This window comes from Peromyscus maniculatus, chromosome 8 (genome assembly GCF_049852395.1).
Source record: "Peromyscus maniculatus bairdii isolate BWxNUB_F1_BW_parent chromosome 8, HU_Pman_BW_mat_3.1, whole genome shotgun sequence".
In the NCBI taxonomy this organism is placed as follows: Eukaryota; Metazoa; Chordata; class Mammalia; order Rodentia; family Cricetidae; genus Peromyscus; species Peromyscus maniculatus.
The window spans coordinates 104,808,596-105,092,136 of NC_134859.1; the positions used below are offsets into that span (position 1 = coordinate 104,808,596).

The window sequence follows — 283,541 nt, forward strand, 5'->3', positions numbered from 1 at the left end:
GACAACAGCCCAAGCAAACGCGGACCAGAAGCAAAGGCCTCTCCTCAAATCATTCCAAGTCGATGCTAGTTCTGACCGGCCTTGTGCTTTGTCCAGCATCTGCATTGTCAGTGTTAACAGTAAATATTAACACCTGGAAGCCCGGACACATGGCCAGCTCCCGTGGGCCAAACCAGGTGTGGCCTATTCCAGGTCCCACACTGGGTGCCACACTGGTTTTTTGTTGTTCTTTGTCCTTGTCTCCTGGGGGAAAACTGTTGAAACCCTGCAGAGAGAATCCTTCCATTATGGCAGATTTCACTCATGATTACTTCCTGACTCTCAGTTTAATGATAGAAGTGATGCATGCTGGGCATTTCCTTTTTAAAATTTCTTATGTGTGTGTGAGAGAGCGTGCACGTGTGTGGCCAGAGAACAGCCTCGGGTGCCTTTCCTCAGGAACATCTGCCTTGTCTTTGAGTCAGGGTCTCTCCCGGGGTCCTGGAGCTTGCTGATTTACCTAGGCTGGCTGCCAGGGAGCCTCAGGGGTGCTCCTGTCTCCCGGGTTACAGCTATGTGCTGCCTTTTATGTGGGTTCTGGGATCCAACTCAGGTGCGCTTTACCCAACGAGCCATCTTTCCATCCCTGAGGAGTTTTATTTAAAGCAAAAACACATTTAGCTGAGAGTTCTGGAGGAGAGAGAGAGAGAGAGAGAGAGAGAGAGAGAGAGAGAGAGAGAGAGAGAGCCCGAGCCCGAAGGATGCAGTGTGTCTATTCTAGGAAGGGCACAGGAATTCATTCACGCATTTGATTTTATAATTGTATGCTTAGTGGCTCTGGTGCAAAATATGCAAATCAGAGGGAAATTACATGCTAATGGGCAGCACATTGGTTCTATTTTCAGCCCCCTTCTCCTGCCTCCTTGGGGGTACATCCAGCCAAGCAGATGGGTGTTCTTTTCCCAACTATTCCCACAGCCCTCGGGTCAGAGTTCTGTGTCCTGCCTTTTGACTGCAGATTCTGGCAAGCTGAGCCCATCATCTGTGGACCAAGTTATGGGAACCTCAATGTGGTCACTTCCCCCGCCAGGAGCCTCCTGTCCTCAGCTCTGCCTATGACTACCGAGTGACCTTGAAGATGTACTTGACATTCCTTGGATCCCCAGTGTGTTATCTCAGGATGCTGTGTTCTCACACAGTGGCATACACATAGTGGCACTTTGTAGCTAATAGCTGCAGTTGGAACCTGTGAGTCATTGCTGACACCAGCATTAGCTCAGGGGGTGTTGTCACAGGCTGTCACAGCCAGCAGAGGCCTGCCATGTCCTGAAGGGAAAGGACAGCGGGGAGAAGACCAGATCTGAGGGCTCAGCCTCCACAGTTGTTCAGGTCCGCAAACTCCTGGTCCCATGGGACAGGCACAGTGGCAGGAAGGGAAAGCAGCCTTGGCCTGGCCACATGTCGCTTAATAGACCTGGAGGCCCAGAGAGGATGCCCCTCCAGGGACAGCAGAGACCAAGGTTTATACTGCTCCCACAGAGAAGCCCCAGGGCCTGCCATCCCCACAGCCAGGCAGACTCCCACCCATCTAACTGTACCTGTTCTCTAAATCTCTCATGGAACAACTTGGCCCACTGTGAGAGGTTTGTGGCTCTAGCCTGGAGCCTCTTCTCTCTACTGGGCCATGGCATTCCTGCCATGCTCCCAGGAATCTGACCCACCGCCCCAAACAGATCCCATGCCCTCCTTTATAGATCGATTTTACTTTTAATTGCATGTGGATATGTGCACATTGAGTGTAGGTGCTCTCAGAGGCCAGAAGAGGGCACCAGATCCCCTGCAGTTCGAGTTACAAAGGATTGTGAGCCACTATGTGGGTGCTGGGAATCAAACTCGGATCCTCTAGAAGAGCATCCAGCGATCTCTCCGGTCATCTCTCCAGCCCTTCACCTCAACCCCCATGTCCCTCTTTACGTGAGCTATGCTGGGCAACTGTAGCTCTCCACTCTGGAAACAGGCCTGTCGTAGTACATGGAGGAAGAAGATGCTGTTTCTAAGGCAGGCTGGACCAAGGAGGCTGCTGAACGGCTCGGAGATGTGTGGAGAGGGTACTGTGACAGAGAATGGACTGACCCAATGTCAGCCGTGCACCATGGGTCCCATTCACGGGCTCTGCGGTTTAGATTGAGTTGGTTGTGTTGATGCCACAGGACTACTGCTGCTGGGGACAGCGGTGGAATGGCATCTGCTCGGACAAGCTGCCAGGGACACTGGCTTTGTACTTCTAGCCTTTGGAGGCAGAAAAGAGTGAATGTGTACCATTCAGCTTCTGAGGCTGGCCATGCGCCCTCGCCGCCCTTCGCCGCCCTTCGCCGCCCTTCCCTGCTCACTTCAGCCCCAAAGAGACGCAACCTGTGATGCACAAAGGAGACTTTACTATCTTTAAAAAGTGTGTGTGTGTGGGGGGGGGGGACACTGACAAGATGGCTCTGTGGTAAAGGTGTTTGCTGCCAAGACTTACAGTCTGAGTTTGATTCCTGGGACCCACGTGGTCGAGGGAGCGAACTGACTCCTTTCGCCCGGTTGTCCTTGGACCTCCATAAGCCAGCCCTGGCATGGGCACACAAAATACACAAATAAAATGTAAACTAAAAAATAATATATCTCCCCTCCTTGAAAAGGGAAGGCATGCTGGGCGGTGGAGGCAGACACTGTAATCCCAGCACTCAGGAGGCAGAGGCAGGTGGATCTCTGAGTTCCAAGACAGCCTGGGCTACACAGAGAAACCCTGTCTCAAAAAGCTGAAAGAGAAAGAGAGAGAGAGAGAGAGAGAGAGAGAGAGAGAGAGAGAGAGAGAGAGAGAGAGAGAGAGAAGAAAAAGGAAGACATTAGTAGTTAAACAAACAATTCCTCCATTACAAAAACGTTAAACAGACAGAATTATCGAGAATGCCAGTCTGAATGTCTGTCAGCCTGGATCTCTCAGCTACACTAAACAGTTGCTAACATTTTTGCTTTTTTTTTTTTAATTAAAAATAAGGTATCATTTTCTTGACATTTTCCCCTAAATATTTTTAGATTTTTTTTTAAATGACATTTTAAGCCATGTGTGGTGGTGGCGCATGACTGTGATTCCAGCACACAGGAGGTGGAGGCTGAGGAATCAGGTGTTCAGGATCATTCTCAATTACCTTGTCAGTTCAAGGACATACTGGGCTCCATGAGACCCTGTCTCAAAAAACAAAATCAAATTTAATTTTCTTAAAATTAAAAAATACTGGCCAAGATTATAAAAACTGAAAAGTGACATTTTCTCACTTAGCTGTCATGCTGCGTCAAAACTCACGTGTGCTCTTCCGACACTGTCTATACCCAGATCTACCTCCTCCTGGTACTGTCTGCTCCCACACAGGACCCAGCTGAGGGCCATGCATGGCCTGTGGTCACTGCATCTCCATGTCACCTTTAACCTAGAATGAATTCCGTGCTGTGGTTTGGATATGTTTGCAGTGTGTCCCCCAATGAGCGGCGTGCTGGAAGCTGGGCCCTAATGCAGTGGCGTCTCACAAAGGACCGTGTGATGGAAGTCTGGTCCTCAGGTACTGGTGATGTAACCATCACAAGGGGTGCCTGTGAGGCTGGCTCATTGGGAGGCGTCAGTGGCTCCTGTTTTCTGCCCGGCCTGGAGGTGGGTCAAGGGCTCACGCCAGGGTAACAGGACGATGCTGTTTGGACCCCTTCACCATTTGGATCAGCAGCCGAATAAGCCTCTTTAGACAAGAGAAGGGACCTGAGTGTCACCGCACCCGTGTGGAGGTCAGAGGACAGCTTCCAGGGTCGGCTCTCTCCTTCCCCCTCGTTGAGGCAGGATTACTTCCTTCTGCCGCGGCTAGCTGGCCCTCCAGCTTCGGTGCGGTTCTCGTCGCAGGATGCTGGGATTCCAGATGTGCACCAGCACATCTGGCTTTTATTTACATGGGTTCCATGCATGGAATTCCAGTCATGGGGCTGGAGAGGTAAGTGTATTTACCTGTTGAACCATCTCACCAGCCCGGCCTCTTTATAAACTGCCCAGCCTTCAGTGTTTGGCAGCAACACAGAGGGACTAAGACAAGCACCCCACGCCACCCCCACTTTGTGTTTACGGCCTTGACTGTGCGAGAGCCTGGGCCAGGTGACCGTGGAGTGGCAACCTCCCGGCTGTCCGTTTTTCCTCCACTGGTGACTTGTGTGTTCCACAAGGCCTGCGGGGTGCACGTCAGTGCTAAGCCACTTCCGACTAGGCTCGCACTCACCCTTGGGTCCAGCCTGGCTAACTGACATCAGAAGAGCTAGTCTTCCACCGTTAAAGGTCAATGGTGACCATCTGGCAGTCTGAGTGCCACTCCGGCACTGGAAACATCCGGTTTCCTGCCAGCCTGCCAAGAGCTGTTGCTCGAATCAATTGCTTCATTTGGGGACTGTAGGGTGCCTGGTTCCTCCCCTCTTTCACCTCCTCCTCCTCCTCTTTTTTTTTTTTTTTTTTTTTTTAAATAACAAGATCTCAAGAAGCCCAGGCTGCCCTGGATCTCACTGGGTAACTAACTGATCCTGCTGCCTTCAGCTCCCGAGTGCTGGGATTCTAGGCATGTGCCACCATGCTCAGTTTATGTAATGCTGGGTATAGAACCCAGGGCCTCATGCATGCCAGCCAAGGAAACGTTCAACTCAGCCCCAGCCAGCCCTCATTTAAAAAAAAAAAAAAGAAAGAAACAAAGTTGGAATTCACTAAAAAAGCTTTCTTTTCTTTTCTTCCTTTCTTTCTTTTTCCCTTTCTTTCTTCCTCCCTTTTCTTTTCTTTTTTTGGTGACAGGGTTTCTCTATGTAGCTCTGGCTGTCCTGGAAATCACTTTTGCAGACAAGGCTGGTCTTGAACTCACAGAGATCCGCCTGCCTCTGCCTCCCTGAGTGCTGGGATTAAAGGCAAGCACACCACACCTGGTAAGAAAAGCTTTTAATACAAACTGAAGCACAGGCATTGAGAGTGAGGATTATAATGATTTTTCACTCCTGTGACAGAAGCTGCTGGAAACTGCAGAGGCCAGCAGAGTGGGTTGGGTTCACGGTTGCCTGGGGAATTTCCATTTCTCAAGATTTGGGAAGGCATTGCTGGCTAAGTGGCTCAGTCTGTGGCAGTGGGAGCTCACAGCTCTGCTTGTGCATCTCTGTAAGCAGGAAGCAGAGTTCGGATGGGAAGCAGGACCAAGCTTTACCCCTCAGGGCCTGTGTCCACTAGCTGGGCTCCAGGTCTCAAAGGTTCCACAGTCTACCAGAACAGCACCTCCTGCGGGGGGGGGGGGGGGGGGGGGGGGGGGGCACATGTTCAAACAGGTGAGCTGGTCGGGGTATTTTGCTTTCAAACCATTGCAAGGCTTAGGAAGAGGGCTGCTCAGGATAGAGTCCTTCTTGTTGTTAGGGCTTTTATTATTTATTGGTTTGTTTTTGTTTTTTCGAGACAAGGTTTCTCTGTGTAGCCCTGGCTGTCCTGGAACTAGCTCTGTAGACCAGGCTGGCCTCAAACTCAGAGATCTACCTGCCTCCCGAGTGCTGAGATTAAAGGCTTAAACTATATTTTAATTTAATTATTTGAGGACTGGTCTCCCTATGTGGCCATGGCTGGCCTCACAGAGATCCTCCTGCCTCTGCCTCCCATTGCTAGGATTAGAAGTGTGCATGTCACCATTATTGTTTATTTTTTTTTTTATTTATTTTTTTTTTTTGGTTTTTCGAGACAGGGTTTCTCTGTGTAGCTTTGCGCCTTTCCTGGAGCTCACTTGGTAGCCCAGGCTGGCCTCGAACTCACAGAGATCCGCCTGGCTCTGCCTCCCGAGTGCTGGGATTAAAGGCGTGCGCCACCACGCCCGGCTAAATTTTTAAAGATTTATTTTGTTATTTATTTATGTGTGTTCACACATGTGTGCAGTGTCCTCAGAGTCCAGGAGGGGGCAGCAGATTTCCAGAGCTGAAGTAACGAGTGATCAGTCACAGGCTGCTGCTGTGGGTTCTGGGAATGAAGCCTCTGTCTTCTGGAAGGGTAGAAGGTTCTTACCGGCTGAGCTGTCTCTCCAGCCTCTGCCCTTCCTCTTACTCAGTCTGCCTTAAATGTATGGTCCTCCTCCCTCAGCTTCCCAAGCACTGGAATAACAGGATCCAACTTCCATTTTTTTCTTTTTTTCTTTTTTTTTTTCTTTTTTTTGAGACAGGGTTTCTCTGTGTACTTTTGATGCCTATCTTGGAACTCGCTCTATAGACCAGGCTGGCCTCGAACTCACAGAGATCCGCCTGGCTCTGCTTCCTGAGTGCTGGGATTAAAGGCATGCGCCACCACCGCGCACCTGGGTCCAACTTTCTAACACCATTTATGCCCGGTATTGCCTGGCACTCTTCCAGAAAGAAAGTGACCCCCCTCAGCTGGACATTCTGTCTTGGAATGGCGGGGTGAGCTCTAAAATTTGTCCCCTGGCCTTCTATTTTCACAATAAGTAGCAAATGTAGTCATCACTAGAGGAAGCAAATGAGCTTCCTTCATTTCTCACCCCTTTTCCTTTTTTTTAAAAAAAAAAAAATTATGCCAGGCCCTGCCCAGAGCCTTTGCGCACATGCACGCGTACACGCACACACACACACACACACACACACACACACACACACACACACTCACACACACATACTCACACACACATACACACGCGCGCACATGCGCACACACACACACACATACACACGCACGCACACACACGCATGCGCACACACACTCTGCCTGCAGTACTATTGTACTCTTTCCCAGCTCTTTCCATAGCCACCCTCTCCCGACAACCTGATTTAAGGACACTGCCTCCCTGGGCTTCCTGGAACTCCCTAGAATGGCCTAAGTATCTTTCCCCCCTGGACTCAAGCGTCCTGAGAGCAGGGACCTCACAGGCCGGAGATGACAGCTGTTCTTCACTGCGCTGTGGTGTGCCAGCTGTGCCGGGCAGGGGACGGTGGACGGTCACGGACTGTCCGCAGAGGCACGTATGAGGGTGCTGCCCCCTGAGGTGGTGCACTGGGGTGGGAGGGAAGGGCACGAGGGCTCAGTGGGGCACGGACCCGGGTTTTTATCTCACTTTGTCTCCTGGGCAGGGATGGGGGTGAGGTCACCTCAGCATGGTCAGCTGGCAGCTGGGAGCCTGGCATTGGCCGGTGCCTGTGACCGAGCTGGGCTTGGCCAGAGCTGGTGTTACCTGGTGCTCCTGCCAGCAGAGGTCCAGATCAGACCAGAGGAAACCTGGGGAGTGTTTGCACACTCGTGTATGCTGTGTGTGCCCAAATAGGCATGGGTGCATTGTGTTCATGTATGTATATGCATGTATGGGTATGTATGTATGTTTATGACTGTGTTTGTACACATGCAGCTCTGTGTGTGGGTTTTTATGTATGTCAGTACATGTGTTTGTATACCTGTGTACATATACATGAATGTATATGAGTGCCTGTGTGTAGCAGGAATCTTAGAGAGTCTTATTAATAAAATCAAACCTGAACCAAGTATTGGGGTGAACTGGAAGATCAGAGAACCAGAACAAGCCACAGCTACCTCACCTGGCCAACTTCTCTGCTGATCTTGTTTCCTCAGACTGGATGCTTCTGTGTCCTCATCCTAATGGCTCTCAGCTGAACTGTTGCTTGAAGGCCTGAAGCTTAACCAGCCAAATGCTTCTAGTTTCTGGTCCTCACGCCTTATATACCTTTCTGCTTTCTACCACCACTCCCTGGGATTAAAGGCTTGCTTTCTGGAATTAAAGGTGATGGAGTCACCATGCCTGTTTGTATCCTTGAACAGATGGATTTCTGCCTCTGGAATGCTAGGATTAAAGGCGGGTGCTACCACTGCCTATCCTCTTTATGTTTAATATTGTGGCTATTCTGTCTCTGACCCCAGATAAGTTTATTAGCATGTGTAGGGCCCTGGCTCTCATATTTGAGTAAACTGTTTGCCTGCTTGCCGACTTTGACCAGATGTCTTCCCTATGCTAATTCCCTGCCAGTATTCACCCTCCTGAATGCTTAAGGGAAGTTCCTTGTTTGTGTATCATGCATATTGGGCATTAACAGCATAGATACAAGAATGTAGAACGTTCTGTATCGAACTTCTGCCCTCTGGGGTTCTCCCATTGTGCTGTAAGTGTGTATTTAAGGTTTCCTCCCTTTCTTTCTTTTTTTCTTTTCTTTTTTTTTTTTTTTTTTTTTGATTTTTTGAGACAGGGTTTCTCTGTGTAATTTTGTGCCTTTCCTGGAACTCACTTTGTAGACCAGGCTGGCCTCGAACTCACAGAGATCCACCTGCCTCTGCCTCCCGAGTGCTGGGATTAAAGGCGTGTGCCACCACCGCCCGGCTCCTCTTTCAATAAACGGCATTCGGCATTCAGCTGTGGTGAATGCCTCGCTGTCTCTTGTCTCTTATTTTTTAATCCACAGCCCCTCGCTCGCTCGGACATAGAGAATGGATAGTGGTAGCATGGGCGTTGCCACATCAAGCATGTACAATATTTGGGGGAATACAATACCACACCTGTGAGCTTGTGTGAATGTATGTGTATGTGTGTGTATGTCTGTATACATGTGTGCATATGCATGTTTATGAGTGAGTGTGTACATGTGTGAGTGTGCGTGCATGTGAATGCATGTGTGTGTGTGTGTGTGTGTGTGTGTGTGTGTGTGTGTGTGTGTGTGTGTGTGTGTGTAACAGGAACCTTTGGGGATAGGTGCAATGCAGGGTCATGGATGGTCTCAATAACTGTTGTCTATCTCACCTTCCTAGCTGGGTCTCATGTTCCTCTCATCTGTGTGGAACACAGTCACACTCAGCGTGTCAGAGTGGGCCACAGGCCCTGCCTGGCCCCAGAGTGAGTGGCTTCCCAGACTGGGGTGGCCCTTCCTGACAGCCCGGGTGCTGGTGTGTCGACATGGGGAGGAGCCCAGATGTCAGGATGAGCACCTGAACCCAGGTTAAACACGGCTCACTTTTCTCCTCACCCAGCTTCTCTATGACCCTATGTGTGGTGACCTGCCCCCCTTTCTCCATTAGCACCCCAACCCACAGAACCACGTGACCTGCTCCAGGACTCGGGTACAGTTAGATGTCTGGGGATGGCACCCAGGGTGAGGGAGACAGGGAACCTGATCAGCACTGGCAAAGAGCAGCTGAGGGGTGGGGACAGTGGGCGACAGTCCTCCACAGCAAGGGCCCCAGCACACAGCATCAATGGTCCGGAGGGGATAACAGTGACCTGGGACACGGTAGTACCCTCTTTGTCCACTGTCCCTGCCAGCAAGCACAAGCCAGGTTGGAACCAGCTTCATTCCAGAGACAACAGTGCCACCTGCTGGATACTGTGAGCCTGTGCACTCAAGGCTTTCTTTTAAAAAGCTCCGGGCTTTGGACAGACAACCTCCAGGATGTCTTCCCACCATCCTACCTCACCTGCACTGTTATCTCCGAGGCTTAAAGTCCAGGGAACTGAGGCATGGGGGAGCACATGGGATTAGAGTCCAATGAGGATAGCTACCGAGGCTCCTGAGGCTCTCAGCCTGGAGGACTGCCCGTCTGCTCAGCCTTTGGGGACTCAGGGGATCTGGGGTAGCAGGCTGTAAGAATCCTCCTGGCCCCCTATACTGCAGACCTGGAATGTTCCCGGTACCAGTGCCTACAATGCACCTCTCTATCACTGGCACCTGGGCCAGGGAGGGTGCTGCCCCTGTCATAGGGTGGGAAACTGAGGCTCAGAGGGACCTGGGACAAAATGGGGGATGGAGCCAGACCCATCCAGACCCCAGCTATGGCAAGATGAACTCCCTCCTCTGTGGAGGTACAGTCCTGCCCTGCCCTGCCCTGGCCTGTTCCCTGTTCGCCCCATCTCTCCTGTTGGGGCCTGTCTTCTGCAGTTCCACCTTGCTGGAGCCTGCCTCTTGTCCCCCAGCCCCTCCTGTGGATGCGTGTCTGTGGTCATCTGTGGGCAGAGACCCAGGTTTTAGGTCCTTTGCATGCCCCCCAGCTCCACTTCCCCATCCCTAACCTATACTTGGGCCCCAAGGCTGCCTCCTCTGCAGGTGCTCAGTGTCCCTGGAAGCCTGTAATCTGAGGGCTGAGTCACCAGCAGCTGAGCCGTGCTGACATGGCTTCTGTGCTGACGTGAGCTCCGTCCTGCACCTGTGGTCAGGAGCTCACAGTGCTCTTTCCAGGAGGTCTGGATGGTAAACACATCCCAAGACACACAGTCCAGGCCAAGAAGCGTCCCTCCTCCATGTCCTCACCCTGCCCAGCCAGAACTCCCAGCCGCAGGAGGGACTTTCTCGGTTCCTGGTGATAAAAGCTGACTGGAGTTCAGCCCTGGCCCTGCGTGAACTGAGGTGGGAAATCAAGCTGAGGCCTCCATGACGCAGGAAGATTCCTGCCTCTGGCTGGCAGCTCAGTTGCATACACCCTTGAGCTTTGTGGCCTGGGGCAGTGGCCTGAGCCCTCCCTTGCTGAGATTTTAAGCGTCCAGGGAGACTAAGGGATTGATTGCTTCCCTCCCTCAAGTGCACATGCAGAGAGAGGTCAGAGGGACAACCTGCAGGGGTCGATTCTCACCTTTTACCATGTGAGTTCGGGGCAGAGGGGTGTGTGTGGTTATGTCATCAGGTTTGGAAGCAAACACCTTTACCTGCAGAACCATCTCGCCACCCAACGAGTGACATGGTGGCACCCAAATGCCAGCTCCTGTAAGAGGAGCCGCTGCCAACTGCAGCTGTCTCCCTTTCCATTCACGGGGGTCATCCATCCTCAGGTCACCAATGCAGCAGTCCTCACATACAATTAAAAAATGTGGCCGGACGGTGGTGGCGCACGCCTTTAATCCCAGCACTTGGGAGGCAGAGGCAGGCAGATTTCTGTGAGTTCGAGGCCAGCCTGGGCTACCAAGTGAGTTCCAGGAAAGGCACAAAGCTACACAGAGAAACCCTGTCTCGAAAAACCAAAAAAAAAAAAAAAAAAAAAACGCATAACGTCCCAAGAGCCTGCAGGATGTGGTCCTGGATAGCGCTTTGCCACCCTCAGCGCTCAGGAGAGCAGAAGGAATCACATTCCTTTCCCTGTGTCTGGTTTCCTGACCCTTCTTCCCACCTCCTCTGCACCTGCCAGAAACCCTTCCAACGACCAGCCACAGGGGGAACGTTCACCCTGCACCAACTGGAGCAGCTTCTTCTTCTTCTTCTTCTTCTTCTTCTTCTTCTTCTTCTTCTTCTTCTTCTTCTTCTTCTTCTTCTTCTTCTTCTTCCTCCTCCTCCTCCTCCTCCTCCTCCTCCTCCTCCTCCTCCTCCTCTTCTTCTTCTTCTTCTTCTTCTTCTTAAATGATTTTTATTTATCATGTACACAGTGTTCTGCCTGCATGTATCCCTGCAGGCCAGAAGAGGCACCAGATCTCATTACAGAGGTTTGTGAGCCACCATGTGGTTGCTGGGAATTGAACTCAGGACCTCTAGAAGAGTCAGTGCTCTTAATCTTAAGCCATCTCTCCAAGCCTGGAACTATTTCTTAAGTATCTCTATCCTTTCTAGTAAGCTTGAACTTCTCATAAAACAATATCTTAGCTATTATTTAGAATTTCAGCCCCCCCACGAAATTTGTTATATTCATAATAAGTTCAATTAACCAGCATATTCTTGTGTTCACTGTCTTTTCATGTGGCCTTCTCTTTCTCTAGGAGTTCACTTTCCTCTTGCTGGGGCTCACACTTTAGTGACTTCTTTCTCTCTCTCTTTCTCTCTCTCTTTCTCTCCTCTCTCTTTCTCTCTCTCTTTCTCTCCTCTCTCTTTCTCTCTCTCTCTTTTTCTCTCTCTCTTTCTCTCTCTCTCTCTCTTTCTCTCTCTCTTTCTCTCTCTCTCTCGTTTGCTTTTTTTTTTTTTCCCCATGACAGGGTTTCTCTGTGTAGCTTGGCTATCCTGAAACTCGCTCTGTAGACCAGGCTGGTCTTGAACCCACATAGACCCACCTGCCTCTGCTTCCCAAGTGCTGGGTTTAAAGGTGTGCGCCACCACTGCCTGGCTTGTTAACTCTTTTCTTTCACGGTCTGTTCTCGTGGCCTTCTCTTTCTCTAGGAGTTCACTTTAATCCTCCTGCTGGAGCTCACACTCTGGTGACTCTTTCAGGGATGGTTTGTAGGCGAGGAACTCTTTCTCAGGATTTTTCTGTCTAAACACATCCACTTATCCACATTTTGTTGTTATTGTTGTTGTTTTTTCGAGACAGGGTTTCTCTGTGTAGCTTTGTGCCTTTCCTGGAACTCGCTTTAGAGACCAGGCTGGCCTCGAACTCACAGAGATCCACCTGCCCCTGCCTCCCGAGTGCTAGGATTAAAGGCGTGCACCACCACCGCCCGGCTCCACATTTTTTAAGTGATAGTTTAGCTGGGTATAGGATCCTAGGCCACTGCCTGTGTTCCCTTAACCTTCACAGTGCTGTTCTAAGCTCCAGTAAATCTACTGAATTCTATCCATCATTTCTTGGAAAGTAACTGCCTTAGGGTGACTATTACTGTGATGAAATAGGATGACCAAAAGCAAACTGGTGAGGAAAGGGTTTATTTGGCTTATGCTTCCACATCATAGTCCATCACTGAAGGAAGTCAGGACAGGAACTCAAGTAGGGCAGGAACCTGGAGGCAGAAGCTTCTGCAGAGGCCATGGAGAGGTGCTGTATAGATGAATTTCTAAATGGTTTTATTAAATAAAAAACATGGAGCCAAATAGAAAGCCTTAGAGAGGTCAGGGAAATAGGGGAAGCCACCAGCCAACCTCACCTCACCAACTCTGCAGCTTCCAAATGCGAATTGGAACATCTATATGCCTTTCTATTCTGCCATCTAATTTGCTCTCTCTGTTCAGCTACATCACTTCCTCTTCCTGCCCAGCTCTGTCACTTCCTGTCTGTCTCTACAGACCTCCAGACCCCCATGGTTAACTAGTTTTGGAATTTAAGGCATGTGCCACCACACCTGGCTCTGTTTCCAGTGTGGCCTTGAACACACAGAGATCCTGCCTGCCAAGTGGTAGGATTAAGGGCGTGTGCTACCACTGCCTGACTTCTTTGTTGACTTATAATGGCTGTTCCTATTCCTCTGATCTCCAGGCAAGCTTTATTTATTAAAGCACAAATAAAACATCACCACAGTGCTGCTTACTGGCTTGCTCCTCATGGCTTTCTCAGCTCATCTTCTTATAGAACTCAGGACCACCAACCCAAGGTGTCCCCACACACAATGGGCTGGGCCCTCCCCCATCAATCATTAATTAAGAACATGCCCTACAGGCTTGCCTACAGCCTGATCTTATGGAGTCATTTTCTCAGTTGAGGCTCCCTCTTCTCAGATGACTTTAGTTTGTGTCAAGTTGACATAAAACCAGCCAGCACAGTAACCATTTATTTATTTACACATTGATTGATTGATTGTCTCTGGTCAATTTTCAGAGTTGTCTCTTTATCCTCAGATGCATCACAGTTTTGTTGAAATATCTAGACATGGGTGGGCATTTTTTTTTTTAAGATTTATTTATTTAATGTGTATACAATATTCCTCCTGCATGTTGCCTGCAGGCCAGAAGAGGGCACCAGATCTCATTACCGATGGTTGTAAGCCACCATGTGGTTGCTGGGAATAGAACTCCGGACCTCTGGAAGGACAGCCACTGCTCTTAACCTCTGAGCCACCTCATCAGCACCGGGTGGGCATTCTTTTACCCCAGGTGGCATACCACATCTCCTTTTAGTCGCTGGGAAATGCCAACTTCCCTCTTTAGGAGCCAATGTTGTATATGAGCATTTCCTTCTGTTCTCTCCGAGTCTCGGTCCGTCCTGTGATTCTTTGCCCTCATTTCTGACTTGGATTTGTTGGGTGTGCTCAGCTCTGTCCACACTCTAGGTCACTTCCCCCGGCTAACTTACCACTCTCGTCAGAGTGTCCCGCCAAGTAACGTTCCATCTGCCGACTTTTAAATTTTCTGAGTCACACTGCAGACTTGTGGGATTTCCAGTGGGTTCCTCTCCATGACCACCGTTTTTATTTCACTTAAGCCAATCAGGGTTTCAACAATTTATTATGGTCTTTGATGATGCCAAACATTTTTATTTGAAAATCTTCAGATTTTTCTATTCTTTCCATCGCATCTGGGGTGGTTTAATGACCACATGGTCCAGTTTCTCCATTTGTCCTTAGGGCTAGTTTTGCCCATGGGTTTGGGAGCAGGATTGCCCCCCCCCACAATCCACTGCAGTCACATGACTTGTGCCCCCCCACAATCCACTGCAGTCACATGACTTCCCTCTCACTCCAGGATGATGAGGTCATTTGAGGTTGCTCAGAATGCCCATCACTGAGGGAGACATGGGACATCAGGCTGTCGAGTCCCCTAGGTTGGCTCTGAAACTATGGCTTGCGTCTGCCCTGGGGACTCTGCCCCAGCCTATGCACGAGCTTGGCTACAGCCCCTGCCTCATTCTTTTTTACTTTTATGATTTCATTCTTCAGCTGACACATCAGAAAAGATGATCTCTTGTCCACACATTACACTTAGGCCACAGCCATGAGCAGAACCTGCCCAGGATGGCACAGGCTCAGGACAAATGACCAAAAAGGACAGTTTTGGTTATGGGTAACATAGGCGTCTCTGGTGGGCTTGATGCAGAAAGAAGTTCTAGACCATCGAGAGACAAATTCTGTGATTTAGTTTTTTTTCCGATTTGTGTGTGTGTGTGTGTGTGTGTGTGTGTGTGTGTGTGTGTGTGTGTGTGTGTGTGTGTATGTGTGTATGTGTTTTGCCTGCATGCATGTCTACACTCCACATGTGTGTCTATACTCCATGGCGGTCAGGAGAGGACATCAGATCCCTCTAGAGTCACTGTGTAAGCTGCCCTGTGGGTGCTGGGTCCTCCACTAGAGCAGCCAGGTCCTCTACACTTAACCTTTGAGCCATTTTTCCAGCCCCTTAATTGACTTGTTTTGTCCTGTATGTGTGTGTGCATCTGTATTCGAATGCACGTGGAGGCCAGAGCACAACCCAGGCTGCATTCCTCTCTTGTTATCTCTTATGCTGAGACAGGGCCTCCCACTGGCCTGGAACACACCGGTTAGGCTAAGAAGCAAACCCCAGGCAGCCTGACTGCCGCCCAGCACTGTGATTACAAGTGCACAGCTCTGCTTGGCTTTTTAATGTGGGTTCTAGATATCAAACCCGGGCCCTTGTGCTGACAAAGCAAGCTCTTTACCAGCTGAACCCTTGTCCCAGGCCCTGCTTTGGTGTGAAGCATGGTCTCACTGTGTAGCCCAGCCTGGCCTGAACTCAGTATGTAGCCCAGGCTGTAGCAAGCCTGCTGCCTCTGCTTCCTGAATGCTGAGCCAATAGGTATGCACCACCATACATGACTTGAGAGACAAATTCTAGCCCGCAGCTTTAACGATCATTTCTGTGTTCCAGCCAGCATCCCTGATCTCTGCTCCTGCGGCCTCCTGGGTTCACAGCTGGTTTTCCTGGACCTCTGCCCTGGATCTTTCATGCCTTTCAGCCTATGGATGACCTTCTCTGTTCAGGGTGTGGTTCAAAGATGGCAGGAAGGCCAGGCACCCATGTCTCATTCTGAGTCTGTCGCATGGGGATGGCTAGCGCTTAGTTTTTATTAAGGCTGCGTCTTTTGGAGGGGACGGGGAGGTGTCTTGCTATACAGCCTTGGCTGGTCTAGAACTTGCTGTGTAGACCAGGTTGGCCTTGAACTCACAGAAACCCGTCTGCTCTGCCTCCTGGGTGCTGCAATTAAAGGCCCATGCCACCATGCCCAGCCCTGAGGTCTCATCTGAACATTCTCTCCTTAAAGTTTCTCTGGCTCTGGTATAAGGAATGACCTGAAATATGGACTTTGGAATATCATCTTCTTTAATTCATTGCCTTTTTTCCCTTTTATTATAAGTTCATTAAAAATAGAAAATCAGCACAAGTTTCCAGAGCCCTGGAATGTGATGAGTTTGGAGGTTAATTTTAAAAAATGAAACCCCATCACACTGACCCAGCTCTGAAACCAGCTGCCTGACTTCTTCTGGCCGGCTGTGCACAGGCGACCAATCATAAATTACTATTCCCGCTTAAAAGCCAGCGGCAAGGAAACTTCCTTGTGAGATGAACTGTGTTGTTTTTCTTTTGTGGGGAGCTTCTTTGTTAATTGAAGTTAATTTTTAATTGTTGAGAAACCGTTTTATCAAATTATAACACTAATACAGAAAAATGCACAAACTGTAAGTGTGCAATGTGACCAGCGTTCACACGTGGACCACCCTCACGTGGCCTCCTCCCGATCACGGGTGGGGTGGGGACCTTAGCTTTGTCCTACAGCTAAGGAAATAAGGTTCGAGGAGGTGAAGTGAGGTTCTCCCGGGAAGAGGCATCAGGGAGGGGGCAGGGCCAGTCCCTGGGGCTGCTCAGTGGAGAAAGGCTGAACTGTGGAAGGTACTAGCTGGGAACAGAGAAAGGAGTAATTGGTATTTAAGTAGTCTGGGCCCAAGAGGAAGGAGCAGGAAGGAGGGGCCATACGGAGGGGCAGGCTGAGAGCCTACAGCCCTGGTGCTGGCCTGACTGTAGTATGGGGACAGATGGACAGACGACGACGACGACGACGACGACGACGACGACGACGACGACGTCTTACTTCCCCAGGCCTTGGGACTTTAAAAAATAAAACAAGGCCTAAAGCATCCTGATGGACAGGAAGGATCTCAGTATGTTGCTCATGTTGGCCTTCAACAACTAACTTCAAGCAATCCTCCTGCCTCAGTTTCCTGAGTAGCCAGGACAACTCATGCCTACCCAAGCAGAGTACATTTCCACTTTGTCAGAAATAATTTTCGTTGTACCTTTGTAACTGGTAGAACCAAGGTACTCACAAGTGCTAGGCCAGGGCCCTACACTGATCTATATCCTCAGCCCTCCAAAAACATTAACAAACACATACCATATCACCACATATCTATCTATCTATCTATCTATCTATCTATCTATCTATCTATCTATCCATCCATCCATCCATCCATCCATCCATCCATCCATCCATGAATGACAGGGTCTCCTGTAACCCAGGCTATCCTCAAACTCTCTATGAGGACCAGAATGGTCTTGACTCCTGATCCTCCTGCCTCTGCTTCTGGAGTGCAGAGATACAGGTGTGTACTACTACACCCAGGCTATCATTTTCTTGTGTGGGTTTTTTTTGGGGGGGCTTTTTGGGTTTTTTTTGAGACTGGGTTTCTGTGTGTAGTTCTGGCCGTCCTGGAACTCACTCTGTAGATCAGGCTGGCTTCGAACTCATAGAGATCTGTAGATGTAACCAACTGTCTTATTAAATAAGAAACACAGAACCAATGTAAAAGAGAAAGCCAAGAGGTCAGAGTTCAGAGCTAAAACCTTACCCTTCCTGCGGCACTCCTACCTCTCTGAAAGAGAGCTACTTCCTGTGTGTTTGTCTTTAAATAGTCTTTCTGTTCTGCCTTCTCATTGGTTGTAAACCCAAACACATGACTGCCTCGTCACTGCCTGTAAGTACAGCCCTCCAGGTCTTAAAGGCGTGTGTCTCCAATGCTGGCTGTATCCCTGAACACACAGAGATCTATGGGATTAAAGGCGTGTGCCACCACCGCCATGCTCTTTCTATGGCTCTAATAGCTCTGACCCCCGGGCCACTTTATTTATTAACATACAATGAAAAATCACATTTCAGTACAAATAAAATACCACCATAGAGATCTGCCTGCCTCTGCCTCCTGAGTGCTGGGATCAAAGGCGTGCACCACCACTGCCCAGCAGCTTTGTATTTTTTAAGGACAGTCTCATGCATATACATAAGCAATCAAGTGTGTGTGCATGCCCCCCCCCACACACACAGAGGGAAGAGGGAGGGAGGGAGGGGAGGGAGAGAGAGAGAGACAGACAGACAGACAGACAGACAGACAGACAGACAGACAGACAGACTAAAGACCCATCTTAAGACCATCTTCAGTTTTACAGAAACAAACCAAACCCAGCATCTGCACTGTCCTTATTTCATTTTATCTCGTTTGCCTTGGGTAGGCCAGAACTTGTCACTCAAGGCAGGTCCTCAGCACGGTGCTGGGGGAAGATGACTAAAGAGCTGAGGTCAAGGATCCCTTTCTAGGACTGGTCACCCAGGTCTGGGGGTGCTGGTCCCGTGAGGTTTCCAGGGTTATCAAACGAAAACACACCCTGCTTAGTAAAACTTGAACTGCAAGCTAAATTTATTTACATGTACACACACATGCAGGTATGTATATGTACACACTTACACAATGAAGTGTTGCTTGCCAGAAGGTCGGGTCTAGCGGGGCGTGCTGGGTTGGATCCCTCCAGGGAAACTGGCAGAGTTGCTGAGGATAGCCCAGAGTGGGCCAGAGATGCAGAGCTATTGCCCGAGGGCCCTGGCTCAGCAGACCGTTGTCACAAATACAGCGACCCTCAGCTTCCTGCAGCTGTGGCCCCGAGGGCAGCAAGCCTGTTTCCCAGCCCCTCCTTGCTGCCTGGCAAGTCCTTTGTTTGTTTATGTTTGAATGAAAACAAATCAGGATTTTCTCACTCTCTGGAGGTGATTGCTCTTGTGGTAAGAGGAGACACCTGGCTCCTCTCTCCATCAGGCTCAGCCCCAGCAGAGAGGCCTGAGAGGGCCGGATTTCCAGGAGGCTGCCTCCCACAAGCCGCTCCCACATCCACCATCAACTCTTTGTTATCTGTCTGTGCACTGAGAGAGACTGAAGGGGCCTGGGATGCCGACCAGGGAGAGAGCCACCAAACAGTTCATGTGTTGTCCCAGGCACAACTCTGAGGTAAGTCTAGCTATCCCAGGATGGCGAGGGACCATGTCAAAGGTTGATTCGGGCTAGAACTGTGATTTGGCCGAAGACTCATCAGACCGGGGCTCTACCCAGGGAATGTTCCAAGTCTCAACCAAGAGAAGAAGCTCTGGTTGACCTGAATAAAGTGTTTTGTTTTCCGAGACAGGGTCTCACTGTGTAGCCATGGCTGTCCTGAAACTCACTGTGTAGACCAGGCTGGCCGCGAACTCACTGGCCTGCCCCTGCCTCCTGAGGGCTGGGATTAGAGGCGTGCTCCACCGTGCTTGACAGACTTTTGTTTCATAAAGCTCACTCGTAGACACCACCGACAGGCCACACTACCTCTCCCTTCCTCTGGCTGCTCAAGAGTCAGGCCTGAACGACCTGGAGAGCTCTGGTCAGTCTCTGGATGTGAGGTGACCATCGCCACCCTCTTCAATCTCAGTAGTTCTCAGACCTTCACAGGGTGGGGCATAGAATATTTCCCTCACAGCAGTGAGGGGCTTTTAACCCAGTCACTCCCTCCCTCTGTCCCCCTCCCTCCCTCTGCAGGGATCCTGCCCAGCTGAATGTTTCCCTGAGGATGCTGGAATAGAGAGGAAGGGGAAGGTGGGCAGGGGTGGGAGCCCTTGGGATGCTTCCATGGGTTGTCACTCATGCTGGGGTGGGCGGGGCTTTTGGGTGATACACCTCCTGGAAAACAACCCAGAAAGAATGGGAGAAAGGGGGCTGGAGAGATGGCTCAGTGGTTAAGAGCACTGGCTGCTCTTCCAGAGGACCCCAGTTCAATTCCCAGGGCCCACACGGCAGCTCACAACTGTCTGTAACTCCAGTTCCAGGGGATCTGATACCTTCACACCAATGCACATGAAATACAGTTAAAAAAAGAAAAAGAATGGGAGAAAGACTGGGCAGCTCTCAGGTGGCAGATCTCTGAGTTCGAGGCTAGCCTGGTCTACAGAGTTCCATCCAGGACAGCTAGGGATACACAGAAAAACTGTCTTGAGAAAACAAAAACAAAAACAAAAACAGGTGGTGGGGGCGCGGGCGGGCTGGGAGACGGCTCAGTCAGTAGAGCGCTAACTATGGTAGCAAGGGTCAAGCACTGCTGGAAAAAGCTGTGTGTGGCTGTGTGTGGCTGTGTGTGGCTGCGTGTGGCTGCGTGTGGCTGCGTGTGGCTGCGTGTGGTTGCGTGTGGCTGCGTGTGGCTGCGTGTGGCTGCGTGTGGCTGCTGAGTGTGGCTGCGTGTGGCTGCGTGTGGCTGCGTGTGGCTGCGTGTGGCTGCGTGTGGCTGTGTGTGGCTGAGTGTGGCTGTCACCCTAGAGCTGGAGAAGCTGGGACAGGAGGATCCTTAGCTTATCTCACACCACGCTGGAGAGAGCCTGACGCAGGTGAGAAGGTGGAGGCTGTTAACGCGGTTCAGTGGGTAAAGGACCCACAGGGTGGAAGGAAAACTGACTCTCTCTTCCACACTGGTGCCAGGACATGTGCCAGGACATGGGGCTGCTCCGGCCTGCTTGACTCAGCCTTTGCTGCTGACTCGGCTCTGACTCTGGCTGTTGCAGGGTCAGATGATTGAGGCCTTGCTGAAGTGTGAAATTTACCGTCACAGTGTACACAGACACTCCAGGAGGCTCTGCGGGTGTGTCTCCTGACACCACCTTCCTGGAAGGCACTCTGAAAAAATAGCAAGAGCTTTAAAACACTCATAGGTTTTTGTCTCAGTAATTAGGTTTTTTTCCAATTGCTGATCTGAAATTGACTTCTTGAATATTTCCATGTATTCCTTTACATGGGCCCTGGGGATGGCTTCTGCTTTGGTAAGAAAGACCAACAGTGATCAGCTGTGTAAGACTAGAGGAGTGGTGGGGGGTGGGGTGGGGAGTGTTAAGAATGTGCAGAAGGGCCGGGCGGCAGTGGCGCACGCCTTTAATCCCAGCACTCTGGAGGCAAGTGCAGGCCGGGTCTCTGTGAGTTCCAGACCAGCCTGGTCTACAAAGTGAGTTCCAGGACAGGTTCCAAAAGCTACACAGAGAAACCCTGTCTCGAGAAAAACAAACAAACAAAAACAACAAAACAAACAAACAACAAAAGAATGCGCAGAAGGGTGTACACAGACAGAACTAATCCAGAGGCCCTAGCATGCCCACCAGAACAGAGCCCCCCTGAGAGCAGGGGTGAAACAGAGATGGGCAACAACTGTCAGAAGAGCTGATGCAAAGGACTTATGGTAGGGAACAGGGCCGGGGCAGGGTGTCACTATGTAAGCCTGGCTGGCCTGGAACTCACTTTTTTGTTTTTGTTTTCAAGGTTTTTCGAGACAGGGTTTCTCTGTGTAGCCCTGGCTGTCCTGGAACTCACTCTGTAGATCAGGCTGGCCTTGAACTCACAGAGATCCGCCTGCCTCTGCCTCTTCCCAAGTGCTGGGGTTAAAGGCGTGGCCACTATGCCCAGCTCCACTCCCCACCCCCTACCAGCCTTCCTGCGCAAGGAGCTAGAGGCCACTGGGGAGGCTGGAGCCCAGGAAGATTGAAGAACTGGGCTTCTAGCTAACTAAAATCTTTCATTACATTCTGTGCATGTACCATGGCTACCCAGCAGTACGTGGGTTCTGAGCATGCACTCCAGTCCTTATGCTTGAGTGGCAAGCGTTTTATTCACTCAGCATCTCCCCGGCCCCTCAAATGGAGAACTTCACACTATGTGAATGTCTTCCCTGGCTGTGACATCTTTATTGTCGCTTTGCATTTTTTTTTTTTTTTTTTTTTTTTTTTGGTTTTTCGAGATAGGGTTTCTCTGTGTAGCTTTGCGCCTTTCCTGGGACTCACTTGGTAGCCCAGGCTGGCCTCGAACTCACAGAGATCCGCCTGGCTCTGCCTCCCGAGTGCTGGGGTTAAAGGCGTGCGCCACCACCGCCCGGCGTCGCTTTGCATCTTGTTGGGACAGAGTTTTGCTGTAGCCTGAGATGGCCTTCACCTCATGATCCTCCTGTTTCTGCATCTTAAGTGCTGGGCTTGCATGTGTGCACTACCATACCTGGCTTTGACTCCAGAACCTTTTTATCACAGGGCTCCTACTTTGGGAGGCTGTACAGAAAGGTGGGGCCCTGCTCTGGCTTCCTTCGCTCTGTATTGAATATCTAGGTCAGGCTGGGTCTGCTCTTGAGTGACTGGTAACAACCTGCACCCGTGTGGCTTCCTTTTTGAATCTAAGTGTCAGGAAAGAATGACTCCACGTCTCGTTTATACCTCCCACCTGGCCATTTTCACCAGCCTTCCTTAGGAAGTGGCCACATGGAAAAACTCCTGCCTCTGTCCCTGGGTTCGAACTAGAGCACAGTGTCCCCTGCCCATGACACTCAGCCACTTCAAACTGACCCTTAAAATGCACCCTCTGTCTCCAGCCCTCCGTCTGACATCTCTGTACCCGACCTGCTGCTGTCTGGTCCCTCACAGCCTTTCCCTCTGAAAGGCTCCACCTCTGACTTCAAGATGACCTCTGAACCCAGCATCTCCTTCCGCCCTGCCTTAGCCAATCTATGACATGGTGCAAAGTCAGTGTGTGAACTGAGAGTTAATATTAGTAATTAAAATTGGAATAAACAAGCATGTGATTGCCAGTGGCCGCCTATCAGGGGGAATTGGGACTATTTGGCAAATCGGAGCCATTGAAGCCGACCTTGTGAATTTATTCTTATAGTAAATTACCATGTGTGGGAAGACACAGCATGTCTATGTTCCTGACTTAGCTGCGCGCCCTGCCTGCCTGCAGGTCCCTCCATGAGAGCAGGCAAGGGCGGTCATTGGCTGACCAGCCCTCAAAGCTGCAGATGGCGAGTCCTCTGACCCATAGCCGAGTCACCTCTGGTCCTGGTCACTTCCTGCCGCCTTTGCCTCTGTCCCTCCTGGGTCCCTCCTGCTAGGAGGAGGATAAAGGGTGAGATGTCACTCCAGGACATGAGAAAGGAGAAGGTCTGCCAGTCTATGCTGACGCTTGACCAGCGCCTTCCTGGAGGGAAGTGGGACCCAAGAGCAACCGCTGGAAACCCCCAGACTCTGGTGCTCATTTTTGGCTTATTTTTGGTTTTTTGCACAAGGTCTTACTCTCTACTCCAGTCTGGTCTGGAATTCATGCAAGGCGATCCTCCTGCCTCAGCTTCCTAAATACTAGGATTACAGGCATCTGAGTCATCACATTTATCTTCTCAAGGTGTATGCACGTGTATGTGTGTTTTTGTGTGTGTGGAGGTCAAAGGTCAACATCAATCTCTAACTTACTACCTTATCTTTTTCTATTACATTTAATTTAGTGTGTATGTGTGGTATGTGTGTCTGTCTGTCCCCATGTACACGTGTCCTGGCACCAGTGTGGAAGAGAGAGTCAGTTTTCTCCTTCTACCCTGTGGGTCCTTTACCCACTGAACCAGGTCAATAGACTCCACCTTCTCACCTGAGTCAGGCTCTCTCCAGCTGGCAAGCAGTACCACAGGGGACCATCCCCCAGGGAGGCCACTCAGCGAGCAGGGGAATGTTCTCAAAGGAGTACAGAGGTAGAGGGAGGCTGTGGGGCTCAGATGACATGAGGAGACCAGCTGAGGCTCTGCTGTAGCCCCCTACCCCCAGCTGGACTGGTCGGGAAGGCTTCTGGCCAGAGCTCTAGACTTGGGCCTTTCCCATGGCAGGTGGCTGCTGAGGAGGCTTGGTGTAGTCCCTGTCTCCCAGTTCTCACAGCCTGGGGTGACCCCTTCTTAACCAGGAAACCCAGGTGGGGAAACATGCCCAACACTGGTGCCCTGCTGTTCAGATTTTTCCAGCCACCAGAATTGTTACCCACCCCTCACCCCAATTTTTTCCTTATAAAGGACCCAGTTTCAGGTACACAAAATACACCAAGCTAATCAGGTGGTAGGAGATGGCCCATCCCTTGTTGGTGGCTGACTCCCTTGCCGACACGGAAGGCCCAAGTTGCTAGACTGGGATGCCCCACTTAGTAAGGAGCCTGGATTAACTGGCTAAAAACAGAAGCTCTTGGATCTGTAAACTCAGTGGCAGATCCATCTCGTTTCAAGGCCAACCTCGGCCAGCTCCTGGCTGCAGAAAGAAAGTTGGAGATGAACCTGAAGAAGAAACAGTCTTGGGCCCTGACTCCAGACACTGAGGGGTTGCATGTCTGTGGCTTTAAACCCGGGCCTGTGTGTAACTACATTTCCTCTGGATGGAAGTCTCAGGAGGCCACCGCATGCTGGTGGCTCACTCTCTGCTCTTAGACTGGGACTTCATGTTCACACCGAAGCCCACCCAGACTCAAGGGAAGGGACTTGGACCTCATGGTGGGAGATGTTTCAAGGTGACCACAAAGCATATTGGGTTGGAATTATACCCTCATGAAAACCTTATTCCTTTTGCCCACCATGAGGGGCAAAAGGAGTCCAGGCCAGAGGTGGTCCCAGAGTGGGACGGCCTCCCCTAGGCCTGCCTGGGGGGGACTCTCACCCTCGGCTCCAGGCCTGAGTCTGCACCTGACCACTGAGCTAGCAAGCGCCAGGTCCTGAGCAGTCCGGGGTGAAAGGCTCTTTCACTGCCTGCTGGCTCCAGCCCACATGGGGCGCGCACCCAACTCCTTCAAAGTGAGGGCGTTTCCAATATGTGTGCTGAAAACCCACCCCACCGGGCAAACATCCTACCCACAAGACCGTTTTTAAAAAACTGATAAAACCTGTAGTTAGAAGCATTTCAGGTTTACAGAGGAGTCGCCCCGAGCGTACAGAGAAATCCCAGCGCTCCCCTGGTGCTTCTGTTTCCACACACTGCATCTTGCTTGGGGCTGCAGGCTGGCTGCTCAGGACCACAGGCAGGGCTCAGGGTCCACTCCGGGCTCCACCTTCGTGTTCTGTAGCCTCTGAGCTTTGACCAATGTGTCCATCATGTCAGAACCATCTAGAAGAATGCCACTGTCCCTTCACGCCCCCCCACTCCTCGCTTTAGCCCCTCCCCCAATCCCTGGACATCACTAAACCCTCTGAGACAAACTCTTTTCCATCTTGGCCTCCTGGAGACTGCTGGGGACCTCCAAGACCTACAAGGTGCTCTGCCAGGCATCTCAGAAATCCTGTGACTGTCTGAAGGGTTCATGAGGCAACTTGAAGTTTTCCCGAGGTTTTTGTTGTTTATTTATTTATTTAGAGAAAATCTCATGTAGCCCCTGGCTTCCAATTACTGATCCTCATGTCTCCAACTCCAGAGTGCTGAGATAACAAGTCGGCACCACCACACCAGCTTGTTTTCAGTGTTACAGTTATTTATTTGTTCATTCATTCATTCATTTATTTATTTAGTGTGTGTGTATGTGTGTGTGTGTGTACATTCAGAGCTTGGAGGATGGTATCAGATGCCCTAGGTTGGAAGAGTCTGCTGGTACCTTCTACATTCTGCCTGGGAAACCCTTCAGCTAATCATTAACTCCTTTTTTTTTTTTTTGGTTTTGGTTTTTTGAGACAGGGTTTCTCTGTGTAGTTTTGCGCCTTTTCTGGAACTCACTTGGTAGCCCAGGTTGGCCTCGAACTCACAGATCCGCCTGGCTCTGCCTCCCGAGTGCTGGGGTTAAAGGCGTGCGCCACCACCGATTGGCCTAATCATTAACTCTTAAGGTGACTGTGATGTCTGGGACCCTCACACAGAGCATGAGCCATCAGCAAGAGGGGGTCTTCTGAGTCACCCCTCCAGAGGGTGCCAAGGCCTAAGTCTTATGGAAGTGCATTAATATTCAGATTTATTAATATTCTGCAGGCAATGGTTCAGCTAAGCTTTCTGCCACCACATGAGGAAGTGACCTCCAGTGCCCAAGAGCACTTCTTCCTGGCTAGGTCCAACTTCCTCCAGGCCGCTCAGATTCTTCCCGTTACTCTCAAGGCCAGTGCCATGCGCTTCCTGTTTTATTCAGAGCCACGTAGACAATTTTCTTTCTTTCTTTCTTCCCTCCTCCTGCCCCCCCCCTTTTTTTTTGAGACAGAGACTCAGTATGTCTCTATGGCTGTCCTGGAACTATGTAGACCAGACTGGCCTCGAACTCTCAGAAATCTGCCTCAGAGTGCTGGGATCGAAGTTGTGTACACTCAGCCTTAATACCACTTAGTAATCATGAGCTCAATGTGGCAAGATGTGGGAAATGTCATAACCCTCATTTATCACAGCAAAATCTGGCTTGTGAAGAAAGCAGGTGAAGGGTCAGAGACACTCAGCAGGCAGAGGAACTGAACAGTGAAAGGACATTTTAAAGACGGGTGGCCCAAGAGCTTGTCCTGTGAAGATTATAGTGGTATGTGGGCCATCACCATTGGTGATGGCAACTGTACTGTACTCACTGAGGTGGTGAATATGTCCCACATTGAAAAAAGCTGTCCACTTAAAAAATTCAAAATGGCCTGGAGAGATGGCTCAGAGGTTGAGACTACCGACTGCTCTTCCAGAGGTCCTGAGTTCAATTCCCAGCACCCACATGGTGGCTCACAACCATCTGTAATGAGATCTGGCAACCTCTTCTGTGTACATAATAAACACATAAATCTTAAAAAAATAAAATAAAATAAAAAATTCAAAATGAGGGGTTGGGGATTTAGCTCAGTGGTAGAGCACTTGCCTAGCAAGTCCAAGGCCCTGGGTTCGATCCTCAGCTCCAGAAAAAAAAATTCAAAATGATAGCCCAGCAGTGGTGGCACACACCTTTAATCCCAGCACTCGGGAGGCAGAGGTAGGCAGATGTCTGAGTTCGAGGCCAGCCTGGTCTGCAGAGCGAGTTCAAGGACAGCCAGGGCTACTCAGAGAAACCCTTGAAAAACAGAACAACACAAAACAAAACAAAAACTCGAAATGTGGTGCCTTCACCCTCCTCAAAAGTCCCTTGTGTAGAAACCTCGTCTCTCTCAGATCTATCCCCTCAGCCTTTTCCAATGCAGTATCCAATAGGTTTCTGCAGGTGTCCTAGGCTTCAGGAGACTCAGGTCCTCAGATGAGGGAGGGGGCAGGGGCCCCGGAGGCCCCCGGTGCTGTAACTGGAAGGGGACACTTTGTGGGGGGGGGAGTGGGGGGCAGATTAGTGGCGGAGCGGAGCCTGGTGGGAAGAACTCTGCCGTGAGCACTCTCGGTTTTCCGCTGACGGGTTTCCCACTCTCAGGCGGGAAGTGGCAATTCCCTTCAAAAGAAAAAGGGAAGGGGATTTTGGGGTGACGTAACTCTTCTGTGGGTTTTTCAGAACGGTGTGCCAGGGCAGCCCTGCCCCTACCTGGACTCCCGCGCTTCCTAGCTAGCCAGCGCCAGGAGTCGGTGAGGCAGTGGCGCCCCAGGCTTCCCCACGCCCTGCCCGCTGCCCGGAACCTGCGCCTCCCATCACCGTAGCTACCTGGCACATTCGCCAGGCACAAAGCCGTGTTTGCCTTGCTTTGGCATGGCCTCAGTAGACCGCTTTCAACACCCTCCGGTCAGAATTAATCACTTTCTCCTCCGTGCGCACACAGACACAAAACCAACACAAAGAACATTTTATATGGAAAGATTTTTCTTTTTCTTTTACTTTCTGTTTTATTATTCTTTTTTTAATCTGTTCACATCTTGTTTATTTACCTGTGTGAGCATGTATGTGTGCTGGGGGAGGGCGTGCATGCCACGGCTCAAAGGTAATGTGGAGGTCAGAGGACAATTTGTGGCAGCTGGCTCCTCCACTTTGTGGGTTCCTGAGATCGAACCCAGGAGCAAGTGAATTTAATCCGTGAGCCATCTTGTGTGAGCCGTGTGTGTGTGTGTGTGTGTGTGTGTGTGTGTGTGTGTGTGTGTGTGTTTGTGTGTGAATATCCTCACACATGTGTGCTGGTGCCAGTGGAGGCCAGAAGAGAGTGTTGTGTTCCCTATAGTTGGAGTTACAGGAAATTGTGAGCCTCTGGTCCCTATGGTTAAGTAGCAAGTGCTCCTAACCACTGAGCTATCTCTCAGCCCCACCCCATCCCCGTTTTTGTTTTTTTTTTTTTCCTTTTGGTTTTCCCGAGACAGGGTTTCTCTGTGTAGTCCTGGCTGTTCTGGAGTTTGCTCTGTAGACCAGGCTGGTCTTAAACTCGGAGATCCGCCTGCCTCTGCCTCCCGAGTGCTGGTTAAAGGTGTCCGTCACCACCGCCTGGCACCCCCCCCCCCTCCTTTTTTTTGTTTAAAGATAGGATCTTGCTCCATACCTCTGGCTGGCCTGGTACTCACTGTATAACCAGGCTGGTATTAAACTCGTGGTGATCCTCCTGCCTCAGCCTTCAAAGTGTTGAGATTACAGGCGTGCACTTTTAAGAATTTAAAAGTAAGAACTCCGCGCGTAACTGAAGAGTTCCAGATTCCCCTGTTGTAGAGACACAGGGGTGGCGTGGGGTGGGAAGGGGCAGGCACCGGGCCTGCTACAGGGAGACACAGAGCCAGGCACAAGCAGAGTGGACGCTTCTTGGATGTCAGATGGGGCAGAAATGGTGACCAGGCCCAAGGCGGCCTCCTTCTGGACGAGGACACGGAGGCCCAGGCCCATCGGGGCAGCCAGCGCGGCCGGCGTGGCACCGGTGGGTGGTGCTCAGCGCGGCTCACTAAGCCAGCGTCCAGTGCTCCCCACGCACTCCGCAGCTGTTCTGTGGTGGCCCGCGGGCCGCCCGGGTGCTTCTTCTTCCCGCCGGCCCCCGGAAAGTGGCGGTGAGTAACTTTCGGCTTCAGGGGGGTGTGGCGCGGGGCGCGGGGCGCGGGACGCACCTGCGTGGGGGCGCGGGGCGGGGCGGGGCGCGCACCTCGACGGGGCGGGGCGGCCGTGCTCCCGCCTCCCTCCCGCCCTCCGGCGGCGGCCGCGGATTAGCCACCTGGGAGCCCGCGCCCCGCGGCCTCGCCGCCACACTTCCCTGGGAGCGGCGGCCACGGCGGCACCATGAAGAAGACCAACTCAGGTGGGCGCCGCGCCCGGCGTGGGGAGGGTCGGCGTCGGGGACCTGCATGTGTCACCTGAGCGCTGGTGGCCGGAGTGGGCGAGGCCACCCAGGAACCAAGTCGGTCCGGTGGCTCAGACCTCGCGGGATGTTGTATCCCCAGGACAGTCTAGAGCCCCCGGCTGGATGGCCCCCTCCCACAGATGGGGGTCGTGGGGCGCTCCACGCGTGAGCTCTGCTCTCCACCCTCTAGGCTTAGACCCCCGGGCCGCCAGGGCCTGGAGGAGGCCGACATGCAAGGCTCTTGCGCTCTGCGCCGCTAGAGTTTCTTCTGATTTTGGCTTAGGGTCCCCTTCCGCTGTCCCGGACAGAGCTGGCTCACTCTAGAGTGTGAGGGGCTGTTCTGGAGGCGTCCTCTTCGCCCTGTTGGTGGAATGTTTGACTTACAGGTGGCACTTGAGGCACCCGGCTGCAGTCTGTTGGGTTGGTGGGGTGGGGCTGGATGGAGGGTCTGGACCAACCCCCAGCATCTCGTTTGGCAGTAACTCCTATTGGTCATTTGCCCAGTGGGGCACAGGAGGGTCTCCGAACGGGGCCACCCAAGAGGCCTGGGCCAGTCCTGGGTCTCAGGATGCCATGAGTGCTCTAGCATGCCAACGCCACTCTAGCGGGTAGAGTGTAGTGTGTGTGTGGGGGGGGTCCGCAGGGCTCTCCGCTCTCTTGCTCTGCGCTTCCATTTCACACACAGCCCACCTGAGGCTGGAGCTGGTTAAGGCAACCCTGCTCTCCACTCATTTTTCTGTGACCCAGGCCGGATCCTTTGTCCTCTTCCCCTAACCACACAAACCTCGTCTTCAGGTTCCTCTCCTAATCTATTTGGACAGGAAGCTTTCTGCTAAGAACCGGTGAATTCATTTAAGATAAGAGCTCTGAATCAGGAGACTGAGTTAGAGTTGAAGAGGTCATTTGGGCCATCCCCCTGCCTTGAGGTCATGCTCTGTTTCCTCCTGCTTTCCATATTCAGGAACCCAAATGACTTGACTTCATCTCAAAGAGGGTCATTTAGTGTCCCCTAAGAAATAATCTTCTGGGCCAGTAGCTCGTGGTTCTTAGCCGTTACCTTGGCCACTTGGCCCCCGGTCACTGGCTTATTTCAGGAGAACTTGTTGATGTGATGGTGGGGGAGGGAGGGGGCTTCCAGGTGGTATGTGCTCAGGTTTGGCACTGGGCCCCTCTCCCTCCCCAGCATGCTCCAGATGCTTGGAATGGTTGTGGGCATTGGGGCCCTTTCCCGGGTTCTCTGGCTGGCCTGGGGATGGCCAATGGCTGTGTTCTCGCCCGTGGCTCCTCACACTTCCTGACTGGTGGGTCTGGACACTGAGGTACCCGGGTCCTCCAGCTCACAGGCTTACTGCAAAACTCCAGAAAGCCACCCCCGCAAGTCTGGGTGGGGAGGGTAAGCCTGGAGTTTCTGGGGAGGGTGTTAAGACCAGTACTTGCCCTGCTCTCTCTCCTTTACCCACCCAACCCTGGCCAGGTGAATTTTTGTACAAAGATGAAACTTTCTGTGATAGCTGGGCAGAACTTAAGCTTACAGCCCCTAGGAAAGCGAGCGAGCTCCCTGTTTCCTTGTGTTTACCTAAAGGGGCAGGGCCCCTGGAGGATGGGCAGAGGGAGGGTCTGGACCACTTCCAGTTTGTTCCCTGCCTGGCAGTGTGCCAAGGGGTGCTTGGGTCACTGGGCTGCAGTTGTATGGGGTGAGGTGGTAGGGTTCAGCCCACACCAGTGTCCTCCGGGCTCCTGGAGTAGGGGCTGAGTGGGGTCTCTTGCCAAAGTCACATTGGCTCTAACAGCCATCGCCACAAGAGAGTCAAGTAAAGTAGCAAAGAATGTTAAAAATCTCTGCAGGATCTGAAAATCCAAGGGCAACCAGGAGAGTCTGCGCTTTTCCCATAGACTGAGTGGGATTACCGCTTCTAGACCTGTTCATGAACTTGAAGCGCATGGACTGGCTACCACGCTGTGGTCAGGGAGCTGCTGGGAGCATTCCTGGACCTCTCAAGAGGACCTGAGAAGCCTGTCTGGAGTGATCCCCAGCACCACGGGTTTATGTACAGCCACCAAATATGTTTTATGTGGCGGGCACCTGTAGTCAGGCCGGAGGGTACAGAAGCAGTGACAGGGACAAGCTCTTAGCTGGCAGGAACCTGCCTTGATGCTGGCGTGGGGTGGGGGAGATATGGGCAGGACACCAGCTCATTACCAACCCTCCCCCTCCCCCCCAAGCAGGACAGCACCCCTAGAAGGGAGGGGTGTGGTGTGGCTTTTGGAGTGTCTGAAATTGAGCCTGACCTCCAGGAATAAGGGGTCTGGGGAATAGAAAAGGTCTTCCCAGGTGGGGAAGCTGTAGGAAGCAGGGGCATTTGGGGGACCCTCTGGCAGCCCTATCAGAACCCCAGCTCTTCCTGAACACATCTTCCCTTTTGTTTCAGTGGCGGGCTGTAGCAGTGTGGCCCAGTGGTTAAAGGTGGGACCGTTAAGCTGTGAAGCTCTTGGGATTCGGTCCAGGTGCCGTGGGGACTGGGGTACGTCTCATTGTTAAACAGGGACAATGCTTGGTTGTGACAGTGATTTCCCACAGCAGCAGGTTCCAGAAGTACCTGCTCTAACTCTCTAGCTGCTACCCTAGGCATTATTGCCCTAAGCCATTAGGAGGGGCCAAGAGGTCATGTGCTACCTTTTGCAGGGGACCTTTTGAGGGCCTCCCTCCACTCCCCTCCACTCCATGGTTTGAAGGCCCCTCTGTGCTGGAGCTGGCTGCAGGCCGCTCCTTTCGTTTTCTGGGCTTCCGAACGTAGCTTCTCACAACCTGTGAGAGTCCTGGAATTCCCCTCAGTGCCCTTGGAGTTCTTAGAAATCTTTAGTGGCAGAGGCTGGGGGCTTAGCCAGGAGCCACCAGAATGGGCGAGTGTATTTCTGTGTGTGCTTTGGAATTGTCATGGGACTCCTATGGCTTTCAGGTGACTCTCAAAGCAGGTGGCTGGCTTTGCCAGCTCCACTGAGCAGGGATTCAGCCCTACGAGGTCCACAAGAAGGAGGGTTTCACCCCTGCCCAGCACTCTCAGGGGCTTTGGAAGGGCGCGGGATGCACCCTCTGAGGTCACTTCTGAGTAAGCTACCCACGTGTGGCATGCAGCGGACTGGGTGACAACATGCTTCTCTCTGCTCCTTCTGCATCTTGGGGCCTGCCCAGGCCACCTCTTGCCTCCTCATGGTCAAGCTTGTTTGCTCAGGTGTATCCAAGCGTCCTGGGCTGGAGAGGAAGTCGCCTCCTCCAGCAGCTAGCTAGTCTGTGGCTGTGTCCCACACTTGCCCAGCTCCTGAGGCCCCTAGTCCCAAGAGAGCTGACTGAGCACCAGTCAGGAGCCAGCCCTGCCCAGACCATTGGGGAGGTGAGAAGGCAAGTTCAGGCACGGTCAGCCATCTACCCCACGTGCCCCTGCTTCCTCCTCTCTCCAGCCTTCCACTCCCCAGCTCCTCACCATCAGAGAGTAGAGTACAATGTACCGGATGGCATATTCGATACCCATCTCTGCCTGAAACCTGTGGGACCTGCTGACACCGGGGTGGGTGCAGAGAGGACAGAGGGGGTTGCCTCTTAGGAGCAGCTGGCTTAGTTAGACAGCGGGCTGTCCATGTGCCTGAAGGGCTCAGGTGGGTGTCTGTAGGGAACCGTGGCAGGCACACTCCCCGCCTGAACACTCAGCTGCCTTTCTCAGATTGTCCTGTCCATCCCAGGCCGCCCGAGGCCCCACTGGCATGGAACCCCGGGAACCCGGAGGCAGCCATTTCCGCATGTTTGTCCGTGGGCAGTGTTGTGTGGGCTCTGCGATTTGCTAAAGATGGTTTTGATAAGAAAGGTCTAGCACAGACCAGCCCGGGGCCACGCCCCAAGGCACATGCTGAGTGGATCTCCCGGGATGTCAGGGGCACCGGAGAGAGACCCCGGGCCCAAGGAGTGTGAATGTTTGGCTAGGGAGAGAGGGGACTCATGCCCTATCTTAGGCTTGTTTGTTGGGGTTGTTACCTTGGAAACAGCTCAGCTCTTGGCTGCTGTAGAGATTTATGGGGGAATCACCAGAACCAGTGCCTGGTGAAGCCCTCTGGGGCCTGTGCAAAGACAAGAAGGACAGTTCTGAGTGATTCCTAGAGAGACCTCAGAGTCCTGACAGCAACTGCCACAGGTCATGTGATCCCAAAGTGCCAATTAAAAGAAGTCCGCCTTGGTGGGTATCAGCCCTCGTTGAAAGCCGTTGTAGTCAGGCACAGGGGTCATGTGGCAACCAGGCTTGCAGGGGGTCCAGTGTCTGGAGTGGGCTGGTCTCTGAAGACATAGCTTTGCTCTGGCTCCAGGAACTTTAGTTAGCCTTTCCAGAACAGCCCTTCTGAGCGTCGAGGGGCCCTGACTCCCCAAAGTTCCTGACCATCTCTGTTTTCCACGTGCTCTGTACCATTCACTCCAGAAGCGCCTGCTGGGTGCTGCTCAGCCCCAGGCTCCGTTCTGACGCTCCCCGGTGGCTCAGTAACAGCGCCCGAGGGTTGAGGGGCACTCTGTTCCCAGCCCAGTTTCTTGGTCTTATCTCGCCAGCCCTGCCCTGGGTCCGGGTCCGCTTGCAGCCAGCGGTGAAGATGACACCCAGCCACTCCAACCGGAGCGGGTGGCAGCCCCCCGGAGCCTGTTTGTCCGTGGCCTCTCACAGATCTGCAACAACCAAGCTTTGTTCAGGGACTGATCTGACCTGGTTCGCCGAAGCCTGACTTGGCAGCCCGGAGACCGCAGGACAGGAAACAGGAGACAGGGAAGCCAATCCCAGCTTCAGGTCACAGGGTGGCCCTTGGACCCAGACCTTCCCTGGCAGGGTCCCAAGTCACCAGTCAAACCCTGACCTTCAGTATCGCTTGGAATGCTGGTATAAGGGGTGGAGAAGGGCTCTCTGGAGCTGAGGTTCGCCACACCAACCCACCTGACCCTTGAGGATCCTGAGGAGAGGACCAGCAGGAATCCCAGCCTTCCCTGTGGCAGGTGCAGCTGCAGTCTGTCTGCCACAGTGGTCTCCTCCTCACCCCTCCCAGACCTTCAGTGATGCTGAGGCTGTGCGCACACTGATTCCCCCAGCACCACATCTGGAGCCAAGGGTGGGCCACAAGAGCAGAAGACGCCCTCGAGTGCTGTACCCAGGCTCCAGGGCCCCTCCAGGCCAGGCGTGTTGGGGCAGCCGCTGACTCAGGAGTAGTGGCAGCTGTGCCCGGGTTTGAGCTGAGTTCCAGGTGAGCGTGGTTACCAGGAAGGGCTGGGCACGGGTGAGCTGGCGGGCTGCCCGGGCCTTGTGCTGAGATCAGTGGGACCTGCATCCTGAGGGCCTCCTTTCACAGTGCTCTTTGTGAGAGGATCAGATCCCAGCAGGGGGATAAGGCTCCTGTAACCCAAGCTGCTTGTAAGTGGGTTACATCCAAAGCTTGTCATCCTCCGGCGTGCTAGGGACGTGGCCACTCGTCACAGAGGGGTCTGGGAGAGTCATCTGTAAAACTCTCCAATAATTCTGTATCTTCGGCTCTGTGGAGTAGAGTGGGTAGGTATTGCTGAGGGGTTCTGGGTCATATGGACACTGCAAGGTGTCGGAAGAACAATGCCCAAATGCACCACAGGCCTGGACGGAAGGGTTGGTGACTTCTCGCCAGCACTGGCATCACACTGCTCCCCGCTTTCCAAGGTGTGGTAAAACCTCAGCTATGCTGGGTGAGTCACTCTGGATGGCAGGGCTTCCTGTTGGCTGTGGGTCAGTCTTGACTGCCGGACCCCGACATTAACTTTTTATTTCATTTTTCTTGGAAATGCTTTCTGAAATAGACCATGTTATCTATTATGTTTTATTTTGCCGTTGTTGCCTGTGGTTGATTTTTGTGCTGTGGACTTTTCTTTGAACAATGAAACAGGAAATTGAATGGGAAACTTAAAACCCTATGGGTTGTAACACTCTATGCTCCTTTCCCTGCCTGTTCCCACATGTGTGAAATGTATCGTTTAATTATCTGAGGTGTAGCACATGCTTTCAGGGTTGCATGTCTCTGTCACGCCGCTCCTTCCCTCCGCAGGCATTCAGATAGCCGGGGTGACTCAAAGCCATCCCCCTAACGGCTCTTCAGAGTAGACGTCCCATGTCTGACTGCTCCTCACTGGCTTCCCTCACAGACTCTCACACTGATCCCCTCCACAGTGATGTGTGACCCTTGGAGGGTGCAGAGCTGGGCTGCACCCATGTTTATGGTACGGGTGCTTCTAGCCGTCTTCGGGACTGGCTTTAATTCCGTTTCCTTCCGTGAACTCATCCCCTTGCCTCGGCCTTCTGCCTGCTGGAATTTCAGCTGTGAGCCCCCTTGGTAGGCTCTGGCGTCTGCAGCTGTCCCTGGACACCTTCTTTTTTCCTTTTCCTCCTCCTCTTCTGTTTGTTTAACTTTTTGTTTTGTTTGAGACAGGGCCTCACGTAGCCCAGGCTTCATATGGCCTTGAACTCCTAATCCTCTTGACTCCACCTGCTGAGTGTTGGGATTACAGGTGTGCGCCGTTTGCCACGCTCTGGAGTTTGTTTCTCCAGGTAAATTGTAGTGCCCGTTTGCCTCCTGGATGCCCTTCTCTGTCCTGGCGCTTTTTGCACGCATGTCCATTTCTCAGGTAGTTAATGGTGACTCTTTTGCCATTTTTGTGGCGGTCTCCAAAGCCACACAAGGGTCATCAGTACAGCATTTCACTAAGGTAGACAGAAAGTTCCCCGCACTGTCAACCTGCCAAGTGACCCCCACGCTGGCTTGGTGCTGGACAGCTGTCCACTGTCCTGATTCCCTGCCGGGACTGGCCATGAGGCTGGGTGCAGTGTGGCTTTTCCATCCCTGTCACCTCATTCATCCCTGTGGGTCATCTGTCCTCCAGGAAGTGACTCTGCTTTCTTTGACCAGTCTGAGCCCAGGCCTGGAGATAGAGTAACGGCTGTAGGTGACAGACAACACCACTTGACAGCCAGTCATCTGCTGGCTGGTTACTTTGCAGTGACACCTTCTGGAACCTTCATTCCTGCCCCCCCCCCCCCAGTTGGTGATGGCTTTCTGGCCTTTCCTGCACGTTAACTGGCCTCGGTCTTCCTCTCGTCCTCCTGGTCCGTGCTCCCAGGGCCTCTCTACACGAGGTCCTCCTCCTCTCTATGTGGAATCCCTGTGTTGTAATCCAATGACCCCAAGGTGAAGCGAAACTGCATGTCAGTTACCTTCCTGTTGCCGTGACAACATGCCTAACAAAAGCAACCTCAGAAGGGAAGGCTTTGCATTGGCACACTCACAGCCTGAGCGTCCAGTCGGTTTGCATTGGCACACTCACAGCCTGAGGGTCCAGTCCGTCATAGCAGTCACGATGGCGGGAACTCGGAGCAGCGGCCACACTTTCCTTTTTGTGCAATAGAACTCCAGCCCTTTGGACTGTGCTGCCCACATTCAGGGTGGATCTTTGTTCTTCAGTTAAACTTCTCTGAAAATGCCGACTTAGACGCAGGCAGGGCGCCGGCAGGGCGGAGGTGTGTCTCCCGGTGAGTCCAAGTCCAATCAAGGTGATGATGAAGACCCAGACTCTCTCCGGTGACTTGGGCAGCCACACATGGCTCTTCTATGGTGTGGCCAGCAGTGTCTGATCTGGTAAATCTCCTCAATACCCAGGGTTTTCTCCTGTGTCCATTAGCCTTCCCAGTGGACCCTTGTCAGTTGGCTGTGGTCCTTGGGTATGTGCATTGTTCATAAGCATGTGCTATTCCAAATATCCAGGAGGGGATTCGTAATGAAAGGTTTAATTGTGTGTGTGTGTGTGTGTGTGTGTGTGTGTGTGTGTGTGTGTGTGTATGCATGTGTGTATGCATGTGTGTGCATGAGTGAGGAAGAGGGAGGAGAGAAAGAATAAAAATGTGCATGGACATCATCAAGGGCAAAGGTGAACCTCAGGTGTTATTTCTCAGGTGGTATGTTGGCTATTCTGGTCAACTTGACTGCATCTGAAATTAACTAAAACCCAAGCAGCTGGGCACTCCTGTGAGGGACTTTTCTTAACTAAATCATTTGAAATGGAAATACTCACTTTTCATCCAGATCTTTTGAGGCAGGAAAATCCACCTTTAGTCTGGGCCACACCTTCTTCCCGGCAGCCTGTGTAAAGGACATGGAAGGAGGAAGCTCTCCGCCTGCTCCCCCTCCCTCTTGCTGGCAAGTCCATTCCTTCACTGGCATTACAGCCTACTTCTTCAGGATTCTGCTGTATACAAAACACCAGCTCAGACATCCAGCCTCATGGACTGAACAACTCCTGGATTCTTGGACCTTCCATTGGGAGACAGCCATTGCTGGACAAGCTGGACCACAGCCTCTGTAAGCCATTCTAATAAATACCCCCCCCCTTTTTTTTCCTTTTTGTTTTTTCAAGACAGGGTTTCTCTGTGTAGCCCTGGCCATTCTGGAACTCACTCTGTAACCAGGCTGGCCTCGAACTCAGAGATCCACTTGCCTCTGCCTCCTGAGTGCTGGGAATAAAGGCATGCACCACCACATTTGGCTTTTATTTTTTTTATTTTTGGTAAATTTCCTTTCAGTATGTATAGCTTTATTCTGTAATTTTTTTCCTCTAGAGAACCCTAATACAAGTGGTTGTTTTTCAAAGATCTTTAAAATTTATTTTTAATTAATTAATTTATTTATTTTGGTTTTTCGAGACAGCATTTCTCTGTGTATCCCTGGCAGTCCTAGAACTCTGTAGACCAGGATGGCCTCGAACTTAGAGATTTGCCTGCCTCTGCTCCTGAGTGTTGAGATTAAAGGTGTGCGCCACCAGTGCCTGGCTTTATTATTTTTAATTGTGTGTGCTTACATCTGTCTCTCTGTGTGTTAGTACATATAAGTGTACAACAGAGGCCGGAGAGGCCAGATCCCCCCAGCTAGAGTTACAGATGGTTGTGAGCCATCTAGTGTGGGGGCTGGGAACCATACTTGGGTCCTCCGCAAGGGCAGCAAGCCCTCCTAGCCACTGAGTCATCCCTCCAGCCCTTGATTTGTTTTTTGAGACAGGTTCTCTCACTGGCCTAAGACTTGCTAATTAGGCTGGCCATTGAGCCCCAGGGATCCTCGTGATTCTGCTTCCCTGGTGCTGGGATTTCAATGGGTGCTGCCATCTAAACTCAGGTGCTCTTACTTCTGTGTCAAGCAGTCGACCAACTAACTGTGCCATCTCCCCAGCCAGCCCCCGGGAACGCTTTTCAGTATAGATGATGGACAGAACTGAAAAGCCCAACAGGAAACAGAATCCAAACTGTGTGCTTAAATGCTTAAAGCATTCTCTTTTAGATTTATCTGGTTTATTTTATGTCCATGAGGGTTTGGTCTGCATTGCGGGAGCTCCTGGTGCTCTCAGAGGTCAGAAGAGCACTGGATCCCCTGGAACGAGAGTTGTAGGTGGTGTGAGTCTGTACAGGGAATGGAACCCTGGTCCTCTGGAAGAGCAGCCAGTGCTCTTCTTAACCACCGAGCCATTTTTAAGCAATTCTTAAAAGGTAGGATTTACAAGGACTGGGGTTCATGAAGTCCAGTGCCCGAGCGCCCCACCCCTCCCGCCCTTCAGTTCCCTCCTCAGCACACAGTAGCAGTAAAAATACTGGGAGAGTTTACAGTTTGCTGTTCTGTTTATTTGTTTAGCCCTGAGACGAGTCCCACTCTGTATTACTGGTTGGTTTAGAGTTCTGTGTGGACCCCCTGCCTCTGCCTGCTGAGCGCAGGGATCACGGCTCTTTAGACTGTGCCTTTGAAACAGCTATTAAGTATCAGAAGTAGCCTGGACTCTAGAAGAGTATCAGTTAACCTGTCACCTCTCCAAAGTAACATTTTGTGACTTTCTTTTGGCTCTGCTTCTTTACCAAGACCTGTTTGATTTTCTATGTAGAGAACAGAAAGTTAATCTTTCTGAGTGGCCAGAATTTCTTTCCTTCTCCCCTTCCTCCTCCCTCCCTTTCTCCCCTCTCCTTCCCCTCCATCTTTTCAGTGGGGGTTGAGACAGACTCTTTATAGTCCAGGCTGGACTGGAATTTTAAGATTTTCAACCTTGTGTCCCAAGGCCAGGGTTTACCACCATGTCAGATTGAAATTTTATTTATTTTGGTGGCTGAGAATCCTACAAAAGGAGAAGAGTTGGTGAAGTGGGGTGTGTGTGTGTGTGTGTGTGTGTGTGTGTGTGTGTGTGTGTGTGTGCATGCTCCTGCCTGTGGGTGTGCGTGCACTTGGGACTGGAGGCCAGAGGTCAACCTCAGCCACCATCTGCCTTGTTTTTTGAGGCAGTCTCTCATTGGCCTGAATTCACCCATTCATCTAGACTGGCGGGTCAGTGAGTCCAGGCTCCTCCTCTCTCCATCTCCCCGCATACCAGCTGCACACCAGTTGACTTTTTATGTGGGTGCCGCAGATCTGAACTCGGGTCCCTGTGGTTGTGCCGCAAGCGCCTCACCAGCCGAGCTGTCTCCCCAGGCCCGAGTGCAGATTTACAGAGAGTCAGTAATAGGTACAGTTTTCCTGCTCTGTCCTGGCAGCGTGATTCCAGTCAAGAGTCAGCCGCACGTGAGAAGTTTATAACCATCAGATCCACCCCGACCTGCCCTTCTGATCAGAGTTACGTCTCTGACTCAGGCTGCAGAACAGAACCCTCAGTGTATAGTGTCTCCCCTATTGGGATGGTTTCTCCAAGACCGCTCCTGGCTCTCAGCATTTCAAATCCTGCCCCTCCCTGCTGCCCACGGGTTTCTGGCAGCGAGAGCCGCAGAACATGATGGTGTCTGTGATTTTGGATCATGTACTGGAGGTGGAACTGGATCTGGAGAGGGAGAGAGAATTCCTGGACTCCGTTTCTGCCTCGGGATGCTGAGCTGCACATGGAAACGACTGGGTACCCCATAAACACAACAGAGCAGTGCCAAGTGGACTAGCCTCCTGCTGAGGGGCTCCTGCTACTGCTTCCACTCAGAGCTCAGTGGGAGGAAGTTCTGACACCAGGTTTCAGGGCCCACGCTCAGCTGTGGGGGGCTTGAACAAAAGGAGCTCCTGCAGTGGGAGCCAAAGCCACCAGGGGGACAGAACTTGTTGCTGGGAATACCTTTCAAGGCGGAGAAGGGGAGAAACTTCCCGGCTGCCCCCTGTACCCATCACCTCCCAGGCTCTCTCTGGTTGAGCCCAGCTTAAAGCCAGCAGCCCGGGGAGCCCTGTCCCTGTAGTCTGTAAGAGATCAGCTTGGCCACAGCAAGGAGAGCCTGGAGGGCTGAGGAAGGGTGAGTCTAGGAGACCAGAACAGGGTGTATGAAGAAAAGCTCTGTCCTCCTGCCCCCCATACACCTGTACCCCAGCATCGCTTCCCTGGCGTTTGAAAAGCAGGATGGCCTGTTTCTGGCCACCTCACCCCCTCAGCCACCACTTCCTTTCTCCCCATCCATTGCTCTGTGTGGAAATGTAAAGCTATAAGCTTGGACCCCTGTCTGTGGACGGAGTTGTCCTCTCTGTCTTAGTCACCACTCTATTGCTGTGAAAAGATGCCATGGCCACGGCAACTCTTTTTAAAACTTTTTTTTTTTTACTTATTTTTATTTTATGTGCATCTGTGTTTTGCCCACATGTATGTTTGTGTGAGGGTGTCAAGTCCCTTTGCTGTGGGATGGTCTGCATGTCAAATCTGTTGCTCTGATTGGTTAATAAATAAAACACTGATTGGCCAGTGGCCAGGCAGGAAGTATAGGCGGGACTAACAGAGAGGAGAAATAAAAGAACAGGAAAGCAGAAGAAGTCACTGCCAGCCGTCGCCAGGACAAGCAGCATGTGAAGATGCTGGTAAGCCACAAGTCACGTGGCAAGGTATAGATTTATGGAAATGGATTAATTTAAGATATAAGAACAGTTAGCAAGAAGCCTGCCACGGCCATACAGTTTGTAACCAATATAAGTTTCTGTGTTTACTTGGTTGGGTCTAAGCGGCTGTGGGACTGGCAGGTGACAAAGATTTGTCCTGACTGTGGGCAAGGCATGAAAACTCTAGCTACATCCCTTGGACCTGGAGTTATAGACAGTTGAGAGCTACCATGTGGGTGCTGGGAATTGAACCCGGGTCCTCTGGAAAAGCAGTCAGTGCTCATAACCATTGAGCCATCTCTCCAGCCCTGACGGCACAGCAGCTCTTATAAAGGAAAGCATCTGACTGGGGTCTTGGTTACAGTTTCAGAGGTTTAGTCCATTATCATCATGGCAGGGAGCATGGAGGCATGCAGGAAGACATGGAGCTGGAGAAGGAGCTGAGGGCTTTATGTCCTGATCCACAGGCAGCAGGCAGAGACGCTGGGTCTGGCCTGGGCTTTTGAAACCTGATTGTTCACTCTCAGTGACACACCTCCTCCAACAAGGCTACACCTCCTAATCCTTCCCAAACAGTTCACCAACTGGGGACCAGGCATTCAAACATGTGAGCCTGTGGGGGCCGTTCTTATTCAAACCACCACACCCTACTCTCCTACAAGTTCCACAGTGAAGTCTTCACCCTCAATGGGACTATTTGGACAGGCAGCCCCCACGGGGAGGTAATGAAGCTCGGCCCTGAGTCCATGGAACTGGCATTCTTATGAGAGGGGGAGGGACCACCAGGGTCCACATCAGGTGTGTCAAAAAGACCACAGGAAAACAAGATGACAAAGAGACTTCACCAGAAACCAGTTCCAGCTGCATGCTGCTCTTACATTTTGTTCTTCTGGTCTCCTGAACTGTGGGGGACATGGAGTTCTGTTACCTTCCACCTCCAGTCTGGGGATTCTGACTCACTTGACTGAGTACCTGACATGTTGTCTGACTAGGATGTGGTCATGTTGTGAATTCCAGCATGCCGGGCCTTTTTCCTATGTGGCCCAGACTGGCCTTGAACTCACGGCAATCCTCCAGCCTCAGCCTTCAGAGTGTGGGCACCACAGGCATAAGTCACCATGCCCAGCTTAACCTTGAGGAACAGTGAGGTCATCTTTAGTCCATCTTGTATCTGGATCATTTGCATGTTACAAGCTTGCATATTGCATTAATAAACGGTTGCATTTATTACAATTTGATGGTAGCAGCAAGCCTCCCCTGTGTCTGAATTCTCTCTGTTATGCTTGCTGGAGCCTAGAACTGGAAGTTCACTGTCATGAAGACAGCAGCTGCCCAGTAGACCAGAACACTCACCATTCTCCTGGGATGAGAGGGACTCTCAAGCCTCCAGGGGAGCTTGCTCCACAGCCACCACAGGTGCTTTGAAGTGGGCCTTGATGACAGGGAGAAAGATGCCACTGCCCCACCCCAGAGCAGAGCTTCTTGCCTGGGGTGTGAATATACCTCAGGGGATGCCCTGGAGGGTTGCTCGTCACAGGACTCAGGAGCTGGCTGGACTCACCTGATGTTGGCTTTTTCATTCAGCTGTCTATCGCTTGCTCTGGCTGTTTCCAGTCTTGCTTCCACACCCCCTGCCACTTTGGGTGTTCCAGGGTGACACACTCTAGCCCCTGTGCTGGCTTTAGGGACTTCTGGTCCCTGCTGGTGACTACCGGTTGTATTCCAGTGGTCTTCTGGGGACAGGGCCTCCTGAGTGGACTCACTGCGCTGACTTCTGTAGTTCTTGGAGGCCAGTCATTGCATGGTCACTAAGACACCAGAGCAAGCAGGACCTGTACATCTCAGCACTGACATGCTGACTCCATCATTTCACCTCCCCCCTTGGTCATGTCTGCCTGTGGGCCACCAAAGGCCAGGTGTGGCTAAGTCAAACGTGAAGAAGCGGTCTTTCTGTTCATTGGTCAGCTACCAACCTGCTGCATCCTCAGACGGGTAAAATTTGAATTCTTGAGGATTGAGGACCATGGCTCAGTCAGTAAAGTGTCTGCCACATTAGCATGAGACCTGGGTTTATCACCAGCACCACATAAAAAAGCGCTGCGCTGACCTGTGCCCGCAATCCGGGTGCTGGAGAGGCAGAGGCAGGGAATCCCTGGGACTCACTGGCCAGCCAGACTAACCGAATTTGGAGACCCCTAGTTCCAGTGAGAATCCTGCTTGTCTCAAAAAGCAAGGTGGAGGGCTCCCTAGGAATGAGGCGGTCCTCTGACCCCCACGTGTGTGTGCGCACACATGAAGAATTGGTGTTTAGTATATGAATGCCCCACTAAACATTTGGAATATACTTATGCCTGAAAAGTGGTTTGCCTCACATCTGAAATGCTCAAGTTCAAGTTCAGCGAAGCATCCTGTGTTTTATGTGGCAACCTCACCTGGGAGAACAGTGTGAGTCCAGACACCCACCAGTAGTGATGTTAGGTGATGGGTGTGACCACTCCCAGTTGGAATGCCCGCTCCCCAGAACACTCTGGGCTCCTCTTCCTCATCTGTGTGACAGAGACCTTTGCTGGTTTGACACTGAGTGAGGTCCTTTGTGTCCATGTCTCCTTGTGTGGGGTCTGGGGCGGCAGCGATGCTTCGTGTCTTCACCCATGCACATCATGTTGATATGGAAACTGTGCCTCCAAAAGCTGAATCCAGACAGTAAGAGCTACAGATTCTTTTTTTTTTTTTTTTTTTTTTAAAACTTTATTTAATTTTCTGTATGAGTGCTCTGCATGTATGCCTGCAGGCCAGAAGAGGGCATCAGATTCTGTTATAGATGGTTGTGAGCCACAATGTGGTTGCTGGAAATTGAACTCAGGACCTCTGGAAGAGCAGCCAGTGCTCTTAACCAATGAGCCATCTCTCCAGCCCAAGCTACAGATTCTTAAGGACACAACACTGCCTCTGAGCGGGGATGGGATAGGGGGAGTGGAGGGGTAGGGGGATTGGGAGGGGGGTGGGGGGTGTCCGGTCTTGCCGCTGGGCCCTCATGATAAGCTCTAACCCCAACAGACCAAGGGCGCTTCACAGAATCAGTGCAGAACCCCCTTTCGGTTGGCATTTTGTAGGTGGATGGGCTGCTTGCCTCTCAGGGCCTGCCAGACAAGGATAGGGGGAAATAGATAGAGGGCCGGATCTCCTGGATTGAAGGCCAAGGACTCTGGTGAGATAGTGTTTGATCTAGGCCACCGCAGTTCCCGGCCGCTGCTTTTGTGGAGGAAGAGGTTGAACTTTGACTGTCCTCCAGGCAGAACAGCCACCCTTGTCACCAGGTCAGCTGCGTCTGCTTGCAGGAGGGCCTGTGGACTGCTGACCTTTCCTCACAGCAGAGACTGGAGAGGGTCACTGGGCCTTCACCAGGAATTCCAGCTGCCCCTCCCCCAGCCATTTTTACGAAAGTCTACCCTAATTGCGCATGGCCTCTTGGTGGGGCGGTGCCATCGTATACAGGCTGAGGGAGGCCGCCCAGGCTCTATCTGTGAGACTATGGGGAAGCCGTCCTCTGTGCTGTGCAAAGACTTTCCAGTGTGGCTGCCTTGGGGTCATTTACACTCCTGCCAGCCACCTTTCACCCAGGTTCTGTAAGTAAGCCCAATAGATCCGCTGGTTTCTTCCATGGGGACCTTTGGTTTGTCATTGGGACTTAGGAGGAGATCGGCTTGTGTCTCCCCAGGAATGGTAGTTTGAATGAGGAATGTCCCCCATGGTCTCAGGCATTTGGACACCTGCTTCCCAGTCAGTGGCGCTGTTTGGAGAGGTTATGTGGAGGTGCAGCTTTGCTGCAGGAAGTGTGTCGGGGTGGGAGGGGTGTCAGACAGACAGCGGAGAGCCTCATGGCACTTGCTCTCCGCCTCTTGCTTTTGGTTGGGATGTGACCTCCCAGCTTGCTGCTCCGGCCACCGGGCCTGCTGCTGGCTGTCACCCTTCCCTGTCATTATGGACTCTCATTCCTCTGAAACCGTAAAGCCAAATAAGCGCTCTCGTTAACAGGCGCTTTCTTCCTTAAGTCGCTTTTGGTCAGGGTATTTTATCGTAGCAACAGAAAACTAGCTAATAAATACATCAGGGAAGAAGTCTCACAAATTCACAGCCTAGGGTGGGCAGAAGCGCTGGGCTGCCAGAGAGGCTCCTCGGGGGCCTCTCAGCCCCACAGCTCCACAGTGCACCACTTAGGCCCAGCTTCAGAGGCCAGGGGCACATGTGGGGGCTCGGGAGGGGGCAGCTCCTCAGCCCCGTCTCTGCTGAAGATAAGCCCTGAGCTGCCACCGCCACCGCCGCTGGTGACAACCCTGGACTCTGTACTCCAGGCCCACCTGCAGCTCTTAGTGCTGGCCTAGCTCTCAGTGAGCAGACAAGCAGTGACCGAGAGGTGAGCTGGAGCCCCCATTCCAGGCCCCAAGGGGAAGGGCCACTTGGGGTGAGGTCTACTGGGACCCACTTGTCCCCTCTCGAAGGGATTTTCATGCATTTTAAGAAAAAAGTTAAGCTGGGCATAGTGGTTCATGCCTGTAATTCTAAAATAAAGCTTAAGAGACTAAGGCAGGAGGATTGCCATGAATTTTAGGGCCAATGTGAGGTACAGAGTGAGTCCTATGTCTCTCTGGGATGTGGAGGGTGATTCTGTCTCAAAACACAAAAGACAAACCTGGGCTTGGAAGAACACACCTTTAATCCCAGCACTCAGGAGGCAGAGGCAGGCAGATCTCTGTGAGTTCGAGGCCAGCCTGGTCTATAGAGTGAGTTCCAGGCCAGCCAGGGCTACACAGAGAAACCCTGTCTCTAAAAACAAACAAACAAAAAAAAATAAGGTAAAAATCTCATTATTTTCTGTAGACAGTCTTGTGTCCATGTTGAGAATTGATATGTGCACATAGTGAGTCTGTGTGGTGATTGGCAGTTTGAATCCCAGAGCACATATAAAGCCAGGCATGGTAGTGGGAGCCTGTAATCCCAACAGAATCTCTAGGAGTTCACAGCAAGCCAGCCTGGTCTACACAGTGAACAAGAGAAAGGGACCCGTCTCAAACATTGGAGAAGGTGAGGACAGACACCCAAGGTTGGCTGGCCTCTGACCTCCACACATGTGCTGAGGCTGGAGTGCACACTCACTTACACACACTGACACAAACATGTACACACTATGTAAATAAAGTAGTAGATACATTAATTAAAAGTCCCTCACATGTTGTTCAAATCTTAAATGGTCTTATTAATAGAAAACCCAGAGCCAGATATCAGGGTGAAAGCTGAAAGATCAGAGAAGCAGAACAGCCAGCCACTGGTTCTTACCTCTACGAAATCCTTAACCTAAAGAGAGTGAGTTTCTGATTCCTCACGCCTTATATACCTTTCTCCGCCCTGCCATGTTACTTCCTGAGATTAAAGGTGTGTGTGCTTCCCAAGCAAAGGCATGAGATCTCAAGTGCTGAGATTAAAGGTGTGTGCCACCACTGCCTGACCTCTGTGTCTAATCTAGTGGCTGCCTCTGTCCTCTGATCCTCAGGCAAGTTTATTAGGGTACACAATATATCACCACACTCACATCTTTCCATTTACCCCAACTCATAAGCATGGGGAAAACGCCTCAGACAGTGTTTGAGTTTCTAGACCCTTAGGCCAGGACCTGTCTCTGCAGGGCTGCTGTGCTCAACCCAGGGCACAGATTTGGAAATGGTCAAAGAAGTTCAAGAGGATACTGTCTCACACAGACACACAGACAGACAGACAAACACACACACTGTCATGCACACGCATGCACATGCATGCACACATGCACACAAACCACATTTGTGCACACACGTTTGTGTCTGTATGCAGCTAGGGAGCAGTTCTGCAAGGGGAATGTGTCCCAGGGCCCCTGTCCTGCCCAGGCCACGCTGGTGCTCTTGGGACAGAGTGCCTTCCTTCCTTGTCTATGGTGCCGTCTTTTGAGTTTCCTGATTTAGATGGTGGTCAAGCGTTCTTCTGCCTTCAGGCCCATCTCCTTGGTAGTGTGTTTTAATCTTGTAGCCTTGATTTCTACCCTAAGTTACAGGCACCCAGAGTGAGGCTCCCTGGATTTGTTTTCCTCAGATCTAGGAACTGGCCACCCTTTCTTGATAATGCTGATCCTGGGGGCTGGAAGGGGCTCACTGGCCTGAGTTGGCAGGGCACCGAGCAGAATTCCCAGGGACCTTTCTCAGGGTAGCAGCACCTGGGCTATAGCATTGGGGGTCTCAGTTATAACTCATATCTCATTAATAGCATCAGCACAGGAAAGCCAAGTTTTGTTAACACCGAATTATAGGTCCATAGGTCTAGGCTGGTATGTTAGGCTGTACATTATAACAATACCATAGAATATAATTATTATAATAGTTAACAATAACGACACCATTGATTGACCAGTTATTTTGTGCCCAGCACTATGCTAAGTGCTCACAATGTGGAATGTCATTTAGGGTTTTCTTTTCTCTCTTTCTCTTCTTTCTTTTGAGGCTGGGTCTCACTATGTAGCCCTTGCTGTCCTGGAACTCACTATGTAGACCAGGCTGGCCTTGAACTCACTGAGATCTATCTGCCTATCTCTGTCTCTCAGTGCTGGGATTAAAGGTGTGTGCTGCCATACTCAACATTTAATCTTTATGCTTTAAATATTTAATTTATTTTGAACTGCATCAAATTCTCTCTCTCTCTCTCACACACACACACACACACAATGCTGTGGATTGGACTCAGGTTTGCCCATGCTAACAACTCTACCACTGAACCAGACCCCACCCTTAAATGTACCTGTGAATGGCTCCATGTTTCATGTGTATCTTAGCAAATGTACAAATCATGGTAAATATTTTTGCCTCTGCAGACACATACCATTCCTCTATGGTATAAACAGAATCCTTTCTCTTAGCACTTATTACTATGTGTAGTGTGTGTGTGTGTGTGTGTGTGTGTGTGTGTGAGTGTGTGTGATGCACATGTTTGTGTAGGTGTGTGCGCATGTATATGTAAGGGCCAGAGACCCACATCAGATGTCTTTCTTGATGGTGTTCTGGTATACTTTTTAAAAGATTTATTTTATGTACTTATCTTTGTGTATCTGTCTGTGTGTGGGTATGTGCACGTGAGTGCAGGTGCACTCAGAGGCCAGAAGAGGGTGCTGGATCCCCCTGGAGCTGGAGTTATAGCCAGTTAGTTGTGGACCACCCGGTACAGTGCTGGGAACCAAACTGAAATCCTCACTAGAGCAGTATGCATTCTAACCACTGAGCTCTCTCTCTAATCTCTCCACCATATGTTTGGAGACAGGCTCTCTCACTGAATGTGAATCTCATTGATACAGCCAGGTTGTCTGGTCACTGAGCCCTGGTATTCTCCTGTCTCTGGCTCCCTAGTGCTGGGGTAACATATGCATGCACCTGGTTCTTACCTGGGTGCTGGGGATCTGAACTCAGGTCCTCTTGCCTGCGTGGCAGGCACCTTACCAAGAGCATCTCCTCAGCTTGTTTACTTGTTTGATTTTGAAACAGAATCTCACTGTGTAGCCTTGGCTACACGGCGTAGCTTCAGATCCACCTGCATCTGCCTCTTGAGTTCTGTGATTAAAGGTGTGTGCCACCCTGCCGTGCATTCTATCTTGCTTTTTTTTTTTTTTTTTTGAGACAGGGTTTCTCTGTGTAGTTTTGGTGCCTGTCCTGGAACTCACTTTGTAGACCAGGCTGGCCTCGAACTCACAGAGATCTGCCTGGCTCTGCCTCCCGAGTGCTGGGATTAAAGGCGTGCACCACCACTGCCTGGCTCTATCTTGCTTTTTTGAGACGGGGTCTCTCATTGGTTTGTTGAGGCCGCCTGGTCAGGGAGTCCCAGAGTCTGTCTCCACCTATGCTGGGATTACAAATATGTGCCATTACATGGCTTTTCCACGTAGGTTTTGGGGATCAAACGTAGGTCCTTTTGCTCCTGCGACAAACACTTTACAAATTGAGCTATTTCCCCAGACCTCCTTGTCACTAAATGTTAATGGCCCAGAGGAAAACTCTACTGGTGTCCCCTCTGACCTGGAAGCTGTAACTGGATGAGGTCACTGTGCCTGTGAGGTCTGATCTGCTGCTGGGCCTTGCCCCAGAGGACTCGGGTCACTTGCTCTGGGCTGACTCCAGACGGCAGGTTTTGTGGGTCTCTGCCTGCCCCTTCTGAATCTTCTTCATTTTAAAGTCACATAAAAATAACTCAATCCTCTGCTGGATCGTAGTCCTTGGCTGCCTTGGACACAGGCCTGCAGGAGGAGATCCAAGCCGGTGTGTTTGAGCCTACTTGTTCTGGGGCTCTTCCCGGGACCATGCCTAAGCCTAGGATGCAGGGGACCCTCAGCCCCTTCTGGCTGGCAGGCTCCTCTAGAGTTTCTCTGGCAGGGATGTCCATTTTAGGAAATCAGAAAAATAAACAGCATAAACAAAATAAAAACTTTGCCCCAGAAACCCCAAACACATGCTGTTTTCCCAGTTGGGTTTGGGGAGACGGAGTCACGTACACCAGGTTGCTTAACTCACTCAGATCCTCTTGTATTTCTGTCTGAAACCAGAAGGCAGGAACTCGGTGTGTGTGTTCAGCGGGCCCAAAGAAAGGACAGGGCACGCTCTGTCTCCAGCACCCATCTCATCTGGAAGTGACTCAGGCCACAGGAATGTTCAATGCCGCCTTTTCTTGTTGACTGACTGCTCCTTACCCCAGTTTCTATCTTGGGGACACAGTTGCTGTTCACTAGTGCCAGGTGGTCTTGGACCTAGGTGGTGTCTCATAGCGGTTCGTTGACTGAATGGGAGTAGGAGAAGGTGGTGTTGACTGCATTCACCCATCGATGCAGGGTAGCTCATCAGGTGTGGGTGGGCTGTTGCTGGTGATGAGGTGCTCACACTTCAGCGCACTCAGGAGAAGGCCTGTCTCCACTCCTCCTCTGTGGCCCCGGGCAGCTCACCTGAGTCACACTGCTAGTCCGGAGAAGTGTGTCAGTTCCAAGGACTAGTTCTAAGTTTCCTTACAACCCCCATCTACCTGTTCATTCATCCACATACCCATCTGTCTGTCCATCTGTCCATCCACTCACATATTTATCCATCCATCCACCCACCCACACATTCACCTATCCGTCCACCCATTTACTTATCCGTCGATTCACCCATCCATCTCCCTACCCAAACATCCTCTTCCTAGTGGACTGGCCAGGGATTACAGACTGACTAAGAAGTGAGTGGTTGAGTGAATGGATAGATGGGTAGATGGATGAACAAATGAGTGGGTGTAAGAGTGTAGGAGTCTAAAGAGATTCCTTTGACCAATGCCAAGATGTGTGGACGGTACAGGGGAGTGTCTATGTCTAGCCTAGGCGATCATGTTGCTGTTGGGGATGGAGAGATAGCCTCTCTGGCCTAGATGGGAGTGTCCTTTGTGGCTCTCTGAAGGATAGCTATGTGGCATTTAAGAGAGACACTCCCTGAACACCATGACCTGGCTGTGGTAGGGTGGCTGCATGGGTTCTTGAGTCTGTCCTCTTGGCAGCCTCTGGGACGTGCTCAGCGTAGCACCTCATAAAGTCCTCAGGTTAGGACTTGCCCACCACAAGCCTCTCCAACAGGGGAGTGCCAGCCAAGGGGCACATGTGCCTGGAGACAGTGTGTGGCAGGAGACTTAGCTGGTCCAGACTCTGCCTGTCCTCCCTCTTGAAGAGCAGTTTCATTCCATCTTCCCTCAGTGCACGAAGCCTGCTCTACTCAGCCATGGGAGCCCTGGAGGATGGGTGGGGCTTCTGGTCCTTGTGTTAAACAATTTTTTTTTTTTTTTTTTTTTTTAAAGACAAGGCTTCTCTGTATACAGAGAGGCCCTGGCTGTCCTGGATATCCTGGAACTCACTCTATAGCCAGGCTGGCCTTGAACTTAGAGGCCCACCTGCCTATGCCTTCTGAGAGTTGAGATTAAAGGGGTTTGCCTTCACCATCTGGCTAGGTATGGGTCTTAAGTGGTAGGTCCTGGCTGAGTGCTAGCCCCTCTCTATCAGCGGTCTGTACTGTGAGGATATTTGAGCTAGACCCAGATTTGGACTCTCACTGTGGGTTCAACTTCTGGTTGCTGTGTGGCCCCAAGCAGGTTACCCTGAGACTCAGCTCCCTTACCTGCACAATGGGTCCAGTGAGAGCTGTGTGAGGCATCCAGGTGGGTGTCTGTCATCACTCTGAGGGACAGGTGGCTACCTGTCTGGGTTTATTTGGTTCTGCAGCCCTTGGCAGGTGCAGAAGTGGGAACACACGCATGTTGGCCACCCACCGGGAGGGAGAGCCTGATGGCCTTATGTGACCTTTCCCATTTTTTGTGCCTTTAGGAGTCGCACGGACCTCCAGCGGCCGCCTCCGGAGGCTTGCGGATCCCACAGGCCCAGGTAAGCCGCTGGTGTCTTGGCTGCCTTTGGGACCTAACTCCCAGCCCGACTTGGCTGGGTGAGTGGAGCCTTTGCTGTGGTACTTGTCTTTCGTCTTTGATGTTTCTGTGCAGGTAGCCGGGCTTGGGTCTGCCAGCCAGGTTGCCCACCTCTGCAGATGCCACCCCCAGGCACAGGATAGAGAGTAAGGAAGTGAGCAGGGGAGGGTGGCCTTATCTGCAGCGAGTGACCCGTGGAAGGGTGTCTTTGACTGTGGCCCGTTCAGTGTCTGTGGACAGCCCGTCAGTGGGCTCTTGGTACAAGGAGGGGCCATGTCACACGCCACTCTTTCTGCTTCTTTTGATTGTTCAAATTGTCCCCAATAACCATTGGAGAAGAGGAGACAAACGTGTCCTTGCCAGAGCTCTGGGGCCACCTGGGGAGGAGTTGCCTCTCCAAAGCTTGAAGGAGGCTCTGCCAACCACAGGGTCCAACCTGCCTAAGTGCCAGGGGCTGTCTCCCTCCCTCAATGCCCGGGCCAGGGCCTGTGTGTCTTCTCTTGCCGGGCATTTTCAGACCCCATTATAAGCTTCTCCATTCCTGGAGTCCTCTGCTTACCTCTGATGATCCCTCTAGTGCCAGACTGAGGGATGTGCATTTCTTCTGATGACCTTTGTTTGGGGAGGATGTTAGTGGCCAGAGGTGATGGGACCCGCTTCCATAGCAAATGATATCATGTACTCATCTATGCATGTGGAATGAACAGAGGAGACGCATGGGCAGAGGGTAGATAGTGTGGCCAGGGGAGGCAGACATCGTCAGGAGACACCAAAGGAAACCCAAGCAACAAATTGTCATCAAGACTATCTCGAGAGCCAAGCTCTTCAGTGCTAACCTGCAGGAGGCCTCCTTCCAGGCAGGGAGCCTTCAGGGACAAGGGCACCCCGCCACCTGGGCCCACTGTCCTCTGGCTCCTGCCCAGAGGAACACTCTGCTGGTTGGAGAATCTAACTTTGTGTTGTGGGGAAGGTGGCCAGGAGCCACATGTGCCCGCTGGCCACTGAAATAGAGGCGTTAGGTAGATTGTATCGCTCATTGGTTTGTATAGAATTTATTTTCAATGAAATTCTACATAATTTGGTATATACATTTGTAGCTGTGAAACAGACTATTCTGGACCAACCAGGGCTGCCCAAGGCTCCAGAATTCTAAGCATTCCCAAGGCTGTGTTGCTTCTCCTAGCTCATCTTCAGGGTGTGGTCTGGCCTAGGGTGGCTGGCTCTTTGCAGGGAGCAATGGTGACTTAGGGATGGTGTTGGGTTTAGTGTGTGTGACGTGGATGGTGTGCCAGTGTGGCCCTGGGTTTAGCGTGTATGTGATGTGGATGGTGTGCCAGTGTGGCCCTGGGTTTAGCTTGTGTGTGTGATGTGGATGGTGTGCCAGTGTGGCCCTGGGTTTAGCGTGTGTGTGACGTGGATGGTGTGCCAGTGTGGTGCTGAGTGCCATGTGTGATGAGCCTGGGTGTCGGGAGAGGAGGGTGATGCCCCAACTAGAGGTGGCTGGGCTGCTGAGCAATTCAGCACTTGTGGTTAAAAGGCACCCCGCCCACCATAGCCACGAGACCCACTAACCACTAGCCAGCCCTGCCACTGTTGTGTATCCGGATGCCTTGGGCTTGGGGACCCTTGCTTTGCAGCAGCTCTGCCTCTCCCTCTTGTTGGCCAGCCTTGACCTAAAGGGTTCAAGATAGGCAGCATTTAGGGGTTCAGGTCTTGGAGAGCTGGTACCCTTGGGCTGCATGCATGGAGTCTCCATCTGCTGTTGCCTCCCCAGGCTCAGGCCAGCCAGTTCTGTGCCGTCAGCATTTGGCAGCCCGGACTTGCTCGGCTTGGAAGCCTAAGGCATAATTTGCAGGAGCCTGAAGCTGTAAGCAGTGATCTCGGTTTGCATGGGTCTGCGTGCTGACACACACAGTCTTCCCCAGGGCATCCGCCGGCTCCCATGGGGCACCCGTTCCTGTTCTTCTCATCTCTAAGGCCCCCCTCCCTGCTGCCATGACCCCAGGAAGGCTTCTCTGCCAGACCCCAGGTCTCCACTTGGGGCCTCCCTTTCCGCTGTCCTCTTCCCAGCCTTGGACACACACCCTAGCTGGTCTCCTGTCCAGGACTTTCTGTTCGCTTCCCTGGGGAGAGATGGGGTACCTGACTGTCAGGTCCATTTTCTGTTCTTTCTGAGCTGTGTAGGTCTGGACAGGTATAGCCATTCAGGGCACAAACCAGTCTCTTAGGTCAGATGATACCCACAGTAAAGCTTTGCATTGTCTTACTTTCCATATTTATTTATTTATATTTTTGTAGTACTAGGAATTAAACCTAGGGCCTTGTGCATACTAGGCAAAAGTCCCGACACTACGCACATTAATTTTTTTAAAAACGGGGCATGGTGGTTCACGCCCAATAATCCCTGCACTTGGGAGGCTGAGAGGGAGAATTGCCCTAGCCTGGCACACAGTGAGTTTTCTGGCTATCACGGGCTACAATGCGAGAGCATCTCAAAAACACCCCATACCCAGCTGAGTGTGGTGGTGCGTGGCGGTTATCCCAGCATTTGGTAGAAACTGGAGGATCAGAAATTCGAGGTCATCCTTATCTGCATAGTGAATTCAAGGACAGTCCGGGCCACATGAGACCCCCACCTCCACAATAGATTATGTAATGTAAGGAATAAGGTAACTAAACACAGAGTTGCCCACCAGCCATCTCTACCAATGAGATGTTCCAGGGTAGCCAAGCCTCACCCCTTCCCCTCACCCCGTTCCTGCCAGGATGGAGGAGGAACTGGAATGTGGCCTGAGATTGGGGTAACTGTGCTTTTGCTGCTGAACAGTCTGCACCCCTGTGCACTACCAGCACCCCATAATTGCTGTCTGTCTGCTTCCTCACAACATTAGGGGTGAGGTTGGACCGGGGAAGTCCCCACGGCTTTGGCTTGCCTATTCCTACTGAGTGGTAGTTTGCCTACCCCTTAACCTGTTGGCTTTCCATAGAGCACTTGTCTGCTACCAACCCTGCTGGGAAGGCTCGTCTGCATGCGTCTGTAGGTGGAGGGTGGGACGGACAGATGCCCACCTCTGTCCTTCTGGACAGTGCTACGGTGGCCTTCCCAGTGGTTTTTCTGGTCTCTCCTCCCACACTTGCCCCCTTCCTATGCCCCAAGCAGCCTGTCTGGGCAGACCGCAGCCTTCATTGACCTTTGCCCTGGTTCCCACGGCTCACACAGCGTTTCCGGGCTGACTCCAAGCTTCTTTACTTCCAGCCCAGGATCCCTGGAGCCTCTGTGCCACTGTGGCATCTGGTGTGTGCTTGGGCCTGTTTCTGCCTTCCAGTACCTCTGAGGTCCGTGGCTTTGTTCCTAATCCGGCCATCGGCTCTCCTCTAAGATGCGTGTTTTAGCGGGAGTCATTGGCTAATTACTTTGAGATAAGGTCATCCTGAGCTGCCAAGTCCAAGGGCTGGTGTCCTCAGCGCGGGAGGAGAGGCCACATGAAGGGGAAGCCAAGGACGGCCTGAGAAGAGGCCAGCGACAGCCCTCCCTCGCTGCCTTTCAGGAACCGTGGCTTTCCTACGCTCTGATTTTGGACTTCTGGCTTCAAAGCCAGGAGAGAAGCGAGTTCCAGTGTGTGAAGCGCCCCATTGTGGGTCTCTGATATGGAGTCACACGGCACTCGGACACCTTCCTCTGTGTCCTGGACGGATGCCCCTCCTGTGGCAGGGTCTCCCTGAAATACAGTGTGGGGATGCTGATGTGAGAAGTTGGGAAGGCGCACTTCAAACTTCTCTGCCCTGTCTCCCTTGGTTGGTGCCCCAGGCTCCCTTGACCCCTTCACACACCTTACACACCCCTCTTACACACCCCTTTTTAGGGAAGCCATCTTGCTGCCATGAATACTTGTCCGTAACTAATTTTCTAGCTGCTGCCATCCCTAGTAGGTTCCAGATAAGTGGGAGCTGTCCTGTGTGTCCTGCCGTTTCTCAGGGCTGTGTGTCCTGCTGTCTTGGTGGGAGGAGCTACTGTGGGTGCGGGCGTTGACAGCCGGTGACCCTGAGCCAGGCCACGTTAACAAGTGTGCCACACGGAGCTGGTGGAGGAAGAGCTGCAGCGGGCCTTGCCTCTGGGCTCCTGTGGGCTCCCCTGGCTCGTCCCTTCTGCTGACCCAGGGGCTCCCTCTCCTGCTTCTCTTCAGTGTCTCAGCCTTAATGCCTGTTTTAGAGATGTTTCTATTTCTGTGATAAAACGCCATGACCAAAAGCAACTTGAGGAGGAAAGGACTTATTATAGTCTGTCACAGAGGGTAGTCAGGGCAGGGACCCAAGACAGGCACTGGAGCAGGACCCGTGGAGAACGCTGCTCACTGGCTTGCTCAGCCTGCCTTCTTGTACCACCCAGGATCCCCTGCCCAGAGGTGGCACCACCCACAGTGATAGGAGCCCACCCCCATCCATCATCAGTCAAGAAACTGCCCCTTGGGCCAGTCTGATGGAGACATTCTCTCAGCTGGGGTTTCCTCTTTCCAGACATGTCTAGGTTTGTGTCCAGTTGACACAAAACCAACCAGGACACTACCCACCCAAGTCCTCAAGCCGTCAGTCTCACGTCGACCTTGACCTCTGCCCCTTCATCCCGCACAGGTCAATCCCCAGCTCTCTCCCCTCTGGTGGCCCTAGATGAGCCGACTGTGTTTTGGGCCATGTCCTGACCTCCACGTTCTCCTCAGACCTGTTGTTTCTGTCCTTGTCCTTCCTCTTGCAGGCTCCCTCCTGAGCACAGCTGAGTTCATGGGATATTAGTAAGTGTGCATCTGTGCCAGGGACCGGGCTATCACACCCCACCCCCCCACCCCCCCCGTACACGTACACACGGCCCCACACGTGTATACACACGGCCCCACACGTGTATACACACGGCCCCACACATGTATACACACGGCCCCACACGTGTATACACACGGCCCCACACGTGTATACACACGGCCCCACATGTGTGTACACACATGGCCCCACACGTGTATACACACGGCCCCACACGTGTATACACACGGCCCCACATGTGTGTACACACGGCCCCACACGTGTATACACACGGCCCCACATGTGTGTACACACGGCCCCACACGTGTATACACACGGCCCCACATGTGTGTACACACGGCCCCACACGTGTATACACACGGCCCCACATGTGTGTACACACATGGCCCCACACGTGTATACACACGGCCCCACACGTGTATACACACGGCCCCACATGTGTGTACACACATGGCCCCGTTATATCCCCCTTGCACTGTGTTTGTCTCTACCTCACCATGAAGTCACACAGCTGTCCATGCATCCCCACCTTGTCCTACATCCCTCCCCTTCCCAGCACTACCCTTCTCTCCCCCTCCCCAGCACCCTGGCCTCCCTGGGCTAGCCTGCTCTCCCTGGGCTAGCCTGCTCTCCCCCCGCCCCCCCAGGAGCTTTCTCTGGAAAATGGCTCCCCTGTCCTGCTGGTCCCAGCCAACACTGGCTGGCCTTGCCTGTCATGTCGGGTTAGCAGGTTGCCCTTGGCCATTTCTGTCTCCTGTGCAGGGGGCACATGGCAGGTGTTAATGGATTGGACTTGATAGAAGCACGTGGGCCTGGCCAAAAGAGCCAGTTCAAAACAGAAGCAGCAGACTTACTTTACTTTGGCCAGGAAGAAGCTGTTTGTCTCCTGGGTCAGAAGGCGATGGGAGGAGCAGGGGGGAAACAGGGTTTGGGCAGCCGCTGCCCACGAGGCATTTAGGACCCTTTCAAAAAATGTTTAATTATGTGCATGCATGTGGGAGGGAAGGTGCCGATGGGGGCCAGAAGAGGGCGTCAGATCCCCTTGAGCTGGAGTTACAGGTGATTGTGGGCCACCCGAGGTGGGTGCCAGGACCCAATTAAAATCAGCAGTGTGTACTTTTTTTTTTTTTTTTTTGGTTTTTTGAGACAGGATTTCTTTGTGTACCAGAGAGCCGTGGCTGTCCTGGAACTCACTTTGTAGCCTGGCCTCAACTCAGAGATCCGCCTGCCTCTGCCTCCCAAGTGCTGGGATTAAAGGTGTGCACCCCCGTGTCTGGCAAGCAGTACGTGCTTTTAACTGCTGAGCAGTTAAAAGTCCAGCCCGTGACTGTTTTAACATGTACTTTATGTGTATGAGCTTTGCTGTATGTCTGTCACATGTGCATGAAGTGTTGAAACTGGAGTAATTGATGATTGTGAGCCACAGTGTGGGTGCTGGGAAGCAGCCCTGGGTCCTCTCGAGGGTAGCGAGTGCTCTTAACCACTGAGCCATCTCTCCAGCCCCCAGGGACTTCCTTTTTTCAAATGTTCACAATGTTGTTTGTTTGTTTGGGACAGGACCTTACCGTGTAGTGCAGGCTGCCTTCAAACCCGAGATCCTCCTGCCTCAGCCTCCTGAGTGCTGGGATTCTAGGCAGGCGGTACCATGCTCACTAATACAATTTCAGTTTACATAATGGAAAGCCTTGGGAAATGCATCCTGCTCATCAGGATGGATTCCTGGCCACCCGTGTCTCCCAGGCCAAGCAAGGCAGATGGAACACATCTTCATCCTTGCAGAGTTCTTTTGGGAGGAGCTGGTTTGGACTGGCTGCGTGCTGCATTCTCAAATTCATTATTTATCCAGCAAATATTTATGGGAGGCCCACTGAGCAAGCAGAGTGCAGGCTCCCCAGGGCGAGTGAAGACTCCTGGGCTGTTCCTGCACCTCCACCTGCCCTTCACTTCCCATTCGAGTTTGGCTGTAGCCAGAGGTGGGGTGGGGTGAGGGAGGGAGTTGGATGGCTGAGCTTGCGGACCTTTAGTGAGGAATATGGGCCATTTGGATCTGGGCTCTTCTCTCTTCTTGGTCCTCTTCCACACTGACCTGGAAGGGTGCCAATGTGGCAAGTTCAAGTGGTGTGCTCCGTAAACCCTGCCACAGACGCCCCACCCCACCACACCCCACCCCACCCCACCCCACCACACCCCTGCACGGAGCTGGCCATTATTTACTTAGCAAGGCAGGTCTTGAGGTGCAATAAAAAGCGGAGAGAAGCTTCTAGGTAGGAATGTTGCAGCCCCAGGCTGGAAGCCACTTGCTGTGGAAGAAGCAGCAGCCCAGCCAGAGCCTCTTCCGGCTGCCCACTCTGTTGGCAGGTATGGTACAGGGAGGCCGGGCCGGCTCCGAGACGACAGCCTGAACACCTTTGCTTCCAATCCAGGGACTTTGACTTCAGTGAACTCAGCTGGAAACAAAAGTATTTTATTTATTTATTTATTATTTCTGCATAGACAGACCCTTCTTATGTAGTCCTGGCTGATCTAAAACTCACTATATAGACCAAGCTGGGCTCAAACTTACTGTACTCCTCCTGCCTCTGCCTCCTGAGGCTGAGATTACAGGGGTGTGTCACCACTCTTGACATAGGAAACTCTGTATGTGCGCATGTGTGTGGGCGTGTGTACAGGCCTTTGTGTGTGTGCACATGCCTGTGGGTGTGCATATGTCTGCTTGTATGTATGGCGGCCAGGTGATAAGCTTGATTGTTATTTATCAGGTGCTCATTACTTTTTTTTTCCTTTTTCTTTTTGAGACAGGGTCTTCCACTGTCCTAGACTAACTATTAGTCTGGGCTGGCCAGTGAGCCCCAGGGACCCTCCTCTCTCTGCCTTCCCAACATCGGGATCAGGTGTGAACACTGTCTATGCCCAGCATTGGGATCAGGTGTGAACACTGTCTTTGCCCAGCATCGGGATCAGGTGTGAACACTGTCTATGCCTAGCATTGGGATCAGGTGTGAACACTGTCTATGCCCAGCATTGGGATCAGGTGTGAACACTGTCTATGCCCAGCATTGGGATCAGGTGTGAACACTGTCTATGCCCAGCATTGGGATCAGGTGTGAACACTGTCTGTCTATGCCCAGCATTGGGATCAGGTGTGAACACTGTCTGTCTATGCCCAGCATTGGGATCAGGTGTGAACACTGTCTATGCCCAGCATTGGGATCAGGTGTGAACACTGTCTATGCCCAGCATTGGGATCAGGTGTGAACACTGTCTATGCCCAGCCTTTTTACATGGGCGATAGGGATCAAACTCAGATCCTCCTGCTTGGAAGAAAAGTGTTGTATTGACTGAACTATCTATCACACCTGTTCCCCAAATTTCATTTGTTAAGTGGTCATTTACAGGGCCCCCTAACTTGGGGTTGGATTCTCTTGGGCCCCTGCCCTGAGGGCAGGAACCAGCCTGGAGAGGTGTAGTATCCTTTCTGCAGGGCTCAGTTCCCCCCTCCTCACAGGACTCCCCACCCCACCCCAGGAACATCAAGAGCCCAGCCCCCTTCAAAACCCCTTTTCCATGTGCCCTATCATGTGGCCCTGTCATGTGGGGGTTCTTCCTTTCCTGTTTCCCCCGGGGTCTCCTGGTCACTGTCAGTAACTCAGGCTGCCTGGCTACACTGGTACTTTCTTCTGCCCCCTCCCCCCCCCAGCTAGTGTTGGGGTATGCAGATATGTGCCCCCAGAAGGGTCCGGGGAGCCAGGATGGCATGTTGGCATCTTAACTGAGGCAACTCATGCTGTTGGGTACAGTTTGGAAAAGCCCTAGTGGTCCATGGTCCCAGTTCCTGGTTGCTCTCTGAAGTCACCTGAACCTCTTTCTTTGGCTCCACAGGAGGAGACACTTTAGTTCAGGGGCCTAAAGGTCCACTCAGGAGAGATCACACCTAGAAAGCTTTGGGGCAGAGTTGTTTGGGAAAGCCAAGTCACATTATGGGAGAGGACAGGGGAGGAAGCAATCCTGGAAGTCTTCCTAACAGAGGAGGTAATACCTGAGCCCTGCAAAATTAACAGTTCCTCACTGGCTGACTCCCCAGCTGCTTCTTCAGGTGGGTTTGAGTCACCTCTGTACTTTGGAGGGGTTGTAAACCTGCGAGTGACATCACAACATGGTGTGGCCAGGGCGTCCAGGTTATGGGTGTGGGTCAGTGCTTGGTGAGGAAGGCCAGGATGCTGATCAGGGGACTGGAAGAGGCTGGAGATGTGTTGACCTAACTGAGCTGGGGCTTTGGGCTGGCATCACCAGATGTTCCAGAGCTGTGTCCTGGGGAGCCTGCCTTCCCAGAAGAGTCCCATGATATTCATAGAGACCCTCTGCTACATGCTGGAGGCTAGCCTGGGCTAAGACCTTATTTCAAAAAAGTTCTTTCTTCCTCGGGGAAAGAGGAGAGAAACAAAGCTTGTCCACATCGGAAAAGCTGTTGAAACTAAGCTAGCCCTTGTGGGTTACCATATTTCCTGAGCATAAGCATCACAGTTCCTTGTGTTACCCTGGAGCGGGAGGGGCATGAGTGGCCATTGAGTTATCCCCAAAACCTATGCACACTGTGGGCAGTGTGTTTCTTGGCTCTTGTAGCCGGGGCTTGCCCTGCCTCTTACCCTTTCTCTTCACAGCCTCTGCCTATGACTAATGCAGGCTCCATCTGAGCCATCCACACTGCCAGGGTTTTAGTTTCAAATTATTCTCCTTGTTGGGCCAGAGCACTTAGATTTTTAGGCAAAGCGGGAAACCGACCTTGAGCCAAACAAGGCCCTCCAAAGCTGAGGGTCACAGCGACTGCAGAGACCACAACACGAAGCCTAGGGTATGGACCACCTGACGTCTGCAGGAGGCGCCAGCGCTGGCCTGGGCCCACTTGCCATCCTGGGCCACTGGTGCACACGGCCTCTCAAGTTGCTCTGGTTTTCTGCCGCCCTAGGAGTTGGGCCTGGGAGTCTCATGTGGAAGAAGCGATTTCTTCTTACTATTTTTTTTTGTACTTACTAAATATGATAGAATGAACAGACATTGCATTTATAAGCAGAAAACCCATCAAGGAGTGTTTTTTCAAAGTTAAGAAAGAGAGTAACTAAAACCAGGCCCTGGTGGTGCACACTTATAATCTTAGCACTTGGGAGGTAGAAGCAGGAGGCTCTCAGAGTCGGGGGCGGGGCGATGGCTCAGCAGTTAAGAGCACTTGTTGCTCTTGCAGAGGACCTGGGTTCAGTTCCCAGTATCCATATGGTGCCTCACAGCCACCCATAACTCCAGTTCCAGGGATCCAACACCCTCTTGTGGCCTGCTTGGGAACAAGGCGTACACATGGTACATATAGTACATCTAGACAAAACACTCGGGTACATAAAATAAAAAAGGAATAAGTCTAAACAAACAAACACACAAACACAAACCCCAAAACGCAGGCTGCTCAGAGACCCTCTGCTACATGCTGCAGGCTAGCCTGGGCTAAGACATTTCAAAAAAGTTCTTTTCTCCTGGGGTCGGGGTAGGGGTGAGTGGGTGGGAGGAGAGAAGAAAAGAAAAAAACCCAGCCCGCCATGAACTTCCTCCCCCTGCTGGGTCTGTTTTAGATGGAAATGGTCGTTACTGCCCAGTTTGAAGTGCTGTTTGTCTGCATAGGGTACCTGCCTTGTATTCCGGCTGCCAAAACAAGTTACCACAAACTGGCGGGATAAAGCGATACAAATGTGTTTTCTCACAGACGTGCTTAGCATCACTGTGGATGTCCCTCCCCTCTGAGGCCCCTTGCCTACCTCTGCCGCCTGTCGCCTGTCAGGGACTCCAAGCATCATTTTGGCCACATCATTCCATCCTCAGGGCAGTGTCTTTGACTCTCTTTGACCTGGCTTCAACTTCCCTCCCTATGTGTGTCAAACTCCCTCTCATTTTAAAGCACACACCCGCCCCCCAAATAAAGAAGCAGTCCAGACAGGAAGCTGTTGAGGAGAGTCCTTAAAATTGTGATGAAGATGCTGAAGTGTAGCTCCTAAGCTGGTGGCTTTGGGCAGGGTGGGGAAGGACTCAGTCTTCTTTAAGGGGCTGGCCACTGGGAGTGTGAGCATGCTCCAGTGAGTATATGGGCAAAACAAATTGGACTTGGTCTTTTATTTTTTGTTTTTCTTTTTTTTTGGGGGGGCGGGGAAGGTGGGAGGGTGGATCTGAGAAATGGAAGTTAGTGTGATCAGGGTGCACTATATAAAATTCTCAATTAATAAAAATATTATGTTGGGGAAATGCAAATTATTAATTCCTTGAGTTTCATAATATGTATTTAGATCATATTCACCCCTGTCTCCTCCCCTTAGCTCCTCCCAGACATATCCCCCACCTCCTCACCCTCCCAACTTCAAGTGCTCACGCTCGATTTTTTTTTTTTTTTTTTTTTTTTTTTGGTTTTTCGAGACAGGGTTTCTCTGCGTAGCTTTGCGCCTTTCCTGGAGCTCACTTGGTAGCCCAGGCTGGCCTCGAACTCACAGAGATCCGCCTGGCTCTGCCTCCCGAGTGCTGGGATTAAAGGCGTGCGCCACCACCGCCCGGCTTCAATTTTTTTATTAAATAACCCATCAACTCCAATTTTTGCTGGGCACCTACCTTGTGTGTGGGACAGTCTATTGGCACACAGTTGGCCTCCCAGGAGCCACGCCCTGTAGAAGAACTGACTCTCCACCCACCAACTGTCACAGCTCCTCAGTTGGGGTGGGAGGTCATGAATCCCTCCCGCCCCCATGCTGGATGCGTTGGCTTGCTCTCTAGAAGGTCTTACGCAGGCAGCCACAGATGCTCTAAGTTCATGGGTGCATCATCCTGTGGTGTCCCGAGGATGACACTCTTCGGACCTGAGCTCCCTGACCTCCGGCTCTTCTCACCTCTTCCTCTGGTTCCTGAGCCTCGAGGAGGGCCTGGGATGTCAATGTCTGTGTTCAGCTGAGCACCTGCTCATTTTACTCTCTTAATTCAACCAGAATGTGAGTTTCTGTGTCAAGCATTGTCCACTGCATCCCCCCCCAAAAAAAACTCACAATTTCTGTGATGAATTATTCCTTTTTCTAAAAAGTTTTTTAAAATTGTTTTACATATATTTATTGTGTGTTCAGGAATGTGAATGCTGCAGTACATGTATGGAGGTCAGAGGTCAGGCGTAGGTGGCAAATACCTTTCCCACAAGAAGCCATCTTGCTGGCCCCGCCTCAAGGAGCCCAGGCTGGCCAAACTTCTATATAACCAAAATGACCTTGAACTTCTGATCCTTCCCAGTGCTGGGATTATAGGTAGCACTAATGTACCTGGTTTATGCGGTGCTGGGGCGGAGCCTAGGGCCTTCTATTTGTGAGGTAAGCATTCTTCCAACTGAGCCGCATCTCCAGCCCCAAATGTCCCCCTTAGAGACATGTATGCTGCTGCCTTTTGGGCCACCTGAGTGATCCAGGACAAAGTCTTCATCTGAAGTCCCATTCCTAACAAGGCCTCGGTCATGGGTTCTTGGATGTGAGTTCTTAGGGGGGCATTGGTCAACTCTTCCAGTGCCCGAGTCTCTCTCTCCACCAAAGGCTCCGTTCCCAACTCTCTCACGGTGCAGGCTGCCCTTTGAGGCTCCACTCCACGCTCCCTGACAGGGACATTTTGCTTGATGTCTCCCAGGAGGCTAGGAATGATCTGCACACTCCCACAGAAGATGCCTTACTGTCTAGGGAAGCGCATTTGGGGTCCTGCCCCAGACAGGGAGGGGATGAGCCTGGAGTGGCATCTTGGGCCTGTGGTGCTTTAGCTGTGGGATGAGGGATCGTGGCCTCATGGTGAGGGAGCATCTACCGAGGCCTCCAAGGGACCAGGGACAGTGAATGTGTCAAGGAGCCCTGGGAACCTAAGCACAGTGGACAGACAGTGTGCGCCTTATCTGAAGGCTGTGACGTTTGGGCTAGCAGGCACCCAGTGGCCAGGCATGAATGCTTTCCCAGGCTCGCCGTGTGCCCTCTCTTTTCCAAGAGAGACTGTAAGTCTGAGCGAGGCAGGGTGACACATGCCCGTAGTTCCAGTGCTTCTGATGAAAACCACGAGGATCTCCACAATTTCAAGGCCAGCCTGTTTTACTTAGAGTTCTAGTCCCTGTCTCAAAATACCAACAAAACCCCAACACAATAAAGAGACACTGTTTTTACAGAAACCTTAACACGAATACATGTTTTCTCTAGAGACCGGACAGCAAAGCCCCCTTTCCACCAGGTTTGAATGATCTTTTGGTGCAAGGATGCCGCACACCCTGGGGCCCTTCCCCAAAACCCTCCTATTGATGCTGCTGAGCCCATCAACCCAGCCAGGGCTCTGAGCAGGTGTTGAGGGCTCCCCCTACCCCGGCCTGGTGAGCAGCCCCTGGACCAGGTGTCCAACAGGAAATAGAGCTGAGCCCCGGGGCCAGCCATGTTCTCAGAGAGCCGCTGAGTCTGGGGAAATCGCAGCCGGAGGACGTGTTCCCTCCCTAGGGACTTACTGACTCATATGTATGGGGTGGGAATCTTCCAGGAAGCCTCCAGCCAGCTCAGCCTCTCGGGAGCGTGGGGTGGGGACAGCCTGTCCCTCTGATGCTGCAGGCTAACAGGACAAGGGGACCTTTTCAGGATTTGTTTGGGGCAGGTATCTGGAACCTTCTCTCAGTCCTCCTGTCTGGGAGGTGACCGCCGCCTGCCCAGATAGGTTGCATGTGGTGGGGCTGAGATCTAGACCTGCAGAGTAAGGTGAGGCAGGCACGCAGGATACAGGCTTTTTAAACGTTTGAAAATCGCAGCGTCGCTGGACGGGAGGAAAATGAAAGACTTTGGAAGTGGCCAGGAATTTGACTCTACGAGTTGGTTTCCAAGAGCCTAAGTTAGGCATCTCCAAGTGGATATTAAAGGGAACAGCCAGACTCCAGCGGCGGGGGCTGGAGGGGGCGGAGAGAGGAGGCGCTGCCGGAAGCTGCATGCTGGACGGCTGAGGCCACCACACTGAAGGCCAGGCAGCTGGTCCCGCGCTCAGGGAGAGGAACCAGGGACGCCCCGGGATCCCATCGAGCCAGCCCCCACCCCCCATTTTTCAATTTCTCCCCGTGCTCCCTGTTCCCCTCTGTGGCAGAGACAATGCTACTTCAGTTCGGAGCAGAGACATATGACCAACACATGGAAATGTGGTAATTTGGATCTGTTCGTGATTGCAACAGATTGAAGAAATTAGACCAGACAAAGAGTGTTTTTAGAGGAAGAGGAGGAGGCAGAGAGAGGGAGGGTGACAGGGTGAGAAAGGGGAGGAGGACCCCTCCGCGCAGGGGACACCGGCATCCGTCTGCCTGCTGTAAATACATCCATCCGTAGGAATGGAGAGAGACCGCATCACAGGTAGGCCACGGCCCTCCTTGTCCCACGTCCCCCATCCCTGAACCCGACCCACGTCCAACTGGTGGCTTTACCAGTGAGCACCCAGGGTCAAGTTCACTTACTTTTACAGAAATATTTCCTCTTCCTGCTGACTATTCCACGTTGGTGAGCTGGAATGCCGCTTCCCACTAAGCCCTGCCGAGTCTGGCTTTTATTTAAACCGGGTTCTCCTGGGCTACTTCCCTTTCATTTTCTGGTAGGGCTGCTTTTACGTCTGTGACCACTGTGAATTTAGAGACGCAGGAAGGGTGGATGGTGGGGACGGGCTCTGCATCAGGGCCAAGGCAGCCTGGCTTGTTTGTCCATCATCTGGCCTTGGTCTTCTCCTGAAATAGCCTTGCTGGGCCTCTTGGGCAGTTGATTATAGAGGTGGTAGCTCCCAGTGCTTGGAGGAGGTGTATGCACACGTGTGCACCCTCGTGTGTGTGTGTGTGTGTGTGTGTGTGTGTGTGTGTGTGTGTGTGGATGTGTGTGTGTGTGGTGTGTTTGTGTGCGCACGTGTGCGTGCGCTCGCGCGCGTGTGTGTGTGTGCATGCGTGCGTGCATGTATGTGTGTGTGCATGTGTGTGGTGTGTGCATGTGTGTGTGTGTGTGTGTGTGTGTGTGTGTGTGTGTGTTCATTCGTAGGGCCCTAGTGCATGCTTCTGAGTGCACATGTGGCCATGCACTCCTGCAGCCCCTTTGGATCCAGTAGAGACCCAGCAGGGGTGTAAACAGTTCAAGGAAGAGAACTGAGTACCCCTTTCCTCAGCTGTCCCATCAAGTTGTTTCCAGGTTAAGCTGCCAATTCCTGCTGGGACGTCAGTCTCTGAGGTCAGCCTGCCTCCTCTGCCTTGGGCACCATCTGAGTCATAGGCTGTGGGATAGTGTGGGTGGGGAATTCTAGGGATGTGACCCTTACTCTGGACCCGTGTTGTCCTGTGGTCATGGTCAGACTAAGCCCCACCCAAAAGTGTCGTTGGCCCTGGGCTACTGATTGCTTCCGAGTGAATACCCAGGGACAGGGGTCTCTAAGAAGCCAGACAGAAGGAAAGAGGCACATCTCAAGGGCTCCTCCAAGGGATGGCCTGACCCCACCAATCCAAGTACTGTGACATGATACCAAAGTTGGCAATGCATTCATTAAGAGGCAGCCACCTGGTGCCTGGCCGAGAGGGGTATGTCCCGTGTCCCCAGCAGGCACAACGGAAGCCCTGGGAGGGGAAACATACCTGTGTTGGGCTTGGCATTGTGACCAGCTGGAGGTGATGGGTATAGAGGTAAAATTTTCTGGGCCCAGTTTGTAGGGGCGACATGGTGGAGAATGCCAGCAGCTGGCCTGAGGCCTGGACAGGTGGAGCTGTGGCCCCCACAGGCAGCCTGGCCCTCCACATCCTCTGTCACCAGCTGTAAACAGCAGTTGTTTTAGTGGCTGGCTGGCGGGGGCCTGCACTTGTTAGTGTGGCTGTGCCGGGTTGTGGGTTCGGAGCCTCCCCAACACTAGGCGTTTACTCAGCCACTGAGCCACACCTCCCCCGGCCCAGCCCAGGTGGGTGACAGCGGTGTATTTGAGAGCCTGGCATACAGGGGAGGTGGCTCCCTGGAGACCCGAGGGTGGAGAGCTTGGAGCCTCGCGGGCTGACCAGAGCTTTTTATATACTGAACAAAGCAGCCTTTGAGAGCTGTGGATCCTGGCCTTCAGCACTCAGCCGTCACAGGTACCCTCAGCCGAGGACAGCACCAGACCAGAGCGGGGCCTTTTCCTTTCGTTTGTTTTGAGGCAGGCTACCTGGCCTCAGTCTCTGTGTAGTCCTGGATGGTGTTGAACTCCTGATCCTCCTGCTGTATCTCTGGGGTTCTGGGATGACAAACGTATCACACCAGGTTTACATGCTGCTGAGGACGGAACCAGGGCATTGTGTACTCCAGGCAAGCACTGCCAGGGAGCTACATCTCCAGGTGGAACCTTCTCTCAGGACGGGCCAGGGCCGAAGGTCAGTCCTTCCCTCCCTACCTTTTGGAGGGGCTATAAGTGGAAAATTAAGGACTGTAAGTATAAGGAAAATTAGAACGACGGAAGATGTAATAGTATTTATTACTTTCATTTGGAGTTGCACCAAGTTTTTGGTTCCTAAATCATTTATTTTAATTAAACTAATTACCAATTTATTCAGTTCATTCTTGGCCTTTCTGTAGTCATTCATAAGCTAGTTCTAGGACCCAGGGCCTCAGTCATGGTAATCAGGTGCTCTACAGCTGCTACACTCCCAGCCACTTACATTTTTATTTTTATTTTTTTATTTATTTTTTTTTATTTTGAGGCATAGTCTTGTCATGTGCCACAGGCTGATCTTGAATTCATGGTCATCCTGCTTTCGCCTCCTGAGTGTCTGAGAATCAGGCACAGGCCACCGTACCTGTGACTGGCACTTTAGGGGGAAAAAGTGCTCCATTTGGATGTACTTTTATGAGTCTTTTCTCCCCCAAACTCAGCTGGGGATAGCCAGACGAGGGGAGAAGAGGAAAATCCCCGCCACTCCTCCAGCGCGCTCCTCACCCTGGTCAATTAGTCGGGGTCAGCTGTAGCCCTAGTCCTAACCCCAGTCCCCGGGGAGGCAAAGCTCTTGTCCAGGCCCTGCTGGGTGGCCTCGAGCAGATCACTTTGAGGTTTGGCCTCAGTTTCCTGATCTTCAGGGTGAGGCTGAGGCCCTCCCCCTTCAGGGTGCTTCTGAGTTCTTGGTGTGCATTTGGCTGGCTCCCCGCTTCCAGCTGGGTGTGCTGGGTCCTGCCTTTTTGTCTGTGTCAGATGGTGTGACACTGGGTCCATCCTCACTTGCACGTCCGTAGGTGGTGGACTAGGGTAGACTTGTATGCACCAATGGCTGGAGACCAGGCTGGCTGGTGCCCCAAAGGCTGGTAGCTGAAGCGAGTCCAGCCCTGCTGACCAGGAGGCGTGGCAGAGGGTGTGGTCTTGCCCTGGATGGGGCCATGGGACCTGCCCAGCCTCAGGGATGAGGCTCAGGGCCAGAGTTGGCATCCTTAGCTCTGCCCCGACCTTCCCTTTCCTTACCCTCCCTCACTGCCTCGTGAGGCTGGCCCGGGGTCCTCCTAGGCTCCCAGAGATTTCCCTAGGCAAATGTCTCGGGCTCCTCAGCAGGGCTGGCATGAGTCACTGAGCAGGGACAGGCCTCAGAGGCACGGAATGCTGCTTCTCCAGCCAAGGGTCGGCGTGGTTTCTTTTTTCGTTGTTCTGGATTGGCTCTGAGGCTTTTAGAAATTAAGCAGTTTTATCTTGTTCCAAGCGCTTGTGTTTCAGCAAGGGTGGGGCGGGCGGGGGGGGGGGCTGACTCTCTAAGAAGGGAACTTTCCACTCATCCCGGCCTCGGGAGAGCAGGGAGGCTGGTCCAGTGGGCAGTCACAGACAGGGACCATGGAAGGTCCCCACCACCCTGGCGTTGGATGTGCGCTCCTGGCTGGGGTCTGGTTTGTATAGCGGATGGACCTCTGTCACGGGACAGGCAGGAACGGGGGGTGGGGTGGGGGGTGGGGGCTCCCTGGAGACCATACCTCAACCCTCACTGCCCCGTCTGTCTCCAGCTTTCTGTCCCTCCTCATCTCCCACCTCTGGGAAGTCTCGTCTGGGGCCCGAAGCTTCCAGCAGGCCCAGCTGTGACTGACGTGTGACTCTGGGGTAGAAATCAGAAGCAGAAGGTGCCGGGCAGAGCTGACTCCTGAAGCTGAGGAGGCTCTGGCCCAGCCCTCTCCAGCTCCCGGTGGCTGCAGGAGCCCCAGCATTCCTTGGCCCGCCGCACATCATCCAGCTTCTGCCTCTGATGTCTGGCGACGCTCCTCTCAGATCTCCCTCCGCCTTTTGAAAAAGGAGGACACTTAAGGCCTCGGGGCAGCTGGGATGACCACATCTTAAGTCATGACATTATATCTGCAAAGAGCCTAAGTCATGACATTATATCTGCAAAGAGCCTTTCCCTTTTTTTTTCTTTCCAAAAAATTGTCCTATTTATGCATTTATTTGTGTGTGTGCTTACATGCTGCGGCAGGTGTGGAGGGCAGAGGACAACTTGAAATAATTCTGTTCTCTCCTTCTACCATTTGGGTACAGAGATCGAACTCAGGTCATCAGGCTTGGTGACAAGCATCTTTCTCAGCTGAGCCGTGTCCCATGGCCTAAGAGTCTTTTTTCACAGACATTACTATGGGGGGGTGGGTGGGAGTATGGTGTGTTAGGTGTGTGTGTGTGTGTGTGTGTGTGTGGATGTGAGGTGTGAAGTGTGGGTGTGTGGGAGTGGGAGTGTGTGTGGGGTATGGAATGGAAGGTTGAGGGGTGTGTGAAAGTGTGTGCGTGTGTATGGGTGTAGGGGTGTGTGGGTGTGGGATGTGGGGTTGGTGGCCACTATTCACCCTGTGGCCGACGTTGATCTGGTTCTAAGACTGTAGCTAGGGCTGGAGAGATGGCTCAGAGGTTAAGAGCACTGGCTGCTCTTCCAGAGGTCATGAGTTCAATTCCCCAGCAACCACATGGTGGCTCAGAACCATCTGTAGTGAGATCTGGTGCCCTCTTCTGGTGTGCAGGCATACATGCAGGCAGAACACTGTATAAAGACTATGTAGCTGAGATGGCCTTGACCTCTGGATCCTCCAGCCTCCACCTGCTGGGACTGCAGGTATGCCACCACACCAGGCTCTTTGCCCATTTTGTGAGTCAGACTGCTTTGTTGTTGATTGAGGGAGCTCTTTATATATGCCGGTTATTAGTTCCTTATTTGATCTATCTTGTCAGTACTTTCCTAGTTATTGGTTGTTAGTTCCTTGTTTGATCAGTACTTTCTTGTGCCCATGGACTGTCTTTCCCCCACCCCAGCACCCGCCTGGGTTTGTGGCTTATGGCTGAGGAGGACAACATGATACCTGGCCCCTTGGGACTCCTTCAACATTGCCCGTCAGATGTGATGTGTCCGTATGTGCGTGTGTGGATGTAAAAGGACAGCCCTGGTTACTGTTCCTCAGACACCCTCCACCGTGTGTTTTGAGACAGACCTCTTTTTTGGTGTTGCTGTTTTGTTTCATTTTTGAGACAGGGTTTCTCTGTGTAGCCCTGGCTGTCCTGGAACTCACTCTGTAGACCAGGCTGGCCTTGGACTCAGAGATTTGACTACCTCTGCCTAATAAGTGCTGGGATTAAAGAAGTCTACCACCACTGCCTGGTCAGTTAAGGCTCTTGCAGAAGACCCAGGTTTGGTCTCCAGCACCCACATGGCAGCTCACAGTATCTGCAGCTCCGGTAACTCCTCTTCCAGCCTTTGAAAGGACCAGGCACACACACCGTGCACGGACATGCATGAAAGCAAAATACTCATACACATAAAATAAAAATAAAAAATAAATCTTTTGGCCTAGTGTCCCAGCCCAAGGTGGAGAGGAAGGGACGGGGGTGGGGGGTGGGGGGTGGGGGGTGGGGAGGTTGTTGGTGTTCTGCCTGGAGAGGGTAACTCTGCCTCTGTGATGTGTGTCAGTGGGTAGGGCGCATCCTCCAGGACCTGCACGCTCAGTGTGGACATCGTGTGTTCTACAGACAGGCAATGCCTATGCATCCACACCCTTGCTTGCAGGGTATTTGTTGGTGGTCCAGCAAGGCGCTCGCTTGCTTCCTGCAAGGAATAGGGCAGCTGCAGGGATTCTTTTGTCCAGCAGGGGGCGGTGCAAGCTCTTAAAAGCCCAGTATACCTGGGCAGTGCTTTCCTTGGATCTGCAGAAGGGGCTCCATGCTGCTGCTCGCTGGCTGGCTCCCAGGACAACCCGCATCAGGCTGAGAGGAGAGAAGCGGCCCGGAAGAGAATTTCAGGGAGCGAGAGGCCCCCGAATTCCCATTCTAACTGGGTGGCACCCCAGGTGTGTGTGGGCATAGGGGGGGCTCCAGACTCTTTGTATTTTATTTTCCTAGTTTTTATTTGATGTGTTTCATTCTCTCAAGTTTTCCCAGCTCACTTGGTTTTGTGTGTTCGTGTGATCAGTGTGCACAAGTACCTGGGGTCGACATTGTCTCCCTCTATCATTTTCTACCTTTGTTTTTAAAAATTACGTGTGTGTGTGTGTGTGTGTGTGTGTGTGTGTGTGTGTGTGTGTGTACAGCTTGTGGAAGTCAGTTCTCTCTGTGGGCCCTGGGGAACACCAGCGTGTACAGCCATATCTGGCCTTTACAGGGCAGCCAGGGATTGAACCCAGGTCCTCATGCCTCTGCAGCAGGCTTTCTTTACCAACTGAGCCATCCCCCCAGGCCACATTTTTCTAACTTTCTGAGGAATATTTCAGACATAAAGGAAAGATGGGGTTGTGACTGCCCACACACCACCTCCTGGACCTACTGTCAACGTCCTTCTTTATCCTTCATTACCAACAGTCAGGCTCTCTCCAGACATATTTTATTGACTAATTAATTAATTTGTCTTTGAGACAGAGTCTCATGTAGCCAAGGCTACCCTCAAACTCATTATGTAACCAAGGCTGGCCTTGAACTGATCTTTCTACCTCCATCTCCTGAGGGCTGAGATTACAGGCCCGTACCGCTACTGAGACCGGTTTTAGTGGGTTGCAGACGTCAGTACACATGACCTCTACTCCCCTCTGCTCATGCTTCATTAACCACAGGGATTCTCCTTCCACGTGTCTGTGCTTTCCACGTGTCTGTGCCGCTCGGATGTCGGGGTGTGCCGTCCGGTGAATTTTGACTGGTCAGTGCACTGTGTGTCCCAACTGCAGCCACACCACGGACACTGGCATTGCCCCAGAGAGTCCCCCTGCCCCTTACTTTACAGGTGCTGGCTTTGTCTCCTCCAGGGAATTTCCCCAGCCTGGATTCCCTTATCGGGTTCAAATGTCAGCAGAATCATGCTAGCTGCTGCGGGTCCCCATGCCTTGTTCCAGGTTATAACTGGGTTGTGCTCCTCACCTGACCCTTCTGTGGCTTTTACATGTTCCTGTTTCCTCTGGTTGCTTCTGGTTGGGGCCCGATGATGAGTGTCTTGTCCTGGATACTGCCTTCATCGGCTTGTGGAAACTCCTAGCCTGATTGGCCCTTAGAATCGGTGTCTGTTTAATTCTGAAGAAACTGCTAGATCTTTACCCCAAGTGGCCATGGGACTTCAGTCTAAGCAGCAGCATGAGGTGGTTCTGGTCGCTCTGCATTCGCGCCAACATTTGCTGCCGTCACTCTTGAATTTCAGTCATTCTGGTGGGCGGGTTGTGCTATTTCATTCTGGCTTTAATTTTGCATCTGTCTGATGACTAATGTGGCCCGGCACATTGTCATGACCTTCCTAGCTATTCATGTATTTTTCCTTTGTAAGACATCTTTCTGAAATCTGTGGCTCATTTTCAAATCAGATGGCTCAACTCTTCCTCGTTACTTCTGGATATTGGTCTTTGGTCAGATGTGTTGCTTTGCAAAGAGTTTGCTCCAGTCTGTGGCTCGGCTGTTGGTTTGGTGAATCGTGTTTTCTAATGAGTAGAAGTGTGTCCCCTTACTTTTGGTGAAGTCTCATTTTGCAATTTCTTTTTCTTTTTCCTTTGTGGTTTTCACTTTCTGTGTTCTGTAAGAATCCTCTCACACCAAGTTGCAAAGATAATGTCAGTTTTCTTCTAGTATGTTTATACTGTTAGTTCTTAGGCCTCAGCGTTGGGTCTGGTGTGAGGTGGGGTCCACGTTTGTGTTGTCAGTGTTATTTTCTGTGTCCCCACGGTTGCTCAGCTCCGTCTACGACATTTCTTCCCCTGTTGTGTGGTTTGGACACTTCTCTTGAAAATCATTGAGGGCTGGGGATGGATGCAGGAGGGGTCGGCACCGCAGAAACCATGTGTGGTGACAGACAACACCTGTCACCCCAGCACTTAAGGGACGGGGGCATGGGGTCTGTTTGAGGTCCTCAACTACAGAGTGAGCCTGAGGGCACACTGGGCTCACTGAGTCTTGAATAATATGGAAGAGGAGCACCAGAGGGATGACTCAGTAGTCGAGAGCACTGGCTGCTCCAGGCAGAGGACCTGACTTCGGTTCCCAGCACCCAAGTGGTGGCTCACAATCGCCTATAACTCAAGTTCTAGAGCTTCTGACACCCCCCCACCCCGGCATCTACAAAATGTGTATGCGTGTACAGACAGACAGGCACACAGACACACACATGTAAATAGAATTTTTTTTCTTTAATTTTTAAAAAGAAAGAAAAGGCCAATTTGGCTGTACACACCTGTGATCCTAGCACTTGAGAGGCAGAGCTAGGCACATCTCTGTGAGTTCTAGGCCAGCCAAAGCTATAGTGTGATACCTTGGCTCACAAAAACAATAAAATTTTAAAAAGAGGGAGGGAGGGCGGGAGGGAGGGAGGGAGAGAGAGAACTAGGTGGCTGAGAGGGTAAAGGTGCTTGCCACCCACACTGATGACCTAAGTTAGATCTCCAGAACCCACATGATGGGGGAGAGAACTGACTCCCAAAATTCACCCTCCGACCTCCACACCATCCACACGTCCACACAGATGTAAAACTGCGAAGGTCTCCACCCCTCTGTCAAAGCAGACTCCACTGCTTGTGATTTTCACGGAGGGCTTCTTGCGAGTGTTTGTCAGATGTCTTCCTGAGGACTGTGGGTTTTGGCACTGCTGTAGACTGGAGTGCTGAATCTATATATTTGTAGAACAAACAGACTGTTTCTCTTGGGACCCTCTCATAACACGAGGGTGCTCGTAACACAAGTGAGGGCGCCGGCTTCCCCACGCACCGAGCAGCGCCCTCACAGGGGAGTACGCCGCTGCCCTGTAATTCAGCCCAGCTCTGACTCCGTCGTTTGTCTGCAGGCAATGAAGGTCTCCATGGGCTGGGGTTCAGTTCCTTAAGGCTGCCCTTCCTTGAATGCCACTCAGCAAGCCTGGTTTTCTGGAAATTCTGACTAGTCAGCCATGAATTGGGGAACCCTCTTGGGGTTCAGTTCATTTGCTGAAGCAGCTTATACAGCACGGGGAGCCCTTTGCTTAAGCTTGCTAGTCTAGCAGGAGTGTTCTAGATCCGTTTTTATTATTTTTAAGTGCGCGTGCACGCACGTGTGTGTGTGTGTGTGTGTGTGTGTGTGTGTGTGTGTGTGTGTACGTGCGTGTGTGTACATGCCTGCAGGTACTCAGAGAGGACAGGTTCTCTTGGAGTTAGAGTTATAGGTGGTTGTGAACCACCAGCCAAACCCAGGTTTGCAGGAGTAGTTGGCCAGGCCACCTCTCCAGCCACTCAGGAAGGCTCTTTGGAAGACTAGAAATGAACAACCGGGCACGGGGTGAGGTTTGACAGGGTGTGCGTGGAGCAGAGCTGAGGTGCACCGAGCTCCCTGAGTATGGATGAATCTAGGGCTCCTCCTGTGTGTCCTGAACTGAGTCCTTGTGGGGTGTCCTAGAGACCATGCCGTGTGATGACAGATTGCACAGCAGGTGTGGTCGCTCACACGTGGTTCCAAGAGTTTGAGACCAGCCTGGGATAGTTCAAGATCTTCCTGGGCTTCAGAGAGAGACCATGTCTCCGGGCTGGAGAGATGGCTCAGTGGTTAAGAGCACTGGTTGCTCTCACAGTCGGGGCTAGGTTCCCAGCACCCACGTGGTGGTTCACAAGCATCTGTAATTCCAGTCCCAGGGGATCTGATGCCCTCTTCTGACCTCCACAGGCCCCAGGTGTGCATGCACATGTTGCATGGACATTCATGTAGGTAAAACACTCACACATAAAATAAAAATGCATAAATATAAAACGAAAATTTATGTCTCAAACATAAAAGAAATGGACAAACAAAAACCACACACATGTGCACACACACACATACACACACACCCCACATCCCCCACACAAGCATCACCTCTCCCCACCCCCACCCCTTATTAGCTGCGGTTAAGATCACATACATGACTGTTTCCTGGCCAAGCCCTGACTAAGCCACCAAGTCAGTAGAAGGAAGGAAGTAATGATGATAAGAGGAGAAATCAAGGAAATGGAAAAAGAGAAAAAAGAAGGTCATTCTTTGTTTCTTTAAGACGATACAGAGCAACAAACTTCAGCTAGATTGCTGGGCTGGAGAGGGAGAGTCAGGAGAGAAGTGATCGGCGTTAGCACCGTGGGTTATCCTCAGGCCGGTAGGTAGGCAGGCCCGGTGGGCACACCTTTAGTCCCAGCACTGGGCAGCAGAGACAGGTGGCTGTCTAGTCCCAGGTCAGCCTGGCCTGCATGGTGAGTGAGGCTCGGTTTTTAAAATCCTATAGATAAAGAAACGTCATGAACAACCTGTGTGAATACACTCAACAATGTGCAGAATGTGAACCAACTTTTCGAAATGAAATTTATCAGGCAGGCATGTGGAGCACACCTGTAAGCCCAGCTTTCAGGAGCCTGAGGTAGGAGAATTGAGTCTGAAGCCAGCCTGTCTCAAGAAGAAAACCAGTAGCAGTGACCAAAAACCAACAGTAAAGGAGGTTAGAAGAAACCAGAATAGTGCTCTGTCTATGATGTCTAATTGTGCTGGGCAATGATGGCACACACCTTTAATCTCAGGAGGCAGGCAGATCTCTGAGGCCAGCCTGGTCTGCAAAGTGAGTTCCAGGACAGCCAAGGCTACCCAGAGAAACCCTGTCTTGAAAAACAAAACAACAAGCAAACCAAAAAAAGAAAAAGAAAAAAAAAAGAAAGAGAGAAAGACATTTAATTGTAAAAACATAACACAATCCCTTTCTAAGGAGAGAGCTCTGGGCTCAGATGGTTCCCTTGGTGGATCCTCCCAGACAGTTACAGAAGAGACCATGCCAACAATATGTGAGCTTTAACAGACAGCGGAGTAAGGAGCCCCCACCCCCACCCCCAGCCCATTGCAGGAGGCCATAATTACTCCAACAGAGACATTACCAAAACAAATAAACTAACAAAGAAAACACTTGTCAGTATCCCCCATAAAATGCTCAACCCAAAGCAGGCAAATAAAAATCCCCAGCAATGCAAAGGGTTGTAGCTCACAGCCAGGTTGGACTCATTCCAAGACTGGCTTAATATTCCAAATGGAGCTGGGAGTGGTGCTTCAGAACAGAAGGCCCAGCACTTGGGAGGCTGAGGCAGGAAGGATCAGGAGTTCAAAGCCATCCTTGATTGCATAACCAGTTTGGGGTCAGCTTGGGCTCCATGGGATCCTGTCTAAAAAACGTAGCAAACAGGGATCAGCGAGACGGCCCAGCAGGATCTTGCCTCTAGGTCTGGTGACCTGGGTTCGATGCCCACGCCCCACATGGCGGAAGGAGAGAACTGATTCCTGTAAGCTGTCCTCTGAGCTCTCCACACAGATGCCACGGCACAAACACACATGCGCAGTGACCACAGTTATGGTAACAGATCTTCAGGCACAGGTGTGGGCTCCAGAAAGTAAGTGATAGGAAAAGTTAAGTGACTTCCTGGGCTCTACAAACAATTCTTTCTTTTTCTTTTTAAGATTTAAATTTATAGCCAGGGATGGTGGAACAGATTTTAATCCCAGCACTCAAGAGGCAGAGGCAGGCGGATCTCTGTGAGTTCGAGGCCAGCCTGGTTTAGAGAACAAGTTCAGGACAGCCAGGGCTACACAGAAACCCTGTCTCAAAAAACAAACAAACAAAACAAAACAATAAAATTAGCAGTGTATTGTGTCATGAGTGTGCAATGCTGGAGAGAGGACAGATATGTTTATTCCTGTCCCTAGTGTTGGAATGTCACAGCTACATCGCATTTATTGGCTTCAATTTCCCTCAGTAGCTGCCTGTTGGTAACTGGAAGTCCTGTTTTGTTTTTGTTTTGCGCGCGCGCGTGCGCGCGCGTGTGTGTGTGTGTGTGTGTGTGTGTGTGTGTGTGTGTGTGTGTGTTTGCAGATGTGTCTGTAGATGTGTGTGCAGGAGTGTGTGTGTGTGTTTTCAGATGTGTCTGTAGATGTGTGTGCAGGAGTGTGTGTGTGTGTGTGTGTTTGCAGATGTGTCTGTAGATGTGTGTGTGTGTGTGCGTGTGTGCGCTCACACATGTAGAGGCCCAAGGTTGATGTCAGGTCTCTTCCTGGATTGCACTCCTCCTTATATACTGAGGCAGGGCCTCTGGCTGAACATGGAGCTCAGCTCACTGTCGGTGCTAGCCTGGCCTCTGCCTCCTGCACACCTGGATTACAGGTGGGGCCGCCACACCTCTTGGGCCTCATGGGTCTCATGTTGGCTTGGCAAGTACTTTGCCTACTAAACCATCTCCCCAGCATCACAGGTTTTCTTTTTCAATTTTAATCACTACCTATTCTCAAATCATACAATTATATATATACAGGCATGCATATATATAAAAAGAATGGCCACAGGGCTGGAGAGATGGCTCAGTGGTTAAGAGCACAGGCCACCCTTCCAGAGGTCCTGAGTTCAATTCCCAGCAACCACATAGTGGCTCACAACCATCTCTAGTGGGATCTGATGCCCTCTTCTGGCATAAAGGCATACATACAGTTAGAGTACTCATACCTAAAAAAAGAAAAAGAAAAAGAATGGCCACGAAAGGTTCAAGAGGCCCAGTCCAAAGAGGCAGAGAGCTGTTACAGCTGCAGACAGAAGCTGGGGTGGTCAGAGGCCACACTAAGGATTCCAGTGCGAGAGCTGCTGGAAGTGCTGCGATCCCAGACCCAGGGCTGCAGCACCCTTGAAGGAAGGCCTGGACCCTAGAGGAGAGAAAGGTGCCTCTCCCTTGGAGATGCCCTTTGGGGTCCTACCGTCATCCTGTGCTGTATGTCTGCTGGTTCCTTAAAAGTGGGGTGCAGTGTGCCAAGGTTTCTTCTGAGAGAGATGCCAGGTGCAGTGCTGCCCTTCCAGACTCACTGTGGGACCACAATGCTCTGCTTCTGCATGGGTCAGCAGTGACCTTTCTGCTGTGAGCTTGTAGGTGACATCAGACTCACAGGCTCAACCTGCCTCATCAGTAGCATCCAGGTGGTCACGGTGTGACAGTCATTGGACCAGGAGAGGGAATATGGCATTCCAGCAGCCCCGGATTTGAGGCTTGGCCTTCAGGGGCCCAGGTGTTGAGGCTGCGGTGTGGTGCAGGGCCAGCCTTTCCTTCTCTTCTTCTTACGTTGCCCAGCATCAGGTCTGAAATGGCGGCGTCATCTTTAGGCCAGGCTTCAGGGACCCAGGACTGCCACAGGGCACTGCTGCTTTTCCCTGTGTGCCTAGGGCCCTGAGATCTGCTCCCCAGGCATGGCAAGCGGGGGCTCCCGAAGGCACTGACCCTTCTGTCCTAGTTACATTCATTGCTGTGAAGAGACACCCTGACCAAGGCACCTTATAGAAGGAAGGAATTTGGGGAGGGGGGGTGCTTACAGTTTCAGAGGGTGAGATGATAACCGCCCTGCAGGGGACCCTGGTACTGGAGCAATAGCTGAGAGCTTACATCTCATCTGCAAATTGGAGGCAGAGAGAGAGAGAGCCAAATAGAATGGTGTGTGTTCTGAAACCCACCTTCAGTGACACATCTCCTCCAACAAGGCCACACCTCCTAATCCTTTCCGGCTCCACCAACAGGAGACCAAGCACTTAAACATATGGGCCTCTGGGACCATTGTGTTCAAACAGCACAGAGAGGGGTTCCCAAAGGCACTGACCTTGTCCTCCATGGACTTGTACTTCCCAGAGACAAGCAAGGCTGGCACAGGCTGGGGGCCTTCTGACAGAGGCCCCCACATCCGCTGGACCCTCCTGCACCAGACCCCGCCCGTGTGTGTCACCTCGGGTCCTCTTCCTATACCTCCAGCCGCTGCGCATGCTAGAGTGCTAGGTCCGGAAGGAGGTCTGCCTCTCTTCTTTCCCCAGCCTGCTTGTGCGTATGCACAAGTGCACGCACACGCCTTTGACAGAGGAAATGATTCACACCCAGGTTCAAAGGTTGGGGTCAGAGCAACCAGCGTGGGTGAAAGGAACCGAGGAAAGGAAGCAGGGTGGGGACGGAGCCTGGGTGGGTCCTGGAGAACCAACTCTCACGATTGGGAGCCCCGATGGGAGTGTAGGAGCCATTGGAGTCCAGTCTCCAAGTGTAAGATGCACACAGGGTGAAGGAAATGTCAGGGACGTGCGCGCGCGCGCGCGTGCGTGCGTGCGTGCGTGCGTGCGTGCGTGCGTGTGTGTGTGTGTGTGTGTGTGCGTGTGTGTGTGTGTGTGTGTTGAATATGGGGTGGGTGCAGAGGTGTGTGTGTGTTGAATATGGGGTGGGTGCAGAGGTGTGTGTGTGTTGAATATGGGATGGGTGCAGGTATGTGTGTGTGTTGAAAATGGGGTGGGTGCAGATATAGGGGTGTGTGTGTGTGTGTGTGCATGCATGTGTGCGTGCATATAGCTCTCATATTAATTTCATTGTCTCCCTTACTGTCCAACAGAATTTCCACATACCTCTCTACCCTTCCAGGCTGCATGTAGAAGGGCATGCATGCCTGAGTGCACATGTGTGCATGAGATCTCACACACACACACACACACACACGCACGCACGCACGCACGCACGCACACACACACACACACCACACACACACACCACACACACACACACACACACACGCACACATACCACACACATACCGCTCACACACACACCACTCACACACACACACGCACACGCACACACACCGCACACACACACCACACACACACACACACACACACACCACACACATACCGCTCACACACACACCACTCACACACACCACACACACACACACACACACACACACACACACACACACACACACACACGCACACACACACACACACACACCAGCAAGGGGCCAGTACCTAGGCCTGGCAGGAAATGGCTCTGGGAAGCTGGACACCCCACCTTTGGCATGAAACCATGTTTTGTTGCTGTTCATTCACAGCAACAGGGAATGGGGGTGGGGCGCTTCGATCTGAAGAGCAGGTGTGGGGACAGTTCAGGGACTCACCACTGCCTCTGAAGGGCTTGGGGGACACAGATGTACCCCCAGGGGTCTCACCACACCAAGAGTCACCACATGGAATGCCAGGGTTCCCTCTTCTCTGTGAGCTGTGGGCAGTGGGAAGGCTGACCTCCGAGATGGCCTTCAGTCTTGCCCCTGGAGTCTCAGCCAAGATCAGAGCCTAGAAGGTTCCACGCCAGGAAGGGCTGGTCAGCCGCAGCATAGCCACCCTCCCAGCTGCCCCGGGAGCCTTAGGGAACCTTTGAACTAAAACGTGGCTTCTAAGCTAAGCATGTTATACTCCCAGCCCTTAGTGGGCTGAGGTAGGAGGGTTGCTGGCTGCAGGCGGAGGCCCTGTCTCAAATCATGAAAACAAAACCCCACAGGTTCTGGCTGACCCTGGGCCCCCAGGATGCCGTGAAGTGCAGGGAAGGGAGCCGAAGGGCCCTGTGAGTGTTGGGGTGGTCATGTGAGGCCCCACGTGCACAAGTGGCCAGCTGCTGTAGGTGGGACATGGGAAAAATCCACCAAGTTTTGCTGACCAGAGAGAACAGCGTGTGACCTTAACCATGATACAAAACTGCGGGGTGGGGGTGGGGGCAGGGTTTGTGGGGGACTGTCAGGTACTGGGCTACAAAGCAGTTGCCTAAAAGATCAGGCTTGTCTTGTGGGTGTTCTGGGGACCGAGCCTGAAAGGAAGGTGTGGGCAGAGCTGGCTGCTCTTGGAGGCTCTGAGGGGTGCACCTTGGGGTGGTGGCCAGGAATTCTTGGCCTGTGGTGGTATGACTCCTAATTCTCTTCTGTTTCATCTGGCTGTGTGTGTGTGTGTGTGTGTGTGTGTCTGTATCTGTGTCTGTGTGTCTGTGTCTAAGTTACCCCCTCCTTTCTCTGGTTGTTAGATCAGGCTCGCCCACTCTGCTACACCCTCATTTTAACTCCATGATATCTATAGAAACCCCATTTCCAAATAAGGTCACAGCCACAGGCCCTGGGGTTTCAAGCCTGAACTCCTGGTTCCTTTTGGAGGGGTCACAGTCCCCCCTTCTGCAGAGGTTCAGTCCTAAGAGAGGATTGTTGGGCTGGTGGGGGTCCAGGAAGGACCCTCTGTGGTTCCAGAGCTGGAGAGTGTCAGGGATGAGGCTACTGGGTCATGTGATGAGGTGGCTGCAGAAACAGAGGGTGCTGAAGGACACTATTGCCACAAGACTGGAAGACTGTCGGGTAAAGAGTGGGCCTTTGAACTCCCCCAGGCACCAAAGCAGTCCTAGATATTTGGAATGTTCTAGAAAGTGTGAAAATGTGATTTTTCTCATTTTTACTTAACATCAGTGGAATAGGTTGTTTCGTGAAGTCGTGAGTTGCTGGTGTCTTGAGGTGTCAAGGAAGGGCTGTGGCCACTGTGGATGGCCGAGGAGGCTGAGGAGGCTGAGGAGGCTGAGGAGGCCGAGGAGGCGGGACCTCGGAGCAGCTCTCATTACAGTGGGGCTCTTGGCTTCTAAGGGTTTGAGTCACCAAGTGTCCCCACACTGAAGGATCTGCGTGCAGTGGGGCTCCCCGCCAGGCCCTCCGGGGTCATCAGGCTCTGTCCTGTTATCCGTCTCCTTGCTCTTTCCTTTCAAATGCCTGGGTGACAGGAAGCCTGCTGCCCTGGTTCCTATGGAAACAGAACCTCAGCTCCATTCAGTCTGAGGCCAGACTGGGAAATTTAATACCTCTAACAAGTTCTGGGAAGGTGTGAGCAGATGGTTAACACGCGTAAGAGCAGACTGGTGTGTGACTTGTGCACATATGTGTGCTCTCACAATCATGAGACTAGTGACCGAGCTGTTCCGACTGAGGTCCCCCAACCTCTGGGCCAACACCCTTCTCAGCACTTTACAGACATGAACGCCCTTTCATTTCATGATGCACCTTTGAAGGAGATGGCATCCACCTCATTTTATAGATGAGAAATCAAAAGCACTAAAGGAGCCCAAGGCCTGTCCTCCTGTCTGTCCCTCATCCCACAGTTGATATCCTCTCTTTGGTGTGAAGCTAGGCATTGAGGAAAGTTCTAGAAACCTTGGCCCTTTGTTTTGAACTCGGTGTCTAGGATATTAGTTTCCCCGAAGCTTCTGCTGGGCTTGGAGCCCCTTTCTAGCAGGAGGCTGAATGATCCTGTACATGGCGGTTAGGTTCATGCCCAGCCTCTCCAGCCCTGGCTGCGGTCACACCACGCTGCTCATGGCCTATGGGCTGGCTGGGGAGGTGCGGCTCTCTGCAGCTGACAGGGGAGGAAGCGCTTCCGGTTGAGCAGGTCATTTCTCCTCCCTGGTTGTCTTGGGAAGAGCAGGTGAGGGGTCTGCTGCCTCTGGCTGCCTTTCCTGTGCCCCTCACCATGAGTGGACAAACCGTGGAGAGATCATGTCTGCTACAGGAAAGGTCTCGTGTCTCCTTGATACATAGTAGTCAGGGACGTTGATCGCGGTCCTTTGTGCCAACCGCCTGCTGCCAACCCAGGCTGGCACCCCGCTGGTGGCATTGCACTGAGATGTGGGCAGAGGGTCAACAGGAAGTGGTATTTACAGATGTGGAATCACATGTGGGCTCCATAGACTGACAGTGGCCAAGATGCCCACCCTGCTCTGAGCACCTCCAAATGCTAGCTTCTTACAAAAGGCCAGGAAGGGGTTGAGACAGAGTTTCACGGTTTAACTTAATTTCTCTTTCTTTCTTTCTTTCTTTCTTTCTTTCTTTCTTTCTTTCTTTCTTTCTTTCTTTCTTTCTTTCTTTCTTTCTCTCTCTCTCTCTCTCTCTCTCTCTCTTTCTTTCTTTCTTTCTCTCTCTCTCTTTTTCAGATAAGGTCTCTGTAGCACAGGCTGGACTAGAATTCTTAACAGTTACCCTGTCGTCAAGTGCTGGGGTTACAGAGGTGGGGCACCATGTCATCTCAAAACCAAGAAACCTTATCTAATTATCTACCCCCTCTCTTCCTCCCTCTCTTCCTCTCTCTCCCTCCCTTAGTCTCTTGTAGGTCAGGCTGGCCTTGAACTCCCACTTAGCTGAGAATGACACTGGACTTCTGATCCCCCTGCCTCCTACCAGGTGCTAGGATTAGAGGTGTGCAGCATCGCGCCCAGTTTATGATCCCCCAGTGCTGGGGTTGAACCCAGAGTTCCACGTATGCCAGGCAAACCCTGAACCAGCTGTGTTACACCCACAGCCCTCAGGATAGGTTCTGAGACAGTCATCTGCCTAACTGGTCATGCTTTCCTCAAGAAAACACCCATGCTTTCCGAGCACCTGATGGCCTCGGCGGATCTGCCTGACTATATCCTATGGTCCCATGTCCCCCTTTGGGTGTCTGACCTGAAGACAAGGCTCCTTTGTCCCTTCTTGGATGCTAGCTCCATGTGGCGTCAGGGGAGCAGCTGGGGACGGCCAACAGCCTGCTGCTGGTGGGCTTGTGCGCCCGATGCCCCGGCAGGCCGTGTCCGTGATTGCCAGCCACATGTGCAACAGAGTGCCACGTGCAGAGGATCAGTGCAGATGTCCCTCCCTGGTGGGCGGTGCTGAGCTCCTCCTGTGGCACATTGGCCAACACTGGCTGGCGCCTGACTGCTGCTGTGGTGTTTATCTGTGCCACACAGCTGCAGGCAAAGACCCCAAGAAGGGATCCGAATCTGCGTGTCCCGCGGGCCTCCCACCTGTGGGGGAGACCCTTGGCCCCATACCACACTGGAGAGGCCTTCAGGACAAGGGATTGGGGTCAAGCCGAGCAGGCCCAGGAGGGCTGAGAAGTATCCTTGGCTCTGTCCCTGTGGTCCAGCCCTGAGTTGCCATCCTAGAGGAAAACCAATACACAAAATATCTACTATCCAAACCAACCAGCCAACCAAACAACCCCAACAAAATACCCAAACTCCATAGGGCTGTGGATGTAACTTGTTGGTAGAGTTCTGTCTTGACCTTACCAATCTCTCTAATACAAGACATCCCTGGTGTCTTGTGAGACTCTGATGTGCCTCCTTGTAGTGGAGGGCACCTCACTGTGTAGCCTCTGGGCCCACTGCCGCCTCTAGAGACCCAGCAGGGGTGGCCATGGGAGCTGGGGGTGGATCCAGACCCAGTGCTGATACCCACTGTTAGGGAGCTTGGGGCTCCTGTGCCCTCTGCCCGTATTCCACCATGAGGAAGGGGGACCATGGGGCAGCTGCCTTGCAGCATGTAACAGAGCATCCATTGAACCAGGTGACAGGTGCGAGTCCCTGGGGACCGGGAGGCCCAGCAGGCCCTCAGAAAGGGGCTGTTCTGCCATCTCTTGTTTATAGGTCACTCCACCCCACTCCTGGTGTTCCTTCCTCCCCCTTGTCCCCCAAATGCCCTCCCTACCATTCTGGCCCCATGCTGGTTCTCTAAGTAGGGCTCAGGCCAGGATGGCTCCCTGCCTCCTGGGCTCCTGGGCAGTGGCTTCCAGACAGGCTGCTCAGATAGCCACGAAGTCAACTGGGTGCCCTTCTCTGGGATATCCAGGATGGAGCTGATGTTTCCTGACATGTATTCATGCCATGCTCTGAGTACAGGGCAGGACAGTGAGCTGGCTCACATTGCCTGGAGAGTCATCTGGGTCAGGCAGGGAGAAGAGGAAGCCAAGGTCTCCATCCTGAGTAGGTATTCTTGGAGTCCTGAGAAGAAAGAGGAGGCACCCCTGGGCTGGGCCGTCATGCTGACACACGCTCACTCCTTGTACCTATCCTTGTTCCACACCTGCAGTGGCTCCCCATTACCTCTTCCTGCCCTGCGCTGAGTGTGGCAAAGCTGAGATCACTGTGACCCCGAGGCTCAGCACTAGCCTCAGACTGCGTTCATTCCCCTGCGCACCTCTGTCTATCATCCGTCTGGGGGTCCTAAAGTCTGGGTGTGTTAGTTAAGGGTTTAGTATTTTGGTTCACGGTTCCAGGGGAACACAGTTCATCCTTGCTGGGAAGGCACAGTGACAGGAGCGTTGAGTCCAGCTGGTCACATTGTACTAACAGGAAGCAGGGAGAAAACAGGAAGCAGGGGCAACTATAACCTTCAAGGCCTGCCCCCCAATGACATACTTCCTCTAGCAAGGTTCCGCCCCTTAAAGAGTCCACAGCCTTCCCAAATGATGCCACCATCTGGGACCAGCTGTTTGAACACATGAACCTATGGGAGACATTTCACATTGGAACCACGACAGTCTCTCTCTGTAACCCAGGCTGCCCTGGAACTTACTGTGAAGCCTCAGACTGGCATTAGTCCTCCTGCCTCAGCCTCCTGAGAGAGGGGATGACAGATGTGCGCCCTGAACTTACTTGCATTCTTGTTCACTTCTGGAGTCTCTGCCAAATTTCAAGTCTCATTTTCAGGATTTTTGGCCGCTGCCCATTCCATATGCCCATCCAGAGCAACTTCTACACGGCTAGAGCAGCCAGGAGTGTTAGATCTGGTTTCAATCCTGACTCTGATGTCCATCCACCAGCTCCCCCGTGGCCTCCCACTGTCCTTGGCAGATCTTACCTGGCTCAGAACGGGTCTCACGCCTGTTAAATAAGGGGTCAAACCGTCTGCTTCAGATCCCAAAGTGACCACATCCAAAAGCGTGCTGTCATGGACCTCTTCAAGCTAGGTGTCCTTGCCTCAGTGTCTGGGTTGGTCAGTGGCAGCGTGGAAAGACCCCAGGGCCCCGTGGATGGAGTCTGATGCCAAGCTCAGGCCTTAGCACGCCGCCCATGCTGGGGCGTGCATCCTCCCTGAAGCGCCTGGCTCCTTCCCGCCAAGCTCCCATCTGACCTTGCCTGTCTCTCTCATGATCTGTGTGTCCCCTACCACTTGTGGGCACGTTTGTGTTTGTCGCCTGCCACTCTCTCGGGTTGGCTATGTTCTGTGTTAGGCGAAGGCTGCTATTTCCAGTCTGAAGAGACAAATCATGACTTGGGACGCACATGGCTGTTCTTTTGCTGTTTCCTGTGCCAACATTGCCCAGTGCTCAAGACCCTCACCTTGTCCTTGAGCAGCTCCCAGCCTAGTGGGGTGGTGGCCCCATAATGTATCAGTCAGAGGACCCTCTGACCGTGAATACTACTACTGATGATGATGATGATGATGATGATGATGATGAGTTAAAATGACAGATACTTGAACAAGACAAGTTGCTTTCTTCTTGTGTCCTTGATGTCAGGTTTAGGCCTTTGGTGGCCCAGAGCATTCAGGACCCGGTGTGACTGCATCCCAGCCAGGGAGAAAGGAAGACAGGACAGGAGACAGGACTGAACTCATTTTAAGAGTGTGCCTTGAAAATTCAGTACTTGAACTTTTCTTGTCCTCCTCTGCCGGCCTTGGCCTAGCTGCATGGCCATCCCATGCAGTTGGGGTGGCTGAGACACGTCCTGTTTAGCTGGCCAGCTCTATGCACTGAGTGCTCCTGTAACTATAGAAAAGGTTGGTAAACAAGAGTCTGCCGCATGCACCAAGGCTCCCTTCCTGTGTGCAGATGGGGACAGCCATGTGGTGTGGGGGCCCCTCTTACCCTGGACAGTAGACTTGTAACGGGCAGGTGGCAGCTGCGCTGTGCTGTCCAGTGATTGCAGCTCAGCTGGTAGGTGGGATGACGACGATGACGATGACGAGTGGGTGTCATCGAAGTGACATGGTTCTGCAGAAGGTGCCATAGGCTCTGACATTTTAGGTTTCAGTATGACAACACTGAGCTTTTCTTGGATGACTGTTCTAGATTATTGATAAGCAAGTGGTCAGACCTCCATCTCCATGGGCCCTGCTGATGGCCGGGGAGATCCCGTGTCCCTCACAGGTTTCATTAGCTTTTTTGTTTTTTTTTTTTTCCTGTATCAGGGGTTCTCACATGGTGGCTCCCTGGGCTAGAGCACCTATTTTGACCTCCTGGGAAATGATGCCTCAAAGGCCCAGGGTTCCACTTGGGTCTGTGTGCAGCCCTATGCTCATGACCTTGAGGGGCTGGCATCAAGCCAGGCTAACTTCCTGTTCTTTGGCTGTGCCACCCTGCCCAGCCGTGTGCTCACAGGCCTGAGATGGCAGCCTAGGGCCAGGACAAGCCACTGGGACTCGGGCTCTGTGGTCCCTACAGCCAGCATCGACCCAACATAGACGTGGCCCTGCCCGGGAAGGTCCCCGCCCTGCTCCTGAAGGTGGGGAATGTCTCCCTGGTGTAAGCCACAGAGCAGAGAGGTGGCCCACCTGGCTGGCAGAACCTAAGTCAAGGCCAATTTCACTCCTGGCTTCTTGCCTCCCCTGGTCAGACCCTGCCTGGGAGTCCTGTGCAGTAAGAGACTAAATGTGGTGGGTAGTTCTAATTGTTAACCTGCTACAGTCTAGACTCACTTGGAAAAGACAGTCTCAATGAGGGACTGTCTAGATTGGGTCAGCCCGTGGGTGTGTTTGGGGGGGTGCTCACCTGATGGGTGGGGATGCTCACGTGGTGGGTGGGGGTCCTCACCTGGTGGCTCCAGGCTGGAGCGCCTATTTTGACCTCCTGGGAAATGATGCCTCAAGGGCCCAAGGTTCCACTTGGGTCTGTGCAGCCCTGCGCTCCTGACCTTGAGGGGCCGGCATCAAGCTAGACAGCCTGCGTTTTAGGAAGGTCCTCACACCATCAGCTTGGAAGTCTGGTGCATAAAGTGAAGAGGGAAGGTGTAGGGGTGAAGGGTTTGGGGGAATGGACAGGGACAGGGACAGTACTTAAAAAAAAAAAAAAAAAAGATTTAAGCCGGGTGGGTCGTGGTGGTGCATGCCTTTAATCCAGCACTTGGGAGGCAGAGGCAAGCCTATTTCTAAGTTTGAGGCTAGTCTGGTCTACAGAGCGAGTTCCAGGACAGTCTGGGCTACACAGAGAAATCCTGTCTCAAAAAAAAAAAAAGCTATTTTGATTTCTATGTATGAATGTTTTGCACATGTGTGTGCAATGCCCTCGGGCTAGAAGAGGGTGTCAGCTCCTCTGGAAATGGAGTTATAGGCTGTTGTGAACTGCCGTGTGCTGAGAACTGAATCTGGGTTCTCTCCAAGAGCAGCCAGTACTCCAAACCAGTAAGCCATATCTCCGCCCCTTATTTTATTTTTTAAAAAGATTTATTCAACTCTCTCTCTCTCTCTATGAATGTGCCCTGATGTGGGTGCCCACAGAAGCCAGAGAGGGGTGTCAGTCCCTTGGAACTGGAGTCACAGTGACTTGTGACCCACCCAATGCCCTGACAGTACTTACTATTAATTAACAAAGCTCTGAATTCTGTCTGATGTGGTAACATCTCAGAGACTTGGACCCCAAAGTGTGACAGTGTTAACTGACCCCCAGAGGCCATGGCTGGCTTGTTTCCTACTGGTCTGTCACCTGTTAGGTCACTCTTTCAGCTCTCTATTGTGGGAGACTCCAGTAAAACTGTCTGTTCCCTGCTCAGTCCCGAGGAGCCGGGGGTTGCCTGGAGGAGCATCCCCCAATATGGAGGACTCCCAGGTAGAGAGCAGCAGCAGTGGTGTGTGGGTTCCCAGGCTATGGGTCTGGTTCTCTGCCCTCTGTGTTGGCCTCTCTCTGCTCAGACCGCTTGGCAGAGCTGGCAAGCCTCTGGCAAGGTCCCTCGGTCTGCAGTCATCCGGCTGTGACTCACGCAGGGGAACAGGGACAGAGCAGGAGCTGGGTGTGTTAGCAGCGAACTCATTAGTCCCGGAGGTCGCTTCCCATCAGGGACAAATGGCTCATTTAGGCTGCCTGGGGCTTCCAGCTACACTCAGGGCAAGAAAGGCACAGCCAAGCAGAGAAAGCAGCCCCAGATTATCCCCAGGGCCCCCGCCTGCTGATCCCGTCTCCCCAGCCTGTTCCCAGGCAGGTCAGGGCCTGGACTGAGGCTGCCTGTCAGAGGGAGGCTGGCCTAAACCGGCTGCCACTTTCTCACACAGAATCACTGGGGGAGTTTGGGGTGTGAGTCGTAGCGGGAAACACCAGTGTTTTTGGTGGACAGGGAACGTGGAGGACTCCAGCCACTCGGACCCTTCTGTGATTATTCATGCGTCTCCTCCAACAGCCCCTCTGAGTGAGTGGCCACAGCCAAGCAGCTAGAATATCTGGTTCCCGGGCTCACTGAGCCTCTGAGTTACTTTTGTTGCTGTTGATAGGACACCAAACAGAAACGACCTAAGGGAGAAAGTGTTTGTTTGGGGTCACAGTTCAAGGGGACAGTCCATCATGGCGAGGAGCCCTGGGCAGCAGGTCACACTGCTCCAAAGTCAAGCCAAGAGCACTGGATACTTGTGCTCAGCTCAATTCTCTCTCGCTCTCGCTCCCGCTCTCGCTCTCGCTCTCTCTCTCGTCTTTTTAATTTAATTAAGGAATTATGTGGACTGCATGTGCATGGCATTTCACACTTGTGGAGGTCAGGGGACAGTTTACTGAATCACTTCTCTCCCTCTACCATGTGGGGCCCAGGGGTCACCTCAGGTTGTTGGGCTTAAAGGCAAGCACCTTTGCCCACCAAGCCACCTCAGCACCCCACTTCCTCCTTTTTATGCAGTGTGGGATCCCGCCCTAGGGAATGGTACCACCCACGGTGGGTAGGTCTTCCCAACTCAACCAAATCAAGATCATCTGAGAGGCATTCTTGGAGGGTCTTCTCCCAGATTATTCTAGTTCTCATCAAGTAGATGATTGAGATTAACTATTACACTGGCCAAGGAAGAAACTGAGTCCAGATGTATCTGAGAGAGTCACCATGTCCACCCCCTGCTCTTCGGAGGTCTTGGGGCTTGTGGTGCAGACTCCGGGTCCGGGTCATCTCCTCCTGGACACCAGCAGATGGAATGCCAATCCTTCAGGAGCCAAGACCTCCTCCTTTTGGTTTCCCAGCTTGACCTGGCACCTCTTGTGAGTGGATAAGGAGGGGAAGAGTTGAAGTTCCTATAGGCAGGTTGCCACTACAGACACTTGTGTCTTATCTACTCCTGACTAGGGGGGGGCTAATGCCCCTAAATCTGGGACCCCAGGATGAGCTTCCAGTCATGCATGGTCCGACTTCCGCCCTACTGGCTGTTCAGCAAAGAGCAAAGTTGATGTCCGGTTCTGTGGGTTACTGCACCACTCAGCCTGACCTCTCCATCTGCTCCCCATCTTGCATCCTCCCCCGCTTCAGGTGGTCACAGCAGGCAGGGCCGCAGACCTCCGGGAGGTGAGAATGAGGAGGTGAGACCGAGAACTCATGCTGCTCCTGGGTGTGTGCTGTGCCCCCGACACTCCCTCCTCCTTCTCCTTTTCTTTTCAAGACAGGGTCTTGAGTACCCAAACCGATATGTAGCTGAGGAGGACCTTGAGCTCCTGGCCCTCCTGCCTCCACCTCCCAAGGGCCGGGATTAGAGGGTTCCATCACTGTGCTGGTTTTACAGAATGGTGTGGTTTGAACCCAGGACTGCATGGAGGCTGGGCAAGGGCTGTACCAGCTGAGCTGCCTGCCCAGCCCTGTGTGCTTGCTGTGCTTGGACGGGACCTAGAGTCTCCTACCTGCTCAGCAATGCAGTACCACCACCAGGTCCAGCCTCAGCCACTATCTTTTATTTTTGTCTTTTTAAAAAAAAGGTCTCCCGTAGCCCAGGATAGCCTTAAACTCACTATATAGCTAAAGTTCGCCTTGAATTTCTTATCCTCCTGCCCGATCCTGAGTGCTGGGATTATAGGCCTCTGCTGCTGTACCCAGCGTCCACCTCTTTTTAAAGGCCAAAGATGGCCAAAGGCAGCAGGAGCAGCATTGCTAGTTACTGAGACTTCCATCTCTGTGAGTGTTCAAGAGCAGAGTGGACGGCGTCAGGGTCAGGGGTGGGGAGCACAGTGGGCGGCGTCAGGGTCAGGGGTGGGGAGCAGAGTGGGCGGAGTCACTCAGGAGCAGGTGGGACAGTCAAGCAGGTCGGGGGAGGCGAGGAGTTCCAGCTGAACTGTGGGGGCAGGTAAGCCTTGCAGAGTAAGGAAGGGTTTCTGTTCTCTGCCCTTCCTGGGTTGGTTTTTGTTCCCAACTGAGTCATCTCTCCGTCTGCCTGTGGGGGTCCCACCTTGGGGCCGGCGGGCGGGGGCATTGTTCGGGTCCCAGGCTATGGGCATAGGCGGGGTGAAGTGGGGAGGTGCTCCCTGGGGATGGTATCCCTGGGGTAACTGTGGTGACTTTAAAAATAAATGTTTTCTTCTTACCCTGAGCCATGCTGACGTGGAAGTAGGGCAGGCTGGTGACTCAGCCCTGGTCCCCACAGTGCAGCGGTGGCAAGCTGCCTCTGGCCTCAGACCCCACAGAGCAAGGGTGCATGCTGTGGAGAGGGTGGTGGTGGGGAGGCCAGGACACTGCCGGCCCCTGGGAACAGCCTGTCCTTCCCTGATGGAGATGGGGCCCAGCCAAGAGTCCCGGCAGTCGCAGGGTGAGGTGTCTGTGGCTGGCACAGCCTGAGTGGCAAGTTGGGTAGCTTAATTGCTTACTGTCCTGAGTCTAAGGGGCAGTCCAGGCATGCGTGGAAGGTCCCTGTGTGCCTCTGAGGATCCCAGGAGGGTTTAAGGCTGTGTCCATCCCGTGGGCCCCCTCCCCATCCCTGCATCTCCAGCCTCATGGGGGCAGGATGCTGGGGACATCTCTCTAGTTCCAGCATGCGATGGGGAGCTAGGACACTGGGGACGTTAGTCCATTCCAAAGCTTGTGTAGGAATGTAGTGTTGTGGGGGCTGAACAGAGGTGGTCATAGAGGATGCCTGAGGCGTGGAAAGAAGGGCATCGTGTCCCCCTGACATGTGGGTTGTAACTCACTGAGCTGGCTCTGGCATCCTGGATGGCTGAATTCACCATCAGTCCTCACTGGACAAGCTGTCAGGCAAGCCCACACTCAGAACTCAGGGGCCAGGGCCCCGCTGGTGAGGGGCCTTCTTGGGAGGCCCTTCCATTCTCGCTCCCGGGTTCTATGGGTCTCATGTCTTTTTAACTTGACATTTCCGGTAAGCCAGGCATGGTAGCACACATCTGTAATCCCAGCACAAGGGAGGATTAGCAAGAAGATCAAGATTTCAAGGCTAGCCTGGGCTACTCCTTCTAAAAAATCCAAAACTCCCTCAGATTTGCAAGAAAAACTGGAAGTAAGCAGGCCAGGCAGTGGTGAAGTTTTTGGTCCCGTTGGAGTCAGGAATGTGGGGTTCTTTCTGTAAGCCATGAGCTGGAGTGGAGATAGATGGTGGGGCTGCCCTTGGGGACATGGGGTGGGGGTGCCTTTGGAGCCCAGAGCAGAGCATTTGCTGGGCACTGAGGCCAGGAGCCTCTGGGATGACTCAAGAGCCTGCATTTAGAAGGCCTACAAGAGGAATGAGTATTTTGTTTAAAAAGCCCCTGGCTGGGAGATAAGCGCCCAGGCGCTGTGGTCAGGCTTTTTTGTAAACGTTTAGCGTGAGGCCGGCCCAGCTGGGGACTGGGAAATTAAGGAAGATTAGTCATGTGTATCTGTGAAGGGAAGCCTTATGTCTTGGGCAGATGGTGGGACGCGGGCTTTGTGGCCTGCACACACTTGTCAGCTGTGCCTACCATGGGGCTGCCTCGCGGGAAGATTCGGAGTTGCAGCCCGCAGGAGACTCGGTGGTCCAGGCTTGGAGACTGCCCTGACAGAAGGGGCCTGGAGTGGCCCAGGTGCAAGCAGCGCTCTGCCTGTGATCCTGCTTCTTCTGCGCTGGGGAGGCTCAGTGTAGTGTGCAGAGTCTGCCTGAGTGTTCCTCATCCTTCATGCCTGTTTGGACCAGTCCCTCCTTCAGGAGCCCACACGATTCCGTCATCTGGCAAAGAAAACTGTGCATTGCCGTTCAGTGGGACTGAACCCGAGCTGGGGAGTCCCAGTAGCTTGTCTGAGGTCTTGGTGGCAGGTGGGGACTGTGGATGGCCATTCTGTTGTCAGAGACTGAAGTGACAGATGCTGTGGGGAAGAGTTGGGGGAGATGACCACGTGGAGGAGATGACTGTTACGAGTGTCCTGGGATCGGAGGCAGCGTGAGGAACAGAGGGGAGGTGGTCAGTGGACTTAGGGAGTGGATGAGGCCAGAGAAGCTGGCACAGGTGGTGGGCTTTGTACCGTGTGGGTGAGGCCCACGGGGCATCCAAGCTAAGCTTGGGAGCCTGGCAGTGGGTGCCTGGAGGACGGAAGGGAGAGTGAAAGTTAGTGGTCGGTCAGGAGCTGGGGGGAGCGTGGGGCAGTGTGGGGCAGTGTGGGGCAGCGTGGGGGAGCGTGGGGCAGTGTGGGGCAGCGTGGGGGAGTGTGGGGCAGTGTGGGGCAGCGTGGGGGAGCGTGGGGCACCGTGGGGCACCGTGGGGCACCGTGGGGGAGGGGAGGGCCAAGGCAGTCAGAGGGGAATCGGGAGCCATTACTCGGCTACTTGGCTCCTCTTCAATTCTGTGTGACATAATGTAAAATTAGATACATAGTTATAGATGTAACTAGAGGGATTTGCCAAATTAGGAATAAATTACAGGAGCTAGAGAGATGGCTCAGTGATGTTCTTCAGAAGACCTGGGTTTGGTTCCCAGGACCCACACAGTAGCAGCTCACAACCATCGATAACTCCAGTCCTGGGGGATCTGATGGCCCTTTCTGACCTCCGTGGGCTCCTGAGTGCACAGGGTTCACACACATACATGCAGGCAAACACTCTTACACATGAAATAAGTTTAAAGAAGAGCAAAGCATATGAGTTATTGTTTAAAATTAAATTATATAGAATTATCACACGATCTTGCCGCTCTACTTCAGAGTCTACCCCCAAAGAGCCAAAGGCAGGGGTGCAAGCACACATGCACCTCCATGTGCACTGAAGCATCGATGATGGTTACGGCAGCCCAAAGGCAGAAGCTTCGCAAGCGTGTCAACTGTGGTATGTCCATACACTGAGATGATTGCCACAGTTTGGGCTACAGAGTGAGTTCCAAGCCAACCTATGCTGCACAATGAGACCCTGTCTAAAAAACAAACAAACCAGAGTAAATAAAGAAAAATGCATTCCTTGATTAGTAAAGCGAATTATGTAGGCCAGTGAGATGGTTCAGCCAGTAAAGGACTTGCTGCTGGGCCTGATGATCTGGATTCAATCCCCAAAACCTGCATGGCAGAAGGAGAGAACTGACTCCCCCTGGCCCTCCATACATGATGCGGTGCATGTGTATGCACACCCACACAAAATTAATAAACATAATTTAAAATAAATAAATTACTTGAAGTAATTCAAGGAAGACTCCTGAGCCACATCCCAGTCGGTTGTTTACGTCTGTGTGGGAGAAGTGCCGTGTTCCTGACTTTGGCTAAGATGTCACTGACAGCTTGGAGCTGGCCAGGATGGGAGCTCTTGTCTCGTAGGCAAATGCTTCAGGTCCTGCAAGTACTGTTATTTTTTTCAACCCTTAGGTTGCTATTGTTAAATAGCATCTAGCTAGACACTAGAGGAGGGTGGTTATCCTGGTCCCCAGACATTCTCGTGGTATCCTGGCCAGCCGTTTGATGTTGAGGATGATGGAAGAGCATTTGTAGATCCTTGGCTTGAGCATCAGGTAGACCACAGTGGGTCTATTTGCCAAGATGGTGACTTCCACAGCTTAGGGGCCGTGGAGGGCTCCAAAGTCCGCTTGTCCTGTACCTGCAGTGTGACAGGCCCACATGGAGATGAGCTGTACGGCTTCTACCCTTGAGCAGTGGGACTATGAGAAGGCCAGTCCTGTCACTCACCGGAGCATCCTGTCCAAAGGCGCAATAGTGCTGGGCAGGGAGCCACGACCTCCCTGAGGAGGCCACCCCCACTGCTGAGTCGCTTCCGGCCGAGGCTGTACCTGGACTCAGGGGTCAGGGATCCTGAAGTGCATGCCAAGCGGCTGTTTCCGCAAGCCTTTCCTGCACCCTTTTTCCCAGGCTTTTCATGCTTCCCAGGACTGAACCTGTAGGCTTCTTCCCATGCCGCCCCCACCCCCAAAAGGAGAAAAGAAAAAAGGGTCTGACGGTACTCCACCTCTGCGAGTCATCTAGTCACGTTCCTAGTCCCTCCTCCAGGACGGTGAGCTGCCTGACCAGTCCAGCCCACCACCTGCACCAGGTGACTTCCTAGGCGTCTTTGTCACAGGACTCTCTGACCTGATGGGTCAGGTGTTAGCTTAGATCTGGCTGTACTAACTGCTGTACACTGGCTGGCTTCACACCACACAATAAAGTGGTTCCCTCCAAGGCTAGCATGCCACATACTCATGGTGTCTGCAGGGCTGTGTGCCATATGGCTCCAGGTGAATCTTGGCCTGTGGCTGCGGCTGCCCCTCTCTGCTCTGACTTGAGAGGGTTTTGTCTCTGTTCTTTTCTATCTTTGATCTGGTCTTTGAATCCAGGACACATGTTGATCCCAGGTAACCTCTGGGATGTGCCTCAGCTGTAGCACATCTGCACAGACCCTTCGGCTGTGTCTGGTCACATTCTGAGCATCCAGCAATCATATGTTGTCTTCGGGGGTGGACAGGCGCTGGGACACGCCCGTGAGCAGGCGAGTCTTCTGGTTCATTTCCTTTGGAGCCCAGCATCCCTTTGGTTAGGTTTCCTGCCTCCTCTTGGAGCCTGGATTACAGAACTCTGAGCTCTACACTTCTTGCTTCAGCTACACTCAAGGCCAGAGCCCCTTTATGCAGCCCAAGACCCTAGAGAGGGGGACTGGGTGGCCAACCAGCCTTATAAAAACCCCAGAATGCCACAGCCAAGCGTGCTATCTAGGGGACAGCTGGGGGCGATGAAAGGGATTGGGGGTGGGGGACTGGCTCAAGCTGAGCAAAGCCAAGTGGCAACTGGATTGTCCTGCAGTTTGGGGAAGGTAATTATGGTGAGAAGGGAGGTGCCCTGCTCTTTCCCATGTCCTCTAGGGACAGAAAGAAAAGAGACACAGGGTGGACTTCCTATTGGGAGGGTGGCCAAACCTGCCTTGGCTTTCCTGATGAGGAGCTTAGACATCTAGTGGCTCCCAGGTCTGGTCTATGGGCTGATGGTCACAGTGAAGGAAGGGATAGGAAGCCGAGGGCTGGGCTCCTTGAGTGCCGCAGTCACTCTGGCAGGGGGTGTTCTGGCTGTGGAAGTCAGCTCCCTCTCCCATTGTCCTCTGGAGTCCCTGAGGGGAACACTCCATGAAGCCTGCACCCTGGCTGGGCTCCCTGTTGGAACACTGTGGTGTGCTTGGCTCCCCTGCATGGATACCGCCTGAGCAACAATGGCTTGGTCCCTGCTAATCTGCACTTGCCCTGGGGAGAACAATCGCACGGGCGTGTCTCCACTTACCAGGTGATTTTTATAAAAAACACCAGTGAACAACACCCACCAGGTTGGATGCTGTCCCAGGGACCCGGCATCTTCCCAGGGCTCTGTGATATGGGCCTTAACTTCTTAGATTGGACCCCGACATCCCCAAACTCAGGACAGACAGGTAGCCCTGCTGATGGTGGGACAGCCAGGCAGGGTCAGGTCCAGACAAAACAGCCATCGGGGTACCCACTGCTCCTGGAAGTCAGGCTTCAGAAGGATTCCTCTCTCTCTCTCTCTCTCTCTCTCTCTCTCTCTCTTTCTCTCTCTGTCTTAAATGGCCATGGGTTTGCAGTTCCCATGTCCGCAAGGCTTACTTGGTTGAAAATAGTTTAAACCATCTGAGGCATGAGGGAGGGAGGGGTGGATTTTCTGAAGAAGGAAGGACTGTATTCCAGCAGCTTAAAAACAAAACAAAAAAATCTCACCAGACCTAGCTCAGGCTTCGCTACTCATGCAGAGCCCTCCGAAGCCTCACGTGCCTCTGCAGGACCCAGCCCACCCCCATTACCACACTTTTAGAACGCTGGAGTAGGGGGAGAGCAGACCCAGACCCAGGACAGCTCAGGGACTCACGTGTCACCACTGAGGGCTAGGGGATGGGCTACCCACCCACTTGGCAGGGACTTAGCCACGACTATGCATCCTTCCTTCCAGCTCCGGCTGCACAGAGGTCCTGGGTCTAAGGTAGCTCTCTGGACAGTGGACGGGAAACTTGTTGGCTCAGTCAGGAAGTGGAGAAACACCCCGACCTCCCTGGGGACCCTTCCTGGTAACTGGTTTTATCTGACTGCCCAGCGATGTCTGAAGTGTGAACACTACTTGGACAGAGAAAGGCCAATCTGTGGGTGCCCACTGACGAGGAAGGGGCCCAGGAGCAGCTCTCTTCCTTTCTTCTGATGTTAGGAACTATGGTTTCTCTCTTCTGGAGGGAAGGTCGCGGTCCACTCTGTACTCAGGAAGCCCGTACAGCGGGAGGGGGAGGGGTGCTGGAACGATTCTTCTGAAGGGCCGCCTCTCCCTGCCCTCTGCCTTCTCCAGCACCGCACCCAGAGGGTGCAGCCGCGACCCCCGGGAGTGCAAGGGGGTAGCAGTCCTCGATGTATTGGACGCTGGGGGACTCCCGGGACCCTCAGCTCAGTAGTCAATAGCGTAGGGTCCTGTGGACACGCACTGGCCCAGCGCTGCCGCTTAACCCTTGCAGGACCGCTGCTCTTACATGAAGGAGGCGCTCACGAACTTTGGCTGCATAAATAAAACCTCCGGCAGCAAGAACACTGCGCCCAGGGAAGGGGAGGAATCTCGTCCCCCTCGGCGCCCGCCCGCTGCTGTGGCCCGGCCTCCACATCCTCCACATCCGCCCACATCTGGCCGCGGAGGGGCGTGAGGGGGAGGGGCCGAGGCCGTGTCTGTCGCGGTCCCCTGGGCACTCGCCAGGAAGGGAGAAGGGGGGCCAGCTCAGGTCGTGTGCCTGGTACTCCGCAGTCCCCTGTAGAAGCTGCTCTGGTTCCAACCCCCCCAGGCCCCGTTTTGACAGGCGTGCGCAACAGCCAGTGCGGAGTCGCCAAGGCCGGCGGGGTGCGGGAACCTGATCCAGCCGGGAGGCGGGGGCGGGGCGGGGGCCCGGGTGCTTGGGGAGGGGCCGGCGCCCGCCTTCCTCCCCCATTCATTCAGCCGACCGTGGGGGCCGAGGGGCTCGGGCGGCCAGCTCGGCATTGGGAGCGGGAGCGCGCAGGGCCGGGGCTCCGCGGGACTCCCTGCGCACCAGCCACCATGTCCGACCCCGCGGTCAACGCACAGCTGGACGGGATCATTTCAGACTTTGAAGGTGGGTGCCCGACCCCGCTTGGCGAGCGGGGCAGAAGCCCCCAGGCGGGCCTGGGACGGGACAGGGGTGAGCACAGGAGAGGCAAGACCCGGGATTGTTCGTTCACCCTGGGGCTCTGCGTCTCAGACGCTGTGTTGCCTACATGGAGAGCCCCGTTAAGGGACCCGGTAGCTAATAGACCCTGTAGTTGGGAACCACGCACCCCCTGGGGACCCGAGGTTCACATTGCCTCTGGGGTGTTCTTCCTTTTATTGTTGTTTGTGTTTGCCCAGCGACTGTCGCCTCCTCAAGGGCTGGCTTGACTACTTCGGAACTACACCGGGGAGTGCAATTCCACCCTGGAAACCAGTGGGCTCTCTTCTTTGGGTGCTCGCCCTCAGCTCTCACCAGCGTGGGAGTTAGAGCCCCTCCTCGGATCCAGTGGGCGGCTGAATCCTCAGGGTGGACCGTCCTCCCCTCCCCCACGCCAGCCCCGGGCTTGGGGCTGAGCCCATTCCCGGGGCTGGCAAGGGCTGCCCAAGTTGATCAGCCGGCGGGCCCCATGCATCCAAGGGGATCCCAGCCTGGCGAGTCTCAGGGTCCAGGGTGGGATATCCCATAGCCCAGATCCAAGCCTGGGACATCTTGATCCGTCTGCGAGGGAAGAGCCTTCTGGGACAGAGGGGGCCTGTGCGAGTGCTAGAACAGCACTTTCGTCTCTTGTCCTGAGTTTACAAAGTGCAGAGATACTTGGGGGCCGTTTCCTCCAAGGGTGGGCCTGCCACCCCCGCCCTGGGGTTGCATGCGCGCGCTTTCCCCCGAGGCCTCGTGATTGCCACTGCCGGTGCCGTGGCCCCCGAGTCCTGCGTCCTCTGCCGGAGTAAATAAAGCCAGTGGAAGGGGAGACTTACACAATGGTGTCCCGCGCGCGTCTGGGGCTGGGTTTCCGAGGGGCGGGCCTGACTCTGCCGGGCCTGGAGCCCCCGCCCCTCTGAGGGGCTCTCAGGCAGCCTTGGGCAGAGCCCTCTGGTGGGCTGTGAGCGAGGGAGGAAGGGCCCCACCGAGTTACAGACAGCCAGGTTCCAGGCCAGCAGCCCCAGCCCTACAAGTGACCAGTGGGGGGTGCTCCAGGTCCCATGGCTGGAACCAGGGGGTTTGTCCTGAGCCCACCCGAGGTCAGCCTTATCTCTGAGTTGGGTGACTTCTTCGGGGACCAGAGCCTTAGCTGTGTAATGGGGTGTGTGTGCCAAGAGTCTGGGAAGCTGGCTGCTGGTCTGTTGGCAGGCCCGCGCTGTGAGGAGCCTGGAATATCACACCCACTTGGTCGCCTCAGTGTTGGGGGCAGTTTTTAGATTCTAGCACTTGCCATCTGTGCCAATACAGGGCAGAGCTGCTTCTAGGCAGAACTTGTGTCCTGGACCTCCTGGAGTCCGTGTCTGTTCTGGGGTCTCCCGGGCTGGTTTTGTTCTGTTGTCTTCTGCGGCCCTAGTGACTGACTGTCCAGGCTCCTCTGTGTATGCATCCCTCCTTTGCCCTAGGGCCTTTGATTCTCTTGGGAGTGTAATCTGAAAGTCAGCCAATTAGTTCCCTTCTCTGAAAAGTCGGGGGGGGGGGGGGCGGTAATCTGAGGGGGGTCACCACCTTTTTCAGGTCCTGGTCTCTGTGTGTGTTTGCCATCTGCTCCAGACCTGGAGGCATTCAGGTCTCTGCTTTGATTTTCTGAGGAGCTGGAGATGGGGTTTCTGCAGAAGGTCTTGTTGGGGAGGGAGAAGTTTGGGGATTTGCAGCTGGTACCCTGGCACTGTGGAGGCTGCCTGTCCCCTGCCTCTTTGGTCCTCTGTGTAACTCCTTCCTCACTATGTCATGCCCCGACTGGGCTGCCTCCCAAGCCAGTTTCTTGACCCTCAAATTTAATCCAAGACAATGGCCTCATTGAGGGCACCCTGGTGTGGAGGTTGGCAGTCTTACGGGAGTGGGGCCTCCCGTCTCTGCTTCCCTGTGTGCCAGTCCTTCCTACTGTGGACCCTGAAAAGCTCAACTGGGGAATGGGGTCAGGGCTTTGAGTGCCTAGCAATTCCTAGCCCAATAGTGAAAGCTGTTGTTAGGTGTGTGTGTGTGTGTGTGTGTGTGTGTGTGTGTGTGTGTGTGAATGTGCATGGCACTTGCGCAGGAGAGGCCTTGTACACTGAATGAAGGACCCAGAAAGTGGCCTCCTAAGTGTCCTAGGAATATAGAGTTGAGTTGGTATGTGGAGAGGGTGTGCATGTGGGGGTTGGAGAGCCCGGGACAGCTGGACGGATGGAGGGACATGGGGAACATGTGACCCAGCCCGGCATGGGTGATAGAAGCTGGCAGTCTGAATCCAGGCAGGGAGAGGTTGGAAGATGGAGAGATAAGACCTTGAGTGAAAGTGGGAATCTGTGAAGGGAGGGAAGAACTCTCTGGCCAGCCTGCCCCACAGGCAGTGAGCATCGGAGACCTCGTGTGAGGAGGGGCCCAGGCACAGAAGGTCAGGTGTTCCCTGATGTTAGCGTGGCTAGCATCAGCTGGAGAAGCGTCCATTCTTTGCTCAGGCCTCCGCCAGCCAGGTGTGTGGGGCTCTGCCAGGTAGCTGGAGAAGGGAGGGGGGAAGGGCCAGGCTGGCTGCAGCTGCTGGGGCCCATGGTCCCTTTGTGAAGCTGGACAGACCGGCTCATGACATGGGGCGCTGTGGTCTGCTGAGAGGGTGGGACCCAGGTGCACCCCCCAGGGCAGGGCTCGCTCTGAGCTTTGTGTATCTCTGGGGGTGGCAGTCTGCGGCTGGCAGCTGTACCAGGCAGGAGCCACCTGTGGGACAGAACAGAAGGGAGGTGGCCTAGGTCAGAGCCGCGTGCCTCCGAGGGGCTGGCGGGCACAGTGTGTGGCTGTGCTGGAGGAGGCGCGCACGTGGGGCTTGTGTCTTCATCCCAGTCACACTGTCTTCTTGTTGGGCACTCACTTCTCCTTCCATTTTTTTTATCTATTTCATTCCATCTGTCCCCACATGTCCCCCCAGGAACCAGGGGCCACACTTGTGATCATCATTGGAGGTTTTGTGGGGATTCAGACTTTTGGTTTTCTGTCCCTTGGAACTGAGAGGGTAGCAGGACCCTCCAAGGACATGAACTTCCTGTGTCTGGGTATCTGGCCTTTGTGTCCCTTCAAGGAAGGTGCTCCCTGCCTCCTCTGTCCCATTCCCCGGGGTGAAAAAAGTATTTCTTATTTTGCTGATCTCTCAGGTTTTAGTCTTGCTAATTTCTCATCTGTCTGTGGTTTCCTACTCTCGTACTTTTCAACATAAAGGGTTTTTAGTTGACAGTGGAGTCCCCTCTCCCCCATGGGATGACACCCGCCACTCTCTGTGACTGGGTGGCAAGAGCGGTCACCCCTTCCTCTCTGCTTTCCTGGTCGGCAGAAGCCCGGGGCAGCTGGATGGTGTGTTCCTGAATGAAGGCCAGATCTGTTATCGCAAACACAGTTACAAGCTGAGTCCTTGTGTGACAAAAGCCACTTTGAGTGCCAGCTGCTGGCCTGCTCTTCTCACCAGTGTTGGCTGTAACCAGTTTTGCACGCCCAGAACAATCCTGAGAGTCAGTCCTTGATGTCTGTTGAAACAGATCTGGCCCAGAAGCCCGGACCTCCAATTCGAGTGGCAATTCTGATGTCTCGGAGGAGGCTCTTATGCACTGGGTCCTGGAGAGCCTGGTTCTTCTCTCCCTCAGTAGAGAGGTGGCCAAGAAAGCAGGGACCGTGCAGACACCTCTGGGACAAGGTGGTGGTGATGGCTGGACCCAGATGCCACTTTGTTCCCTGGAGGAAAGGCCTGTTGCTTACAGGTAGCTGCAGATTTGTTCTTTTAATTAATGCCCGTGGGCTTCTGTGTGGTGAATCCTAAGGTTTCCAGGCCCCTGGGAATTGCTGCCTTCCTGTCATCAGTGCTTCTGCAGCCCCTGAAGGGGCTGAGGGGGCTGCTGAGCGGGATTCCAGGGCACCAGGGCTTCCTGCAACGCAGGGGGCTGGCCTCTTTTATGTCAAAGCTTTTGACATCCTCAACTTGGTGTCCTAGGTGAGCCCATCAACCCTCCCATGTGAGCAGGTTCATTAGACACTAGACAGGGAGGGTAGGTGTGTAAGCACCCCACAAAGGGTTCCCTGAGCCGGACACCTAGTGAGTCCTTTCTGGGGCATGGGACATTTCAGGAAGGGTTTGAAGGAAGCACTGTGACAGGGAGTGGGTCTGGAAGAGGCAGGAGTTTCCACCGAGAGAGAGGTCTTATGAGGAGTGATGGGTGGCAGCCTGGGCACCTGGTGGCTGACCTCACTCTATTGTTGGGAAGCTGTGTGGCTCAGGGTGAGTCTCTCAGCTCACTCTGAGCCTCTATCTGCTTCTGGGTTCAGTGGAGTTGTGAGTGATGCTCTGCTAGGTTTTGGGGGACAGTCTGAGATATAGACAGAAGCTAGTGCTGTTGGAACCGAGAGACATTTGACAAGACATATAGATCCTAAGTGCTAGAAGGTCTTACAAGAAACTGAGCCCACTGTGGGACAAGATTGGATGACGTGGTCACCACTGGTGGTGGTGACAAGTCCCAGGGACTTGGTACCCACAGAATCCTCCTAGGAATCTCTGACCTTGAAGCACAGTGGGGTTGGGGGCCTGCCTCCTCCCTGGCTGGTGTTCTCCATGGAGGTGTCCCATTTTCCCTGGAGGTCAGGGTCACATGGGGTGCAGGGTCCTTCTTCCTGGGGGGTTGTCCTAGAGTATCTCAACACCAGAACATCACAGGTGAGGGATACTGTATGTCCCATCTGCAAGGCCACAGGCTGACAACAGCGGGGCGTGTACCTGGTGACCGGAACGTGAAGTGGGCCTCGGCCTGAAAAGTGGGGACCATGTTAGTAGAGGTGCAGAGTGACCTCAGGCCTCTGTCTCATTGTGTGTGGTGCAGACGCAGCTCTAAGCTATGACTGTCCCGTCCAGCAGGGACCAGAAGGGCTGAGAAACCAAAGCTACATATCTTCAGCTAACTTGGCCTGGGTACCCATCAGCTGTGTACCCCTCCCCCATATTCCTAAGGTCTGGGGACCCTGAGCCTGGAGTTGAGGGTTGTGGGGGTAGTTGGTACCTGGAAAAGGGGATCTCCCAGGCTGGAGGCCTCTGTCTTGTTCTGGCTGTACGTTAGAGCCAGGTTGACTTGCTTGTGGACCAAAAGCACTGACCACCACCCAGGACCGGTATTCCCAAAGGGAATACAGAAGTCTACAATTGAGTGCTTGGTCTAGGAGCCAGGGAGTTTCCCATCTGGTGACTTGTGGTCTCTGCCTGCCCCTCTTGGGGGGCTGGGCCTGACATCCTGGTACCAGGAGGACAGTGCTGGGGTCTCCTTTCCTTTCTCCACCTCCCATTTCAGAAGAGGTCACAGTAGGGTTCTGATTGCAGTTGCTTGCTGTGAACCCCCACTTTTGTCTGTGGGCGGTGACGGGGGGTAGTCTCCTGTGGAGAGGATCTGTGTTGACCCTTAAACCCAGGGCAGAGTTCCACTTCTCTGCCAGATTGGCCCAGGCACTCTCCTCTGGGGTCAGGTCAGGGTCCCTATGGCAGTGCTGTGTGGTCTGCTCAGTGCGCTGTGAACAGCGTCTAGGGTAAGGGTCTGGGCAGCCTCAGGGCGCTGGTGGGAGCCTGGTCCACCTTGAGGCCCTAAGCATAGTTTCATCTTTTTTAAGGGGGTGTAGGATAGTTGAGACAAGGTCTCTCTACGTGGCCCAGACTGGTCTCAAACTCACAGAAGTCCTCATGCCTCAGCCTCTTGAGTGCTGGGGTCACAGACATGAAATACATCCCCCAAAATGCAGTTGGGAGAGGAATTTGTGTAGTTTCCTTTGGCCAAGCTAAGCTGTGGTAGGAAGATTGGCTGAACACTGGCTCTTTTTCTAAAGCACTCTTGTTTTTTCCCAAATTTGGAGGCTCATGGGGTTCTCTGCAAACAGCCTCAGGAGCCCAAGGATCTGTCATCTCTCTGGCTAGACAGCCTCACCAGATGCCTCCGGACACCCCCAGGCACCCAGAGGGCATCATGGGCTCTGGTTGTTTAATTTGGTCTGGACAGAACTCCGAGGCTCCATGCAGTCGGGAACCAACAGATATTCTACAAATTTCCAGTTTGTTGTCCTTTTTTTTTTTTTTTTTAAGTGCCCTAAGTCCCAAAAACTTAGAAGGAGACAGAATGACCTTGCTTTCTGTGGGAAACACAAACATTTAGCGCCCCACCATGCCTGCCCCTGTGGCTCTCTGAGGAACACCTTGGGGGGACAAAAGTTGGTGGGGGTTTTTAATCTACCTTTTTCTTTGTGTTTTTCCCCCCTGCCCTCCCTCCTCCTTTTTTCCTCCACTTCCTCCTCCTCCTCTCCACAAAAGGAGAAACTTTGTTATAGATTTATTTTTATTTTATGTGCTTGGGTGTTTGCCTGCATGGATGTCTGTGCGCCATGTGCATGCCTGGTGCCTGAGGAGGCCAGAAGAGGGTGTCAGATCGCCCGGAACTGGAGTTACAGACAGCTGTGAGCCGCCATGCGGGTGCTGGGAACCGAACCTGGGTCCTCTGCAGGAGCAGTCAGAGCTGTTACCACTGAGCCACCTCTCCAGCCACACTTGTGCTTTGCTCTGTCGCTGTTCCCAGAAATAACTCTGTCCCTTACTGCCGTCCTCCCTGGCAACTCTGGCCTACAATCCAGGAACGGGGCCGTGGTCCTGAGTGCACAGCCTTGTCCATGTCCCCATACAGCTTACAGCTTCTTGTGTCTCCAAGGCTAAGTCTTGGGGTTACAGGGAGACAGTGAAGACACTTGAACATTAGCCATGGGGGGTCTCTGGGGACTCGGGCTGAACTTGCTTACGGGGGAGGATTGAGGACAGCTGTCCTTTGCTGCCTACGTGGGACCTGGCTTTTTCCCTGTCCCCTTTTACATTGTCTCGCCTTTGAGAAGCTGGGACTCCAGAGCCCTGCACAACCAACGTCAGACCTTTAAACAGGTTCCTGGCTTCCCACTCCCAACCCACAGTGTAGGCAGGAAGAGCTCACAGGTCCTTACAGACAGGGCCTGGGCATCTCCTTATGGGAGACTGCAGCTGAGGGAACCCTGGGAATGAGGGAAGTAGTTACTTTGGGCCCCAGGTGGACCCCTTCTCTATTACCTCTAGGCTATCGACAGTGGTCGTTGGGGGTCCTGTCTCATCTTCTTTTGGTGGAGAGAGTGGTCAGTCCCAGGCGTAGAGAATGTGGCCCGAGACTACAGCAGTCAGCATTCTGGTGGATCCCACACTCTGGGCAAGGTCTCACCCTCCCTGGATTCAGGAAGCAGGCTGTGATGTAGGAGGACTCTGCCCTGCTTTCCACGTGGGTGGGCGGCTGAGAAGGGAAGGCCAGGCCCCTGCCCTGTGTCCCCTAGGGACAGATAGTATCTGTGGTATAAATGGACACATTTTCCCGGTTCCAGTGTCCCTTGCTTGCTGTCCCCAATCATGGGTCAGGCACTGGACTGCTCTGATTTTTCCTTTAGTGTGGAATGAAACTCCCAAGTTCTCTGCTATTTCTGCAGAAGCACCCGGGTGCCCGCACCTGGCATGCTTGGCAGGAGAGGGGTGGCCTCTTGTGCAGGCCAACCTGGCAGTATGAAGGTCTCTCACGGTGGGTGGGACCCCCACTACGTGCCTGTGAGATTCAGGCTCTGTGCCTTTGTTCCCAGACGGACGGGAGGCACGCAGAGCTGAAGGGGAAGGTGGGTGGGGGAGAGGCCCTAAGTGTGGAACCCCAGCCAAGGTGCAAACAGCCGAAGGTGTGCAAGCAGCCGAAGGTGTGCATGCAGCCGAAGGTGTGCAGCGGTGAGTTTCAAGCCCTGCCCTCCCTCCGGAAACCCCAGGGGCCCTGGGGGTGAAGTAGGCAGGTTATCGCCCATTCTCACACCACAGGCAGGCCTGCCCAGGTACGGTGGAGGGTGGAGGGTGGAGGCCATGTCCCAGCTCAGAGAAACTGGGCTGTGAGACAGCTGGGGTGGAGGGACAGGGTAGGAACACTTCTCTGACCTGAGGGACAGTCTTGAACATCAGGCTAGGCTGACATTTAAATGAGGAAGCCAGGCTGCTGCAAACAGCTGCGCTGGAGCCAGCTGTTAGGGGCTGGTTGGGGGGAGGGGGAGGGGACTGTCTCTCTTCCCCTGCTTGTGCGTTCTTTGTCCCTGACCCAAGTCCCGGCCCCCCCAGCTGTTTCCCGGTGGCTCACATGTCCTCCCATCCAGCGTATCCTCATTCGCAGGCCCGTTTCCTTTACCGGATCCCTGTTTCTCTCTGACGTAGCGAGGTGAACCCCGCTGCTGTGGTGCAGGCAGGCACTGCCAGGCAGACCCAGGTTGTCCTAGCTGTCACCTCTGGCTGTCACTCCCTGCCAGGCACCACTGTCACGTGTGAACCTTTGCCTTTCTCATCTACCTGGTTCTTGGGTATGATGGAAATCTCAGTCCATTTGGCAGGAGTAAGCTGGAGGGGTAGCTGGGGCCTGAGCCTAGGCTCTGCCCGATGGGGCAGCCTCTGCTTCAGTTCAGTCTTGCGCCTGTGGACTAGGAGCTTGGTCTCACCTGTCAGTGTGTGTGTGTGTGTGTGTGTGTGTGTGTGTGTGTGTGTGTGTGTGTGTGTGTCAGGGGGAGGGGGGCAGATGGAGCTTTTTTCCAGAGGTCTCAGTGGATATGAGGACAGAGTGTGTGACTTGGCTCTGAGCTCACAGGGCTGCACAAGGCTCCCACCTCTCTGTACCAGGAAAGTGGACATGTTTTCCTGGCTCTACATTAGGTCCAGAGAGACCACATCTCTACAATCCCTTCCTGATGTTCCTTACTACAGGACGGAAAACTGAGGGTGGAGATGAACCGGGGCCGTGATTCCCCGCCCCCTTTAGTATAAAAAGACTTGCAGGCCTCTCTCATCCTCTGTGCTGGAGTCATGTGGGGACAAGAGTAACTTACTGCCCTGGGTGTCGAGTGTGTGCATGTGTGTGTGCGTGTGCGTGTACACAAGACTGTACATATGTGTGAGCATGTGCGCATGTATGTCTGAGGATTGAGAGAGTGTGCGAAGTAATCAATCACCCCTGACTTGAGAGATTCCAGGCCACTAGGCTTCTCCTTGCCAGGCCAGGGTGTAGGAGGACAGTGATGAGTAAGCCAGGCTCCTTCCTCAGCTGGGAATGAGACAGTGGCTTGGAGGATGGGTGTGTGTGTGTGTGCATGCTGTGTTGTGTGTGATGTGTTTCCTGCAGCAGGGACATGAAACCAGTTCCCCGTTCAGGCCCTGGCTGTGAGCCACAGTGTGGGCCTTGGGCAGTTTTGCAGACCTTGTGACTCACATGCTCCCTTTGTCCCGGCAGTGCCCCATAGGTGGCTTAGTTCTGAGTGTCCTTCAGTTTGTGACTGCCTGGGGAGTTGTTGGGAGCAGTGGCGGCTGAAGCTGGACATTGTCCTCGAGTGACTGCCCGGAAGCAGGGGGTAGGGCATGCTGCTGACTGGCCGCTCTGGGTGCCCACAGGCAGGGCCATTTCCAGGATGGTGGTGTCCACTGGGCTTTTATTTTGTAGGATTCTGGGAAGTGGATGAGGCTTGTGAGCCCACAGAAGGCAGGGGTCCCCAGTCGCTGCCCCTCAGAAGCCCCGTGGGGTGTCCAGGCCCTCTGTCCTCTGACTGGAGACTGATGGGCTATGTTTTACGTTCTGGAGATCATTCTGATGTACAACTGGGGCTGCTGAGTGACTCATCTGGAATCAGAAGATGAGAACTGTAGAGAATTCAGGAAACAGGACCCAGGAAAGCGGGCGACCTTGACCACCCTGCTTCCTGGAGAAGCACAAGGCACTGTCACTGTGTGATCGAACTTTGGATATGCATGCCATCACAGCAGCGTGAAGGACGTTTGTCAAGATACTGAGAGGCTATCTGTATTGCAGAGTTATAAACTTCTTTCTTTTTTTGCACATTTTCTGCCTCATGCTTAGGTTGTGTTATAGTCAGGAGAAGAAGCTGTAGCTGTTATTATTTTTTTAAAGTTAATTTCCAAAAAGAAAAATAACTTTATTCAAACAAACCTCTCGTTCCGTATGAAGGGCGAGGGAGCAGTGGCCAAGGAGTCCAACCTCAAGGAGGACAGCCAGGGTGCCAGAGCGTGGTCCTTGCTGTTCAGGGTTAGGTGTTGGGTAGAGAGTGTCACCTTTGCCCAGCAGTGAAGGCTGCTGGGAGCCACCTCTGCAGGGGCAGTTTGGACCACATGGAATGTGGTCAGAGTTAAAGTCTTCCATCTTGACCTGGGAGGGCGTGCCCTCCATGTCCGTCCTTGCCAGGCTTGTGTCCATCGTCTGGAGTTGCTGGACCAGCTTGGTTCAGGAGTGAGAAGTCACTTCTTTGTGTTCTGTTGTGTCTGGGATGGAAGGGGGCTTCCTCTTCAGGAACTAGGCTAGGGGGGCCATGTACCTGGACCATGATGCAGATGACATTGGCCATTTCTTTGTTTCTCATAAAACAGATAGCCCTCCAACTCCACAAACAGATAGCCCCCCAACTTCACACGACAGCCCCCCACTCCACACAACAGATAGCCCCCCAGCTCCACACAGCAGATACCCCCCCTAGCTCCACACAACAGACAGCCTCCCCACTCCACACAACAGATAACCCCCCAGCTCCACACAACAGATAGCCCCCGAGCTCTGGGTGGTCCACAGAGCTCCTTGATGACAAAGGACGACTTGGCTAAAAATTCCACTTTTTTAGCTGAGACAAGAATGACCCAGCAGTCCTGAGATCACAACAGGCTCTTCCTTCCTGCCTTGACACTTCCCCAACACCTCCCTCCGTGGGCCTTCAGCCTGGTGCGTCTGGTCCCTGCTGAGGCAGATTCTCCCAGGCAGTGTCTTAGGAGGAAGAGGAGGCGGAGGCGGAGGCGGCTTCTTCCTGCCTCACGTCCCCTGGTCCCCAGCTGCCAGGTGCCTGAAGACAGGTCAGAGGTCAGAGGCTGAATTGCTGGGCTCTGGGCTGTGAATTGGAGGCCCTGCATCAGCCAGATTGCTCTCTGGCACCTTGGATTTCTATTTACTGTAAACAGCTCTTCCAGTGTTTCTGTTACTGGTGTAAACAGAGTCCAGGGGGTCATCTGCTTCTGTGAATGTGGCCCGGGAGAGGTGGTTCTGTCTACCTGAAAGGATCAGATGGGAAGAAAGGACGGGCACTGAAGAGGGGCCCTACTGTCAGAGAGACAAAGTCCCTCTCCCACTGGTATTAGGAGCACAGTGCCTGCCTGTGAGGGAGAGGGGAGAGGTCTTGTCTCCACTGAGGGACATTTTCCCAAAACCTTCCATGTTGGGTGGTTGGACACTCAGCAGCTCAGGGAACAAGGAGAGACAGCAGCACTGGGAGCCACTGTGGAGCTGGGAGCCATCGTGGAGTTGGGAGCCGCGGAGCGAGCGGAGCTGGGACTGAGTGGGTGTTGGGGGCGAACAGATGAATGGAACAAATGTGTGAGACACAGAAGGATGGGGACAGCGTGATCGTGATCGGTCCCAGGAGGCCTAGGGGAAGCTCAGCAGCTGGGAATGCAGGCCGGCGCTCGGGTCTGCTGGGCCAGAAACAGCTCTGGAGGCCAGAAGTGCAGCTCTAGGGATCCGTGGGCCGGGTCCTTCTGCCGCTCCGAGGGGTAGCCTGTGCCTGCCCTCTCTAGGTCAGGGTGGCTCCCAGATGACCATGTCACCCTTGGTGTGCAGGCATGTCCCTCTGAAGCCTTTGCTTCAGCCTTATGGGATCCTTTTTTGTGTTTTTGATTCCTTGTTTTTAATTTTTTTTTAAAACTTATTTTCCCTCTGTCCTTCTTTTCCTTTGTGCATATACATGTGTGTGCATGTACATGTGTGTGCGTATATATCTATGTGCATATAAATGTGTGTGCATATACATGTGTGTGCATACACATGTGTGCGCGTATACATCTATGTGCATATAAATGTGTGTGCCATGGCATGCATATGGAGGTCAGAAGACAATCTGTGGAAGTTGTCTCTCTCTCTCCCTCTCTCCCTCTCCCTCTTTCCCTCTCTCCCTCTCCCCCTCTCTCCCTCTTTCTCCCTGTCTCTCCCCCATGGAGGTCCAGGGATCAAACTCAGGTCATTGAGCTTAACAGCAAGCATGTCTACACCCTGAGCCATCTCACTAGCCTCTGGCTTCTTGTTTTCTGCCTTCCTGCTCTAAACTGAGGGTGTCGTCACCTTGAGCTCCCTGAGGGCGTTTGCAAAGGCCTTCATGGGGACCCAGTGTTAGGACTCTGATTTCTCCTTTGGAGATATAGTGAGCCAGAAACAAAGCTGATCACAGGGGGATGGAGTTCAAGGCTCAGGCTGCGCAGTGAGACATCAAGAAACCAAGCCTGAGGTCCCGCGCTGTGCGCCTTGAGTGACTGTGGCCTCCGTGTCTGTCTGATGACTCTGACAGCCTTCCTGCCTCTGGGCTGCTCGAGGGACCGCACTCCGGAGAAGCAAAGGGAACCGAGGCTCTGTCCCCTGTCCCCTGTCCCCTGTCCCCTGTAGCTCTCCCCTGTGGCCCAAGTCCCCACGCAGGCAGACCGGGTGAGTTGTGGTGGAGCTGGACACTGTTGTGGCAGACTTTGGCTGCCTCTTGACCTGGCAGTGGAAGGATGTTCTCCAGACTAACCCACCTGCCCTTTCCCTCCCCAGACCCGCCGTCCCCTCTCCCAGGACTGTGTCTCTGTGTGTCCCTCTGGTCCCAACTCCTCCTCTCTGTGCTCCGGCCCCACCTGAGAGCTGGTTAAGTATGGAGACCCTAGACTATGGCCAGTTCTCACAAGGTTCCGGGATGTTTCGGTTCAAGAGGACTAAATGGAATCTCAAGTGCTTTGCTGGCAGAGGGGAACCCCAGGGAGTTTCAGAAGGAGGGTCCCCAACTACCCCAGCGCTGCCTAGTTTCCACCCCGACTGCTTCGTGGCAGCTCCTTCTAGAATCTTCTCAGCAAACCCTTTCTCACCCAGTTTTCCATGATCCTTCTTTGAGGCCAAATAGAGAATAAACCTACCTCATCCTCAGGTTCAGTGGAACCCAGCCAAGCAAGGCTGACCGGGGACAGGCAGGACTGTGTGGTCCCTGTGGCTCTGTCCCCACTTCCAGGCAGCTGGGTGAACATTGGGTGTGATTGTCAAGATCTGGCCTCTGACCCCTCCCCTGGCTCCTGGGTGCTGATCTGACCGGAGCCTGAACTCTGCCCCCTGGGGTCACTGTGCCCTGTAATTAGGCCATAGCTCATATTTGCCTGGGCCTCAGGCCACAGAACAGAGAGCTCCATCTGGCACTCTGTCCACGCTGGCTAGTGTGATTAATGGAGGATCCCACCTGGGCCAAGTGGCCCCTGGTGTTAAATGTTGCTTCTGCCTTTTTCTTTCCACTTTAAAAGTGCTTTTAAGATTTTCCCATGGCGGATGGGGTGAGGAGGGAGGGTATTTCTCTATTTAGGCAAGACAGGACTAGTCACTACTCATATATCTAGTGACTGGTCCAAGGATGGAGGATGGAGAAGGAATAGCAGGACCAGGAAGCTGGACCCCGAGAACTGACCCCTGCCTAGCAGCTCTTTCCCATGCTGCAGAGAGGAAACAGACCGATGTCTCCCTCAGGATCTCTGGGACCTCCTGGTCTCCAGGTAAGCACCCAGGCTTACCATGCTGGGAAAGGCCCAGGTGGGACCCAGACAGGCCTATATCAGGCAGGCTGGCTGGCCATTATTTCATGGTAGGTTCTTGGAGTGGCCCCCATCTGGAGGATCATGGGAAATGGGACCTTGTGAAGAGCCTCAGAATATGGGAGAACAGTGTTTGGGGAGTCGGGGACCTTCTGATGGTGTTAGATGATGAGGATCAGATAGAAGGAGGTCAGCTGAGGTGAGTGGGGTGCACTGTGCTCTGGCCTAGAGTTGGAGTCTGAGCTGTCTGTCCCCAGACGGGACCATGGTGTCTGAGTGCATGAAGGATGTGGGTCATTTAAGTTTAGGAGAGTTTGCCGCCTCCCCTAGGGCTTCCCCCCTTTACACCCTAGGAGCTGCAGGCTGTGCTTCCGCTTAGGTCTGTAGCCTCCCATGGCCTCCCTTCTGCCTTCATCAGCTGCCATTTAGTTGGGAGCCTTTGACCTGAGGGGACTCAGAAGTCACATGATCCCCTCCTCTCTCCAAAGCAGGGAGCATCCAGACCCTCCTCCGGGGACCTGTCCACTTATGTGTCCATTATGTATCCACTTCTGGATGTGTGCGATGACGCATGCTCATAATCTCAGCTCTTGGGAGGTAGAGGCAGGAGCAACGGGTACAAAGCCAGCCTTGGCTGCATAGTGAGTTTGAGGCCAGCCTGGCAATGTAAGGCTCTGTCTGATAAACAGAAACCAGAATCAAAACACTCACTCCTGTGTCCACCTCGGCCCAGCCTTTGGGAGAGTGGCCTCCTCTCTCCTGTGGCCCTTCCCTGAACCTGGAAGTTCTTCCTCATATCTGCCTCACATCTCCTTAGTTTTGCCCCCCCACCCCGCCCCGTTTTTTTTTTCCCCCCAGCAGCTGATGATTCCAGGTGTGTTCCATTTCCATAGCTGTAATTTAGCAGAGGAGAAAGGGAGTCCACATCCTGTAGCCACGTTGATGGTGAGCCTGGAATGACCCTGGGGCTCCAGGCAGGAGGGGGCCGAGGTGGGAGGTTTGGAGGCAGGAGTCCGAAGCCTACACAAAGAGCTCTTTACTAAGCAGCCTCCTGGAGGGGCTGGGCCATCTGTGGAAGGAGAAAGTTGGAAGCCCACAGGGGAAGGACCTCTCTCTGCTCAGGTCTCCCTTGAGCTCTGGCCAGAGGCTTCTTGTGTGCCTGTCTGATGGCGTGTGGTATTATGAGGAGGCTTCCTGACCCTGTATGAGGGAGGCCACCTGAAGTCTTTCTCTTCTGTGTGTGTGGGTGATGTCTGCTACAGGAAGAGGGACTGTAACTCACTGCCCTACCTGGAACCCTGGGTTCTAAAGGGGAGCCATAAGTCTGTCAACAGTGTGTGAGCGGGGGCTTCCAACTACACATGTGGATGGTTTGACAAGGAGGGGACCCTACCCCCACCCCCACTGATGAGCCGGGCAGCATAGTGCACAGCGCTAGTTCCTGTGAAGCTGGGCTGGGAGCATGGCGGGCTGAGAGGAGCCGGAGGCCCGTCCAGGACACAGTGTCCCTTCTCTGGACTTGAAAGCCGGCACTGAGAGGTGGCTTCAGAACAGACAGAGAGCCAAGAAGAGCCACAGAATGGCTGTGCCAGGCTCAAGACCCCTTCTCCCTCTTTCCTTCTCCTTCCTTCCTTCCTTCCTTCCCTTCTCTTCCTCCTCCAGTGTTTCTGTGCAGGGTCTCACACAGGCCCCACCATGGAGCTGCACCCAAGCCGCCTCTTCCCTTTTCTCAACTCTAAGGGGGGCACCTTCGTGGCTGGGGCTGCTATGTCAAAGTGTCACAGATTCAGCGGGGCTGACCACGGTCACACTGTAGTCTCTCAGAGCTGTGCAGGCCAGCAGTCCCAACTCAAGGTGTCTGTGGTGTGAGTATCATCGCCAGGCCCAGAGGGAGGGATGGACAGTCTGTCCTGGGCCTCTTCCAGCCTTGGTAGCTCCGGCGGTCTTCGGCTTGCAGACGTATCCCTGGCATCCTGGGCTCCGCCTTCACGTGGCTGTCTGTATATGTGTGCGTTTTATCAACTTTTTCCATCTGCTGTAATAACACTTGTCACTGGTTCGGGGCGCACTTTAATCCAGGGCAATCCTTCAGACCCTCACTTGAATCATCGTTGAAGAAGTTCTTCCCAAACAGGGCCACAGTTGCAGGTTGTGGGAGATAGCTCATAGCTGTGTCGTTTGGGTGGGCACTGTCTACCTCAGTGCATCTGGCCCACCTAAAGCAGGTAGGTGAATTTGGGGGAGGCCACTGGGACAGGATTCCAGGTGGATAAGCCAGCTGCTGGCTGGACCGAGGTACCACTTCATCGCACACCTTTGCTTGACAGGTTTTTCTAAGGAGAAATGAATGCAGTGAAGTTGGAGCAGGATGCCTAGGAAGAACCCAGTGGTAGAGCACTTGGCTAGCACCCCAAAGAAAAGCCAGAGGGCTGGAATCCTGAGGACTAGGTCTTAGCCACCCACAGCTGCCTACAGCTGCCTGCATTGTGTCCGGATCTGAGGGGCCCAGACTTTCGTCGCCTTGCCTCTGGGGGAGCAATGTGGGTCACTGTGCCCTGTGGGCTGGGCTGAGGAGGGGACCGCACCCCCTCATGCCCAGCTCCTCCTCATGTGTTTCTTCTTTGTTTCTCTTGGCCTTATCGCGGAGACGCAGCTGCAGGGATGTGATGTTTCTGACCTACTTGTTCACGTGGTCATTTCAGAGTGTTTCCAGCCTGCCTTTGGCATGTCAGAGGACCTTGAGTGCCCAGAGTGACCTTGGCAGAGAAAGAGGTCTATTTCTGAAGTCACCAGAAAGTAGTATATGGAGCTGGGCTCGGTGGTACGTACACTTGGGGCTGAGGCAGGAGGATCACTGAGACTTTGAGGTATCTACAGTATGAGCCTCTGTCTCAAAGAGACAGAAGACGTGGAGGAAGAAGAGGAGGGATGAGGAGAAGAGACAGCGGAGTTGGCCCTTAGCCTCAGTGGAACGGCCTTCTCTGGCTCTGTCCACGGAGCCTGAACCCTCTGGCCCAATCACTTCCCAGGGATACCCGTCGTACCTCTTCGCGAGGGTGGGTGGATGCAAGTGTCCAGTCCTTTCCTCACCCAGAGATTCGGATTAGATCTTTGTGAGTTTACGCTGGGTTTCCAAAGGCAGGCAGAGGGGGCCACAGAACAGGACTCTAAGGGCAATGACCTCGGTGTCGTAAGCCTTGGCCTCCATCTGTGGGCCACATGTACAGAGAAGCCCAGGGTAGCCAGAGCTCTTGACTGCCATGCTGGAGCCCTGGGCAGAGTGTCGTCCCCCCGCCCCAGGGTCTGTCTGCTGGAGGGGAGGCTCCCCTGTGGTGTCAGCCCTGGCTTTCTCCCTTTCCTTCCTGGACCTTTGGTGGGTTTGAGGTGTCTGACTGGGACTCTCTCAGGAGGAAGAGCTTCCTCTGTCTTTATCTGGACTTGGCCTGGCCTTGTTGTTAACTAACCGTGTGGTTGTTGGTAGAGATTCAGGGCTGGGAGCAATGGTTGTTTACGGACTTCCGGTACAGGCTCTACTCACTGGGGCTATTTTTAAGTTCTTCCTTTGGGGCTGTTCTGCTTCCTGAAGGCACATCCCGCCCCTTGTCACCCATCTGTGTTCTCCTCCTTGTCCTAAGACTGTCCCCCACCCCCACCTGCCCCCACCTACTCAGCGTGATTTCACCCCCAGCAGCCCAGGCCTCCAAAAGTAGCTCCTGGGACAGGGACCCAGGAGGGGAGGAGGCCATAGGGTCCCTGTGTTGGGATAGGACAGGGAGGACAGACAAGATGAAGAAAGGGACCGAGTCCAGCATGTCCTGAGGAGCCCTGAGGACTGTGAACTGGCCGCAGAGCCGTCCTGCCTTGGAGTGCTGAGAGAGCTGGAGTGTTGATATTCCAGTTTGAGGAGCTCTAGGGTGTGGCCTCCTTCAGGCTGCAGGCAGAGGCAGAGCAGAGGCAGGCTACCTGAGATGAGGTAAAGGCCTTCAGCGTGCCTGAGCAGCAAGTGTGGCCTCAGCCACTGTCAACACAGTGTTGGACCTGTCCCCCTGTCCCTGCCTCCTGCTCCTGGCACTCAGGTCGCTCGCTCTCCCGGCTAGGTGAGGTGCGCCGTTCTAGCCGGCAGGCGGTCACTCTGGCCCCCACACTGTTCCAAGTCTTCAGTTTTCAGTCTTGAATGAGACTCACAGACGGGCCTCATGCCACAAGGTCAGCGAGGGAGGCCTGGGGCCCTCGCTCTGCCCTCAGCCCCTGTGCAGGGTGGGAGTTGCTGCTTCCAGCTGGGGATGAGTAGGAGGGTAAGGCCTCCCAGCCAGCCCCAGCTCTGCCAAGGCCAAGGCCTTGCCTGCCGCCCCGCCCCACTCTTTCTGAGAGTAAGGATCTGGGCCTCAGGCCCAGTTTTCAAAGGAGCCCGAGAAGAGGGCAGGACAGTCGCAGCCAGGGGAGCCCTCTGGTCCGAAGCCCACCTCTGGATACAGGTGCGTCCACAAGCTCCTCCGGGTACACGTGCGTCGTTACCTGTGGGTGGACTTCTTCGCTCTATGATGCCATCTGTCCTGTGCCCCAGGTGGTGGACACTGCCTTCCACGTGGCTACTGTATGTTGCAGCTCCTGGAGAAAAGGCTGTGTTTGACCTGAGTGGGTGTCTTAGAGCCTGAGTTGTGGTCCTACGCTGTTCCCTCCCACGGGGGCTTGCACTTGACGACGTTTTGGCCTCAGGCTCCCCATTTCCTTGCAGGACAGTGGTCGCATGATGGGGCAGGCCTTTGTAGCTTTCCCTGGCCTGGCCTACCCTCCCAGAGCAGACCCCAATGCAATCCATGCACCAGGAAGTGTTCGATCCGGTTTCAGGAGCTGGGAGAGGGTGAGAGGTTCCTGCAGCCTGCAGTCAGAGCAGAGGCCTTAACAATGGTCCCTTGTGCTTGCTACATTCCTCCTTAAGCAGGCCCAGACCCAGGCTGCTCTGGCCTAGGCCCCCCACGGGTTCTGGGGAAGGAGGGTTTACAGCAGGCAGGAGGCTGCTGGCCTCTTTTTGTGTATAGCAGCTGAGGTAAGGTGCTTGAGGGACAAGCAAGGGGAGGGACCAGTGCTCAGCCCCCTGAATTCAGAAAGAGAGCTGGGAAGTGTGTGTTCTCCTGCTTGTCAGCTTGGGGCCGTGTGCAAAGTTGTCCGTTAAGGCCAGAGTTTTTCCTAGCAAGGTGTCTTTAAAAAATGTCTTTTGTTTGGGGCCCTGGAAGAGTGTGTGTGTGTGTGTGTGTGTGTGTGTGTGTGTGTGTGTGTGTGTGTGTGTGGTGGATGCCGTCACCCATGGGAACACATGTGGAGGCCTGAGTTCCTCTCACTTGTCTCTCACTGAACCTGGAGTTGGCCATTTCAGCTAGACTGGTTAGCCAATGGCCTCATCCTCCTGTCTCTGCACCAGTACTGGGGTCACAGATGCAGACCACCAGACCTGGCTTTCACATGGTTTCTAGGGATCTGAACCCTGGTTCTCATGCTGACAAAGCACGAATTTTATTACGCTCCCTGCTGGGGCTGGCCAGGTCACCTTCCTGCTCATCCTGGACCCGAGGCAGTGGCTCTCACCCTGGCATCTCCCGTCTTGGGTCCTGGCAGTCTTAGTGACCCACATTGGCCACTGTGTGTTAGGCCTGGGCAGGAGGAGTTGATGAAGAACCCGACTGCCATTCCGTCTGGAGACAGTCCTTCCCGAGCGGGTGCTAGTGCCTGCGTGTGTGTGTGTGTGTGTGTGTGTGTGTGTGTGTGTGTGTGTGTGCAGGCTGCGTGTGTGTGTGTGTGTGTGTGTGTGTGTGTGTGTGTGTGTGTGTGTGTGTGTGTGTGTGCAGGCTGCGTGTGTGTGCCTGTGACGGGGAGTTCGGGGCTGTGCCACGCCTTGCGGCCTGCTATTTTTACTTAATATGCTCAGCATTTCTCATCTTCCGTGATGTGATTTTGATGACTTTGTGGGATTTGGGCATGTAAATCTGAATTGTTTCCAGTGTTTGCCATGATCGTGCTGATGTAGATGTCCTTGTACATAAATCTCCGGATTATTTCCTTGGGATACAATCCCAGAAGTGGGCCAGAAGCACGAGATTCCTCAACAGGCTCTGGTTCAAGTTAGGAGGGTGGAGGCTGAGGAGGCTCAAGAGAAGTAGGTGATCTGAGCCTGGCTTGGAGGCTGGGGGCGGGGTGAGTTAGTCCTCCATAGCATTATTGGGTAATGAAGGGCTAAGGTGGCCCCTTCCTGCTGTAAGGGCTGGTGGCACTGTTTTAGCTCCCAGGGCAATGTGGAGACCTTTCCCCTATGGCTTGGCCCTGTCTGTGTGCAGTAGCCCACAGTTGGGGATGTTCCCTACCAGCCCTTTGGATGCGCCAGCTTGTCGGGCCTGTGCAAGGCCGCCTTTCTAGCAAGCCAGTCCTTGGGATCTGATATGTGGTCAAGTCAGGTCTCAGGTCTGCAGAGGGGTTCATGACCACAGACAGATGCCCTGTGATTGAACTGCAGTGTGCACACGGTAGCATCTAGAGCTTCACAGAGGGTTCTCCAAGTAACAAAGAGGAAGGGCCCGATGACCACACACCACTCCAAGTTTCATCTCTCCCGTGGCTCTGGTGGCCGGGTCCCGGTGGCCGTGGCCGGGTGGCCTACCAGCACACCCCTTCTCTCTTAGTTCCGGAGTTTAAATTCAAGGTGTCAGCAAAGCTGCACTCTGTGCAAGCACTCGGGGGGAGCGTGCCTCCTGCCTGTGCTGGCAGCTGTGGCCCTTGGTCTTCCTTGGCTGGGGGCCACGTTATCACTCAGATCTCTGACTCCGTGTCCTCTGGCTTCTCTAGCTCTCAGACAGTCTTATACATTTCCTTTTCAAGGACTCTGATTCATGTCTGTCCCAAATCCAAAGTGTTCTTTTTTAAAGTAATTTATTTATTTTTATTTTATGTGCATTGGTGTTTTACCTGCATGCATGTTTGTGTGAGGGTGTCAGATCTTGGAGTTACAGACAGTTGTTAGCTGCCATGTGGGTGCTGGGAATTGAACTCAGGTCCTCTGGAAGAGCAGTCAATGCTCTTAACCACTGAGCCATCTCTCCAGTCCCTCCAAATGCTCTTATCTTGATTACACCCCTAAGACCCCTTTCCCACAAGGTCACCTCCACAGACTCTGTGGGGATAGATAGCACTTGTACAGGTCTTTTGTCCGAGGCGGTGGGTGGTGGTGGTGGGGTGAGGGTGGGGGTGGGGAGGCTGCTTTCTAAGCTGTTTCAACCTTTGAAGAAAGTGGAGGTTATTGGGCTAGATAGCGAGAAGGCGGTGCCTCCCTGTTCCCAGGGCCCATTCTCTGGGCTCCATGCCCGAGGTTAGAAGCCCGTGGCCGCACTGTTAGGAGTTGGTATGGCGTTGCTGTGAGTGGGCTGTGTCTGGTTCTGAATGTACTCGCTGAAGCCAGTGGGGCGGGGAAGGAGTGCTGTGGGCAGCGTGGGATACAGGAAGGCTGGAAAGGGCCGGCCTGAGGACCCGAGTCTTCTTCTGAGGACAACAGTGCTTATCTGGGGATGGTCCTGGGCCAAGGCAGGCTCCTCCTGTCTGTGGGCACATGGTAGAGCTGGCCAAGGGACCTAGGGGCCTTGAGCTCGTGAGTGATTGATGCCCACGATGCAGTTTTATTCAGCTCTGCTACGTTTTGCTTTGTGCCAGCATCAAAATCAGCATGGAAATGTAGACTGCTGCCAGAGTGCAAGGAAAAGACCAAGCAAGGCTCCATCCCCATTGCTGAGGATGTGGGGCTGGGGGAGGGGGAGGGATGGTGAAGGGTGGGGGGGAGGGGGGAGGGGGGTAGTTGCTCTTTATGAATGGGGATGTAACTCAGTGGTAGAGCACATTTATCTGTCATACACAAAGAAAAAAAGAAAAAAGAATTCTAAGGTATTATTTATTATAATACCTGGGTTTCCAAATTTATTTCCTGGGCATGGAGGTACACCCATGTAACCTGAGCATTTGGGAGCTGGAGACAGGATATCGGGGTTCAAGGTCAGCCTGACTACAGATTGAGTCTGAGGTCAACCTAGACAAGACTGGAAAAAACAAAATAAATGAGTTAATTAATATCAGGAGGAATCACAGCAATGCAGTGTTCTAGGTTCTGTTGGAAGGTTAGAAACTCGGATTGCCTTAGGCATTGACAGGTGAGCTGCACGTTCCCCAGAGACAGGTATCCTGAAGTCCACGCCGCCTCCCCCCACCCCCCGCCAGTCAGCCGATGGTAACTGCCCCTTCCTGGGCATCTGGGACAGTCAGCTGATGGTAACTGCCCCTTCCTGGGCATCTGGGAGAGTCAGCCGATGGTAACTGCCCCTTCCTGGGCATCTGGGACAGTCAGCCGATGGTAACTGCCCCTTCCTGGGCATCTGGGACAGTCAGCCGATGGTAACTGCCCCTTCCTGGGCATCTGGGACAGTCAGCCGATGGTAACTGCCCCTTCCTGGGCATCTGGGATGGCTGAGCACAGCAGCCCAGGGCCTTGTTGGCTTCTGTGTCCACCAGAAGCAAAGGGTAACCAGGCTTAGAAGAGGTCCCCACAGGAGTGCTCCCGTCTGGGGAGCCAGGTCCCAGGAGCTTGGGCTTCCTCTGCCCGCCCCTCTGCAGTGTCCCATCATGCCATGTAGTCTTGCCCTGGCCACAGCAGCAGCTCCTGCTTGCAAGGCCCGGCAGGAGTGGGCTGTTGGCATTCCCTAGAGAAGGAGGGAGGTGGGGAGGGCCTTGGCTCCTCACCTGAAGTTAGAGCCACTCCTCCCAGTTGCTTGTAAGCAGTTCTGCCCTAGTTGCTCTTGGGGGGTCTCCAGAGGGGCTAGTGTATAGGCTAGGGAAAGTTAACTGAGGGGGCTCCATATATGTGGCTGTGGGAAGACATTCTAGTGTGGCTGCATTGGGGTCACCCATGCACCTCACCAGTTCCCCAGGGGCAGCTCTGGAATCATATTTTAATTTGTTGTTGGGACCTTAGGAGACATTGTTCATGTTTCCCAGGAAAGAAATTCTGACACCATCAGTGTGCGTGCATGCGTGCGTGCGTGCATATAACACATTCATTTATCGGAGTCAGCTTCAGTTTGTCCTTTTGTTTTTTGTTTTTTAAGATTTATTTAATTAGTGCTATGTGTGCATGTTCCTTTGCTCAACAGAGGAGGGTATTGGATCCTATTGTAGATGGTTGTGAGCCACCATGTGGTCGCTGGGAATTGAACTCAGGACCTCTAGAAGAGCAGCTAGTGCTCTTAACCGCTAAGCCATCTCTCCAGCCCCTCGGTTATTTTTGAATCAGAGTCTCGCTGACCTGGAACTCTCATAAGAGGCTCGGTTGATTAGACAGGAAGTTCTGGGACCCACCCAGCTTCACTTCCCCAGCATTGGAATTACAAGGGGTGCCCCCATACCTGGCTTTTTAAAATGTGGATTCTGGGGGCATTTTGCTGACAGATGAGTGCCCCTGTCCCAGCCTGTAGTCCTCTAAAGGAAATCTGGTGCTGGAGACCTGGGGGCGGTATGGGAATGGGGGTCGGGGTGTTTGCATTTGGAGAAGGCTGGAGGCAGCTGGTCACATATGACCCTGGAGCGGCTGCGAGGGGCTGGGCCAGCTCTTGGTCCTTCTTGCTGTGGGCAGGAAGAGGACACCATGGGGTCCCATGAAACCTGAGTCCTGGGGCTGGTGAGGAAGACCCTGCATTGTCTGGAGTCGGCGGTGCTGTTGAGTGCTCCAGCCACGTGGGCCCTTCCTGCTCTGTGTCTGGCTACCCTAAACAGCTGGTTCTCATTTTGCTGGTGGCCGCAAAGACAAGAGGATGGAGCCTTCCTAGCCACCACCCTGCCGCTCCCCTGGGAGCAGACTCCAGTGGCGATGCCAACATTGCTGGGTGGAAACACTGGTCCCCAGGGTGGGAACTGGGTGGTCAGCATCCTGCATGGCCTGGGTCAAGACTGAGGAGGTCGGTGAGTGTGCCCTGAGCCCAGGAAGCAGGCGGTTTAAGGGGTTCCTTACAGCCTTCGTACCCAAGAGACAGGCGCTCCACACTGCTGGGCACGTCACCGGGTGTCCTCTGCCAGGGAAATAGTATTCTTTTTCAAATTCCATTTAGTTAGTTAGTTAGTTATGTGTACATGTGGGTCAGAGGACAGCTTGTGGGGTCATTTCTTTCTAGTGTGTGGATATTGGGGTGGAACTCAGGTTGTCAATCTTGGTCGTAAGAGTCTTTACACACTAAACTACCTCAATACCCAGTCAGGGAATAATCTTTTTCTTTTTTTCTAAATATTTATTCGTATGTGAGTGTGCCTGAGCGATTATATGTGCACTACATGCATACAGAAGCCGCAGAGGTCAGAAGAGACATGGAGTTGTGGGTGGTTGTGAGCCACCATGTGGGTGCTGGGAATCGAACCCAGGTCCTTTGCCAGAGCAGCAAGTGCTCTACACTTCTGATCCATCTCTCCAGCCCCAGGAATAATTTTCATTTCATTTCATTCTTTATTTTATTTTATTTTATTTTATTTTATTTTATTTTTATTTTTGAGACAGTGTTTCTCTGTGTAGCCCTGGCTGTCCTAGGACTTGCTCTTTAGACCAGGCTCTGGCCTCAAACTCACAGAGATCCTCCTGCCTCTGCTGCCAGAGTGCTGGGATTAAAGGTGTGCGCCGCCAACACCCGGCAACAAGAAATAATATTCCTCATAGCGCAGCTGTTGGGGTGTCACGGGTGTCACTGCTCTGAGGCTGACAGTGCTCTATTGGCTGATGGGGTCTGGGTGTGTGTCAGGGGAGGAAAGGAAGAAGGGAGGAAAGCCACAGGAGGGAAACTCTGGAGTCCTAAGTCAGAGAGCATCCGATGGCCGGCTTTAGAGCAGGGACTGTGTGGTGTGGGCTGTGGCCACAGCAGAGCCGGCGGGCCGGCGGGCGAGGCTACCTTCCTCACACTGCAGCCCCTGATAGCTGGTGCTCTGTGCGAGTCCTACAGTGGACTTGTCCCTTAGGGGTAGGAGGCAGAAGAGGGAGGTGGCTTTCTGAGCCCTGTGGCTTCCTAGCCAGCCTACCTCTCCAGGTCCTTTCTTTCTTCCTTTTTGACTGTGTTGGGTATCAATCCGACGGCTTTGTGCATGGTAGCAAGTATTCCTCCACTGAGCTGTATCTGTTCCTCACTCTTTAGGGACAGGTTCTCACAAAGTTACCTGTGTTGGCTTTGAACTCGGTCAATAGCACAGGCAGGCCTTGAACTTGGGATCTTTTCTCAGCCTCCCAAGTACTTGGGATTTTCTGCTGCCCCTGGCCTGGCACCTTTGCCCTTTTTCAAACACAGAATGCATCCTGTAATGCCAGGCCCCTCCGCCAGCGTGCACACCATATTCACTGTCCTCTCTCTCTTTCAGCCTTAAAGAGATCATTTGAAGTCGAGGAGATTGAGCCACCCAACTCCACGCCACCCCGGAGGGTCCAGACCCCTCTGCTCCGAGCCACGGTGGCCAGCTCCAGCCAGAAATTCCAGGACCTGGGCGTGAAGAACTCGGAGCCCGCTGCTCGCCTCGTAGACTCCCTGAGCCAGCGCTCACCCAAGCCATCCCTACGGAGGGTGGAGCTGGCAGGGCCCAAGGCAGCTGAGCCTATGTCTCGGCGCACGGAGCTCTCCATCGACATCTCCTCCAAGCAGGTGGAGGGTGCAGGTTCAGCCGCCGGGACCTCGCGGTTCGGGCTGAAGAGGGCCGAAGTCCTGGGCCACAAGACACCAGAGCCAATCCCTCGGAGGACGGAGATCACCATCGTCAAGCCCCAGGAGTCAGTGCACCGCAGGGTGGAGACCCCTGTCTCCAAGATCCCCGAGGTCCCTGCCATGCCTGTCACCGATGCTGCCCCCAAGAGGGTAGAGATCCAGGTGCCCAAGCCAGCCGAGGCGCCCAACTGCCCACTCCCGCCCCAGACCCTGGAGAACTCCGAGGCCCCGATGTCTCAGCTGCAGAGCAGGCTGGAGCCCAGGCCCCCTGTGGCTGAGGTCCCATACCGGAACCAGGAGGGTGAGTAACCCAGGGCTGGGTCTTCAGGCGATCTCTCTCTCTCTCTGTGTATGTATGTTGTGTATGTGCGTGCATGCACGAGTGCACTTGGATGGGCAGAGTTGTGTCTCCAGGCCTGCAGTTGGGAAGCGACTCTGAGGCACCAAGCTCCTGGTGGCCAACAGTTGGGCTATGCCAGCTCTCTGTCATATGATCCTGGACCTGGGAGGCCTGGGAGGCTGTAGAGCAGTAGCTGGTACAGGAGCCACTGTGCTCTCCCGTGGGGCAGGGAACAAACCATGTGCTTGTGAAGGCTTCTGGGAGGCAGAGCTCTGCCCATGAGAAACTGCAGCCTGAGCGCCTGGTAGAGACCCAGAGCCCAGGAGGGGGCAGGAGGAGCATAGGTCCTGAGGTTTGCACTGGAGTCCCTGTCCTCCTCTCTCTCTAGTCTGGCCTTCCCCCTCCATGAGTGACTCTTACTGCAAACCCTTAAGGATGGGAAGGAGGGGTTTGTTTTGGCTCGTGGTTCCAGAAGATGCCATCATCATGGCGGGAAAGTGGCTGGCAGCGGCACAGCCACAGTCAGGGAGCAGAGAGCGCCACCTCTGCCCTCTGCCCTCTGCCCTCTCTGCTTTAGTTCCTGTCGTTTATTATAGTGCAATGCACACAGCATCCGTTGGCTGTTGTGCCGTGTGAGCGTGTGTGGTGCCGTTAAGCACATTTGGGTTGTGCCACCAGTACCACCTTCAGGGTTTTCCAGAACTTTCCCACATCCCAAACAGAAACCCTGCTCCCCATGAAGCAGCTCCCTACACCTCCTTCCTCGGGTCCTGACAGCCCCATGTTTTTCTGTCTCAGTTGACTCTACTCATCCTGTCTGGCCTAGTGGCCTCAACATTCACCCACGCTGTAGGCTGTGTCTGAACTTTGTTCCTTTTAAGAACGGAGTAGTATTGTGTGTGTAGACAGAACCGCCCCCCCCCCATAATGAAATTTGAACCCAGGGACTTGTGCCTGCCAGGCGAGCGCGCTGCCAATGAGCCATGCCCCAGCCTCAGGTAGAATCAGTTTGTCCACTGATGAACATTTGACTCTTGTAAATAATGCTTGCGGCATGGTGGAGCACCTAGCTTTTTAAAGCCCCTGTTCTTCGATTCTCTAGTGGTTGGTGAACTTGGGACCGCGCTGGGATGGGGGTGTGGAGATTCCTCCTGGGAGCCTCTGGGTCTGGGGACCTGGGGCTCAGTCTTCTTAGAGTGCCAGGTGTCAGATCACAATAAATGCTCAGGACTCGTGAACCTTTGAAGGCCTTCCAGGCCTGGGTGTGGCTCTGCCTTTCTCCCTGTGTCCTAAACTTGACCCTGCTGAGGCTTGCCCAGACTCAGTGTCCAGACCTCAGGTGGGGGAAGGGGCCAGTGCCCTCCTTTCCTCCACAGTCTCTGCTTGATTTGAGACCTCCAAAGGCACCAGCTGCATCTCTCTCCTCAGATGAGATTTTCACACTGCTGACTCAGACAGGATGTGGGTAGAGAGATAGACAGCTGCACCAAGCCGCCCAGCTGTTGATCACAGCTGGTGCTGGATGCATGGAAGGTGGTCCTGGTTCTGGGGTGGGGTGCGAAATGTCTGCTTAAGGATGCTGTTTGTCCTGGTGAGACGTGGCACACAGGGCTGTGCCCGGCCCTGGGCCTCTGCCCTCAGGAGCTTGTGGGCAGGTGGTGGGTGGGCTGGGAAAAGAGCCCTGTGGAAACCTGCAGGGGAGGGCAGGAGTTCAATAGGCCAGGGTGAAGAAAGGTGTGAATGAGTGTGTGTGTGTGTGTGAGGGTGGAGGCCAGGTGTCATTCCTCAGGCATCCACCTCGTCTTGTTTTTGTTTTTTTAATTTTAGCTATATTTATTTTATTTTATGTGTATGATTGCCTTGCCTTCATGTATGTATGTATGTGCACAGTGTACATGCCTGGTACCTGCAGAGGTCAGAGGAGGGCATCAGAACCTCCAGATTTGGAGTCGGGGATGGTTGTGAGCCACCATGTGGTGCTGGGACCAAACAAGGGCTCTTAACGTCTGTACCATCTCTCCAGCCTCCACCTTGTTAGGGTTTCTCACTGGGATCTGAGGCCTGCCTGTGAGGCGGACTGGCTGGCAACCCCCCAGCTCCCTCCCGTTTCTGCCTCTCCAACGCTCAGGCTGTAAGTGCTGCGTGTGGATGCTAAGGCTATGGGTGCTGGGCATAAACCAGGTCCTTGCACTTACAGGGCAGCATTGGCCAATGGCGGAACCCTCCCCCCCCAGGCCCCCCCCCCAGCCACAAGGAAGGCCCTTCATCGTCTAGAGCTCCAAGATGGTGCAGTTCCTTTCCTCAGAGGACAGGGTAGGGAGAGACAGGCAGGCAGGGCCTTCTTCAGGGAGCCTGTTGGAAATCATATGGCATGCCCCGACCCCCAACTTCTCTTCCAAGGCTTCAGCTCATTCTCCATCCTCCTGGTCACCCATCCACGGGGTCTCTTGGTACCCCTGCTGAGCTGTTCCTGGCCTGATACCCTGTGGCAGGGTCCTTCCTCCCCCTAACTGTACCTGCTCCGCTCTTCTCTGGGTCTCCCACAGTTCCTTGCAAGCCCTCAGCTCTGACCTCCTGACCTCTGTTTTAGCTTTGTGGAACTCCTACACGCCCCTCAAATCCCTACCCATCCTTTCCTATAGCTTGAAACAGCCTGTCTTCCTATGACTCTGGTGTGTCTTTGTGCTTTTCTAGGATGTAAGTTACTTGTGTGTGAGCCATCTTTCCTCTGCTACCTCTTTTTCCAGTGCAGAGACAGATTTCCATAGGCCAGTCAGTAATTTACTGGTCTTAAAAATGCAGGAAATGTGAACATTAGGAAAAAAACTGAAATTTAACCATAAGCTTTCATCACCCTGGACATTCTGCTGTAGTCTTTAGGATCCTGACGAAGGCTGGAGTCCTCAAGGGCAGAGCTCTGGCTGTTATCTGTTTCTATAGAGACTCTAAGGTGACTGGTACGTGACTTGGACATGACAGATGCCCAGTAAAATAATGGTGGTGACTGGCAGGTGGTGACGCGGGACAGCATTTTGGTGGCTGCTGCAGGCACATGTGGGGATCCCACAAGACCCCCAAGGGACCAAGATACTTCTTGCAACTTCTTCCTAGGGGTCCCAAACTTACTTGTCCCTGCAGTGCTGGGGTCAGGGCAGAGGTGGAGTCATCCTCTGGGTGCACTGGGAGGGTGCTCCCTGGCAGAGTCCTGGAAGGAGTGTGAGGACCTAGATAGCTGAAGGGAAGGGCAGCCGAGGCTCCCTGGCTTCATTCTCCTAGTCCAGGGCTTGGTGAGCTCTAAGCTTTCCCTCTCTACGGTGGGTTCCTGGTGTCGCAGATCCCTGGGTGGTTCTGGGATACAGACTCTCACTGCCCGGGCAGGGTGCTGTTGGCTCAGCTCCTGCAGCCTCCCCTCTGGCGCACAGCCACACCGGCGGCTCCCCAGGCCGCCTTATAAGGCAGGCGCTGCACTTGCTCACCACTCCCTCTGGTCTGGTTGGTACCTTGCCTTCTCTGGCGCTCATGAGGCCCTGCTGGGTTCCTGGGTGTGTCCTGGCCACACCCATGAGCCCACTGATTCTGAACCATCACCTCCACTTCCCAGCCTGCCTCGGTTTCTGAAGGTCAGGGTGGTCCCTGGTTCTTTGCCTGGCAGGAGTGTTGTGTCTACATCAGTCCTGGGGACAGAGAGGGGAGAGGCTCCATGCAGAGAGTCGGGCCACAAGTCCATTGTGGCATGGAGGGGGTTCTCTGAGGCCACCCAGTGGGTCACAGAATAGGGGAACTCCAGAACAGGAAAGTCCGTTCCCTCGTGGGGAAGAATGTACCAGGTCCAGCCTGGAGACTTGATACAACCCACAAGTTGGGGTATCCAGCTGAGGAGCGGGCAACCACCAGGAGAATTGGTGAGGAGGCCTCAGCCTTTGTATTTTCAGGACACCCTAGAGGCTCTGGGGACCCCATGACTGTCCATGGGCCGCGGCTTTCCTCAGGGTGGGTTTCTTCATCTGCAGCTCAAGGCTTAGTGTAAAAGCCTGCTTATGCTTCATGAGGTCAGCAGAGAAGTTCCCCATGGGGGCCTGAGGAGCCTCCTGTGTTTCTTCTGGAAAGATCCAGCCACATCTGCAGGAGGATCATTCCTCCCAGGCCATCATCACACCTGCATGACCCTGTGTTCCCTGCCACAGTGGTCATCCTGTTCTGGGACTGGATGTCGTTCCCTCCTAAGAATGGACACATTCAGTCTGAGCTGGTCCAGACTGTTCCCACCTAGGCCAAGTTAGACTGGAGGGCTGGGGGAAGAGTGGTCAGGCCAGTTGAGTCTCCTTCAAGGTGGAGGCCGACAGACCCTGGCTCTGGGGTCCAGGCAAAGTCCCTCCTTGGCTGCCTACCCAGCTGTCTGCCGCCCAGCTGTCTGCCGCGCCAGGGGTGCAGGGATGAGGGAGAGCCAGGCTTCTCCACGGATCATGGCCCAGCAGCTGTGGAATAAATACCCTAAATAGAGAGAGACAGCTGCGGCATGCCTGCCCGGGGGCCGGGTCCTGCTCCACCCCTCCAGTTCTGTGGCTGAGGCTCTGACCACCCAGTGGTGCTGGGGATTGAGCCCGGCCCCAGCACATGGCACTTCATGACAACCCCCGACACACACACCTACACGGAGCATTTCATTTGCCCAAGGAGGAGCCATGCCTCCCTCCATCCTCAGCCTCCAGGCCCTGAACAGCTGCTTGGGTCCAGGGTCTGAATGGTGGTGTGTCGGTCAGGAGTGGCCCAGGGCAGATGGCCGTGCTCTGTCTGTGTGGCTGGAAGGAGGGCACACTCAGCCCTGGAAGAGTGCACTGACGCTCCTAGCTGACTCTCTGGGTGTGGGCAGCCCCTGACCGGACTCTGGACTCCTCTGGTGGCCAAGGAGAGTGCCACATGGCGTATGTTGGCCCCTGTCCCCAGAGCCTCAAGTCTGGGAGTTGCCGAGGAAGGTATGCACATTCCTTTGGCTCCATACCACTTCCTCTAGGGCTTGCAGTACACCGGTAGGTGCCACCTCCCACCCCCCATTACAGGGAACCTGCCCTCCTGTGGTCAACGGACCATGGACATCGGGACCCAAGACCTGGCTTCCTTTCAGTACTCTGCAAACACTGGGCATAGGAGAGAATAAAGTGAGGCTGAGAGTGCTTGGGAGGCCGAGGCCAGGAGATCAAGAAGGAGTTCTGCTGAGCCAGAGACATATGACCCATCTCAACTATGGGCTTCAGAGAGGTGGCTCAGTGGGTGACCCGTCTTGTTTCCCTGGGTGTGGTGGTACACACCTTTAATCCCAGCACCTGAGAGGCAGAGGCAGGTGGATCTCTGTGAGTTCAAGGCCAGCCTGGGCTACAGAGTGAGTTCCAGGACAGCCAGATCTGTATAGTAAGACCCATTCTCAAAAAAAGGAAAAACGAGCCGGGCGTTGGTGGCGCACGCCTTTAATCCCAGCACTCGGGAGGCAGAGCCAGGCGGATCTCTGTGAGTTCGAGGCCAGCCTGGGCTACCAAGTGAGCTCCAGGAAAGGCGCAAAGCTACACAGAGAAACCCTGTCTCGAAAAAACCAAAAAAAAAAAAAAAAAAAAAAAGGAAAAACGTGTTGGTTGTTTTGCAGAGGGAGGGCCTCATTTCAGTTCCCAGCACCCATAACTGGCTCACAGCTCTCTAACCCCAGCTCCAGCGGCTCTGGTGCCCTCTCTGGACTTCACAAGCATTCTCTCTCTCTTAAGAGCACTTCCTGCTTTTGCAGAGAACCTGAGTTTGGTTCCCAGCACCCACATCAGGTGACTGTCAACCACCTGTAACGCCAGCACCAGGGGAGTCCATTGTCTCCAGTCTCCACCCAGACATGACACATAAATGAAAATTAAAAATGTAAAAACCCTAAAAAACAAACAAATAAAAAACCCCAAACTGATAACCAGTGAGCTTGGGAGGTGTTGGGGTAACAGCAGCCTGTGGTTCTGACTACCTCACTCTCCCCTAAGACCAGCGACTCACTGGGGAGTCCTTGTGTGTGTGTGTGTGTGTGTGTGTGTGTCCCTGCTCGCTCTCTGTCTCCCAGAGAGGGAGAGGGGCCCACAGCCATGGCAACATACTGGCCTGTGATGAACTCGACCCACTGGCTCCTGGTAGAGAAGAGTCTCATTGCCTGGCATCCCCGGGCCTGAAGTGGTCCCAGGCTTCCATCTCCCTTCTGATAGCTCACAACAGCTCTGATGGCGCAGAGTTGGCATCAGCTAGCTGGCAGACTTGGCTCATTCTCTGGGGCCTGGGATCCTGCTTTGCCCTGGGCCTGATGACTTACCCCTCTGGTCCATTCTTCTTGTGGTCAGAGTGGGTGGGTTTCCTCATTATTACAGAGAGGGGAAGTGGGAGCCAGCACCCAGGAGGTTTGTGTTAAGTATGTGTATGAAAACTGAGCCCAGCCCTTATTTAAGGAAGCCATGCCTTGCATGCAGATCTGAGGAAATGCTAGAATTTTCAGGGCTGCAGGTCCAGAGGTCCTGTCAATGTGCCTTGCTCCCACCTACTGAGGGGTGTGCAAGGGCACTGTCCTGCTCCCTGGCTCCTACTTTCTCCCACCACCCCCCTTTCTGTCAAGTGTTCAGAAAGGCCATTCTTACTCACTGCTAGATCATAGATCCTGAGGATCTCAAAAAGCCTGAAAAGGAAGCCACCTCCCTCCCCACTGTTCTCAGGGAGCGCCATGCTGGCAGCTGGGCATGCTGTCGACACTTAGAATTTTGTGAGTATAGATTTTGTCAAAAAAGTCTGTGTAGTGGATAGGGGTGTTGGCTCAGCGGTAGAGCACTGGATTAGTATTTGAGGCCTTGGGTTGTATCCCTATCATGGCCAAGAAAAAAAAAATAAAGGGAAAAAAAATCTCTTATTTTATAGGCATCTTGAGAATGTGGAGGAAACCGAGATCACTTTTGTTTCGGTTTGGAATAGCACATGCCTTGTGTTTTGCATCAAAGATTTAGCATAGTCTTTGCAGTGGTGGGATTTGAACCCAAGACCTCCTGCATGCCAGGCACTTGATTCTAACCCCAGCACCACAGACTGTTTGAACTCATTATATAGTGTAGGCTGGCACTGACCCCAAACTCCTGTCTATAGAGACCGCTAGTCTCCAGAGGTGTGCACACTTCACCCAGTTTTAAAATTTTTATTTTATTGTGTTTTGAGACATTTCGCTATGTAGGCCTGGCTGTCCTGGAACTAGCTCTGTAGACCAGGCTGGCCTCGAACTCACAGAGACCCACCTGCCTCCACCTTTGCTGGAATAAAAAGTGTGTGTCACATGTATCTTTTGTCTATCTACAGCCCAAGACCCCTGTGGTTCTTTCTTTTTCAGCTGGATTGTTAATTCTTTTTTTGCTGATTAAAAAAATAATAATTTTTTAATTGAAAAATTTTTATTTTGTACGTGTGGGTGCTTTGCCTGTGTGCATGTCTGTGCACCATGTGCATGCTTGGTACTTACAGAGGCCAGAAGAGGGCGCTGGTTTCCCTGGAGCCAGAGTTACAGAGCGGCCATGTGGTGTGGGGAACTGAACCTGTGTCCTCTGCTAGAGCAGCCAGTGCTTTTACTGCTGAGGACCGCTCCAACCCCATGATTTGTTTTTTAAGAGTTTTCTGAGCTATTGTTGGTGATCAGACCTATAGTTCTAGCACTTGAGAGGTTCAGCCAGAGAGATGACTGATAGAGACCAACCAGGACTACAGAGTGAATACCAAGCTGATCAGGACTACGTAGCAAGACCCTTTCTTTAAAAAAAAAAAAAAAAAAAAAAGAAAAGAAAAACATGAAGGAAGGAGAATTCTGAGTGGTACGAGGTTTAAGGGTGCCCACCCCCACCCATAGTTATAGTGTGCTCTTCCAAACAGAAAATTCGAAGCTTGTGTTGTTGGGGTTCTGCTTTTACTTTGGGCTTTTGAGTTCCATGTCCTGCTGCATTCCAGAAGTATAGACAAGAATTTCACCCATGTTTTCTTCTAATGTTTCTGTGGTTTTATTTTTATGTACTGATGTCGTTAATCTGCTGGAATTTATTTCTGTTTGAGTATTGTGGTGGAGTCTGGGGTTTTGGTTTTTTCTTTTTCTTTCTTTTTTTTTTTTTTGCACGGATGTGCGCTCGGTGAGCTGGCTCTGCAGTGTGGGGTGTGTGCTGAGCTATTTTTGTTTTTCTGGTGACAGTGCCGTGCTGGCTTAGCAAAAACACCCTGGATGCATTTCTTTCTTCCTCTCCCTTCTGGAACCCTTTCACAGCAACACAATCCTGTCTTTGTTAAAACTTTTAAGGAACTCACTAGTGAAACCATCTGGGCCTGATACTTTTGTGGGCGTCTAGTATTTAAGAAAAAAAAAAAAACACTTAAATTATTTTCCATGGGGCTGTGAGTTTAGAGGGACTCTTCAAAACTTATTTCTTTAGGGCTGAGCATGTAGCTGAGGACATGGTGTGGTGGTGTGATGCCGGCCTTGCAGGCACAGCCACATCCTAAGCACCAAAAGAAACCAATTACTGTTTAATGGGTGTGTAGTGAATGCCTGCAATTCCAGCACTTGGGAGGCTGAGGCAGGACAGTCACAGATCTGAGGCTAGCTTGAACTACATAGTGATTCCAGGCCAGCCCAAGCTATATAAGAAGACCTTGTCTCAATGTGTGTGTGTGTGTGTGTGTGTGTGTGTGTGTGTGTGTGTGTGTGTGTGTCTTTGTCTGTCTATGTGTCTTTTTGTCGTCCACGTCTTCCTTGATCTCTCTCCACCTTATATATTGAGGCAGGGTCTCTCACTTAAAACCAGCGCTCGCCAGGTCTAGCTAGTCCTCTTGCTCCAGAGCCTCCGAGAGGATCTGGGAGCTCAGACCTGGGTGGAAAGTGCCTTATCCACTGAGCTCTTCCCCACTTCTTCAATGTACAGAATTGTGTGAGTTTATTTGTCTTTGTCTTTCTCTCTCTCTCTCTCTCTCTTTTTTTTTTTTTTTTTTTTTTGAGAGAGGGTCTCTTGTAGCCCAGGTTGGCCTTGAACTTAGTGGCTGTTGGAAGATGACCTCGAATTTCTGGTCCTCCTACCTCCACCCCAGGCCACTATTTGTAGCACAATTTTGTGCTTTTCAGCCCCAGTCCAGACTTCCTGATGCCTGAGACCCAGCAACCCACCTGGACCACCTACCTGCTTCAAGACGTGGTTTCCCATCACTGTTTCCTCCTCAGCCAATTTAAGACAATATTTACCACCCCAGAAGGGGGTGCCATTCTGTCCTGCCTCCAGCCTCAAGCACTGACCGCTTGTCACTGGGACTTTTCATCTAGGGGTTCCCCATTCTGAAGCTTTCTTATTCACGGGGTCACATGCTACGGCCTTTTGTGTCTGTTGTCTTCCATTCTTGTAGCCCAGGCTAGCCTCAGAGTCACTATGAGCTCTTGAGCCTCCTGCATCTACTCCTCAAATACTGGAATTACAGGCATGATCCCACGCTTGGCATACAAATCCATTTTTATACATCATATTAAGGCAAGATGTGTTAACGTTCCTTCGCTGTGACAGAATACTCGGGATAAAGAGCTTGTGAGGGAGAACGGTTTAATCTCAGCTCAGCTCAAGAGTTCCCATCTGTGGCTGGTTGGCCCCTTGTAGCTGCAGAGCCCATCATGGTGGGAACACATGGCCTAAGACACTGCTCACCTTGTAGTGGCTGGAAGCAGAGTCAGGAAGGCACTGACTTCTCAATGTCTCTTTTAGGGAAAGCTCTCTGCACCCCACCCTCCCGTGACCTAACCACCTAAAGGTCCCACAGGTCTCCAACACATAGCCAAGATCTAGACTGTAGTAGAATGTTTACTGCGAGGTTTTGAAAGTGACCTTGATCTTACTGATTTCTAATTCTTCAAATTTCTATCCAGACTGTTCAAAATGCTTGCCCTGCAGTGAATGATAGCCTTATGCTACCAATGCTTTTCAGGTAGGGCCCGTGCGTGTTCTCTTTATATTGTGGATGTGTGTATGTGCCTGCTTGTCCTGTATGTGTACCACACATGTGCAGGTGCCGTAGGAGTCCAGAAAGGGGTGTCAGAACCCCTGGAGCTAGAGTTAGGGGTGGCTGTGAGCGGCCATGTGGGTGCTGGGAACCGAACCCTAGTCCTTCGCAAGAGCAGTCAGTGCTCTTAACTGCTGAGCGGTCTCTCTGACCCCCATATCATGTGTTGTCCACATTCTTGAAGCAGATCTTAAAAACACTGGGAATTTGATGACCTCATCAAACTCATCTGCAGAGGTCTGATTGGTGTCTACAGGTAGGGTTCCCTTGGTAACAGCAGAAAGACATGGTTTGGGGAAGTCTGTGTCAGAATAGAGATATATTCTTAGAAGCTATGGCTATGAGATTAAAATATTAAAAAGGTTAATAAAGTTTTTTTTTTTTTTTTGTTTTTTTTTAACAAAGGAAGGGAGAAAAGGCCGAGAGCTACCACATGCTAGCTGTGTGGGGCACCAAGGAATACAGAGGTGATTATGTCCCCAAGGGGGTCCTGCTTGCATTCAGTGGTGATTGTCTGAAATAGACAAATTTGTGTCCCCAGGAGTGGCCTGCTTGTTTGGGAGGAGATGAGTGACAGGCAGTGAGGCCGAGAAGAATGAGAGGGATGGTGGGCTAGAGATGCCTGGTGGTGTGGTGGGCAGGGTCAGCATAAGCCTTGGGGCGGGCTCCAGATGTGCAGGCCTGGAGGGTGCCAAGGACATCTGGAGGTTGGTGCAAGATGAATGAGGCACTGGGGCAGAATGTACGGGGGTGTGCAGAATTTGGGAATCCAGACAAATGGTGTCTTAATGCTGTTGGATTTTTTTCCTTTTTTTTTTTTTAAATCTCAGTGCTGGGATGGAACTCAGGGCTTTGTATGTGCGAGGCAAGTGTTCTACCATTGAGTTACATCCTCAGCTCATTAATACGGTTGTGTGTGTGTGTGTGTGTGTGTGTGTGTGTGTGTGTGTGCGTGCATGCATTTGTAGGTCAGAAGCTGACACTGAGTGCTTTCTCAGTCACCCTCTGCCTTACTTTTTTGTGAAGGGTCTCTTAGTGAGCCTGGCGCTCCCCTGTAGGCTGACGGGCCAGCGATCCTCAGGGACCCTCTGTTTCTGCCTCCCCATTGCTCGGATGCCATGCCTGGCTTTTAACGTGTGCACTGCTAATAAGTCCTCACGCTTGTTCGGCGAGTGCTTTACCCACCGAGCCATCCCCCTAACCCGCAACACGGTATTTTCAAAAACTGAAGAGTCTGTGGCAAACAAATTTCAAAATTTCATCTAGACACAGAGCCCAGCTCAGCATGCACACGGCCCCATTGCTTCCTGTGCCCTGGCCCTGGCCTGAGAGACTTGTGGTTTGGGGTCTAGTTTGTCTTTGAAGCTGAGTGCCTATTGGGATGAGAACAAGTCGGCGTAGCTCTGAGACCTCGGCAGCCTTGTGATTTGGCTGTGGCCGTTGTTAGAGTGTGGAAGGGTAAGTCACTCTGGCCCAAAGCTCCGAGGACAGGAAGCAGAGCCCTGAGAACACCACCTTCCCTCCACTCCAGTGTCCAGGCTCCCTACAGGCGTCCATTCTCCATGCTCTACAGCCCTCTGGTTTTTAAGTCCCAGAAGCCCTTAATGTCTGAATTCCCCGTCACCTCATCCAGAGATGAAAAGGGGGGAACCCCAACCTTTAACTCTCTTACACTATATCCATGAGCCCGAATAAGCCACTGACTCAACCTTTTGGCTCTGAGCCAATTGGGCATTCTCTTTGTTGGTTTTCTTGCCTGCAAAAATCCTACCGTCTCTACATTCCCAGGGTGCTGTGAGATGACCTGCATTAGAGCTGGAGTTCAGAGCCCCGTGGAAGGCTGGGGATGTAGCTCAGTTGGTAGAGTACTTGCCAAAGTATGCATGAAGACCTGGGTACCACAAAAACCTAACGTGGTGTTGCATGCCTGTAATCCCAGTGATTGAAAAGCAAAGGCAGAAGGATCAAGGCTTCAAGGCCATACTTTGCTATATGTCAAGACCAACCTGGGCTACATGAGATCCTGTCTCAAAACAAAACAAAAAGCCAGTCAACCTTGTAGGTGAGGTTTTTCATCCCACCAGCCCATTCCCAAATAACCACACAGAGACTTCTTATTAATTATACATGCTCAGCTGATAGCTCAGGCTTGTTACTAACTAGCTCTTACATTTTAAATTAACCCACATTTCTCATCTACGTTGTGCCATGTGGCGGTACCTTTTTTCAGTACAGCAAGTTCATCTCCTGCTTCCTCTGTGTCTCCTGGTGACTCCTCAGACTCCTTTTTCCCAGCATTCTCTTAGTCTGGTTCTCCTGCCTAACCTTATCCTGCCTAGCTATAGGCTGGTCAGCTTCTTTATTAAACCAATCACAGTGACATATATTCACACAGTGTAAAGGAATATTCCTAGATAATTGCATCACAACCCAAATTTGAATTCTGGCTCTAACACTCCTGGTTTGAAGGCTTGGGGGCAGTGCCTTAGTTTCCCCACTTAGCAAGTTGTTGGGAAGATGAATGGAAGGAAGTGCCGAGAATTGCCTGGGCATTGTGATGGTATGCTGAGCTGCACATAGTAGGCACTTTGTAAATGTGAGGCAGCGTCAGTACTGACTTATTTGTGCCCCTGGCTAAGTGAGGGACAACTTTGATAAAGGATAAGGCATGGATGCCAGAACAGACGTATTTTAGTATATGCAGGACGTGAGCATGTTTCTGATGGGCTGTCAGGATGCGCCCTGACTTCTGTGAGACCCAAGCTTCCTGATCCAGCACCATTGTTTATGTTTGCACGTGTTTCCTGTTCATGCCTGAGTTCCCCTGAGGGTTTGTACCCATTCCCTGCTGTTGTCTGCTACTGTAAAGCATCTTAAATGACCAAGATCTAAATCCTCCCCTCCTGGGGGACATCAAGAGGCCATGGGACACCTGCTGCCCAGTTGTTGGCCACTGAGGTTAGAGATGGTCACTGCCCCATCAGTGAGTACCTGTGGCAGGCTTGATTGCTAGGACTAAACCGCCAGGCGGGTTTAGTCTTCTGTAGCCTGTACCCCAGTGTGTGCGGAGCATCCTTGTCATCGTCTCCCTCTGTCACCCTCCACCTTATTCAGAGACAGGGTGGTCTCAGTGAGTGTGGAGTGTGTTGATCTGCTAGACTGGCAGGCCAGCAACCCCAGGATGCCCCACCCCACCTCCACAGCCCCTCCCTCACAGTGCTTTTTACACGGGTGTTGTGCTAAACACGTCACTGACGGAGCTATGCCCCCAGCTGCGCTCTGCCGCGTCTTCCTGCCCACACCACAGGGACCCAGCTTGAGGGGTGACAGGATTCCATCTGCAGCAGGCTGACCCCTGCAGGCTTTCCTCTGCCTGGCCCTGGAGGAGGCACTGTGTATTTCCACTCTGGAAATGATGGCTGAGGCAGGTCCCTGCGCCTGGCTCTGCCCTGTCTTCGGGCTTCCTCGGCTTGGTCCCTGCTGATCTGCTGACTAATGCTTATCTGATGACTGGAGGGGGAGCCGGTCCTTGTCACAGCTGGCTCCGGTTACAGAGGGCTGAGATGCACCCAGAGCGAGGCCCCACATGATTCCACTGTATTACCGACCATCTCGATTTCAGGAAACCCGGCCCCCCAGAGCTCATCACAGCCCACCCCCCCAGGTAAACTCAGCATGGAGGGGTATTACTGTGGGAGGAAAACTTGGCTGTGGGGTGCAGTAGTCTTCCTGTGTGGGGCGAGGCTGGGGAGGAGATAGAGGAGGAGCCATGGCCTTGGTTGGGGAAAGTGGTCCTTTAATCCAGGCCCTCCCCCAGGCCTGTGCACTGGTGTGGCAGACACATGGTTAGTCATGGTGGGGAGTCCTTTTCCCAGAGACCCTGTAACCTTGGAGGGGCCCGGGCCCTCCCTCATTCTATAGCCCTGAAGAACCAGGGCCCACACTGTCTCCAGGGAGGGTCTGGCTGTAGGTCAGGGCCACCCTGGAATCCACAGTCCTGCTTGGGCTAAGGCTATTTACTTGGTCTGTCTTCAGGGAAGGAGGGGAAGAGACACGGCCCAGGCCAGTGCGTGGGAAGTTGAGCACCCGCCCTGAGGTCGTGGGGAGCAGGAAGTTTGCCTCCCCCTGACCAAGGCCTGCTCATTAAATGCACTCTTCTCCAGATAGTCTGCTTGACTGGCCTTGCTTGGTACATCACATTCTTACTAGAGACCTTGGGCAGCTCCCATCCTGTGCCTTTGAGTCTTGGGCACCCTGGCGTCTACTGGTGGATGATCATCTGAGTTGGGGCTCTGGGGGTTCTCAGCCCAGTGTACTGATGGGGAGTGTCCCCTAAGGCATATATAGACTTCTCTCAGAGTCCTGCTGATCTCTGTCTGCTTGACAGTCTGTCTGTCTGCCTTCCCTTTTCTCTTTTTCCTGTAACTCCATCTGGCCAGGGACTTTCCCATCCCTCAACCATTAGGAGCTGGGTGGCTTTCCTGGTCTATCTTCCCAGGACCCCAAGCCCTTATCTCAGGAGGGTGGAAAAAGTTGGTAATTGACCATCCTAACTCCGTGATCCTCCACCCCCACACGGCCCATTTTCCAGATGCAGCAGTCGAGGCCCAGAGAGCTCCTAGCACTTGCTGGTTGACGTGCTGGGGGGGCCTGGCTGCTGAGCTGCTCTAGGGGGATGGATGGGAGGCAGTGCCAGCCAGTGAGCGTGTAGAGCTCTTTACGCTTGCTGACCTGGGGTAGGATGATGCCCACGTGACGAGATGGGCTGTTGCCGTGGGAAGTGGAGCAGAAGCTGCAGGGCTGGGTGGGAATGGGGTCCTGGCTGCTTGGTGAGCAGAGTGACCCTGCACTGTCCTGCCTGTGACTCCGCTGGGTGGTTTTGCCACGCGTCCAGGATGGGAGTTCGGCGGATCCCAGCACACAGTGCCCTCGTGTTCAGGGTAGACTTTGGCTGGCTCTGGGCAGCTCACTCAGGGCTCATCCGTTGTCCTGGAAATGGGATAGGCCTCTTTCCGGTTGGAATGAGCTGAGTGTTGAGACCAGGGAGGAGGTGGATGGCAAGCTTCTAACAGATTGCTCACCTTGGCCTCCCTCCTTCTGTGAGGTCTCCTGAAACCTTGCCAGGGTGCAGATGGCTGTGTCTGACCTCTAGGGACTGACCACTTCCATTTCACAATCCAGCTGCTGAGGCTTAGGGTTCCATGAGCCCCCTGGGCTATCCTTTCCGTTTTTCTGGAACTGAGCTCCACACTGAGCATGCATTGCCTTGAATAGCACCCAGCTCTCCTGGGTCTCCTGGGACCCAGCCTGGGCCCTCTGTGGCCACCCTAGGAGCCTCAGGTGCAGAAGCAGGCAGAACCTTGTCATCTCCCTGTCCTGGAGCCAGACAGGGAAGCCAGGACAGTAGCCTGTGTCCTGCTTGGCTTCCTGGGAGGCCAGCCAGCTGATGGGACCCAGGGGACTGGGAGGGGAGCCCCTTGCCTTGTCTCTTCATTTCCAGGCTCTGGGCTTGAGCAGCCTCCGACGCTGTGGGTGGAGGAGTTGAGGTGGGGATGGCTGGGGTGAGAGAAAGAGGCCTGGAGAGTGTAGACCATGTCTGTCCTTACCACGAGGGCCTGCTGTCCCTCCGAGCCAGGACTGGCACTGATGGATGGGAAGGTGATGCCTGTGAGGCTGGATCCAGGAAAGGGGCACTGTCCTCTGACACCCATCGTTTTCCAGAGAACTTCAGCCACCTGCTCCCAGCCCACAACACAGGGAAGCCTCGTGCACTCCTGGTTTCCTCTGCGTGGTTTGGATTCTGTGTGGATGGACAGCCTCCTGGGAAAGCTCTTGCTTCCAGGAACACCTCTGCCTGCAGAGAAAGTGTCCCGCCCAGGCTCTGCTTCCCTGGCTCTGCTCACCTCCCTCTGGTCCAGCGCTAGGGACTCAGGTGGGAGATCTGAGCACCGAAGGTGATGCTCTGTCTCTACCAAGTCATTAGCAGGGACAGGCCTTGGTCCCTCTTCCTGCCATCTGACTGGAGACCACTCAGGCGGACCATACTGCGCCAGAACAGCAGCCTCTCTGCAAGGCTTGTGACCACATGGTGGCATTCGGCAGTAGCAAGCTGAGGACCTGAGTTCAATGCCCAGAGCCCGTGAGAAAAGCCAAGCATGGTGGCACTGGGGAGGGAGAGGCAGGCAGATCCTTGGAGCCTGGTGGCTCGTCAGCCCAGCCTACTTGATGAACGCCAGGCCAGTGAAAGACTCTAAAACAAAGTACCTGGTGATGCCCTGAGCGTGACCCTTTGGGTTGCTCTCTGGCCTTCATTCACGCACACCAAAGCGGTGTATCCCCTAAAGGGGACTCATGTAGGGGAGGCTGGGTCTTCATGGGCCTAAGGGTGGGCCCCGGCCATCTCCAGTCACCCATCTTAGCTCTCTCCCAGACTCTGCACCCTGAGACCCTGAGGCCCTCAATTAGTGATCTCCCCTGCCACTCACGGCTGCCCGTCCTCGCTGCCGACACTTCCAGGGAGTCTGCTGACACATTTGGACTCTGAGATTTGTTTTTTGAACAGCCATGAAAGGAGAGAATGAGTAAGAAAGCGTGGGGGAAGGCCAGAGGGAGGGGGAAATCGCCTGGAAAGTCCAAACATGTGTTTCAGAAGCAGGTGCCAGCATGTCATCATCAGGGGGGTGGCTGAGGGCCTGAGCCCAGCCCAGCCCCGCCCAGCCGAAGCTGGCCTTGCCTTTGTTCTGCCATGCTTAGCGTGTAGAGCTTTGTTTCCATTTTAGGGACAGCCTGGGCGTCTGTCCTCTTACTCTCGGCTGCATTAATATTTCATTAATTCTGTGTTCTTACATGTTCCGAGTGCTAGGTGGTTATTGAAGAGAGGGCACAGAGAGAGTGAGTCACTGGCCCCAGGCCACACAGCTCGGGGGGGTTGACTCCACGCCTCAGCTGGCAGGTGAAGAGGCTTGCGGTTTCCACGCTGGATGAGGTGGTAGCCTGTGCTTGACCTCCTTGGCCCAACAGGAAGGATCCGTGGACATTCGAGCAAGTGATAGCCACACTTCTGTGGCCCCTGGGCTAGTTGGCAGGAGGCAGAGATACAGGGAACAGTCGTGCCCACTTGGACCCGACGATTGGACCTTGCAGATAGAGGCACTTCAGTGACGCTGTGCTGTGAGGCGGGTTACTGGACTACAGGACCTGATGATCCTTTGTGTCTCTTGCTTTGTTCGGGACCCTCTTCTGTGTCCCCCGTCCCCACCCCTGTGTCCCCGAGGCTGACTTGGGCCTTGCCAGTCGGGACGGGGTCAGAGGCACTCCTCTGCCTGCTGTATTTTCTGCTGACTTTGTAGTGTTCGGTGTTGGAAGTCTCTTTATGACTCAGTTGATGTGTCTATAAAATGGGTTGACTGGCGTCGTCTTACCTCCTAAGCTTTGAGAAGAATCTGGTGAGAGGCGTTACTGGAAAGTTCTTTGCACCAACAAGTTTTCGGGCTGTCTGTGGCTCGGTTGGTAGATTGTTTGCCTAGCATGTGCCTATAAACTGCGGTGGTCCCCACACCGGGGAAGTGGAAGCCGGAAGTGGACGTCCAGGCTGATCCTTGACTATAGAGTGAATTTGAGGTCAGCCTGGGCTACATGAGACTCTTATATCTAAATAAATAAGCAAGACGAAGTGCTTCGCAGAGCGATGCTAAGCAGTGGTTTGCTGGGGCCAGAGCCAGGAAATCTGGGTCCTTCTGGAGCCTGGGTGCTGAGGGAGGGCTGAAGTTAGTGCAGGCTCAGTGCCCGGGGGGAAGTGGGGGGGGAAGTGGGGGGAACCCAGGAGTTCAGGTCCCTGCCTGTCAGGGTAGGCGCCTGCCTAGGTTCCCATTGGTGAGGAAGAGTTAGGTGCCCAGGACCTGTGTTGGACTGAGCGACACTGTGTAACCACCTGTGAGGCCCAGCCTGTCCATGCACAGTGGGACCCGGGCCAAGCGAGCTCTTCCCCAGCCCACCCCATCCACTCCCTCAGCAAGCTGTTCCTGGGGTTTGCCCTCCCCCCGAGCCCCACTGGCCCACACCACATGACCCAAGCATGGGAAGAAGGGTCCATCTGTGGGAGGTCATGCTGGCCCGGGACCGAGTCGACGGGACCGGCCTCCCAGGAAAGCCAGCTGCGTGGGAAGTAAGCCAGGGCCTCCGGAAGTCTGTGTGATACAGGCTAGACTCCTGGTCTGTCGCCGTGATCCATTCTCTCCGTGGTTCATGCCCAGGCACTGACCAGCTGGAGACCTGTCTGTGTGAGGCCTCTGCTCAGGCCCAGCCTTCCCCATCTACACTGATGTCTCCTGCACCTCCCAGGCCTTCCTAGCGCAGGCTGAGTAGGATCCCAGTGGCAGGAAGCAGCCTCTGGCCCCTCCTGCGGGTGAATGTCCTCACCCCAGGCTGCCCTCTGCAGTCTGTCCGTCACAGTGGCCACCACAGCCCCACCACACCACAGCCCCTGGAGAGCTAACCAGGCGATTTGTGTGAAGGGCGCCCCCTGGCAGTGTGTAGCAGTCTCACATCATTTAGCCAAGGCCATTCCTCTGTCCATTGTGACTGGGGTGCCTCCAGGGATACAGAGGCTGGTCTTCACAGCTGGTGTTTGCAATGCCTGCACCTTGCTGGAGAGAGGTGGGGCCTTTCCTTGGCTGCCTCGCTCTGGTCCCGGCCTCACGCCATGGCCTCAGAGGGACCTTCTTCTCCAGCCAGCACAGCCGAAGTCCCTGCCTGTGGAAGCTGACTGCAGGCAGTGATGAGTGCCTGCCAGCTAGTCATTCGGATTTTATTTTTGCATTTTATTTAGTGCATGTGCCACGGCACACATGTGGAAGTCAAAGGGTAGCTAATAGGAATCAGTCCCTCCTACCATGTGGATTCCAGGGATCCAACTCCCATAGTCAGGCTTGGCCTCAAGCAACTTCGCCCTCTGAGACCTCTCTCTGGCCCTGGTCATGGCCCCCTCTATGGGGACAGGGGACACCGGCTTGTCATTCATGCTCTGTGAGTGCCCACTGACTGACTGTGAGCGGAGTGTGGGGGAGAGCTGTTGTGGGAACCTGAAGAAGCAGTCACGGGGGGGGGGGGACCACGTCCTGCAGCAGCGGCCGGTTTGTGCGCCTGTGATGGGTGAGGTAGCAGCTAAGGTAAGGGCCTTGCAGGCCGCTGAGCAGCTAAGATGGTGGTGGATGCATTGCGGGGTCGGCTAGCGTGGGAGTAAAGAGAGGCTGTGCTGACGTGGCTGTGGGTGCGCGAACCTTGGCACAGGCCTCCAGTGGGAATCACACCGTGCGTGAGGGGTGGTGTGAGCGTGCCCCCTCTCCCTGAAGCAGCCCCTAAATCATGAGCGAGGATGGTGGGGTCCATGGGAACGGCTTCGGGTGACTATCTGGTGCCAATGGATAGAGGTGGGGAGAGGAGAGAGGGGCAGTGTGGGCCCCACTGCTGCCAATCTGAGGTTGAGTCGGGAGGGCATAGAGGGAGGGAGAGGTTCTTCTGGAACCACAGAAGAGGCAAATAAATGTTGGTCGTGCGTGCCTACAATCCCTGTGCTTGGGGAGCTGAGGTAAGAGAATTGTGAATTTGAGGTTAGCTTGGACTACATAGAGACACACTACCTAAAAAAACAAACCCAAAACAAGCACTGCCACCCTCTCCCACACCCCACCATTCAGCAGGTCTTGTAGCAGGTTTGCTCTGGGTTATGGGATGTGCCTGCCTCACCCTCCTAGTGTGCCTGACAGGCGTGGTGAATCAAGTGTGTTTTTGCCACAGGGTTGGCTCCCGTTCCAGGGCTTGGGGCCCCATCACTATTAAGGATTCCCAGGCCAGGTGTGCAGGCGTGTGCTGTGGATGGGTACTGTTTGCCCAGGGCAAGGGGAAGATGGTGGATAGGTACCTAAGCCTCTCCGTTTGGAGTTCCCGTACTATACCTGCCCAGACAACGCCAGCTCTGCTGTCACACTCTGTCCTGGTTCCACTGAAGAGTCTGTTGGCGCCACCTAGCACCCAGGGGCTGGTCACCTGGACCTGCCCAGGTCAGTATTTGGACCTGGACTTACCTCTTGCTTATGTACTGAGCACTCTGGTCTGTAGACTCTACACCCCTTATCCAGGCCAAGCACGCCATTTGTCATCGTGGCTGCCACAGAAATAGCCTTTCATCCCTGCTTGCTAGTCATTGAGTCCAGCCATCTCCACTGTCTCCTCTAACACTCTCTGAAATTTAGGAGGCCCAGAGAGGCTGAGTTGCTGGTAAGTGGTCACACAGCAGATACCTGGCAGTCATAGGATCCAAGCCAGACCTGTGACTTCCCAGACGTCTTGGGGAAAAGACATATGCAAGGAAGCCAGGCAAAGGACAGTTGTGATGACCTTGTTTCAGGTGCAGTGACTTGGTGCAGCCTGGACTGTCACAGAGTCCCAGCCACTTGTGTGTATGCAGTCCTGTAGATGTAATTTTAAACAGTCTTATTAAGTAAGAAACACAGAGCCAAATAAAGAGTTAAAAGCCCAAGAGGTCAGAGCACTAGCGAATAGCCTTTAGCTTACCAGCCACTGCCGTCCTTCCCCTGAGAAAGAGACCTACTTCCTGTGTGTCTATATTTTTCATTGACTTTCTGTTCTGCCTTCTCATTGGTTCTAAACCCAACCACATGACTTCTTCGTCACTGTCTGTCTATACAGACCTCCAGGTCTCTATGGTTGGTACTTGGATTAAAGGCATGTGTCACCAAGCTGGCTATGTCCTTGAACACACAGAGATCTGCCTGCCATGTGATCGGAATTAAGGGCGTGTACTCCCACTGCCACACTTCTGCTAAATGGCTTGCTATTAGCTCTGACCCCCAGGCAACTTTATTTATTAACATACAAATAAAATTACATTTCAGCACAGTCCCATTGTGGAGATGATGCTGTGGTTGAGAGTAGACTGTGATCTGTGTGTCCCTCTGTGCCCGCCTGCAAACTGGTGGTGCTCCCTGGAACCCTTTGGTCTCCTAGTACAGAAAGGGACTGAGAGCCCTAGCTGTGGCTGGCTGGACACCATGCTCAGGGGGCAGTGGTGCAGGCAGGCCTGTGACTGTTCCTTTCCCTGTGTGGGCAGTGGCCTTGGGCTGCTGTGGTAGTGGGGTTAATGCCCTGCATACTGGTTTCTAGAAAGCATATGTTCCTACCCATTCCTTACCTGTGAATCAGGTGTACAGTCCCTGCCAGCCTTCGTCTTAGCTGGAGGAAGAGATGGTTGACCTTAGAGACGGGGGCTGCCCGAGTGAGGGGCAAGCCACCCTCCACCAGCATGGGCACTCCATCCCACCCTCCTCTTCTGGATCACCAGTCGCTGAAGCTAGCAGGGGTCTAAAGAGTCCCTGGAGGGCTCGATCCAGAGGACTCCACAGATCTGGCCTAGGACAGCCTGCCCTTCTATACCCTGGGGCTCCCTCCATGCCTGCATTCTTCCTGGGACTGTCACGCCTGCCTGGGTGGGGGAACCCCAGCGGGCTGTGGATGAAGCAGAGCATGTTGACACAAACCCTGGCTGAACCCCAGTGTTCTCTGCAGCCAGCGGTGGCTGTGCTGGAATTGGGAAAGGGACCGCGGTGGCGCCTGCCCTACATCCAGTTCTTGGCTTTGGGGTAGTTCTGAGGAGTGATTCCCGCCTCACTGAGCTGCTGGAAGGCTTTAACCAGCTCTGCCTTGCCAATAGCGCTCCTTGCCATCTGTTCTTCGCCAGGCAAGGCAGGGGACAGACGCCAGGGCTGCTGGGAGTGCTGTCTTCTCGCTGGAGAGGCCCTGCTTTTCATGATGATTTTGTTTCGAGACAGCACTCTGTAGACAAGGCTGGCTTCAGACTCAAGGCAATTCTCCTGTCTCTGCTGTGGGGTTGGAGCCATGCATCATCACAGTCAGTATTTTTAATTCATTCATTTTTAAATTTGGGATGGGCTTTCATGTAGCCCAGGCTGGCCTTGAATTTCTGATATTCCTGCTTCCTCTACTAAGTGCTGGGATTAACGGATGTGCACTGCCACGCCTGGTTGATGATTCATGTGTGTGTATATTTTCACATTTATTTATTTGTGTGTGGGTGCACATGTGGACATCAGAGGACAAATTTGGGGAGTCGGTATTCGGGTCCTAGGGTCACCAGCCCTTATTTTCTCTACTTTTTGAGATAGGGTCTCAATGTGGTTTTAGCTGGATTAGAACCTGTTACATACACCAGACTGGCTTTGAGCTTACGGTGATCCTCCTGCCTCTGTCTCCCAAGTGCTAGGATTACAGGCCTGTGCCACCATACCTGGCTTGGATTTTTAAATTTTATTTTAAATTCAGTTTAATTTGTGTTTGCTTGCTGTGGTTTTTGGTTTTGTTTTGTTTTTTGTTTTTTGAAATAATCTCTCCTAACCCAGGCTGGTCTTGAACTCATCACGTAGCTGAGGTTGTTACTGTGAGCTCCTCAATCTCCCGCCTCCACCTCCAGATGCTGGGGTTCCATGCAGATGCATCACACCTAAGTGAACTCCCAGGCTTCTCTCCGGCATTCACAGTGTCCCCTGGAGACGTTCCTTCTGTCCTTTCTGCTCAACTTGGAAACAAGTAGGCGTTTTCAGCAGAGGCCGAGGGTTCTGGGCCAGGCTGGTGTCTGGTATCATGTGTTGGCCTGAGCATGACCTTTGTTGGGGGTGTCCTACCATGCTGCCCAGCTCTACCATAGGCCAGGTTCTTCCTGGAAACTAGACCCTAACCAAGGTAGATATCCCTCTGCAAAACAGGCTCATAGCAACACCTGTTCCTGAGAGCATGAGGAGAAACAGATGAGTTCAGATGACATGGACTCAGAATAGGCTGCCAGAGTGTCGGGTTATCATCTTGGCCACCAACAAAAGCAGCAAATACTCCATCTTGCCCTCCTCCTCATCAGGCATCTATCCTTCCATCCCTCTACTTGCCCGCCCATCCATCCATCCATCCATCCATCCATCCATCCATCCATCCATCCACCCACCCACCCATCCATCTACCCATCCATCCACCCACCCACCCATCCATCCATCCATCCATCCATCCATCCATCCATCCATCCATCCATCCATCCATCCATCCATCTATCCATCCATCCATTCATCCATTAGTCCATCCGTCCACCCATCTATCCATCCACCCATCTATCCATCCAACCATCTGTCCATCCATCCATCCATCCATCCATCCATCCATCCATCCAACCATCCATCCATCCATCCAACCATCCTCCATCCACCCATCAGTCCATCTGCACACCCATATGTCCACCCATCCATCCATCCATCCATCCATCCATCCATCCATCCATCTATCCATCCATCCATTCATCCATTAGTCCATCCGTCCACCCATCTATCCATCCACCCATCTATCCATCCAACCATCTGTCCATCCATCCATCCATCCATCCATCCATCCATCCATCCATCCATCCAACCATCCATCCATCCATCCAACCATCCTCCATCCACCCATCAGTCCATCTGCACACCCATATGTCCACCCATCCATCCATCCATCCATCCATCCATCCATCCATCCATCCATCCATCCATCCATCATCTATCCATCCATCCGTCAATCCACCCAGCAAAGGCTCCAGCGTTTGAGCGAGGCTCCCAGCTGAGATGTGGGAGTGGTGAGCCACAGAGACAGAACAAAGCCCTGCTCCCTGGCTTCCTGTTTCCGAATGTGAAGTTCTTGGAGACTTAGCCTTGCTGTGTCACCTCTGTCCTTGGGTGGGTGGACAGAGGAAGGCTCTCTTGCTGTGTGTCAACATTTAGTTGTTTAACCCTTCTGTGTCCCAGTTCCTGATTTCACAGATGGGAGCGGTAGAAGCAATGCGTGGGGCACCAGAAACAGTGGCAGTTAGTTTCCCTTCTCGGTGTATTCTTGGATCTGGGGATGCAGACAACTGATGAGGGACCAAATGCTGTCCCTGGAAGCCATCGAGAGGGAATGGACGTAGCCACGGGATGGAGCTGCTGACTTGGAACTTGCTGTTGCCGTCACAGTCTCCATTCTCACAGGGGGCCCTGACTCTGGGAGGGGACTGTCCACCGAGGGCACTGCTGACTCACGTCAGAAGGGCCCCTCCCTCCCCAGAGCTCCCCCCCCAGCTGAGCCAGCTGGATGTGTTAGGTTCCCAGCAGCAGAAAACTGGGCTCCAGATGGCTTCAACTAAAAGAGAGTTTGTTGAAGCTCAAAATGATCTGTCCCTGAACCCAGGCAGCCCAAGGATGTGAGGACCCTTCCTGTGTCCTTGGCCACTGGGCCCATCCTTTCTCTAGAGTTCTTCGATAGCCAGAAAACCCTCTGGGAAGCCCCTTAGGGCCCGCAGCTGCTGCCCGTTATCGGACACCAAGACTGAAGCGCAGGCAAGGGGTTCCCTAGCACTGAGGGGCTGGACGAGAGAGGCAGGGCAGTGTCTGCTCAGATGGCCGCCCTGTAATGGGGCGCAGGGCAAGGCCCCCTTTGCTCTGGCCAGATCTGTGCCAACTGCTTGTTTAGCCGCCCGGAGGCACAGCCACCAGCTGCTTCCTAGTCACCCTCGAGCCTGGCACGGCCTCCTCGGAAGCAGCAGCTGTGCCCTGGCTTTCTAGGGCCCGAGAGGGCTTGGGCTGAGACTCAAGTGTGACCAGCTGCCCACGATGGCTGAGAGGCTGACACCATGGGGATGAGTGTGCAAAGGAAGAGAAGCACTGGCGTGGTGGTGGCTGGTCCCCGGCGTCCCCGGGGATCCCGGTCTTTTCCTCCTCACGGGGTCCTCGGCCCAGGTGCTGGCCTTTCACGTTGCCCGTGTGGTTTGCTCTGCCACACTCTCCCCCTGCATCTATCTCTTCTTCCCATATGGTAGTAATTCAGCCCTTCCTTCGGCCAAGGAGGCCCCTTACCAAGAGGAAATGCCCCGTGGGACTTCCAGCACCATCTCGGCCTCCTTTGCTTTGTGTGTTGGCAAGGCCAGGCCACAGCTGTGACCTGTGTACCCTCATTGTCCTCAGCTCCCAGGTTTGGCTTTGGTGGGCTGGTGCACCATGGGATGACTCCAGGAGGCCTGAACTGTGTGTGACAAGGTCCTTCCCTCCACATTGGCCTGCTGTCTGCAAACATTGCTTTGTCATGAGCATGTTGCCTAGAGCAAGATTGGTGGCGTGTGTGCGTGTGCGTGTGCGTGTGCGTGTGCGTGTGCGTGTGCGTGTGCGTGTGCGTGTGTGTGTGTGTGTGTGTGTGTGTGTGTGTGTGTGTGTTTGGGGGTTGGGAGTGCTCAGCCTCTGACCTCAGCATTGGCCAGCAGTGTGGCTTGGGACATGTGCCGTAGCGTCTCTGTGTTTCACCTCTCAGGACTCTGAGCAGAGCGGGGTGGCTGGCGGGGGCCAGGGGGGCTGCAGAGGCTGACAGGGGGTCTCCAGGGCTTCGTGGCCTTGCTAACCCTTGTCTGGGTGTGTGGAATGCAGCCCGCCAACTCCTAATGGGCCACGTGCGTTCCTCGCACAAAGCATGTGGCCCCTGGAGGTGGATGTAAGGACAGCCCTGTACACTACAGGCCCAGGACCCAGGCTGCCTGGGCTCGGTGGCTAGAACTGGAGCCGGGGAGAGGTGTGGGTTTGAGGAGGTCAGCGAGTGACCAGGAAACATCCTCATCCGGACACTGGTGCAGCCCCAGGGGTCCCTGTGGTCTCTGACTCAGAGAGAGGTCACCTCCCGGAACTGAGACTGGATTCCAGCTGGGGCTGCTGCTGCAGAAGACAAGGCTCAAAGGAAGCAGGGCCTTATGCTTGGCTGCAGACAGTTGCCCCTCCAAGCACTCGCCAAGCCAACTCTGCTGAGCTCCTGACATGAGACAAGGTCTGTCATTTTCAAGTGCCTGGGGGTAACTAGAACTTTCTGTGGCCCCCAAGTGTCCTAGGGCCCCATACCTCAAGTGAGTACTTCATTGAGTCCATCAGCCTGGCCATGTTGGTCCTTGCCATTATTAGCATTTCACGGAGAAAGAACTGAAGGCACAGAGAGGTTAAGTAACTCCTCTAAGAACACACAGCCGTTGGTTAAGGCAAACGAATAGTTTGAAATTGGATCTCTCTCCTACCCATTGTCACCTGCGTCTCGGTGGACAGCCTTTGTTGTAGGATGTGTTATCAGTTTCCCAGTTGTCTCTGCTCTGGTGGCGTGCACCTTTGCTGGGATCAGGAAGCCTTGAGGATGTGCCTTGCAGGAAAGGGTTAACACAGCCCTCCTCCCCAGCTTTCCCAGGGCCTTATCTGCAGATGAAGGGTGGGTGGGATGTGGGACTCTGCAGGCTCCTCTCCACCTCAGCTCCAGAACCTTCTGTGGGCCAGCTGTTGAGAGCACAGAGGGCGGGAAGGAGGGAGCCGGTCAATGTGGGATTCATTACTGGGGTTGGGCAGAGGAGAAGTCTCCTGAGGTAGGATGGGGGTGGGGCCTCCTGGAGAAGAGGTGGATGCCACCAGTGAATGGGGGAAGGGAGGGTCCCCCACTTCCCCTCTTTCCTTTTCCTGTGCTGGCTGTAGCTGTCTCCCCCGCTGGAGTCGCTCCCTGCAGGGGTATGGCCTGGCCCCTTTGGCCCCTGACACCTACAGCCTGTCGGGCTACAGTGGCCCCGTGGGTGGCGGCTGGGCAGAGGGGGCAGAGGGGGCAGAGTGGGCGGGCATCAGTTCCTCTGTCTGGGGAGTAACTGAAAGCTGCTGGGCTGCCTGCAGCATTGGGCTAACCCCAGAAGAAGGGCGGTGTGGGGCAGGGCTGAAGCAAGTTCCCGCTGCATGGCGTGACTGCACCTGTAATCCAGCCCTTGGGAGTCCTGGCCTACAGAGCTGGGTTCCAGACTAGCCAGGGCACTGGTGGTGGTGGTGGTGGTGGGGAGAACGAGAGGGGGGGATTGAGAGGGGAGGGATTGAGAGAGAGAGAGCACGCTTCCAAATGACCATACATTGGAGGAAGAAGAGTGGGTAGGGGTTCTAGAAGCCTTGTTTGTGCTGAGGAGGGAATTATAGTGTAGAGGGCTAAGGCACCCTGCATGAGACTCGGGCACACACAGGTTGTATAAAAACAACCTGTAGGAAAATAGGCCCAGAGTGACAAAGTGACTTTTCTGAGGTCACACAGCCCATCTTTGATGCCTCCCTCAGGCAAATGGCGGATGCTGTAGTTCAGAGCTCCTTGGCCACATCTCAGCCCCTGCAAGGCCTGATGCAGAAGTGGTCGGAAGGCTAGAGGCAGGGAGAAGTCAGGCAGCCCTGGCCAGGAGCAGAGCATTGTGCTGCCCCACCCAGACCTCTGGGGAGTCAGTGAGCGGGGCTGGGAGAGGTTGTCCCCCACTCCCATGAAGGAAGGCGACATCGCTCTCCGGGGGGCCTCTCAGGTCGGACCTGAGGCCTCCCTGCCTGTGATGGATGAGGGGCGGGGCTTCCCAGTGGCTCCAGTGAGGGTCCTCCAGGAGGGTCCTGACAGGGGTCACCACACCAGCAGAGCCCCCGAGAGTCCAGTGGAGCCTGAGGTACTCACATATCCAGATCTCTCTCTCTCTCTCTCTCCCCCCCCCTCTCGATTTATTTATTTTTATTTCATGTGTATTAAGCACTGCATGTTTGCCTAAGGCCCACAGGGGTCAAAGAAGGGCATCAGATGCCCTGGAACTGGGGGATCTGAGTAGATCACAGCAGGTGTGAGCCTCCATGTGGATGCTGCAGCCAGTGCTCCTAACTACTGAGCCATCTCTCCAGCCCAGGGGACTCCTTAAAAATTATTCATTTGCTGGGCGGCAGCAGCAGTGCACACCTTTAATCCCAGCACTCGGGAGGCAGAGCCACGAGGATCTCTGTGAGTTCGAGGCCAGGCTGGTCTACAGAGTGAGTTCCAGGACAGGTACCAAAACTACACAGAGAAGCCCTGTCTTGAAAAACAAACAAACAAACAAACAAACATTCATTTTTTAAAATTATTATTACTATTATTGTGTATGTGTGTGCCCACACGTGCACATGCCATGGCATAGACATGAAAGGCGGAGGACAATTTTGTAGGGCCAGCTCTCTGTCCATCTCTATGTAGGTTCCGGGACTTGAACTCAGGTCACCAGGCTGATGCAGCAAGCACTTTACTGTCTCACTGCCCTGGGCCTCACTGTCCTCCAGGAACATCCTCCCACATACCTGTGGACCTGCACCTCCTGCCCACGGAGCAGCCAGGCCCCTGAGGAGGCATCTTCCAGGGCCATGGCCCAGGTCGGAGGTCACATTGGGAGCGACCAGCGTGTGCTGGATGCTGACTAATGGCGGTTCTTTTTTTGTGTGGGGGGGAGGGGGCAGGAAGACTGGGTCTCACTATGTAGTTCTGGCTGTCCTGGAACTCACTGTGTAGAGATCCGCCCGCCTCTGCCTCCTGAGGGCTAGGATTAAAGATGTGTGTCACCACGCTGGCTTACTCTAGCACAGAAAAGAATTTCGCAAATTAGAGTTGGTGTTTATTAAGACTTTATCTCGGGTTTGAGCACAGGTCTGTAGTCGGGGGGTGGGCTGCTCAGGATGGCCTGCTCGGGTGTCTTTCTGATAGCTTTGGATATGGGTTTGTGGGGGGGAGCTGAGGTGAGATCACAGTGTGGCTTCACGGGTGCTTCAGATGGGGTTAACTGACAAACGGTCACCAGGCCACTGCAGGCACTCCTGCGTTAAGATGCTTTATATTGTAGGTGGACTCCACAGCCTTGTTTGTGAGAGTCCCGGAAATTTGGGGGTTCACTTCTGGGAACGGAGCCGGGCCATACTCAAAGGGCGTATACGCTCAGGCCCGAAGCATGCCTCATTGCTATTTTAGCATTCTTGTTCGAAAATATCTCTCTATAAAAAGAATGCGGTCTCCCTGTTAAACCCGTCATTGTGATGTTGTTAATTGTGCAGAAATTTTGAACCGGAGACTGCAGACTCCAGAGGGAGGAGGGCTCCCTCCCTCCCTCCCCTCCCTCCCCTCCCTCCCCTCCCTCCCCTCCCACTGTCTCCTGGCTTTCTGGCCTGGCTTTCTATCCTGCCTGCATCTCATCCAGCATGTCTTGGCTGAGAAGCCCACAGCAGCTGCTCACTGTATGGTGTGCAGGGCTGTAACTGCCCACGGGTAGGGTGCTCAGGTGCTCATGGGATATGCCCTGCACGTGGGTGCCTCGCCAGGGGACCGAGAGGAGCGATGGTGAGGTTTGAGAGGCACTTTGAGACAAAGGGACAGATGGATGGTCACAGATCTGTACCGAGCCCTGCTCCAGATGTCATGCACACACCCCACGCAGCAGCTGTGAGGGTGTTACAGACCACTCCTCATCTTAGAGGTAGCAGGGATTTGAGTCCAAGCGGACAGACTCAGGTCTGTGGTCCCACCCTTACAGGTCTACTGGGATCAGAGTTGCCGTGGCCACACTGCCAAGCCTGGGGTGTGAGACTAAAGCGTGCTCCCTGGGGGTTACTGATGGAGATGCTGTTACACAGCCTGAAGAGTACCCTGGGAGATGCACAGGGCCTAATGCCACTCAAGGGTCCTTCGGAGTGGGAGGTGTGTCCCAGAGTGCAGTGTGAGAAAGGCCAGGCCGGAGGAAAAGGGAGAACCCAGAACCAGGAAGTTCAGGTAGAAAATGCCAGAAAACAGATTCAACCCCGGATTCTCCGGTGAGGAGTGGCCTGTGGACACCTTGACCTAATTTACCTTCTGGCCCCTGGCTCAGGGAGATGACACCGCTGTCTCTCTCACCACTGAGTCACCAAGCGCACGGACCATTTGCCACAGTGGTAATCAGAAACACAGCCAGGGAGGTGATTCTATTCTGGACCGCCTGGAGGAGTTCTCTGGTATGGCTGCAGCTCTGGAAGATTCTAGATGCTTCTAGATTCTGCCAGCTCAGGCTGGAAGCAAGTTCTCCCTCCCACCTCTAGTGGGAAAGAAACTGGGAACAAAACTGTTAGTTCCCCTTTCCACAGATGGAGGTGAGGGTGGGCTGGCCACCCGGTTCCTTTTGTCTTCTGTGTGCTTTTCAGACTCAGGATTATATACCCAGGGTCATGCAAAGGGCAGAGCCCCGACTGATCTCCAGTTCCTCACTCATCTTCAGTGTTCTCCCGGCAGTGTGAAGGCCCCAGGACGGCAGTGTGAGCAGACCTGAGACCCGATCGCCCCTCCTCCCCGCACGCACCAAGCGTGCTGTGGAATACTGCTGGCTCCCCTGGCTGGAGATGCTGGGCCTGAAGCAGGAGGTGCTCTTGGCCGGGTCTTCCCCTCCCTGGGAGCTTGCAGAGCCAGGTTCTTGCCTGTGGCTATAAGTTAGTCTTTGAGCTGAATGGGTGTGGATGGAGCAGCTACCTGCTGCCCAGCCTCTGTGACCATCTTGTCCTGGACTGGACATGCCAAGGGGCACTCTGACGCTTGCCATTGCCCATGTCTCCAGCTTCCTACTTACCCCTATTCTTCCTCCCAGATACCCTGGAGTGACTTCCCTATGGCTTTCAAAGGCCTTTGTCAAGTCCATTGAGTGTGAGGTCTACTTCCCAGGGAGGTCTGGATTACCGGACTCTTGCTGTTCTTAAAATTACCACAGGCCCTGGCCAGAAGCTGCAAGCCACCATCCGCTGCCACTTCATCTTGTCTCTTTCCGCTGTGCATGGTGTGTGTGTGTGTGTGTGTGCGTGTGTGTGTGTGTGTGTGTGTGCATGCGTGCGCGCTTGTGTGTTCATGTGGCGGCCAGAGGAGGATGCTCTGTCACTCTCTCACTGAGCCTGGAGCTGGGCTGGCAGCCAGGGGCCTCCCACAGCACTGGGGCCCATGTGACCTTTCATGTCGGTGCTGGGGATTCAAACTCAGGTCCTCATGTTCTTGCAACAAGTGCTCTTTCCTGCTGAGCCATCTTCTCAGCCTCTCATCTTGACTTTGTGTTGGGGCTTGTGTCTGTGAGGCACCCAGAGCCCTGGCCTTTGGACGTGGGGATAAAATCCTCACAGTGCTGACAGTGTTAACATGAATCTCGGGAAAAACATGCCCTGAAGACCTTTTGCACGCGACATCGCTGTCTCAAGCACGGACATGCCAAGCAGGCAGGCAGCAGTAGTTTCTGCCTACTCCGTTCTTGTAGCCGGTGGCCGCGCCTGTCTTCCCGGCTGCCGGTGACCACGCCCCCACCCTCCTCCAGCCCAGGAGGCTCCTGCTCCGGAGGCTGCTGCTCAGTTTGCACAGGGCCATCTTTCCTCTCTCCCTGGTGCCCCTCTTCCTCGTTCGTAAGCGAGAATCCCCATCTTAGAGATGAGCATGCTTGCCCAGCTAGAATTCTCACACACCTTGGTAGCTCACAAACAGGATCCGTATCCCCAGGCCAGTGAGCATCTTGCACAGAGGTTACCCAAGGGGGAGGTGTGGCATGTCCCAGCTCTGAATGACACTGTCCCCTCGGGTCTCAGCACACTCAGCCAATCTTAGCACAACTCTCAGAAGTGTGCATGCCCACATTTGGTCCTAAGCCTGCAGTTCTCAATCCCAGCTGCACATTAGAGACTTCCTGGACGACAGGTAATACTTCTGGGGTTCCCCCCACCATAGGTGGAGGCCCCACTCCCTTAATTACATGGACAGTGCTATGCTGTTCAGATTGAGAACGGGGCTTTGCTGAGCCTATTTTTAGAAGCCAAATGAACTTGCCTTTCCTGCTCCCCCTCCCCATCACCTGGGCCTGGGGCGCCTTCGGAAACCCCAAAACAGCGTTTGGCTTAAAATCCAGCATCTGAGGACCCCAGGTGTGTGGGTTCTGTCCTGACTGCAGGGTGGGGAGACCAGGCGCTGCGCTGACAGCAGTCTGGAGTACCCAGCCTGCCAATCTCCTCTTGGTGCCGAGAGCCCGCAGAGCTGGACATCTCGGTGCTTTGGGACTTGTCTTTGTCGTGGAAGTCTGTGGGTCTGGTGGGTTTTTTGGCTGCATTTGGTTGGGGTGAGGTGAAGGGCCTGAGGGGAGGGGGTGTCAGAGGCTGGAACTGATCTGCAAGGTAGGGTGGTGGTCACAGTGAAGTAGGAGAGTTGACTGCGAACACCAGGGTCACACTTTAGGCTGAGATAGCATAGAATTGTCAGGCGGCGGCGGTGGTACACACACCTTTAATCCTAGCACTCAGGAGGCAGATACAGGCAGATCTCTGTGAGTTTGAGGCCAGCCTGGTCTACAGAATGAGTTCCAGGACAGCGAGGACTGTTACACAGAGATATCCCGTCTCGGGAAAAAAAAAAAAAAAAAAAAAAAAAAAAAAAAAGCACAGAAGACACATGGCTAATACAGCTTTTGTGTGTTTGAAACAGTCTTGCAATGTAGCTCAGGCTGGTTTCAAAACTCAATCCTCCTGCCTCAGCTTGTCACGTGCTGGAATCACAGGTGTGCATCACCAAGGCCTGCAGTTGGGTCTTGTTCTCTGATGGGAGTGTGGTGAGGCTTCTTAGAAAGGAGGAAACAGGCCTGCGGTTACCAAGGAGACCGGGAGGGGCAGGGCCTGTGGAGTCGGAGACAAGTCCTCCAAGCCATGGAGGGACCCAGGTTGGGGGTGGGGGAATGTCACCCGTGGTGAGGGCTTCCTGGAGGTAGTAATGTCTGGGAAAAGGAGTCCAGTGTTCTTAGAAACCAGTGCGGGCTGAGGTTGGATGGTGCAGGAGTCCTCAGCCCCAAGGAAGAGCCTGCTGTGGCACAGGAAGTTGTATGGGAAGAGGAGGAAGACAGGAAGTAGACCTCAGTGAAGGATTGAGGGATGGTTATTGCCACCAACTGTATGGGGTGTGGCAGGAAGAGGCAGCTGTAACACTGGAAAAGCTAAGCATTAGGGCTGGAGGGACAGGGCATGGGCAGCTGAAGCTGGGATCTCAGACATGTATGTTCTGGTGAAGAAGAACATGACCATAGAGAGAGGAGGGTGTGGCCCGAGAGAGCCAACTGGAGAGATGGGTCAATGCTGGGAGGGGCTTGGAACCAGAAACCTGAAGGAGGCAGAGGGGAGGTCACCCCAGGGAGCCACATTGAAAAGTGAGAGGGAAAGAGGTCCCGGGAAGGGAAGAGTCCTTCAAGGAAGGGCTGTCCTCAGGATTGGTGGGCGTGGATGGAGATGTGTGGTGGACAGGGGCCAGATGGCCAGGGCCGAGAAGTGAGTGGGTGCCAGGAAGAGGGGAACGGGAGTGGGCCAGGAGGTCGGGCTGTGGAGAATCAACAGTTGGAAGAGGCAGAGCAGGCTCCGAGCCTGCTCCGGAGACTGGGGCATCATTGGTTCACCTGGGCCCAGACGGGAGCCCGCAGTGGCACCTGACGACCCCAGGGCCCATCGTAAGCCACCGTCTGTGGTGGTGACACACTTTCCAGGGGCCTCTCCCTCCCTAGCGCCACTTACGCCTGCTTCGGGCCTTCCCTCAGGGCCATTTGGCAGGCTGTTTCTTACAGCTTTGGGTGGTATGGGAGGCACATGAATGGCCCCCGCCCGGGGCACCCGTACATGCCACGCAGCACACTGACAAGTACCAGCCCTGCCCGTTCCCCTCACTAGAGCCTCGGAGGGGCAGGAGGGATGTTTTTCTTGGCATTTGGTTGAAAGCATCTGCTGTACTTGTGAGCTGTTGCCTGGGTAGATGGAAGGCAGTTGGCAGGAAGGTGAGCTTTGTGCAAGCCAGGTGCCTATTGGGAGTGTGTGTGTGTGTGTGTGTGTGTGTGTGTGTGTGTGTGTGTGTGTGTGTGTATACCACGCTCACACATGTGCATCCATCCCTCTTTTCTGCTGGATTGATGCTGTGTCTAGAGTGGACTGTGGATGTCCTGTGCTTCCTGGCAGGTGTCAGCCTCTGAAATGGGTCTGTATTGGGCTCATCTTCTCATTGGCTTCAGAGGAGGTGGAACTCCCTACTGTCACCAAGAAGGACTGTGGATGCTGCTCCCACCAGGCCAGCATGGCAAGGACTCAGTAGGGGGCTTTTTTTCAGCTGTCACACATTGGCCAAGTGCCTGGCAAAGGGTAGGGGCCTCCTCTGCCTTAGGGTGAGGCTTGTTGGATGTGGTCCAGGCTTGGGAATATCCCAGGAGTCCACTCAGGAGCCAGAAGGATGGCACCCCCGCTGCACTGCTTGAGAGTGTACCTCCCTGCCTGCTACCCTTTGAGTTCTGTGGATCAACGGGGCTAGAGGGGCCGCATCAGCTCCCTGTGGCTGCTAAAGTACGTGTCCAAACCGTGCAGCAACATTTACTGTGTTAGGGTTATGAAGAACTGAAGTCTAAACAGGCCCACAGGACTGATGCCAAAGTCGGGCTCCTGCAGGAGGCTCCAGAGATCTGTCCCTGGTCTCTTCTTGCTCTGGTGGCTGTGGACATCCCTTGGCTTGTGGGGCTACTTTGCTCAGATCTCTGCTCCTGTCACTTTATGGTCACCTCATATCCTGTGATCAGACCTCCTGTGTCTCTTTCTGGTCAGGACATCTGGCCCATCTGGGTCACTCTTTGTGTCACGGTCTGTATTCAGATCCAAAAGTCGCCTGGTCATGTAAAGTCACTGAAGGTCACGAACAGGACGTTGGTCATCCTGGTGTGTCTCAAGACATAGTTCTAAGGCATAAAGTGCTAAAATAAATTGGGTCAAGAAAGGAAAAAAACAATGCATTTAATTCTTTAAAAATGTTTTTAAAGATATAGTCTCATGTATTACCCAGGCTTTCCTCCAAGGATCACCCTGAATGCTAATCCTCCTGCCTCCACCTCCAAGTGTTGAGATTACAGTTATTTGCCACCACAGCTGGGTCATGTGGTGCTGGGAGATTGAACCTACAGCTCTATGCATGCCAGATGAGCAGCCTACGGACCCAGCTAATCCTCAGTCCCACATTCAGTTACACACACACACACACACACACACACACACACACACCTGCCATCATGACCCCGGGGAGGCTGAGGTGTGAGGACCTAGAGTTTGAGGCCATGATGCACCGGGCTGCGATGCACGTGGAATGTAAGCGGGTCCCCCACCCACCCCTGCTCCTAACGTAAGTGCTCTTCCTGCAGCCCAGCCAGCAGCACTCTGTGCCAGAGTCTTCATCACCGCACAGTGGAAACCCCACATCTTAAGGAGCCAGCTCCATGTCAACCCCTCACCCTTGGCAGCGACTAGTCTGCTTTCTCTCTCCCTCGGAATTCTTTTTAAAGTGTGCTCCTATGTGACTTAAGAATAAATAAACACAGCTTGATGAGTTGGCCGTTGGAAGGATATACATGGGGCGGAAGCCAATGTGTGGATGGAGACCCAGGCTCCGGAAGGGCAGGAGTTGAAGTAGCCTGGGTGTCTGTCTGTCACCCTCCTCTCTTGCTCTGTTCCTAGAGGTCTAGGCCTGAGTGTCTGCTTGCTTTCTGAGTTCATTGTACATGACCCCGGGTAGCTTCCTCACCCCCAAGTCTTCCTCATATCCAAGCTTTAGGATTTAGGGGCAATCTACTCAAAAAAAGTTTATGGCAACATGCAGTGAGTCAGGCCAGCAGCTGGCTCCCTGTGGGTTGGGCTAATCGTACCATGTCCCTTCAAACAAGTATGAATGCAAACAGACCTCCAGTAGAGAGCTGATGCTGTCCTTGGCACAGTCTGCATGGTGTGTGGCCAGGTATTCACTGAGCTAACTCCTTAAGAGAAACTCTCCTTCCGAACAGTGAACTTGGGGACACTGCTCTGGGGTCTCAGGCTGGCCTCCAGCTCACCATGTAGCCAAGGATGACCCTGAACAACTCCTCCACAAGCTGTGTCGGGATTACAGGAGTGTGCCACCATGCCCCAAATATGCAGGGTTGAGGATCAAAGGCTTCATGAATATCAGGCGAGAGCTTTTCCAACATCACAACCTTTTTAAAAAGAGACAAGGTCTCAGTTGGAGAGATGGTTCAGCAGTTAAGAACATTTACTGCTCTTCCAGAGGACTGGGGTTTGGTCCCCAGCATCACATGGTGGCTCACAACCACCTATAACTCCAGTTCCAGGGGGTCTAACCCCCTTTTCTAGCCTCCTCAAGCACTGAACACGTGTGTACACATGCATGAAAGCAAAACACCCATACACATAAAATAAAAACAAATCTTTTTTTTTTTAAGGACAAAGTCTCATGTAGACCAAGTTGGCCTTGAACTCCTGATCCTCCTACCCTCCACTATGCCTGGCTCCTTAATACTCCTTAAAAATATTGATTGACTGACTGATTTCTTTAAAAAAATTACTTGTGTGTGTAGGTGCATGCACATGAGTGCAGATGTGTGTGATGTGTAGGTGCATGCACATGAGTGCAGATGTATGTGTAGGTGCATGCACATGAGTGCAGATGTGTGTGTAGGTGCATGCACATGAGTGCAGATGTGTGTGATGTGTAGGTGCATGCACATGAGTGCAGATGTGTGTGATGTGTAGGTGCATGCACATGAGTGCAGATGTATGTGTAGGTGCATGCACATGAGTGCAGATGTATGTGTAGGTGCATGCACATGAGTGCAGATGTGTGTGTAGGTGCATGCACATGAGTGCAGATGTGTAGGTGCATGCACATGAGTGCAGATGTGTGTGATGTGTAGGTGCATGCACATGAGTGCAGATGTGTGTGATGTGTAGGTGCATGCACATGAGTGCAGATGTGTGTGATGTGTAGGTGCATGCACATGAGTGCAGATGTGTGTATGTAGGTGCATGCACATGAATGGAGATGTGTGTGTAGGTGCATGCACATGAGTGCAGATATGTGTGATGTGTAGGTGCATGCACATGAGTGCAGATGTATGTGTAGGTGCATGCACATGAGTGCAGATGTGTGTGATGTGTAGGTGCATGCACATGAGTGTAGATGTATGTGTAGGTGCATGCACATGAGTGTAGCTGTGTATGTAGGTGCATGCACATGAGTGCAGATGTGTGTGATGTGTAGGTGCATGCACATGAGTGTAGATGTATGTGTAGGTGCATGCACATGAGTGTAGCTGTGTATGTAGGTGCATTCACATGCTTGACATGTGTAGGTGCTGCTTGACATGGGTTCTGGGAACCAAACTCTGGTCCTCCTTCTGGAGGACCTATGTGAATGTTCCCCACCCTCCACCCCCCCCCCCCAGTTTCTCAAGACAAGGTTTCTCTGGCTGTCCTGGAACTCACTCTGTAAACCAGGCTGGCCTCAAACTCACAGAGATCCACCTGCTTCTGGTTCACAACATGTGCTCTTAACCACTGAGCCATCCCTCCAGTCCCTCAACATGATTTTACAGAAGATGTATGTTTCAGTGAGCTGTGTCCTCTCTACCCCTAAATGTGGCATGAGGATCTGGTTCTAGGAGTGACCAGGGTCTCCAGGAAGGCTCTTCAGTAAGAGTGACAGGGTGCAGAGTACAGTCGTGCCCTCCTGTCCAGCACATAGGGCTGTCATGCCCCTGACACAAGGCTGATCGCATGAGAGTGTGCCAGAGGAGTCAGTCAGATGCATTCTGGATCCCAGCGTCTCGGCACGAAAGGACGAAGTATGTGAAATATCTCTGCCATTTTCATGTTGATGACATCTTGAACTGATAATGTTTTGGCTCTGTGAGATCAATTAAAACAGGCCACATGATTCCTCACATTTTCTCCCTGTGGTAGCTAGAAGTTTAAGGCTCCATCTGTAACTTGCATCTTGGGCCTTGTGCCAGAGGGCTGGATGGTACGTGGGTTACAGTCAGGCTACTTCTCTGACTGGGAGAGCCGAGAACCTCCCCACTTGAAGATGGATGTCCTGTTTGGGAAAACAACCCCAGAGAACCCCTCATGTCCTGGGCACCCCCCTCATGATCTGGAGACCCCCATCTGATTGTGCTAGATGAGAGTCAGCAGCACAAGTCACCCTGTGCAGGTCTGTCTCCCCCCCCCCCCCTGCGACTTCCCAGGCCTGGAATCTGGAGAGCAGGGGCTTGCCGGAGCTGCCCTCGGGGGCCGGAGAGATCTGGGGACTGTGAGGTTCAGGAGGAAACCCTGTGCCCCCAGGAGGGGGAGCCAGTAGGGCAGTTGGTGGTCAACTTTGACTCGGGCTTGGTGATAAGAGGGCAGGAGAGAGTTAGAGGGGGCGCTCCTCCTGGTTTGAAGGGACCTGCTGTCTTAGCTGTGACTAGAGTTGGTGTAGCAGCTCCAGACTGGGAAGGCAGATTCCAAAGACCTGCGGGATGGACCAGAGGCCTGGGGTTCCTGCGTTCAGCTGGTAGGGCGGAGCTGGGCTGGGGATGGAATATGGGAGTGTGCATATGCCAGGCGAGGCTTTGGGGCAGTTATTCCTGCAGACAAGGGGATTGAAGTCACATGGGGAGATCTGTCGCTGGCCCTGAGGCCCCTCCAGAGTTACCAGAGACTCCTTCCTCTCCACTTGAGCTAATTGCTCCCTGCTCCAAGCAACCTCCAGTCCCACCCCCAGCACTCCCAGTGTGGGAGCTGGCCTAGGGCCACCATGGCCATGCCTGAGCCTGGGAGTGACTCATTCCAGGTCAGAGGTTATGGGGTCTGGCAGATCCCATCATCCAGGCCCAGCCCCAGAAGTGTCAGCTCCTATCCTTTGGATCCCCTGGCTCATCACTCTCAGGGTCCCAGAACATCACAGGGGTCTGCAGGGAGTGGGAGGAGACTACTGACTCATTGCCCAGCCCCCAAGGAGGATCGGGAGCGGTGGGAAGAAGAAGGAGGCGTCAGAACACATTCGGAGTCCCTGAGGCTCCAGGCAGGGTGAGCCCGCCCCAGCTCAGCCTCAGCCCCAGCCCCGGGGGCCCGCTTAAGCAGGGTGGCTGTGCTGTCTCAGCTGCCCAGAACCTCTGGGGGTCAGGGCTTTGGGAGAAGGCGAGCCCTGCCAAAACACAGAAGGCTGCCTGAAAACCAAGGTGCGTGCCTGTTAGCTGACCGGGTGGGGGTGGAGCCAGGCCGGGTACCATGCGCCGGGTCAACGGAAAGCCATGCTGGCTGGGAAGAGGTCGTGTGGTTCTTGATTGACACAGACTTGGGCAAACACAGGTTAGAGGCTGGAGCTGCGTGGCTCCAAGGTCCATACTGTGCACCCTGTCATTTTCCTCTTAGTGGCCCAGACTGCTCCTTGGTGTGTTGAGCGGAGAGGCCCTTGGGCTCACCCAGCCGCTGTCGCCCGCAGCCGGTGCGCCTCTCCCCGCCTCCTCGTCCCCTCGCCCTGCCCCTCCGAGCAGTTCCCCATCTAGCCTCCCTCCGCGGGCCGTCCTGAGCCCTCCTACCTCTCTGCCCCACACTCTGGGAGGCTCCTTGTTCCGAGGCCACAAAGCCTCTTTGATCCTCTGCTCGGCTCCGAGCCATGTGACCCGGTGGGCGGGCCGCAGCTCTCCAACGTCCAGGCAGCCCGACTTTCAGCTGCTGGGGTGAGTCCTCGCTCTTTGTTCTTCCAGCCTCTCACAGCTTGCTCCGGGGGCCTCCAGGTGGTGGGGCCCGCCTGGCCGGCCCCGATGGGTGCACAGGGGCTCGGATCCAGGTAGCCCCGGGGCCTGGGGTTCCGGCTGGCAGTCCAGCCCTGGGTTCCTGGGAGAATGGGTGGCGGGATGCCGGGTCTCCACGCGGGAACCAGATTTTCGATCGCAGAATAGAAGAAAAAGGGGCTTTGTGTGGTCACAGCTATCTCTTTGTAAATGTTTGGCCAACTCCTCTGAGTGATGGGGAGTGTCGTGGAGCACGTTGCCTCCGCAAAGGGCTTCTGATTTCCAGCCGGGGCAGGAACAGAGGTGAATTGGATGCTTCTAGCAAAAAATCTCTCCACACAGAGTTATCAGCTTCTAATAGTGGGCGGCTTCCAACGCTGACTGGACATTAGTAACTGCCGGCTCTTAAAAGGTGGTAAATCAGAGACCACAGGGGTGAACTCTGATGGGGACACCACCGTCAGATGTATGTACTGTCTGTCGGCTTTGGGTTCTTGAGATGTGCGGAGCCCAGGAGGGTGTTGCTGGGTGGGGTGGGGGGGTTGGTATGCATTTGTTTTGCTAGAGAATGTGCGATGGGGGTGTCTGCCTTCTGGAGCCATGTGTTGGAACCTGTCCTCTATGTCAGAGCCAGGGCAGGAAGTGTCCTCCAGCAGGCTTTGCAGCTGAGACATGTGAGGTACCCCAGCTAGCACAGAGAATGGTCGCTTGCACCCAAGCACAGAGGGACAGGCAAATCCCTGAAGACTGCCTAAGCTTCCAACCGACTGGGTGCACCCGCATCGCGCCCCTGTTCTAAGGAAGAGCCGCTGGCTCTTGGACAGAGGTCTGGGGAGCAGCATGTCTGCTCCCCAAGAGAAGTGTGAGATTCCTTTTCTTTGAGAAAAATGTATCACCCGGAAGAAGCCCAGTAGCGGGTTCTGGCCGCTCTGTGTTGGGCAGAGTTGGAATTTGGTTCGGATCTCATGTGGAAAACCCGGAGGACAGCAGTTTCCTGCAGTGTGTAGGGCCTCCTTCGTTCACACTTTGCTCCTGGCTTCATGGGGCTCTGGGGGCATTTATACACGTCTGTCACTCACTTTGCCCAGCTTCCCTTGGCAGCCAGGGGGCTCCTTTTCAGCAAATAGGAAAAAAATGTGCTTATTAAGCCTTCTGGATGAGCAGCCAGCCTCCACCCAAGGCCTGTTTGGGAAGGTGGTTCATCCTTCTCTTCTTGGGTCTCTTTCGTGGTATGGGGTAGCTTCGAACTCACAGCAGTCCTGCTACCCCAGCTTCCTGAATGCAGGGACTAGAGGTGTGCATCGCCATGCCTGGCCAGGACCTTTCGTGGTAAGCATTGCTCACTGGGGATCCCAGTTGTGACTGACCTGGCCCACCCCTTCAGTCCCCTGGTCATTTCTGTATTGGGTCACCCCAGGTTCTGTTACGTCTACTGGAGTGCATTCCTGTGTCTACCGGGTGGCCCCGTGGGCCATCATGGTGACAGCTCAGCTGGTGTGAAGAGGAACCTACTGTGTGTGGGGCGGTGACAGCCCTAGGTGGAAGTCAGCTGCGGTGAGGAGGAGGCCGGACTCCCGGGGCCACATGTGGCAAGTGTGAGTGAGACAAGCCCCGCTTTGCCAGGTCCAGGAGGGAGCTTCTTGGACTTGGGAGCCCTCGGAGCAGCAGATCCACTGGCCTGAGCTGTGAGAACAGCTCTGAGAGAACAGCCCTGCGACATGGACGCCATTGACGCAGGAGCCCTCCACCCGTGGGGCAACCACAACGCCGTTGCCTGTGCTCCCCGCCCCCGCCCTTCCCTGCCACAGTATCGTCCCCAGCTTCCTGTTGTGTCAGATAGGGTGGCTCTGCCGGGCCGAGGCCCCCTTGTGCAGAGAGGGCCCCACGGCCTGGGGCAGCGCAGATTCCCTGCCTGTGTCAAAGGTCACTAGGAAGCCAGCACTGAGGCTCCATTTCCGCTCTCCCAGCCCTCCACTCAGCACACTCTACTGGCTTTCCCACACCACCCCGGAAGTTTCTAGGCTTCCTCTCCCACTAGCTGACCCAGTGTGTGGGAAGAACAGCTTTATTTTAATGCAAATAGGCAAAAGACCCAATGGGCGCCGGCAGAGGCTAGGTGGGCCTCCTGCCTCCTTACCATCCCCCATCCCCCCCCATCCTTACCATCCCCCATCCCCCCCACCGTCCTTACCATCCCCCGCGCTGTAGACTAGGCCAATATTGAGCTTTAGGAAATGGCCTGGGGGGGGGGTGCCCCACTGAGAGGGTCCAACTTCCTACAGTTTGGTCTCTAGAGAAGTTTCAAGCCAACTCTCCCCTTAGCCAGGACACCTCTTCAGACTCTGCCTTCCGCCATTAAACTTTGATTGTTTATCGAGCACCGCTGTGTTCCTTGGGCAGGTCTCTACCTGCCCTCAGGAGCTCCGGAGCCTTGGACTCCTTCCCAAGGACGACTTGTCAGGGCGGCTGCTGTGTGGAGTGGACTGGGGGCTCCTACCTGCCTGTGAGGAGGTGGGCATTGGTGCACTCCACACCCGAGACCTCCTGCAGCTGCCTTGAATCCCACCCCACCCACACGTGGCTGCAGGCTGAGCCCGCCTCGGTGCCTGAGGCTCCCATGGCTCCCCGGCCTCTTTCCTTCTGTTCTCTGCCACGCACCCTGAGGAGCACGCATCTCAGGCTGTGAGCCCGAGCCCAGTAAAGAGCTTTGTACTCAGGGCCGGGGGAGCCTGATCTCGTCTTCCTGCAGCCCCTCCCAGCCTCTGTCCACACTCCTGCGGTTGCATTGCCCGGCTCTGCAGGCTGAGCTCGCTGTTATACCCAGCTCACGTCTTCTGCAGACGCCCACTGGCACGGGTGTGAGGCCTTGGCTTCCTTTAGGGCAGGGTGCAGCTCATCACAAAGGGTCTTGAAAGACACCAAGCCTTGGCTGGTGAGATGGCCCACTGGGTAAAAAGTTGTTTGCTGTCATGCTGGGCAATATCTGTGCACCTCCTTTTACCCCGGCCCTCAGGGGGCAGAGGCAGGCAGGTCTCTGAGTTCGAGGCCAGCCTGGTCTACAGAGTGAGTTCCAGGACAACCAGGACGACACAGAGAAACCCTGTCTCAAAAGACAAAACAAAATGCTTGCTGTCAGCCTTTACAATGTGAGTCCTATCCCTGGACTCCACATGGTAGGAGAGAACTGTCTCCTGACCTTTAAACATGCACTGTGACGTGGCGCACACACACACACACACACACAAAAAAAAATTTTATTTGAAGATACAAGGCTATTGGCCGGCTGTGGGGCAAGGGCAGCTGGCTTAAATACCGTCTATAGATGTTTTAATCTGTACAGTGGGTGGTTCTTGCCCTGGACTCCGCCCCCTCCTGATTACTTAGCATCTCCTGAAGCCAAGAACTGGGGGCGGCGTCCTGAGGTGCCTGCCCTTGAGCACCTCAGGCTTCATTTGGAATGAAGCTGCTGGCCGGCCACTTGAGGACTGATATGAAGTCACTCACCCTTGTTTTCAGTCCATTGGAGGTCCCCGTCCTGAAGTCTCGCCCTGTTTGAGTTTTGAGACAGGGACTTGCCTAAAAACGCTCTATGTGGATGATCTGTACTAATAATCCTCCTGGGGATTGAACCCAAGGCCTCGTCAGTACTAAGTGAGCACCCGTGCTAAGTAAGCACCCCGCTAGCTGAGCTGTCCTCCGTCTCTTGTTTGGTTATTCGAGGCAAGGTCTGATTCTGTAACCCAGGCCAGCCTTGAGGAGTTTACCTGCCTCCTGCCTTAGCCTCCCAAGTGCTGGGGCTACAGGGGTGTGCCCCTGCACAGGGTTCTGCCCCGCTTCTGGGTGTTGGGTGCTGGGCGCTGAGCATACCTTGGTCACCAGAGGTCGCGGGGACAGTTGTCTTTCCACAGTGGAATGCGCACAGAGCTCTGTCCCTATCAGGATCTCTTATCTCCCAGGCCTTGTTCCAGGTGCCTGTCACCGCTGGAGGAGGAGATAAGACAGGCCCTGCCAGGCACGCCTGGTCCAGCCACAGTGCTACACAAGTCTACTGGCCAGGTCTGGCTCTGACTGTGGCTGTACCTGGCCCTCCTGTTCAGTGGTGATCTTAATGTCCTGCCTGCCCTTCTCAATGGCCACTAAGATTTATCGATCTCTGTGTCCCCATTCTGGATGATCTAGGTGCTCGTTTGGTTAATGTTTGAGTGAATGAGCGGCCAGCTTTGTGTGACCTCAGATTTTCTGCTTCGATCCAAATGTTCTGTGGTTCCACCAAGGTTAGCTCAGGGGCCTTGTGGGATCCTTCCTCCCTGCCTCTCTCCTATAACTGTGAGCTTGGTGGCTTGGTGACAGAGGTCTCTGTGGATGCCTGGCTTTTTGCTTGGTGCATGTGTGCACGCACACGCATGTGCACACCAGAGGTCAACCTTGGGGGCTATCTCTCTGTATTTTTGTATTTTGGCATAGGGTCTCATCGCTTTTACCTGGAGCTTACCCGTTCAGCCAGGGTGGCTGTCCAGGAGCAATAATCCACCTGCCTCCTTCCCAGTTCTATGATTACTGGGATTTCTAGTGCTCACCACGCACCCATTTTTCGGCGTGGGTTCTGAGGGATCCAACTCCGATCCTCACGCTTGTGCGGCCAGCCCCCGACCCAGTGACCTGGCTCCCCAGCCCCAGAACCTCCTTCTTATCAAAGGAAAAGCCAAGTTTATTGTGCAGAATTGGTTAGGCTGTGGATGACGTTCCCCCACTGAGCCTCCCTGGACAGAGTCAAAATCCCCAGCAACCCGAGGGCGGATTCTGTGTCTCTACCTCCATGTGGGAAGGTTGGCTGGGTTCCCTGGGACCCGGTGAACCTCCCTGGCATCTAGGAGAGTTGTTACTTCCTCTTGCTGGTGACTTCTGGAGCGTGGCCAGTGCAGAACATGTGTCAGGAGGGAGGAGGCTGCTGTCCCTGTGAGTTGGACCCTCGGCTATCAGTTCAGCCACTTGTGTGCCAGGTCCCCCTGGACAGTGGCAGAGTTGTGACATTCCACCTTGTCTCTTATACGTTAGCACCCCAAAGATGCTGAGAAAATAGGATAGCTCAGCTCCCGGAGAGTGGAGCATCCTGTGTAAAGAAAGCCTAGAACCTTGGTAAAAAGCAGGGTTATCTCAAGATGGAAGACCTAAAGTCAAGACATGGTTTGGCTCTGATGAAGATTTGTTTAGAAGACGAAGAGGAGAGGAAGAGTCGGGGAGGGGCAAAGGCTTCAGACCCTCTACAGGGTAGTGGGGTGACTCATTGTGGGTCAGGAGACCAGGGCTGAGGTCCTGGGCTCCCTCTGCTATGGGACATGCAGCAGGTCCGCGAAGGACCCCGCCAGTGTCTTGGGAGATTCTGGCATGATTCCAGCTTGAGACTAATGCGCTGAAAGCTTTAACACTGAAGTGGTCTGCGCCCATAACCCTAGCACTCTGGAGGTATAGGCAGAAAGAACAGGAGCTGGAGGCCAGCCTGGGCTACATGGTGAGACCTGGTCTCAGTGCTCTCCCCTAAGGATATACATGATGTCAGAACATAGACATTAGGGAATTGCACAGCCAGGTTCTGTTTCGTGTGCTCTACTTGGGCTACAGCTCTGTGAAGCTTTCCCGGGGTGAATGGAGGTAATCCAGCCCATCCACATAGAATATGGAGAATAGAGATCTAAAGTGTCCTGGGCTGCAGCTGCTGATAAGAGTCATACAAGATAGGTCTTCCAGAAGTTTCTGAACCTACTGGGTAATAATATTAGTCCCAGGGCTTGAAGTGGAGGTGGCGCCTGGGGCCCTAAGATTTCGACTGTATTGGAGCCAAATAGCTCTGGTGCGAGGCAGCAGGGGGCGGGGCCGCTCAGGTTTGGCAGTGTAGGCGTGTTCAGGGCACGGGGAGAACTTGGAGAGTGTGGGTCCCTGGATCCTGGAGATGTAGCAAGTAAGGAAACATCGGGGGTATCCTCACAACCAGCAGCTACTTCCAAAGCTGCCATCCCAGGTGCCCCTCCCACACCACCCTCCCTCAGACCTTGCCCACTTCCTGCTCTCCTGGGAACAGCCAGGCTGTTCCCAGGCTGGTGCTCAGCTGTTCCTTTGCATCCTGCCACATGTCATGGCCACCTCCCAGCCTGCTCAGGGTTAACTATAGTCTGGATCCCCATTGCATCTCCTATAAAGTCTTCAGGCTGCCCTGGGCCACAGCCACCTTCTTTCACGGGTTCACAGATTCATTTCACAGTGCTGTGGAGCATCTGTCCACATGGAGGACAAGCCATTGCGACTGTGACCCAGTCTTGGTCTGGGAGGACTTCTGCCGCCCCCCGGCCGGGCCCATTGTCGGATGACCCGGATGACCGTACTGCATGGATTTCAGGGTCTCTACTCTCCATCTGGCTGAGTCAGCAGTCTTCGCCTCTTCTAGTTCATGGGAGCTGGGGGGAGCTGCCCCCTGAGAGGCCTGGAAGTTTGGGGGTAGTAGAGGAAGTTACGGATGGCCCTACCTTGAACCATCCAGAGGCCCCCCTCCCTCTGGGGCCATGTGGCCCTACGCCACTTCTGTGAGAAGGAGGCTATGGCCTCCTGGGAACACTCAGCATGTGGGTTCCAGGTCCCTGTTGGGGGCCCAGCAGACCTCATTTCTGGATCCCTCAGCTCTGGATGCAGGGAGCTGCAAGGCCTGGGCCCTTGAGCCTTTGGAAGGAGAATGGGAGTCAGCCTTTGCCCAGTGTGTCTACCGCACAGAGACGCTGGAGCATACATTAGCCCTTCCCTGGGTCTCTGGCTGTTTCGGTTGCTGCCTTCCTTTATTTAAGTATCTGTTTGTGACTTGACTGACTCCAGCCCATGGACACAGTGACACTAAAATCTACAGACCTTTATGAGCATCTTTATGACTACAGCATGACCATGATAGGTAGGGCCGAGGGAAGGAAAGGCAGCTGAGAGCCCCATTCTCAGGGGGACTGCATATGGGAGGTTGTCCCTGTGGGAGCCACACAGCCTGGTTCATGGGCCTGGGCTGGGTATGGAGAGCTATGGTGAGGTGGATACTGCCCACTTATGTGTTGGGGATGTGCCCACACTGCCAGGTCATTGTTCAGTTGTTGTTGTTGTTGTTGTTGTTTTTTGAGACAGGGTTTCGTGTAGCCCAGTTGCTTCAAACTCGCTATGTAGCTGAGGATGACCTCGGACTTCTGATTCTTAAGCATAAGATTATCTAGTGGGGTTCATAGACTCTGTATTTATCACAGTTCTCTAGAGAAGTAGACCCAATGGGAGGGATGCACATTGGGTCCCTGAAACATCCATAGAACCACATGGGGTTTTTTCCTGTGCAAATGTACCTCTTTTCATGGAGGAAGGATGCTCCATTGCAGGGTGGGACCACGTTTTGTGTACATGGCCATCATCTGAGGACCATTAGGCCAGCTTCCACTGTGGAGCGCGGTGAACAGTGCAGTGTACCTGAGTGCAGATTTTCACATAGATGTCTGTTTTCACCTCTCTGGGAAATCGCTGGGTCCCATGGACAAATTTAGGCCAATGCTTTTTAAGCCAGGTACCTGAGGAGGGTCCCAGGCCTGGTGAGGTGTACCATGTTTGGGTCAGCTGCCTCTGAGCAGCTCTCTCTCTCCAGTTCTCAAGGGGTCACCGGAGGCTGAGGATGCAGCAAAGAGGAATCTACACAGGGGGGTGAGGGGCACGGGTGGGAAACAGAGCAGGACTTCTGGATCCTCTGCCAGTTCAGGGCCCAGAAGGCACCAGGAAGGGGAACTGGGAGGCTGCGTGCCTTTGTCTTCCCTGCAGGAGACAGGTGGGCAGGGTTGATGGCAGGCGCAGTGTGAGAGATGAAGGGACATGAGGGACTGTTATGAATTAGATTCCTGATGCACAGACAGGGAGAGGAGCCACGGACACACAACAAGGATGGCCAACTTCCTGTGCTGGAGATTTCTCCTGCCTTTTAATTCTGATCAGGATGTCTAGATGGGGTGGGGTGAGGATGGGCTTCCCTGAGTACGGCATCCCCCACCCCGGGCCTGAGCCCAGGGGAAACAGCCTTCTCAGGGGAGGTGGAATGTATGCAGGAGGACATGGTGTCTGCAGGAGCACAGTCTATGGGTCTATGGGGACTGTTTGGTTACCCTCACCACCACCACCGTAAACCAAAAACTGAATGTGAGCCATCCATCAGCAGGTAATGTGAGTGCCTCCCTCGGCCACCTGTACCTCCCCCGTCCTCTGTGACTGTACTACACCACTGTGTCCCCTCTTTAGGGACAGCCAAGTGAGCCAACTGGGAAGGCCCATTGGGCACCGCTTCCAGAAGTTTCCAGGGCCCCTCCTTCCCCGTCTCCAGCCCTCCTTGTTCCTAGGAGAAATTACCATATGAATGTTGTTCCTTCCCAGAGTGGGGTTGGAGGGGCCCTGGGAGAAGACAGGCTCCCAGGGAGCAGGTTCCGGTGTTGGCTGAGGACCATCCAGTGGAAGCCACACAGCAGTTTTCCTGGAGGTCGGTTGCTTACATTCCAGAATAGGTCTGCCTCGATCCTGGTTCTGGGAAGAGGTGGAGGAAGAAGCTGAGGGTGCAGGGGATGTGAGCTGGGAGGGGGCGTGTTGGACCCCAGCAGCCTGTACCTCTTCATTGAGCTGTCTGTCATTGTTGTGTTCTGAGAAACATGTTATTAGCGGCCTTCTTGTGATGTTGCTAATTACTGTAGGGATACAGACTGGGAGGGAGGCTGTGTGAGGCAGTGTAGTTACTGTGAATGGCTTGTAGACTGTAGAGAGCCACGCACAAGTCTGACCAGTGACTGTTCAAGCAGTTCCGATGGCCCGGCTTGATTGGGGGTGCCTGCTGAGTTCTTGGTTATGTCTCAGCTGCTAGATTCACTTTACAATCTGTGTGAGCCACACTGATATTGGGGCTGCCAGACATGCTGTCTTGTGTTTTTCCTGCTCTGGCTACAAAACATCCAAAGCAGCCAGTGTCTCAGGAAGTACCAGTTGGCAGTGGCATTTCTTCTAGACAGTGCTTGGTGATGATAGTGTGACTCAGTCCTCGATATGGGTATTATAGGCCAGGCTTCACTGGATGGTGGTGTGGGTGATGGAGGCCCAGGTGAGGGAGGGCCCTGTCTTCCATATCCGTCTGCTTGTCCTGCTGTGCAGGTGTCTTCTCCTGCTCAGGTCTGAGCCCTGCTCTGAGTGCTTTCCTGCGTCCCGGCATACACCGAGGTGGACAGAAGGTAGGACTACAGGCCCCTAGTCTCTTGTCTGACCTCTGACGCCATCCGTACTTCTGAGCAGTTTTCCTCAGTGGGTCCTCATCTAAGCATCCTGGGAAAGCTCTTCTTTATGTTCCCTTCCTTGGCGCTATGCTGTTCCCACAGGTGATAGCATCCAGAAGTTGATAATGTCACATTTGGGTGCCAGGACACACAGAGATTTATGCATGTGCGCACACACGCCCTGAGAAGGGCACAGGTGAGCGCTTTGTGTAGAAGGCCTGGGGTGTGGGGGGCAAGCAGGCTGACTAGGGATGGAGAAAGAGAAGGCACTGAGGGACGGGAAGCAGGTAGTCACTCCAGGCACCCATTCGGTCAGCCAGACAGACGTTCCCAGTGTCCCCATGTGCCTCAGATGTGAGAAGCTGTGTTGCCATGAACAGTCAAGACATGTTTACTACATGCTGTGCAGCGTAGAAAAACAGGGAACCCCACCAGCATAGATTAGAAGTCCTGGGACGATGCGGGGCGGGGAGTCGCAGCAGCAGCAGCAGCAGCAGGACAAGAATGTTCTAGATATACTGCTGAGAGGATCCCGGAAGGCGTTTGTGTGTATGGAAAGTGGAGAGGGGTGGGGTGTGATTTTACTGACAACAGCTGCGTGAGTTGTGTGTTCTGTGGCTGTCTCCCTCCATCTTCACTGACAGTCTTATGAGGGGAATATCACCTCGTTTCATGCACGAGGATACAATGGCACAGAGCTCAGTTACCCGCTCAGTCCCACAGTCCCATTATGTCAGAGGTGGGAGAATAAAGGGCCCGGGTTCCTGGGTCACTGGGTGCTGTGGACACCAGCCATGGTTTGAATCAGAGATAGGGTCATTTAAGGTATGTGTCAAAGCTGTCTCTCCAGGGCTGGGGAGGTGGCTCCATGTGTAAGCCCCCCAGGACCCTTGTAAAAGCCAGGTACCTGTGATCTCATTGCACCCCTCTGGGGAGATAGGGTGTCAGAGCTAAGAAGAGCACACACAGCCTTGAACAAGAGACCCTGACTGGATTTGTGGTGATGGGAAGGAAGGGGACCATGATGTCACGACTGGAAGGTTGAAGATGTCATTTCCAGTAATGAGGGGATAGGGTCAGTGTCCAGAGTTCATGCACATGTCCAGGTGGCTCACACATACAGACCTGGACAGGGCTGTGGCCACAGATACCAAATGCCCGGTATGAAGAGCCTTGGGACATGCCTGCTGAACCTCGATGAACATTCATCTATCTGCCCACTTCTTCATCCATCCATCCATCCATCCATCCATCCATCCATCCACCCACCCACCTATCAATCCGTCCATCCATCTATCCACCTATCAATCCATCCATCCATCCACCCACCCACCCACCCACCCACCCACCCACCCATCAATCCGTCCATCCATCTATCCACCTATCAATCCATCCACCCACCCATCCTTACCCTCAGTTCAGATAGCATTTGACATTGCTGGGTTGTACGTTTGAAAACCGTGTCTTAGGCTGTCAAGAGGCATTTTCTCCACTCAGTTGATTGGCTCTCCTTAGAGAAGTCTTTCAGGTATATGGGATCTGAAAGCCCTCCCTGAGGCAGACACAGTTGGATGGGCCACCTTCTAAGCTGAGACTAAGGGATCATGTACAGAGATCTGCAGGTTCCAGACTGGGCTGGAATTCCTGGGTTCCAGATTCTCCCTAAGCCAGGGATCTGGGGCCACATGGGTGAGTGACCGTGTTTTCCTGCCTTCATGGACAATCAGAGGTTTCTTCTTCCCTAAGGGGTCCTGTGGTCAGACTCCCTTGCACCATCTAGGGCCAACTTCTCTCTGACTGGCCCGTAAGATCCTGTCTCTAGTCCCTCCTCTCCGAAGAGAGCCAGACAGCAGGAAGCCTTCAGTGGTCTCAGCGGACCTGCCCAGAAGGGACCTGCTTGGCATCTCTGGGGTCAGGCCTTTGTCTGCAGGATTTCTGCGGGGGGGGGGGGAACCTCTGTCTGCTTGTTGTTATCTCCAGTGACATCATGAGTTGGGGGAGCCTTTGACCATGTGGCACACCCCCAAGCTCTGGTGTATATCAGCAGCTGACAGCATGCTGATAGGCGAGGGGTCAAAGGACAGGGAAGCAGTTCTGTCCCCTACCCCCTTTGGGGACATCTCTGATAAGAGGACATTCTTGTAATAAATGGCCAGTGTCCACCAGCCCGTGGAGGGGTGGGGGTAACAGAGTACTGTCTTCCACCCCCTTCTTTCTCCGAAGACATTTGCCAAGAGCAAAGGGAAGCTGTGGCCCAGCAGCCAGGAGGACATTTCAGTGGGGTCCTGGGGAGGGCTGGATCTTTGGGTGCAGCTGTTACAGTTCGAGATTCCTAGGGGGTGGGCAGAGTCAAGGCTGCTTTCCTGATGCTGCTCTGTGATAGCCTTCTCCGGGGAGAGGGGCCAGAAGGAGGGCGGTCAGTGGAACACTGAACTGAATTTCAGTCCCTGACTGAACTGGGGGCTCCGCAGGGGCCTTGTGTGGTGCTGGAAGTCGGCCGTGGCTTTTGAGGAAATGAATGAGGGGGACTTGCAGGTTGGAGCCTGCCCTGAGCAAAGATTGATGTCTCAATAGGCCCAGCCTAGTGAGAAACTGCAAATGAAGAACAGAAGGGCCTCCTCAGAGGGGGTGGGGCGCCCCTGGACTGGGTCCAAGTTTGCCTCTGTGGATTGGGGCCAATTGAAACCACGTTGGCAGGAATACAGGACTCCTTGAGAGTCCTCCCCACAATAGAGGGGGTGTTGGGGGAGGGGGGCTTGGCCGGCAGCCAACGCGGGGACCCTGCTCCCATCTTTGGGATGCCTAGGGCCTCTGCCTCTCCACACCTCCCCACCCTGCCCCCACTGAATGAAAGAGGAGTGGGTAGGACGGAGTCAAGCCTCTCTGGCCCTCCCAGGCCCTCACTGGACACGAGGTCACGGGCATCTCCCAGCAGAGAACAGCTTGCGGAAACCACATCAGGGCAGTGTTAAGTCCCCTCTTGGAACTTGGACTGGGGAAGGCGCTCCAGCTGGGAGAGGTGGGAAGCTCTCCCTTTGCAAATCCCTCTCTGCAGAGGCCAAGGCACTGTGTTGGGTTTCCAAGTGGGGGTCGGGTGGGGGGGGCAGAGGGAGGAGTCTCAGATTTCTGGCATTCATGTTCTTAACCAGACTCCAAGGAGACACTTCCTGCCCCAAACAAAGTGTGAAGTGTAATTCGATTTTGACTTACTTATCAAATTAGATGAGCCATGTGCACTTTAAAAAATTCGGCCTTTGAAACGGGGCACATGGATTTGCAAAATTCGATCATTTATATGCAGTGTTTCCATCCTTAGAAGAGGACAGGAAGCCTCTGGTGACCTCTATGAGGAGTGCAGGGTGCCCCAGTGAGTCAGCAGGGACAGGGCACAGTGGAAGGCAGTGTTGAGAAGACGAGGAAAGACCCAGTTCTCAGGAACACAGCTTCACATCTCTGCCCACTCCAGGAGCCCCGTGTGGGGACAGCCCGAGTGGAGCGTGTCCTCTCCAGGTTGGGGATCAGCTGGTAGGCCCTCAGCCCCCCTTCTCCTCACATGGGTTCCTCCGATTTACCCCCAATGCTCCTTGCTCTGTCCCTGCATTTGCCCATCCTCTCCAGCCACGGGACCCTCTAACCCAGATCGTCTGTATGTGTGTTTATCAAATACAGGAAGCTGGAGGTAACTCAGGCAGTTAACACTGGAGTTACTCAGCCCAGTCTTCCATTGTACCCCCCAACTCCCCCCCCCCCGAGAATGCAGCACAGGGGCCCTGGGTCTGCAAAGCTAGTGCTGTGCTAGCCCCAGGTTTTTTTGAGACACAGCCTCATTATGTAGCTCAGGCTGGCTTTGAACTCACTATGTAGCCCAAAGCTACCCCTGAACTCAATTCCTCTGTCTTAAAGTCTAGTTTTACAGATATGCACCACCATGTGAGGCTTCCAAGTTCTTTCCTTTTTTCTAAGATTCATTTATTTATTAAGTATACAGTGTTGTTCTGTCTGCACACATCCCTGCAGGCCAGAAGAGGGCACCAGATCTCATTACAGATGGCTGTGAGCCACCATGTGGTTGCTGGGATTGAACTCAGGACCTCTGGAAGAGCAGCCAGTGCTCTGAACCCCTGAGCCGTCTCTCCAGCCCCCAGGTTGTTTCTTTAGTTGGGTCTATGAACCTAAGTATTTTGTGTCCCCTAAAGTGTGTGTGTGTGTGTGTGTGTGTGTGTGTGTGTGTGTGTGTGTGTGTGTGTGTGACATAAAATTCCAGTACTGCTGAGCTGTGGGGGTTTGTCCTGGCTCTACCCAGAAGCCTTTGCGGGTAACACTGCCTCCACCCACCTGCTGGTGCCTGCCCTTCTCCTTCTTGTTAGTGTCTTAGTAGTAAGTTCTTGACGTATATTTGTTGAATGACTCGGTGTCGCTGTCCTGGTCTCTGAGGACGCAGGAATCACTGCTTGCTATTGCTCTTTGTGGCTTTCTCTCTAGGACAGTTTCTGCTCCAAAGTCACCCACTTCTGCACATACCAGGGTCCCACCGTCTGGCTGTTTTATTTTATTCTCCCTCACTTTTATTTTCTGAGTTGGCTCATTACACCCCTCTCTGCCTGCTCCTGCATGCCTGGCACGGAGTCACCTCTGAGTATTTGTGGGTCTCCTGGAGGAGCTTCATACTAAGTGGACGCTTGGCTGTCTGCTCCAGGCATGGATCCTATAGAGAGTTTGGGTTTAGCCTCCTTGTTCTAGGTGTGTGGCCTCTCACGCTCTGGGAGAACCCTGGAGTCAGGAGCCCTGTTTGCGGTCCGGTAGCTGGTGTTGAAGAACAGGTCCATCCCCTTGGCCTTGGGCTGTGTTTTCTCAGACTTCACTGAATTAAAGTGAACTGCCCTGAGAGACCTGCCCAGCCAGCCTGGGGTGGGGGGAGGTTGGGGGGAGGTCCTGGCGATCCTGGGCTCTGCCTTCAGCCTCTGGGGCCCCGAGAGGGGCTGAGCTCAAGGCCCCAACACCGAGACCCCTGCACCTGAGGCAGAACATTCTGAACGGTGCCAGAGAGGATGTGGTGCATTTGGGGTGCTCGAACACCACAAATCCAGGGCTGATCTTGGTGTGCTGCCTATAGGTGCGGACCCTTCTCGAGACAGAGGCCTGAGAGGCCAGGAGATGGAGCAAATACTGGTATCTTGGTACCCCAGTAGACCCCGCTGGACCTGGCTGCTGCCCAGGGACAGGTCGGCTCTGCTTTCTGCTGGGTCACAGGGGTGGGGCTTGAACAAGGTGTGTGAGGATAATCGTGTTGGGTATTAAGAGCTGGGCCTGGCTTGTGCTGGAGCATGAGAAGGGAATGGCATTGACTTCTCCTGAGAGTGAGAGTGTGGTCGTCCCACGGCCCACATGGATGCTCCCTGCCCGGCAGAATGGTTCCCATATGTGGCCAGGGAGGCAAGGTTTAGTTAAGAAGTGGACAGTGCTGGAATACTGACCAGCAAGCCCAACAGGAAGGGTGACGCCAGATGGGTGGCTCCTGGGTGTGCTCCTGTCTGTCCTTGCAAGCCCATTGGCCTGAGCCTTCCTCCTCATGGTCAAGTGGGTCAAGGTCTTGGGCCCATCCTTTCTGGGAACCCCTCCCAAAGTGTAGTGGCCCAAGGCCCTGCCACAGTGTGTGGAGGGTGACATAATCCTTCATCTTTGGCAGGTCCTGGGGTGGGGGAAGAATTGGTCACTCAGTGGGTAAGTCTTCAGATGGTGGGTGGCTCGGGGCCCAGTTGTCCTACCATCCCTTGGCTGGGGGATGACAGGCCACTTGCTCAGGACATTGCCTGGAGCATCTGCCAAAGAGCCTCAGCTTGAGTGTCAACATCTGGGGCCCAGGCGTCCTGAGCTGTGCAGTCAGTGGCCTGGCTGGACTCTTTGTCCAACTGTGCTGTAAACACCTGCCTGGTGCCACCCTCCTTCCCTCGCCTCCCTGCCCCCAATGGTGTTTATTCATGACGTCATGTAACCATCACCTGCCTAATTCCAGTACGGTTTTATCACCCTGCAGGAACTCCACACTCATTCAAGTCTCCTCTCCCACTGCCTCTGTGGGTTTGCCTCTTCAGAGCGTTTCATACACAGTCATTCATGCCTTGAAGTGTCTGTTTCTTTAGCTCACTATGGTATTTTCTTTTTCTTTTTAAAGATTGATTTATTTATTATATATACAGTGTTTTGTCTGCATATATGCCTGCATGCCAGAAGAGAACACCAGTTCTCATTAGGTGGCTGTGAGCCACCAAGTGGTTGCTGGGAATTGAACTCAGGACCTCTGGAAGAGCAGCCAGTGCTCTTAACCTCTGAGCCTTCTCTCCAGCCCCCTCAGTCTGGTATTTTCAAGGTTCACTTGCATTCTATCGTGTTCATACTTCCTTCCTTTCTCTGGCTTCTTATGTTCCCTCAGATGCACTCACCATGCCACTGTTGATTAGTGCATCTGTGAGCATTTTAGCACGCTGTCACTCTTTCCGTCTCTGTGTCTGTGTGTCTGTGTGTGCGTGAGCCCATTCCATAGTCCTCATGTCGAGGTCAGAGGACAACTTCAGGGAGTCAGTTCTCTACCGTGTGAGGTGCAGAGATGGGACTTGGCTCATTAAGTTTGGTGGCAGGTGTCTTCAGCCCTGCTGGCGTTTAGCTATTTCTTGAGGAGCTCATTTCTGCTTCTTGCTGGGCTAGGAGTTGAGGATGCCCCTGAGCAGGCTGAAGCCTTGGGTGGTCGAGGAGGGAGGTGTCAGAGAACACACTCCTGATCCTTAGGTGGGTGTCGGGCCACAGAACTCACTGTCCGTAACCAAGTGAAGTGCAGGGGAGGTTCCAGGAGTGAGAAGTTCAGCTAAGGTCTTATCTTGTTCATCTGACCATCCAGTAGTGTTTTCAGAAAAGAATCAGTGTGTAACGCCGAGTCCCCTCTGTAAAGTGGAGTACCAGGCTGCCTCGCACACCTGTCAGGAGCATGTAGGTATTTAAAACTGAAACCAGCAAAAATAGATTCTTGCAATGCATCCTCCTGAACTAGCTCGGTCTCCAGTGCTCGGAAGTCATGTGGATGTACTTCACTGGTTCCTCAAAAGTAAAAATAGAATAGCTCACATCCGAGTGTATGTCCAAAACTGTTGAAAGTTTAGTCTTGCTGGGTGTGATGATTTATGCCTGTAATCACAGTATTCAGGAGGCTGAGGCAGGGGCATCAGTGAATGTGAAGCCAGACTGTATATAAGAGAGAGTCTGAGGGGAAGAGAGGAGAGAGAGAGAAAGGCAGAGCTAGCCTTAGCTCGCAAGAGTGCCTATATATCCATGTTCACACCATAGTATTCACAGCAGAATGCCAACCAGAAGCAATCACTCAAATGCCTGTGGATAAAAGACTCACTGTGCCGAGCCTGGAGAGGCGGCTCAGCAGTTGAGAGCACACACTGCTCTTCCAGAGGACTGCGTTGAACACCCACATCTGGCATCTCACAGCTGCCTATAATTCCAGCTCCAGAGGGGAGCTGATGCCCTCCTCTGGCCTTCTTGGACACCTCTACTCAGGCACACATATACCCATACACAGACGCACATGCATATATATAATTAAAAATAAATCTTTTTAAAAACAAAATCGTATGAATTGAGTTTTTTAAAAGAGACTAAATGTTCATTAAAGGAATATTGTCGGCCTTTAAAAGGCACGCACATTCTATAACATAGATGAACCCGAAGGACGTTATTCTCTATGAAATAAGCCAAAAGTCAGAGATCATCCACCCTGCTTACCCAGGGATCTTGGACACAAGGAAGGTTGCCAGAGACTGGTCCCAGGCCAGTTAGGGCCGTGGTGAGTGTCCTTAAAAGAGGTGAAGCCCAAACCCTCATTTACCATTGCTAAGATGGTAAATTTTACCACACATTTCAGAGGCGGAAGTAGCTAGGAGCTGCTGCCTCGGGCTGTGCAGATCCAGGATGCATCTGTTGACATAGGTGATGATATAGTGGGGTCTGGGAAGCCTCGGTCACTCACGGTCCTGGAGATCCAGGGCTGGGATCACAAAGGCAGCCCTGGGCGGAGGGTCTGCCCCTCCCAACCAGGCAGGCAGGTGGCTGGAGAGGCCCTGGTGGAAAGGGTCACTGGGGTGAAGCCAGAAGAGCTTCCAGAGCCCCGAGGAAGCCTGGGACTCGACTGCGTTCTTATTGTTTCTCAAGCAGGGCCCCTGGCAGGCTGAATGTTTAGTTTGGTTTGAGTTTCTGCTGTGAAACTTGATGCATGTTGAAGGGCCACCTGGGGCCGAGGGGAGCCTTCCTTGACTGGGGGTGATTAGAGAGGGTTGGGGGACAGCCCTTCCTCCCCCCACCGCTCAGCAGAGAGGTGGGGGTGGGGCAAAGTGGGACTCAGACTCTCAGACAGATGGAAGCAATTTTCAGTCACGTGAACGAGGCCTGAACCGCTGCCCGCCAAGGCAGGGCCCCTTGTCCTCCTCCAGGAAGCGGGCCCCAAAGCCACAGGTTCTAGGGCCAGATGTTGGGCCGTCTTTGTTTGTTTAAAGATGCTAGAAACCCAGGGGAGTATTTCTGAGTGGAGAGCTGACACTCTTGAAGCCTTGTGGAGAGGGCCGGCTCCATGACCTGGATTGGGGATGCTTCTGATGGGAGGCACTGGCCCCTAGGACCTGCCTGTGTCATTCTTTGGGGACACACGTGTGGACCCTCTGGCACTGGCCCCTAGGACCTGCCTGTGTCATTCTTTGGGGGGACACACGTGTGGACCCTCTGGCGTGTTGACTAGCATTCTCCTGTGCAGTTGCTCCCCAGGGCCAGGAAGTAGAGGTGACTGCACCCTAGGGAGGCAGAGAAACAGGAAGTGACTGATCCAGTGAAGCCACCGCCTGTGGGGGTGGTCCTCAGGCCTCTTTCCTGAAGCTGGCTCTGCAGGCCATTTCTCCTGCCACACAAGCTTGGGGAGGGTGCAGAGAGGAAGTGCCGTGTCCGGCTTTGCTGCTGCTGGCCATGCCAATAAAACGGAGAGAAAAGCCCTAACTCCAGAGACGGCCAGGGCTGAGTTAGCTGAGGATGTAGGGGGCGAGTCAGCTTGAGTTTAGTGCCCCCCCCCCCGAAGGGAAGGGGCAGTTTAACCAAGTCCCCGCGGTACAGGCCCATCTTCCTGCTGCTTCCTGCCTCTGCTCACTTGGGAGGAGAGCTCTGCCGGGAGGGGGGGTGCGCCCTGAGCTCATGTCCCCTGCAAGCACCTTTGGTTGGCTCCCCCCACACACACACACACACTCCCCGCTTTCTGAGGCACGAATATGCATTGAGTCTCCTCCTTCAAGGCAGTGTGTGTCAGGGTCAGAGCCAGGGAGCCCTTCCCTGGAGGTGAGAAAAACAGACTTGGTTGGATAAAGGAAGGGGACTTGGGAGCAGCTGGTGTCCCCTCTGTGTTGGCCATTTTTTGGGGAGCTGGGCCGTGGGGTCTTAAGTTGAGAGTGCTGACATTTTCCATGACAGGTAGTATCTCTAAGGCTTTTTCAACAATGCAACATCTGTACCTCAAGAGCCTCGCAGCCACCTGGGGTTCAGAGTGGCATTTGAAGGGCTATCTCAGTATAGCGGTTAGGTAGACGTAAGCCTCCTGTTCAGCCACACCCAGGTGAACCAGCTTTGCGTGTCCCTGCTGGGCTGTGTTGGAATCATCCCCAGGCCTGGGCTCTGACCACGCACTCAGGTAGCCACAGCAGAAGGCTCCAACTCGGACTTATGAAAGGAAACTGGGGTTTTTAAGCTTAACCCCTAGCCTATCACAGACCTACAACTCAGATGGCCTTTGCCTGAGGCTCAGGGGCAATTGGTGTCCTCCACAGCTATCTTCCTGCCTGTCCTGCCTCAGGACTGTATGGGCCGGGTGCCTGGGAGTAGACCCTCCCAGTGAGAGTGAGTCAGGTCTGGAAGAGCAGATAGGGATCATATCAGCCCTCCCCTGTGACCTGCTTGTGGTCACCTGCTGAACTGTGAAGGGCCCTGGGTCCCACTGCAGGCTGTCTGAGCAGAGGTGAAGGGTGTGCAGAGGGTGCCCTGGTTGGCAAAGCCAGCAGGGACAGCCCCGAGAGGCGGGTGGCTGAGGGGTGTGGGCCTGTTGGACGATACCGTACAGGGGACCTCAGTTCTGAGGGGTCCCACAGGAGTTTCTTGGGCAAGCCGCTGAGTTCTGCAGACTTGGTTTCCCCATCTGAGAGTATGCTGCCCGCAAACCCCGTTCTGATGCCTCTGTTTTCCCCTCCCCAGGCTCCGAGGTGGCTCCCGGCAGTGTTGGCGACATGGCTGACAGCCCTAGAGATGCCATGCTCAAGCAGGCGCCCGCGTCACGGAACGAGAAGGCCCCCGCAGACTTTGGCTACGTGGGGATCGACTCCATCCTGGAGCAGATGCGCAGGAAGGCTATGAAGCAGGGCTTCGAGTTTAACATCATGGTGGTTGGTGAGTGTTGGAGACCTCTGCCCGCCCGCCACCTGGCCATGTTGCCACTCCAGGCCTGTACAGGGGACCAGCCTCAGTCCCAGCACCCAGGCCGCTCTCAAGCTGTCTTCCCCACTGCAAAGTGGGAGGAGAGCTCTCACCTAAAGGACAATTGGGATGAGATGCCGGATACGGGTGCATGTGCTGGGAGAAGGGACCACATCCACCGGCGACTCCTCCGAGGGCTGCTACCTGTGTTAGCCCTCTGTGACCTATGACAATGGCCTCCAGCTCTCAGTTCTGCTGAGTGTCCCCTGGTTATTGCCCCAAGTCCTGGCCTACGGGCCTGAGTGGGACTCAGCCCTCATACCCCAGGCCTGGCTGGAGGCTTCCTGAAGGCTCATCCAGGAAGTGGGGTGTAGTAGCCACTTTCTCCCTCCTAAGTCGCCAATGGTAGGTTGATAATTAGTGTGACCTGAATGGACCAGCTCAGAAGCCCCTTGAGCCCCACACATGAGGTCCTCTCAGTAACTCTGTGAAAAGCGCATCTGCAATTTTATTTGTTTGTGTGTTTATTAATTTAGAGATAGGGTTTCTCTATATGACTAGGCTGGAACTTGGTTATGTAGACCAGGCTGGCCTTGAACTCACAGAGATCTTGCCTGCCTCCTGAGTGCTGGGATTAAAGACATGCACCCCCATACCTGATCTATGATTAGTTTTTCACTCTCAGAACAGGACTCTGCTGACTCTCCAGGGTGGCATCTGGGTAAATGTCTCCCATAGGCTGACGTCCTAAACCAAGTAGAGTCTGGTGGCTACCCACTGCAGGGGTTTGTCTGGGGACCTGTGTCTATGTGTGTCTGCTCTACCCAGATTCACAGACAGCTGACATCTGTTTGGGGGGCCGTCATCCTCCTCAGCAGCTGTCTGGACCCATTCCTCAGGAGTCTCAGTGTCTTTTCCTGCTTTGGGTGGCTTCTCTAGGGCCAAGAAGGCGCTCTGGCCAGGCCCCAGAGCCACAGAGTGTGGGTTTAAACTCAGCCCTGGACTTTGAGGAGGTGAAGCCCCGGTGGGCTGTCTAAGGATGCTCTGAGCCCAGTGGACTCAATGTGGCGTAGCCATGAGCTGTGTGCCCATGGAGAGCCTGCCAACCCGCCTCCTCTTCTCTCTCCAGGGCAGAGTGGCCTCGGGAAGTCGACCTTAATCAACACTCTCTTCAAGTCCAAAATCAGCCGGAAGTCAGTGCAGCCCACCTCGGAGGAACGCATCCCCAAGACGATCGAAATCAAGTCCATTACCCATGGTCAGTTCTGTGGGAGTGGGGGCTGAGGCTGGGAACAGGGGTCAAGGGCATCCCCAAGAAGATAGAAATCAAGTCCATTACCCATGGTCAGTTCCATGGAAGCAGGGCTGAGGCTGGGAACAGGGGTCAAGGCCATCCCACTAGAGAGGTCACCATGACCCCTCTAGGTACACTGAGACTGAGTAGGAATGGTCTGGGCCCCACCAGGCTGAGGCATCATCCAAACTTCTAATAGAGGTGGCTTTCTGCCTGGCATCACCTCAGCTGTCATCACAGCCCAGCCTGGGACACCCCCCCCCCCCAGGCTGGTCAGGCATCCCGAGGGCTTGGGTGACCCTTCTGACTTGGGGTGCTGTGGTTTGTGCAGATATCGAGGAGAAGGGGGTCCGGATGAAGCTGACAGTGATCGACACTCCAGGCTTTGGAGACCACATCAACAATGAAAATTGGTAGGTGACCTTGAGGGAGCTTCCTTCAGGTGGGAGAGCCCCACTGGGCTTGGGGCTCTGGGATACCACCTGAGGTCAGATATCCAGATAAGACCTCTCCAAACCCTACAGCCATGCATTTGGGGTCTAATGTTCTAGATCGAAATGGGGTCACCTGGGAATCCTGCCCTCCCACCCCAGGACAAAGACCAGCATGGGGAATATGAACAAAAGACTCTGAGATAAGGCTGGCTTCTCTTTGCAACAGCCAATCATTCCTGTATGAAGTCAGGGGGCTGGGTGCCAAGCCAGTTCTGGGAATTAGCCTGCCATGGGGGGTTGGGGGCTTAGAAAGGACACGTCCCCAGCATGGGCAGAAGGGGTCCCAGGTCCTGGCTAACCCGGATCTCCATGCAGCTGGCAGCCTATTATGAAGTTCATCAACGATCAGTATGAGAAGTACCTGCAGGAGGAGGTCAACATCAACCGGAAGAAGCGCATCCCCGACACACGAGTCCACTGCTGCCTCTACTTCATCCCAGCCACCGGCCACTCGTACGTCCCCTTCGGGCCTTTGTCTCCATGGTGGGGGCTCTCATTTCTAACACTGGTGGGGCTGCATGCAGGAGGATTCTGTCCGCCCAGCCCCTGGGCACAGGCACGGGGTGGGGGCAAGTGGGACAGGACACTGAGTCAGGGCCATGTCAGCAGCTGTGATGTGGGTGTCTGCGTCCATAGAGGGTCCCTGTGACCTCTGGACTGGGTGTTTTCCTGCCTGTCCGGCTTTCTTTTCTTTATCCAGAGAGCTGAGGACCGGCAGGCGGGGATATTCTGGAGTCTGGTAGGCAGGCTCTGCAGATGGAATGAGGCTCTCAGGCTATGCGAGTGTGAGTGCACTCGAGTCACGTGACTTTCTCCACGTCTGGGGGTGCTCTTACCTCCACGGCCACGGAGGAACTTTGCTGTGTGAGACACAGGAAACAATGAGTATGCTGTCTTCTATGCCTCAGCCATTGCCTGTCCTCACCAGAGATGCTCCCGGGGCCTGCGAGGTGTGGGAGCACCCGGTCCCTGTCAGAGTTCCCCTCCCCCAGGGCAGGGGGACTCTGGATGGTCTCAGTGACCAGGGTTCTTGGCTCCCTGTGAATCTCCTCTGTCCCCAGTACATAGAGGCTGTTCCCCTCCCTGCTGGACACCCTTGTCACTTGTCCTGACTCCACGTGGGGCCCCGGCCAGTTGCTGTGTAGGCTGTAGGAGCTGGAGGTGGCTTGTCGAGGCCTCCCAGCTTTGGTGCCTCCTGGCCACAGCGGCTGGGATCTGCACTCCAGGCTGTTCCAGGCTCATCCCTGGCTGTAAGAGCCGAGGCTTTGAGGGGACCTTGTATCTTGCACCCTGTCTGGATGCCATAAGGCTCACTGGGGTCTGGGTGGAAAAATCCAAATATGGGTATCTGAGCTTGCCAGTAGTGACCATCTTCCTGTGGGGCCAACCAGAGCCCGTTCATGGCAGGGGGTGCCATCAGGTCTCCTCACGTGGGGCTGCTCAGTTGGGGGTCTGCAGCTACTCCAAGCACAGCCTGGGGCAAGGCCAGGACTCACAGCAGGAGACAGGGCCGACATGGCTTCAGTGGGGACAGCCGAGGGCGCGCCCCCAGTGGTGATCCTCTGGGCTAGGGTCCCAGCTGGGCACCTCGCCCAGTTCCCTTCCCCTGACGCTCCGTCCCCAGGGACCACAGTGGCTTATGGCCGTCTTCGCTCAGACCTCCGCCTGCAGCTTCGCTTCCCACAGGCTGTCTGGGCCTGACAATTCACTATGGAGAAAATGCAGTTTCAGTGGGAAAAATGATGCCCACACTCGGGTTCTGCCAGCCTCCTCCCTGCTCCCTGCATCAGACCCTGGCTCTCTGGAGCCAAGCTGACCTGGGGGACAGTTAGCCTGTCCCAGGGCCCAGAGCTTCTGGACGATGTCTCCCACTTGGCCCCGACACTGGAAGCCCCAAGGCATGACAGTGATGTGAGCCAAGTCACTCTGTGAGCAGTGTCCAGGGCCCGTTGGGCTCCTAGTGACCGTTGTGGATGAGGGGACTTAGAACCAGCTTCACTCCGGCTCTCCAACCTCAGCTCAATAGGGGAGCGTTCACCTTGCACCCTTCCGAGTCCCAGCCTTGTCCCTCTACCAACGTGGCCTCCACGGTGAGACCTGAGGCCAGGGTCCCTGCACTGAGTCTCCTTTGCACTGTTCCGTTTCAGGCTTAGACCCCTGGACATTGAATTCATGAAGCGCCTAAGCAAGGTGGTCAACATCGTCCCAGTCATCGCCAAGGCTGACACGCTGACCCTGGAGGAGAGGGTCTACTTCAAACAACGGGTAGGATGCACGGCCCCTGTGCGGCCCCCGCTCCCTCGAGGACTGCCCAGACAAGTTACAGGCCTGCGGGGAGGGGCCTGTCCAGCTCAGGGATACAGGATAGGAAAGTCACCCTTCCGTCCTTCACAGCATGCGTCCAGCACTGGGGAAGCCCCTGGCCTGGGTGGCTGCTGGGGACCCCCATTTCCAGCAGCCTCAGTAGCTTTTGGAGTAACCTAAGCGGAGGCCAATGTCTCAGAGCCGTCGGACCCAGCACACCTGGGTTTTATGAGGCGGCAAAGAAAGCTGAAGGGCCTGTCTGCCTCGGTGGCTTTCTCTCCTGCCGTGGTCGAGGCCACTGCTGGCTGGGTGACGGGGTGCCCCTGTGGGCATCTGCACAGAGTCCTGGGCCTCTTCTGAACAAGGCCATACTTCAGAGCCTCCTGGGAGCTCCAGCCTGGGGTTGTGAGGCCCCAAATCCAATTCCAGAGGCTCCCAGGGCTTCCATCCCAGGCCATGTATGAGGATTTTCCCAGCATGCACAGGGAAGGGTAGTTGGGGGTTGCATCTGCCAGAGACCAGAAAGCTCTCCAGTGTGTGAGAGCCTGGATCTGCTTGGGCAAATGAGACAGCTGTCCCCTGGGATGTCCTCTATCGACTGTCAGCTACCTAGGCTGTCATCAAGGTGGAGAGCATTTCAGCAGGCAGGTACACTCTTCAGCAGGCTGCGAGAAGGAGCCATGCTAATCCCTAGAGGGTTTTAGGAAAGAGGACTCAGCAATCCTGAGTTATTTTAGGGGGTGGAGGGTAGTGATGGGGAGATTCTCGGGACAGTGATCGCGGGTGGGGCCCCTCAGGCCAGGTGAGCCCCTTCTTAGTGCAGAGGTACCAGAACTCGAGGTTCAGTGGGATGTAGCTCAGGTGGAAGACAGCTTGCCCAGCATACAGAAGGCTCACATTGGATCTTCAGTACTACATCAACCTGGGCGTGGTGCGCACACCTGTAACACCAACACTTGGGAGCCAGAGGCAGGAGGATCGGGAGTTCAAGGTTGTCCTTGGTTACCTAGCCAGTTGGAGGCCAGCCTGAGCTAGAGACTTGGTCTCCTAAAAAAGTGGCGGGGGGGGGGGGGGGGGCTGGAGAGATGGCTCAGGGGTTAAGAGCACTGGCTGCTCTTCCAGAGGACCCTGGTTCCATTCCCGGCACCCACAGGCAGCTCACGAGTTCCAGGGGACTCACATGCCCACTTCTGGCTTCTATGGGCACTGGGCACGCATGTGGTGCACACACATACATTTGGGCAAACACTAGTACACATGAAATAAAAATAAAATGAATCTTTACAGAAAATGAGATATTCTCAGGGCAGGGCCACTCAGAGCCTGCCTTTGTAGGGGTTCATGGCTCGAGCGCCTGATGACTGCTAGCCTGATTCAGGGACCACACCTCTATGTCCCCCAGATTACCGCAGACCTACTGTCCAATGGCATTGATGTGTACCCCCAGAAGGAGTTTGATGAGGATTCAGAGGACCGCCTGGTGAATGAGAAGTTCCGGGTGAGTGGGTCATCAGGTGCTGGGTGGTGGGGGCGGTGGGGGGATGGCTAGAAAAGGATGGGTGTCCACATGTCCAGCCCTGGTCCTCCTGAGCCAAGGCCCGCAGTTTTCCAGGTCCAAGGCCCAGGAGTACGTGCAGCTAATTCTTCTGCCTTCTCCAGGAGATGATCCCATTTGCTGTGGTGGGCAGTGACCATGAGTATCAAGTCAATGGCAAGAGGATCCTGGGAAGGAAGACCAAGTGGGGCACCATTGAAGGTACCGGCTGCTGTGCGGCCACACTGTCTCGACCTATCGTTGAGCGTGGGCGCTCATCCGCTGCACTGGGGGCAGGGTTTCTTCCCCCCTGGAAGGACATTGATGTGGAGTGCACCTGTGTCCTTGAACTTACTTTGTCAAGACTTAGTTACTTTGTCCCAAGTACTGAAGGCCAGGACTCTGGTCTTCTCTGGGGTCCAGGTCAGGCCCCAGGTGGGATGGTCCCAGGGCCTTTCTTTCGGCTCTTCCTCTCCTCAGTGGAGTGGAGGATGGGGAAGGACAGAGCTGCCTGGAAGATAAAAACCCGGTTTGTTCCTTGGGACCAGTGTGGTCGAAAGGCCCCGCAGAGGAGCAGAAAGTTGAGGCTCTGTGAGTTGGGGTGAGTCCCCAATTCTCCAGAGCCTCAGTCTGCACACTTTATAAATGAGGGCTGTGCCCTGAGGTCTAGGTGATGTGAGATGTTCCAGATGGTTAGGGCTGTTCTTCTGGTTCATTTTGGGCTTACTCTGTAGGCTGGGATGATCTGGCACTCAAGTCCTTCTGCCTTGGCCTCCTGAGTGCTGGGGTTACAGGGGTACACACCATACCAGGTCTGGGGTTACAGGGGTACATACCACACCAGTGCTGGGATTATAGGGTACACACCACACCAGTGCTGGGATTACAGGGGTACACACCATACCAGTGCTGGGATTACAGGGGTACACACCACACCAGGTCTGCTAGAGCTCTTTGGGGATCAGTTTATCTAAGAATCTGGAGATGGTGTTCCTGGCTATGAACTTGGGGGCATCCAGCTCAGGACCCTCCCCCACTTATGGATTATCATTTAACCCTTTCAGCTCTCCAGGTCCCTTTACTCATCCCTTTTCAGAGAGGAGTTAGAGCAGTGGTTCTCAACCTTCCTAATGCTGGACCCTTTAATACAGTTCTTCATGACGTGCTGACCCCCAACCACAATTATTTTCATTGCTGCTTCATAACCGTAATTTTGCTACTGGTTATAAAGGAATCCTAGTGTAAATATCTGTGTTTTCCAGTGGCCTTAGGTGACCCCTGTGAAGGGGTCATTTGGCCCCCAAAGAGTTGTGACCCACAGATTGAGAACTGCTGAGTTAGAGAGACAAGTTCTGTAGAGTGCTTGCCTAGCCTTAACTGAGTTCTGGACTTAACCATGCTCTGTACCACATAAACCAGGTTGGCCGATCCCCGTCTGTGATCTTAGCATTAGAAGTGGAGGCAGGAGGATCGGGGATTCAGTATCATCCATCCGACAGTGAGGTCTAAGGAGATCTAGGGAGGGAAAGCGGGGTGTGAGAACGGAATGAATGGACAGCCAGGGCTCCAGACTGGGCAGTGATTTCGGGCTCCACATGCAGCCCTGCACTGAGCCTCTGGAGTCAGGAGCTGTTACCTGGTCTTTCTGAGGGGAGCACTGAGGACCTCCTGTGCGCTCCATGTGGGTCTTCCAGGTGGGCTGCTGTGGGGATATTTTCTAAATATGCCCTGGGTGTTTTAGGCGCCTGTGGCTTTCTGTAGCATGCCTCTCTGTGGCAGACGATGACCCCAGAGGTGACCCAGAGGTCAAAAGCTTGTCCTCAGCTTTGTTTCCCTCAGTCCCTCCTTCCTCTTCCTCATCCTCTTTGCATCCCTCCCCAAGTGTGCAAGGCATGGTTTGAAGTGAGGACAGTTTTGGGGTAGAGTCCACCCGGGATCTGAGAATGGCATGGGCTATTGGCGTGTCTCTTCTGACCTCTGGTGGCCAACCTGGGTACTGCATACACTCCATGAGAAATTGTCAGGAAGTTAATTAACCAGGTTAGATGATTGCTCACAGTTGAAGGTGCACACAGCCTGTGTGAACCTGTAAAGGTGCTCCCCTGGTTCCCACATCCAGTGGCCTTCTTATGAGGACCCCGGGGACTTACCAGAACATGGTAGGAGTTCCTATCAGGGACGGACGGACACACGCACGCATGCACGCACGCACATACGCACGTACACACACACATGCACGCACGCGTGCACACACACACACAAACACGCACGCACGCACACACACGCGCACACACTCACACACACACAGGCACATGCACGCATGCACGCACCCTGTGAGTCCATAACTGAACAAGCTGTATCCAGTTGTGCCCGCTCCTTTCCTCCTCCTTGGCGTACACCATCCGTTCCATCCTTGGAAGCTGGCCGGAACACTGCCTGGGGGATGGAAAGCTACTTTGTTCCTTGAGCATAATGTAGTCAAAAGCCTCACAAGGTCCAATTACACTGTTAGTTCACGCGGTCCTTTCGTGCCCCCGAGGCATGAACCATGCCATTCTCCCTCGTAAGTTTCTTTTTACATTTATTTATTAACTTATTTATTTTATTGGGGGAAGCAGTCTTGTACGTGCCAGAACACACATGTGGAAGGCAGAGGACAACTTGCAAGAGTCGATTCTCTCCCACCATGTGGTTCTGGGAATCAAACTCAGGTGTTGAGCTGGCAGCAAATGCCCGTATCCACTGAGCCGTTAGCCCGTGTTATGGGAAACTGCGTCAGAGAAGCCAAGATTCACCCAAGCAGGGACGCTCACAGTTCCGGGGTGCAGTCCATCATGGTGGGGAGTCACGGTAGCTTGACAAGAGGCAGTTGATCACATGGCATCCACAGTCAGGAAGCAGAGATAAGTGAGTGCTGAATTCAGCTCACTTTGCTGCCCACCGTCAGGGTGGGTCTTCCCTCAGCTGGACCTCTCTGGATGCACCCTCATAGACACACTAAGAGGTGTGTCTCCCAGGTGACTCCAAAACTAGCTGAGTAGCTGTCAATCACATGCCCTTCTCTCCCCCACCCACAAGTGGGTGGGGCTTCCTGGAAGCTGTTGGCATTGCTGGATGGGGGAAGAGCGCTTCCTTCTGACAGGACACTGAGCATCCTTCTCTTTTCCTCAGTTGAGAATACCACTCACTGTGAATTTGCCTACCTGCGGGATCTCCTCATTAGGTAAGTCAGTCATCTGCTCAGGAGGCCCCTGGGGAGGACCAGATCTGGGTGGTGGCGGCAGATTGGTGGGCAGAGGCTCCCACCTCCACAGCAGCTGCTTGTTGTCAGAGCTAGGGTTAGCAGGAACACCTCTGAAGCCCATTGTCTAAAGCTGGAAACAAAACAAAACCCTCTTGTGGGTGAATGAGGAAATGGGAATTCTTTCTAGCCTTCTGAGGTCACCAGGATGAGAGGGGCTGAATTCCGGTCCCCGCCCTGGATTCAGCTGTGGCCCTAAGGGCACAGCCTGGGCTATCTATCTCAAAACAAACAAAAGAAAAATATCATAATGAACCCCATTATTTTGTATAACTAAAATATGTTAATGGGGGGAGATGCAGGGCAAGGGACCTGGGTTCGGGCTTCTAAGAGCAAACCTCACCACCTTTGGGACGCCTCGCCCTTCCAGCTTCCCTTTCCAAAGTAAAGGGGGGTGGTAGTCTGCTGTGGGCGTCAGTGGTAACCTTGCCTGGCAGGCTTAAGGCCCTGGCTCCCACCTGCAAAAGGAAACTAGGAAAAAAAAAAAAGAGCTAGGCATGGCAGGGTGGACAGCTCTGGGGACCGTGGTCACCTGCTGCCTCCTGCTGGCCACAGTCTGAACTTCTGCATTGGAGCACAGATACTCTAGTCCTGCCTGCTGATGGGGGTGGGGGGGGGACCTTTCGAGCTTGTGTTGTTAGTGCTCAGTCTGCATCCTTGTGCAGGCCCCAGGCCCCTGACTAGCCACAGCATGGACAGAGAGAGAAGGAGGTATGGGTTAGAGCCCACAGAGGGTCTGGAGTCACCAGAGGGCAGACTGCCTGGTCCTGCTCAGTGTACACCAAAGAGCCTGCAGGCTGCCTCTAAGGGCCGGGAGGGAGGGCAGGTAGTTGTGACCCCAGGCAGGCTAAGGTCACCCCACACTGGCCACACCCCCTGCAGGACGCACATGCAGAATATCAAGGACATCACCAGCAGCATCCACTTCGAAGCCTACCGTGTGAAACGCCTCAACGAAGGCAACAGCGCCATGGCCAACGGGGTCGAGGAGAAGGAGTCAGAAGCCCAGGAGATGTAGATGCCCGCCCCTGGACCCCCGCCCCCAAATCTTCTCATCCTCCCTGGCCCACCCACCTACCCTGTCTTATTTTATATAATTGTCTCCATTGGTCACCCGCCTCCTCCTCTTTCCACACTCTGCCCAGTAACAAGAGAGGGCTTATCTCCCAGCTGTGCTCTTATTGGCTGCAGCGGCAGGGTGGGCGGGACTATGGCCTGGGCCCGCCTCTGGGCCCTCCTCCCTCTCCATGCTCAGAAGGCTGGACTGGGCTCAGCCCCTGAGGGCTTAGAAGAGCTGTGCACCCTGCCCACTCTGAGTTTTGAGCTAAGCCTGTGGGGACCAGGTCCTGGGGGGCGGGGGTTGCGGAGGAGCCCATTATGCCACAAGTCCCCATGGCCACAGCCTCAAAAACAGGCCGCGCCCCGGGGAGGATGGAGCTGGCCAGGTGGTCCTGGAGCCCCATCTGTCATTGTGGACCACGCCCTCAGCTGCCCGCTCCCCAAGGAAACTAGAGACATCCACAACCAAAGTTGCCAACCGCGTAGACATAGTGACAGCCGTGCCCCTTCTCCCTAAGCTTGGCGCAGAGCAGAAAGTGCCTTGATCCGCGAGAGCCAGCCAGTCCCTCTTCCCAGGTGTCCCTGGGATGCAAAGCTGGGGAGCGGGAGTTCTTTTCTCCCTGCCCTCGACCTCCTTCCGTGTGCTGTGGACACTGCTACTGCACCGGACTTTATCAAGACAGCATGAAAGATGCACCCCACCCCCGCCCAGTCCTAGCGAGGTCAGAACAGACTTGGTGGAGCGGAGGGAGGAAGCCATGAAAGGAAGGTGGAGCGGCACATGGGAGCTGCCCTGCCAGCTGCCAGGGAAGGTGTATGTCTGGTCCTCTGTTTGGCCCAAGATGCTCTGGTTACATTGTCACCCAGTTGCCCCGCCCCACCCCTACACACATACTGCCCAGGCTCAAGCTGGGTAGGAACCAGAAAACCTGACCATTTTGCTGTCTACATGTGCCTGGACCCCTGTGTCCCAGAATTATACCCCCAAGGACGGAGAGATGAGAGGGTCAGAGATGGATAGGCAGACCACAGGGCGAGGTTTCACAGCAGAGCCAGGCTCCCTCCTCTTCTCTCAGAGGGATCCACTAGGGACCATCGATGCACAGCTGACCAAAGCCATGCCCTTTCTGCTTGCCCACCATTCTTGTCCCGTCTCTGGGAGGAGCGTGGTGAGTGTAGACAGGTTGGATCCGCTTGGGGAAGGTGCCTCTACAGACCCCAGGCTAGCTTCTTGCAGCCTAGAAGTACTGGGGGGGGGGCTTGCAGACAGATGAGGGGTGCACATTGCACCCTGCATTGGGTGTCTGCTCCCCCTCCCAAGTGTGGAAGGCCCCTCATCGAGCCCTGCAGCTGAACAGTTCGCTTGCCAGCTTGCCAAGTTCTTTTGCCAAAATCAGGACTTTGAAGGAAATCTCTAGCATGCTGGACCCAGGGCACCTTGGCCTTTCCAGCCCCAGTGTCCCTGGGGACTTAGCAGCAGCCCATGTCAGCAGGGTGATGTCATGCCTCATGAAAACTGTTCGTCCTGCCAGGCTGTTCCACATGGCCTTTCGCTGGGGGGCTCCTGGGGTAGGGGTGTCTCTTTTTGTATAAATAACAAAGTGTTGAAATGTATTTCCTGAAATAAATGTTTCAAATACAGTCTAGAGTGGCAGTGGCTTCTCTTGCCTCGGGACTTGTATGGTCCATTAGCAGGTGGTTCGAGGCTCCTGCTGGAAGAGATGGAGCTATATGGGACCCTGAATCCAGACTTGCAGAACCAGTGGCCCCATGGTGAAAAGTGCTCTTCTAGACAACTCAGTTAACAGCACCATTCAGGTGGGTCACAACCACCTGTAATCCAGCTCCAAGGGGATCTGGCGCCCTCTGCTGGCCTCTGATGGTACCGGTACACATGTGGCGGACACACATACACATGAATACAAATCTAAATTGTACTATGTTAGGCCCTATGAACTGGCCATTTACAATAACGTTATTCAAAGAGAACTAAACCATGTGTGGTTCCAGGGGCCTGGCTGAGCCAGCTGGGATGGGAAGAAGGGAGGAGCCCTGGCCCTGGCTCCTCTGTGTGCTCTGACGTCCTGCAGCTCCTGCGACATGTGACCACAAACCAGGCTCCCTAGAACAACAGAATCTGTCTACATTCCCGTAGCTCTGGAAGCCTCAGACCAGGTGTTGGCATGACCCTGCTCCACCCAGTCTGATGGAGAGAGTCCTCTGCCTCTGCCTGCTCCTGGACTGCATGGCTCCAGGCTCGGCCCCCGTCTTCACACACCCTTTTCTGTATGTCTTGAGAGATGCTCTCCTTAGATGGAGGGGCCACTTCGACCCAGAATAATCTCATCTTGATCTTTAGTTACGTCTGTAAAGATCCCGTTTCCAAATAAGGCGGGAATTTGGGGCAATGCGCACTTACCACCTCACCACATCCTGTACCGTAGGGTTCCCAGCACTGCAGGGGCAGCTTGAGAAGAACACAAGGCTCACTTGCCACCTCCAAGCCGAGTTGTCTAAGGAGTGACTCCACCTCTCTGGCCTGCCCACACTCTTCTGAAGGCCACCCGATGACACGTGGGGTTTCATTGGCAAATGAGCTGATGGTCGGCGACCTCACGGAGTCTTTAAGTCAAGGATCTCGAGTTACAGGTTCGAGTGCCGATGGCACCGGCAGAATGGGATGGTCGGGTCCATGGAGCCAGCTTGCTTGAGTCCCCAGTTCTAAGGCCCTTGGTTCTACAGTTCCATAGCTCTGGAAGCCTCCGTCCTCAAGGCCGAACTGTTCCCGTGTTCATTCCCATTGTCTGTCCTCCAGCCACAGACAGACTTCGGCAGTTGTCATTCATAACCAACCCAGCCCACATGTGCCTCCCAGCCAGTGATGGGGGTACCCACCTCCCACTCAAGTGAGCAAACACTCCGTCATTCCCATCTGCCCAGGAGCATTGGCTTTCTCGTGCCTCCTGGCTGGTAATCGGGGAACCCTCAGCTCCCACCAATAGTCGGCAAAGCTCCAGTGATCTTGTCTGCACTCTACAGTACTGTGGTTACAGGTGTGCATGGCTATACCAAAAGAAAGAAATTTAATGTGGGTGCTGGGGATCTCAGGTCCTCGGGCTCAGGCCGCATGTGCTCCTGTCCACTGAGCCACCTCTCCAGCCCTGAATGTGGCCTTTCCATGGAGCTATCTATCAATGCTAGAACTAGAGGGCGTGGGAGGCTGGACAGAAGAGCAAGGTGGCTTCATGGCATGGGACCCCATGTCCCTGACCTTCCTCTTGCCTATCCAGCCACAGCGTCACACGTAGCCAGCACAAATGGTTCCTGGAGCAGTGGTGTGGTCCAGGATGGACTGTCACCAAGGCATGATCCAGGAGCAGGAAGGCCCTGCAGCGGGCCCTGCTCACACTGGCTTAGGCTTCCGTGAGGACTGGGGTGTCCCAGAGGATCTACAAATGCCTGGTGTCCCTTTCCCCACCACAGGCCTCAGGGTTGGAAGGCAGGAAACAGATGGACAACCTCTGGGGAGCCACTGGAGTGAGGGCTACCCAGTGCACCTGGATCAGGCTGGGAAAGCTCGAGGAGCCTGTTCAGAGCGGGCCCTGTTGGGGTCGCTTTTGGATTTTTATTTGTGGGTATCGTGTGTGTGTGTGTGTGTGTGTGTGTGTGTGTGTGTGTGTGTGTGTGTCTACATATGTATGTGGAGGAGGGTGTTGTGTGCATCTGTGTGCATGGAGGCCAGAGGACAGCCTTGATGTAGCTGAAAGTTTTTCTGTGTCCTGCCTGGTCCACAGCTGCTCAGACCCAAGTAAACACACAGAGACTTATATTAATTAAAACTGCTTGGCATTAGCTCAGGCTTACTACTGACTAGCTCTTACACTTAAACTCAGCCCATATTTGTTAACCTATATGTCATCACATGTTCTGTGGCTTTACCTGTGTGCCATTACATGCTGCTCTCTGGATGGCAGGATGGCATCTCCTGACTCAGCCTTCCTCTTCCCACAATTCTCCCTGTTTGCTTATCCCGCCTATACTTCCTGGCTGGCTACTGGCCAATCAGCGTTTTATTAAATCAGTGTACAAAAGCATTATCCCACAGCACCTTGGTTGGTTTTTTGCTTCTGTTTATGTTTTTCGAGACAGGGTTTCTCTGTGTAGTTTTGGTGCCTGTCCTGGATCTCGCTCTGTAGACCAGGCTGGCCTCAAACTCACAGAGATCTGCCTGGCTCTGCCTCCTAAGTGCTGGGATTAAAGGTGTGTGCCACCACTGCCACTCAGAGCCTTGGTTGTTTTTTTGTTTTTTTGTTTTTTGTTTGTTTGTTTGTTTTTTTATTTGAGACAGGGGCTCTCACTGGCTTGAAGTTTCCAAACAAATAGGCCGGGCTGGCTGGCCAGCGAGTCCCACAGATCTGCCAGTTTTTGCCTCCTCATTGCCAAGGTTAAGTACATGCCTCCATGTTGAGCTTTACCTGGTTCTGAGGATGGAAGCCCAGGTCCTCTTGTTAGCCTAACAAGCATCTTACCCACCGAGCTGGCCTCTCCAACCACTTATATATATTTGTTTATTTATTTAATGTGTATAGATGTCTGTGAACCAAGTGTGTGCCTGATGCCGGAGGAGGCCAGAGGCAGGTGTGGGATCTCCTAGGACTGGAGTTTCAGACTGCCATGTGGATGCTGAGAATAGAAATCGGACCTGAAGCCTCTGGAAGAGCATCCAGTGCTCTTAACCACTGAGCCATCTCTCCAGGTCTCTACTCATTTTTAAACACCACTTTCTGGCTACAAGTATAGCCTTCAATATGGAAAATTCCAGAAAAGAAATTACACACTAGAGAAAAAAAAATCCCCATTCACATCTACATCCAGTGATGTTACCTAGCTCTGAGGCTGGGGCATGGCCTCACGCTCTAGGGGAGATCATGGCAACCCCAGCATTTGAGAGGCTGAGGCAAGAGTATCAGGAGTTTGAGGCTACCACAGTTCCCAACCCCCCACCCAAGTCCCTGTGTCTTCTGTCCAGAAGGGTTCCTCGTTCACTGGGGTGATTCTGTGTCCCTCTGTGCTTCCCCCCCTTGCCTGTTGAAAGTGGGGGCAGGGAGAGGAATCGTGTCCCCGTCATCCCCCATCCCCCTCCTCCACACTGCAGCCCTTTGGGAACCAGCATAGGACTGAGGTGCATTTCCTGAGTCAGAAAAGGAATATTTTCCAGATGCTCCACTGCCCAGAGAAGAGACAGGAGGGAGGGGTCTGTGCAACAGCAGACACCCCCCACCCCCTCACTCCCTCACCCCCCATCCCTCACCCCCCATCCCCCATCCCCCATTCCCCATCCCCCATCCCCCATCCCCCATCCCCCATCCCCCATCCCCCATCCCCCATCCCCCATCCCCCATCCCCGCATGCATGAGGGATTCTGGCTGGGGCTACATCTACGCAAGGTGGTGGTCACTCCAAATCAGTTTTCAGGAGCCCTTGGAGAGTTCTGGTGTAGAGGGTGGTCTGCCTTGATGGTCTGCAGAAACTCTCTCTCCACACTGCCTCCGAGCCAGGTTTCCTCCTGCTGAGGGCCACAGCCGGGAAGAAAACATAGAAAGTAAGAGCAGAAATAGTGTCACAGACCTGTGATCCTGGGACTCTGAAAGTGGAGGCTGGAGAGCCAGAGACCACCCTGGCTACATACATACGTCTGAGACCCTGTCACAAAAGAATAAAGTAAGAGGTCAAGTCCTCTTGTGTCTCTGATAGTTCAACCCATGCCTGCATTCAATAAAACATGTGAATGGAAGGCATGGGGACACAAACAGTGACTGCCAGTCAACCTGTTCATGAGTAGGAGTTAAAAAATAAAATAGCTTGGTTGTGGTGGCACACGCCTTTAATCCCAGCACCCAGAAGGTAGAGACAGGTGGCTCTCTGGGAGTTTGAAGCCAGCCTGGTCTTCAGAAACAAAGAGAGTTTCAGGACAGCCAGGACTACACAGAGAATCTTTGTCTCAAAAAACCAAAAAAAAAAAAAAGGTAAATAAATAAAAATTTAAAAGTTTATGTGTGCGTTGCAGGTGTGCATGTATGTGTATGGGTGCATGTACTCATGGGTGCACATGGAGAGAGGCCAGGGCAGGATACTGAGTATCTCTTCCTCATTGCCTTGTGACAGGGTTTCTCACCGAACTAGAAGTTTGCTGTTGTGATTAGGCTGGCTTGTCAGTGAACTGTCAGGATCCTCTTGGCCCTGTACCCAGAAGTCCAAATAGGGAGTGTCTCTAGAGCAAGAGATAGGGGGCCCATGTGAGTTCTCCTCCTTCCTCCTGCCTGGTAAGGTTTGAGTGTGGAATGTCCCTCACAGACTTATGTGTTTGAACACTTGATCTCCAGAAGGTGGTGCTGTTCTGGGAGGTTATAAAGCCTTTTGGGTGTGGAGATGGTGAGGCTTGAAGGTCACACTTGTTTCTGCCTGATTTATAGAGATTTGAGGAAGCTGCACCACAAGCCCCGCCCCCAGCTGCCATGCCTTCCTGTCCCAATGGGTGGTATCTCCATCAACTATGAACCATAAAAACAAACAAGCAAACACTCTTTCCTTAAGTTGCTTCTATCAGGTGTTTGGTGACAAGAATAACTGGAACTAATTCACTGTCTCCCCTTTGCTCCTATCCAGTTACCACTTCCTGCCTTAGGGATAGCCAGGGCCTCCTGCTCTGCGGACGATGAGTTTTAGTGCAGAGGTGTAATGGTTAGTCCTCATTGCCCCCTGGATTTGGAACCAACTGGAAGGCCCACACCATCTCCAGGATGTGGGCAGCACCACCCCATGGACTGGGCCCTTGAATGGATAAATAAGGAAAAGGGAAGGCCTCCAAGGACCGGCATTCATCTCTCTACTTCCTGACTGTGGACACCATGTGACCAGCCGCCTCAGTTTCCTTCCACCGTGACAGAGAGTAACTCTCAAAAGTGAGCTGAAATAAACCTTCCTTTACTTATGTTTCTTACATTGGGTACTATGTCACGGCAAGGAGACAAGTAGATTGATTTGAAACACAAAATCACTTTCCCATGTAGATTCAACTCTGCATCCTTGAATTTGGGTCCACATAAGAACCCCAGGGTCTCCCTCCTAGATCACATATGGAAGAATTCCTGGAGGCCAGGTTGGAGCTGGGCTAATGGACAGAGGGGCTGAGAACAGTTGGCCCTCAGTAGTGCCTGAGGGTTTCTTCTAAGTCAATGTGATTCAGTGTGGCCCTGGAGAGGCCGTGGATCCAGTGGGACTGGGATGGGTGTCCCTTTTTCTACTGTGTGGCCTTGGGCAAGCTCTGTCCCACCAACAGGGACAGTGGTCACATAGGCGTTCTTTATGCTGGGGAATGAGGCAGGCAGGAAGCCTACGTTTCATTACAGTGATAAAATATGCATGAAAGGCAGCTTCCAGGAGGAAAGGTGTGTGCTGGCTCACAGCTTAGAGCTCAGTCCACTGTCTGCTTTTCAGCTCAGTGGCAAGGCGGAAACCTCCTGGCTGAAGGACATGGCAGAGAAAGCTGCTTGCCTCACGGTAGCCAGGAAGCAGGGAGAGGAAGGGAGGGAGGAGAGACCAGGTCTGCCCTTCGAAGACACCACCCCGGGCATCTACTTCCTCCAGTCAGGTTCCATCTCCTGTTTCTACCACCTGGTAACACTATCAAATGATGAATCCGACAGTGGGCTGATTAGGCCAGAGCCCTTGTGAGCCAGTCATGTCCCGTTGTCCCCGTGTGTCGTCCCCCCCACCCCCCCACCCCCCGCCGAGGTTTGGAATCCCACTGTTCAACATGGCACTGGGAGACAAACCTTTACCATGTGAGTGTTGGGGAGTACATTTCGGTGATGGTTTAAAGAGCTGTCCCATAGTCTCCGGCATTTGAATACTTGGTCCTTGGTTGGTGGCGCTGTTGGGGAGGCTTGGGGGGTTGGCCTTGCTGGAGAAAGTGTGTTGCTGGGCTTTGAGGTTTCAGAGCCATACACCATCCCCAATGCACTTTCTCTGCTTCCCGCTTGTGGCTTAAGATAAGAGCCCTCAGCTCCTGCTCCAGCTACCATGTCCACTCCTCGCTTCCCTCCAGCCATGACAGACTCCTTTCCCTCAGGAACCGTAAGCCCAAATAAACGCTTCTGTAAGTTGCCTTGGTCATGGTGTTTTATCACAACCGTAGAAAAGTAACCAATACAGTTTCATACCCAAGCCACAACAAGCCCACAGCAGGATGGATTCTGTCCGAAGCCAAGGGCCATCTGGACCCAATGCCAACTCACAGGGTCCCTGTCTCTCTCCATCACAATGTCACTCCTTCTTCCAGCCCTGGCAGGTGGGCCCTCTTAGCATCTCTGAAGCCTGGATACGTGTGTCCAATCCAGGGCTTTCCCTTACCTACCTGAGAGCCACAGCAGTACTGTCCTGTTCTGCAGGACTGGGTGGACCCAGGACATGTCGGAAGCACGGTCACAGTCTTCTGGGCTCCAGGGACTCCGCCATTGGTGGTCAGGACCTATTGTAGCACTGCTGTGCATGAGTACCCGTGGGAAAACATCTTCCTTCCCTTTCATAGAAGGTGCTTAGAAATACCCAGAAGAAAATGGGGCAAGAATAAATAAGGCTGCCCAGAGTAAGTGGGTCTTGAACTGTCTGCTTGAATTAAAAAAACAAAAAAACATTACTTGGAGGGGTCTGGATGCCAGCGTTTCTGCAAGGTATCATTACCCTATGCCACTGTCTGCTCCTCCCCCTCTCCCTTCTTCCCTCTCCCTCCTCCCCTCTCCCTCCTCCCTTCTGCCTCCTCCCTCTCTTGAGTGCCAGGGACATCAGCATTGGGCTCTTCAGCCAGCCCTGCCACCCAGAACATCACCATGGCCTCTTTTCTCTCTCTGGTTAATACTTTTATCCGAGCCCCATCCCAGGAAGAAACAATCTCTAAAGAGAAATGGCTTTGCCGGGATCCCAAGTCCAAGGCTCGATACCCAGGAGTCCCAGGAGCACACTCACCTGCCCAGGCAAGATTGGACTTGGGGACAGGCCTGCCACGTGACTTCTGTCTCTGCCTCTTCACAGAGCTGTGGTGCCCTGTGTTTGAATCTGCAGCTTCTTGCCTTAGGATGTCCTCGCCTGGGATGGCAGCTGGCAGGGGTTGCTGGGGAGGGTTGGCATCGGGACATAGGGTCTGTCTGTCTGTCTGTCTGTTTTACAATGCTGAGGATGGAATTTCGAGCTTTTACAATAGACGGTAGACAAGTGCTCTCCCCCGAGCAGCACCCCATCCCCATCTCTGTTGAAATTCCCGTCCGCTCACAGGCAGCACCGGCCTCTCCCTACTGGTCCCCCGTAGGTCTCCTCACATATTTTTATTCACTTCAGTGAATTACGATCTTGTCTGTTACTGTTTGAATGTGCATGCAACACAGGCGTGTGTGTGTGTGTGTGTGTGTGTGTGTGTGTGTGTGTGTGTGTGTGTTTGAATACTCGGTCCCCACCCGAGTGCATTTCTGGGAGGTTATGGAACTTTTAGGAGGTGGGGCCAAGCTGGAGGAAGGGGGCCACAGCTCTGACTCTGGTCTGAGTATTCTCTCTGCTTTCTGGTCAGCTCCACATAACCCTGCCCCTCACTCAGGCCACCAGGGAGCCTCGCACTGCCCTGCCTTTCCTGCCACGATGGACTTCTTTATTTATTTTTGTATTTTTCAAGACTAGCTTTCTCTGTGTAGCTCCGGCTGTCCCAGAACTCTCTTTGTAGACCAGGCTGGCCTTGAACTCACAGAGATCCACCTGCCTCTGCCTCCCAAGTGCTGAGATTAAAGGTGTGCGCCATCACCGCCCGGCTATGATGGACTCCTAAACTGAATCAAACCAAACTTTTCTTCCTACAAGTTGCTTCTGTTAGGAATTTTGTCATAGCAATAGAAAGGGAAATTAACCTTAGCTAATAATCCTAACATCCCTACCTTTCCCTGGTGAAGGTTTTTCTTGTGATTATGTTTTCTTGCTTTTTTGTATGTCTTGCAACTTATTTATTTGCCCTCAAATCATGCATTAGAAAAAAAAATTGAAAAACAAACTTCAGATTTGCTTCATTGTTGGCTACAAGTGATTTGAAAGTAGGATCGGGTCTCTCCCTGAAGTCAATATGTAGGAGAGAAATGGATGGTTTCCAGAAACTTCCATGTGGGTGGAATGTACTTCCATGCAAGGGCACGTACGAAAATTGGAGGATGTAGTAGTTTGCAAGAGAATTGCCCCCATGGGCTCATATGTTTGAATGTTTGGACCACAGTTGGTGGAACTGTTTGGGAAGGATTAGAAGGTGTGGCCTTGTTAGAGGAGGTGTGTCACTGGGAGTGGGATTTGAGGTTTTAAAAGCTCATGCCACTTTCAGCTCCCTCCCTCCCTCCCTCCCTCCCTCCCTCCCTCCCTCCTTCCCCCCATCTCTCCCTCTGCCCCCTGCTACTTGTGGATCAGATGGAAACTCTTACCATGCCAGCCATGATAGCCATGGGCACATTCTCTGAATCTGTAAGCAAGACTCCAAGTACAAGATTTATTTTATAAGTTGCCATGGCCATGGTGTCTCTTCACAGCAATAGAACAGTAACTGAGACAGATTCTGTGGAAGTTGGTGTAACCACCCAGGTGCCATCGCTGCAGAGAGCTGGGTGGTGACATCCCGAAGCATTGGTTGTTACAGATGTGAGCAGTGGAAGTCACTAGATGTCATCCTGCTCACAGTTATTGTCTGTCAGAATGACTTTTAAATGACCTTGAAAATTCTCTTGACACCCCTCCCCCACTCCAATCCCACTGGCTGCAGGCAACTGCAGTTCTTGTGAATTCAAAACACATTAAAATCCCCAGCTTCCACCTGGGCAGGCCCAGGCTGGGAGGCAACCCGGGATTCACCCTCAGAAACCTGGCCCTGATCTCTGTGTCTTGGCCTCCATTGTAATGGGGGCCTCCACTGACTCCCTGCCCAGATTCCTCCAGAATGTTCTGGCTTTTGTCAGTTCGAGGCAGGCCTTGGCAACTGTGGAAGCAGAGGGGGTGTGTGTCTAATAAAGTCAGAGCTCTGTAATTTAGCAATTACTGAAACCCACACTTGTAATTTAGGGGGTTTCTTGTAATTCTTTGTACTCTTTATCTCTCTTTGAACAAATGTGCAGTTTAATAGCTTCCTCCTCCCTGCTCCCAGGCTTGGTATTTGCCGCCCATCCCCCACTTGGCTCCAGTTCACGGAAGTGTCTAGATTGTGTGGAAGCCACTCTCTAGGGCTCCAGAAGGTTCATTTAACGACCAGCATCTCCCAAAGTCGCTGTGCTAGCTCCTGGCAATCAAGCATTGCCTCCAGGGCTCTGAGTTCAGGACTCAGGCTGAGGGTCAGGTTGATGCTGTGACCTGCCTCCTGCAGGGTCCAAGGTCGGTCATTCCATCGCCGCGCCTGGGACTTCTGACCCTTCGCTCAGTCACTTACTAAATAATTCGGCTTTGAGACTCTGTGGGGAGCCTGAACTATCAAGGATGGGCTTGTCCTCTCTAGAGGTGTGGGGTCTACTGGAAAAAGGGATGGATCTCTGTCAAGGGTGTCACAGGTCACAACAGAGCCAGAACCCAGCGCTATGGAAGCCAAGGGAGCCGCCTCTGTGAGGATGAGGTATGAGAGAAGATGGGAGTCTGGTGTGGAGGAGAAAGAGGGACTGAGCCTGAGAGGGAACCACCTGAGTACATGGAGAGTCAGACTGGAAAGCCTCTAGAAGCTGTAAAGACAACCTTGGGTTGAGGATGTGACTCAGTTGGTTGAGTCCATGCATTAAGTTCTGGGTTCAATCCCCAGTGTTCCCTGAGTGTGGCGGCAGGCACACACCTGTAATCCGGGACTTGGAAGTTAGAGACAAGGTCTTTCCCTCCATTATGGACTCTAGCCCTCTGGAACCCTGTGCCAAAATAAATTCCTCCTTAAGTTTGCCTTTGGCCATGGCATCTTGTCACAGCCACAGGCAAGTGACTAATACGATTAGATTGGTTTACATGGTACAGTCTGAGGAGTTTGACAGCAGCTGAGTCCCGTCAGACGGCCTGAGAACCTCTCAGTTGCTGGGTCATTGAGGCTGGTGCCGCAGCCGTGGGGGTAGCCCTGCAGCGGCCGCCTCCCTCTGAGGAGGCCAATAGTTGCTCAGTCCACAAGACTGGTTGCCTCAGCAGTTCCTGGGTGGGAGGATTCCGCAGAACTTCTGGTCTTCAGTCCACAATGGAAGACCAAAGAAGCCAGTGCTAGTGAGTGAAGGATCAGCAGCGGCAGCGCTAGAGTAGATGAACTCAACAGTGAGAATGAAAGTCACACAGGCAAAATAGTGAACCCATCCAATATGTCAGAGCTCACTGCAACCCACCCCACTGCAGGAAAGGGTTAGGATGCCCATGTCCCTCAAAAGCACACAGGGGCATGTATCCATGAAAACAATGCACACACATGTACTATATTTAAAAATAATTTATTTTGAAATCATATACCTATACTCATCACACACAGATATGGGGATATCTGTTGTGAAACTGGCTTATACCGAGGAAGCACATGATTTGAAATCATTCTTCTGGAGACCTGAGAGCCAACGGATAACACTTTAATCTCAAAGCCAGCAATCATGAGGCACAGGGGTCAAGTCAATCCAAGGACAGGAAGAGTTTGCAGGAGGAGGAATTGGTCTTTTCTTTAAAGATTCACTCATTTTATTTCATGTATATGGTGTTTGCCTGTGTGGATGTATGTGCACCATGTGTGTGCCTGGTGCCCTCAGAGGTCAGAAGAGGGTGTTGGATCCTGTAGACAAATTTCTAAACAGTCTTATTAAATAAAAAACACGGAGCCAGATGTAGGGGTGAAAACCTGAGAGATCAGGGAAATAGGGAAAGCCACAGCTAACCTCACCTCACCAACTCCGCAGCTTCCAAATGCCATGACTTCCTGTCTACCCACATCTATATGCCTTCCTGTTCTGCCATCTGATTTGCTCTCTCTGTCCAGCTACATCACTTCCTCTTCCTGCCCAGCTCTGTTACTTCCTGTCTGTCTCCAGACCTCCATGGTAAACTAGTGTTGGAATTTTAGGCGTGTGCCATCATGCCTGGCTCTGTTCCCAGTGTGGCCTTGAACTCACAGAGATCCAGACAGATCCCTGCCTGACAAGTGATAGGATTAAAGGCATGTGCTAACAATTCATGACTTTTGTGTTTACTTATAATGGCTGGCTTTTTCCTCTGATCTCCAGGCAAGCTTTATTTATTAGAGTACAAATAAAATATCACCACAGATCCTCCGAAACTAGAGTTACATTTGGTAGTGAGCTGTCGTGCGAGTTCTGGAAACCGAATTCTGGTCCTCTACTGGACCAGCAAGTGCCCTTAGCCACTGAGACCGATCTCTAGTGCCTCCCACACTCTTTTAAAGATAGGGTTTTCCTTGTCGCCCTGGCTGGCCTGGGACTCATATTCATAGGGATCCAGCTGCCTCTACTTCCCAAATGCTGAGATTTGAGGTATGCACTGCCATGTCTGGCTTGAGGAATTAGTTCTTAGCTGGGGGCGGGTCATATTTTGTTGCAGGCAGCCTTCAGCTGGTGGGACAAAGCCTGGCTATGTTAGAGAGGGCAGTCCTAACACAGTCTCACAGAAATGCCAGGAAAAGCTCAGATGACTATCTGGGAATCTTGTGTCCCAGTCGCACATAAAACAAACTATCGCAACACCCAGGAAACGCCTGGCACTTTTCAGACTTGCTTGGAAGAACCCCTAATACTCAAACACAGACCTTGGAGCTGAGCCTGAGGTAACTCCGGAATTCCAACTCATATTCAGATCAAGGAAAGAAAGGGGAACTAGGGTGCTGGTACCTGTAATCCCAGTCCTGGGGATGCTGAGGCAGGAGGCTCATGAGTTTGAGGTCAGCCTGGGCTACTATGGTATTATCTTGCCATCCTGGGCTACTCTGGGAGTATCTTTTTTTTTTTGAAAATTTCTCTCACCTACCCTCAGAGACTGAACCTTTGCCAGACTCTGCTGCCAAGCTAATAATGTACCTTGGAATTATTTAAGACTGTGTGCTTAACCCTGCTGTCCTACTCTGTGCTTGGCCTAAGTTTAGCCAGACAGTGGTGGCGCACGCCTTTGATCCCAGCACTTGGGAGGCAGAGGCAGTTGGATCTCTGTGAGTTTGGGGCCAGCCTGGGCTACAGAGCTATTCCAGGACAGCCAGGGCTACACAAAGAAACGAGAGAGAGAGAGAGAGAGAGAGAGAGAGAGAGAGAGAGAGAGAGAGAGAGAGAGAGAGAGAGAACACCAATCTCACTGTGCCTTGGATTTCCCATGCAATCAGCCTTTATAACAAAAATCGAATGCATGGCTTTAATCTTAAACTGTGTACTCTTCCACGCCCTGACCCTGAATAATGTGTTTGTGTTGGCGGTAACCATTTGCTGAAAGCAGCCTCAGACAGGTGTGCGCCATGACACCAGGCCGAGGGGCCCTTGACAGCATCCGAGGGCCACTTAGGGGCGGCCCCTGGCCTCGGCATGGAGTCACTCTTGGACTCCTCCTCAAGGCGCCATTTTTGTTCAGCAGACGCTCTGTTGGCAGCGTCTCCTCCCTCTGGGCCTCAGAGCAGGCAGTAGAGTTTCAAGTGGCTTCTGCAAAATATTTTGAAGGAGAACGATCTGCCTTTGGCAGTGAAGACTCTCCTGCCCAGGCCGAGGCTCAGTCCGTGGACAGAAGGCGTGCTGGAGGTGCTCTGTGCCCACAGGGCCCTCTGCCACCTCCCGGGCCTGGCTCTCGGCACAGCCGTCCAGAGAGCTCAGAATGGCTTCCAAGTGCCGTGCCAGGGGGAGAGAAGATGGCGCCTGGGCCATCCTCCTCCCTTCCTCCCTCCGAGTGGGTACCGACAGCAGTCCTCTCCTCTGGAAAGGGGCCAGAGCTTTAAACTGTACAGCAGCAGCCTCTCCAGGTGAACCTCCCCGCCACGCTCTGCCTCCCTGGGAGGCCCACTCCAGCCCCTGCCGCAGGAGATCGCTCCCATGCCAACTCTCGGGACAGAGGGAGAGTGCAGCACCAGCCAACACCTTAAGCTCTGATGAATGTGATATTCATTAGTTAGATGGGGCTCCACGCGTGGATCACCACACCCCTTCCTCCCACAGTTCCTTTTGGTCAGGATTTGCTGGGTGGATAAGAACGCCAGTCACCATCCGCCCCAACCTGACACAATGCCCCTCCAGAGGGTGATCCAGTGCCTCTGAGAGTCCGTGGTGTGAGGCGCACCACTGGGGGCTGCCTGGCATCATTATGGGCTGTCTGTCTCTCCCTACACTGGCATGGCAGGTCAGGGAGACAGACGAGGAAGATGTTTCCAGAAGAGGTGGCGATTCAGTTTGGCAGGTGTCAGGGCAGCTCTGGCCTCCTGAGGTGTCCCCCCAGGGAAGAGTCGCTGTGGCTCCCAAGCTAATGTCACCTGGTCCCTCCATGTCAAGGATGGCTGCTAATGAGCCTGCCAGGGGCCTTCCCACTGGGGGAGTGGGCAGGAGCTGTGGGGGTGCAGGGTCTGCCTGAGAGACCTGTGGGGGGGGCTGCCCCTCCCTGACAGTCCCATCCTCCAGTATGTCTGTAACATTAACCCTGGAAATCACCTTCCTGCCTCTTCCTGTCTCTTCCCAGGATACTGGGGCTTTCTGGGATATTCTCTCTGTCTTTGAAAGGTTTATTTTGTTTGCTTTTATTTTGAAATCACCCTCTAGAGCAGCGGTTCTCATCCTGTTGGGGAGGTGGTGAATGTCCCTTTCACAGGAGTTGAGTATCAGATACTCTGCATATCAGATATTTACATTGCAATTCTAGCATTAGCAACAAAAATAACTTTGTGGTTGGGGGTGACCACATGAGGAACTGTATTTTTTTAATTTTTTGAAAAAGATGTACTTATTTATGTATTTTATGTATATGAGTGCTCTACTTGCCGCACCGTGCATGTATGGGGCAGCAGATCTCATTATAGATGCTTGTGAGCCACCATGTGGCTGCTGGGAATTGAACTCTTAACTGCTGATCCATCTCTCCAGCCCCGAGGGACTGTATTAAAGGGTAGCAGCATCCGGAAGGCTGGCAAACACTGCTCTGGAGTTCCTCTCCTTGGATAGGCTAGTGGTGCTGCCGTCACCTGCCTGACGTCATCTGCCTGACACAGTCTCAGCCAGCCCTCCCCACCTCCTGCAGCAGTGGTGGCCTTTGGTGTTGCTGAAGGCAAAGTGCAAGATCGGCTTTGCACCACCCCCAAGTTCATGTCTGAAATCCTTGACTCGGGCCTCCAGGACGGACAGGGTGGGGGGATGGCTTTGCAGAAGGTAATCAGGGTGAACTGAGGCTCTCATTCTCGCAGGACTGATGTCTGCATAGAGCAGATTATGACAGACACCCAGAGGTATGACCAGTGAAGACCCAGGAAACAGAGGAAAGGGACAGAGAGCTCCAGGCCTAGGGACGGCCTGAGTCACTCCCGTGACGCTGTGACCTTGGGAAAATGTCTGTTGTGCCACACGGATGGTGATGTTGGAGTGTGGTTAGGCTGTCCTGGTACACAGATGCAGAAGTTGTTGGACAAAAGAAACCAAAGCTTGCTCTTTAAGACACCTCCCAGAGCCAGGCGGATCTCTATGAGTTCGAGGACAGCCTGGTCTACAGAGCAAGATCCAGAACAGACACCAAAACTACACAGAGAAACCCTGTCTCAAAAAAACAAAAACCAAACCAAACCATACCAACCAAACAAACAAACAAAAAAAAACCTGAAAAGAAACCTACTGCCATATAAGCTAACTAAGAATTTAATAACCATAAAGAGTTTGAAGGGGAGGTGTCCTACATGGGTGCATGATGCTGTCCCCAGAAGTCATGGGTTTTTAGACAAAAACTCAGTACCAGGTACAGAGCACCTCCATGACTTTTGTTTTGTTTTGTTTTGTGTTTGTTTATTTTGCCAGAGAGGTCCCAGTTCAGGATATGTCCATTGCACTTGGCTGTCCCTCAGAATTAGATGGGAATAGCCTGCTGCTGATGACACTAAATACTTTGGTTTCAGGACACAGAGAAATCCAGCTGGAACTGAGCTGGAAGTGTCCTCTCTGATGGCTAGCTGGTACAGTGCTCGGAGGTGCTATGCTGAGGCAGGGGGATTGGGATGGGGAGAGCCAACAAAGGCCTTTCCCAGAGAGGCCCTGAGCTACAGCGCCAGCTTGCCAGGCGAAATGTGCCTGTCTCAGTTACTGTTCTGTTGCTGTGAGGAGACACCACGACCAAGGCAGCTTATGAAGGAAAGTATTCCCTGGGGACTCACTTATAGTTTCAGAGTGTTAGTCCATGATCATCATGGTGTGGTGGCAGTCAGGCAGGGTGGCATGATGCTGGAGAAGTAGCTGGGAGCTCATGTCCGATCAGGATGTTAGAGAGAGAGAGAGAGAGAGAGAGAGAGAGAGAGAGAGAGAGAGAGAGAAACGGGCAGAGAAAGGGAGAGAGAGAGATGGGGAGACTGGGCCTATTGAAACCACAAACCCCTGGTGACACACCTCCTCCAACAAGGCCACACCTCCTAATCCTTCTCAAACAGTTCCACCATCTGGGGCCTACAGTGGCCATTTTCATTCAAACCCTCACAGTGCCCATGGTATAATAGTGGCATGACTGTTAGAGGAATAATCTGCTGTTTCTAATTGAACTTGAGGCTTACTCCACAAGAGGAAATCCATGTTTGGTACTGTAAGACAAATCAAACCCTCTGAATTGTGAAGTCATGGACCTTAGCTGGAGACCTACTGCTGTTGTTTGCTAAATCAGTATGTTTCCAGACTGCCTTCTGAATATGTCTATGTCCATGGCTAGTGTTGCTTTGAACCTTGGGCACAGATTTTTTTTCTGCAGTGTCCAAAAGTTAATGTAGAGACTTATATCTGGTCATACCAGCTGTGCCTGTAATCCCAGCACTCGGGAGGCAGAGGCAGGTGGATCTCTGTGAGTTCTAGGACAGCCTGGGCTACACGGAGAAACTCTGTCTCAAGAAAACTTCCATGTAGACACTTGAGAGGAACCCTAATTCCGACCACAACCACCCACTCATGACAGCAGAGATTATAGTGTTGGTCAGTCAGCATTGCGGATGTACCCATGTCTTTCATAGACAGTTGGCATTCACAGAGGCCTCTTCAGTTGACAGAGACTGGTGGTGAGGCCGACAGCTGGCGGCTCTTCTGCTCTTTAGATTTCAAAGGTTCCGTGACGGTCCTTACCACCTGCCAGGGAGTCCTACTCCACTCCTAGACTCGAGGGTCCCTGGAGGCACTATACTTGTTACAGCTGAAATCTGAAATGTCCACACAGGCTCATGGGGACCAAACAACCTTTAGAAGATGAGGCCTAGCTGGGGGAGGTGGGCATTGGGGAGGGGCTTTGGAGGTTACAGCCCTGGCTCTGGCCATCTCTCTCTCTCTCTCTCTCTCTCTCTCTCTCTCTCTCTCTCTCTCTCTCTCTCTCTCTCTCTCTCTCGTCTGACCCACGGTGACTTGAAGAGTCTTTGCCACAAGATCTGTCTCCGTAAACTCACTGAGATGGACTGGAACCCTCGGAAACCATGAAATCAAATTAAACTTCCTCTCTTTGAGCTGCACCTGACAAAGTAGTTGGTCACCGAGACACAGTGTCTGCCACGTCCCTGGCCCGGCCTGCCAGAACCTGCGTTCATGGAAAGGCTGAGAGCAGCCAGGAAAGCAGGTCCTGCTCTACAGTCACTGGGCTCAGCAAGCGCCATGGCTCTGTGTGTTGTGTAATATCTGATGCCCTTAAAAAATTAAAAATAAGGCTTGATCTACAGAGCAAGTTCCAGGGTAACCAGGGATACACAGAGAAACCTTGTCTCAAAAAACTAAAAAAAGAAAAAAATGAAAAACAAAAATAAATAAATAAAAATTGAAAAATAAATAAATAAAAAGAAAAAAATCCTCCACACTGGGCATTTCAGGACACAAAGCCATCTGCCTACAGAGTCACGCATCAGGAAAGACATTATGGCTCTAAACTGACAGGGAAATTTTGCTTTAGGAAGTCTTTGGTACAAATCTACTCACAAATATGTTCAAAATGGGGCCCAATTGACAACCCCCTGGCCTGTCAAAGGTTCCACACTCTGGGCCTCTGCGCTCCCGCCTAGACATCACTCCAGCGTACAGATTTCCCAGCATGCTGTGCTGCAGACCACCTGCAGCTCGGGAGGGGCATGACCCTTTGACTTTGGAGGTCCCCTGCCACCCATCTCTGCTGTCTCAGTGTCCACAGGTCACTTGGGAGAGGGAACAGATCATTACATCTGTACCGGGGTTTGCCCTCTTGAGAGAGAGAGAGAGAGAGAGAGAGAGAGAGAGAGAGAGAGAGAGAGAGAGAGAGAGAGAGAGAGATCACCAGGTGGGCACAGGAAGCTCAGGCGCTGGCTTCCCCCAGCCTGCTTCAGGCTGGCTCAGGGGGGTGGGGAGTCACCTCTCCTCTAGAGGCCCAGGCCTTGCTTGGCCCAGAGCCACCCCTGAATGATAGAGTCAGAATAAATAGAGAACCCTGACACCGAGCTTGGCCTGGGACCTGCCAGAGGACCTTCTTGGCTTGGCTGGCTGGAGAGGGTAGGTAGAAGATCTGCCTGAGGTCTCCGGGGTCTCCATGGTACTCTCATGGGACAAAAACAGTGGGTTTGGTCAGTGAGGAACGAACTGGAACCTGGACACCACCCCTGGCTGGAGTGCAGGGTTGGATGTAGTATAAATAGTGCTCGCTCGGAGCCACACCTGGACTGTTCTTGGCTGTACCCCTTCAGGGGCTGGGTCAGCCAAAAAGCCCCTGTGAGGGGCTCAGTGTACCCTTGGTCACCTTAGAAGAAAACAAAAAAGTGAAGTCTTTGCCTGGGGATGCTGTATCCCTCTCCATCAGAATGGGAAGAGATGGGGGAGGGGCATGTGTTACCAGGGAGCCTGTGTGTGTGTGTGTGTGTGTGTGTGTGTGTGTGTGTGTGTGTGTGTGGTGTGTGAGGAGCCAGTGTTCGTTAGTTTTAAACAGAGCCTGAAGGGAGTGAGGCTGCAGGTTCCTCTCTGCTGTATATTTGTCTTTTTAAAATTAAAAATAATTCCCTTTGGCCAGGCGGTGGTGGCGCACGCCTTTAATCCCAGCACTCGGGAGGCAGAGGCAGGCTGATCTCTGTGAGTTCGAGGCCAGCCTGGTCTACAGAGCGAATTCCAGGAAAGGCACCAAAACTACACAGAGAAACCCTGTCTCGAAAAAAAAAAATCCCTTAATTTTTAGTGTATAGTTTTTTGCCTGCGTGGATATCTGTATACCACATGGGTTCAGTACCCATGGACGCCAGAAGAGCAAAAGAGGGGGTTGGATGCCCTGGGACTGGAGTTATAGACAGTGGGTGCTGGGAACTGAACCAGGGCCTCGGCCAGAGCAGTCAGTGTTCTTAACCGCTGAGCCGTCTCTCCAGCCTCTGTATATGTGTCTTTACATTAACACAAGAAGATTACTCAGACTGTAATAAATCTATATTACAGGGAAGTCCAACAGCTCCAGTGGCGATAAAAATTAATTCTTTATCCTAAATGTTATTAGACAGCTTTTAAAATGAATTGACTGGCGGTTGGGTTCCCAGTTTGGGCCATTATTAGTAATTAATGTAATCAAACAGCATCATTCATAATGTTGTCTCTCTGGCTCCAGCCCCATTGGCCAGCCACTGCGGGTGTTGCGTTGGGAACTGGATCTATGAAATGCCTGGACTGTAGCTGGGACATGAATAAAGTCTTGCCATGTAGCCCAGGCTGACCACAAACTCAAGGTCCTCCTACCTCAGACTGCTAAGTGCTAGGTGTACAAACATGCATTGCCACACCTAGCTTTGAAAGGCTGTGTTCTACCTACCTATCTGTCTATCTATCTATCTAACATCTATCTTTTCATCTATCTCTCTATCTATTTATCTCTCTATCTATCTATTGGCAGGGGGAGGGGTCTGAGGATCTGATGATAACTAACCTAGAACAAGCTTTGTGGGTGAGGATGACCTTGAACTTCTGATCCTCCTGCCTTAGATCCCCAAGTGCTGGGGGTGTAGGTAGGTACCAGCATGCCCAGATTTGAAAGACAGTTCGTTGAGGATGTTTGCTTGTTTTTAAGCTAGGTCTCATGTAGCTGGGGCTGCCTTGAAGCAGGCTGTGCAGGCGAGGGCAAGCTTGGGCTTCTGATCCCCATGACCATTTCCCAAGTACTGGGATTACAGCTGTGCACCCCTACACCCAGTTTATGCTGCACGGGCACTCAGACCCAGGGCTTTATTCACGGCAGGTGAGCTCTTTGCTACCTGAACTATGTCCCCAGCCCAGGGACTGTGTTCTTGGAAACATGATGTCTCTGAAAGGGACCTGCTGACAAGACCTCTGCCATTTGTTTGGAGGGAGACACCCGATTTAGCTAAACCAGGTGACTAGCAAGTCCTGGGGATCCTCCTGTCTCCACTTTCCTAGGCCAGAATTACAGGTGTGCACCACTGCGCCCAGCTTTTTCCGTGGTTGCTGTGGCTCTGAACTCAGGTCGTCGTGGTGCTGATATGGTAAAGGCTTCACCAACGGAGACATCTCCAACACCTCTAAAAAGTTCTTGAATTCAGGAGGCTTCAGGGAGAACAGACTTCCTTCAAGCCTGTCCTCACCCAGGGGAGGGGCTCAATGTTTGCTGACACCTTGATCAATATTTCAGGAGCATGTAATTTGTAAGCGCCCTTCTTCCTCTGCCTCCCGCAGCAGCCCTCCATCACCCTCAGCACAGCCTGATGGCCTCACTCTGGTTTATAAGGCCCTGCCGGAACTGTGGCTCCTCCCTTGCCCATTCCCGCCCTGCGAGTCTGTACTGTAGTTTCCCAACAACAGCTGGCCTCACTCTGCCCGGCCGCGCTCACAGGTGTTTCTCCACTAGGCTCCCCTCTGGTCGATGTCCTTCCTCCCTCTGCCGCTCATCCTTTCTGTCCTAAATGAGCCTGTGTGGCTCCTCCTGCTTTTGCAGGTGAGATAGTTGGGCATAGCCAGAGCCTGCCTGGAACAGTCTGGGTCACGTCCAGGGAAGGCCTGTGTGAGGCTCTCGCTGTTCTCTTAGCTCTGGTGGACTCTGGCAATGATGGGCAGAATGAATTCCCTTCCACAGAGATGGCTCGTCTGTCAGAGGGAGCTCCAGCCGTCACTGGTGTCTGGCTGCCCATCTCGGACATGTGGCTCTTTCTCTTCTGTCCCTTCGCATGTTGCCCCCTCAGCCATTCTCAGCCTAGCCATGGGATGTGTGGCTTGTCACTGGACGTGGAGTTAAACTAGAAATTTCCAGTCCCGGTGCAAGTGGGCCTGACAGTGAAGTGGCCTCGGGGACCCTGATGGAGATGTTCACACGGTTCCAGTGCGGGCTGACCCTGCCGTGGGCACCTGCTGGGACCAATTACAATCTCTCTGTCGGGCCAGGGCTCATTTGCATAAACTCTCATCCCCAGGACATTTTTTTCCAAGAGGCTTCCTGCTCTGCACTAATTAAAGAAGACTTTCAGGCTTCTTTGCCCATCAGGGCTCAGTCCATGTCTCCAGCAGGTGCCCCACGTGGCCTCTGCTCTTCTCCACAGCTCTGGCTGCTTGGAATTGTTTGAGATGTGTGTGTGTGTGTGTGTGTGTGTGTGTGTGTGTGTGTGTGTGTGTGTGCACGCACTGCTCATTTCCTCCAAGACTCTCGCCATGCCTGAAGGATAGACCTGCCTCTGGGGTTGTTGATTTATTGGCATTGCAAATCCAACACCTCGCCCATAATGTGGTTTTTGTTCAATGAAGAAATTTTCTGAAGAGGTGACCCACTCAATACAAATGCTTCTTGTGCAAGCAGATCCCTGGCACCCGTCTAAAAGCCAGCACGGTGGTACATGTCTGTGACCCTGTACTAGGGGAGTGGAGACAGGTGGGTCCCTGGAGTTCGCTGACCAGAGGACATTTCAGGTTCGAAGAGAGACCCCTATTTCAGAAGAAATAAGGAGAAAGGGTTGGAGAGATGGCTCAGTGGTTAGGAGCCCTTGCTGTTCTTCCAGAGGACCTGGGTTTGGGTCCCAGCACCCACATGGTGGCTCACAGGTGTAACTCCAGTGCCAGGGAATCTGATGCCTGCCCTCTTCTGACTTCTGTGGGCATCGGGGATGTGTGTGGTGCACACATAGACATAGAGGGAAAACACTCATTCACATAAAATAAAGCAATAAAAAAGTAAGGGGAGAAAGACTGAGGGAGACACCCCATACCAGCCAACCAGTCAGTCCCCTCTGTAGTCCATGACCACACACACACACTCACACACACACACACACACACACACACACACACACACACACACACACACAGCAGGGGGATTTCTTTGCGGGACCCTCCTTCCCCTGAGCCCCTTGAGATCCAGGATCCACCTGACACTTGTGTAAAAGGCCGTCCAGCTCTGGCTAGCCGGTCTCTCACTAGGAGGCCTCTTTGCCTGCGTCCCAGCCCCTCCCCCACAGGAGCTTACAGCCCGAGCGGCCACAGGAAGACTTCAGTTCAAGAAGTTCAAGGAGAGGTTATTTCTATTTTTGGCAAGTTGAACATTGGAAGGCAACCTCCCAGGAAGCTACGCGCTTAGGTTGGAGGTTAGTGCCTATCGATGGAGTCGCCCGAGTTTTCCGTAATTCTTCATCCTTTTTTATTTCTGCAGAGGTTCAGCCATCCTGAGGTTAGGCTTAGGACAGGAGCAGGTGCCAATTGTCGTAAAGGAAGGAAGGAGCCAAAGGTCCCTTTGAGATAATCCTGGGAATTGATTTTGGGGCCTTGGAGAGGTTATTGTGAGGGGGTAGTGCCCTCTGTCTGAGTCTGAACTCCAAGGCGAGCATGTCCATGCTCCCATTCCTTCAAGGGCCATGCCTGCGGGTGTGGACTTGGTGATTTAGTGACCCAGGATCTACAATTTTTCGAGGCACTGTCGTGGTTCCAGGGACTTGGCGGGAGGTTCCACACCTTCGTCAAAGCAGAGGGCCCCCAGAGCCGCAGGGGGAGGCAGCATTTTGATGGTGTGAACAAAGTTGGCTCGCCCTTGTGAGGAGTTACAGACACTCTGCTAGTTTAGGGATGGATTCCAGACCGTTCTGCCTTCCTAAGAATCCCAGCCTAAGGAACTGGGGCAATTCACGGAGTGGCCACGGGGTGGCAGTAGGGAATCAAAAGCCCTGCTGGCGTTGGCGGAGCCTTAATCTTCGTTTGAGATTTCCAAAGCTCCTGGAAGCTTGCAGCCCCATGCCGGCTCCGCCAGAGCGCTCCCCTAATTTAATCGCCTGTCCACCGAGCTGGGAACAAGCCTATACCATCCTTTCAGCCTGGGCAGTTCCTACTGTTCCGAGGCTGTCAAGTTGTTTAGTAGCTGGGCCGGGAACATGCTGATAAAACAGTTAATTTCTATGTGCTGTTGCAGCGTAATTGGATGAACATGAAAGCAATTAAATATTAAAACATACAAACAAATAACCAAGTCACCGTAATTAGCCAAAGTTTGATCACTGTCATATTTATTTAGGGAGAGGTGATATGTCTCAGCAGGTGACATTTTAAATACCCCGGGCCACTCTGGGGTTGTCTTTGGAGAATGCTGAATTATGTAGGGAGAATTTAATTAAACCCTGTTGTAAATCAGCTGTGATGACAGGGGAATGACAGCCACATGTTGAAAAGAGAATTAGTCCACAGCAAGGGATATTAATTAACTCTTTTTCTGAAGGCCTCTGGCTCAGAGTGGCATTCAAAAAAAAAAAAAAATGCAGCCCTTTGACGCAGGAAGGGGACCATGCCTGCTATTTTTACAACCACCATCATGATTTATGGATTGAGTTTCTTCAACAGTCGGTGTGGCTGTAGACACATTCCATACACCGGTATTAAACAGTTCCCTCCCAGGAGCTCTGGCTGCAGTGTGAGGGGGGAATGCAGGGAGAGGGATGCAGTGTGAGGGGGAATGCAGGGAGAGGGATGCAGTGTGAGGGGGAATGCAGGGAGAGGGATGCAGTGTGTGAGGGGGAATGCAGGGAGAGGGATGCAGTGTGAGGGGGAATGTAGGGAGAGGGATGCAGTGTGAGGGGGGAATTCAGGGAGAGGGATGCAGTGTGAGGGGGAATGCAGGGAGAGGGATGCAGTGTGAGGGGGAATGCAGGGAGAGGGATGCAGTGTGAGGGGGGATGCAGGGAGAGGGATGCAGTGTGAGGGGGGATGCAGGGAGAGGGATGCAGTGTGAGGGGAGAATGCAGAGGGAGGGATGCAGTGTGAGAGGGAATGCAGGGGGAGGGATGCAGTGGGGGGAGGAAATGCAGGGAGAGGGATGCAGTGTGAGGGGAATGCAGGGAGAGGGATGCAGTGGGGGGGAAATGCAGGGAGAGGGATGCAGTGGGGGGATGCAGGGAGAGGGATGCAGTGTGGGGGGGAATGCAGGGAGAAGGATGCAGGAACCAAAGCCCACTTGAAGATTTCGGCTCCCGAGGATCCGAGGATCCACACAGAGGCCAGAAAGGAAGTACAGCCTTGAGCCTCTGGGAGAGAGCCAGAAACTGGGTAACCTGACCCATACCTGTGAGGAAGGAAAGGGAGTCAGGAAGACATAGTCGCCTGTATTCACAGGGCTCCTGAGGGACAGTTCCTGTGCAGTACACCCAGCCAGGGGGTCAGGGCCACTCCTAAACTTTAAAATGCAGAAGCTCAGGGTAAGATGAATGGGGAATGGTAAGATCTGTTCTGAAATCCTATGGAGGTGGAGAGCTGCCTTTGTTCTTGGGTGACAGGTTGAAGCAGACATGTTAAAAGCCCAGGAGGTCAGAGCACTAGCTAAGAGCTAAAAACCCCTTCTTACCCCTCACTGCCACTGCTGTCCTTCTCCTCAGTCGGTAGAGCATGGAGGCACACGCCTTCAATCTCAATACCAACCATAGAAGACCTGGAGGTCTGTACAGACAGGCAGTGATGAGGAGGTCATGTGGTTGGGTTTACAATCAATGAGAAGGCAGAACAGAAAGTCAGTAAAAGGACAGACATACAGGAAGTAGGTCTCTTTCTGAGGGGAAGGACAGCAGCAGCAGTAAGGGTAAGAAAGCGTTTTTAGCTCTTAGCTAGTGCTCTGACCTCTTGGGCTTTAACTAGGCATTTGGCTCTGTGTTTCTTATCTAATAAGACCATTCATCTACATTCCCATGCCAGGTAAGGGCAACATGAGTTTCCCTAGGCTTGTAACATTGGCTTAGGTAGGAGGCTGCTCTATAAGTCACCAGCCATTCTTCCCAATCACATAGAAACCCCTTGGCAGCCAGGACATGCTACCTGAGCCTTGCAGTTGAGCTGTATCTCCGCTACTTGGGAGGCTGAGGCAGGAGGATCATGGGTCAGGGCCATCTTGGGCAACTTAGAGAGATCTTGTCTGTCTCTATCTTTCTCTGTCTCTGTCTGTCTGTCTGTCTAGAGTGCAGGGGTAGAGCACTTGCCCAGCACAAAGGGGCATGTGGCCTCCAGCATGAAATGACCCTGAAGAGCAACAAGAGCCCGGTGACTCTGACCCATGGCTTGGACATTGTCTGCACACAGGAGTTCTGAGTGCTTGTTCCGTTATTCAAAGGCCAAAGCAGCCACACAGGACCACAGACTTTTGCCCTATTGGCTACCTAGGTTCATGATGGACAATTGCATTAGCCAATCAAGAGCCCAAGAGGGCAGGATGCCAGATGTAGCAGAAACAGTTCAGTGGGTCCTGATAGCAAATGGAAATAGACTTAGGGTTTCTAGAACATTCTCGAGCATCTCCCCTTCTCTCCCACAAATAAGAGAGTTGGAACTAGAGTCAGTTTGGTTTAGCACTTAGCTTGTAGCTTCCGAGAGGCACTGGCCTGATGTCGGTGTCTCAGGAGTGTGTCAAGAAGGTTTCCAGGAGCTGGAGAGATGGCTCAGAGGTCTCTCTCTCTCTCTCTCTCTCTCTCTCTCTCTCTCTCTCTCTCTCTCTCTCTCTCTCTCTGTCCTTTCTTCATTCTCACACCCCCTGCCACAACTACAGCTGAGGGACAGACATACCTGCCAGGGCTGAGCAGGGAGGAGGTTGGGACTTCACCTTAGGAACTCCCCCGAAAGCCTGGAATGAGCCTGGGGTCTGAGCAGCAGGGAGGGGGCCTGAGCTTGTGAAATGGGTGGGTGGCCTCTGGCAGGGACGGGGCCGGGCTGGCTGGAGAGGCTGCAAATAGAAAGGTAAAAAGGTGCCCAGAAGGCAGCGAGGCTTCATCACAGGAAGCCTCCATCCAGTTCCTCACAGCTGATTTCTGGAGGGAAGTAAGGGGCTGGCTGGGCTGCGGGCTTCAGGGAGAGACATCCAGTTCTACCTGCAGGTGATACTCTACTAAGGTCCCAGATGCTGGACTGGAAGGTGTGGGCTTCTTACCGGGAAGAACCAGGGTGGCTGAGCGGCTGTGGGTTGTCTGGAACATTCAGCTTTCTGCCTTCCCTTCTGGTTCCTGTAAGAGCTCAAGTGAGAACTGGAGATCAGGGTACCATGTGGGCTGCCCTCTCTGTACTTGGGGTGGGGCAGGATCCAGCCGCCCCAGCCTGGCTTGCTCACAGGTACCCACTGACCTCATCTTAGGTCGAGGAAGAAACAGCCCCAAGTGGGTGCCTGGGAGTCTGTCTGTCTGCCAGGCTGAAGACCCCCTGCTCCTGAGGGCTGTGTGAGCTCAGGAAGGGGCAGTCTGGATCGGTGGTTCAGTTACAGTGATGGTTCCCTTGTCCCACCACTGCCCAGGGACGCAGCCCAAGGCAGGCGCTGCCCATTGGCTCTGACAGCATGGGTCACTTCAGTCACGGTCACTCTCCTGCCTCGTTCAGTTCTTCCGGCTCCGAGCAGACCGCCCTGCTGCAGGTAGGCTCTTGCAGCCATTCTCTGGCTCCACTCTCTCCCCTTGCCTCAGCCTGACGTGGGGGTTCTGAGGTCTTTGAAGAAAGGGGACCCTAGTGGTGTGGTTTGAAGGTAGTGGAGGAGTCTGGCTGGGATGAGCAGGGTGTTCAGGGGCTCCCAGGACTGGCCACCCCGCTCTACAGGGGGAACACAGTACTCTAGGGAGGGGCATCCTCATGTGTCTACATTCTACCGTGGCTTCTGAGAACCAGCCTGGGCAGAGAACCCCAGGCCAGGCTTCCAGACAGAGCACAGAGTGGGCCAGTTCACAGCATAGAGCAGACCAGTTCACAGCACAGAACAGACCAGTTCACAGCATAGAGCAGACCAGTTCACAGCATAGAGCAGACCAGTTCACAGCACAGAACAGACCAGTTCACAACATAGAGCAGACCAGTTCACAGCATAGAACAGACCAGTTCACAGCATAGAGCAGACCAGTTCACAGCATAGAGCAGACCAGTTCACAACATAGAGCAGACCAGTTCACAGCATAGAGCAGACCAGTTCACAGCGTGCAGTCTCTCTGGACCCGTTCACACCGTTTGGGGTGCACAGACCAGACTCAAACCTGCCAGGGCTTCAGTTTTCCTTCTCCTCTTACTGACTGTTTGAAGTCAGTCAGAGTGGCAGGTTTGAGAAAGGACCAGGTGCATATTTACCCTTCAGAAATGAGAGTTTCTTGACCATGGGCGGGTGGTGTTGGACCATGGTGGAGTCTCTAGGTGGGAGGTGACAGTGTCTGGCCAGAGAAACTGTGACAGAGACTTTTTAAATTTTATTTATTTATTCTTCCCTCATATATACATCCTGACCACAGTTCCCCTCTCTTCCCCTTCCAGTCCCCCTCCCCAAATCCACACCTCCTGTTTCTCTTCAGGAAAGGGCAGGCCTCCCATGGATATCAACCAAACATGGCATATCAAGTTGCAGCAAGACTAGGCCCCTCCTCTTCTCTTAAGGCTGGAGGAGGCGACCCAGTATGAGGAAAGGGGTCCTAAAAGCAGGCAGCAGAGTCCGAGACAGCCCCTGTTCCCACTGTTAGGAGTCCCGCAAGAAGACCAAGCTACACAACTGTAACATTTGTGCGGAGGGTCTGAGTCAGACCCGTGCAGGCTCCTGGTCCTTGGTTCAGTCTCTGTGAGCCCCTATATGAGCCCAGGTGAGTTGATTCTGTGGGTCTTCTTGTGGTGTCCTTGACCCCTCTGCTCCTACAATCCTCCATCATCCTCTTCCACAGGACTCCCCACACTCCACCTACTGTTGGCTGTGGGATGGTCTGTATGTCAAATTGCTCTGATTGGTCAATAAATAAAACACTGATTGGCCAGTGGCCAGGCAGGAAGTAGGTGGGACAAGGAGAGAGGAGAATTCTGGGAAGCGGAAGGCTGAGGCAGAGAGACACTGCCAGCCACCGCCATGTGAAGACGCCGGTAAGCTACGAGCCACGTGGCAAGGTATAGATTTATGGAAATGGATTAATTTAAGCTATAAGAACAGTTAATAAGAAGCCTGCCACTGCCATACAGTTTGTATGCAATATAAGTCTCTGTGTTTACTTGGTTGGGTCTGAAGCAGCTGTGGGACTGGCGGGTGACAAAGATTTGTCCTGATGTGGGCCAGGCAGGAAAACTCTAGCTACAACTGTTGGCTGTGGGTCTCTGCATGTTTCCATCAGTTGCTGCATGAGTCTCTCTGATGATTATGCTAGGCTCCTGTCTACAAGTATGGTGTTTGCTTCTACCCTGGGTCTCTGGGCTACCCAGCCTCTGGTTCCTGGCCCTCCAGGCAGTGTCATGGGTGGGTTCCCTCTTGTGGCATGGGTCTCAAGCTGGACCAGTCATTGCTTGGCCACTCCCCTAATTTCTGCTCTACTTTTACCTACATCTTGTAGGCAGGGAAAACTGTAGGTCAAAGATTTTGTGTCTGCGTCGGTGAGCCTTCCCTTGTAAAATTGCAGAGGCACTTCACTGAGAGAGGCATCTTTTAAAAAATATGTGAGAGGCAGTTGCCATGGACAGCGTGGTGCAGGGAAGTGAGAGCATGAGGTGGAGAGATCTACAGACGGAAATCCCCGTTTTCATAACCTTTCCCCAGGGACTGGGGTGTCTGTCTGTTACTGTTGCCTTTGCTGAAGGTAGAGACCTGATTTCAGAGAGAGAGACAGAGACAGGCAGACAGAGAAAGGGGGAGCATGAGCAAGCCAGGGAGGGTGTGTGAGGGGCAGTTTTAATTGTCAACTCTATACAGTCTAGAATAACTCGGGAAGAGGGTGTCAGTGAGGGATTGTCTGGATCAGGCTGGACAGTGGCTTTAACCGATGTGGGCAGACCCAGCCTGAAGGTGGGCAGCACCATTCCTTGGGTTTGGGTCCTGGACTGTGTAAGGGTGGAGAACACAGGCTGGGTAGGAGGCCTGCATGCTCTCATTTCCCCCCTGCTCTTGACTTGCGGATGTGATGATCGGCTTCAAGCTCTGAGGCTGGGACTGCCCATAATGATGAATTACAGCCTGGACTTGTGAGCTAAAATAAATCCTTTCCCCCCTAGGTTGTTCTCCCTCCCTTAGGTTTTTCCAGACAGGGTTTCTCCGTGTACCCCTGGCTGTCCTGGAACTTTCTTTGTAGACCAGGCTGGCCTCGAACTCAGAAATCTGCCTGCCTCTGCCTCAGAAGTTCTGGTGTTGAAGGTGTGCGCCGCCACCACCTGGCTTAGGTTGTTTGTTTAAAAACCACTTTAAAAAACAGATTTAAAAGTTTGAATTGTGTGTGTGTGTGTGTGTGTGTGTGTGTCATGTCATTAAACAAGAAAGGATGTGACTCGCACATGTAGAAGGGATGCTTATGGTCCCAGAGCTGTGGATTCTCCAGGATGTTGGGCTCCAGATCTCTGAGGTTGCCTCACCTTTCTGAGGACCAGGTGAGACACAGCCGGGTTGTGTGTGTGTGTGGCTGGTGGGTAGAGACTCATCCTCCTGGGCAACAGGGCTTCTGTCCATCCCTGCATTTGGAGGACAGACAGGACAGTAGTGAGGAGGTAATGGCCTCAAGCAAGGATGAGTACACTCCAGGCATTTCCCAGCGCTCATGCCTCAGGCAGACACCAGGCCACCAGGAGAACCCTTCGCTCGGAGTGGAGGGAAGGCACACATGCCTGGGCTTCTGGGCTTTGCAGACAGTTTCTTAAGCAAACATTAGAGTTTATTTATCTCGGGTCAAACTGCTCAGAGGTCAGAGGACCGGTGACTGATTTTCATTTGCAGCGAAGGGGTCAGGGGTCATGTTTTCAGGAGCTTGGATGGTCCGTTGTGGGCAGGGGAGGGGACTGACTCATGGCGGTCCGACCTCAGCCTTTCGCCCTTGGGCAGGAAAGGTGCACATGGACAGAAAGCCACGACAGGTTGCTCTAAGTAGTGCGGCACCTCCAGACCTTGCCCTCACAACAGACACTCAGCTCAGATCCCCCCCCTCCCCGCTGGATCTATTCTCCTCCCCTCCCCTTTTCTTACCCAAGTTACCACCAATCCCACGTCCTCTCAAAGTCCTTCTCAGCCCTGATGGATGGCCCCAAAGGATGCTGGCATGTCAAGATGTCTTCTCAAAACTGCCGTCTCGGGGATGTCCCCAAGCCTTAGGCAGACACAGCAGGGTCTGCAGGAGGCAGTGATGGGTGAGAGTGGGAAGATGACCCCCCCTCCCACTGATAAAATTGTTTTGATATTGGGCAGAAAAGGTTGTATAGAAAGTTCAAATGTTAAATTATGAGAGAAGTCATTGAAAAAATGACTTGAGCCAGTGTTTGGGAGGCTGAGGCATGAAGAAGGCAAGTCTGGAGCTAGCCTGGACTATGTGAGGCAGTGGTGGTGCACACCTTTAATCCCAGCACACAGGAGGCAGAGGCACGTGGATCCCTGAGTTCAAAGCCAGCCTGGTCTATAGAGTGAGTTCCAGGACAGCCAGGGCTACACAGAGAAACCCTGTCTTGGAAAACCAAAAAACAAAACAAAACAACCAAACACAAAACAGCTTGAGTGTGAGTGATTACCTGACGCGGCTTACTATATGGACTTTTTTTTTTTTTCATGTGTCCCATTTGTGGATTATAAGACATAAAATCTTATGGCTCATTTTTGTAATAAAAAGTACTTTGGGTTGGTGTGGGTATACCATAGACAACGAAGAAACACTGGACCCCTGTTAGCTAGAAAGGGGTCTAGCTAGGCTCTCACCCCAACTAGAAATTTAGAGTAGGAAATTACGCACCACTGGCCTGCCTAGTGACCTCCAGATTTGATGGGGTCTTGTACCTGATGAGCATGCAAATCCATGGACAGTTTTTGCTGAGTCACAGATACCTGCAAGTGGAAGGAACAATAAGACCCAGATGATGGGTTACATTGTAGCCTTCTTTGTAGCTGAAGCCAATGCTCAGTGGCTAAGAGCACTGGCTCTTCATGCAGGGGACACAGGTTCAATTCCCAGCAACCACGTGGGGGCTCACAATCATTTATAACAGCAGTTCCAAGGCATCTGACGCCCTCTTCTGGCCTCGGTGGCCACTGCATGCATGCGGTGCGCAGCATTAACAACTCATACACATAAAGTAAATACGAGCCGTTTTTCTAGTTGTCCTGGTAAATTTGTTGTGGATCTCAACGTGGGTTTTACCCCTCTTGTTGAATTTTTTTTTGACAGAGGGTCTCACTCTGTGGCCTAGGCTAGCCTGTGCGGATCAGGCTGGCTTCAAACTCAAAGCAGTTCTTCGTGCCTCAGCCCGGGTGCTGGTTTCACAGGCGTGGGGAGCCTTTCCTCCGCTGCTGGCTGTTGGCTGTCAGGTGTATCTCCACGATACCTAACGGCTTGGGCAGAGGTTCGTGTTTACCACCTGTGTTCCTTTTTTAATGAAATTTCTCTTTTCAAATCTTTTGCCAACTTTAAACCTGAATTTTTATTTGTTATTATTTTAGAAATGTAACCCAGACTCTGTAACCCAGGCTGGCCTAGAAATCACTATGTAGCCCAAACTGGCCTCTAATTCTTGGCCATCCTCCTCCTCAGACTCAGCCTCCCTCGTGCTGGGATTACAGGAGTAAGCTGTCATGCCCAGCTCTTCATCTTACTAAGTTGTGAGAATTCTTTCCATGTTCCACCTAGACTGAGTTCTTGAGCAGATTTATGTTTTACAAGTAGTTGCCCACTGCTTGGGACTTATTTATAATCTTAAACTCTCCAAAAGCAAGAAGACTTTTAATCTGAGTATCAGTTCATAGCTTGTTCAATCCCTAGTTCACAGTGTCCTTCTTTGCTTGGGGGCGGGGGGGCTTAAATTTCTAGGTTACACATGAAGTCTGTGTCCCGCTGGCTTTGTGTTCAGGGATCAGGGATGGGCTGAGATGTGCCTGTTTGGTTATTTTATTAGGATTTTCTATTTCACCTTTTTCTTTTTTTTAAGCAGGCAGATACTCTACATCGCACTGCCGTTTCATGAGAATGCTGTCCTTTCCCCAATGGACTGTCTTTATTCCTCTGTGGGAAAAAAGTGCCTGTGCTACACTGGCTTTGAAATCTGGATTACCAGTTAGCGAGTCTTCCATAATCTGCTTGGAATGTGTTTGGACTTTTTCGTGGTCCACGTTTTTTTTTTTTTTTTTTTTTTTTTCTTGGCCCCTGGGTCCAGCTACTGGGACAGACACTGCAGATGTTGCTGGGTTCAGGGGTTCTCTGATTCCCTGGAGTCACAGTTACAGCTGCCTCCAGGGGAAGTTAGGAAGAGTCCTGGGCCCTGTGAAGCCGGGCCAATGGCCACTGATAGACCTTGGCCACAGCTCAGCCCGCTGGGTACCAGGTGTGCATGTGAAGCCAACCTCTGGCGCAGCGTGCTAATCTGGGGGACCGGCCTTGTCACAGCCATGTCTTCTTCCTGGGTACGGAGGGGAAGAATAGGAGAGGAGGAGAAGAGGGTCAAGGAACCAACATGGGAGAAGAGACACGAGTGAGGGAGAGAAGGAGGAAGGCAGGGTGAAGGAGAGGGAGAGGAGGAAGGAGGAAAGAGAGAGAGAAGGAGTGAGAATACGGGGGAGAGATGGAGGGCGAGGGAAGGAAGGAAGAAGAGAGGGAGAGCCAGCGCACAGGCACTCACACCCATCTTGTCCTCCGGTACCCTGATCAACTGCTGTTAAAAATAGAACCCTCTCCTTGCACAGATTCTCAAATGACACCCACCAAGTGCCCATTAACTCATCAAAGTGGCGATTCCAAATTGATTATCTCGAGTGTAAGACATAATAACATGTTCATCATGGGAAGTAATTAGCGGTGGAGTGGGCCGGTGGCTTGCCGTTGCCTCCTGGTGCTAGCTGGCGACCCGCGACCGACTGAGCTGAGCGCAGTGGCCAGTCATGTTCCAGGGAGCAGGCCATGGCGCGGGGGGGTGGGGGGGGTGGGGTGGGGGACTCGTCCCTGCTCCTCCCCCCGCCGCCAGCCTGCGGGGACAGGCAGAGCTCCTTGGAGCCTGCTCGGATGCGGATTCCCGGCGCTTCCAACTGGCTGAGCTTGGGATGCGGGGCCCTGCACAGTTGCCTTGGAAACCGAGCAGCTCCACTGCATTCCGCTGACAGGCTCCCCCCGCACCCCACCCCACCCCCCGCCCCGCAGGAAGATCAAGTGCCTCCGGAGCGCCCTTCTCCGAGTCCCAAACTTGGGTGAGTGCCCACCCACTTGGTGAGGCAGATGAAGAGATGCTGGAGGGGAGCATCTCTGGGAAAATGGCTCCCAAGGGTGCGCGGAGGAGGCAGCTTGTGAATGGGGGCAGGGCTCTGGAAGCATCCCGCCATCCTTTGGAGGGGAGCTTTGGTCCAGCTCTGTGGCACTGCTCAGCCTGTCGTTCTGTCCTCTCCTCCTACCCTCCTTGCCTTGAATCAGAAACCATCTGGAAGAGGCTAGGCTTATCCTGGTGTGTGTTGGAGGGGGTCCCCAAGCCCCCTCAAGTCTGACAAGCTCATTTCCTGCTGAGTTGCTCTCCTGGGGTCATCGCACCGCCCGAGGTCACATGGGCTGGTCTTTGGTGGGAAAACACCCTTTGCTGGCAGCCCCGTCTCAACTCCCTCAGAGAGTTAGGTGTGCCAGCTCCTTCAGAACTAGGTTCCTGTCCTCAGGGAGGCCTCGTGTCCTTTTTGACTAGAAGGGGGGGGGGGAGGCAGAGGGAGGAGAGAGAGAGAGTGGAGTGGGAGCTCTCTGCAGATTAAGCTGGGTCACTTGATAGGAGCTGGGTTGCTTTACTAGGTGGCCAAGAAGGGCCACTCTGACATTTAAACTGAAATTCGGTGACAGAGAACCAATGTTATAAAAAAATGGGACGAGGAAACTTCAGACAGACTAATGATGAGACCTCCAAGCTTGGTACATCAAGGGGCAAAGAGGGGGGGGTCTCTGAGTGGCAGGGGTGAGGCCAGCAGGGGTGAGGCCAGGGTGCAGAGCCCTGGGCTCTCCAGTGGAAGGAGCTTGGATCTGTTTCCAGGGACCATGAGAGGCCTGGAGGAGCGACCTGATGTGATTAAAGACATTTTAATTTTTTAATCGTTTAGTATATTTAATTTATTGTGAGCGTTTTTTCCTGTGTGTGTGCATGTGTGTGCCACAGTGAGCATGTGGGGGTCAAAGGGCAGCTTGCAGGAGATGCTTCTATCTTTTCACTAAGTGGGTCCTGGGGATTGAACTTAGGTCGTCAGATTTGATGGCAGGTGCCTTTATCCGAGTGGCCATCTCACCCACCCAAGGTAAGTTTTGTTTGTTTTGTTTTTGAATTGCGGTGAAATGTACATGACAGAAAGTTGATTATTTTAATCACTGAAACTATTAAGTGACTCAAACGCATTCAAAGTAATATTACTGTCACCACAGCCGCTTCAACCCTGTCCCCACGACACCCCTACCCCGTCTCTCGGCCGCCCCCACTCCACTCGTCTGAATGCGATGACTCCAGGGAGTCTCTGAGTGCACCCTGCAGCCTGTGCCCCCGACACTGACTCACTGCCCTGAGCAGAATGGCCCCCAAGTTCATCCATGTTGGGGCAAGGATTGGAACGTATGTCCTGCTTGTTTGTTCGTTTATTTGAGACAGGGGCTTACTATGTAGTGTAGGAGCGTGCAGTCCTCCTGAGTGCAGCCTTCCTGAGCGCTGGGATTACGGGCAGGGGGCACCACCACACCACGGCCAGCTTATGTAGTTCTCAGGTTCACACCACGGCTTCATGCAAGTACTCTACCAACTTACCACATCCCAAGCCTGCCATTTCATTTCTCTTCAAGTTGATATCCCACATCTGTTCTGGAGACTGGTCCATACTGCTTGTGCCGGAGAACCTGGAGCCTGGTGGCCTGATCTCCATCCTGTCAGCACTGGGAACATGAGCCTCTCTGGTGTCTGCCACATTTCTCTTCTGTAAAATGGGTAGACAGCAGTGGCTGCCGCCCAGGGTTGTGGGACCCACTGAGACATTGGACCCTGATGTTCAGGGTAGAGATAAAGTGGAGCATATACCAAAGTTGCAGGCTCCCAGAGGAGACCCGATGTTTACCAGAAGATGATTGACTTACATGGCTCAGGCACAGCAAGCCCTCATCCCATCAGGTAAGGCCTTGGGTAGCTTTCCTGTACCCTACGCCCCTGGTTCCAGCAGCCGCTCCAAATATAGCCTACTGTGGCCCTGTCCTGCATATAGTGGTCTCTTTGCTGTGGTAGTATTTCATTTCCTCTCTAGGATTTAGTGCCTTGAGTGTTTTTACATTACATTTGGTGCAGGAGTCTCGTGGAGAGCAGGTCCCCTGCTCTGTCACAGTCCAGAGGGATGGAGAAGTCTCATTGAGAGGTGGAAGGAGATTGACAGTTTCCATTAGAGGAGCATGCCACTCTGAGGATCCGGTGGGAGCTTTGTGTATACGCACGCACACACACACACACACACACATGTGCGTGCACACACACACACACACACACACACACACACACGCACACGCACCTCCAGGGCACAGGGTACCCTAGGGGAAGCCTCAGAGTGGCTCTTGAAGAGGGAGGGACTGCCCAACTGTGGAAGATGGCCGTTCTGCTTCTCTCTGGGTTTGGACAGCAGCATCCTTTGTCCATCCTGCTGCAAGCTCTGAGGGGTAGTGCACCCCAAGTTCAAATGGAGGTTCCAGTTCATTGCACAAGCGTGGGCAGCTTCCTCCAGGCCAGTACCCTACCCAGCACTGGTCCTGTTTTGTTTTGTGTTGTTTTGTTTTTGAGACAGGGTTTTTCTGGGTAGCCCTGGCTGTCCTGGAACTTGCTCTGTAGACCAGGCTGGCTTCAAACTCACAGAGATCCACCTGCCTCTGCCTCCTGAATGCTGGGATTAAAGGTGTGTACCACAACCACCTGTCAAAATTTATTTTTATTTTTTAAGACTCATTTATTTTGTATGCAGTGTTCTGCCTGCAGGCCATAAGAAGGCACCAGATCTCATCATAGATGGTTGTGAGCCGCCATGCGGTTGCTGGGAATTGAACTCAGGACCTCTGGAAGGGCAGCCAGTGCTCTTAACCTCTAAGCCATCCCTCCAGCCTGCACTGGTCCTGTTATCTCAAGCCTGTGCAGTAGCTGCTGCTATCCACCCATTTTACAGAAGGAGAAAGTGAGACTCAGAGAAACTGGCATGTCCAGTGCAGACAGGGCAGGGATCAGGCTGTCTGGTTCCAGGGAGTTGCTCCTGTACCCTCTACTGTAGATAGACTTCTCACCTGGGAGCCTGGTTAGAATATTCAGACAGTTTGCCATGTCCTGACTGTCAGGGACACCCTAAGCACCTTCTCCTGCTTAGGAGCTGGTGATTCCTCAGGAAAGCTGCCATCTCCAAGCAACCATCAGAGAGAGCAGCCTTGCCAATGTGTCCTGGTCTCACTTGCAACCAGCGGCCTGGTTCCATTACTTTCACCTCTAGGCATCACCCTCACCTCCAGGCCTGAACAAGCTTCTTCAGAGACAAAGGGCTTGGACTTCAGTGAGCAGCAGCTGTAGTAGGGATGGCAGTGGGAGGTGGGGTAGAGGAGGAGAGGGAGGAGGGGGAGGAGGGGAGGGAGGAGGCAGAGGATGGGAGGGAGGGAGGAAGGGGAGGGGGAGGAGAGGGGGAGGGGAGGGGAGGGGAGGAGGAATGAGGAGCTACAGAGGAGGAAGGAGGGGGAGGAGAAGGAGGTGAGGAAGGGAAGGAGGAAGGAGGGGAGGAGGGGTAAGAAAGAGGAAGCCAGGAGAGAGAGACTCAGAAAGGGAAAGGAGGGGAGAAGAAAGAGGGGAGGAAGGGGAGGAGGGGGAGGAGGGGGGAGGAGGAGAGGAGGAACTGGAGGTCATCACGACAACCACAACCCGGCCTCATGCATCAGCCCCTTGCTAAGCACTGTACCACCCTACCTTTTAAAATCCTCTTAGCTCCCTTCTATTCTCCCATTTACAGGCTGAGAAACTAAGGCTCTAAGGAGTTAAATGATCTACTCAAAGTCAAGGTAATTATGGGAGATGAGGGCTGGGATCCACCTTGCCATGCCCAGATCCTGCCTTTTTCCCCTCAGCCATGCTGACTGCCAAGGGTCCCAGACCAAGGCTGCTTCGAGGCTGCAGACAGATGCACACAGGACTCTAAGTGGGCCAGAGGGCATCCCTGGAGGGTTCGGCAGGTCTCTTCTAGGCAGGAAATGGCTTTTCCATCCCTGGGTCACAGGAGAAGCATGTGAGTGTATCAAGAATGAAGGCCAAGCTGAGGCCAGGTGGTCTAGGAGCCCTGGACTCCCTGCATCTCCTTCTGCACTGATCCCCCACAATCCCTTTCACTTGGGGCTGCTCTTTTGTGTTGTTGGTTCATGGGAAGCCTGTGGCTCACCCCGCTGTGGGCTGGCGAATCCACTCATTAGGGGTCACCTTCATATCCTGTGTGTCCTCAGAGGGGAAGGGATCTGGGGTTCAGCTGTGGGTCATCTCTTCCCTCACGTCTCCGCTGGCTGCCGCTTGGTCTCCAGCTACATACTGCTCCTCTGAGGAACGGCAGGACAGCTCTGGACTGTGACAGCCTGGGTGAGTCCTGAGTGGCTTGAACTCTCTGTCCTCTGCCCACACCTCTGTGGGGAAGGGGCCACGCTGCGCATTCATTTGTCCCCAGGTTGCTGTGGCCCACCAACCCAGGCTCCTTTAAGACTTAGACGACTGTGCTTTGGAGCTGAGGCTTGAGGTATATCAAAGGTGCTATGGTAACGTCACTTTTAGTGTTTTGAGGACCTCCACATACTGGTCCCCACATTGGTCGCAGGTGCCTAGTTGACGTTCCCAGCAACAGTCAATCAACACACCACAGAGATACCTGTAAGCACGTTTGCTGCAGAGTCACTCAAGTTAACAAACTGGCCTAGATGCCCATCACCAGGTGAATGGATAAAGAGAGTGAGGTGTGGATACTGGAATTTTATTCAGCCAGAAAGAGAGAGATTATGCCATTTGCAGGAAAATAGATGAAACTAGAGACATTCTCATGATGAACTAGGCCAGACTCAGAAAGACGAGTAAGTCCTCTCAGATGGGGAACCTAGGTTTTGAAAAGTGTGTGTGTGAGTGTGTGTGTGTGTGTGTGTGTGTGTGTGTGTGTGTGTGCGTGCGTTGAAAACAGAAGAGGGATTATTTGACGGTTTGACAAGAGGAAGGAGGGGAGGGGACAGAGACAGTGACGGGGTGAGCCTGAGCTTTTTTCCTGTCGAAACAACTAGAAATGCTGTAGCGAAGCCCATCGTTTTATACTATGGATGCATGCTAGTCAGAAGATAAAACACACTGTCCCATACAAATAAAAAAAATCCCACTCATGTTTTCCATGTTCTGGTAGCCAGGGTGGCTACTGTGAATTCTTTTTAGCCGTTGCCCCTGCATGGATGAGTCATTTTCCACATGTCTTGGGTTTTCTGGGGTCTTTTTCTACTTCTTCCTGTAGAAAGTAAACAGAAACATGAGAACTCAGATCCAAAAAGATGCAAACATTACACGAAGTTGGGTTTCTCCAGCCCCACTGTACAGCATCCTGCACCAGGACACAATGTCAACAGGACTCATCAGGGCTGAGGAAGAGCTCCCCCACCCTGCCCTCATCTCTCTCCTCAACCTGCTTTTATCTTTAACTCACTGAATGTAAATCAGTGTAGACTCGAGGAGCACCTTGGGCAGGGGAGGGCAGGCCCCGAGACCTTGACCTTGACTCACAGAGGATAAAACTTCTCTCAGGCCCAGATGAAGCCAGAAGCATCCATGCCCGGGGTCAGCCGTGTGTGAGCCACAGCCTTGGGTTTGGGGACCCGGCAGGAGCAATGGCTGCTGCAGGCCCTGGAGGATGGAGATAACGTGTGATAAACAGGTGCGTGCCTCCCCCCGCCCCCTCGGATACCCGATGTTCTTTATGGCCTTGCTCAGGTAGATCATTATTACCATAAATTTTCTTATCTCTGATGCTTTTTCAATTATGGGTAACAACAGGAAAGGGACCGTTGGCTTCTGAAAGGTCACCAAGACATAGAGCTGCTTGGGAAGGGGTGACACTTGGCTGGCTTGTGTAAATCTCCACAAGTTTTATGCACAAGTCAGGGCAGAAATGTAAGCGAGATGCATAAACTATATCAAGATTTACAGGGTCTCAGGGGTTAAACATTGCCTCTCCTCTAGCTGTTTGTGTGGGAGTTGACAATTGTTCTTTCCCAGTGTTTTACACACAGCTCCTAGCGGGGCACCTGAAAAGTGACCAGTGACCTCCCGAGGACACGATGATAATTGGTGAGGACAACTGGGTGTCTGGGAAACCCTGGCTCCTGGGGAACACCTAAGTCACATGTCCCTCAGCGTAGCATCCAGGCAGCAGCTGGTGACATTGTCCTTCTGAGATCTGACGGCTGGGACATGGTGGCCTGGGTTCACACTCCCCAGTGTGGCTCCGGGACAGCCTGTGCTCAGCCCTGGGACTGGAGTTGATTAGTGGAAGAGCAGGTCTGGGTACCTGTGTTTGTAAGAAATTCCTCAGGGGTAGCCTGGTGTGATGCTACGCACATATAATCCCAAAATTTAGGGGGAATGGAGGCAGGAGGATTAGGAGTTCAAGGTCATTGTTGGTTACATAGTGAGTTCAAGGCCAGCCTGGGATATATGGGACCCTGTCTCAGAAACGAGAAAAAAGGAAGGAAGGAAGGAAAAGAAAAGGCAGGCCTGGAGAGATGGTTCACTGGTTAAGAATATTTATTCTTACCAGGTGGTAGTGCACACCTTTAATCCTAGCACTTCGGAGGCAGAGGCAGGTGGATCTCGGTGAGTCGACAGCCAGGACTGTTACACAAACCCTGTCTTGAAAAACCAAAAAAGAGTATTTTACTCTTGCAGAGGACCTGGGTTTGCGTCCCAGCACACAAATGGAGGCACACAACTGTCCATACCTCCATTTCCAGCGGCTCTGATACTGTCTTCTGGCTTCCACAGGCACCAGGCACGCACATGGTGCACACAGAAATACATAAACTCATGTACATATAAAATAAGTAAACAAACAAAAAGCATCGGGGGCAGAAGAAGGTGCTAACAGATATACCTGGCCAGGCAGCTGGAGCTTGATGTCGCGCCCAGCAGGTGGCTCTGTGGAGGTAGCCTGGCCCAGGATCAGCACAGACATTCCGGGGCTCACTGGGTAGAGGAAAGTGGCCCTGACTCTGCGGCTAACTTCAGTCCCACGCTTCCTGTTTCTTGCCACAGAGAGATTTCCTTCTGGGAGAGAGCCGATGCTTTCTCCAGGGCCCTTCTAACTGCCCCCCCCCCCCCCCCGCGCACCCCCAGACTCATGCTTGGAGAGTGGGGAGAGCTGTCTCCCACCCTTGCCGAGGCCTCTTTTCCTTGTTGATCCCTGTCCCCACTTGGAATAGTTACTTTTCTGTTGCCGTGATAAAACACCGTGACCAAAGGCGACTTACAGAAGTAGGCGTTTATTTGGGCTTATGGTTCCCGAGGGATGAGAGTCCGTTATGGCGGGAGGCAAGGCAGCCGGCAGGCACAGCGGCAGCAGCAGCTGCAGCAGGAAGCTGAGAGCTCATGTCTCAGCTGCAAACATGAAATGGGGCGTGCCTACACGCCCCTAAAACCTGCCTCCACTGACGCACTTCCTCCAGCTAGGCCACACCTCCTGAGCCTCCCAACAGCACCACCAACTAGAGACCACGTGTTCAAGCGCCCAGGCGTGGGCGCCTCATTCAACCATTACACCATCCCTTCTAAGCGCCCTGCAGTCCCTCAGGGTTGCAGAATATTTAACTGCAAAATGTGCTGCTGTTTTTCTTCCCGTGTCTAAAGTTCCTGATTGGTCTAATAAAAAGCTGACTGGCCAGTATCCAATATCGAGGGAGGAGGTTATAGGCAGAACTTCCAGGAAGGGGAGTAAGTAGGAGGAGGATTTAGGCTCAAGGAAGGGAGAAAAGGAGATGACAGAGAGGTGCCAGGGGCCAGACAGACACAGAGGAAGCAGGAAAGTAGGACATACAGAATGAAAGGAAGGTAGAAAGCCCTGAGGCAAAATGCAGATGGATAGAAACAGGTTAAATTAAGTTATAAGAGCCAGTGGGACAAGCCTAAGCCAAGGCCGAGCACTGGTAATTAATAGTAAGTCTCTGCGTCTTTATGTGGGAGCTGAAAACGCCAGCTACCCCTCGGCAGGCAGCCTCCATCCCTGGCTTGCTTCAGCTGTGTCCTTGATGCTGCTTTTAGATTTATGGTCATTCTAGATGTTCCCAACAGCCCTCTGCAGATGCCACGCCTTCAGGAGACCTTCCTGTCACCCTGGTGGAGAGTGACCTGTGCCCTAGCTGGTGGCCCCTTCTCTGGTTCTCTAGTGACAATACTTGCAGACACTGTAGGGCGCTGTGCTTACACCATACAAGGGGACTGCTTCCTTGGGCAGCGACCCTGTTCTTTCATTCTTTCTTCCACATTTCCTCACCTCACTCTGAAAACCACAAGAATGCAAAGGCTCAAAACAACCCAGTCCTGGAGTACTGGGTTCAAGTCACTACACAGCCACTTTTGATTTGCATGACAGGGGCTCAGCATCCTTGTCCACAAAGTAGACATGATGGTGCTATTGGTCTTCTAGATGCCTGTGGGTCTTAAGTAGAAGAGGGATGAGGTCCTTGGGGCTGGACTTGCCACACCCGTGACCAGGCAACCCAACCCTGCGATGGAGGTGTGCACAGCTGTGATCCTGAACCTCCCCTTCAGTTCCAGCCTTCTTCCTTTTCAGTCTCTCTGGAGGTAACATTGCCTGCCAACTTGGCAGGATCAAGAAGCACTTAGGAGACAAAACTCTGGGCAAGTTTGGGGCATGCTTGTGAGGAAGTTTCTAGATTGGCTTAATTAAGGTTGGGAGATCCCTGTTCCCCACTCCCTGGGTCCTGAGCATTATTGATGTCATCCCTTGAGCTAGAGACTAGAAATGCATAAAAAGGAGTGTGAGCCAAGCACCTGAGTACAAATGGACGTTTCTCTCCCACCTGCCAGTTTCCAAATAACCATTCAGAGGCTTAAAATTACTTATAAATGCTCAACCAATAGCTCAGGCTTGTTACTAGCTGACTCTTACACTTAAATTAACCCATATTTCTATGCTCTGCCATGTGGCAGTACCTTTGTTAGTATGGCACGTTCATCTCCTGCTCCCTCTGCATCTGGCTGGTGACTCCTGACTCTGACCCTCTCCTTCCCATCATCCTTGGTTTGGTTGCCCTGCTTATGCTTCCTGCTTGACACTGGCCAATCAGCATTTTATTAAACCAATTCAAATGACAAATCTTTTACAGTGTACAAGAGGATTATTGCACAGCACCTGAGTTCATCCCTCTCTGCTCCCTGGCTTCAGATGTAGCATGACCAGCTGTCTCATGCTGCTGGCGCCAGCTGTGACTCTCCCACCCCGACAGAAGCCTTCAAGTGTGAGCAAGCTAAGACCTTTCCTCCTAGAGTTGTTTTGATCCGATGTTTTATCAAGATTTGCTGTGGTCTGCTGAGGTGGCATCAGAACACGCAGGGAAGCAGCTAATGATATCTTTCACACAAATAAATAAATAGCGGTCACCCCCGGGAGTCCAGGAACCATACTGCCATCCCCTTCCCTCTGCACTCACCACAGCCCTGGATGTGCAGTGGGCCCCACTTATCCCCCATACTCAGGGCCCCATGCTCCTCCCTCATCAAGGCAGCCAAGGCATCATAGGGCAGGGTCTTCACTGCATGAAGTGTGTTAGGAAAGGACATGCCAAGAGAGCACAAAGCTCTGGGACCCCGGAGTGAGAGGATTCCGTTTAGCAGAGAAGAGATGGCTGTTTTCATACACAACTCAGTTCAGGGAGGTAGCTGGATATCCGAGGTATGTTCCACCCTAACTTTCTCCCCTGGAACCACCATCCCTCACCCTTTAGTCTGACACAATGCTGCATAGAATCTGGTCTGTTTCACCTTCACTGGAGATGGATGGAGGGGACCCCTGTCCTCACAGCCTCTTTTTCAGGACAAAGGCACAAAGGCTGGCCTCGAGGCTCAGCAGACCGATGAGGCACTGGAAGCTGCTGGGCAGGGCTGTTCATCACCTTGGAGGATGACAGAGAGGAAGCAGGTGTTTGGCTTAAGATGACAGAAAAGAGCAGGCAAAGTACATGGGACAGAGACGGTAGAGTCTTGTGTCATTTCTCAGCCCCATTTCCCTCCACTTAATGGTCCCATAGATTATGGGACCCAAGCAGTGGATGCCTGTGAAGGTTATGCCATCGGGTGATGGTTTCCAGGGGCAGGAGAAATAATTGCGGATTTTCTGTCCTACAAAGACCCTTGCTGTCTGCAGAGTGCTCGGTTAATCTTGTTCTGCTATGTTCTGAGTGAGAACACGGGGTTACAGCCTTCCTTTGCCACGGGAAGAAAATGAGACCGACCTCTCCCCAATTGGCTTTTCCCCCACCCTTTTCTTTTTTGGCGTTTTGTTTTGAGACAGGGTCTTACTATGTAGCTCAAGCTAGCCTGGCACTTAGCTATATAGCCCAAGGTGGCATCAAACTCACAGCAATCCTCCTGCCCCCAGTCCTAAGTGCTAGGGTTGCAGGTGCACCCCATTGAGTCCAGAATGACCTTTCCTTTCACATGGAAGAAGCAGGTGGGTGGGGTGGGTCAGGGGCGAGGGGTCCTCTGGTCCTCTCTCTTAATCCTGCCCTGGAACAGCATCGAGTTTGTCTGAGTGGTTCTGCAAACCCTTTGGCCTTCGTGGCCAGCCTCTTCTCTGCATTTAGGAGGGTGGAGGGGAAGGGGGGAGGGGGGAGGGTAGGGAGGACGGGCGGGGGAGCTGGAACTTTGTGAAGGTCATGAAGGGCATGCCCCAAAGAGGACCGTGGGACCCGGGACTCTTCCCCTGTGCTTCCAACCATGAGATAAGCAGTTTGTTCCACCCCAGGCTCCTACCATTCTCCCTGAAATCCTCAACAGAGGCCTGAAAGCCATGAGTCTACCTCATCAGGAAATGGACCTCTAGAAGATTCTGTGACCCAGTGGCTTCCCACAAGGCTCAGGTCCACAAGGATGTCACCCTGGGGACCAAGCCGTTCACACATGTGGACCTCTGAGGGACAAGCATCCCAACTCTGGCAGTTTCTCTTTATGGAGATGAAGAAGGTTCAGAGGCCTGTGTGTATAGCTCCATGGGAGAGAGCATGCCTCGTGTAACAAATGTCCTGAGTTCTGTCCCCAGCACCAAGAAAAGAAAGTTCCAGAACATGATAGAGGTGCTGGTTGCCCAACTTTTTGACTGAGCTAAATGGCATTGAATTACCACTTTCAAAAAAATTGTTTTGAGACAGGATCTTGCTATGTAGCCCCGGCTGGCCTCAAACTCTTGGAAACCTGCCTGCCTCTACCTCCCAAGTGCTGAGATTAGAGACATGCGCCACCTCACCTGGCTAAAGTGGTTGGCCTACGTCATGCTATTTTAGCCTCTAGATACATGTGTGCATCTGAAACTCCACAGGACCTGGGGAAGGGCCCTGAAGGTGAGCCAGAGAGTGCCCGGGTGAGGGGTAAAGAGCGTGGTTCTTCTTGCTTTCTTTAGCTCAGCAGTAGCGGCTGGAGGAAAACCCCACACCCTCACTGAGTCACCTTGGGAATTGTCTGGACAGACCAAAACCCAGGTGACGAGCTGAGTCTTCTCTTCTGACACCCATTGTCACCCAAATGCCCAGGCCCTGCCACCCAGAGGCGATGCCCTGAGTGGTACAAGGGCAGCTGCTGACAGCCGGGTCAGAGGGGACTCCAGGAAGCCCGGTGTGGGCGAGGCTCACGGCCTCACTTCTGCCCAGTCTCCCCTCTGAGCCAACAGGCTTTGTCTGGCTCTTCCCCCAGCAGGCACAGCCCCTTAGGTTGGCTTGGCATGTGGCCTACAGAGGGCAAAAGGAGGCTGCTATCCCTGCAGCCTTGGGCCTTCCAGGTCAGCTGGTGCCTTCCGCAGCTCTATTGTCCTGGAGGGACGGACGGACTCAGCTCAGAGCTCCCTGACTGGCTGAATTCCACTGCGGACTGGTCCTGAAGACCCTGCTACTGCATCCTACCCTTATCAGGGCTTCATGTTACCCAAGCCCAGATGGTAGTGCTCACCAAACCTGCCACCCCGACCTACCTGCTGCCCAGCAGTCCCAGCCCCACATTGTCCCTAGCTTCAGACTCCCCTGATTCCAGCCCTTCTACCCCCACCCCCAGTCCCCGACACAACTGCTCCCCGACCTGGTTCTCTGCCCCTGGAGTCAGAGAGGAGACACAGATAGACCCCATTCCAGTTGTCTAGCTTGGCTGTGGAGTGCCTTGGAAGTGACCCTCTGGAGCCGTGGTAGAAGGATCCGGTGAGCTGATATCCCTGTGCGTGTGGACTGGAAGGAGGGTGGGGGTGCTGGTTAGTTCTGCAGGCTCCTGTAAGGGGGGCTAAATCACTCTTGACCCTTCCTCTTTGTTCTGGTCCCAGAAGCGCCCAGGAGCCCTGCAACCTGGACTCTTTCCTCTTCTGGACCAGTTCCCTTCTCCACCATGCACCATGCTCAGACTCAGCTTTATTTAATTGTAAACCAAACCTCTGGCCTGGTCTGGACCAAGGACCAGGGAAGCAGTTTTATGAAGGGGTTTTGCAAGCCACGGGGACAACTGTCCCCAATTCAGAGAAACCTCCCTGGACAGAAGGGCTCTCGAGCGAGCGCCCTGGCATTAGCCACTGAAGAAAGCAGAGAAAGAGAGAGCTAACCCCACAATTAACACCTCCCCCAGCTGGAGGAGCCTGGCTGGGTGTGTGGTGTCTGCCCCAACCCCCACCCAGCCATGGGGACACCCCCACAAGTAATCCTCCTGAAGAGAGGATAATTAATTCAAACAGACCCTCATCCATCCCAGGCTGGGCCCTTTGACAAGGCAGAGGCGGGAGGTACGGGCGGCAGAGCGGGGCTCAGAAGTCTGGCAGGCTAATCCAGGGCTCAGGGCGAGCTTGTTCCGGCCCTAATGAGACTCCCGGGCATCAGCCAGGCCTGCTTTGTCTCTGGCGGATGGGGAGGAGGGCAAGACCAACTTTATTTTCGAATCTGGACTGACTCACAGAAGTAGCATCTCACTTGAAGGGCACCCCATCTATCTGTGGCCCTCGCTGCATGAAATTGTATTGGCTCGCCACTTGCTATCTGGCCGGGCGCAGCTGGGCCGTAAGTCATCGGCGATAACGTTCTTTATTATGCCTCCGTGTTTATGAACTGTGCCTGCGAGGGAGACGATAGAAATATGCAGCCGTATGCAAAGGCGGACGGGAGGGGGAGGGGGAGGGGAGCATATGCTAGTTGCTAGGGCAACCATGGGGCTATTTTGGGCATCGGATTTTTTTTTTTTTCCTGGTGATAAAAACCATTTTCTTGGGCTGGCTGGCCTCTCCCCTCCCCCTTTCTGAGCTGCATATTTAGGAAAGGAGTGACTTAATTTCTTAATTAAACATTATGCTATCCCCTCCCTTGCCGGCTTTCAAAATGGATGGAAAAATAGAAAGGTGTTGATGAGTGTTCTTGAGTAGAAGGGAGCCAGCGCTGTGATGGAGAGGTGTGAATAATTCACTAATCTCTGCTGATCCCCGCCGCCTCCCCCTCCACACACCCCCCTTCTACCTCCACCGACTTAACTGTGATAAACTCCCCCAGTTCTAGACCTGAGCGCAATCTCAGAAGCTCCAGGTGTTTGTAAGCAAGGGGAATGCCAATGAGCTTGGGAAGGGAGGAAGCAAGCGCCTGGAAGGTGACTGTATCCCAGGGCACAGGCAGCCCTGAGAAACAAAAGGCAGCAAGATGCTGGGAACTCGCCCGGCTCTGTCTCCATCCATGACACAGATATCCCTGGGGGAAATGGGGGCCGGGAGAACCTGAGCTGTTTCTAGCCTGGCCAGCTCCGTGCCCAGCTGTAGAAACCACACTGCTGGAACTTTCCATCTCCCTACCCCATGTTATCACGTCCCTGTCTCATAGTTGTGGGTGCTCAGGAAGTGAGCGCAGCCGGGGAGGAGCCTGTGAGTGCTCCTCTCAGCCTCTCTCCAGCCTTTGCCCGCTGCCCGCCTGCCTGCTCAGCCGCCTGCCCCTGGCATGTTCTGAGTGAGGAGGCAAGGGAAGCCCACAGGGTATTGGGGTTCTTTGGCTCAGTACCAGGCTGAGGCTGGGGGAGGGGGGTGGGTACCCAGCAGTCCCTTTCTGGTTGGTGCTCAGACTTCCCTGTTCTGTTGACCTTACCCAGACACTCCATGTGAGACAGGCAGGTGCTAAATGCCCTGAGAATAGGGACAACCAGACACGCCCCCTTTGTCCACTGAGATCTGGTGTCAGGTCTAAAACATTCACCTGGATCTGGAAGCATCTTACAGGGCTGGGAGGCTTCTGGAAGATTCTCTAAGTGTTCGTGCGGGTGGGGCAGAACCCATCTAGCTGGTCTTGCACTTACTGTGTGGAATGGGCTTGGGCCATTAAAGCATCCCCCCCTCCTTTAAAGGTTTATTTATTTGATTTTATGCGTATGGGTGTTTTGCCTGCCTGTTTGTATGTGTGTACCACATGCAGCCTGGCTCCCAGGGAGGTCTAAAGAAGGCATCAGATTCCTTGGAACTGGAGTTACAGACAGTCGTCAGCCACCTGATATGAGTGCTGGGAACTGAACCCAGGTCCTCTGGAGGAGCAGCCGGTAATCTTAGCTGCTGAGCCGTCTTTCTAGTGCCCTATGCTTTATTTTTAAAACAAACTTTTAATTGCATATTATCCAAGGAATATGTATTTGTATAGAGAAAAAAAACCCAGAAACTATAGAAGAGCAAATTATACATGTATTTTTTTCCTGCCTAAAAATGAAAGATGATCTCTTTTCTGCCTTTTTATTCTCCTTGTTTATTGTTACAAACTTGAAATCACATTGTATCCTGCTTTTTTCCCCCTGGCTCACCCTGGAATCCTTTCCCTTAAATAGTTCTCAGCATATATCTGTTTTCCTTTTGTGGCTGCATGCAATTTTAGTGTAGAAGTATCCCACTGAAGCATTCTGTGTGTGAATCAATTATTTTCCATGTCTTTCTCAGGCTGTGCAAGCGGCAGCTTGTGATTCCAATACCAACTGAAGCCAGAGCTTGGAGCCAGGCAGGGGTGAGCCCCTATGTCTTTGACGCCTGGCACTAGAGCCGAGGCTGATGGGAGAAGTCTGTCAATCAGAGGAGAGCGAAGTTAGCTTCTGCAGTGACATTCGGGGGGTAACAGACCAAACACCCCTTCTGCCCCAGGACAGCTGGCAGCGTTTGGCATCTTGGACAGTGAGGGAGATGGAGTAGGAAGAGGTTGAAGCAAAGGCTCCTGGGAATGCAGTGAGCTGGAGCTGTCCAGGGAGCGGGCTGTGCTGTGCTTGGGTTCTGATTGCCCTAGCCAGTCCAGGGTTGCTCTGAGAGCTGCCTTTTGCTTTAGGGGACCTGCAGGCAGTGCCCTCCCTACTCCCTTGGAGGGAAGCAGGGCCAGTGTGGAGTCGCGGGTGACAGTTTTGCTCTGTTTCTTTCCTATTTTGGGCCCATACACTTGTGCAATATAAAGGAAACCGTGACGCCCCCTGGGGCTCCAGAGACACGCCCACCTGTTCCTTTTCCTTTGCTGCCTTCCTCCGTTCTTTTTAAGGAAAAAATTTATTTTTTATGTTTAATTTATGTATATGTCTGTGTGTACATGCATGCAGCTGCCCAGAGAGGCAAGAAGAGGGTGTTGGATCCCCTGGAGCTGGAGTTACACCCGATGTAGGTGCTGGGAATCCAACTTGAGTCCTCTGCAAGTCATATTAGCTGGTGAGCCATCCCCGTGGTACAGTGCTTCACTGTGAATCTTGACGTACAGAGAGCTGGCAATGGTTCTGGAGGAGAGTCCTCTCAAGAGAGGATTTGGTGACTCCCTCCCCCAAAAGGTCCCCTGCTCTGTGTCCTGACACCTCCCCCAGGACTGTGTGTTATTGTAAAAGCCAGAGACCTAACTCATGGAAAGGGGAGAGTGTGGTCGAGGTCATGTTACAAAGGGGCTTTACCAGAGGATGGGCTTCCTTCAAAAATTCATGACTTACTTCTGGCCACCAGGGACGAGGGATGAAGAAATTGCAGCATCAACCCCCCCTGGAGCCAGCAGTGCTGGAGTGCGCCCTAAGTCCCTGCCCTTGGGAGCAAGAGGCAGGAAGATCTGACGTTCAAGGTCATCCTTGGCTATATTTGGAGTTGTAGGCTAGGCTGGGATAGATACCCTGCATCAAAAACAAACAAGCAAGCAAACAAATACGAATTAAAAAAGGCAGGCCGGCAGGGAGGCACAGTGGCCAGCTACAGCAGAGAAGTGAATGAGCAGTGTCTTAGGGAGACTGTTGCTACAGTGAAACACCACGACCAAAGAAACTTGGGGAGGAAAGGGTTTGTTTGCCTTACACCGCCACATTGTGGTTCATCATTGAAGGATGCCAGAAGCGGAACTCAAGCAGGGCGGGAACCTGGAGACAGGAGCTGATGCAGAGGCCATGGAGGAGTGCTGCTTACCAGCTTGCCCTCCATGGCTTGCTCAGCCTGCTTTTCTTTTTGGAATCCAGGACCACCAGCCCAGGGATGGCACCACTCACAATGGGCAGGGCCGGGACCCTCCCCAACCCATCACTAATTAAGAAAATGCTCTACAGTTGGATATTTATTTATTTATTTATTTATTTATTTATTTATTTATTTATTTATTTATTTTGTATACGGTGTGCCTGTGTGTCAGAAGAGTGCACCAGATCTCACTATTGATTGGTTGTGAGCCACCATGTGGTTGCTGGGAATTGAACTCAGGACCCCTAGGAGAGCAGCCAGTGCTCTTAACCTCTGAGCCATCTCTCCAGCCCATACAGCTGGATCTTATGGAGATATTTTTTCAATTGAGGTTCCCTCCTTTCAGATGACTCTGGCTTATGTCAAGTTGACATAAACTAACCAGGACAAAGACAAGGGTGGACAGACCTTTGAACTGAAGCAAGGTGATTTCCCACCACGTATCTGATAAGGGGTTAAGATCCTTCATATATAAAGTGGCCTATGATTTAATAACAATAAGTAGCCCAATAGAGAATGGACAAAGCTGGGGACGGTGGTGCCCACCTGAAATCCCAATACTCAGGAGTCTGAGGCAGGAGGATCACAAAGTAAACAGACAGACAGCTATCTGACTAGGCTACATAGCAGGACCTGTAAGACAGAACAAAGGGAAAAGCAGACAAGGGCTTGAACAGACATCCCCCACCGAAGGACAGAGGATGGCCGATGCAGACCTGGAAAGATGTTCACCGAGCGTGGGTCACAGGGACGGGAGATGGCACCCCCCTCATGTGAGTGTCATAAAATGCAATACCTTATGACCAGCGAGCTCACTTCTGACTGTGTATCCAAAAGAGCCCAGCCAGGATCTTGGGGGAAACCATTGCATGGCCTCATTGTGACCAATGCTGTGTATGGAAGCAGCTGACTGCCCCATGGACAGTGTTTGGGTAGATAGTGTGATACCTGTGATAGAGTAAGGGACATGCTTGGGTAGACAGTGCGTGGACATACCTGTGATGGAGTACTTCACCTTAGAAACAACTAAGTCTTGTCATATGAGACAACAGGACTCAGCCTGGCAGACACCAGGGAGACCAGCCAGTCACCGAGGGAAATACGTGGGTCCACCCAGGTCAGCTGTGTCCAGACATCAAGATCTAAAGACTCAAAATTGTGCAAACCTGAAGCAGAACAAGGGTTGGTGGGAAGAGGGACTGAGAAGTGGCTGTCATCTGAAGTAGCCGAGGGAGCCTACTAAGTCCTTCCGCCCCTGGGTATTCAGAAGTCGCCAACTACACACAAGCCCTTGCTCTTGGGCTTTGAATCTTCTAAAGCTGTGAGCGAGACATCACAAGAGTTTATCATTTCCTCTAGGGATTTGTTACAGCGTTTGGTGTGGACTAAGACAGGGTCAGAACAGCCAGCAGCAATGGTACAGTAGCCATGCTAGTTTCTTGGCCTACATTTTGATTGATTGATTGATTGATTGATTGATACTCATGTTCATGCACTTTGAATGCATGCCTGCCTGTGTGAGCTCATGTACCACACAGTGTATGTCTGGAGACCAGAGGGAACTTGTGGGAGTCAGTTCTCTCCTCCACCACGTAGGTCCTGGGGAGTGACCTTGGGTGTCAGGCTTGGCAGCAAGAACCTTTGCCCTCTCAGTCATCAAACTGGCCCCAGTTTCTTGGCACTAATCAATGGCCACCGGACGATGTTCAAAGCGGGAGAAGCTGGTTGTAGGGGGGCTTCTCTGTCTTAGCTTGCCTGGCAGGCTAGCCTGGGCCATTCTCTGCTGTGGGTATCACCACTGGTGTCATGCAGCGTTTACTGGGGTCCCCATCCTGATCCACTAGGTGCCTGTAAGATGCCCAGTTTTGACGATCACAGGTGTCCTCTGCTCCCGATGAGACCAGAGACCTCACTGCTCCCTTTGTAGCATCCTCTAAGTCTGCAAATATTCCAGAGTGAAAGTGCTTAGCTTCAATGTGGCAACCCATGTCTGCAATCCCAGCACCAGGAAGCTGATGCAGAGTCGCAAGCTTTGGTCCAGCCTGGGCTACATAATGAAGTTAAAGTGGGGAAACTGCCAGATGCTGGCCGAGTCGCCTCTCCTGATCAATACAGGAAGACATGAACTAGGAAACGAGGGGACTCAAGGCAACAGAGCCCAAGGGTACAAACTGTACGACGAGGCTCAGTTTTATTATTATACCCCATCTGATAACAGTTATGAGACGACAGGTCAGCAAGGAAGCCTGGTTCACAGGCAGCATCTTCAAGGGAATATAAAGCATGGAATTATTATTTTTTCTTCAGAAAAACATCTGAGGTGTGGGAACATCATTTGCCATGACTATTCTTTAGAAATTGAGGAAGGTCACAGGCATTCCTGTGTTCCTTCCCATATCCGTTGGCATTCTAAATTCTCTTCTTGAGAAATATGAAAATGGGATGTTCCCATGCCATATATTCGTTCTACGCTCACATAACCTCAAGTCAAACTCTAAGTCCATGGGAAAGCATTCAAGGGATGGGTACTTGTCGACACATGCATTTCAGTATTGTTCCTCCCACTACTCACCCACCTCAGGCACCCTTTCTCGGTCCTGTCAGACACCCTCCATGCCCCACAACTGAGCAGTCAGGCCACCCTCTGCCTCTCTGCCCTGGCTAACTTGACCCTCAGACATGAAGCAGTTTCAAAAGTGAGGTGCAAGTCGGGTGTGGTGGCGCTCACTGTAATCTCAGCATTTATCGAAGGTTCCCTCATCCTCAGCTCTACAGTGAATCCACGGCCAGCCTGACCTACAGGGACCCTGTGTCAAAGCAAACGCACAAACTGATGAACACCGTCAGAGCCCCGCCTTTCGTCCACCGGAACATGCCTACATCTAAATGAAGTTTCCAAGATTCATTACAGAGTGAGAAAAGCTAGTGCAGAGGCGGCGAACAGGACGAAATCCTACGTGTGTAAAGAATAAGAAAGCAGAAGACCCACGCCAGTCATTTGTGCATGAACATGTCCGTAAGGACCACCAGGAGCCTCTCCTCATGGTTGTCCGGGGAGCTGCAGGAGAAGAAGACAGACCCTGGACTTGAACTCAGTGGCCTCCGGCTGGGCCCCCAGATGCCCCTTCTTGTCCTGGTGGCTCTCTGGCTTTTCCTGAGCAGAGCTCTGGGGATGTCACGATAGGTTTCTAAAGTAGCACATCTGGGGGTGGGAGGGTTAAAACCACAGCGTCCTTCAAGCTAATCACCGTGACAGAGTGCATTAGATGCTCAAGTGTTGCTGTGACAAGTGCCTGGCGAGAAGGAGCTGAAGGGGAGGAGGGTGAATTTCAGCTCAGAGTTTGAAGGGATACAGTCCATCATGGTGGGGAAGGAACGGCGGTAGGAGAGAGGTAGCTGGTCACATTGAATCCCGTCAGGGGCAGGAGAGAGATGAATAATGGCCCCTTCCTCCCTTTTATTCAGTCCAGAACCATAACCTGTGACATGTGTTCAGGGTGTCTTCCACCTCAGTAAAGCCTATCTAGAAACTCCCTCACAGACAGGCCCAGAGTTTTTTTCCATGGTGACTCTAGACCCTGCCAGGTTGACAACCAATGTTAATCATCACATATGGCGAAACACTGCCTTATGTTAGCCGGGAGGTGGTGGTGCACACCTTTAATTCCAGCACTCGGGAGGTAGAGGCAGGAGGATCTCTATGAGTTCAAGGTCAGATTGGTCTACAGAGCAAGTTCCAGGACAGACAGAGCTGTTACACAGATAAACCCTGTCTCAAAAAAAACCACAAAAACAAGCAAACAAAACAAATCCAGGGACTTAGAATGCTGCACCCTCATACAACAAGTATCCCATGTGTTTTTTCTCCAGTCACAGTCAACTCTGGCGTGAGAGAAGTTGGGAGTGAGGAGAGGACAGACACAAACACACCAAGAGGTCAGTGTGCTAGAGGAAGGGAGACAGACAGAGAGAGACACATTCTGGCTGCGGTGCTTTAAATGGGAATGGCCCCCATAGGCTCCTGTTTGAATACTCCGGTCTCTAGTTCGTGGCTGTTTGGGGAGGTTTAGGAGGTGTGGCCTTGCTGGAGGGGATGCGTCCCTCACTAGGGATGGAGTTTCAAAAACCTCCTACCATGTCCAGTGTGCTCTCTGGCTTCTTGACTGAGGTCTGAGATGGGAGTCCTCAGCCTCCAGCTCCAGCTGCCATGTCTGCCACCTGCTGGGATGCCATCCTCATGGAGATGAACCCTGACCCTACACCTTTCCTTCTATAGGTTGTCTATCACAGCTGTAGAGGAGTGACAGGACACTGGTCCAGCGCCTCTGAAGTAAGCCCTCAGTGGAATCTCCTAGGACTCTGGCAAGCTGCTGAGAGCCGCAGCCTGGGCAGGCAAAGAGGGTGGGGTATGTGGAGAGGGGTGGGGAGTCTCCAGTCTGAGGGTACCACATCAGGCAGGGATGCTCTATGTGGGTAGACCTCTGCCAGGCCTGTGCTGGAGATGTGAAGACTTTTTTCCCTCTCCAGGCATGTCCAGCCTTTTGGCATGGCTTTGACATATTGTTATCACTGAGGACCATGCAATGGAGTTACAAACAAACAAACAAAATTTCCCCCAAAACGATTTTTCTTATGTTTTGAGTAAGTTCTCAGTTTTGTGTTGTGCGGAATGCAGGCACAGGCCACAGGCTGGATATGCGTGCTTCTAGAACCTTCCATTTTCCTCCAGCAGAGTTCTGACCCGAGCTGCTGACCCAGAAGATGGAATGAAAAGATAGATAGACTGGAAAGTTCATTCTGGCTTAATCCAGGTGGAATTTCATCAGAGCTCCTGGAGAGTTGGACAGCAGAGCGATGGGGAGGGAGCTGAGGCGGGAGGACAGCCCTTCCCCAGGCGGGCAGGCTTCGAAGGGAGGTGGAGAGTGGGCTGCTGCCACAGGGCTCCCTGTGACCCAGCCTTAGGACAAAGGGCGGGACCTCCTGTCTTCCTTCTCCAGGAAGTGATTAGGCCGACAGACCTGTTGTCCTCTTGAGGAGCAGCTACCGCGGATGTAATTACCCATTCACTCTGTTATTAGCTGGGGTAAGAGACAGAGATGCTCGCCCTGCTCCTGCATTTCAAAGCTTACTCACACGCCCGCATCCCTGATATTAAACACAATGAGACTTTTTTGAATTCAATTAAGCATTTGCCTACTGTGACTCTTTATTCATCGCAAATTGTCTCAGTAAATAATCTTCATCAAAAGTCAGAACCAATCCCCATTAGTTGTTTAGATTAATTAATGGGTCCCCCCGGAGCCACCCAAATGAATTCAATTTGAACGTCAACAACTTGCGATGGAGTTTCCCAGGCCGGCATTAAGACAATATCAAACCTGCAATAAGTCACATTTAAAATGTTAATTCAGGGAAGCTTTCCATTTACAGTATTTAATTAAATCTTTAAATAAACGGCGCGGGCTCAGGACCAGATGGTTCTGCATTTCCATTGTAGAGTGGAGCCTCGAAGTCATCGAGGGAAGTATATTGGAGGCGTAGCATAGATAAGCAGGATATATGGAGCAATAAAATCTAATCTGGTTTCCAGTGGGGAGATTCAGTGTATGTACACAACCCGGGCTCAAATTGTAAGTTAATTACATTAACCCCGGTGTACTCGGGGATCTGAGCAGTCCGAGATGAAATTAGTCTTTTTCCTATCTTAAGATTCTTTTCAACTTCACTATATTAATTTTTAGCCAAATACTTACTCATAAGGAAAATTGAAGTTAATGTAACCAAAGATAAAGGAACGCAGCCTTAATATTCTGAAGGGATTATGGAGACCCGAGGAAACGCGCTGTGCAAATGTCACCGGCTTGGAGTGGATTTATGCTGTGGGGTAAGGGGAGCCATAAAGATGCCAAGGAGACCTTGCCCTGCCCATCGCCCCGCCCTGCCCATCGCCCTGCCCCTCCCCGTCCATCCCTCCACCAAGCCCGGGTTCTTAAAGGGTCCAAATGAAGAAAATGCAGTCTTTGGGCCCACACAATTCTTGAGAGGTCCATGGAGGTGCTGGGGGGGCGACCCGGGTGTCTGATGTAAGATAGACAACCAGCCAGGTGTTCAGCTGTGGATGGCCTCCCCTGACTCTTGCAACCCCAAGAGTGTGAATTTTCAGAACTGGCCACTTAATCACCCTGATCCAAAAACGCCTGTTATTCAGGCTTTGAGGGGAGAGGTTAGTCACTTCTCAGCCCCTTTTTCGGGGTACCCAGAAGAATCCTTTGTTCCCAACCATGAGAGCATGTTCCTTAGTGTGCACCAAGTCATCCCGGGATGCCAGGGCTGCTAATGCTGACTAGGTCTGTGCTTTCTTTGTGTGTGCACGTGTGTGCACGTGTGTGCACATGCGCATGTGCCAGAGCACAGCCTTGACTGTCACCCTGTCACTCCCCACCTGGTATTTTGAGACACAGTCTCTTGTTGAACTTGGAACTCACTGATTCATCTTGGAAGACTGGACAGTGGGTCCACCTCCACCTACCCAGCGCTGGGATCACAAGTGCTCACCACCACACCTGGCCATTTATATGGTCCTGGGATCAGCCTCTGGTCCTCAATGCTTGCACAGTAAGCATTTGATCAACTGAGCCATCTCTGGCCCCTCAGTCTCCTCTCCTCAACCAACCAACCAACCAACCAACCAACCAACCAACCAACCAACCAACCAACCAACCAGAATGTATGTCTGTGTATCACATATGTACAGTTCCTAAGGAGGCTGGAAAAGGGTGTTGGATCTCCTGGACCTGGAGTTACAGACAGCTGTAAGCTGCGGTGTGGTGCTTGGAATCGAACCTGGGTCCTCCGGAAAAGCAGCCCGTGCACCTAACTGTTGAGCCATCTCTTTCAGACACTCAGTGTCCTCTTACTCAGAACTGTGTTGGTCAAGGCGATGCTGAACGAACAGACTGACCGGTGAGCACTCAGGCACACTGGGGAAACTGAGGTTTGAGGATGTCTCCTGGGGGTGAGGGCTGCTGCTCTCTTCCCTCTCACAGCGGTTGTCTGTCCAGCTCAGAGCTGCAGGACAGAGAATTAATCATGGCCTTTCAGCTCAGGCCATACGTGACCTCTGGCCCCAGCCCCATCCAGCTCTTGTAGAGCAGATCAAGCAGGGGATGTGGCTGATGCTTCCCACGTGCAGCCCAGGCTGTGCCAGCCACAGGTTTTTCTGGCTGCCAGCTTTGTAAAATGAGCATCCGGTACAGTTGGACCCAGGCACTCAAGCGCCGGTAGTGTTTCTGTGATTTGCTGTTTTTTGTGTTTGCTTCTCCTGAGTGGGATCCTTGCCCATGCTGGACCCCGGCAGCACCTTACTGCTGCAAGTTGCAAAAATATACAAAGTAGGATTTCAGAGGATTATGACAAAGCTAACACCTGGAAGAAGCCGAGGGCCTTCTGGAGGTCAAGCTGAGGCTCAAGGAACCTTGGTGAGATTTGGCTTTTGATTATCAGCCATTTGCTGCTATGAGTTTCTTGTGTGCTATTGCAGCTTTTCCATCATTATTTGGGCACCATTTCCCCTCTACTAAAGGAATATTTAGATAACCTTGTGCGCTGACAGCTATGCACAGCCAGAACCCCAGTTCAAGCCTCCCTGTAATTATCGTCATTGGCAGTATCCGGCCAGGTCCATCCCCAGACGGAGGAAAGTACCTTATCAGAGATATCTCTGTACTCTCTAAGAACAGACTTAAGCATTCAGGCTACCTGTTTGAGAAGGCCTGGCGGATGTGCCAATTAAGCTTAGCTTCCTCCTTTCCCAAATCTTACCTCTAGTTTCAGATCTCCCTTTAACTATCACCACAGGCATCTAGCTGTACACAGGTTTTCTAAGACTGAACACACTTTCCCCCACCCTGCAGAAAAACGGCAGATAGCTTGGACAGATAGGAGCCACAGGAAAAAAGAAGACAGTTTTATTTTCTCCCATTGACTTAGCAACTTATAGATTCTTAACATTTTCTACCAATCACGTTTAAGACTATAGTCAAGCACATAAGATCCCTCTTCTTAGATATTACCCAAATTTAGTTAATTCATTAGTCACTTCCCTTTTGGGTTGCAAATGATAATTAACAGTTACTGCCCCTCTATGTGATTCTTACCACCCCTCCATTTGACCCTGGAAGCCTGGTGGTCTCTGCCTTCGGAAAATTCTTACCTACCTTTTTGACCCTGTAGAATTCAAGCCTGGTGACCTTGCTCAACCAGGGGACTGCTATTGCTTGGGTTTATAACTGGACTCCAGAGAGACTTGTGGGGGACAGAGAGACAGAGAACCGAGAGGGACAAGGAGGATTTTTGTCCAGAGAGAACGTGTGGACTAGATGGAAGATTAGAAAGAGTCAGATGGGGAAGTACTAGTTGGGTAAGAATGAGATGATAAGGACCTAGATGAGGCAGAATTAAGACGAGAGAATTAAGATAGAACTTAGAGGGAACAGTAGATGAATAAAGAGAGAGATCAGGCAAGAAAGGAGCTAAAAGAGAATGGAAGCTTGTAGAGAGAGAACTCACACAGAATAATAAAGTGTATGGACTAAGGAGTTTCCTGTACATAGATTCATTTCTTTTCATCAAAGATTAGTTATCAGCTGGTTGTAAATTCTTCCCGGACCCTGGGAGGGGACTATTGAGGGGCTGGATCACCATAGTCCCCAATACCTTACCTTGTATATCAGATATAAGGCCATTTGAAAGATAGTCCCCTCCAAGTCCCCAGTAGGTCTCTGGAGAGGCCTGCCCCAGCCATGGAGCATGCTGGGCATGTGTCCACATATTGGCAGTCGGCATAGGCATCACAGATGCTCTTGGGGCCCAGGTCTACCTGGGACCTCTATGAATGTAGAGGCAGATGGAGCTGGGTTCCTCCTGCCCTCCTGGGCTCTTCAGTGGGTATTTCTCAAAGCCACCGTTCCAGACGCAGCCTCAGCTAGTGAGCCTGAAAGCCTGGACCCACAGAAGGGAACACGAAAGGCAGGTTCTGCCGCTCTTCCTGAAGGCATGAGACGTCAATGCCCTCAGCCACCACTGGCCATGGGTATATGTGCTCAGTTCCAGTTTCCTGGAGATGTCTTTCCCCAAACTGCTCGCATGCTGGGATTCTAGGTTTGCACCTCCATACCGGGTTTACGCTGTGCTGGGGATGGGGTCCAGGGCCTTGTGCAGGCTAGGGAAGCTCTCAACCAGCTGAGCCTCACCCCCAGCCCTGAGACAGGATTTTCTCACAGCGGCACCCCCCCCCCCCCCCCGCCGCCCCAGCATCTTTCTATCATACTGTCCTGTTGCTGGGGCCAGACTAGGCTGTTTTCCTTCACGTGGCTTCCCAGTGGACCCAGACTCTGTACTGAGCTCCTTGCATTTGGGGCTCCTGCTCTGGGCTCGCTCATCTGGAGAGTCCCCAGTCTCATCCCGCCCCTACTCAATGTCTCTCCACCCCTCCACCCCTGCTCCAAAATGACAGTACTGACCCTCTCTGTTCTCAAGGCCCCAGTCCACCCTAGTCGCCGTGGCTTGAACTCTAACCTCTTCAGTGATGACGGGGCACACTCCAGAGCTGCTGGTTTTTTCCTGTTGGGCTGCCCTGGTGACCTAGCCCGGGAAGGCTGCTATTCCTAGGAGGCTTATGCACCTGCGCCTCTCTTGGCCCCTTATTTTGGGACCTTGAGATTCTTGCCACACTCTGAACCCTAGCCCAGGGACCCCAGAGAATGACAAGTGGTGGTGTTGGCCACTCACTGGCTTCCTCTTCACTGGCCCTGTGGTCCCACTGGAAACAGCCTTTTGGATCAGGAAATTGTGTCTGGGCCCGGTATGGTGCTCCAGAGGCAGAGGCAGGAAAGTCTCTATGAATTCAAGCCAGCTTTGTCTACATAGTGAGTTCCAGGCCAACCAAGGCTGCAGAGTGAGACCTTGTCTCACAAAACATTATTTCTGCACCCCTTCCTCATATGCTTTGTCCAGAAGCCACAAGGAAATACTTTTTCTCTGGAGTGTTTTATGTGAATCAAACTATCAACAGATTTTTTTTCCTTCTCTGAGACGGCTTCTTGGCTCCTTTGCTCTGTAGCTCGGACTGACCTCAAACTCATGATCCTCCTGCCTCAGCCTCATGCATTCAGGGATTACAGGATCTGCTACTGTGCCTGCCTGCAACAGAACTTTCAAACATTCTGCACCCAGCCCAGTCCAGCACACTCATTTTTGTGTTGAAGATGGTTGTATCTAAATGCAGTGTTTTAGAAGTTAGCTGAGCTTGTTCCTAGAAGGGAGAATGCCAGCTTTTCAGAGGTGGCTGACTAAGGTCTGGAACTGCCTAGAATCTTGTGCTGGAGAGCTCTCAGGCTAACACAAAATTGCCTTGCACTCTGCAAATGATGGGACTCAGACATCTGGTCCAATCTGTCCCACGCTCTGTGGATTCGGTGGTGGCCCTGGTCAGCTTCAGGGGTGACCTAGAGCATGTCCTGTTTCTACAGACTGTGCTTTTGTCTTTTAGTCATCTAGCTGGGCATTCTGGCCCAGGGCCTTTGCTGGAGCTTGAAGCTCCACCTCATACTGGGTCCTGTCAGAGGAAGCTCCTTCTCTACCATGTAGGGAGGGACGAAGGCGCTGGGCCACAGCCTGCTTGGCTCCTGATTCCTGGACTCACTTTGGCCCCGTTACTGGCATGTGATTGTGGTTTATCTGGGACAAGCAATGGTTCCAAGGCCAAGGGGATGTCCTGAGAGTCTGTCCCTCTTGGACACATCTGGAAAGCATCAGCAGAGACACAGAGAGAACTCTGTGTAATGAGAACCAGTCTCAAATCCCTTATGTAGAAACCTTTTGTGGAGGCCAAGTTCATCTGTCCTGAAGGGACTTAGCTCCTTCCCAAGTTGCCAGTTCTTGAAGGAACCAGCCATGCTGGGGGAGGGGTCAGCAAAGTCATAAGTGCACCGGGGGTCACTCGCTCCCAGGAATGTAGCTGAGCATCCTGCACTGAGCATACATATGTGCCTGGTGCCAGGCGAGCAGGTCCACAGGGCTCTCTGCAGGAGGGCACTGGGTAGTGGGCAGAGGTCGTGGAGGTCAAGGGAGAACTGTGCAGGCTGCTCTGTACTGCTCACCCTTGTAAGGGGGTGATTAAGGGTGGCCCTGCACAAGAAGGTCCCCAGGGGCTCCAGGCAGCATGCTTCTGAGGTGAACGCAGGGTGTGTCTTCACTTTCCAGACCTCTAGCTGGGCACTTCTGGGCCACACAGCTCTGTCTTACAGTGGACTTAGGAAATGGTCACACAGAGACCCTTCTTGGGGCCACACCTTGGAGCCCAATGGCTGTGACTGTAAGAGAGGCCATGCTCTCCACCTGCCTGTTCCTCTGGACCCTTGGCCTTGTATTTCTCTCTTCGCTTTCCCCAGTCAGTCTGCCCGTCGAGATCCTACTGTCTGGCTTTGTTCAGGAAAGACCCATAGACTCCACTGCCTCCTTAGCCCCGTCCAGGTGAATGCAGATGCTGTCATCCCCCTGTGCACTCCAAGTGCAGACCCCAAGAAGGTAGACCTAGACCCAGCAGACAGGGCTCTGGCTTGGGCAGCACACACTAGACTATTGGGGTGGGGTGACCCTCTTTTCTCTCTCTCAGGGAAGAAAGACCTCACTGGGGTGTGATATGGGTTCAGAGAGTGAGAAAGAGGAAAAGTCACAGCACATACAGCTAAGCTGGAGGGGGTGACACATGCCTGTAAAGCCAGCACTAGGGAGACTGAGGCAGGAGGATCCCCGTGAGTTTCAAGGCCAGCCCAAGTTACAGAGTGAAACACTGTCTCAAAACAAAAGAAAGCAAAGCAAAACAAAAAACCAAAAATGACATAAAAACAAGAACAAACATAACAAAAATGAAAACAAAACAAAAGGATAGCTAAAGACAGTAGTAAGTTCATTTCCTTCACGGTACTGAGGGTGGAACCCAGGGCACGGCTCATGCTCAGACAAATGACTGCCACTGAGCTATGCCCCAAACCTCCAAATTCTTGCTCTAGAAAATTACCAGAGGGTAAGACGCTTCATCATTGGTGACTCGTCTTGAATTCCACAGGTGGCAGGCCTGCGGTGCACTTGGCAGCCTTGGGGGGACGTCCCACCCCCCAGGCTGACACTGTACACTGGGTGACCCTCAGCTCCATTGAGTTTAATGCTTAAGTCAGGTTAAGTAGTGTGTGTCCTCAGCCCCATGGATTCATCTTTACTCCTCCATGTCAGCACCTGTGGAACCAGTACCAGGTGGGCTATAGAAGTATCTGGAGGGAAACTGAGGCTGTCTTCCTTGGAGTCAGCACACTGGGGGACTGAATGCAGGTTCTTCCTTTGCCAGCTGTGAGAGAGATCTCTGCCAAGTCCACGGATGGAGCCTTCAGTCCCCTGTCCTGTGTCTTGATGATACAGCGGCCCCCTTGCAGGGCTTCTGATAAGTTGAGTAGGGTAGAAGATATGAGCATCTTAGCGGGGGCTGGGTAGGTACCAGCATCCCCCAGGTGACACTGGACACTGATCGACCTTAGTGATTGGTCCTCAGAGCCCTCTGAGGAGGAAGAGATGCTGGAGGAGCTAGAGGATAGAATACCTACCCAGATGGTGGTACCAAAGTCCCTAACATCATAAGAGACCCATGGAGGGTGACAGAGAGCAGGTGTGTGACAAAACCCTGGGGCACAGGTACCCTTGGATCATCCAGGTGTGGGTGTTCCTCACTCAGGCAGGAGTGACATCTGTGAGGGAAGGTCTTCTTGACATATGGGTAGCCTCACTCTGGTCACCTGTTCCACCTTTGACTAATGACCGACCTGACATCTTTCGGCGGGTGACCTTGCTGCTTCTGGTAATGCAAATATCCTTCAGTGTCAGACATAATAAGTATCACTATGAGATGAACAAGCAGAGCTTAAGTTGAGTGCAGATTAATGGGGTTTTAATATTCCTAATTTAATCAGTCCTTTCTGTCGCACTGTGGGCAACATGATGTAGCAGCTAATTATTTTTTTTAAACTGTGATGGGGATCTTTCCTAATCAATTTCATATTTAATGTGAATGAAGGGCGAGTAGTGATAAATGAGAGAATAAATCTCACTAAACAGACACAAGAGAGATCAGTTAAAAAGACGGCGAGATGATTTTTTTCCTCCTTCTATAGCAAATCCCCCAGAGACAGGATGGGGAGGTACTGCCGGATCGTCTCATTCTGAAAAGAGAAAGTAAAGTTTTAGGAAATGTGTTGATGGGAAGTACGCACACCTGTCTTCATGATGTAAAAGCCGTGGATGCTGATGAACGCTGGGGCAGGTGAGACCAGCCATGGTGACCCAGGAAAAGTGTACTGGTAGCAGGCATTTGTGTTTGCTACAACGTATACCCCTGAGCATCCTGTATCCCACACCTGCTACGATGTATAGCAATATCTTGTAGCAAGTATCCCTGTGCACCCAGGTTCATAACCTCTGCCTAGGTTCCCTGTATTCTAAAGGAACCTAAGAAACATATTGATAAAGGGGCTGGCAAGACAGTTCAGTGGTTAACAGCACATACTGGTCTTGTAGAGTACCTAAGTTCTGTTAGCAACACTCACATCAGGCAGCTCACACCACCTGAATTCCAGTTTGGGGGATGGACGCCCTCTTCTGGCCTCTGAAGACATTGCACTTGAGTGCATATACCCCCCTAACACAAATATATACACATGGAATTGATTTAAAAAAAAAATGGATTTATTCACAATTTTACAAGCCAGGGGACAAAAGGCTCCCAGTTTCTTTCTGCCTTTTTTATAACAGTGTTACAGTTTTAAAGAGAAGGGTGGGGCTTAGTGACAGACAGGCCCAGAAAAGGCATGGCTTATTGATGGCCAGGGTCAGAGGGTCATGGCTTAGTGGTGGATAGGCCTAGAGAAGGCGTGGCTTTGTGGTGGAATAGGACCATAAGGGGCAGGTAGTGATAGACACGCCAGCAGGTCTTGGCTTCCTCTATGGGTAGTGGGAAGGTGCTGGAGGGTAAAGGCTGTGGAGTGACATCTACTTCAGGTCACAACGCTAACTTTGTGGCTGGGGTTGTATCTCAGTGGTAGAGCACCTGCCTGGGATGTACTAGTCACAAGTTCCATCCCCAGCACCAGTTTGTTTAAAAAAATTTTTTTTCATTGTTTTGTTTTTCAAGACAGGGTCTCTCTGTGTAGCTCTGGCTGTCCTGGAACTCACTCTGTAGACAAGGCTGGCCTTGAATTCAGAGATTCACCTGCCTCTGTCTCCCAAGTGCTGGGATTAAAGGCATATGCCCAGCTAAACAAAAATGTTTAAAGGATTTTAAAATTTTTATTATTGTATATGTGTGTGTTTGCATGTATGTATGTATGTGCACAGGCACTTGAATCCTTGAGAGAGCCAAAAGAGGCTGTTGGATCCCCTGGAGCTGGAGTTCAAGGGAGTTGTAAGCTGCCCGGTGTGGGTGCTGGGAACCGAATCCTGTCCTCTGCAGGAGCAGCAAGTGCTCTGAACTGCTGAGCCACAGGTTTTTGTTTTTAAACGGCAGCTTCCATGTTCCCACGGTTTATGGGAAGCCTGGGTTGGGGCTGGAGCATTGGTGAGAGACTTCCCAAAGGCTCTGGTGGTGGCATCATTGGGTGATGGAGGTAGAGGAGGCAGGAGGGGTGGGGTCCTGGGTAATGTCTTAGAGGCAGTGCAGACAGCCTCTTCTCTCAGTGGGGGTGGGATACTGGAGACACGGGGTGGGGGGGTGCTGTGGGCAAGTCCAGGGCTTTGGCCAGAGCCATCGGGAGGCTGGCACTGCTGCTCGAGATGGATACTTTCAAAGGAGGGAGAGAAGGGAGGCCCTGAGGAAGGGAGAGAGGCTGAGGTGTGGAACTGCACCGTGGACCGCAGGGCCCTCACCCCTGCCCTCTGGGCTGCCCAGATGCCTTGGAGGAAGAGTCACATTGGCTCAGAACTTCATAGTTATTAAACAATATCACTCTTCCCTGTGTGGTCGGCTCTCCTTACTCAGTGTTACTTCAGCCCTTCCCTCCACCTTCCCAATGCAACAGAGGCCCAATGAAGCCCAAGGCTCAGTGGGGTGCTGAGGCCCCAACTTCTGCTCCCTCACTGAGAGCAGTTGGGCTAGTTAGGGTTTCATTGCTGTAAAGAGACACCATGCCCAAAAGGAACACTTATAAAGGAACGCACTTAATTGGGGCTGGCTTTCAGTTTCAGAGGTTTAGTCCATTATCATCACAGCAGGAAGCATGGCAGTGTGCAGGCAGACATGGTGCTGGAGAAGGAGCTGAGAGGCCTATATCCAGATTGGCAGGCAGCAGGAAGAGAGAGTGACACTGGACCTGGTTTGAGCTTCTGAAACCTTAAAGCCCAACCCCAGTGACACACTCTCTCCAACAAGACCACACCTACTCCAACAAGGCAACAAGTCCTAATCCTTTCAAGTAATGCTACTCCCTATGAGCCTGCGGGGCCAATTTCATTCAAACCACCACAACTAGCAAAGGAACTCTGAGCTCCAAGTCATTCTGAGCTACTTTTCTGTCTGGATCTGAATTATACACAAACACTGTCCTGTCTTTCAATTGCTTTGTTTGGAAGATCATTCAACACCCTCAACAGCATTGCCCTAAAGTCCTGGCCCCCCAAGTGAACACTGAAGACTCCTGCAAGTGGAGAAGACACAGGCTTTGAAACCAATTCTGCCTCCAGGAAAACCAAGAGACTGAGAATGTTCTACAAGGGAGAGCTCTGCCCCCACTCCTGGTTTCTTGCTTCTTCTAAAGGCCTGTGCTCCTCTTTGGCCCCAAACAGTCCCATGAGAGTGGAGGGTAACCCCCATTCTTCCCTTAAAGGGAGGCTCTCCGAGTCTGAGCCACCGGCTAGCTGTACCATGTCTTCTGCATGCTCTGGGGTCACAGGGTACCAAGTACTTCCCCGGCACACTTTTCTCCCTTGATTCTGAAACATTTCAGCTTTAAGGAAATTGAACCCATGTGTCTTCTGAGTCACTCACTGCCTAATTCCTCAGGAGGCTATTTTGTGAGAGCATCTGAAATTCAAAAGGCTGTTCTAGCCACTTCCTGCTTCCCTAGGGGGCCAGTCAGGGAGGCTGAGCGCCTACTTGGCCAGCTCTGGGCTCATGTTAGGATGGACTAGTGAGGAACCTGCTGCCCAAGAGAAGTGTCCACCAGAGTGTATTCACCAGAAAGTGTCCTCACAGACTTCAACCATAGAATCAGGCCCCCTGTGGGTTGTGCCTGGTTTCCAGGTAGTGGACAGTGGGCCTTCTGTGGTCTTATGTTCAGTCTGAGATTCCCACTTCCCAGAACTTGGCCATTCCTAGAAATCAAAGAGATTGCAGGACCCAAAGGGATACTTGCTGGTCATGCTGGGGACCTTGGCATCTTCATGGACACAGTTCTGATGTCCCAGCACTTTCCTATTGGGCTCTTATCAAGGGAGGAAGTCATCTTCATGAATGGCCAAAAGCACCCAAAGCTTCCGCTCCGGCAGACCTAGGCCTCAGTTTCTCCACCTGAGATGACTCAGACTCCAGCATTCCTGAGATACAGTTTCTTGCTGTTCTCCAGCCTTGGGTAAGCAGGTGTCTGCTTCAGGCCAGCGCTGTCTTGCTCCCCCTCCCTGAGCCCATCCCTCTGCCTGGCTTGTGTGATACAGCAGAAGACAAGCTTTGGGATAAGCTCGCGTGAAGAGCATCGGAAGGTTACAAAGTCTGGAAGGGAGACGATGAGGTGTGTTGTCAGGGAAGAATGTTCAGGGCAGGTGTCAGAAATGCTTGCGTGAGTTCATGGGTGTACCTTGGTGACTGATTTAGGGGTGCAGGCATTTTCCCCACAGGCTGACTGCAGTAAGAATACATTTTTGCCAAGTGTCATGTTAATGGAGAAAGGACATAGTGGGGTGCTTCTCACAATGGACTGTCCTTTGTCTAGCTGTAATCGAGTCCCGGGGCCACACCCAGCTCGACAGGCTCACTGTTACATGAACTTGGCCCATATCTACAACTTTTGAGAGAGTTCATTTTAAGTGCTGCACACTTGAGGGTCCCGGGGAGCTTACACATCTCACCTAAAACGCTGCAGGAGCTGAGACCCTGGCTCAGCTGTCATGCACACAAACCTCGTGGCACCCCTGCTGCGGACGCTGGACTAGTTCTGTGTGCCAGGAATTTTGAAAGGGCCCAAAGCAATAAAGTTCTAGCCTCATCTCTGTGAAATTATTTTGAGGGAGGGGGCAGCGTTTAATTATGCACAGAGGGACTGTCTGGGAATATATCTGAGCCCTAGTCACTCAGCATATTTCAGAGTAATTGCTCCTTCCTGGTGGTGGAGGTGACCCAGGGGACCATGGCTAATTTGAATATCAAGTCCGATAAGGATGTAATTAGGAAGGGAATGTACAAAACCCGGCAATGCACTTCTAAGTCAGATAAGCTGTGCCCATGGCTTTCCACTGCGCCCTTGGCTCTCTGCTGTCCTTTGCTTAGGAAGCACACGCCTGAGGATGTGAAGGGCTCTCGGGTGGAAGTTAGATGGTTGTCCTCAAGGCTGGGATGTCCTGTTGCCGCAGACCGATGATTCTCAGTCTCCCGGGGTTCATGCCCATGAGAGAATCCACCCCTGGAAGCCGGTCGTCAGCGGAGCAGGAGGGCGGGCTGTCTTCCTGGACTAGCCAGCTTTGTGGGCTCGAAGCCCAGAGCGGTTGATCCTGCTGTGCTTGGCCAGAAGCGGCCCAGAAGCTGGCAAGGGTGGCGAGAGCGGAGCTGGGAGACAGAATGGCTCTAGAGCACAGAGTCGTCATGTGCGGGTCCAGCCCTGGGACACATCCAGAACCATGTAAGTGTATACACTAGCCCTCTCTAGCACCAGTGAGCTAGAGTGGCCTTGACTTCCTAGTCACTAGGGGCTTCTCCAGCTGCTGCGTCAGGGACTCACCACAGCTGTGTTTAGAATCGGCACTGCCAATGGGGGCCCGGCCGGCCCCCACATCTCACCTCTCTGCCTGTTATCCGAAGGCTCCCATGCAGCCGGCCCCCTTCTGTGTTTGAGCTCTCTCTAAGGACTAGTAACAAGTGAGTCCATGTGGGCGAAACCTCTGTCTGCCAACTGAGGCCCAAAGCCCTCCACTCCCCTTCAGGACTCCATGTCCCTCCCTGGCTTTTTGGGGTTTGTGGATAGCTGAGGATGTGTTGGGAGTAGCACTAGGTGTTGAACCTGGAATATTATAGTTGGAATGTGAAATGTGAACACTTGGGTCTTGGCTAGTGGTGCTGTATCTGAAGTGGGTCACTTGGGGAGTGGAGCAGGTGGCAGGGATGAGGTTTATAGCTCAACCCTGTGTGTGGCCCTCTCCTAACAGGTTGATTTTCTGACTCCATCTTGAAGCTGTAGCAGTCAGCTTCTGCAGCCACCACTTCTGCTGGTCACGATGGACTGTGTCCTCTCCAACTGTGAGCCAGGAGAAATCCACCCCCCTTTAATTTGCCTCTCCTGGGTATTTTGCCAAAGAGGCGAAAAAACAAGTTCAGACTCACCTCGGCATCGTCCCCACAGCCTGGAAACTTTCTCTGAAGTAATTGCTTGAGCAGTCAAGTGTGAGCCCCAAGGCAGAGAACCGGGGCTGGTGACCGGTGGGGGATGGGGATTCTGCCTCAGGGCTGAGCAGCAGCCACCGCCCATAATCTCCTGGGGCAAACCTGAGCCCAGGCTTCTCTTCAACTCCTGCTTTGGGGCTCAGGTGCCACCTCTCCATGTCCCCTGGTTGCTTCTGCCGGCTCCTCCCCCATGCGGCTGCCTCCCTGGGTCCTGTGTGGCTCTCCTCCTCCACGCTGCCCGCACCCTGGCCCCCACTCTGAGCCCCTCTAACTCTCAGCTGTGGGCCTCCCCTGCCTGACAGCAGAGCTGCGGGCATCCATCAGGGTCTGTCTCTGTCTCTCCGTGAGGTCAAGGGCAGGTAAGATTTAGTCTCCAGCCAGCGTGGTTGACTCCCCTCCCCAGGAGGCAGGACTCTGCAATCACTTTGAGTTTCCAGTGACCCTTTGTATTCTCCCTGCAGGGCCACCTCACCATGGTGATGAGGTCCCCTGGGCCAGCTCCCCTCCTGGCTCAGGTGACACGACTCTCCATCTTCTCTCTCTAGACCTTCACCCTGGAATGTTCCCCGAGTCCAGCTCCTCCTCGGTAGAGCTTTTGTGCTCCTGCCCCCGCAGTGGGTTGTTTGGAGCTGAGTGCTGAACTGCTGATATGGGTGGCTTGGCCAGTAGCAGGTATTTCCTCTGAGCTGTCAACACAGCATCTGGTCCCAGTCCAGGCCAAGCTGGCTTCCCTCCTCATCTGTGTCCCTCTTAGCTCCATGGTCTGTGATGCCTACACTCTGCAGACCACTTCAGTTAGCATCCTTTGGTCATGCCAGGCTTCCCAGCCTGTGATGGTGGTCTATGAAGTACCTGTGACCTCCACCATTGTATGGCCACTCATTTCAACACCAGGTTGTAACACAAATTGCTAAATGGTCAAATTAATAGAAAACTGAGAGCCAGATGTTGGGGTGAGAGCTGAAAGATCAGAGAAGCAGAACAAGGCACAGCCAGCCTCACCTCACTAACTCCTCAGCCAATTCTGTTTCCACGAATCCTCGGACTGAAAGGCTCTGAGTCCTCACCCCTGAGGGTCTCAGTTGAACTGCTGCCTACTTCCTGTCTCCTCAGGACTTATATACTGTTCTCCACTCAGCCATGTCACTTCCTGGGATTAAAGGTGTGCATGCTTCCCAGACTGGGATTAAAGGCGTGTGCCACCACTGCCTGACTCTGTTCCCAGTGTGGCCTAAACTCACAGAGATCCAGACAGATCTCTGTCTCCCGAGTGATAGGATTAAGGGTATGTGCCACCACTGTCTGGCCTCTATGTCTAATCTAGTGGCTGGCTCTGTCCTCTGATCCCTAGATAATTTTTTTTTTTCAAGACAGGGTTTCTCTGTGTCATTTTGGTGCCTGTCCTGGATCTTGCTCTGTAGACCAGGCTGGCCTCGAACTCACAGAGATCTGCCTGGCTCTGCCTCCCGAGTGCTGGGATTAAAAGTATGTGCCACCACTGCCTAGCGATAAGTTTTATTGGGGTGCACAATATATCACCACACCAGACGGTGTGTGACAACATTATATTCAAATCATTGTTCGGTTTTATTTAACTTTATTTATGTGTGTACTTGAGTTTGTGTGAGTGTGGCACACGTGTAGTGAGTATCCACAGAAAAAGGCACACCATCCTTTGGAGCTGGACTTACAGGCATTTGTGAGCTGCTGCCCAGGGCTGCTCGGGTCCGAACTCTGGCCCTCATACTTGGGCAGCCAGTGCTCTTTACCGCTGAGCCATCTCTCCAGTCCTGTATCGTATGGTGATGATAGGGATCCTTTTTCTGAGCAGCCGTCTTGCTGTCTTCCACAGCGGCTGCACGATTGTGCCTTCCCACTTACAGCACAGATGCCCCAATGTCTCCACACCTGTCACCTCGCTGTGTTTAGAGAATGTGGCCATTGCAAAGGGCGTGAGCTGGGTCTCACTTCAGCTTGGTTTTGCATTTCCCTAGAACTTCATAATCTGGGGCTTATGTTACTGATTTGAGCTCCCCACCCCCATGTATGTTGGTTTGTGCTTATGCTTATGTATGTTCACGTATGGGTAGGTGCATGTGTATGCAGGCACACATGTCTGCATGTGCTTGAAAAGGCCTCAGATTGACGTCAGACGTCTTTCTTGATCACTCTTCACTTCACTTACCAATCAGGGTCTCTCCCTGAGCCTGGAGCTCTCTGATTCCTTCGGTCACTCTCTCTAGCCAGTTTGCCTCTGGGTCTCTGCTCTCCCAAGCTGGGATTACAGGTGGGCCCCAAGCTTACTCAGCTTTCACATGGATCTGGGGACTTGTGCAAAGAATGCTTTAGTGGCTGAGCCATCTCTCCAGCCCTAGGCCTTTTCTCAACATAGGCATTTCTTTTTCTTTTCTTTTCTCGTTTCCTTCCTTCCTTTTCTTCTCCTTCTCCTCCTTCTTCTCCTTCTCTTCCTCCTCCCCCTTCTTCTCCTTCACCTCCTCCTCCTTCTTCTATTTATTTATTTATTTGTTTGTTTGTTTGTTTTTTAAAGACTGGGTTTCTCTGTAGAGCCCTGGTTGTCCTGGAACTTGCTCTGTAGACCAGGCTGGGCTTGAACTCAGGGACCCGCCTGCCTCTGCCTCCCAAGTGCTGGGATTAAAGGTGTGTGCCACCTCACCCAGCTCAATGTGTGTATCTTACACTGCACATCTCTCTTTTACTGCGTTGCTGTGCCCACGCATTTCACACTTTCATTGTATTTCAATTCTGATTCAGCTCCATGCCTATGGTTTCCCTCGAGGCATTTTCTTCAGCCCACAGCTTATTTGGAAGTGTTGTTTTGTTTCCAAGCATTTGGAGATTGCCTTGTTATCATCTGTCACTCATTTCCCATTTGATTCCATTCTGGTTGGAGAACATGTTCAGTGTGTCTGTTTAATTTTTGTTGTGTGATAAAACATTCCCCCAAAAAGCAACTTAGGGGAGATTTCTTTTAGCTCAGAATTGCAGGCCATAGTCCATCCTTACCAGGAAGTCACAGCAGCAGGTGACACTGGTCATGTCATATCCACAGTCAAGAGCAGAGAGCAGTGACTTTCTGCATACTTGCCTGCACTGGGCTACCTCTCCCCACTTTTATATAGTTCAGGATTCCCTACCTAGGGAATGGTGCCACCCATAGTGAGCAGGTCTTACTGTGGCAGTATAATCAGAATAACCCCCCATAAATGGCCAACTAGACCTACCTAGACAATTCCTCACTGAGATGCCCCAGATGATTTTAGATTATGTCAAGTTGCCAACTAAAACCATCATAGCATGACTGCAATTCTTTTACAGTTGTTGAGGTTTGTCTCAGAATTCTTGCTCGATGTTCTTTAAGTACTTGAAAAATGGGCGTCTGGGGCTGGAGAGATGGCTCAGCCATTGAGAATGCTTGCTGCTCTTCCAGAGGACTGGAGTTTGGTTCTCAGCATCCATGTCAGGTTGCTCACAACCTCCTGTAATTCCAGCTCCAGGAGATCTGATGCCCTCTTCTGGCTTCTGTGAGTATGTGCCGTCATGTGCACATCCACACACAGACACATACACATAATTTAAAATAATAAAATAAATATTTAAAAAATATATATAAAGTTAAGTGTGTGAGGAAGACACCTGATAGGAATCTTTGGCCTCCACATGCATGTGTGCACACTTGAACACACACTCACCCAGGACCTTTGTCATTCAATTCATTTGCCTGTATAACCCAGGCTGGCTTCTTCCCAACATGCTCAGTTCAACTAGACAGCGAAGGTTCTTTTCCAGACCTTCCGGGTGAGTTCCATTCCACACACTCTGTGGGAAGTGCTTGTTGTGGGTGTGTCAACCTCTGCTCTACTCCCCAGCACCCAGTCAGGGGACGAGAGCGGTGACCCAGGGGCTGGGCAAACATGAGAGGTGTTGTCACATCCCAGCAGCAGCAAAGGTGAATCTGGAAAGCTCTGCAGGCAGGGAAGAGCAGGGCTGCCCCATCAGAGCCAGAGAAGGCGAAGTTGGGGAATCTTCATCTTGGAGAGCAAAGGATACCTGGCTGAGGCCTGGGCCACCTCAAGGGCGTCTATAGACATTCTCAGCAGACTTGGGAAGACTGGACCAGGAGCAAGCTGAGTGTGGGGGCTGTACCAGCTTCCGGAATCGAGGTGCTTTCAACTAGGGTGCCAGCTCTGAGCCCGACACCTCCAGCTGTCTCTTCACTGTGGTTGCTCTCACCTCACAGGTCCCTCCCTCCCACGGGGATGCCAGGATTTCATTTCTGTTACCGGATGCTGGGCTGTTACCTCACCCTCAAGTGGTTATTAAGTCTCACTTGCCATAGGCACCAATAAAATGCAGTCCCTCTTGGCAAACTCTCCCTCAACTGGGGAAAGGAAATGCATATGAAAAGGTCCTGAATGAAGTATGGGGGTTCTGGGGCATGACTCAGTGGTAGAGTGCTTGCTTGGTATGTGCAAGGCCCTGGGCATCCCTCCCCACAAGCAGGTAGGCTCCATGTTGACTGTGATGGACCACAGCAAGTGGGCACTTTCTGCAGCTCTCAACATCTATTATCTTTCTGGGGACACCAACAAAGATTGGGGCCAAGGAGCCAGGGACACAGCTCAGTCAGGCATGCAGGGGTCCCTAAGTCTGAACCCTCAAACCCAGGTGCAGTGTCCCTTGCTTGTATCCTAGTACTGGGGAGGCAAATGCAGGCAGGCGGCCGGCCTGAGTCCAGTCCAGCCTAGGCAGTGAGCCTCCAGGCTACTGAGAAACCTTGTCTCAAAAAAAATAACGTGGGTGTGGTAGTTTGAGTGTAATTGACCCCCATAAGCTCACAGGGAGTGGATTTGGAGATATGGCCTTGTTGGAGGAAGTGTGTCATTGTGGGGGCAGGCTTTGAGGTCTCTTCTGCTCAAGCTTCACTCAATGTGATAGTCCATTTCCTGTTGCCTTCTGATCAAGATGTAGCCAGCACCATGTCTGCCTGCACCACGCCATGTTCTCTTCCATGATGATAATGGACTGAACCTCTGAAAATGTAAGCCGCCACCTCAATTAAATGTTTTCTTTGTAAGAGTTGCTGTGGTCATGGTATCTCTTCACAGCAACAGAAACCCTAAGACTGGGGCTGGGGAGAAGCTCACAATGGTCAGAGCACTTGCTGCGGGACCTGAGTTTGGTTCCCTACCCCCCATATCAGGCACCTCAAAACTGGCTATAAGTCCAGCGCCAGGAGGTCAGATGCCCCCTATTGGCCTCTGGCAGCACCGCACTCACAGGTACAAGCCCATCCACAGGTACACACACACATTAAAAATAAATAAAAGACAAGGTGAATGGTGCCTGAGGCACAGCAACAAGGTTTTCCTTTGACGTGTGTGTGTGTGTGTGTGTGTGTGTGTGTGTGTGTGTGTGAACACACACTCACAAGAATTGAGTTCAAGAGAGGATAACAGGAACTGTTGAAGGGGGCAGGGGGCATTTACTGGAAATGGCAGTGATACCTGTTCAACCATACAGAGAGTCCAGGCACACACATATGACATGAGACAGACAGGTCTAGCCTGTGCTCAAATAAGGTAGGGAAGCCCACAGCTTAGCTGCAGGAGGGGAGGGCCATCCCAGTGCCTCAGGGAATGTCAGGCTGAGTCCTTGCTTCCTGTGTGTGTGTGGGTGTCTGTCTCCACCTCCCAGCACCCTTTCCTCTCCTGAAGGATGGAAGCTGTTCCCAGAGCCTGCCCCAGGAACCCTTTTTCCTTGTGGGTGGCTCGGTCCTTCTCTGAATCTTACTTTTCCTTTGTTGATGCTTGTTGCTCCTGGTCTTGAAGTTTGCGTCCTGCTTAGGGGCTGGGGCCGGGTCTACACTGCAGCAGCCTGGCAGGGCATCCCTCCTCAGCAGCCATCACCGGCAACTCACCCCCACAGTGCCTTGTGATAGATCTGAGAGCCCTGGCTGCCCATCGCTGCTCAGCCGAGCAGGTTACCATGGAGACAAGCCCATCTAGGCCTCCCCATCACTATGCCAGAGACTTCTCAAGACTGCTTGGAAGCCCCGGGGTGCCCTTGCAGGTGATGAGCAGTGAGGAGAGGAGCTGAGAATGAGAAAGGGGTCAGAGGTCATTGCAAATCACTGTGTGTTGTATAAGTTGCATTCTGGTCCCGCGAGTGAGGATTATCTGCTTGGTTGGGTGAGGAGCAGCAGGGAGCGGTCTGGGCCCCAGACTGTAGGCGCTCATGAGAATTGCTCGGAGGAGTTGGGGGTAGAGGTTGTGGACCAGTTTTTAAGTGTGGACTACCATGTTGGAGTTTAACTGCTTACTATTACGGCTTCGTCCGGGGTGGAACGTGAGCGGTGAGGGGCTCTGGAGGGCTCCTCCTTCATGGCTGGATTAAGGTCATCCTCGATGGAATCTGCGTGTTGTTGCGGGTGCAGGAAGCTGATGGAAGGTTGAGTTCGTTGATTCCTCCTGCCTCACGCTCCCTTCCCCTTCTGCCATCAGAAGAGTTCCCTCCAGATGCTGGCAGCATGCCCTCGGACTTGCCAGCCTCCAGAACCCTGCGCCAATAAACCTCCCTGTATGAATCGCTCAGCCTGCAGTGCTCTGTCATTGCCGCAGACAATGGACTGCAGCCTTGTGTATCTGGGGGGGGGGACGCTCAGGGTGTGGGCGTGGGGCACAGTTGGGGTCATTATTGCTTATGAGAGCCTGGAGTCCAACATGGCACAGCCAGGAGACCAACTGGAAAGCTCGCTGAGGCTGCACTGCCCACAGGCACCTTTGTTTGTTTGTTTGTTTACTTTGTTTGTTTGAGACAGGGTTTCTCTGTGTAGCCCTGGCTATCTTGGAACTTGTTCTGTAGGCCAGGCTGGCCTTGAACTCAGAGATCCGTCTGGAATAAAGGCATGCACTACCCACCACTGAGACATTTTTTTATTTTTAAAAGAGATTTATTTTTATTCTCTCTGTCTCTGTCTCTGTCTCTGTCTCTGTCTCTGTCTCTCTCTCTCTCTCTCTCTCTCAATGTGTGTGTGTGTGTGTGTGTGTGTGTGTGTGTGTGTGTGTGTGTGCGCGCGTGCTTGTGTGTGGGTACCTGAGGAAGCCAGAGAAGTCAGATCCCCCTGGAGCCAGAGTAACAGGTGGTTGTAAGTTGCCTGACATGGGTTCTCAGAACCAAATTCTGGTCTTCTGGAAGAGCAGCAAACACTCTTAACAGCTGCGCCATCTCTCTGGTCCCAAGGACAAGTTTTACTGCCGGCTGCTGAGTTTGTACACACTGTAGAAGTCACTGAGGAAGTGGGGTGGGGCCTGAGCAAGGAGGATGGCGTTGCAAGGGTATGGACAGGATTTGGGGGATCCGAAGGAGGCAGGATAACATGGCAGGACACAAGGCTGGTGGAGCCCGTGAGCCAAAGGGGACACGGGCCAAAGCCTCCTGGGAGCCACACTTCCAGAAGGAGAGCTGCTTTGGGAGCAGGTGAGGGGCATTCACTGAGGCTGGAACTGAATCTTGGGGTGCCAGGCAGCAGACCCAGGGCCCCGAGCCAGCCACAAAAGCACTCTATCATTGAGCTGCTCCCTACACCTTGGTGTTCTGTGTAGACACTGTTTGTAAAGAAAAGAACCGTATAAGGAGACTTAACCAGTCTATGTCCCTGTAAGTCTAGATTTCCTGTCCCCTCCTTGGGTGTTCAGTCCATTCTCCCCACCTCCACCCTCCAGGGGTCCCTCTGCAGGACCGGGTTGGCTCTTGTAGGCAGTCTCATTCCCCACACACTTCTCTCTGATAAAGTGACATCTGACCTCTATGCTTGCCTGGCTAGCCATTCTGCCCCGCAGAGTAAGTGGGCTGTGTATCCAAACAGCGGCCAGCAGGGCACGCTTCCATGCCAGCTCAGCTGCATGTTCAAGGTCACACCCTGAGTCTCCCCAGTCCTTCCTCCCAAAGCCCTGGGCTCTCCTGGAAGGACGCTTTCTGAAAGCCTTCCCTCCCACGCCTCACCTGGCAGATCTCTCAGAACAATAGACGGAATTGTTTCAATTTAATTTGTTAGACGTCTGATGTTTCATTTTAAAATACCTAATGAATAATTAACATTTGATAAATAATAAAATTTAGCATCTATTAACTTGGGCTTAAATAATAAACAGTTTAATTGCTTAAATTGATGTCTATTTTTAAAAAAATAAAACAGGAAGGAGTCCTCAGATCCGTTACAGCCTGAGTGTTCTCAGCCAAGCCAAGCTCTTCTTTTTCTCTGCCAGGGAAAAGAACAGGCGGGTGTCCCGTGTCACAGGTGTCCCGTGTCACAGGTGTCTCGTGTGGCAGATATCCTGAGTGGAGAGAAGGCTGTGTGACGTCACTTCCTCTCTGAGGCCCAGGAGGACTTTGGCTCCCAAAGGCTCCTGTGTTTAGCTCCACAATGTCACATGTCAGGAGTCATAAAGTCCTCAGGAGGGTTGGCTGCTGAGGAACAACACCGACCTGGGCAGGGGAGGAGGATGGCTGCCTAAAGACTGACCACCCCCCCCCACCCCACCCCCGGGGCTGTGAGATGGCTCAGCAGGTAAAGGGGCTTGCTACTAACCCTGAGTCCTTGGGTTCAATCCCTGAGACTCACATGGTAGAAGAGAACCTATTCCTGCTAGTTATCTCCTGACCTCCACATGTGCTCCAATGCATGTACACACACACACACACATACACAACACACACACACATACACACACACACACATACACACACACACACATATACACACACACACATACACACACACACATACACACACACACATACACACACATACACACACACATACACACACATACACACACACACATACACACACACACATACACACACACACACATACACACACACACATACACACACACACATATACACACACACACACATACACACACACATACACACACATACACACACACATACACACACATACACACACACACATACACATACACACACACACACACACACACACACACACACACACACACACAACTTTGAAAAATGGCGCATATGTTTGCAAGTCCGGAGCTGGGCAGGTGGAGACAGCCAACCCACCTCATCCGTGAGCTCCAGGATCAGTGAGAGACCTTGTCTTAAAAAATAAGATGGGAAGTGACCAAGGAAGACACTGACATTGGCCCCTGGCCTACACACACCCCGCAGATGCACCCCCCACATGCATACACACACACACACACACACACACACAATTGAGGCTTCTGGAAGAGCACAGAGCTCACCTAAGAACCTGGGCTCAATCTGTGACTATTACTTGGTACCAATACCCAATCTGTGTCTGGTTTTCCCAGCAATTGGTTACCAACAAGGATCTGGGGTGCTGCTGTGTCTCCGGAATTCTTGACAGGCAGGCCCTAGAGAGGCATCCTGGGCCCCCAAAACAGCCATACTATGGCACCCAGGTGGCAAAGAGTGGCCTCCTGTGTCTCTTCAAAGCTAATCTATTCTCCTGTCCATTGGGGTATAAGAACGACAACCCACTGGCCTGATTCGAACCAAATCATACACTTGGGAGGGAGCCATCTGGAGTGGCTGTGTCCTGTGGGTATCTGGGAGTCTCAGGGAACCCTGGTTTGGGTGTTTAAGGCAAACAGGGAAACCTCCCCCCAACTTTCTTGCACTTTCTGGGTGCACAGGGATTTTCCCGATCCCTCTGTTCTCGGAGGAAGTGGAGAAGCCTAGATGTAGGGACCTAGAGATCTGTTCAGAGCACAGCCTGGTCCAAACATGGAGGCCACATGGCCAGGGAGCATCCACAGTGCTCTGTCAGCCCTGGCCAGGCAGTAGATGGCAGACCTAGGACCTCCTATTTCTTGCCAAGTCTCTGGTTCTCTGTGGACTAAAGTCGACATGGGATGTCTGAGGGCCCTGGGGGACTCAGAGCCCCGGCTTCACCCACCTGGAACTGCTCCATCCCTGGCTCACTGCCAGGCCAGAAGAGAAATCAGACAGCCCAGGATCCTCGGATGCAGAGCCAGTAGGAGAGTGTCCTTAAGAGAAGTCAAGCTTGGGGGGCAGTGAGTACCCAGTCCCCACAACCAGCATCTCCTTCCCCCTCCCACTCCCTTCAACTCCCCGCCGCCTGCGCCCCCTCCCAGCCCTGATCTCCCTGCAGGAGGGTGGGTGTGAGATGCCCACGCCAAGCCCTTGAGCTGGTGGCATTCTCGGGCTTGATGTTCAGAGGCCAGGGTCTGTGGCAGCACCAGCTGTGGGTCTCGGGAGTTTTAAATGGGAGAGAAGGAGCATTTCCGATCTCGTTTTCCAGTATTTCAGCTGTGCCATAATCTATTTACCACACATTTTGTGTCACTTTGATAAGCGGCTGCTTCGAGACTACATTTATTAAAATCAAGAGCCAGGACAGCTTTCAAGTCTCCCAAGAATTGTAATAAATGTCTGAAATTAGTCATTACGGTGTTTGCCAGGGTGCGTATCTACACTCCATCTAGGTGACAAATGGTCACATCTCACACACACGTTCTTTTTGGGGTTGATGGCCAAGTCTTCACTTTGACACCTCCAGAGTGGGGGTGGGGTGGGAGGGACCAGGACAGGGTAGGACAGCTGAGCCTCTGGGCCTGCTGCTCAGCCCCGTGAAATGCCTCTTTAGCTTAAGCTCCGTCACAGAGGAGCACAGTGGCCTGGGAGGCCTTTCCCTTCCGCTCTTCTCCTCCCCAATCCAATCTACTTCTTATTTCAGCCCTGGAGCCAGAGCTCCCCGTCCACCACCCACCCCATTCATGCACGCCATCCGCCGCCACCCGCCATCCGAGGACATTGCAATTCTGCAGTTGGTTTCCGATTTCCTCTGGGTGGGGGAGGGGTGGGGTTCTGCAGAAAAGCTGCCTCACTCTGGGATGCCACTTGCGCAGGGGCTCAAGCTCAGGCAGGTTTTGCACTGAGAGAGAAGGAAGACCAGCCTAGCACCAGAGGCTAGCTTGGGGAGGGCAAGGAACGCAGGTATGGGAATGGGACTCCCGGCCATGCTCTGCCTTGGTGATGTCCTGGGACTCAGCGTCCTAAGGCGATGTCCTGACATGTGATGATCAGAGTCCTGAACCACCAGAGTTAGAGATAAACCAAGGAGCAGGAATGGGGCTCTGGCTCCAGGGCTGGGCATCCTTTCCAGGGGTCCTCAGAGCACTCTCCTCCATGCCTTAGGTGCTTATGGGTGGTTCTTGACGCAGGCCTATGGGGCAGGCCCAGGGTCTCCACCGTGGAGAATGGAGTGGGCCAGCACAGGAGTAACAAAAGTCAGCATTGCCCCTGCACTGAGGACAACGTGTTAGCTGACCGTGGGGATGGGTGGAGGTGTACACAGGACTCAAACAGAGACAGGCAAATCTATAAATGAAAATCTGAAAGAAGAGAGAGACAGATGGGGGGGAGGAGACAGAGAGGCAGACATGAGAGAGAGAGAGAGAGAGAGAGAGAGAGAGAGAGAGAGAGAGAGAGAGAGAGAGAGAGAGACTCTGAGAGGGGGAGAGATAGACAGAGAAGGGTAAGGGAGAGATTGAGAATATGAATGGAGATGGACATTCACATCTTGTTTTGTTTGATTTTGTTTTTCGACACGTGGTCTCTCTGTGTAGCTCCTGCTGTCCTGAAACTCGCTCTGTAGACCAGGCTAGTCTTGAACTCACAGAGATCTGCCTGTTTCTGCCTCCTGGGTGCTGACATTAAAGGCATGCCCAACAGCCACTCATATCTTTACCAGGTCATATTCTTTCCTTAAATGTAAAGAGGAGAAAAAAAGCATTTTTTTCTTGAGTGTGTTTTCATGTATGTAGAAGGAAAATCAAGAATGTGTGTGTGTGTGTGTGTGTGTGTGTGTGTGTGTAACCTCAGAAGCTGGCCACCTTGCGTTGTTTTGTCTTGAGGCAAGCCTCTCATTGGCCTGCAGCTCACTGAGTCAGCTAGACTGGCCAGTGAGCCTCAGGAATTATCCTGTCTCCTCCCCTGCGAAGGATTCCGCATAGGTACCACCCCATCCCAGTTTTCACAGGAGTTCTGGAGACTGAAGTCAGGGCCTCCTGCTCTCAGAGCAAGTGTGTTACCACCTGAGCTGGCCACCCCAGCTCCGAAGAAGCCTTCAAGGGAAATGCACTGTAGGGGTCTGGGAGATGGAAGAGCCATCTTTATTTTGAAGAAAGCAGGAGGCGTTGGGAGTAGCAGGTATCTCTGTGTATCCTTCCGACGTGTGTTCAGGATCAGACCTTGACCGTTACTCCGCTTACACAGTAGGACTCTCCTGGGACTTAGGTCCAGCACTCTCTGTGAGGAGCCTTTGAGGCTGACAAGGCACGGCTTCTGTATGTTTGACAGAAGGTCTCATGTTGCTCAGGCTAGACTCAAACTCCGGAGCTCGGCTGATTCTCCTGCCTCAGCTGCTCAAGTAGCTGGGAGCTATAGGCACAGATCATGATGCCTGGAGCCCTCGCTGAAAGAATTCTGATAGCTCAATTATTATATATAAGCGACTGACAGACAAAGCCATTTGTTCAGAAGTTCTTAGTGAGCAATGGGTGGGCAGAGACCATCGCACATTTTCAGTCCGATCTTATTCCCACCCTCCTCCAAGAATGGAGTGGGCACACAGTGAAGAGTATGAACGTGAGGCTTATTGTTATTTAGGCATTAAAATCTTTAAGTGGGATAAAAACAGTTTGAAACAGATTGTCATGTGGGATCATGGGTAACAGGGAAATGCTAGCCCACAGTCATTCCAACCCTGAGGACTATAAGCTCCTGAGGGCCTTAAGGTGTCAACTAAGAACATCCCTTTGCAGGTCAAGTCTGCAGGTCCCTGACAGGAGTAGGGGGCCTTGGGAGCCAGAAGCAGATTTGGGACCGAATTCCCATCTGCTTCTGGAGTGTGGAGCTGGGAGAGCGAGGCTGAAGTGAGTCCCCTCTGCCTGCAAAAGTAAGTGAAGTCCTGGAGGCTTAGGTGAGGTCCCTGCTTGGGGCAGAAGCTCCCAGAACTCCAGACTTACATCTGCACTGGGGAACCCCATTTTCATGGGGTTGAAGGCAGATTTCTCTCCCTCTGGCAAAGTCTAGATTACCCAAATTTATAAGGTGCCTGCTGGGCCCTGATTGGCTGAATACTGATATGCAAATACGGTGAAAAATAGGACCAATAAGGAAAGAGCAGTCCACCGTGGTGAAGGAGGAGGGGGAAAGTCCTGAGCCTATCAAAAGTTGCTAAAAGTTCATGGTGGGTCTGCAGGTCTGTCTCTGAGGAGGTAGGAAATGTGAAGCAGTTCCTTTGCGGTTGCTGCGTCAGCGTGGCTGCCTCCAGCCTGGTCCAGCCTGGTCCAGCCTGGGGATTTCATTCCGACTGGAGATGTTTTGTTTCTTTTTTGCAACTGCTGCTGAATGAACAGCTAACACTGGTGTGTTCTCAGGGCTAAAGCCTGCCGGCTGTTTGAGGACTGTCAGAAAGCTTCCAGGAGTTCAGGGAGGGTCCTCACTCCCGCCCCGGGACTCCCGCCCTGCCTGCCCTCCCCCACCCCACCCCCCGCCCTGGTCCCTACCCCTACCCCCTATCCTCCCCCCGCCTCCCCCCCCCCCCCCGCCCCAGTCCCCCACTCCCCATCCCCTCCACCCACCCCTCATCCCCACCCCCACCTGACCGCCCCCTCCAACAGTACAAGCAGCCCAAGCCCCTCTTAACCCTTCATCTTCCTTCACGCAGCCTCCGTCAGCTCTGGGGCTCCAACCCTGAGCTCTGAGCGCTGGCAGGGCAAACTGCTCATCTTGCTGCATCAGCATCCAGAGATGGGCCTTCTTGTGCAGCCTCAGTGGAGGAAGCAGGTCACTAGGGTGGGTTTGGGGTAATGTAGGCTGGCCCAGCTTCTTGTGCATTTCTGCCTCCTGGCCCTTTGAGATGTGAAGAGCAGCATACTCTTATGTGAACTTCGCGTGGTGGACTGAACCGCTTCGAACTGTGAGCCGTGGAAATCCTTCCCATGTGAAGTTGTTTCTTGTCAGACATTTGGAGGCAACCGATGCCGCTGGCCTTTCCTGGGTTCACAAGACAATGAAAAGCTGGCTGGTGCTGGTGCCGTGGGAGGCCACGGAGTCAGAGCCTGGGCCCCAGGGAAAGGAGAGGCTAGCAAGGTCTAGAGACCAGGAGAGGTGCAGCGGCAGCAGTCTACCTGTGCACTGAGCAGTCTAAGGCCTGTGGTGTTTGCTGTGACCTGGAGTGGGAACCAGGACCCCCTAAAGAGTCCTTTCTCTCCCCTTCAGGATGTGCTGGCCGGAAGTGAGGGGACGGGAGCTCCGTGCTCCGCAAACTATTTCTAGACTGGGAAATTCGGGCAGCTATGACAAGGACTGGGAGGGAGGAGCTCCAGGCCTGGGGGCCACCAGGAGGAAGAGGAAGGCAGTCCCGGAGGCGGAGAGCCAGAGGCGGGTGCCTCTCTCAAGGCACCCGGGTGGGAGGGCGTTGCTGGGACTGGGTAGCAATGGCAGCCTCGGCTTGTGCTGTGGGAGCTGGGCTTGCATTCCTGGAGCTGGTGGGGGCAGGTGGCTGGAGTCAGCTGAGGCTGCAGGACAGAGGGCGGGGCCTCTTGCCTCATCTTCCCCAAGGAGGTGCCAAGGGTTTCAAGAAGGGCCAGTGTGTAATCGGATCCGGCATTTGGAAAAATTCACCTTGGCTGCTAAAGTGGAACAGATCTGAAGGAGAGGGCTGGGCTGTAGTTTGGAGAACCTTCCAGTGTGTCCCAGACTGGGTCTGGTCCACGAACAGCACAAAGGGAGGGAAGGCAGAAAGAGAGGACGTGGGGAGGAGGGCTGGGAAGCCAGAGGACTGGAGGCTCCGAGGGTGGCAGGGAGGACGAGGAGCCACGGCGAAAAACTCAAAGGTTTATCTGCCTCGTGGCTTCTGAGATTCAGGGCACAGCGCCAGCACCGCTCTGCTCAGCGAGGCCCCGTGGCGTGACGGGGCCAGCACAGGGCGGAGGAAGCAGCCATGGTTCAGGACACAAAGCTGGAGAGCAGCTGGGTTAGTCTGGTTCTTGCAGCAGCTCACTGCAGAGTTCACGCCAGGACACCATGCCCCCTCCCCACTCCTAGGCGTCTCAAGACCATAAGGCCCGGCTGCCGAACGTTCCCCGTCTGTGAATGGGCCCATCGGGAAGCAGCCCTTCGTCACTAGACGTGTCCTATATCCAAACCATCTTACCTTGGTAAAAACTGGAGGAGTCCATGCTTCAAGGAGGCTGAAGTTGGGGTTCAGGACCCTCCCCACCCTCTTTGCTTCACACTCCCGCTCCAGGCCGGTGTATGGAGCGATGCCGGGGTCCTGACTCCCCAGCATCCCCTTGCCCTTCCGCCACATCCTAGTGTGAAAGCCAGACTTCTCCACAGAGGCCTTGCCGTGCTGCGCTCCTGGGTCACCCCAGCTGAGAACAATTGTTTTATCCTCCCCCTTGGTTTTATAGCTGTCAGGACCCCTGGATTCTGTGCAGAGAGGCCACTTTGCAGCCTTTTGTGGGGCACAGACACCCCAGGTTTGTCCATTGGGCATTCTCATAGTAAGCCACATTAGCACACCTTCTGATTGTCTTTGGAGCCTCATTCTGCCTGCCCCGTGTGTGTGTGTGTGTGTGTGTGTGTGTGTGTGTGTGTGTGTGTGTGTGTGTAGGGTAAGTGTGTATGTGCTGTGGAGGGCAGAGACCCATGCCAAACATCTTCTATCATCCTCCACCTTATTTTTAAGTGTTAATTCTTTTATTGTGTGTGTGTGCATGTGTGTATGAGTGTGTTCATGTATTGTATAATTGTGTATGTGTGTAATTGTGTGTGTAACACATGGAGAAGTCAGAGGACAACTTCCAGAGTCAGTTCTTGATTTCCATCTTGCTGAAACGGAGTCTCTTGTTTCTGCCATTGGGCTGTGTGCTCCAGGCTAGGTGAGCGGTGAGCTTCAGTGAGTCTCCTGTCCCTGCCTCCCACCCTGCTGTAGGAGCACTAGGACTGCAGATGTGCACCACTGCAGAGGGCTGGGACTGCAGATGTGCACCACTGCAGAGGGTTGGGATTACAGATGTGCACCACCGCAGAGAGCTGGGATTGCAGATGTGCACCACTGCAGAGAGCTGGGATTACAGATGTGCACCACACTGCTGAGTGCTGGGACTGCAGATGTGCACCACTGCAGAGGATGGGGACTGCAGATGTGCACTACTGCAGAGGGCTGGGACTGCAGATGTGGACCACTACAGAGGGCTGGGACTGCAGATGTGCACCACTTCAGAGGGCTGGGATTACAGATGTGCACCACTGCTGAGGGCTAGGACTGCAGATGTGCATCACGGCAGAGGGCTGGGATTACAGATGTGCACCACTGCAGAGGGTTGGGACTGCAGATGTGCACCACTGCTGAGGCCTAGAACTGCAGATGTGTGCCACTACATCTGACCTCTTCTGTGGGTTCTGAGGTTGGGACTTGGGACATCAGGCTTGCACTGAGTCATCCCCCTGGTCCTCCCCCTTAGTTTTTGAGACAAGGTCTCTCACTGAACCTGGAGCATGCGGATTCAGATAGACTGGCTGGCCAGCAAGCCCTGGAGATCCTCCTGTCTCCGCTCACCCAGTACTGCTATACTCTGTTTTCTCATGGGTGCTGGGGACTCTCCTCATACTTGGATGGCAGACGCTTTACAAGTGAGCCACCTTCTCAGGCCTGGGCCATTGTCTCCCTTCTCTTCCCACTCCTGGCTCCAAAGCCATCTCTCAGGCCTTCTGCCCCAGTATTAGATATGCAGATCAGATCCGGGCTCCTGTTTTGCATGAATGTTTGACCTTGGGCAGGCTGCTCTTGCAGGATGGATGCATCCTAGCTGCATTTAATCACCAGGAGCAGCGAAAGCCTTGAGAAACCACAGAGGCCCAATTCCCTGCACCCTGCCTTGGCATAGTAATGAACTTCGGGAAAATAGTTAATCAATAAATTGAGCAAGTAGACCCAGCAGCTAACCCCTTTTGTGAGGTTCTTAATTATAATTGCAGATATAAATTGGGAGGGTGTAGGGAGAGATCTCTGGGAGGCTGGGACAGGGGGAGCTTATATTAACCTCTGGTTTCTTGAGCGGGGTTGTGCTATGACAGTGTTGGACTTGGGTTGGAGGAGGGGACAGGACAGAGGAGCTGGTCCATCAGCCTGGCTCTTTTTACTCTTTTTATTTTAATTAATTAATTACTTTACATGCTGCATGAGGAAGTCAGAGGACAACTTGGGGGAGTTAGTTCTCTCCTTGCACCATGAGGGGTCTACAGATGGCTTGGCTGCAAACGCCCTTACCCACTGAGCCATCTTGCCTGTCTCCTGCCTGCGTCTTTTCAGTTGCCTTTGAGGCCTCCAGGAGGCCAGCTGGGAGCTCAGAAGCCCTGCCTCTGTGTGACTGGGAAAGCCATAGGGCAATGCCCACGTCTGTCAGCTCTACCCATACCATCCAGCCCCTCTGAAGATTCCCTTCACTCATAGAAACCTCTGGCACTTGGTACCCGCCTCCAGTCTTCCTGCTCCCTGGTACTTTAGTGACCCTGCAGCCCCATCATGCCTAGCCATGATCTCTACCCTGGGGCAGCCTGAGGTGGTGGTTGGGGGTGGACAGAACAGTGGTGCATTTTGCCTGACTAGCCTCTGTGATCCCAGGGACACCTTAATAGAAAGGCAAGGTGTTGAAAATGATGTGCTTTCCAGCTGTGAGAGACAGTGGTTATCGCGACTCTTCCTCTGGGGACAGAGTCTGCGCCCAGGGCCTGCCACTCAAGAAAGGAGGGTTCTTCTAGAACACTCGAGTGGCTCAGGGACCATCCAGGAAGCTCCTGCAGTGGGGAGGGGCAAATCCTGACCCTCCTTGATTCCTTTTCTCAGGGGGCCATGGCCCACAAATATTTTATTCCAAATGTATACAGATAAAGGGCCAAGAAGATAGCTCAGTGGTAGAGCACTTGCCTAGCACATGCAGGCCCTCGCTCCATCTCCGGAGCCATATGAAAGCAGGAACAAAGGATAATAATAATGAAAACCATTTGTGTGAGTCGGACATGGTGCGCATGCCCTTAACCCCAGCCTCGGGAATCTGAGGAGGATCGTGCTCTTAAGGCCAGCCCCGGCTACAGGGAGACCCTATCTCAAAACAATATGAGCAGCAAAAATTAAGTAAGAACTGTTTAATAATTGCAGATAAATTAAAATTTAGACGAGAAAAGAAGAACACTCAATTACATGTAAGTCATTCTACAGCCTTTCACCCAGGAAGGAGACGAGCGCTGAGGTGTGGGCTCTGCTCCTACATTCCCAGGCTCCCTGCATCCAGCTTTATAATTACAGGAGCTGGCATGTGTACATGGGAATGTGTATATCTGTGTGTGCTTGTATCTGCATATATCTGTGCATATTTGTGTGTATATGTGCATAATCATGTGTTCTTTTGTGTATGTACATGCACAGTATATGTGTGTTTCTGTGTGTGTGTGTGTGTGTGCCTGTGTGTGTGTGTGTGTGTGTGTGTGTGTGTGTGTGTGTGTGTGTGTGTTGAGTGCTGGTGGCCGTAAGTAGTAAGATGCTGTGGTAGCCAGCTGCCCATCTTGGAGCTGGAATTTTCCATGGCAGTAAATCTCTCTGAGAGGGACGGGCACAGAGGATGTGAGTTCAGGGTATTTACAGCTCAGGATATTTACAGCCCTGTCTGTAATATGGACTTCCATATCCTGCAAGGTCACAGGAATGTAGGGGTGGTCACATGTGTTTGGGAGCACTTGGTGCCCGCAGGCCTGGTGACGGGAGCCTGTGCATCTGCACACGGGACACGGCACACGGCACACGGCACACGTGCAATGGGAAAAAGGAGAAAAAATGAGAGCAACTGCTTCCCTTCATCCCTTCCTTCCTCCTTCCTTTCATTCTTTCATTCCTTTCTCCCTCCTTCCCTTCCTTTTCCTCTGCCTCATCTCCCTCCCTCCCCTTCTCCTTCCTTCGAGCCTCTGACACTGGCTCTCATTTTTTTCTCCTCTTTTCTCTTCCTTTTCCTTAACTTCTCTGTGAACAGTTTCTTCCATGTGGGGGGCGACTTCTCCCTTCTTACCTTCCTTGATTCCAGACAGTTGGGGAAGGAGCAGTCTTGAAAACTGCTCACTGGGAGAAAAGCCCTTGCCGAGTTGAAATTAAATATTGTAATGATATCAAACAGTAGGCAGCCCCACTGACAGCCCTGACAGCTGTTTGTTCTTGAGAATGGCACTTACCATGTCACTGCTATAAGGGCGTGTGCTCGAATTAAAATAATTATGGCGGATCACACAACGAAGACTCCCCAGAGTCAATCATCCCTCACAAATACCGCGGTGGAAGCTTCTGGAAGTGGAAAGCCCCTGCCACAGGAGGAAGCCATGGAGTGCTTACTGAGGTCCCCCAAGCATAGAACATCGGGCTCTGGGAGAATCCGGGGAGCCCCCTGGTGACAGTGTGCACAAGACCACTGTCACACGTGACACATCCTGTCCTGATCTGGCTGGCTGCTTCGTCAACTGACTACTGAGG

General features: G+C 53.0%; 1 protein-coding gene and 3 long non-coding RNA genes across 13 annotated transcripts; 3 read left to right on the forward strand and 1 right to left on the reverse strand.

Moving 5' to 3' along the window:
- The first annotated feature begins 28,700 nt into the window (after positions 1–28,700).
- On the forward strand, positions 28,701–195,567 carry Septin9 (septin 9). Of its 9 annotated transcripts, XM_016008561.3 has the most exons (12): positions 28,701–28,869; positions 51,206–51,262; positions 123,887–124,525; positions 183,722–183,913; positions 185,070–185,198; positions 185,566–185,647; positions 186,044–186,181; positions 187,876–187,993; positions 189,435–189,530; positions 189,692–189,788; positions 192,738–192,789; positions 193,750–195,567. In XM_016008561.3, exons 1-12 carry the CDS (start codon positions 28,851–28,853, stop codon positions 193,883–193,885), a joined length of 1,755 nt encoding a protein of 584 aa, XP_015864047.1. In that variant the 5' UTR covers positions 28,701–28,850; the 3' UTR covers positions 193,886–195,567. The 9 variants fall into 9 exon arrangements, with proteins under 9 accessions (XP_015864047.1, XP_076399927.1, XP_015864048.1 ...); XM_076543812.1 differs by lacking the exon at positions 51,206–51,262 and having other exon boundaries at positions 28,836–28,869; XM_016008562.3 differs by lacking the exons at positions 28,701–28,869; positions 51,206–51,262 and adding an exon at positions 65,115–65,519.
- On the forward strand, positions 164,203–166,512 carry LOC121831532 (uncharacterized). The gene is made up of 2 exons (XR_006075050.2): positions 164,203–165,464; positions 165,553–166,512. It is a non-coding gene; the product is annotated as an uncharacterized LOC121831532 (long non-coding RNA).
- A 32,980-nt stretch (positions 195,568–228,547) lies between the features above and the next one.
- Positions 228,548–250,385, forward strand: LOC121831533 (uncharacterized). 2 transcript variants are annotated; one of them, XR_013041996.1, is made up of 4 exons: positions 228,548–230,648; positions 232,501–234,435; positions 237,199–240,973; positions 241,093–244,623. It is a non-coding gene; the product is annotated as an uncharacterized LOC121831533 (long non-coding RNA). The 2 variants fall into 2 exon arrangements; XR_013041997.1 differs by lacking the exons at positions 237,199–240,973; positions 241,093–244,623 and adding exons at positions 249,506–249,559; positions 249,959–250,385 and having other exon boundaries at positions 228,557–230,648.
- On the reverse strand, positions 233,885–235,840 carry LOC121831535 (uncharacterized). The gene is made up of 3 exons (XR_006075055.2): positions 235,651–235,840; positions 234,285–234,404; positions 233,885–234,012 (listed from the first exon to the last, which is right to left on the reverse strand). It is a non-coding gene; the product is annotated as an uncharacterized LOC121831535 (long non-coding RNA).
- Positions 250,386–283,541: the final 33,156 nt, after the last annotated feature.

Bases quoted from the DNA above. Each gene is read 5' to 3' on its own strand.
- Septin9 (XM_016008561.3), top strand. The intron at 185,648-186,043 runs GTAGGTGACCTT...ATCTCCATGCAG, and splicing joins CACATCAACAATGAAAATTG to CTGGCAGCCTATTATGAAGT. The intron at 192,790-193,749 runs GTAAGTCAGTCA...CACCCCCTGCAG, and splicing joins CTGCGGGATCTCCTCATTAG to GACGCACATGCAGAATATCA.